The following is a 288,358-nucleotide window of genomic DNA, read 5'->3' as shown; positions in this document are numbered from 1 at the left end:
CGACTGAACTATACCAGCCACACCTGGAAAAACAGGTCTGTGATCCTTAAGGGAGGAGAAACAGAAGATGGCTCTATTTTTGTACCAGATTTCCACATGGAGCCACTCTTTGTTGCTGGTGCAGAGAGTGGAACCCAAGCAGAGCACTAGGGATTTGCTGAATTGAGAAAATAGAGCTCTGATTTCGGGAAAATCAGTCAGTGAGCATTTTCAAAGCTGATTGCTGCAAAACAGGCAGCTATGCAGAAAAAAATGTTTTTAAAATCTGCCCAGGGATCTTCTTGAGTCTGTTGCTAAATAAGAAGCTTGCCTGCCCAGGGTGGCAGTCCATGAAGACAAACTAGGAGTGTCAGAGAAGCTGAACGCTTCACAATTCCCAGAGCTCACACAGAACGGGGGCACATTCAAGTTCATAGAGAGTAAACAGTCCCCGTAACACAGGGGCATTTAGTAGACATCTCAGAAAGGTCAAGCCTTAGAGGTATGTATAAAATAACTGTGAATTGAAAGCTCCTAGAGACCCGGAAAATACCAAGCTAATTTACAAGTAACATAATTGCTAATCAAAACACCATTCCATACACTATAAAGAAAACAATAAAATACACTCGACAATATGACATCTATAAGTCAAGCACCAAATAAAAAATCACCTGGCATTTAAATAAATAGGAAAATGTGACCCATGGCTGGGAGAAAATTCAGTCAATAGAATTAGACTCAGAAAAGAGAGAAAAAAAGCAATTAGCAGGTTAGAAATTTTAAAAATGTTATAAAGACATGACTAAGAATTAAAGTAAGACATGTGCATAACAAGAAGAGAACTAGAAGTTATAAAAAAGAGGTCAGTGCTACTTCTGGTGATCAAAAGTACGCGACTAAAAAATAAAAAATTCCCTGGATGAGCTTAATAGCAGCTTAGACACTGTAGAAAAAATATCAATAAGCTTAAAGATCTTGCAATAGAGCTACCAAATTGAAGCAGTGAGAGAGGAACAAAAAAACCTCTAACCACACAAGTCTAAGGACTTTAAAGAAAAAATATTAAAGTAGAATATTCAAATATTCAAACAGAACAGACATAAAATTACACCATGGTAAGCCACAATAAATTGCTGAAAGTCAGTGATGAAGGAAAAAACTATTAAAGCCAGCCAGATGAAAAAGGAAACAAAGAATCACCATAAACTTTCTATCATAAGTACTAGCCAGAATACAATGGAATAATGTTAAAATGATGAAAGCAAAAAAGCACCTCTCAACTCAAAATTCTGTGTCCAGAAGAAGATATCCTTCAAGAATAAGGATAAAATACTTTGTCAGAAAATTTGAGAGAATCTATAGCTAGCTGACATCATCATGTCCCACATTTAAATCTGTCCAAAGTTGTGACAACTCCTCAGGTTTTGTTTTGTCTTTGCTTTTGTTCTTGTTTTAAGAGAATGTGGAATCCAGAAATGACATGAAAACTTCATGTTCATCACTGGGGTAAAAAAAATAAAGTTTTAGAATGGATTCTTAGCTAGTTGCCTGTAGCACTAAGCAGAGAAAGGGGCAAAAGCAGCAGCCAGCATACATTTAGAAAGAATGAAGACATGGCAAACTCACCTCATTATTTCCCTATTGGTTTATTTAAGAGGCAGACTAAGAATATGTGAAAAGCACAGTTTATCTTGATTTCCAATCTCAGCTTAACAAATTCCCTCATGATCCTCTCGGGGCAAGATGAAAATTTTATATAAATGACAATACATTTGAGTGTTTTGTTAGCTGATGAAGGTTTATAACCTAAAAGGTTGATAACAAAGAGGAGAAAATTTAACAATGAAACTTGGTTTCTGATAAGAGTTTTCAATTATTGAGAGGAAAAAGAAAGTCATTTCCCAGCAAGATATCAAGTATTATTTTATAATAGAAAAATATTTTGTGACTAATTAAAATATGGATATAGGCAAAATAAAATTATGGAAAAAGCATTGTAAAGAGTGCAAACACTGTCCTTCAATAACTTTTGACCTTTCTTATGTCATTATATTTCCCTGTGGTTTTATGTCTTTACATTTTGGGGGAAAAAGTATAGTTTTTGGACTTTAAAATCTCTGGAACCTTTATAGTTTTAATAGTCTCTTTTTCTAATTTTCCATAAATAGTCACACATCTATTTTGGTCACTCAAATACTCTTAAGTGGGGAGGTAAGACCCCAGATGAACTTTGGAATTGCAATATCACAATTCCTGATACTTTGTTTAAAAGGAAACTCAATTTAGAATTTTATAATAACTTATTCTTGCATGGTTTTTCTCAAGTGGTTAAAAAAAAGCTTATAAACTCTAGATAAAGGCAAATCCTTTAATTAAACATGCTGTGTCTGCCTAGGTACACACTGAATGGAAAATTGGAAGGCTTTTAAATATTTAAGAGGAATATAAATTGGTAAGAAAATATTATTAGAGAAGGCAGGATGCATAAAGAATAGTTAAACAGAGATTAATTATTTGTCTCCTCCCCCAAAATAGTAGAAATGACTACCAGTGATGAAGTTCAAGACATGAGTATTGCTTTATCTTTGCCTTTCTCTTACTCCTCTTTCTCCAAGAACCTCTTTCATTGACTTATATGATATTTACTGGTAAAATATGAAAGATGGGAGGTCTGATCACATAGCAGTGTCTGGCTCAAACACTCCTCCTTGTGGGATATTAAAAGCCTGGTCAATTATATGTGCTCAGCTATTTACCTGCCTATAAACCTCACTCATAAACCTTACCAGGTGTATTGCTAGTAGTGTGCGTTCCTGCTGACCACAATGGACATACCACATTTCATAACCATATGGTTTGAAGGAGTCAATGACATATAATAGACTTCCTGGTGGTGGAACATCCTTCCAATGAGGACTGCAGATCAGCAAGATGGCTGGTGACCAGGTGGCCATGATTTCCATGAGCCACAACAGTCTTAGAGCGACCAGGTCACTTATCAGACTAAAATTTCTCATGCCCAGTAATTGTGGCATTCATAAGCTGTCATATCTGTAAAGCTCCAAAGTAAAAAGTATCATTTGGAAATTCTAGAAGAATGAATTAGTCTCAGGTTAAAAACAAACAAACAACTGTAATAAGATAGCTAGTAGCCAAGGGAAAGGGGCCGGCCTCGTCAGAGCTGGGAGGATACAGCAGGAGAGCTTGCACAGGGTCAGCACATACAAACAAAGAAACTTAGTCTATGGCAGCTACTCCTGGAAGCAGTAAGGTCGATGGGAACACAGAGATGATATGATCTCTGCAAAGACCCAGAACAAACTAGATATAGAAATAAGCGCAGTAAGAAATTGGGGCAGAGCTAGGGCCATGTGCTCATCCCAGCCTTTATTTCCCATTGTCCATCTCAGACTCCATTTCCCATTCCCCACCCCAAGGGGAGGCCTTATATATTGGAACTCATAAAGCTGTGGGCAGTTAGTTTATCTGGATGGCCTTGCTATTCTTTTTGTTAGACTGTATAATTAATTGGGACCTTCTGAGTTCCATATACCCAGCACTATGAGAAGACAGGGTGGTTGGATGAAATTCTGACCTCTGCTGATGGGATTCTATTGCGCTTGGCCGGGGCATCGCTGAGAAATGACTGTAATCCTAAAACTTTCTGCAGTCATGCCATTGAAACAGTATCGCTTTCCTGGAGCAGAGAAATAAATTAGTCTCCATATAACAAACTTAATGCAGGCAGGGATGTTATACAATACTATTTCCCAGTTTAATGACCTTATTTATCTAGTTAAAAAAGTCACTAGTATCTCACTATAGATTGTCAGGTCTATACAGAGAAGAGTCTACTATTGTTCCTACAGTGATGTGTCATAAAGGTGTCTTAACAAATCACATTCATTATTAGCACTTGGTGTGCAGCCTTGGACCAGCTTTTCCCCCTGGTCTGCCATGAGGAAGAGTGGAGTACGTTACCTTCTTTAGGCAAGGAGCATCCAGGGTTCAATGACTGTCGAGAATTCCGTAGCAGTGATGTCTCATCAGTGGGTTAAGGAAGCCACAGCATAATGAGAATTGTTTGTCGGAGGCCAACATTCCATTATACTGCCTTTAAAAAAATTCTTAGTTTGACATTTTTAAGCATACACAAAAGAGGAAAGTAGTATATTAAACCACCATATACACATCCTATCATATAAACATATATTCTTAATATCAGCATTTCTCAACATTCTGAAATTCTTGTTGCATTTACACTTCTCTGTGTGTTTTTTTTTCCTGAAGTATTTTAAGCAAATTTCAGATAAATATTCACAATATTTTTAGAATGCTACCACTACGATAACTGCTTGCATTTGCATGCCATTTGGGCAAAGTCAATTAAAGATGGATGGGCCTTTTTCCAGACAAAAATCCAAAGCCTTCATGTGTGTGTATGTGTGTGTGTGTGTGTGTGTGTGTGTGTGTGTGTGTGTGTGTTTGATTTTTAGAGAGAGAGAGAGAGAGAGAGAGAGAGAGAGAGAGAGAGAGAGAGAGACATCAATCCAAGAACGAAACATTGATTGGCTGCCTCCTGCACCTGCCCTACTGGGGATTGAGCCTGCAACCCAGGCATGTGCCCCATGACCCTGACCTGGAATCAAACAGGCAACTCTTTGGTGCAAATGACGACACCCAACCAACTGAATGACACTGGCCAGGGTAAGGTCCTTTTGAGAATATATGTGCATTCGCTCAAAATGGTGTTACCCTGCCTATTAAGTGCAAAGTACTAGTCTTGCAGCCTCCCCCCTTAAACAATGGTTACTCAACACTTGATTGTCCTCCTAAGAGATGGGAAGCAGCATACTCTGTGCTTGGGAGTTTTACTAGAGCCAAGTCACCACACAGGTGGCTAAGATCAAACAGGATACATAAAGCAAGAGCTGGAAATATTCCAGGCACCAGTAAATACAAGCCATGTCCTTTCCTTTCACTCTGCCTTTCGGAGCCCCGGTGATCACCATTGTCTGTGAACAGTCTTAAAGATGATTGGTGTACTTGTCTATGAGATAACCAATAGTCACTGGCCCTCGTTCTTTGAACTGGAGGATTTCCTCCCATTGCTGACCAGTGCCACCCTCTGAACTGTGACTGCCAACCTACCCTGAAGTCACACTGTCCCCTGGTGAAAATTTCCTGACTTCCTGACTTAACTTTCCCATCCTTCAATGAGACATCTCCAAACCCAAGTCCATAATTTGAAAGAGCTCCCCAAAAGCTCCATATGAAAATGAGTATTTATTAAGAGCAAAGCCTGGTCCCTGCTTTTATCTTATATTTGTCATTATTACAATAAAGCCAAAACTTGCCTATTCTCATAGCTATAGGAATGAATTTGTATCTGAATGTGACTGTGGTTGTGGATGAGCAAAATCCAGGACTTGATATATAAAGTTTTTCAGAGATTGATTCTAACCTCTCTTTTTAGTTTTATCCCTTGAGCTGCCTTTATCCACTATGTCTGGGGGCTCCTGTAAAATGTTTGCTTTTGTTCAGTGATTCCTCTACATGGAATACCTCCCCCACCCCATGTCTGCACATCAAATCTTATTGATTCTTATAGGCCCAGGTCAGATGTTACCTCATATTTTCTTCTCTGACCTACTATTGAATTTAGTTATATTTCTTTTAGGACTCATTCTTCATTGTATTATAGTCATTTATACTCACCCCAGGCTGTTAACAATTTTGCATGAGGAACTGAATTGTGTGGGACTAAGCTCTGGGGAAGAAACATCAAGAAAATTCCTGCCCCTATGGAGACAATTAACACTGCAAGTGTAGGACAAGGCAAGGTCTCTAATAGGAATATGTTATGGGTGCTGTGGGAGAGCAGAACGGGCAGCTTCTATTGTTGAAGCTTTATCATTAAAGGCCCCAGAAAGAAGTGTTGCCTGACCACAGACTGGAGGATGTAAAGTTCCTACATAGATAAGAGAGAGGAAGATACACCAATCCAGTGTGTTACTATTTCCCTATCTGTTTTCAAATTGTGATCTCCTTGAAGGCAGGGATTATGTAGGTATTCCATGTAAGAGGAATCAGTGTGAATACTCTTTTAAAAAAATATATATTTTATTGATTTTTTACAGAGAGAAAGGGAGAGGGATAGAGAGTTAGAAACATCAATGAGAGAGAAACATCGATCAGCTGCCTCCTGCACACTCCCCACTGGGGATGTGCCCGCAACCAAGGTACATGCCCTTGACCAGAATCAAACCTGGGACCCTTGAGTCTGCAGGCTGACGCTCTATCCACTGAGCCAAACCGGCTAGGGCGTGTGAATACTCTTTAATCTCTCAGCACTTTCATGCATATCATAAAGGACAGTTTCAATAAATATGAATTGTCTGAAGGAGAATTTTAGGATAAGTGTCATCAAGCAGCGTGCGGAATGTGAATAACCAATAGGCAACAGAGTGATGAGAGGGTGCCACTGAATATATTACACAGCTACTTAGGCTCGCCCTGCGATTATGGAAATTGGTGCAGGGAGGAGGGTGCAGCTGTGCAAGTTCTGGCTAGAAATCTAGGAATGTAGCACAATTCTGGTCATATTTAGGATCTCTGAAGACTAGGCTACTTCTACCATCATTAACAGAGAGCCTTATCCTTTTATGCAAAGTGAATACTACTGATCTGTGACCTATAGGTTGCCCAGGATGATAAGGAGGTTTATGAGCCTCCCACAGCTCCTCATTTTCTCTATTTAGTCAAAAGGTGCATGTTTAGAAGGCCATAAGCTGGGTCAAACATTCAAGCTATCATTGAGGGAGAACTGTCATCTCATTAACACCAAGTTCTCACCAACTGAACTAATCTTTTGGAAAGAAAACAATCTGAATAGGCTATGAAAATCTGTTTTAGTATCCACCTAGTGGCTCAAGTCTGAATACTTGGAATTGTCCCTTGTTCTGTATTCACCTTCATATCATTGGTACCTTTTATCTTCCCAGCATCTCCACTACCCTTAAGGGAGCTCCTGACGTGCTCCAGCCACCTAACCAACTCTTCTGCCTCCAGTCCTACCATCTTCTAAACTCTTTTCCTAGCAGCTGTCGGGGAGTTAAAAAACAAACAAAAAAAACAACCACTAATATAAGAATGTTATGTGCCTACTAAAATATATTCATGACTTCCCATTGCTTTTGGGCTGACTTCCAACCTGACTTACAGATCTTCCATAATCTGCTGCTCACATCTGCAGTCTCATTAGTTACTACTGCACTCTTAGACCCTATACACCAGCCATCTGACACCACTTGTGGATTACTTGGTTCCATCACCATGCAGAAATGTGTTCCTTATTTTGTACTTATGCTGCCTTGATTGCCTTGTGTAGTCCTTTCCCCAACTAATGTCATTGGTCCTAAAAATTTCAATGGTCTACTTTTTCGTAGCTGTTTCTAACATACAAACACACACACACACACACACACACACACACACACACACACAGTTAAACTGGATTACCTGCCCATCTTTATGTAATTTCACAGCATTCTGGACTTATTTTCTTGCTAAGAACAGTATTGTATTTTAATTGTTTATTGTCTATGTCAGGGGTAGGCAAACTTTTTGACTTGAGGGCCACAATGGGTTCTTAAACTGGACCGGAGGGCCGGAACAAAAGCATGGATGGAGTGTTTGTGTGAACTAATATAAATTCAAAGTAAACATCATTACATAAAAGGGTACAGTCTTTTTTTTTTTTAGTTTTATTCATTTCAAACGGGCCGGATCTGGCCCGCGGGCTGTAGTTTGCCCACAGCTGGTCTATGCTCTCACTCTTCTGTTTCTCCTTACTATTGGCATGCTGCCTTAGTTTTCTTTCTCCTCCACCACCCAGAATTATACACGGTGCAAAATGGCTTTTCACATTCTTCAGTAAATGGATCTATCATTTATAACCAGTTACACCCTTTGTTAAAATGTGGCAAAATGACGAACTCTCTGTATTGCAGGTTCTTCACTTATCAAACAAGAATTACAGCAATATCTACTACGGAGGGTTGTGATGATTGAATGCAATGTTGTATATGAACAGATTTTGAAACTATAAAGCACTTTAAAAAAATTCAAATCAGAGTTCAATCTTTGGTTATAGACCTTAATCAATACAAGTGTATTTGCATTTCTCAAATATGTTTGGACTTCATAAAATTTGCATACCCTAGAAGATAGACCCAGCCATCACTTTCATAGTCTGAAAATATGAATAAAAACAGAAGGCTCTTAGGTAAGCCATTACATTTGAGAATAGAAATACAACCAAAGGCATGATACATTAGTTTACAGATATTAATGCCAAAGTATGGCTATTATTTTACATACGTGTGTGTGTGTGTGTGTGTGTGTGTGTCTGTAAGATTTGGATGTCTTCCCCTTGCAAATAATTTGTGAAAATAACAGCCCAGAAGAACAGCTTTATACAGCTTTTTTCCTTACATTCATCTGTTTTTCTTCAGACTACACAGCTCTTAAAGTGGAAAATAAGGCACATAAACCGCATCTGAAAGCTTTCTCTGCAGGATGACTCAGTCTTCTGGCGGTTGTTCATTCTATTTCTTTTGCTTATAGAGCCACTCGGAGGTCAGTTTAAAGTCTTCAAGGAGTCAGTGTGCTCACTGCTCAATTTACTGCTTAAATAAATAGCCAAGAGTTAAATGGTCATCCTCCAAATGCTGTTGCACTCAGAAAATGACCAAGCCAAACACACTGCCACCTTTAGCTCTATATTGTTGTAGATCTGGTATACTTACGGAACAATGACTTTCTTTATTGGTTGGAGCAGGTTCCTGTCTCTCTGCAGTGAAGCCGGGGAGTGGAAGCTGTGACCAGTAGCTTCTCGCACCCCCTGTGTCACAGGGTATTTGGCCGGGCCCGTCAGACTGCAGAAGATTCATTTCTGAGGGTCATTCCACTCCAAAGGCCCTGCAGTAATCAGGGAAGAATTGTCTTTGAACTACGTTGATTTGTTGTTGCTTTTTCCTGGAGAAATAAGTGTGTGTTTTTTCATGGCAACAAATTGAATGACAATTCCAGAGCATGGCAAGTTAGATTTCATGAAAGTTTACAAGGGTGTATAGTGTCAATATAAGAAACATCCAAATCTGTGGAGAATTTTTTATTGAATTTATTGGAGTAACATTGGTTAATAAAATTCTATACAATTCTATAATAAATTATCTGTATGCTAGAGGCCTGGTGCACAAAATTCATGCACAGTGTGGGCGGGGGGGTCCCTCAGCCTGGCCTGCACCCTCTCGCAATCCGTGACCCTTCAGGGGATGTCCAACTGCCAGTTTAGGCCCAATCCAACAGTTGGACATTCTTCTCTGGCTCCTTGCCTGCCTAATCACCTCTAACTGCTCACCTGCCTGCATGATCACCACTGATCATTCACCTGCCTGCCTGCCTGATCACTCATAACCACTCGCCTGCCTGATCACCCCTAACTGCCTCTGCCTTGGCCCCTGCTGCCATGACTACATCCGGAAAGACATCCGGAATGACATGCAGAAGGTTGTTCCACTGTCCGGTCTAATTAACATATTATGCTTTTATTATTATAGATTGTATTGTGTGTTCACCATCCAAAGTCATCTCTCCTTTTATCACCATTTTATCCCCCCTTAACCCTCTTCTACTTGCTTCCACCCCTCCTTCCTTCTGATAATCACTCTACTGTTGTATGTGTCTATGAGTTTTGTTTTGTTTGTTTTTTTGCTTAGTCCTTTCACCTTTTTTACCCAGTCCCCTAACTCCACTCCCCTCTAACAACTGTCAGTCTGTTCTCTGTGTCTATTAAACTTGTATTGAGGGTTTATTTGATTATGTTAGGGATGAGGTGGGGGGAAGGGGGGAAGGTGGAAGAGGGTATAGGGCAGTGGTTCTCAACCTTCTGGCCCTTTAAATACAGTTCCTCATGTTGTGACCCAACCATAAAATTATTTTTGTTGCTACTTCATAACTGTAATGTTGCTTCTGTTATGAATCGTAATGTAAATATCTGATATGCAGGATGGTCTTAGGCGACCCCTGTGAAAGGGTCATTCGACTGCCAAAGGGGTCATGACCCACAGTTTGAGAACCTCTGGTATAGGGGGATAAATGATTATGGAAAAAATAAAATAAAATACAAAGAATTTATTTGAACCAAACTGATGACATATGCTGGGGAGCAAGATCTCAAATACTGCAATAATACCAGAGTTGGAGCTTCTTTTATGCATCTGAAATTAAGGAAGGAATGCACATGGTGGTGGGAGAAAGCAAGGTGGGGATTGGATTACAGGATAGTTAACAAGATTATGTGCTGTCTTGAGGGTGATCATGCCTTCAAGGGTTATTTCTGGCATTTCATAGGTATGCTAACCTAGATGCACAAGGACAATGGACAAGGCTAGCTTAAAACCTTTCTCTTAAGAAGTTACAGGCCTGGGAGAGACTACACACCATGACCTGGCCCCTTAGGAATTTTTGATCAGATCACTCTGTGAGGTTACTTTCCGTAGAACCCTTTTTTTTTTTTTTTTTTTTTTTTTTTTGTCCATAGGGGAGAAAAAGGTTTTCCTCCACTCTCTAAGGTTCTGCATCTGAGATCTACAAATTAAACAGACAAAGACAGATTCACAGGAGAAACAGTTTCTTATGTATTCATTTGGGGCCCTTCATTAAAAAAATAGTGAAGACACAAGGAAGTGGTTAGACCCAAGGGCTTATATAGCATTTTTAACAACGAGCAATAAATTTGTGGAGAGGTGACAAGACAAAGGAAAACGGGGTTTAGGTTCTTAGAGGCAGTAAATTGTGGGAAGGTGACTATATGGGAGAAAAAGCAATGGAAGATAAGGTTTATTTAGTGAGGTTCTGTTACTGCAGGCTCATCTTCATGTTATTTCTGGTGAAAAGATTGAATCTCCCCTTCTTGGTATTGGGGAGGGGGGACACCTTCACAAAGGGAATAATATGCCCTGCTTTCCAGCAAAGAGTGGGAGGGCAGAGAGTGTTTCTTGTACCTGCTTCTCCTCAATTGCCTTCAGCTCACAATAATCCTCCTGCCAAAGTGGCATGTTTGGGGGTGGCATATCATGATCCCCATCAAGGACATATCTTACAATTCATGTACATATAATTTCAATCACCAGTTATGATATGGACCTACAGAACTTCTTAGTGTTTCCTCTTTCCCAAACCTGAGATTAGTATTACAAGGTTTATTCAATATGCCGTTCAGTTGCAATGGATTGTCACCAGTGACCTATGGGAGAGTTTTTGTGGCCCTTTACTTAAATATTAAGGTTGTTATTTCATAGGAAAGCTAGGAGCAGAGGGTCCAGTTACAGATCTGTACCCTTTCCACAGTGGCTGCCTTCTTCTGCCCCAGTCTGAACAACCAGGAGAGCTCTCTCCCTGGTTCCCTGTCAGCACCTTAAAGAAGCCAGTCATCTAAGAACAAGTTATCAGGGATACCGGCAAGTACTGGTTTCCCCTTCCTTTCAATCATTGCAGAATGGTGTTGTCAATATAGAACTACAAGGGTTATTGATTCGGCAGATGTGGGATATCTGATATTGGTTTGACTGAAAAGTATGGATTTGAAAAGTACTTTAAATGGTGTGTCTTAGAATGAAAACAATTTTGATAGAAATATGAGATTTTTTTAAAAAAAAGGCTGATAATGAACAAGGAAAATAATTAGTGAAATTTAAATGTTAAGCGGCCACTGCCAGGAGGAGTGGAATAAACTGACTTAATTATTAGCACTATTATCTGTCTCAGAAATAATGAACAGTTTTCAAATTGGAGAATATTTATGGACCAGTGGGAATTCTGGATTGTGTGAAGGGACACACTAAGAGAACCCGGCAATGTCGCTGTTCATTGTGGTGGGAACAAGGCCACAGCCAAATTATGATTACAAAAGGGAGCATACATTTGAGAATTAAGCAAGACAGATATTTAGATTGAGATGTGTTATTAGCAGGAAGAGGGGGAAGTGGATAAATGCACCACAGATTGAATTTCAAATACTTCATAAAATCACAAGAACCACACCTACTTTTTCAACATTCTAGAGTACCAGAAACAAAGCCAGAAAGGAAAATATTAAAGTATGTGTAATTTCTTTGCTATGGTCTGAATGTCTGTGTCCCCCCTAAAATTCATATGTTGCAATCCTAATTCCCCAAAAGGATAGTTTAGGAAGTGGGGCCTTTGGAAGATGCATTAGTGCCCTATAATTGAGACCCCACAGAGATCCCTGACAGCTTCCTCCAAGTGAGGACTGAGCCAAGAGGCTTGGCTAAGAACGAGAAAGACGGCTCTCACCAGAACTCAGCCATGCTTGCACCTTGTTCTTGAACTTCTAGCCTCTAGAACTGGGAAAATAAATTTCTGTTGTATGTTGGCAGGGCCAATCTGAATGAACTGACAGTCTTTTCATCCCAATGGTGTAATACAGATCCCTTTTCATAACTGAAAATGAATATCATATCACATTACTTTATAATTATCAATGTTTAAGATCTGTTTGCCCATGTTTCTGATTTATCTCAGGCTGGAATAAATATTTCCTCTGTTCACAGAAAGACTTGTTTTTGCTAAAGATATCATTTCACTGGGGGATTTTTTTTCCAATTTTATTTCTTCTTCCTGAATCATAAGCTCCCCAAGCCAAAATTTTGAAGAGTTGAAAAGGAAAATCCCCCAACTTTATTACATTGTACCTGTAAAACAGCATAATTCATTAAATCAAGTAAATAGAAAATTATAAATAATAATATAGTGATGTATTTATTACCCAGTAATAATTTTTTGCTATTAGGAGAACTTTATCCTGTTCCAACTGCACTGTAGAGGGAGAAAAGAGCCAAATGATTAAATAACTAAATGTTATTTTTCATTTGCTTAATCCCTCATAATTATGATCTCTCATTGTTTTTTAACTTCTAATATTTTTTTAAAAATATAATCAAATCTATTGTGGTGACATCCTATCTAATAAAGAAGGAATATGCTAATTGACCCTCATGCAGTCGCAAAGATGGTGGCGCCCACAGCCAATAAGGAGGGAATATGCTAATTGACTCCCCCACCCTCAAAGATGGTGATGCCCACAGCCATAAGATGGCCGGCAGGGGAGGGCAGTTGGGAGCAATCAGGCTGGCAGAGGAGGGCAGTTGGGGGCTATCAGACCAGCAGGGGAGTAGTTAGGCATCAATCAGGCTGGCAGGGGAGTAGTGAGGGGGTGATCAGGCTGGCCAGCAGAAGTAGTTAGGGGCAATCAGGCAGGCAGGCAGGCAAGCGGTTGGGAGCCAGCAGTCCCGGATTGTGAGAAGGATGTCCGACTGTCGGTTTAGGCCCTATCCTACAGGGATTGGGCCTAAATCGGCAGTCAGATATCCCCCTAGGAGTCCCAGATTGGAGAGGGTGTAGGCTGGGCTGAGGGACAACTCCCCCCCCCGCACGAATTTCGTGCACCAGGCCTCTAGTTGGTTAATAAAATTGTATAGGTTTCACATGTACAGTTCTACAATACATCACCTATATATTGCATTGTGTTTACCACCCAAAATCAAATCTCTTTTTGTCACCATATATTTTACCCTTTATTCTTTTATTCCAGCCTTGTTAATTTTTAAATTTAGCATTCATAAAATTTAATTACATGTGGCAATAATTTATGGTTTATATTTTCTCTTAGCATGTAAAATGATTGCTTAGAAATCATAACTCATTATAAATTAAATGACTTAATTACAGTCTCTGAAATCACCTTGCTTACTTTTTATCTTGCTTATTATCTATCTCCTTTTACTAGAATGTAACCTCTACACAGACAGGGAACTTGTCTTTCTTTTATGTTTTTGTATCCTCTTTGCCTAAAATAGTTCCCATATATTTATGATAGATACTCAGTAAATATTTGTTGATAAGTGAAACTAGCACACACACACATACACATACATAATAAACTATTAGAAGTATTCTATACTTAGGAGGGAATATATGCCTATTTAAGAGGTGGTGATTAAATAAGCTTGTCTCAGAAAAGGAAGACACTGGAAAGGATAGGGATGAGATGGATGAGGGATTTTAGCAGACTTCCCTCCAAAATCAGGATGTCATCTTAACTCCATAGTGGCCCATTATTCTTGACTGTCTCCCCCACCAGACTCCCCCTCTGGTAACCATCATACTGTTTTATGTTTATGAATTTTTGTTTGTTAGTTTGTGTTGTTTGTTCATTTGTTCCTCTCACATATGAGTGCAATCATGTGGTTCTTGACTTTTTCCGTCTGACTTATTCTGTTTGACTTATTTTGCTTAGCGTGATATTCTCAAGATTCATCTTTTCTTATGGCTGAGTAGTATTTCACTGTATATATGTACCACATCTTCTTTATCCAATTATCTGTCAAAGGACACTTCAATTGTTCCTATGTCTAGGCCAGCATGAATAAGGCTACAATGGACATGGGAATCCATACCTCTTTATAATTAAGAATTAAACAGTGAACTCACAAACTATAGAACCAAACAAAACCACACAAAGATATCCAAGTACTGGGATGTGGAATGGTTAAGATTGGGCACAGCCACATGACTTCCTCAAAACATAGATACAAGTAATGCAGTGCAGTATTAGTAAAAGAGGCACATAATCACTTATATATTATCTTAAGAAAAAGTGTGGTAAAATATATTAGAAATAGAGAAAAATACAGGAACTAATAAAATGAACGCTTGAGTAGTTACATGCCAACTTGGCCAATTACTGGTATTTTTTCCATATTTACTATATATATATATATATATATATATATATATATATATATATATTTATTTAAAAAAATACAGTTTAATTCACATATGATGCCCTACCTAATCTTATTCCCATCTCTTCATTCCAAGTATTCTCATCTAAATTTTTACTTTTTATCCCAGAACTATTATGATTCTTTTGCTGCATATTTTTGTATTAATAAAGAATTTATATTTGGTTTGTATTTATAGTGATATATTTTAAGTGAGTCACTAAATAGAGAACTTTAATTTCCTCATTAGAAGTATGCACCTAATTGAGGAACACCAGCATCTCACCGGGAGGCAGACAGAGACCGGTGTTGAAGATTTGGACTTGAGATCAAAAGGCATAATGTTGGGTTGTGGATAAAGCTATGTGCCTTTAGCAAATCCCATAGACTCTCTGAATTGAAGAATTTAAGGGGGAAAAAGAGACTATATGCAGTTCTTGGGATTGTGTAATAATAAAAGATATAGTATATAGAACTTTTAGTGAAGCTATGAAATGTTTTTAATATAAAGAATTATTATTATATTTCTTCCCATCTCTGGATCTTTAGATACAACTATTGTTTTCTTAGTGTATCAAGAAACAAAATAGTTTTTAACAGTTCTGTAAAATTACCTGAATTCATAAAATATTTTCTTAAAGGTTATTCCTGGACCAATGAGAAGCCTACCTATTATGGGCTAATAAATGACCATAGACAAATAGAATTAGATATATCGGTACAATTAAACATTACACTATAAATAAGCTCACTGTTACACTGTTATGCAGAATGAAAGGGACCTTTAATGATGATCAAATTCAGTAGTCATTTAACTCATAAGAATAGAGTCAGAGGTGACTCGTTTAGTCACTTAGGAGACTTTTAAGCAGAAAACAAATATTGATTGAATTTTGATGATAACTCTTCTACTGAAAGTAATATTGTAATTATTTTTATTGTATTTGTTTCCAATGTTAAAAGAGAGCTAAGGCTTTCTCTACTGAAAATGATTGTGTTGAAACTTGCACTGCTCGGGCCAAGTCCTGCTGGGAGACTTTCTCCCGTCCTGAAGAGGAGTCAGGCACTTATCCACACAGTCACTAAATGTAAGCACGGACTTCTCTATCAGCTGTGTGACCCTTTTTCATTGTCATGGACTGCTGTTGCACATGAGTCAGTGGCCCAGCCACCACAGGTCATGCTGCTGTTTTCCTATCTCAGATGAGGACCCAGGCTGTTTGCTCATTCCGCAGGAGTGAAGGAGTGACAGGCGAGACGGGGCCAGCTGTCAGCCTGGAGATGAAGACCAGGGATGCTCCCTGACAGGGTGGGGGCGCCTGCAGCTGTTTCAGCCGCTATTCACTCTGGAGTTTGGGGCATGTGTCTCGCACTACCTGTCTTTCAACTTCCTATGGGGAACAAGCCATAAGTCCCAAAGAATGCAAAGGTGAAAGAGAGCCGTACATATTATAATTGTGCTGACTTTTCAGCCTGTGCCAGGGTATAAGCTCACTCTGATTTATTCCACCCATTCCCTGGGTGCCTGCAAATTGCTTGAGTTTCAGCTACACACTTTGATGCCAGGCAGAACGGCCGCACATCTGCTGTGAGACAACTCCCGGCATACCGGTACCTCGTGCAGCACTGAACTTGGTGTGTTTTAGTAGAGAGGACACCAGACCAGAATCTCAACGATATGGGATACAGTCCTGGCGCCGTGATAGAGTAAGCAAGGTGACCTTGGGCAAATACTTTCTGTCCAAACCTCAGTGTTTTCAATTGTAAAAGCAGGTGATTTGTCAGGTGATTGCTGAGGCTCCTTTCGGCTCTGATTCTATGATTTCTGAATGGGCGATCACAAGAACAGCTACTGTGTACGGAAGTCATACTTTTTGCTGGACCTTGGTCAAAGTCAAGCGCATGGACTAAATTGTTTACTCCTCAAATAGTCCTTTGATGAAGTAAGTGATGCCAATGGTTCACAAGGAGGAAAGTCATGCTAACTGACTTCTTCAAGATTAATAGTAACTTTGCCAACCGGCTAGTAACAGGAAGGGCTGATACTCAAACCTCTTTACATCTGATATCAGAGTAAGTGCATTAAGGTGCTATGAATTCTAATGGCTCTGCTGGACTGTACCTCAAAGGACCAGGTTGTCCTAGAATTAATTCCTTGTGTCTGGAATTTCCATAGTATTTCTGAAATATTACAGGCACTCTCCCACAACAGATGGTACTGGGCTTGGATTCACTGGATTTTAAAGGCACTTTTATGATTTCCTGAGAAGTTCTATGTAAAAAGAAAATACATTTTTCCTCCTGTAAACATCTCAGTTTGGAATGCTGCTTATAAATTAACAGGGTAAATTAATGTGTTTACTTGCACATTCATGGTCTGCCATACGAGGTTAAATCCTTATAGATTTTTAATGATTGAAAGCGTAAAATGCATGAGATACTAGAATAAATATTTGTACATGATAATTGTTAACATTTTTGGAGAAAGAATTAGCCAAGTATTTTTTGTTCCTTATGTGTTTGCTTTCTGCTAAGAAGTAAAACGAGGTTAGGGAGTTGGGCAGAAATGGTAAGGCTTAGGAAAGGATCTCAGAGTGGCCTCTAACTTCTTAATGGCCAGAGTCAGTCTACTTCAGCTTACCATTGGCTTCTCCATTTGCAGAGATGGTCAATGGTGTCTACTTCACAAGCATGAAGATACAATAATATACAGTCATAAAGTCCCTTACAGGTATACTTCTTTCCTCCATTATGGCGATTAAGGAGACTTCCCGTGAATCTCCTTATTTCCAATATATTTTTCCCTCTTTTATTTATTGCTACCAAAGTGATCATTATGATTACATATGTTACTTTTTACCTTAAAACTTTCAATTATTCCTCTTTACCAAGAGAAGCAAACACAGATTCTTCAGCCTGGCATGTAAGACCGGTCCCAGTCCAGCAGTGGTGTCCCCTTCCTCTCCTCCATGTCCTCCTGTGATAATCTGGCTCCTCCCTTCTTTTCTTCTTTCTTGCAGTTACCCTAGGGAATGCATCAGTGTGTTTCAAAGGCTGTTCACCTAGTATTTTGGTGTCTAAAATAACTTCCCCATCATTTCCCTGATATATTCTTAAAGGGCCAAGTAAAGAAAATCAAATTTTTGCCTTGTCTGGGTGGTTTAGTTGGTTGGAGTGTCATCCTGTGCACCAAATTGTTGCAGGTTTGATTCCTGGTCAGGGCACATACCTTGGTTGCGGGTTTGATCCCTGGTCAGGGCACACATGGGGGGCTACCGATGGATGTTTCTCTTTTTCATTGATGTTTCTCCCTCTTTCTCTCTCTCATCTCTCCTCTCTATGAAATCAATAAACATATCCTCGGATGACGATTTAAAAATATATTAAATTTTTGTTTTATTTCTCTACCCCTCCCCATATACTCCTGCCACAGAACTGATTAATTCTTTCATGTCTCCACCATACTTTATTAATTCATGTATTTTATACACACAATAATTATTTGTTCTCTTTCCTCCCTGGTATCAATAAAATGTTCCTGTAAATATGAAGAAAGAAATTGTACTTTGATATTTTTAAGAAATAAATCCAGCCTTGTATAGAATACTTTTATATTGTCTAAAATAATATTTTTTTGCTTTATGTTTTTATTCTAAGTTATTAAAATATCTAAAGAGAACTTCATTCAAGTACCTTACATTCAACAACAAAATCTTAAAACCATGGTAATATTTTGGAATATCCAACATAAAAAATGTCTTCATAGTAAAAGATTTTTTAAGAAATTACTTACTGTAGTAACTATAATTAAAATGTTTTATTTGCTTCAAAGAGGTAGACTGTATGCTTAATTTTTCCATTATCTGCCAGGTAGCAAACGACTGGCAGTAATTATTTTTGTCTGCAGTTCCTGACAGAGATGTAGCACAGAGAGAGGTTTTAAAGTAGAAGTGTCGGCTTAGCCATTTTCTTGTTTATTTATTCTAGCATTATTGGATGGTGGTCAAACCACAGTTTCCTTACAGGAACTTTCTTAGGGCTCTTTGCATTTTATGATGGCTAATTATGGTACATTATATGGTATGATGCATAAAGCCACTTAATCAGACACACACCAACATCAAATGTCTCAATCCATTAATAGCAAATAAGTGAGGCTTTCAATTTCTACCCAACTTCCTTAAAGATGCTTCATTTTCGGTTGTGGCCCATTCTAAGTAATGGCACCCATTTCTCTCTCTCTCTCTCCATATATGTGGTGTGGCAAAAGTAGGTTTACAGTTGTGAGTATATGAAACAGAGTTTATTCTTTTATTATTAATTGTCTTATTTTCTATAAGAACAATGGCATATATATATATATACAGACATTCATATACATATATTGATATATATATAAATACATATATAATAGTTATAAATCTTAATTGTGTTCTTATATTTCTGTTCAAAAAAATTTGTTCTACTGACTCCTCTGTAGATACTCTCACATAACCTAGAGAACACTTATTAAGTTAGAACAGATGAGCTAGAGCCTAGGAGGAGGAAGAAAGGATATGGAAATTTAGAGCTTAATGGAACCTCCAGACTGAGGGAAGGTAGTCAAAGGCACCTTTTGGTGCTTTCTTTAGGGTAGGATATAAAGAAATGCTCAGGACAGAAACTCTATCTAGGATCAAGAATGACAAAAATGAAATGGGGGATACCACTAATACATGGCTCATTTTTTGTTGAAAGCAGTCAGTTTTCCACTTGGTTGTCCTTTGTTATTAACATCTTTAAGACTCAATATCCAACTTGAGAAGCCCCAAGAAAGCATGATGGAACTGCTCACCTGGGCAGGAGCCCAACACATATGTGGCTTTTAAGGACACACAGGCATGAAATCACAAAAGCACTGCCATGAACAAGAAAGTTGAGCACATCAACATGGATCAAGATACCCTTGCTCTTCTGCTGATGGCCTTGTCTCTATCAGTTTAGTCATACTCACGCTGATGCACTTCTGATAGATAGATGGAAGAACCACAGAGGAGCTGGGTTATTGCTGCTTCCTTATCTGTGCCTTTGTGTCTCTGGCCAAGTTGGAGACTGTGATTAATATGAGATACAGATGTCAGCTGTGCAATCAGTGTCTGATGCTGGCTGGCTGACAGGCTGCTCTGGCTGTGCAGGTGACAGTTTCCATTCGCCTGGGCTTGTGTCAGTACCTTCCTCTTTCCAGGAAGGAGAGGCTCTCGCTGCAGCAGTTCAAGGACGACGTTCATTTCCCAGACTATAAGGATGTAGGGGCCGGAGATCGAGATATTGCTTAAGGGACTTTTTGGTACTATTCCCAGCAACTAAAGTAGATGCTTAACAAAGATGTTACATCACTACCGGCACATATGAACCTGCTTCTACTTTCACTCCCACAAATTTCCGAATGAGAGGAATGATTCATGTGATTTATTAAAAACTGATACAGATTTGGTTTCCAACCCTGTATCTGCCACTTATAAGCTGTGTGACTTTACGGCAAGTTAAATATAACATTTGGAACCTGACATTCTGCATCTGTTAAATAAGAATGATAATACCTACCTGATACACTTTGAAGTGATTAAATGAGATGCTGCATAATAGTTTATATGACTCCTAGTGGGTCTCTATGTGGTAATTATCTTTGTCTCCTTTTTCTAATCCTTTTTAAAATTGTGTACAAAACACAAACATATGTCCAAATTTAAAATAATAATAATGGTAACAGCAATCAGATTATATATTATGAACCCATACTAGGATAGTAGTTTGTATATGTAATATTTAATTTCCCCCTAAAGTCTTTGAGATAGATATTTTTTTAAAAAATATATTTTATTGATTTTTTACATAGAGGAAGGGAGAGAGATAGAGAGTTAGAAACATCAATGAGAGAAACATCGATCAGCTGCCTCCTGCACACCACCTACTGGGGATGTGCCTGCAACCAAGGTACATGCCCTTGACCAGAATCGAACCTGGGACCCTTCAGTCCACAGGCTGACGCTCTATCCACTGAGCCAAACCAGCTAGGGCGAGATAGATATTTTTATTATCCTCATACTATAGATAAGAAATGTGAATAATAAAGTGGTAGATTCAAATCTAGCTTTTTCTAACTGTGTACTCTTAGTAACTCTACAGATGCCAGTCATACTGCCTTATCTGAAAGCCATCAATAAAATTTTTAGCATCAAATAGCCGATTAAAAACTGTTTATAACTTATCTATAACTCTTACCAGCACCTGACATGCATGAGAATACAAAGACCTCCATGCAAGTATACACAGTTGATAACTAGACGCATCAAGTATCAGTGTTACTTTCGTTCTCAGTAGAAGATCTTAGAATCTCTTAAAGATGGGACTCAGTCACTGATTTTCCAGACAGTAATCCAATTTGTTCACAGACATGAAATACTTTGCTTTTAGCTCTTGTCATCTCAACTCCTAGAAAACAGGGTGATTGGCCAGGAAGGTAGTGGACCCTGGTGCCACACTCACTTACCAATATCATGTGGTCATCTCAGAAAAGCTTTTAGTTTAAGGAAAGTCTGAAAAATTAGAGGCTGGTTAAAGAACTATTAAAGAAAATCTTCTGCAGCCCTTAGCTACTTCTGTTGTATGTATTCTTTCCTGCTGTCTCTCTCACTAAACTACAGGTTCTCCTTTCAAAAGTAAAAAATGCAAATGAAGCCGAAACCGGTTTGGCTCAGTGGATAGAGCGTCGGCCTGTGGACTGAAGGGTACTGGGTTCGATTCCGGTCGGGGGCATGTACCTGGGTTGCGGGCACATCCCCAGTAGGAGGTGTGCAGGAGGCGGCTGGTCGATGTTTCTCTCTCATCGATGTTTCTAACTCTCTATCTCTCTCCCTTCCTCTCTGTAAAAAATCAATAAAATATATTTTTAAAAAAATGCAAATGAATAAATGAGTAAATAAATAAAAAGTAAGTAAAATAAAGACGCAAAGTCAATCACTCCCACTATTTGTCCTTCTCTCCTGAGCCTAAACATCTCTATCAATTTGTTGCATAAACCTGCCCTTGAGTTGTCAACACTTTCAGGTAAGAGCACAGCAAATCTGTGCTTACACACACCTAATTCCAGTCCTAATTCTAAACTGACTGTCTCTGATTTATCTCCTTATTCTCGGTGTCCTCAAATATAGTTTAAAGGTGCTCAATTGAATGATTCCTAAGACCAAGTCTAATGTACTTTATTGAGGTTCTAACCCCTCTACACATTTTCCTCTATTTACCTCCTCTTCAAAACATATGGCATTTTCCTCATCAACTCTGTAGCCTCATCTCGCTTGCCAATGTCTATCTCGCTTACTAGTTTGATGCTGTTGCTTTTCCGTCTCTGTAAAAGCTTCCTTTCTCTTATCTCTCTGACACTCTGTTTTCATTTTTTCCACATAACTCTTTTATTTGTTCATGGTGCTTACTTTAAGCTTCTATGGTATTCTGAAAATTCTGGAGATTAAATGGCCAAGTATTGGCTATGAGGTGACACATGAAGGCTCAGTAGTACAAAGAATTCTGACTTTTTTGACAAATTGTAATAGGAAGGAACAGTTTAGCATATGCTGAAGTTGAGGTAGCAGAAATGAAACCACCATGATCAGAATATATCTTTTGAAATTTTGCAATTTGCATAGTATGTTTAATATGTAGGTATACTTTTAAAAATATATATATATTTTATTGATTTCAGAGAGGAAGGGGAGGGAGAGAGGAATAGAAACATCAATGATGAAAGAGAATCATTGATTGGCTACCTCCTGCACGCCCCCTAGTGGGGATTGGGCCCACAACTCGGGCATATGCCCTTGACTGAAATCGAACCCAGGACCCTTCAGTCCACAGGCCAACACTCTATCCACTGAATCAAACTAGCTAGGGCTGTAGGTATACATTTTAAAAATTCTTTTGGTTGTGATTCTATAGAGTAATGAGAAAAAGCACAATACTAGTTATCAAAAAATCTGGACTCCAGCATCAGCTTGTTTTGTTCTAACTGTGTGACTTGAGGCAATTTAATTCAATAAATTCAATAAGTATTTTTAATGCTCATCATGTACAAGAAACATGCTAGGTACTGCCAAAGATATAAAAAGAAGCTAATATAATTCTTCCCCTCAAAGCTTTTATACCAAATTGGAAGGAAGGAAGTTCCAACCCCATCCTCTGATAGTTGAAATGCATTATTTCAAAGATACCTTCTAGCATTTTCAATCTATTCTTCGATCTAAAAGACAAATGTAGAAAAGAAAACATTGTTCTCTCTTTTTTTTTGCATTTTTATTTAGTTTTTATCATTCTTGAAGTGTGTTTTTGTTCATGTTTTTCTGGTTATATTATTGTAGAAATCAAGGTCCTATAATAGCCAGATGCTTTTATGCTGAAAACCTGCCCTGACCGTCCTCCTTCACCTCTGCCTAGCTACCTTGACACCATGTTATTGTTGATTACAGGGCGGTTTCATGTGACGAGATGTGTGGTCTGCTACATACCCATCCTCATGCCTGGGAAAAGCTTGTGTCCCTGGTCACCGATCTATGCAGAGACATACCACTGACCACTGTGACCAGGGCAGATGGGAGCCCGGACTGTGTTTTACATCTACTGTGGAGAAAGGGACTCAGTGAAGGCAGCATTCCATATGCCAGTGAGAGAAGTAAAAAAAAAAACACACAAAAAAAACGGAAGGTTTCCAGCGTCACCATTACCGAAACACAAAGTAGCATCTGAATGCCCCCTCTCAACCGAGCTTCGGTTAATTTCTGACACCCTATGTTAAAAATATTGCAACCTTAAAATAGTATTACTTCTGAAAGTGCCATTCTGGCTTCAGAAATGGTATGCTTGCTCTCTTCTTAAATTATACTACTTAGGAGAAAGAAATATGTGTTAAACAGACACACTGGGATTGCAGAGGCAGGAGTGGGGCTGCAGAGAAACACTGCCTTGCCTTCAAGCCTGGAAGTTGGCCCTCGATCGTCCTGAGGAAAGAAATGAGAGAGCATTTTTCTCACCTTCATCCGCAGCCTCTGGGACTAAACTTGGTGAGAAGAGAGATTTGCCAGAAAACAGACACCTCCTCAGATTATGCCGTGACTTTTTCTGCCTGATGAAAATCTACATCCCTCTGTGCAGAGTTACATCCTTGGAAGGAATTTTCAGAGAGGCAGCCATCTGCCGGGGGATAGATGCCCTGTGTTTACTCTGAAACTGCCTCCTCCCAGACTTGCCCTTGAGATGGTTCCCGGGTTGGAGAGCAGGGCAGCTTGCTGTTGTGTGGCTGCACTCAAACTTCATTTCACGCGAACTGACAGGTCAAGGCCAGGCATGCTTAACTCCCATAAGTTTACGGTCATCTTGACCCGGTTTGAATCCATCCTGGTCCTGCCACTTACCAGCAAGATGGGTTTTGTCTATTATTTAGCCTTTCTGAGCCTCAGTTTCCTCAGATGTAAAATGAAGATCAGACTGCCAGTTTGTTAGAATGATTGTTAGAGCTCAGTGATATGCTGTAGGTGAAGTGGCCAGCCCCTTACCTAGCATATTGTTTGCACCTATTAAATGTTACTTACTCTGGCATTCTGCTGATGCCAGTGTCTGGAAGGATCAAATGTGTTAAAGAAGCCATCACTGGTACAGTCATCTCAGGCCCCAGGAGGGTAGGAAACAGATGGAAAATCTGACCTCTCCATGCCTTCCCTTCGCCAACTCCTAGAACCAGAGTCTTGGGGATGCATCCAGCCAACCTCAGAGATGAGGGCAATTCATCACACAGTGCCAGCTCTTCCACCTCTGTGTAACAGCACAGCTGGTTGAAAAATTCTCCACATGGGCAGGGGCAGTTCTCATGAGCCCAGACCACTTGGCATAGCTCCCTGGGTTAGCAGGCCACTGAATTTATCTTAAGCAAAGCCCTGAAAGCATGCTGATTTAGAGGGCGTCCAGACCGCTCCAGCAACATATCAGCTGTCTGAACGAGATTCTGTTCTATAGAGCTTAAATCATTCAATTCCATGACTCACAAAATAGTCACTGTACAGAAATTCTCCCCAAATGGCAAGGTGGTAGAGAAGCATAGATGGAATTCTAGTGTACTTTCCATTGGCAGGTACTAACTCCTGATTTGTTTCAAACGGGGCATTTACATCCCAGTGACATGATATGCAGAGATGTGGAGTGGAATGTCAAGTGATACTTCAGCCTAACCGGTAACCAGAGGCACTTGGAAGATGGATGTGATTATTGCTTTCAAGATCTTGCCATTTCAAGGCTAACTGCATTTGTTATTAGGCACAGAAGAATCATCTTCTATGGAACAGAAGGGTTTCTTCATTTTCTTAGGAAAATAGATAATCACCGGATGTAGTCTTTTCAAATTAAATGTCTCAGTCGGTATCAGTCAGCACCTGGGAAGGCCGACCATGACTGCATGTGATGACTCCAAATAGCACAGATAAATTTAGTCTTCACTCATGAAAAGAGGTGTGACTCCTCTGGTTCCTACCACTGGTTGTGTTCACATTCTAAGCTGAAATGTATTGCACACTAGCATCCTTTCGTCTCTGTGGAGCCCACTCACACGTCCTTTCTCTGTCCGTCATCTGCCTGGATGCCCATTCTTCTATCACCCTCACCCTCTTGCTTCCCTACCACAACTCCTGCTTGCTCATTCACATGTAAATTCACATATGCATGCAGATGTTAGTAAGTTTATAGACATGTGTGTTTGCTAGGGTCTCTATGGGATATACACACATGCATGTGTTCACTGGTACACATATGTAACTGGACTTGAGAAATCTCAGCCTAGAGTTAAGTAGCCACTTGAATCTTGACCCTCTTTTCTCATTTACCCACACAGCTCTGGCACTGCTCCCCTCGGGTGGGAGAGGGATTCCTCTGGGCGTTAGGTTTGCCTAGTTTACTTCGGGTAGACTTTGGAGGCAGGTCCTTTCCTCCCCTTGTTTTCGCCTATCTATCTTCTCAGTAAAGTAAGCAATGAGAAGAGCAGTCACACCGTTAGGAACAAAGAGCCATCTGAATTTTAATGTTAGCAATTGTTTTCCAGAATCCTGTGTGTCACAGATGTATCAGTTATGGTATTACAACCCCGAACAGAGAGGAGACAATCACTGATACCCCCATCACAAAACAAGGCACCACAGACATCTGTGAGCTGACCTGGAGAGCAGCCATTGTCCCATCCCAGCTTTTCTGCCCCAAAGGCAGCTCTAACCACTTAGTCCTGTTGTTTCATGGAGTTGGTGATACATGTCAGGCACAGCCAAAACTTCCTTTTATTATGTAAGAACATAAAAATAATTCTTAAAATGTTTGAATGTTTCTAATAATATGAATTCTATTATTATCCAGAATAAAAGAGAAAGAACAACACTATGCTATCTAAAAACTTAAATGGAGTACCTACAATCTACCAGGCATTTTTATATACTTTTATGCTCAATATTTAAACTTCATAACCATTCTGCATGGTGGTATTGCTGCTGAAAGTCAGCATAGTTAAGTAACTTTCCTTGTGCTATATACCTATTAAGTGGTAGAACAAGAATAATAGCAATGACCTTCCTATGATTAATCGTCTGTTAAGCTAGGAGTACAATGGCTACAGAAGTGAATTTCCTATAGCTTTCTTTCCTCCCTAGGCCTTAGTAACATGTTAATAGAAATTAAATCCTTTTTGTCTTTTATTCTCAAGTTAGAACTCTAACTCTTTGAATTCAGGTTCTGTATAAAATTCAACTTGCTATCAAGTATAGTGTATAGTTCATAGTATGCACTTATAAAAGGGTGTTGATATGAATTCTCCTCAGTTTCTTGAAGAATGCTTTATATTTCTGCTTTTTTTCCCCTTCTTCATAATTGACTTTCTTATTTTTATATAATCTCCTCTCCCTATTCCAAGGGTTAGAACTGCTTAATTGTATAAAGATTGTAAAGTTTTCAGCTAAGTTTTAGAAAAACACTAAATGTGTTGGAACAAAATGCCTATAAGTTAAAAAGTGACTTTTGAGAATAAGTTTTTTTTGTTCCTCTGAAAATCCTCCTTATAAAATAAAGTGAATAAATAACAAAAATAGCACTGATAAAATGTGTTCAGTATTTGGAGAATTTCTAGAATTACAATCTATTTCTTGGACACAGAGCTGTAAATTTTAACTACTTATGTGCCCTACATTTTATAAAATGCCTACTCTGTGCCAGATTATGTTTGGGTCAGAATATGGAGCAAATACATGGTTTCTATCTTCAAGCAAGTTAAGGTGTAATGATCTTAATTCGGGAGGACTAGGTATGTGGTATCTGAATATGTGAACCAGCTATTATATTGCAGTGCCATGTCAGAAGTGCTGTGATAGAGATTATGCAAATATTTTGGGAGAACAGAATAATGGTATCTAATTGAGAACTTGAGTCAGGGAAGTTTTCCTAGATAAGTTGGCACATGAAAAGAGTTTTGAGGAACCAACAGTGGTAGCTGGTTCCATAGGAAAGGGAAAGAGACTAAGAAGTTAGCAAGGTTCATGCTTTCTACAATTCACAGGATTAGACTTGACTTAATCTGTTCTTTTTCTAAACTAGCTTCTTAAAGACATAATAAACTATTTATATTACTACTTTTAAAATTTTTAACACTGTGAATGAATTCACAATATAATTTTTCAAGACTTTAGCCCAACCTCTTGATTCTTTCCAATTAAGTGAAATAGTGGAGTGGGTTCTGAATTTGTAATGTCTTAATTTTTGAGATTTTTTTTTTAAAAAATATTTATTTATTTCGGAGAGGAAGGAAGAGGGAGAGATAGAAACATCAATGAAGAGAGAGAATCATTGATCAGCTGCCTCCTGCACGCCCCATACTGGGGATTGAGCCCGCAACCCAGGTATGTGACCTTGGCCGGAATTGAACCTGGGACCCTTCAGTCCATAGGCTCGATCCACTGAGCCAAACAGGCTAGGGTAATTTTTGACATTTTTAAATAAGGTTCTGCTACCATGAAGTCTGAACTAGTCTAACAAAGTTTTGCCTAGTGAATATCCATGATTCCCTTTACTGAAAAGACAAAGACTTGTAATTAGCATGTGAACTCTTGAAACACAGATGCCCTATGGAGATTGAAAATAATTTCTTCTCTCAAAATGGTTAAACACACTTCCTGAAGTTTGTGTATACCATTCAATTGCTCAGAAATACATTTTTCACAAATAGACTACAAGTGAACTCCAGCCCAGCTCATCCCAAATTATGTTACAAATGAATGTAGTCCAGATTAATGTGGCATTGAAGTCCATATAAATAGGCATTCGTTATTGGAGTGTAACAGGATTTAGATTTATAATCTTTAAAATGTAAAACCAGCAAGAAACATTTACAACAACTTTATCTGGTTTAATACCATAACAAGTGTAATTAGATCCTAACCATCCATATTAATAAGAAGCCTGGGATTAGATCATGGATAAGGAAAAGGGAAGAAGGCAGAAAACTGAATAAGAATTGATCCCTTTGTCTGCAGATGTCCAGATCCTAAGTCATGAGCTTATATGGAACTTCGCATCTACTGAAACACTTCACATGTTTTACCTAACACCAAACTGGGTCTTTGTCCATGTGCTACCACTAACTGGATGTATGAATTTGGCTGGGTCATTTCTTTTTTCCTGAAGTGCATTAGGTGACCTCTTACATCTCTCCCTCTGTCATGTATGTAATTCTGATATGTGTGTCCTGTCTGAAAGATGATTGGACAAAGTCTGAAAAGTGGTAAGATTCTGCCAGGAAGTGAGCCATGGACCTTGATATCACTCTTTCAGGACACGATTCTTTGTGCCTTACAAATGCACAGAGGTGGCAAATAGGTTTCTATGCCACATTTGTGGTACTGGCTGCCTAGAGTGTTATGTTATCCCAAATCAATTCTGAGATCTGGATAATACTCTTTTCAAATATTTTTGAAATTAACAACCTCAATGAATTTGATAATAATAGATAATACATAATGCAAAAATTAGTAAATTATATATCTGAGCAAATTACTCAGAAGTAATCAAAGAAACATTACTGGTTGGAATGCAAAATGGTATAGCCATTTTGAAATTTTTTACATATGCTTACCTTACAACCCAGCAATGCTACGCTAAGGTAAATACCCAAGAGCAATAGCAACTATTTGTAATGGCTTTTTTCATAATCAACAAAATCTATAAATGATCCAAATATCCATCAATAAGTAAATTCATAATGCGAATAAATATAAATATAATGGATATTACTCAGCAACAATAAGGCACAAACTGTTGGTACCTGCAACAGCATGGATGAATCTCAAATGCATTAAGTTAAATGGAGACTCTAAATTTAAAAGGAAATATGTGTCTCCATTTATGTGACATTCTTAAAAAGTCAACTATAATGGAAGACCAGTTATCAGTAGTTGCTAAGGACTAGAGATGAGAGAAACTTATAAAAGAGTAAGGGAATTAGAGGGGCAATGAAACTTTCACACATTTTGATTGTGATGATATTTACATGACATTGAAACACCATATACCATATGGATTTATACCATATAAAGGGTGCATTTTATTGTATGTAAATTAGGCCTCAAAAAGTAAGCATTTATAATGTGAAAAAACAACAAAAGTCATTGAGTTATAAAGTGAATGGCTACATAATAAGAAAAGTAACAGTTCTCTAAGGAATTAAGATAGGAATTTAATCTGTAATTAGTATGTCTACCATTTAGGACATTGATCCTAATACTTAATCTTCTTCCAAAATAAAGGAATGGTATAAAAATAATGTAACAATACAATTAGCAATACAATGAACAATGTTAATTGAATAGACCTGTATAGAACTATATCAGTCATGACCCTAGCAGGACACATTCAAATGGGTTAATTGAACAGGGTTGAGTAAAGGAACTATTAAGTGAATTGTTGTCAGAGTGAAGGGAAACCAGCAAGAAAGATGCAGTTTTTAGGAGCTAGCTACAGCACGGACCCATTCCCATGTCTAAATGCAGGGAGCAAGTGGCAGAGAGTGCCCCTGAGCCCAGAAACAGGTGTAGCTATAATGGTAGCTGGTAAAGTCTCAATAAGAATTAAAGAATTAGAATTATACAGAACCCACTTTCTTACTATCATACAATTTTTAAAAAAAAATAAAAGAGGAATTAAAACTTTTCACAGAATTAAAAATTTAATATAGTTTTCTAAGAAATTCGTGGTCAAGGAACACATTAACATGGTGACTTGATAATTTTTAACTAAGTTACAATCAAAATCCTGCATATCCAGATTTGTAGGACACAGCTAAAGCAATGTTTCAAAGAGATTCTAGAATAAAGGAAATCATAAAATTAATGAGTTAAATGTCCAATTCAGTGAGTTAGATAAAGATAAAATAGAATTTACCCAATGGGAATAAGAAGAAAAAGTAATAAATGTAAGACCATAAATTAGAGAAAGAGAAAACAAATTGTAGGTTCTGTGAAAAGAGTTTTTAAAATGTTAGTGGAATTTATTCCCATTCTTAGGGTCCCCTTCCATGTGCAGGGTGTTGCGTTAGCATAATCTCTCTTCCCCCTCATAACAGCCCTTGGAAAGCTGGAGTTATCTAGTGCGTTTGGAGGTAGTAGCTGGCAACAGTTAGTGTCTCTGTCTCTCCCTTGCTCTCACATTCACTTTTGTTCTATATACATGAACATAATGGATTCAAAGTGGGAAAGGAAATTAAGTTGTGAAGATCCTGGAAAATTAAAAAAAGGTACCAAGTTCAATATATTCAATAAGCAGAGCTGCTGTTGCACAAATGCCAAGTCTCCCACATCCCCATCATTTACTGAAAATGAAAATACCCAAATGAACATCTTGATGGACATTTTAAATTCATAGGTCATGGATTCTGAATTAGTTGAATGATGGCAAGGCTAAAGAAAGATTTTCTCTATTTATGTTTTCTCAATCAGTTACCATTGAGTTAGTACTCTGACCTTTGGCCAGCTCCAAATATGGACTCTGGGAATGTAATTTTGCCTGTGATAACTCTTTTAGGCCCTGAAGATTTTATATTATTTGTTGGGTATGGAGTCGCTGTCATCATACTTTTAAATGTCCTGTTAATGATATGGATTCTAAAAATGAGCAACCTCAGAGGCTTGGAACTGATTAATTTAACTTCCAAGGACTCAAAGGAGTCCTAGTCATTCCTATAGAAGACAGTACTGGCTAAAGCCACTGAGGAAAGTATATAAAAAACCATATGGAAGATTGATTGTATGCCGGGCATTCTTTTAAGGACATTACATATATTACTTTATGTAAAACTCATCAACTTCATGAAGTGGATATTACTATAATTTTTATTCTATAGATTGGATATTTGAGAGACAAAAAGCTTTAATAACTTGTCCATGATAGCTCAGCTATCAAGTAATGCCCACAGTATTTGAACCCAACCTGACTGACTCTGCTTTGATTCACTAGCACTGAGAAAAAGTAGTTGTATTTAGACAAATACAACTAAGCTTTGAAATCAAAGAGTCATAGAAATTGGGGTAGCCTTAAATTTCTTTGGACTATTAACACTTAAGGACAACATAATGCATTTTGGACCAACAAGTCTTTTGATCTTTGGGCTTTGACTTACAAGGGGATTAAATAGTTGGATTGCTTTTCTGCCAGGGCATTTGATGGTGGCAGATTTTATTTTCATATCTGAAGCATCTCTGTGTTGCTGTAATTTTAATATTACAGTGTCTTTATGTAGTTTATTATTGAAATATATTTATGATGTCATTTGGTCTCTTTGAGGACCTTTGAAAAGGTGGCTGGACATAATTGGAGAAGGGAAATAGAATAAAGAGTGACTTTTCAGCCTTGAGTACAGAGTGGCCTTGGAGGCGATTTAATTAATGCACTCTTCTGACCCATATCCAAGAAGAAAGCCAAACAAGCAGTTGTTAAAAGCAGAGTAGCATCGTGAAGAATTATTTTGATGGACAACTAATCTCTTCCCAAGAGGGAGGTAGCACATGATTCCTAACTGACTATAGCTTTAATGGTTAGGCCAATGAGTTAAAGGAACACACGCTGGGGAATATACCTGCCCAAGAGAAGGTGGACTGCTCTATCTCATTGGTGAGGTGGGAAGGAGAAAGTGGGCATGAGTGGTCAGCAGATTCCTTTTTCTCCAAGGAGCCAGCAGACTTCAGGCGATGCGCATTGTGTCTTGGCTACCTGGAGTGGCTCTCTGTCAGAGTGGGGGCCTGCTCCTCTCCAGCACTGCTGGGTGGTTAACTCTTTTCATCCTAAGATTCAGAAAGCCTCCTCTCTTGTCGATAAAAGAAACACTGTTTAATATCATCACTAACATTTCAAAATGCTATTCCTCCTTCCTTTGTCTTATTCTGGAAGTGGTTTAGTACTCAGGCAAGAAAAAGGAGAGCAAATTATTAGCTCCCTACCAAATAACCCAATAACAAACTACTGCCATGATGGGTGGGTGGATGGATGGATGGATGAGCAGACAGACAGATAAAGGAAAAGGAGAGGAGAAGAGAGAGATACATTTTTTATATATAAAAGGATAACTCAGAACAAGAATCATGCTGATTTGTACCATAGAATCCAAAAAAAACCTTAGGGAATCCTAAAACTTGTTTCAATTTAAGAGTGAGAGTGCAGGATGGGGATTGAGACAGTAGAATTGGTTGAATATTTGCATAAAAATTTCACCTTGGCAATGACTCAATTCTCAAACCACTGGGAGATAAAAATTAATGAGAGAGAACTGGATTTGTGGTTACCAAACACATGTGACACAGAAATAACATACTGAAAAAAATAAGGATATAATGAAAATCTCCTTCTTAAACAATAAACACCCCATTCCTGGCTCCTACTTGTATTCAAGAAAATACTAGTAGCTGAGCTTATTCCTTCCAAGTAAGAAATTGGGTGTTTTGTTTGTTTTTAATCCTCACCCAAGGATATTTTTCCATTGATTTTTTTTTTTTTTTTTTTTTTTTTTTTTTTTTTTTTTTTTTTTTTTAGAGAGAGAGGGAAGGACAGAGAAACACATTGATTGGTTGCCTCCTGCACTCACCCCAACCAGGGCCCATGCCAGGAGGAGCCTGCAACTGAGGTACATACCCGTGACCAGAATCAAACCCAGGACACTTTGGTCCACAGGCCAACGCTCTATCCACTGAGCCAACTGGGCTAAAGCTTGGTTGTTTTCTTTATGGGGAAATTATCAGGTTAAGATAACAGTACTAATAAATTTGTCAATTGGGAATTACCCAACTAAATGACCCATCAGATGATCCTGCAATAAAACCAAGCATTGAAAAAAACCTGCTTCCAAATAGCTTTCTGATATTTTACTCTTAAATAAAAATGCACAGTTACGAATCATAAGGTAGTCAAAAGAAACCCATAATGACAAACAAAAGCAGGAAAAAGGAAGTAAGAGGAAAAAATAATGAAGGAATAGACAAAAATTCACACACACATACACACAAAGGAAGAGAGAGTAAAGATAAATTACTTCCATAATTAATATCCATATTAATTATTCCATAAAAAGAACTAAATTACAAACCAGGATATTCAGAAAATAATAGGAAATAGCCCTCTCTCTTCCAAAAATCTTGGAAATTAAAAATATAAGATCAGCAATGAAAATGCTAATAGAAATTTTGGAAAATGAAGTTTCAGAAATCTACCAGAACAATAAAAACAAAAATAAAAAAGATAGATAATAGGAAAGGTAAGACAATAAATTTAGAGAATCAGCAATGAAGTCTAAATATCCAATTTTGGAAGTTTCTGTTGACAAGAACAGAGAACACAGAGGGCAGCAAATTACCAATGATAATTCAAGAGAAGTACAAAAAATGGAAAATTACAGTTTGCTGATTTAAAATGCCTACCATGATCGAGTAAATAAAGAAGTAAATAAAATAGAAATGCCTACCAAGTGTCCGAGCTTATGACAGTAAAAAAGACTCATACCAACACACATTATTATAATTTTTTTAAAAGGATGAGATTATCAAAGTTTTCAATGAAGAGGGGAAATAAAAAGTTGTTTTGTAGAACGCAATGAGAATAAAAATAAAATCAAATTTTCCCCAGCACTAGACATTTGACTACAGTGAAACATTATTTGCAAATGTAAAGGACAAATTAATCCAACTAAAATTCTATCCTTAGTCAAGCTATTAGTCAATTAACAACGTCTCAAAAAGTGCATTTCCTAAGTGCCCTTTTCCAGGTAGCCATGAACATAAACCATGGAAAAGGGAGATGTGTAATTCGGGAAATAAGAGCTGTAACCATGATGTGGTGTAGAGAGATGCCAGGCTGACAATTGTGTCATAGACCTAGAGAAAAACCAGTCCAGACTGGCCTCACTACTGCAGGATTGAGGTCTCCAAGGAAAAGATGAGTTTGATATATCAACTGAAGTGGGAATACATTCAGAGAAGATACAGAACCATAAAACTCACTCGAAAGCACACCCAGAAAAACAAAATATTTTGAATTGTCATCAAGACCTTTATGCTTAAATGCTTTGGATTGCTACCATTGCAATCACAACCTGATGAGCAGAATTTTTTCTACTCCTTCCTTCCTTCCTTAACTCTGAATTGGAAAGTGTCTATGCTTATCACCTTTTGCTATATGACAGGGAATTAGTCAGAAAAATAAAATAAAATAAAATAAAATCATGAAATAGCAAAGCCCTGCTACCAGCTAGCTAGCTAGCAAGGTGCTAGGCTCAATATGATTCTAGCTTAATTAATGCTAATATTAAGAATCTTCAGAAAACCTGTATAGAGGGAGTTGACTACAGGTATTTTAAAGCTTCTCAGGATTAGGATGATGGGGAAAATATAGCGAGGGTTTTAAATACCTCTCACATTTCAGAATACAGACTACCCTTGTACATCTATGCAATAGAGAGCTGTTTTTCTGGGAAGCTATGCCAGGCTCTCAAAGGGATCCCTATGAATGCCTAGGATAGCTTCACGGCCATCTGTCCCAAGGTCCAAGTGGAATCACAGAGTTACAAATGAGAACATCAAAGAACATGAACATATTTATTTGCTGTGCTCTCAAGCAGCATGAATGCGAGGTTGGGAGACACTTCCTCTTCACCAAGGAGACAGGCTCACTCTCACTGAGTTGATGTATGTCCTCATCTGTCCTTCCTCTGACAGGTGCCTAGCACTGCTGATAGAGTTTTCACAAAGAATTACTCACCATGCTTTTTATTATTTTCACATAACCTGAGACTTGGTTGTTGAATCTCTTCTTTACTAGCCATAGTTCTTAAAACACAGTGGCCTTTTCATATATATATATACTCTAGAGGCCCAGTGCATGAAATCACGTGCCCCCCGCCCACCCGTGCCTGCCTTGCCGTGCCCGCCTTGCTGCCCCACCCGCCCACTGGCTGCCAGCCTTGCTGTGATAGGAGCCTGTGGACGGAGGGGGGAGACCGAGAGGTACTCCATGCACCTCCTGGTGACCGGTCATTTGGTTGTTCCAGCGTCATGGCGTTATGGTCACAGGCCTTTTATAATATAGATGTGGATGTGGTCCCCATGTGCTCTTAGAGACAGGGAGCATGTTTGGACCTCCTATTATTTTTGATGTGAAATCCAGCCTTAGCAGTCCTTGGTTTTTCTTTTTCTATCATCCATAGCAATGTAAATACACACAATCAGAATTTGTATCAGTTTCTATCAGATTTGCAGCCTCAAAGAAGGAGGTAATTATCCACTCAAACATCTTATTGAAACCAATGGTTTATTTTTGACGTGAAGTTGGAGGTCAAGGGTGAGTCACTATAGGAATCTGGCTATTTATAAAACCTTTGTCACAGAGCAGCACATCTAATGCCCAAAGAAACTTCACTTGATTTCTGGAGGTCAGGATTGCCAAGTAACAAAATATTTTCACTTCCATTTCCCCCATCCCAGGTATGGGATAATTTTGCACAGATATTGCATATGTCTATGTCAGTGGTCGGCAAACTCATTAGTCAACAGAGCCAACTATCAACAGTACAACGATTGAAATTTCTTTTGAGAGCCAAAATTTTTAAACTTAAACTATATAGGTAGGTACATTGTTATTAACTTAATTAGGGTACTCCTAAGCTGGCCTTTGCTAAAAACGTCCTCAATCTGATTGAGGTACGTTCGCTGAGGTCGACCCCTTCCAACTCTCCTATCCACACTCGTCTTGTATACTTGTTTCGTCTATTTCCTTTCCAAAAACCGACTTCTGCGCTTGGGCCACAAAGTTTCAATCACACTGTACGTGCACGCCCGCACATGGTATTTTGTGGAAGAGCCACACTCAAGGGGCCAAATTGCCGCATGTGGCTCGCGAGCTGCGGTTTGCCGACCACTGGTCTATGTGAAATAAAGCAAAAGGCACAGTTAATATAAATAAGCCCTTGTCTGGGTAGATGCAGAAGTTCCAGCGTTTTTCTGTAGTATAAGTGTTTGCCACTTACTATAAGTTGACTTGGCAATATTCTGATCACTGCCGTCCCTCCTCATCTGTCACAAGTTTCAAACAGAATCGGGGGAGATAACACCTCAGCCCCTTTCCTAAGTGTGACAGAGGAACGTGGGAGGAGAAAGCAGGAGGTGAGCACCTCACATTGGTCATCTTTTATTTCTCTTAATTCAGACTCTGCCATCTGAATTTAGTTGTGAAAAATCCGTAACTTCCCCTTTGTTGTGCCTTACCGTGCTTCCTTCACCATTCCCTTCCAAAGCAGTCCTCTTTCCCACATTTCTCCTAACACCTTTCTGTGAACTCTAATCATAGGAGGCGTCAACAAATAGGTTCCTTTCTTTTGAAAAGCATAATATTTAGAAGGAGCAACCTTGGGCTGGGGTGCACCTGGAGGAGTCAGCTCTTGTCCCTGTTTATTTCGCTGGATGCAACTCTTGCCCTAAGGCAGCAGTTCTCAACCTGTGAGTCGCGACCCCTTTGGGGGTCGAATGACCCTTTCACAGGGGTCGCCTAAATACATCCTGCATATCAGATATTTACATTACGATTCATAACAGTAGCAAAATTATAGTTATGAAGTAGCAACGAAAATTATTTTATGGCTGGGGGTCACCACAACATGAGGAACTGTATTAAAGGGTCACGGCATTAGGAAGGTTGAGAACCACTGCCCTAAGGAGACAGCAGCCGATTTCTTCTCTTTTCTTCACTTCATGTTTTCTATAAGCACATGAACAGGATGTTCAGGAATAGGTTCTCACCAACCAAAGATTCCATGTGATTGTGGGTGAGTCATAGGCTCTTTCACTAAATTTTTGTACTTTCTGAAGAGAAAACATGTGGATAATGTGTTAGCAGATTCTACCAAGTTCTTCGAAATGGGCCCCAGTTTATACTAATTTTCTAATTGACTGCTATGCCACCAAGTAGGGAATATTCCCAGAGTGTAGAATGCCCAAGGAGAGGAGATGCTAGGACTTCCAGTACAGCAGTGGAGACTATTCTCAGAATAAAACATAAAGGCACCTAAGCATTCTTCTAAGTTTAATTTTGAGAGGGTCCCCCACTCCCATCATAGATCTGTAGCGCACCTGCCCCTTGACTAAAAGTAAAACTGGGGTGGATCAGGGTACTTCCATGAGATACAGATTTCATGTCTCTACTCCTGGTGGCTTATCCCCACCTCTAACCCACACCCCTGCGTACCAAGGGCAATGGGGAAATCTTGCTACCTTAAAAGTCATACCTGAGTGAATAAGGAATAATAAGCAAATTTCAACTGCATTCCAGTTGCATAGCGGATGCCGTTGTCTTTCCTATGCTGAATGATCAACAGAGGTTGAAGGCTGAGCCATCAGACCAGCAGGGAATAGGATGCTATCCCTACTCCTCAGGCACCGAGCCAGAAGACAGCATTCACCGGGTGTGCTTTGAGAAAGCTGGCACCCACAGACAGCTGACTTGACATTAATGGGTAGGAAATGGACTGACTAAATTCCAAGGTAAAATGAAAGTAATCATCTCAGCTCCTGCAGTGGTTCCCTTTCTGTCCTCATGAGGGACCTAGTGGCCTTTCCCCTCGTTGCCACTCCTTCAACAGAACTTGCTCACTGAAGGGCCGAGTTGTTTCTGTGGAAGTGTGAGTTGCCATTGTGTGACCATGTTATGTTCACTGTAAAATTAGTGTGTGTTATGTTCCAATGCTCTTCTGATTTACCTGGCCTTTAAAATATCTGTGATGCCACTGGAAATCTTCATCTGTTAATCCATTGCTTCTGAAAACCCCTGCTGTTTTTTTCAAGCCAATGCCTAAATTCTCACCCCCCTTTTATTTTGACCCAGCAAAGTGTTTCAGAAAAAAATATATTTAAGCTACTTACTAACACATGTGCCTTTCTCTCTGTCTCATTAATGCAACACACGCTAATGCATATAACTATGTGCCCCGTGCTGCTCAGATGTGAGTATACTGCCGTGAAAGTGAAGGACAAGGAATCTCCTGCTGGAACTACAGATTATGTGAGAATGAGACAATAAAACGAAGTTCATAATAAGCAATTTACAGTGATGACTTAGCAGGGGGTGGGGTGCAATCTGAGCTGAGTTAGCTTACATGTTGGAAGAACATTTCACCAAAGCCTTTTTTTTAAATGTATTTTATTGATTTTTTTACAGAGAGGAAGGGAGAGGGATAGAGAGTTAGAAACATCGATGAGAGAGAAACATCAATCAGCTGCCTCCTGCACACTCCCTACTGGGTATGTGCCTGCAACCAAGGTACATGCCCTGGACCAGAATCGAACCTGGGACCCTTGAGTCTGCAGGCCGACACTCTATCTACAGAGCCATACCGGTTAGGGCTTCACCAAAGCTTTGAGCTGAAGCTGGAATGAGAAGGAGAGCCATGGGGATATTTGTGGGTAGACAGGCAGCCAGAGCAGGCTTTTTCCACCTTGGCACTACTGACATTTAAGGGCAACTAATAATCTGTTATGGGAGTTGGTCTGTGATTTTAGGATGTGAGGCAGCATCCCTAGCCTCTGCCCAGTAGATGCTGATGGCACCTCCCACCCCATTTGTTACAACCAAAATGTCTTCAGGCTTGCAAAATTACTTCTGGGTGAGAACCACTGGGATAGAGGCATTATAAAATGCAACAAGCTAAAGAGGCATATGCAAAGCTAGGGTATCTGGGAGGTAGTGATTTAAGGTGAAAAAGGAGGAAGAAAGGTCTGAGTACAGGCAAAGGCCCGCTCACACTAGAGCCTTGTGGATACAGTAAGGACCCAGGATTCCACTGGTGCAGGGGGAAGACACTGGAGGACTGAGGAAAGCAAGTTCTAACCTGAATTACATTTACCATCATGTGGTGCTATATGCAATGCTGCCCATGCCTCATTTTACTCACTTATTTGAATTAGTAGATTGGCTGAGTTCAGAGCTAAAAATTAGTTCGGAAGTTTGGTAATTATTTCTAGTTTCATTTTACGGATTTAGATGGGCTATGAACACTCCACAGGCTACTTCCCCAGAGGCCACATAATTAATTTGCATAGTCATCAAGACATGGTGTCATGGCCATGCCAAAGCTTAGCATAACCAGGTTAGAAGTTAATTCCCCTTTTTATTTAATTACTACTCTAAACATAAAAAAAAAGAGGGAAAACTGCCTATAACCATTTACCAATTACTAAATTACTATGCACTTTTGAAATAAAAGGAGATTCTCAGTTACTGATGTAATGTTCACACAGTTGGATTCTTTGTTTCCAAGCTTCAGTGGAATCAACTGGCCCCCAAAGATGTGGAATTTCAAAGTAATGTGCCAGACTGCTGGGCAGCCATTTCTCAGGAAGTGTCTGAAGATAGTGAGGAAGTCTCAAATTCCCAAGGAAGCTAGACACAGGTTGAGCAGTAAGAGGCTAAATGGCAGATACGTGAAGATCAGCTGCTGGCCACATGGTTCCAGCCTCTCCCTTCTATTGTCAAGCTGAGTGACAGGCAGCCTCAAGAAACCATTCCCTGTAGTTAGGACGCTCAGTGGATAACTGTCTGACACAAGTTGGGCTTGTGAGTTATCTTCAGTAGAGAGACAGTAGTTATTGGCCCAAAACATTGAGAGGTTGATATTGATTTGGAATCAGTGGAAACAGTACTGTCACCAAATACTCAATCAGCATCTTAAAGAATGCCTGAGTTTTTTTCTCATGAAGTTTCCCAAGGTCCAGCGTCAAAGGAATGAGCTGACTTGGAGTCCTTTTAAACCTCACCTCTTACAATGTCTGGAATAGTGGTGGGAACTTCAGTAGGGAGTTCTGTGTGGAATTAATCCAAGAGAAAACAGGAAGCTAAGTTGGGAGCTGCTGCCTCATAAGGAAGGTGAACACAGCCCAACTGGAGAGGTGCAGTGAAGGGGGAGGGAAGCATTTTTTGGTTATATTTTAGAGCATTCATTTATTTATTCATTCATTTAATATGTATTTATTGAATGCCTAATCTTTGCCAGGTTTTTAGTAATCTTGTTTGAGATGTCACCAGAGGGAAGTATCCCAAGAAAGAAGATTTAAATAGCAGGTGGGCTCAGCATTAACCACTCTCCTCATCAAGAAAGGTGTACTCCCACCCTCAATGCAATACAAATTGGACCAAAAGTCCTGATTTGCAAGAAGAAAAAGGTGGAGCTTGGAAAGGAAGGGCCCGGGGAAGGGCAGTACTGTTTGAGTTGGTCAGGTTCAAGGTGCTGACAAAGCAGAAGACCAGGCTTTCTCATTAGCAAGTAGACACTGAGCATTGTGACTTAGAGTAAATTAATTCACTGGAAAAAGATAGTGGAGAACAAAAATGCATTTTCATTTTATTGCTTTCTACTTATCATGCTTGATCAACATCCCAATTAGAATGTCCTCCACCTGTTAGGACTACTTCTTATTCTAGAGCAGTGATGGCGGACCTATGACACGCGTGTCAGAGGTGACACGTGAACTCATTTTTTTGGTTGATTTTTCTTTGTTAAATGGCATTTAAATATGTAAAATAAATATCAAAAATATAAATCTTTGTTTTACTATGGTTGCAAATATCAAAAAATTTCTATCTGTGACACGGCACCAGAGTTAAGTTAGGGTTTTACAAAATGCTGACACGCCGAGCTCAAAAGGTTCGCCATCACTGTGCTAGTGTTCCCACTGGGTTAAGGGAAAAATCTCACTTTTGCTAACCTGGAACATTCTTTGTTCCAGTGATGCCCAGTTTTATCTGGACACATCTGGGATCAGGTACTTTTTTTGGTTATATTTTAGAGCATTCATTTACTTGTTCATTTATTTAATATGTATTTATTGAGTGCCTAATATTTGCCAGGTTTATTCATCTTGGTTTGAGATGTCAGGCACTTACCTCACCAGAGATGCTAGCACCAAGGGAAGCAGGCTTCTGGGCACAGGGGACCATGCTTCCAGGCCGTGGAATGCTCAGGAGATATCCAGTCAAACAGGTGCCCAGAGCTCCACTGTCCAGGGAACACAGTGGAGAATTATGCTAAGATGGGGATATGTCTGTTCTTCACACATTCTTCTTAGTCTTTGACTCTCTCTCTAAAACTGATACATGTCTATTTCTAATTCAATATGCAGTACAATAAAATACGGAGAGGTATTAGTCAAGAAATATTCTAGAAGGAAGCCATAAACAATAGCAGGCATCACAGTACAATGTGGGTTGAATTGTGTCTTCCAAGGAAATATGTTGAAGTCCTACCTCTCCCCACCTCACCCCATCATACCAGTGAATATGGCCTTATTTGGAAAATCTCTGCAAATGCAATCAAGTTAAGATGGACCACACTGGATTAAGGAGGGCCAAATCCAATGACTGGGTTTCCTATAAGCAGAGGGAGATGGAGATGCTCAGGTGTAGAGAGAATGCCAGGGGAAGATGGAGGCAGAAATTGGAGTGATGCAGCTACAAACCAAGAGACGCTAAGGATTGCTGGCAACCACAAGAAGCTAGGAGAGAGACATGGAACAGCTTTCTGCCTCGGATCCTTCAGAGGAGTTGGCCCTGCTGACACACTGATTTTCAGATTTCTAGGCTGCAGAAGTGTGAGAAAATACATTTCTGTTATTTTAAGGCACCCAGTCTGTACTCATTTGTTATGGCAGCCCTAGGAAATAATACAAATGATAAGTTCAGCCATGATGGGGAAGAGGGAGGGGGGAGGGGAGAGAAGAATGAGCATGGATTGTAGTAACTTTCTCTTGAAAAGGCTGCCATCAAACATGTTATAAGATAACCGTGTTCTGTCAGATCATAATACTATGTTCCAGAAATCTCAGGCCAGAAGCAGATTAATTCACAATTTAGTAGCAGGAATAAGCACTCAGAATATAGTAACAGGAGCAGTAACACACAACTACCTATGTTTAAGTATAGAAAAGTGTTTATAAACTGTTAGATACTCTAAAAACAAAAAGAAATTAGCACTGTTGCTCATATGCTTTCATTCCTTGTTGTTATACAAAATTAACTAGCTATTTGTATATAATTAATTAACTTTTCATTTGAGAATATTTTTATTCCCTTGTTTCTAGGTCCCAGTCAAGTTTCTTTATGATATAAGACATTCTTAAATTACCTGAAATTTTATCATGAGCATGTATTACTTTTATAATCAGGAAATAAAAATAATTTCTATTTCAAAAATAAAAGGTTAGTATGTACTAAGTATACAGACTATTCCTATTTGCTTCCTTTTGTAAAGTGCTCCAAATTAATGCTAGCCAATAAGGCCCTTAGTATCTTTTTAATGGTTAAGAAGGTAGCAGGAATGAAAGGAGCATGACATGGCATACAATATAATTTTCTAGAAAAATTATTTTAAGTGTCTTTTTAAAGAACATATGCATATTTAATTTATAAGCATATAGAAAAAGGGAATGCGAACAAGGTTAACTGGAAATACATAGAATATATTGAAGTGAGTGAATGCTAGGTCAATGATACATTTTTTTTTAAGATTGTGAAAAAGGTGATAAAATTTACTTTGCAGCATCAGAGATTTGAGCCTATGAGATTCACAGAAACTGAGTTCAGTCTACAGCTTTGGGTTAGGTGATATCTTTTTAGATGCTCTGTTTACAATTAAAATTTGCTCCTACTAGGTTTTTATAGTGAGGTTTTTCGTTGGTGTCATAACCTGAACCAGAGAGAAATGGAAATGACTGAACCATCTGAGAGATAATTTAGCAGTTTAATAACACTGAAACTATTCATCATTGTAGCAGAATCACTGCTGTACAGCCTCTCCTCCCTGAACTCCCACGTGGTATCCACAGCCTGTCATGTTGTTTTCCTCCCGACCACATTCATTGTTCCTTCCATTATTTTTCAGTGGACACACCTTCTCTTTTTATCCTTAAGATGTTTCTGTCACCTGTGTACATTCCTCTGCTTTAAATTCCCCCAGCCTGATTCAGGATTTTATGCTCTTTGCTCAGTGCCCAGATACCATGTGAAGTATGAAGGTGCCTGGAGGAGGGGGGAGAGGGGACAGAAACTGTTCCATTTGCCTCCGTGTGCGCTGTGTCCTACTAGAGGAAGGTTGCCGCCCTTCCCACAAAGAGGATATGTCTCAAGGCATGTGCCTATGGGTTGTATCCACCTGAGGAGTATAGTTTTCTTCTTCTAATGACTCTTCCCAGAAGAAGTACATTTTTCTAATTTACCAAAAGACATTTCATAAGAGTAGAACTTGATGTTCTCACACACACACACCATAGATGAATATGTGAGGTGATGGATGTGTTAATTAACTAGATGGGAGGAATCCTTTCACAGTGTATAACAACAGCCAAGATATGGAAGCAACCCATCAACAGACAAGTGGATAAACAAAACTTGGTACATATATACAATGGGATATCACAGAAAAAAGGAATGAAATCTTAGCATATGCCATAATATGGATGGATTTAGAGGGTATGATGCTTAGTGAAATTAGTCAGTCAGAGAAAAACAAATACCATATGATTTCACTTAAATGTGGAATCTAATGAACAAAATAAACAAATAAATGGACTCAGGTTCATAGACACAGAGAGTGGACTGCTGGTTGCCAGTGGTGAGGGATTAAGAAATACTAATTGATAGTTACAGAATAGTCACAGGGATGTCAAGTACAGCATAGGGAATATAGTCAGTACTGTTGTCATGGCTATATGTGGTGCCAGAAAGGTGCTGGAGGTATTGGGGGATCACTTCATGGGGTGTGTGGTTCTCTGGCCACTGTGCTATGCACCTAAAACCAATCTATATATATATATAAAAGCCTAATATGCAAAGTGTCCCCTAGGGAGTTCTACTGACCGGTAGTTCGATCGCTCGCTATGATGTGCACTGACCACCAGGGGGCAGCGCAGAACGAAGGAAGGCTCTGGCTGGCAGCCGGCAGCCACTAGGGACCCTACCTGTGCATGAATTTCATGCACTGGGCCTCTAGTACAAAATAATGCTACAAGTAAGCTGTAATTAAAAAAAAAACACATTTAAGTTTAAAAATCATCATGATGTATACTTTAAATATCTTAAAATGCTATTTTTTAATTAGGCCTCAATACCAAAAGTGTGTATTTGTGGGAGGGGAGAAGAAACCACTCTAGGTGTTTCAGAAGGATATAAGGTAGCTAAATGTTTCTAAATTGTTGGAAAAGAGGAGGACTCAAAAGGTGAAGGCCACGCAAGTAAATGCAAGAAAATGCTACAACCGCTTAGTCTGGGGAGCAGAGAGGCATTGCCCAGGGTCCATAGGGAAGCCTCACAGCTACTGCAACCAGGGAGTGAGGAGCCAGGAGCTGCAGCTCCCCCTAAGCTTCTGGCAGACTCCCTGCTGATATCACTGCAGCTGCCTGAGCCAGAAGCAGGAAAAAAATGAGTTTTCTTTTTCTATTGGCTTCCAATTGGCTGCCAGTGCCTCCCATTGGCAGAATTTAATCAAAACCCAGTTAGCAAAGGAGTGTAGGAAAAGAGTTTGGCAGAATAAAAGAGAATATAAAAGACATGTGTGGGGCTGAGGGCCAAGGAAGAACTAACTGATGGACCCAGATTATAATAGAAAAAGTAGGGGGAACAAATCTACTCCATTTCCTCACATGTAGCTCAGACACCCTGACAGCTCCTGGGAACAGGGCAGTGGGTCCCAAAGTTTGCTGCTCTTTGAATCACCTGGGATCTTTATAGAAGTGTCCAGCCTGGTTTGTACCCCCTTGACATTGTGATGTAATTGATATTGATAATAGGTGCAACCTGAACATCGAGATTTGTAAAACCTCTCAGGTGATTCGAATGTCCAGTACATTTGTGACCAGAGCCATGGGTAGTAGTGGCAGCCATGGTGTTTGGTGGGCAGACGCAGCAGCAGTGATATGTCTATGGAAAATGTGAAACTCCTCCTTGGGGCTCCAGAAACTTTGCAGGGAGCTGTTGTCCTACAAAGAGAGAGTAATGTCACCCTAATAAATTCAATAAAAATTGAAAGAGAAGTTATTGGGTTTGCCGGTGGTTAGGCAGCTAGTAGGTGGTAGAGCTCAGCAAGAACCTGTCTCCTAACTCCTAACCTAGTGCTCTCAGTATTAACTTGGTTATAATTTCAAGAAATTATAGTCAAGAAATAGTAGTCATTTGACTAAAGAACAACACAATAAATTGTAAAAAATAAAAAGAGAGAGTAAAAAATCTCAGCAGATGCTTTGAATACACACTGTACCAATATATGAAGATCAGAGTCATAATTCAAACAGGTGTCATGATTGTTCCCATTACCTAAGACTTCTTTGCAGTACAAAATATTCAATAAGATTTTTGATGGAGAGTTAGTCCCATGTATTTACAATGTGATTAGTACTACATTAAGTCAATTTGCACAGCATCTGCAGGAAAATATCTTTGTACCTTTGAAGAGCAATTCAGATGAAAACAAACACACTCAAAGCTTATAGAGTAAGGTAGAGTAAGCATTAAATTTTGAGGCAGATGAAAACACCAAATTATATTCTATGATTTGCCTTTATTTCACTGTATTCCAGAGTAAGAGATTAAACCCTTTGGCCCGCTATCAAAAGTAAATAAATAATCAATAGATGTTGTATGAGAACACTTCCGGTGAAAATATGCTGTCTTGTTTTGTCATTTATATTACTTCTTTATCATAATATGCTTTGCATAATTTTTGCACTTTTGACATAGCCTTCTAAAGCCCTTTTTAGGAAGGAATCGCTCATTTATAGGTGAAGGCTCTGACACAACAACAGTCTCCCTTCTGAATTGGTCGACATAAAATGACAAAGTGAATGCAAAGTGATCAGCTACAGGGATTCTGTCCTACAGTCCATGCTCTCTAGGGCAAGAGAAGAAAGGAGGGGGCAGAGAATTACACGGCAGAGTACAGAGAGCTCACGTTCTCCATCCATGCCCTCAAAGCCTTGGTCTCATCAGACCATTGTGGTGTGTTCTGTATACACACTGACCATCAATTTTAGGTATACTTAAAAATGTTAAAGTTCAATGTTATTAAATTTAGAATGAAAATACAAGCTTGTGTTTTTAGTAGTTATAACTGTTTTCGGAGAGTGAACAGAATAATGGATGTGTCTTCTGTTTTGGTGAGAGTCTGAGCAGTGAATCAGATTCTACTTGCATTGCTTATACTTACTTCCTTTACATAAGAAAGCCTGAATTTACAATTGTAGATAATTGGGAAAGGCAGCCAGAATGTGGCGGTTCCGCCAGATAGTTCTGGCTGGTTGATTCAAATGGAATCAGCAGTTCCTTTTAGCACTCCTCCCTGGACGCCAATGTTGGTACTGTGTACGTTTCAGTCAAAAACTGCTAGATTGACTAATTAACTCCAAGGATAATGGTAGATGGGTTCACAGTCCACTCTTTAGAAGGATTCAGCACTCAACAGAATTTCTCACTGTCTGTATCACTTGGATGTGATTTAAAAATACACCTAATAATTTCTCACCAATTTCTTTCTTTAGTAAGTGAAGAAAATAATAAAGGGGTAGGAAAAATATAACATTTTTAGCACTCTAGTTATTTATCCTCTGTGATGGTTAATTTTATGTGTCAACTTGATGGGACCAGAAGTGCCCAAATTATTTCTTGATGTGTCTGTGAAGGTGTTTCTGGATGAGGTTAGCATCTGGATTGGTGGGCTCAGTAAAGTAGATGGCCCTCCCCAGTGTGGGTGGGCATCATCCAATTTATTGATGGCCCTCATCAAAAGGCAGAGGAAGGAGGAATTGCCTCCTTCTGCTGTGTCACTGTTTGAGCTGAGTGAGACATCTCATCTTGTGTTCTCCTGCCCTCAAACTGGAATTTATACCGGCACCTCCCCTGGTTCTCAGGGCTTCAGACTTAGACTGAATTACACCACTGGCTTTCCTGGGTCTTCAGCTTCCAGACTTGCAGACAGCAGATGGGGTACTTCTCAGCCTCCACACTCATGTGAATCAATTCCTTGTAATGAACCAATTTCTCCCAATAGATACCTAGATAGATAGATGAATAGATGATAGATAGATGATAGATAGATAGGTAGATAGATAGATAGATAGATAGATAGATAGATAGATAGATGATAGATAATAGATATCTCCTGTTGGTTCTGTTTCTCTGGAGAACTATGATTAATACACCCTCAATGGATGTTTTCCTTAAGATATGCTATTATTTTGCCGAAACAGGTTTGGCTCAGTGGATAGAGCGGCGGCCTGCGGACTGAGAGGTCCCAGGTTCGATTCCGGTCAAGGGCATGTACCTGGGTTGCGGGCATATCCCCAGTAGGAGATGTGCAGGAGGCAGCTGATCGATGATTCTCTCTCATCGATGTTTCTAACTCTCTATCTCTCTCCCTTCCTCTCTGTAAAAAATCAATAAAATATATTAAAAAAAAAAGATATGCTATTATTTTACCCCTAATATTAAGAATGATATTGGGATCCTTAAACAATAGATTTGGACTCTGCAACATGCTGAGTATATCACTGATCTATGTCCAGTCTAGGCCACCTCAGCAAGCCATATAAAATCGTAGAGAGATTCAACCTTTCAATATTAGGATTATTCATTAAGGAATAGTTTTATCTCACATTTCATTATTTAAATATGGTTGAGATTTCTTTAACTTTGAAGTGCACGAGCCTTCGTGAGAAAAATTAGGTTGGCATCTGCCCACTTTTTCACTCATAATTCTGAAAAGATGGAGACCCAGAAGTAAGCTTTGAACATTTTTAACAGATTTTCTATGTCTCTTACTACTGAATCATGATCCAGAAATCTAATTTTAATTAGAAACCATTTTCTGTGACTAAAACACTGTGGGGATTGGTCCTCATTGTCAATACCTTCTATTCAGAGAGATGTCCTTTCTCGGTACACGTATTGTTGATTTGATTCTCTCTTACTACTGATACTAATGCCTTCTTTTCCAGCTAAATTACAGCACCCAAAATACATGTAAACTAAATGAAATACTTTTTCCTTGGCGGTTTGGGTTGTTAGTAACAGATCAAACAAATGCTTACCAAGACTTTCTTCTTGGCACAAGTACCACATGTGTTCTAAGAGCAGAGTCATATTCTGTTTAGGGGTTTTTACATAGCTATGGACCAAAACATCTGGTGGAGTGACCATGGGATGACAATTGCTCTTCTATATTGCTTGTTGTTACCACTATGTGATAACCAGAACAAATTTTCTCACTAATTTCCTCTGTTTTCTCTTTAAACAGAACATTAATTCTTAATTTTCTACATGACTTTGCAAATATCTTGCCATACTGTGATTTGTACGAGTTTTAACTCACTGAACTATAATTTTGAGTGATAAAACTATAGTTTTAATTTCTACTCTGTGTTTATCTTTTAAATTAAATTTTTAAAAAACTGGAATGTATTTTCCCACAAATTCAGGAAAAGAAATCCTTTAGGGTATCCCATTTTTTAAAATTATGCAGACTGCATTGGCTCTCTGCCAATGTTCAACTGGCTCCCCAGTCTAATAGCAGCCAATGTTAAGATATTTATTATACGATGTCCTAATTGCAATTTTCTGTGTTAGGTATGTGTGCAAATATTTGTGCTTTTATGTTAATTTGCCTTGAATTAACAGATTTTTTTTTTCATAGCAAACTCTTGCTTGATTTAATTTGAGACATTTTTCTGAGTTTTATAATTCATATTATGCCTTTCATCACTAATTTTATGTTTTACTAAAGTATTTCTGAAACACTAATACATTTTTGTGAGCTATGGACATGAGGTAGCATAAAAATCAAAGCGACAGCTCAGTTAGTTCAATAAGTTCAGCATGTAAAAATTAGCATGAAAGTGACATGATCCTATTTTAGGGAAGATAAACTTCAGACAAATTGACAACCAAGCCTGTCATTCTAATATGAACAACCTTTAATAATATTATCATTAAGAAGAATGTATTTTATACAGTTATAATTAAACTTACATTTCAAGTCTATAAAATAAATATAGATATATTTTTAATTTTTTTCCCTTCTTTACTACTTTCATGACAATTGATAGACCATCTGAGACAAATATGGCTGGCCAAATACTTAAAGGAGCATATAATATAATATAATAATACTTAAAGGAGCATATAATATAATAATATAATACTTTTATATTATTTCATAAATAGAGCAAAAGTGGATGGTTAATGTTTTAAAGGCTTGTATTAAAATCCTGGGTTAGTCATTTAGTATCTAATCATGTTACCTTGGGAAATATTTAATTTCTTGGAACTTTAGTTTCCTTATCTGTAAAATGAGAATAAGAAAGCACTGGTTAATTTTTGTTATAAAAACATAAATATCTAGCCCCCAAAAAATCAGTGTAATTTCATAATATATATTAGTTTCATTACTCATCTGAATTCGTTATTGTATTAACTTTATAGATTGGCCATAATGGAAATGAACTTTCCTTGTGAAATATTTTAAGAAGATAATTTTATATGGAATTGTGTTTGTTTCTTTTTCAAAAAGTTATCACTAAGTACTTAGCAGGGTCATACCAGGAGAGAGTTCAGATAATGTGAAGAATGGAGTAAGGGCAAAGATAGTGGTAAATTTCTTGGATTTTCATCCTGGCCTCAGCCAGGGAGAATTGTGTATTGATTAGTGAATATTTAGAGCTGAGTGTTTGGTAATTGTCTTTGCATTTGATGAACACTAAGGAGAACAAATAAGGTAGCCTAAGAGGAAAATTAATAGATTGTTACTGTCAACATGCTTTAGATCTTCCAATATGACTCTTGAGAGAAATAACTCACCACTTCCCCAATCCTACCAAGCTTTGTCCTTAATTATTTGATGCTTGTTTATATTTTGGTTCCTCAAATATATCAGTAACTAGTTTTGCTTAAAGTGCTTTTGATCAGGAAATGCAGAACATTTTCAAGGTATGCTAAAATTAAAAAGGAAAAGTGGGGTGGGGATTTTTTTCCTTTGAATTCTGTAAAGGGTTACTTTTAATATGATGATTACTAATAATTTCTTTTACATAAAACTAGATTCAGCTTAGTGTTTCTCAGCCCTTTGATTCAAGGTCATCAGCATGCATTAGAAAATCATATCAAAAACAAGTTTTTAAATTCAGATATGCTAGGTCCTCTAAAGACCATATTTAACCTACATTTTTAATTTCCAAGTTTTTGAAACACTCATCCTTATATCCTTTCTTTATTAGAAACATCTGGGCTAGCCCGGCCGGTGTGGCTCAGTGGTTGAAAGTCAACCTAAGAACCAGGAGGTCACAGTTCGATTCCTGGTCAGGGCACATGCCTGGGTTGCAGGGCTCGATCCCCAGTAAAGAGAGTGCAGAAGGCAGCCAATTAATGATTCTCTCTCATCATTGATGTTTCTATGTCTCTTTCCCTCTCTCTTCCTCTCTGAAATCAATAAAAATGTATTAAAATAAAACAAAGCACCAAAAACATCTGGGCTAAAGTTTAAAAGTATCTTTATCCACATAGAATACATATCAAGAAATAAATATCTCAGTGAGTTACAGAGAAAACATCAGTACAGAGGCACCATTCTTTTTATTTTACCTTCAATATAATAATTTATTATGTTTGTATATTATAATTTTATTTATATCAACCAATACATAAGTATATGTATTGCATATAATTTTATATGTAGTCTAAAGCATTTCTTTCAGAAGTTTTCTAATTTACCTTTAGAGACTATTTGCTTTAAATTTTTTCATAAAATGGTTTAAATGAGCATTGCTAATAAAAATATGACTCTTCAGGCTAAAAGCACAATAGATTGTCACAAAGCAGTATTTACTAAAGATTCACGTAGCAATGACTTCTTTCATTATCCCATCGCAATTTGAACAGTGAGTCAATGTTTTGTCAGAAAATTGCTCAATTGAAAGAAACAAAATCCCACTCAAGGTAGATTAAGCAAGGAAGACATTGCATATTAAAGAATAAAGGGTGTCTAATTGGACTTACAGATTAGTTAAATCTTCCTAGACATGACAAAGTAATAGGTAAACATACTTTCTAGCTATTACTCTTTTTGGAAATGCATGATCTCCTGTGTCATTTTTGTCCTCTGTACTGAGAAGTGTCATTGCCAACCTCAACAGTGCACACACACCTGAATGGCCTCCATAGCTCCAAAGTGCATACCTCCAAATCCTGTCTCCAGCAATCACCGCAATCTGACTCTTAGTTTCTTGGTCTTTAATTTAAATTCTCACAAAGGAGGATCTTATTTGAACCATCCCGGGCCTGAAAAGATAGAAAAATGTAATCCAATGGTAGCAACATGGCTGTAGGACCTGACCTCTTTAGCTGAAGTCTGGGTTATGGGTTTGTAGAGGGGAAAATTAACAGAGATGAAGAAATTATGAGTCAATATGTTCTTAAGGGCAAAGCTGGTGATTTTTATTATGGGCTATGTAAGTAGGATTAGAGAAGGCAGTTTTTCCTAATATCTCTCATGAACATGTCTAGAAGATTTTACTTCACTCTTTTACTTTGTATTTAATTTCAACTATTAGAGATTCTTTTGAATCTCTAACAAGGGGAATTTTCCAAGGAAAATTTGATCTCCCAAACACATTTAAATTAGTTGTGTTAAATAATTGACATTAGGGAAAGGTAGGGGTAAATGAAATGAAGGTAACAGAATTAGAATGAAACCCAATTTTGAAGAATTTAGCCCTCTGGATAAATCCAGGCCTGGGCGTTATCTATGTATGGCCATAAATTTTCTCTGACTGTCAGAAAATTAACCCTCATTATTAACAATATATTTATATATTTACTCAGCCCTAGGATATAAATAAAGTAATTTCACAATTGCTAAATCATAGCTGTGTGAAAATAGACCCACTAAATATTACAGTTTTATTTCTTTACATTTGGAGAAGCATATATGGTAATACTTTGTATTACTTTTGGAACTTTGTATATGTCTGAAATTATTTCAAAATATTAAGGTAAAAAATAAATTAAAAATTTTAAATGACCTTTGAATTCTGTGTTTTGTTTGGGAAACCATCTTCTAACACCCTTTTTCCATCCAAGATCATAAAATATTGTCTGATACTTAATTCCAGGTGCTTTCATAATTTTTTACTTCTACATCTTTAATTTATGGGCAATTTATTTTTATGGTTTATATAAAGTAGAGAATTGACTACATTAAATTTTCCTTTGGTGTATAAACAACCATTGTCTTCAATCATTTATTTTAAATTTCACCATTTTCTGGCTAAGTTAAAAAACGTTATGACATAACAAATCACTATATCTTTGTTTGTATCTCTTTCTAATCTTTCTATTTTCTTCCTGATTTAGCTGCCTATTGACATTCTGGTATCACCATGTTTAACGTGCTGCGTTTTGCATATTGTGATATCTACATCTGATAGGGCAGGTCTGGATCTCTGGAAATAGGCTCTGAGATGGAGAATAGTAGGTGGGAAGTTTATGAGTGAGTGTTCTAGTGATCAGCACCTATAGGGAAGAGAATGCTGCAAGAACGGGCAGAGGAAGAAAATGGGCTTCAGATATCACAAGAAAGCTACAGGTGACCCTCCAGGAGCTCTGAAAGAAGGATAGCCCTTCAGAGAGTCCCAAGTTGGGGTGAGATGTCCGAGTTGTTATACTCCTGCATCAATCAGTGATTGGATACAGGCAGCCTCTTAGAAGGGACACAGAGTGAAATGGTTTTCTTCAGTGGAGAGACATGCCTGGAGAGGACAGGCCACTGAGGGCTATCTGCTGGCAGAATGCTAAGCAGCAGGAGGAGTCTGTCCTTCAGGAGGGATCTGGGGAGGAAGGCACAGTGTTCTCCACAGGACACATTATGTTTAAACAAAAGTTCCCCATTATTTATTTACATTTTTCCTTCCAAATGATTTTAAATTGGCCTATCAAATTCCTCTTTAACTATTGTTGGAAACATATTCGGAATTCCATTAAATTCAAGACTAGCTGGCTCTCTAAAGTCATCCATCCATGACCTATTGAGGAAAGGACAACTCAGAGGTGTAGGATCAACTGAAAGAGAAGCAAAGGCCCAGGTTTCCCATTCCCCCATAACCCACGGAGGAGTGACCTGAGACCAGGGTACTTCTGGCCCCCAGTGTGAGTCTGAGCTATTGTTAAAGGTCACTTTCCCTCTGTATCTGCTTTGTTATGTTGGAAGCAGGACAAAAGATTTCAGGGTGTGTGTGTGGGGGGCGGGGGCTCAAGTGACAAATATTTCTTGACGCTGGGTAGCTATTTAGAAGAGTTGTCTGGGAAACCAGCTCCTTGGCAGCTGCTTGGTACCTGGAGACCTTGGGACCATGAGATTTTGCAATCCTCCTGGCGATGGAAGCCAAGCTTGGAGCAACACTCCCCAGAGAAGTAAAAGAGGACAGTTGGTCCAGGGAACCTCCAATAATATCCAGGGTCCCTTGTAGACAATACTGCTATTGCACCACCTATATTCTCTGGAAGATACATGTTCTTCTATTTTTAGACATTCTGTCCATTCTTTTCTTCTAGAATGATTATTTGATTTCCTGCATCTACTTTCCAGGTTTCCTAATTGCATTCTCATAATTCCACCTCCCATTCATAATTTTTATCTTTGACTTTAATGTTGAGATGTGCCTCTGTGTAGTCTTTAAGGCAAATGCCATTCTGCAGCTGGGCCTTGTTCTACTTCTGTAAAACCTAATTTGAGAGTTTTCTTTTTTGTTTTCACTTAATTCTTAAGAACTCAATTTATGTGGTTACTTTCATTTCCTCATAGCCAGTTCTTGTTTTGGAAGTGTGCTACTCTGTAGAGCCTCTGAGGTTATTAAACCTTCTATATTGGATGCTATCTTCTATTTCTTTTATTACGTTGGGTTCCTTTGGGGGTTTATTTATCCAACTTGTTTTCTCTCTTTCTTGCCTTCATTTTCCCTCAATTGTTTGAGGTTTTAGTTTGTTCCTAATTGTAACTGGCAGCCCAGACTTAGCAACATGTTAGGCTGAGGTGACTCCAAACCAGAGGTCAAGTAAGCTTTTCCTCCCACAGTGCATGCTGATCCTGGTTATAAAGGACCCTGGCTGAGAGCAAGGGCATGCGAGGTGGTGAAAATGGGGAGAAGGTGTGTGTCTGGGTTTCCCTTAGAAGGAGAGGGGAATGTATGAGCACAACAGTGTTTTGTCCACTATTGGAGCGTTTTCTTGACTTACTGTCCTTGCAGACAGTCTCCTAGGACAGAACCTCCATTTTACTTAGAGTGTTATTTACTTAGTTTCAGCATCTAGGAAAATTCTTCCTTGAGAGACTGATCCCAGTGTTCCACAGCTCTTGATTTAATTAACCTGTTAATCACCTGACAGGGCTGACCCTACACCTAATTCCAACTGCCTTTGGAACAGGGAAACTATGAAAATCTTGCTGAGTAAACTTATATTTGGTGGGGGTTTTGTTTGTTTGTTTTGCTTCCCATGAATTGCAAGAGCCTAAGCTTGGTTGGGTTTCATAAACAATCTGTTTTCTGCTGTTAAGAAATTCCTCTATGTTCTGATAATATATCATACATTTTGGGCAGTGGTATGGATTTAGTGATGCAAAGTTGTGTCGTGTCTGTGTGTGTGTGTGTTTTCATTTTCTCATATTTTAATGAGCTCTGAAGAAGGAGGAGAGGGAGTCATGGATAGTTAGTCAACCATCCTGAATAAGAATCCCTAATAGGAATTTGGAAACTAGAAATCAAACATTTAAAATGCCACTGATTCATAGGACAAATGTTTTCCCTCATTAAATGATGTGTGTTTTTCCCACAGGTAAATAGGAACCTAAAACATACTTAAAAGCAGATGGAATATCTGTGGTGAACAAAACCTCAGGAAAGGCAAGAAATGATTATGCCCGGCATTTAGGGGAGGAAATTCAGCCCAGAGAAGTGGAAAACATTAATTTTTTGAGAATTGAAAGGGTAGCTGGAGACATTTACTTCAGTGAAGATGAGTGCATAATAAAGCTCACACAGATTGTTTTCATATTCTCAATTCAAAAAAAAGCTTAATTGTTAATTAGAACTAAGAGGAGAAAAATGCAGAAGTTGGAGATGAAAGATATATCTTTTGGAGGAATTTTTTTAGTTGTATAATATTAAAATTATGAGAATAGTAAAGTATTTATAATGTACTATGTGGGAGAGAGAGAGAGAGAGAGAGAGAGAGAGAGAGAGAGAGAGAGAGAGAGAGAGAGAGAGAGAATATGAAGAGTAGCAGAGCAGGTGCCAGAAAAGTCGAAGGGGTAGAAAAATCCCTGGTGTAATATTGGAAACACTGGTAGGTAACCATGTAGAGTAAGGGAAGTGCCTAATCTGGAAACACGTTAGCAGCAAGTTGAGGTGTCCAAACCAGAGGTCAAGTAAGGACTAGTCGACTAGGGAACTGGGGAGATAAGATAAGCTGACTTACATTAATTAAACATAGACACATTTAATTAATTAGTCATTAATTTAAATTGATTGATTTGAAATTGACAGGCTACTGTAAATAGAAAATATTTTTCCTCATCTTTGCAGCCATTTATAACAGGAAAAGAAATGAAAGTATAGTCCATGCATTGAGGATTTCTTTCTTTGATCATCTTTTTTCCCCCCTGAATTCTTTCCTTCTGCATTGTTTCTACTACCAAAAGCACACTTAGTGCTGTAAAAAACTCAACTGTTGTCAAAGGCAGGTATAGATCATTCTGACTCCTCCCTCTCTAGTGATTCATGGTTCTATTGCTGCTGTGACTATAGTTTTCATTTCAATGTCTAGCTATCACTTTCATCTTCATAAAGCAGTAAAGAAAAATCATACATAGCTCTTTCCCTTTCTTTCCCTATATTTCATATCTGAGTTCTCCCCTTCCATTATGGAGAAGACAATCTTAATTTTTCAGAAAAGTTAACTTCTTAGCACTTAAAGGATCAAATCAAAACTCCTCCAATGAGTCCTGGAGGACTTCTCCTATTTTCTACCTTATCAGCTTCTGTATCCGCCCCAACCCAGTTCCCCACACTTTCCAAAGTCACCATCTTTCTTTCACATGAAAGGGTTGTACCAAGCGGAGCTGGTTTCCTCCTTGACACCAGCCATTCCCTGATACCCCTTACCTCACTTCCATCATAACATACTCTTTACCTCCATGTATGCAAGCTGAGCTCATCACCCAAAGCACATTTTATTTCCTCTCAGTGACAATTCCTTGTCTCCTGTTACCTGTGTGAATTGCTTCCTTCTCTAAATTTTGACAGCCCTTATATGACTTCCATTGATTTTGTTTTCTAAGTGATAGAAGTGTGTGAATTAGTCACACTTCTTATTTAATATACAAGTCTTTGAAAGGTGTTTATTCAACATAAGTCTTGCTAGATAGGGGAGAAAGTTTCTTGACAAAATCTTTTGCCTTCAATTCTTTCAGCATTCATTGAACGTGCACCTCAAAGAGAAATGAAACTTTTCTAAGGACCAAAATGAGTCAAACAACATGTTTCCTCATTCTTAGTTAAAGAAAAGAATAACAAAAACAACTCTTTTTAAAAATTGAAGTACAGTTGCATACTGCTCCTATTTTTAAAGTCACTCTTACAAGTCAACCCTCTGTGCTTTGGGGTATGTCACTGGTGGATTCAATAAGGTGGAATCCTGCTTTTTATTGAAGTTAGGGGAATACTATAATTTAATTTCTTTCAGTCTAAAATGCCTACATATGAAAATGATGTGATGGATCATTTGGAACTAGTTAATTTAAAAAAAGAAAAACAATGCTCTCTTTATATAAGAATCATTTGTACTGTTTTACAACATAGTACAATATGTTATAAGGAGATCTGAACCACATTCAGGGCTGTATGGAACTCAATTAATCTGTACGCCATTAAGCAAATGAAATCGTACAGAGTTTCATTGCTTCTCTGAGTTATCAATACATTACAGCAGTCTGGCAAGGTTCTCAGCCATTATAAATAGAAGAGTCTGAATGCCCACACACTCATCATTCCCAGGAAACTCAGCTGTCTGACTGACTCCTCTCAGTTGCAGGAATGTTCTCTATTAAAAGGGAGGGAAAGAGGGAAGGAAAGAGAGGAGAGGTGAGAGAGAGAGAGAGAGAGAGAGAGAGAGAGAGAGAGAGAGAGAGAGAGAGAGAGAGAGAGAGAGAGAGAGAGAGAGAGAGAGAGAGAGAGAGATGTATGTAACGTTTACTCTTCACCTCTTTATTTCTGGAAATCTTTTTTACAACAAACTATTGGGTCTGCCTATTTCCACTAAAATCCATCACAGAAGCCATTTGCTTTGTATGAAAATAAAGAGTAACACTTTTTATACCCTTATAAAAGGCCTTCTGTACAGTGTAGTAGGTTAGTGAAGGTTTAGGAGGGGAGTCTTCAAGGTAAGTGACCTAGAGAAGCTGCAAAGACTGCTGACAATCCACTTGGGAAACATATCCTAGTCTATATCTATCATTCCATTAATGATGACATACTCTTACATCCCAATTATCTTTTCTTTTTTTAAAGGAAGTATTCTCTGTAATAACATTTTATTAATTGTTAATGTATACTTTAAAGGAAGTACACTTATGAAGAAGGAAAACTAACTCAATGGACATATTAGAGACGGTTTGATTGGGGTTGTAAGATATGCATATCATTTGCTTCCCATCCTTTAATAAACTGCCTGTTATTTTTAGCATTTACCAAATTTAATCAAGAATTGGAGCGATAAGAGTGAAATGAAGAGCAGCAAGAAGTGTTCTGGCCCCCGAAGCAGGGGAGACAATTGGCTGTGGGCATCTGAACAACATGACCATAAGGAAAGGAGGTTATTTTTGTAGTGCTTATTTAGGGTAACCAGTGCTTTGTGTATGATAGTACAGAGGACTTAGTGTTAGCGATGGGAAAAACAGGTTTCCAAATTTAGAGCCCACTTAACATTCATGAACTTGGAAACTCCAGGCAAACTTGAAGCCTCTTGTCATCATCTGAGTTGATTTATCTTGGCAGCACACTATATATTTCTTTTCTTTTCAGAAGAGCAAAATAGTTGCCTCAAACAATACTTAAATTAGTGCTTTCTTCAAGCTGTTTTATATATATACATATGTGCTATACATAGACATTGTAGAAAAGTAATAAGTACAGATAATAAAAACCATAAAAATAATCAAAATGCATACTCAATGTTAGCACCTTAGTGTATACCCTTCTGAATCTTCCCTCTGCTTCCCCTTCTTCGTCCTCCTCTTCTTCCTGCTTCTGCTCTCCTTTCCCCTCCTTCTCCTTTTCTTCTTCTTCTCCTCAGAGTTAGGTGAATAAATCTCCCTCTCAGCATCAGATGAATGACACATACATAAATGTATCTCTTTTTTTTCACCAAAATAAAATCACACACTATATATTTCTATTACTTGCTTTTTATTCACCTTTCCATTTTATTAACAGTTTATCTCCTCTGATAAATCAGAGAGCAGGTCTTGGAACAAGAGAACAGATGAAGATAAGGAGCAATAGTGAGCAATAGCAGTTTATGTTTTTAATGTGGTGAATGTATTTAACCTTAAACATGTATTTATAAATACGCTGATGGGAACAAAAATGCAGATTATATGAAATCACACACATTTCAGGAAGTGCTGAAAATTAGTTGACTCTGTATATAGCTGACTTAAGTAACTTTATTTTGAGTTTTACAAATGACTTATAATAGCTCCTAGAATTGCATAATATTTACATTTTTAAAAAGAAATGAAGGGGGAAAGTAGTATTAGGTACAGAGGCGTGGGGGCTGTAATGTTTTTCAAAAATATTGTCTAAACAAAAGGCAGTGGAGTTAGCACTGGATTCTCAGGTGGTGTATCAGGAACACTCATGCTTTATATAACCTTGGGTTGCTGTTCTCCTTTTTCCATGTGTGCACCCAATATAGTTAGTGCTACAGAGAGAGAAAAAGAGAGAGTTACCTGCTTTTACTTCTAAAATTTGTAACTGTTAGTATTCTCAAACTTTCAAAAAAATTAACTCCTTTTAAAAAAAATACATTTTATTGATTTTTTAGAGAAGAAGGGAGAAGGATAGAGAGTTAGAAACATCAATGAGAGAGAAACATCGATCAGCTGCCTCCTACACACCTCTCAACCAAGGTACATGCCCTTGGCTGGAATTGAACCTGGGACCTTTCAGTCTGCAAGCTGATGCTCTATCCACTGAGCCAAACCGGTTAGGGCTTAACTTCTTTTTTAAAGATTTTATTTTTATTAATTTTTAATGTTATAATTATAGTTGAAATTTAATATTATATTACTTTCAGGTGGACAGCATAGTAGTTAGACATTTATATTACTTACTAGAGGCCCGGTGCACAAAAATTTGTGTACTGGAGGGGGGTTCCCTCAACCCAGCCTGCCCCTATCACATACTGGGAGCCCTCAGGGATGTCCTACTGACAGCTTAGGTTCGCTCCCTGCTCCCCTTGGGCAGCAGGCCTAAGCCACAGTCTGGCCTCCTTTTGTGGGAGGCGACTGGGCTGATCAGGGGAAGGCACCAGCCCCATCACCCCGCTGCTGCAGCCACTGCCAGTCAACGCAGCCACCAAGGTGTTTTCATCAACATGGACTCCAGTCCCTTCACCATGAAAAAATGACAACTTTCTGTAGGCATTTTCAAGATGTGTCTTTCATAGGATATGACCTTTCTCTCTTTCTTTCTTTCTTTCTTTCTTTCTTTCTTTCTTTCTTTCTTTCTTTCTTTCTTTCTTTCCTTCCTTCCTTCCTTCCTTCCTTCCTTCCTTCCTTCCTTCCTTCCTTCTTCTTTCTTTCTTTCTTTCTTTCTTTCTTTCTTTCTTTCTTTCTTTCTTTCTTTCTTTCTTTCTTTCTTTCTTTCTTCTTTCTCCTCACCTGAGGATATGTTTCCATTGATTTTTAGAGAATGTGGAAGAGAAAGGGAAAGACAGAGAGAAACATCTTTGATTGGTTGCCTCCTGCAAGAGCTCTGACTTGGGCCCGGGCCAGGGAGGAGCCTGCAACCTAGGTAGATGCCCTTAGACAGAATTGAACCCAGACCCTGCGGTGGACAGGCCCAGGCATTATCCACTGAGCAAAACCAGCTAGGGCAGCATATGACATTTCTTAGCCCTCCAGCAGCAGACCTTCCTTTTTTTCTCCAGGAGTGTGGTAAAAAACCCTAGATCACCCTATTGGATTCTTATTACCCAAGTTACTAAGAATATTACCAGTGGCATACAGGGAGCTTAGCCAATGAGCAGCCAGAAAAGGTGTTTCCTCTGTAGTTCACACAAATTGCTGGCTTGGCCCCTGCCCAGGCCTAACGCATGTGGCCGAATCCTTAGGCCTGGGCAGAGGACCCCCAGCTCCCGCAATCCTCGGATCTGCCCCTGCTCCCCGTGATCGCTGGCTCTGCCCCTGCTCCCCACCATTGCTGGCTCCCTCCCTGCTCCCCACCATTGCCTGCTCCACCACTGCCCAGGCCTAATGCCTCTGACCAAGGCATTAGGCCTGGGCAGGGGACCCCCAGCTCCCCATGATCGCTGACTCTGCCCCTGCACCCCGCGATTGCTAGCTCTGCCCCTTCTCCCCACCATCGCTGGCTCCCTCCGTGCTCCCCGCCATCACCTGCTCCACCACTGCCCAGGCCTAATGCCTCTGGCCAAGGCGTTAGGCCTGGGCAGGGGACCCCCAGCTCCCTGTGATTGCCGGCTCTGCCACTGCCCAGGCCTAATGCCTGTGGCCGAGTCCTTAGGCCTGGGCATGGGACCTCTAGCTCCCTGTCATCGCCGGCTCCCTCCCTGCTCCCCGCCATTGCTGGCTCTGCCCTGCCCAGGCCTAATGCCTGTGGCCAAGGCGTTAGGCTGTTAGGCCGGGGCAGAGGACCCCCCCAACTCCACCCCTGCTCCCCGCGATCACTGGCTTCACCCCTGCCCAGGCCTAACGCCTCTGGCTGAGGCATTGGGCCTGGGCAGGGGATCCCCAGCTCCCCGCGATTGCCAGCTCTGCCCCTGCTCCCTGTGATTGCTGGCTCCACCCCTGCTCCCTGTGATCGCCGGCTCTGCCCCTTCCCAGGCCTAACGCCTGTGGCCGAGGTGTTAGACCTGAGCAGGGGACCCCCAGCTCCCCACCATCGCTGGATCCACCCCTGCTCCCTGTGATCACTGGCTCTGCCTCTGCCCAGGCCTAACTCCTGTGGCTGAGGCATTAGGCCTGGGCAGAGGACCCCTCAGATCCGATTGCAGGCTCTGATTGCTGCTGGGCGCCTACGTATGCAAATTAACCACCATCTTTGTTTGGTTAATTTGCATACTCATCCGATTGGCTGGTGGGTGTAGCAAAGGTATGGTCAATTTGCATGTTTTCTATTATTAGGTAAGATGAAGTGACCCTCCCTGGCACCACACATAGTTATTACAATATTATTGACTATATTCCCTATGCTGTACTTTACATCCCCATGACTGTTTTGTAACTGCCAATTTGTACATCTTAATCCCTTCACCTTTTTCACCCAGTGCCTCAATTTCCCCTCCCATTTTGCAACCATCAGTTTGTTCTCTGTATCTGTGAGTTTGTTTTTACTTTAGTTTGTTCTTCGGATTCCACATGTAAGTGAAATCATGGTATTTGTCTTTCTCTGTCTGACTTATTTCATTTAGCATGGATCCCCTAGATCTATCTATGTTGTCACAAATGGCAAGATTTTATTCCTTTTTTATGACTGAGTCATATTCTATTGTAAATACTTACCACATCTTCTTTAGGCACTCATCTATCAATGGACACTTAGGTTGCTTCCATGTCTTTGCTATTGTAAATAGTGCTGCAATGAATGTAGGGATGCATATCTCTTTTTGAATTAGTGTTTTGAATGTCCTTGGATAAATACCCAGAAGTGGGATTGATGAGTCATATGGTAGTTCTATTTTTAATTTTTTGATGAAACTTCATACTTTTTTCCACAGTGGCTACATGAATTTGCAGTCCTACCAACAGTGCACATGGGTTCCCTTTTCTCTACATCCTTGCCAACATTTCTTTGTTGACCCTTTATTTTATTATTTTTTAAAGATATTTTTATTGATTCAAAGAGGGAAAGGGAGAGAGAGATATAAACATCAATAATGAAAAAATAATCATTGATTGGCTGCCTCCTGCACCCCCCACATTGGGGATCAAGCCTGCAACCCGAATGTGTCCTCCTGGTTCATAGGTTGATGTTCAACCACTGAACAACACTGGCCAGGCTGACCCTTATCTTTAAATATAAGGAATCATGGAGGAAGAATGTGTGTGTGTGTGTGTGTATGTCTGTGTGTGTGTGTGTGTGTGTGCGCACACGCAAGCAAGCATATGTATATATGGATATGGATATACTAGAGACCCAGTGCATGAATTCATGCACAGGTGGGATCTCTCTGGGTAGCCTACAGGGATCAGGCCAGAACCCGCCTGCCACTCCCGCTCATCCTGGCCCCACTGTGCCTGCTGCGGGCTCCTGCCCAATCAGTCCCAATCAGGAGAGGCTCACATTGCCACAGCAGCATTCTCCAGCCATGAGCTCTGTGTCTGGCACCCTCCCAAGGGGAATGGCCTGAGGGATCCGGCTGAAACTGGCTCTCCAACATCCCCCAAGGGGTCCTGGATTGCGAGAGGGTGCAGGCCAGGCTGGGAGACCCCACTGGTGCACCATCAGGCCAGGGAGGGACCTTGGGAGGGCTCCAAGGCATGTCCAGCCCATCTTACTCAGTCCCAATAGGCCAAACCCCACCAGCAAGCTAACCTACTGGCTGGAGCATCTGCCCCCTGGTGGTCAGTGCACATCATAGTGAGCAGTTGAGCAGCCTTAGCATATCATTAGCATATTACACTTTGATTGGTTGTTCGGTTGTGCTGCCATTGGTCTATTTACATATTACCCTTTATTATATAGGATGTGTATATATTTGGAGACAGAATAAAACATACATATTACAATACTTTTTTCCTTGTTTTGAAATTTCCAAATGGCTCTCAGAAGAGTTTCTTGAATTACATAACATTTGTATTTTTAAGAAGAAAGGAAAAGAGGTACTGTGAGGTGCAGAGGTGACCATTTTCTGGGGGCTGGAGAGTAAGTAGTAACTTGAGAGACTATCACAGGAAGCCATTGTTCTGACAAGTCAAGGAAGTGAGAAAACCAATATCAGCATTTTTATTGCTGTTTCTCCTAGGGCTTTTGTGGGAAATTTGTGAACCGCTTAGGACAGTGGTCGGCAAACTCATTAGTCAACAGAGCCAAATATCAACAGTACAATGATTGAAATTTCTTTTGAGAGCCAAATTTTTTAAACTTAATCTATATAGGTAGGTACATTGTTATTAGCTTAATTAGGGTACTCCTAAGGCTTAGGAAGAGTCACACTCAAGGGGCCAAAGAGCGGCATGTGGCTCGCTAGCCACAGTTTGCCGACCACGACCGGGCCTAGGAGAGCAGTCAAAACAAAGGAAGTGTGGGAGAGGGCAGGAAGCCTCGGTCTGTTGGCTCCTGCCCACGTTGGTAGAGGATGACCTCAGGAGCACTGACCCTCCTGCTCCCACACTGCAGGTGAGGGGTGGGGGTGAGCTCCTATCCAGGGCACAGAAGACAATCCTGGGACCAGATGAGGAAGACTCGAGGTTTGTGTGCTTGAGGTCTGGCTGAGATTTCTGAGCCACAGGGAGAGGACTGGAGGGTTAAAAGGCAAGCTGGGGGGAAACTGTGCATGAGGATAAAGGTGCAGGCTAGCAACAGAGTATAAACAGGAGCAGTGCATGGTTCTGGTGCAGCATGAGACCTCGTGACCACTCACGGACCCACCCCTCCTCTCTTCCCTGCATCCAAGCGCCACCTATAGAGCTCCATGACCTGGGAATGAGGACTGTGGTATAAATGGAAAATGTAAGCTTTTATCATTAGGAACCCAAACAGCCCTATGAGGGAACTCTTTCCAAAAATGCCAGACATCCGAAGTGATGTCGCTCTCCTGGATGGAAAAAGAGGTTAGTGCCAGAGATGCAGGGACAGTGACCCAGGTGATGTCAGGAGCATCACCAGCAGGTCAGCCTGTAGTCGATTCTCAACACATGTTTGTGGAGTGACTGGGTCAGCCATCCCAGTTTTCTGCACTAGGACTGATAAAGCCTTTATAGAGTGCTCTGCCAATGTGCTAAGCATTTTCATATTAATCCTCCTAATACCCTGTAAGGCAATTACTGTTAACTCCTTTTATCAAAAGAAGACTAAGACACAGCTGGGGCCACACTGCTAGCAAAGGGCAAGGCCAGGATCTGACTCCAGGGAGTCTGTCTCAGAAGCCAAGAACTTGAAATTCTTCTATTTTATAGGTTGCCATACTCTTTCTTTTTTCTTCATCATATACATTTGACCCCATGCTGCTACTTGTGTCTACTCTACACTATTCTTCTACCACTGTTCATTGAGCTAGATCCATTTTATTTTATTTTATTTTGTAACAGCTGAAATATAACTTCATCAAAAAATTCTTCCTTGCCCACCTGGTCTAGTACATCGCCCTCTCTCCTATGTATTTATTTATTCACAGGACCTTGTTATTTCCATTCATAACACTTGTTGAGATTTGTAACTTACTTCTTTACTAGTTTCATTTGTGCCTCCCCCTCCCCAACCCAGATTGTAAGCTCCATGGAGGGAGGAGCCATGCCTGTTTGGCAAACTTCACAGGTGTTTAATATACATCCAGTATCTGTTACATAAACCACTTAGTACAGGGATGCGGAGGGGAGGGGGAGAAAGGAAGAAGGTCAAGATGACCTGACCTTAAGGAATATGTCATCTGGTCAGGGTAGCGAATACAGTCAATGAATGATGCTTCATCGACAGCAAAGTACAAGATCAGTGGATGCCAACAGGAAAATCTCAGAGAAGAATCACCCCAGGTGGCACAAATAGCAGTGGTCAGACAGGTAGAGGGTGTTGGAGAATGGGAGGGGCCAAATTAGGGGCGCTCATAGAGGTTCTTTAGGTTTGAGCCTAGAGTTTTAGAGTTCAAGCCTGATGCACATTCTACCATTATTTTGTCCTTTACACCGACTCTTTAGTATTGCAGGTAGCCCCTTTACATTTAGCACTTGATGATGACTTTCATTTGAGGGAAAGGATCAGTGTTTGAAAGTAAAGACTCACACTAGGGAAGTGTTGAGCCACTTTTTGAAAGTCTAGTTTCTCTTTACCTCTCCCTTAAGCCTATCACTTTGGATATGACATTACGGGTCTTATCTTTTAAAAACCCCACTGGTTCCCACTTCTCAGCTCTACAACTCTCTAGTCTGTTACTCATTCAACAATATGCTGATAGCATATCACACGTAACTTGTCTTTCCCCCCCCTTTTTTACTTGTATGCATGGCATACTCCCTTTCTAAAATATCCCACACAATTTTTTTCAAACTAACTCTGTTCCTCCCGCCCCCACAAAAGGACTTGAGATTAAATTCTTCTAAGTCTGCCTAAGTGACCTCACACAAACAACCACAAAAGCTCTAAGTTACAGGTAATCATAAGGAATTGTTGGCATTATTTTATTTTGTTATATTTTTTCAATCCATAGTCCATCAATAGTTGTTCAATAGACACATAATGGGATTTATAAGGGGCTAGCACTCTGAGCTTGGAATATGAAAATAAATAGAATATATAGCCCTTGTCTTCAAAATGTCTAATATGTGATATAGACATACATCATTTTGATATGTTTTCATTTGTTAAGTATGGCAAATCAAGTATAATCACACATTTATTGCAACTCTATTTCCCTACTCCTTGAATGTGGGCGGGCCTGAAGACTTCCTTGACCAATAGAATGAGGTTGTGGGTGTCTCTGTGGCCTTGAAAGGATGTATAGATCTCATCTCTGATCCCTCCAATGATTCCAACATAATAATAATAAGTTCACCTAGTCCACAAATGATGAAAAGCCATGTAGAAAGAGAGCTAAGCTGATAGGCAGCTCCAAAGCCCAGGCCCAGGGGTGAGGCAGTCTTGGATCCTGCAGCCCCAGGCTGGGGCCATGTGATGAGCCCAGGAAAAACCAGTAAGAGAGCTTCTCCCCAACAAAGAATCACAGCGAGCTTGTTACACTTCAGTAGATACACGGTGCAGTTGGCATTTCCTTTTAACTCTCCTTCAGTTAGTAGAAAGAAGAACCGAGTAGTGAGTATTTTTGAGGTGAGAAGGGAAGTCTCTTCATAGATCAAGTTGCAAAGAGGTTTACACTATTGTATTACCCTGTGAGCCAGAATATTAATTAATTCCTTTTGATATTAATTCTATTTGCAATATTTCTGTATCTTAATGTTACCCGATGTAATTCTGGAAATATTTTGCCAGAACAAGGAAGGAAGGAAGGAAGGAAGGGAGGAAGGAAGGAAGGAAGGAAGGAAGGAAGGAAGGAAGGAAGGAAGGAAGGAAGGAAGGAGACATATGGGTAAGAATGGTTTGCAGCAGAATTTCCTAGTGTTCAAGCCTTCTTATTCACTATCTTACCTGTTGTCTGTCTTCACGTTCAAGGATTTGACTTATTTGAATCAGTAATTGAACTGAGTCAGGAAAACCTAATTAAATCCTACCACTGCAGAAAAGCACAAAATAATTTATCATTTTGGGTTGTTTTCAAATAGAATGAAAATTAGTTTGGAGGTGGGATAAAGGGAGAAGGAAACATCAATAAAGAAAAACAACCAGAATCACAGAAACATTAACATGGACTTCATTCCAGGATGCTGGGTCAGCAGGAGTGCTGGCATGCTAACCAGGATGGCCCTGCGGGAGCCTTGAGGACAAACCAGCAGCAGGTGCAGAGAAATGAAAGGGAATCAAAGCAGATGATGCCAAAGGGGCAGCCCAGACCATGTCTGGCAATCAGGATGGTTTCTCTAATGCTATTTTCTGTTTTTAAAATTGAATTTATTGGGGTTATATTGATTAATACAATTATATAGGTTTGAAGTATACAATTCTATAATATATCATCTGTAAATTGTATTGTGTATTCACTACCCCAAGTCAAGTCTCCTTCCATCACCATTTATCGCCCCTTTACCCCCTTTTTACGTACCCCTACCCCTATTTCTCTCTGGTAATCACCATACCGTTGCCTATCTATGACGTATATTTGTTTGATGGTTTGTTTGTTTTTTGTTTAATTCCTTCATGGTTTTCATCCCCCCCCACCTAAACCCTGCCCTCTGACAGCTATGAATCTGTTTGTATTTTGTTTATTAGCTTATTTTTTTCATTAGATTCCACATATAAGTGAAAACATATGGTATTTGTCTTTCTCTGACTAGCTTATCTTACTTAGCGTAATATTCTCCAGGTCCATGTTGTCGAAAAAGGTAAGATTTCCTTATTTTTATGGCTGAGTAGTATTCCATTATGTAAATGTACCACAGCTTTTTTTTTTTTTTTAAATCCATTCATCTACTGATCCACAAGAATGAATTCAAAATGGATTAAAAACTTAATTGTTAGACTTGAAACTATAAAAATCCTAGAAGAAAACATAGGCAGTGAAATCTTGGACATTTCTATAGCAATATATTTTTCTGATATATCTCTTTGGGCAAAGACAATCAAATGAACATTGAACAAATGGGACGATATCAATCTAATGCCATTTTCATTTCAAGCTCCAGGCCTGTCTGTCAGTTAGAATTAAGTTTGGAAACTAAAAAATAGAAAGACCCACCCTCGTTAGTTCCTTTCCCATAATCCAGCTTCTACTAGAACATGGAATGCATTTGTGCCACCTTCCTACTGCTAGTGGGGGTTACGTGAGGGCTAGTGGGTATTTTTGAGGTGAGGATAGAGGTAAGAGAGTTTTTTCTACAATGGTTGTATTCACCTTAGTATCTGGTTTACTTGATTGGTCTCTAAATTCTATTCAAGTATTCCATATAATATCAAATCATCAAATATAAAATGTCCTCCCTCTTGCATAAAATCAATATTCTTTTTACAATAAAAGGTGAAAAATAAAATACCAAAAATGTTACTTTTTTTCATAGACTTAATTTGAATTTAAGGCCCAATCTGGAAATTTAGTGGAAGTAATTTATAGGGTCATCTCTCCAATTGCCAATCACGCAAAGGGCTCAATATCTTGTTGTTAACCCTTACCCAAGAATATTTTTTCCATTGATTTTGAGAGAGAGTAGAAAGGAGGTAGGGAAGGGGAGACAGAGAGAGAAACATTGATGTCAGAGATGCATCAATTGGTTGCTTTCTGCAAGTGACCCAATGGGGGCCGTGATTGAACCTGTAACCCAACTATGTGCCCTTGACCAGGAATCAAATCCAAGACCCTTTGATGTGCGGGCCAAGACTCTAACCCACAATGGGTTCTTAAACTGGACCGGAGGGCTGGAACAAAAGCATGGATGGAGTGTTTGTGTGAACTAATATAAATTCAAAGTAAACATCATTACATAAAAGGGTACGGTCTTTTTTTTTTTAGTTTTATTCATTTCAAACGGGCCAGATTCGGCCCGCGGGCCGTAGTTTGCCCACGGCTGCACCACTGAGAAACACTGGTCAGAGCTTGACATCTTGTTTTGAACAAAATATTTCAGAAGGTCCTTTCATATTTAAGTCCACATTGGTGGCCTTTGAAGAACCTATTTTCTAAGGTTCATGGTCATTACTTTGGCAACTCTCTGTTTAGGGACATACTGGGATGTAAAAATTGTCCAGGCCTAGGACTACTACTGCCCAGGGTCCTGTCGTTCCAGAGGTGCCCTAAAGTCACTGCCACTGAGAACACCTACTGGGGCACTCACGTCAGGCAGACTCCACCCCCAGCTGGCATTTACTTTCTGTCCCCTTCTTTCTTCTGTGAAAGTCATTCCGCTTTCTCTTTCTCCTGGGACCCACCATAAAAGTTGCAAGGTCCCTAAGCTTTTATGACAACCAATAGCAATGTTGTTAAATATAAATTCTACTTCCTACCCCAGAAAACAGATAAAAAGAGGATGACAATAACCTGGCCCTCTGCTGATAGGTGACAGAAGTGAGGGCTACACAAGAGAACAGATATTCACTAGTATCACGGTGATTTATCCTTCTTCTCTATCACGACCATGGTCATTGGAATTTTTATTTATTTATTTATTTATTTATTTATTTATTTATTTATTTATTATTTTTTTAGAGAGAGACACAAGAAGGGAGAGGGAGAAAGATAGAAGGGAAAGGGGGGGAGAGAGAGAGAGAGAGAGAGAGAGAGAGAGAGAGAGAGAGAGAGAGAGAGAGAAACATGGATGTGAGAATGAGACATAGATCAGCTGTCTCCTGCATGCCCCCTCCTGGAGATTGAGCCAGCAACCTGGGCATGTGCCCTCACCTGAAATAGAACTGGCAACATTTGGGTGCCTGGGATGTTGCCCAACCAACTGAGCCACACCAATCAGAATGATCATTGGAATTTTTAGAACTTTCCCATTAATTTGCTTGTGGTGAACTCTAAATACTGCTGGCAGATTCTTTTTCTGGCTTTAGCCTTTTGATAACATCATCTCAACTTAGTTAAGCTAGTAACAACTAGCTTAACTAAGGGTCCCTGGGATGGTCAGCTTCATTGGTGACTTCCAGTAGGACTGGAAATATTCAAAACTTGATGTAAGAGTATGTATGTTCAATTTTTCTGGAGGTAGGGCCATAGCTTTCAAATTTTATTATAGGATTTATTTTACTCCAAAATATTTTACATTAGGCCACTAATCTGTACCTGATTAGTCAAAATTATATCTGTTAATATAAGTGAAAACATGTTAGGGGCAGCACGTTGTTTTATAAAGAAATACTGTGGAGTTTTTATTGAACATTATCATCTCTATCAGGATTGAATCATCTCCCTATTAATGGTTTCTTCTGCTTCCCTGCATTCTATTTCCCAATATCTCCCTAAATTCTCCCTGACAACTGTCTTATGTTCTGTATTTATAAGATCTTATTTTCAACTGGTTGATAAATGATTGAAGAGAGTGAAAAGCTAAGAAAATGGACCTTAGGTGTGAATCCTGCCTCACCACCTACTTGCTGTGTATTCTTAAAGGATTTTCTTAACCTCTCTGTGCCTAATTTTCCTCATCTACATACTGTGGATAATGCTAGTGTCTACCTCACAAGTGATTACAAGAATGCATTTAATTAATAGGTATAATGCCCTTAGAAAGTAACCATCATATGTGTGCCAATTATTATTATTTATAGTCTAGGAATTTGGTTTTTAATGATTCACTTATGAAGCATAATTATTTTTAAAACTCCCAAATTATTTTTTAAAATTTTTATTGATTTCAGAGAGGAAGGGAGAGGGAGAGAGAGAGAAACATCAATGATGAGAGATAATCATTGATTGGCTGCCTCCTGCACACCCCACACTGGGGATTGAGCCCAAAACCTGAGCATGTGCCCTGACTGGGAATCAAACCATGACCTCCTGGTTCATAGGTCAACACTCAACCATTAAGCCATGCCAGCCAGGGAAAACTCCCAAATTATTCATCAGGAAATAGAGTTCATTTTTAGGACCTCAGGTCTTGTGTAGTGCCCTCGAATCCCGTCATCTACTTTTCTGCATCTTCAACTGTGTCACTATGTGCTCATTTCAGACAGAATTAAGCAAAGGGCATGGTAAGGAGATGGGTAGGTTGCAACATCTCATTGAAGAGACATCTAACCCAGCCCAGGTAACTCATACTCATTCTTCAGATTTCAATCTCAGTATCATGTCTTCAAAAGGCTTTCTCTGATCTCCATGTTTGATTTAGTTGCTCCTGTAGAAAACTCCCAGACAATTATTTCATTAATATCTGTTTCCCAATAGAACATAACCCCATAAAGGGAGGAACTCTTTCTGCCATGTTGAGTTCTCACCCAGCAAAGGGACTGTCACCTGCTCAATTAGTACTTGATACCAGTTCATCTAAGTCAGAGGTTCTCAACCTGTGGGTCGCGACCCCTTTGGGGATTGAATGACCCTTTCACAGGGGTCGTCTAAGACCATCGGAAAACACATATATAATTACATATTGTTTTTGTGATTAATCACTGTGCTTTAATTATGTTCAATTTGTAACAATGAAAATACATCCTGCATATCAGATATTTACATGACGATTCATAACAGTAGCAAAATTACAGTTATGAAGTAGCAACGAAAATAATTTTATGGTTGGGGGTCACCACAACATGAGAAACTGTATTAAAGGGTCACGGCATTAGGAAGGTTGAGAACCACTGATCTAAGTGTTGCAATGAGTTGGTACTTCAGTTCTTTTACACCTAACACCCTTATAATTAATTCCTGAGAGAACTAATTTGAGTTAGGTATATATAGTGTCCATCTTTGCAGCTGGAACAGATAACTCTTGGTCTATGATCAGTCAATTTTTATGCAGGGTCTTTTGATTAGGAAAGCCATTTTCTTTAGATTGGGTTGTCAAAATTCCTCCCTTCCCATTCCCATTTGCTCTTATTTCCATACCTGGAAACTTTGTATCTCATTTCTGAAATAATGCACTAAAGTTGTCTGATCCAATTATTTCTCAAATTCTGACATTTGGTAGAGAAACAGTTATCATGTTAGCCCATAAACCTCAACCAAATGAAGAAAATCAATCACGTTGGAAAATGACTTTTATTGAATTCTGAGTAATCCATTTTCTTCCAGGTGGGTCATGTCAGAATTTTCATAACAGTGTCAAAGAGAACAGGAAAGAGAATTATGAAAATGTCAGCCTTTGGTAACAATGGAGATTGGAGCTGATCCTTGCAAGTTACTGCAATAACCCTGCTGGATAATTATACAAAAAGAGCTGCAAAAGCATTTACTTAAATAAAAGTTATCTTAAATTTATTCTTTTCATTTCCTCTCCCCACTGAACGAAATAAATATGAATATAAGGGACAATCAGAAGGAACATTTTCAAAAATTTTAATCAATTTCTCAATTCTACTTTACCTAGTGTGCCTTTCTCTTTTCCCCCTATTATTTTTATGTCAATTACCTGTGTATGCCAGGTGCTATCTATTCATGCCCTGCCTGATAGTTTGTATATGGGCCAAGAGATTGCCATCCAAGACATCAGTGGTTCTCATTATAAAACTAGTCTTTGCCTCACCCCTTCACAGGACATCGGAAAGAACTATCTCAGGATAACCTTTATGAACAAGCACTCACTGAATACTGTAGGGAAAATCTAAATATATCACTTATATTTTGGACTCCAATATTATTAATTTATATTTCACCCATATAAGTGCTTATCATTGTTAATAAACTTCCAGAAAATGAAAAATGCCGTAGGTGCTCTCTAGCTGGAAATTCAGAGGTGAAACAGATTGCAGCTGGAGAAACTCCTGTGAATAGGAGCCAGTTTTTCCTTCAAAGGGTTTCTTCAAAACATTTGACGTGAATGCCACCTGGCCTGGTGATATTTTTATGTATTTAAGTTATCCTGTGGATGAAGAATATTCTGTGAATTCAGCACAATTGCGTTGCTCTCTCTAATCTCTCAAATTCAAAAGACATTTGGCAGCAGGTATGATGACTTTAGGTGCCCAGAGAGGGACAGATTTCTCTAGTCTCCTCTAATACTGATCTTGTTTTTACCTCTGTGAATGCCTTTTTAAAGGTGTACTTTATATATTAACATACAAGAAAATTAACTTGTGTGTATACAGTTCTCTGACTTGTAACACATGTAGAAATGTGCATGGCTACCACCACCGTCCAGATACAGAATAGTTCTGTCACCCTACAAGACTCCCTCTCGCTTTCTGTTTCCAGTCACATGCCCCTAACCCTGTCAACTGCTGATCTGATCTGTAGTTTTGTCTTTACAAGAATGTTATGTAAATAGAATGTAACTTTTTGAAAATACACTCTCTTGGTCAGCAGGATGCCATTGAGATTCTTCCAAGATGTTGCAAGTATCACAAACTCATTGCTTTTTATTGCTGAGTAATATTCCAGTGTATGAATGTCTTACAATTTGTTTATCCCTTTGCCCACTGAAGGCCATTTTGGCTGGTATAAACTTTTGTGTACAGTAGTGTGAATATAAGTTTTCATTTTTTTTAGTGTGAATGAAATTGTTGGTTCACATGGTAAGTGAGTCTTTACCTTTATTAAAAAAAAAAACTGCCAAAATGTTTTTCCAGAGTGGCTGGTCCATTTTTATGCTCCCCAGCAGTGTTCCAGTTGTTCCTCCTCCTTGTAAGCACTTGGTATTGTCAATTATTTTATTTTATCCATTTTACAAGTTGACAGAAGTACCGTGGTGATTTTAAGTTGAATTTCCTTTTGTACAATTTTTATAACTTCTCGAGGTATTTTAGTACATTTTACTGATGCTTTTACTATTTCAAGTAGAATTTTACCACCATGGAAAGCCCTTTACCCTCTCCCCTTTAGGTTGTAGTTGTCTATACATTTCATCCACATATAAGAAAACCTCCTCAGACAGTGTTATAATTTTATTTCAATTGTCAAAAGATATTTTATACAGCTAAATAGGAGAAGAATCTTTTATATTCACCCTGACATTTACTGTTTATTGCTAGTCCTTCATTCCTGATGTTTTAGGTTTCCTTTCCACATAATTTCTCTTCTGTTTTTAAGAATTTCTTTATGATTCTGTTATAACATGTCTGCTACCAACAAATCCTCTTAGTTTTCCCTCATCTTAGAATATTTTATTTCATTTTCATTCCTGAAGGATATTTTGGCTAGATATAAAATTCTGCATTATTCTTCTTTTCATTTAACATTTTAGAAATGTTGTTGCTCATTTTTCTGTCCCCCTGATTTTTGAAAAGACATCCACAATCAATTGAATCATTATTCCAATAAAAGTAAGCACCATTTTCCCTGGGTGCTTTTAAGATTTTTCTCTTTATCACTGGTTGTAAGCAGTTTAATTATATATATATATATATATATATATATATATATATTAGATAGATAGATAGATAGATAGATAGATAGATAGATAGATAGATGATAGATAGATAGATATGGATTAGAGGAGGTTTATATTTTTTGAGATTTGATGAACTTCTTAAGTCTATAGGATTGTGGTGGTTTATTTGTTTGTTTTTTTGCCAAATTGGAGAAGTTTAAATTTTTTTCACTTCATTCTTTCTCTTTTCCTTCTCAGGCACTAATAGCATAACTATTAGACATTTTGATATTTTTCTCACATGTTACTGAGACTCTGTTTAATTTCCTCTATCAATTTAAACTTCATGTTCATATTGGAAAATTTCTACTTATTTATTTTCAAACTCACTGACTCTTTGCTCTGTCTTCCCCATTCTGTTATTGAGTTCATCCTTTAAGGTTGATTTTTTTCTTTTTTGGTTATTATATTTTTCAGTTCTAAAATGTCCATTAGGTTATTGTTAGATAGAAAATTGTACATCTGGGCCATCTCAATGTTTAAGTCTGATTGTTCTTTCTTATGCAAGTTTAGATTTTCCTTGCTCCACATAAGCTGAGTACTTTTGAACTGTATCCTGGACATTTTGAATATTATGTTATGGGATTCCTTTTGTTTAATTTCTGTAGGGAATATTAATTATATATTTAAGCAGGCAGTCATCCTGGTTGGGTTCAGGCTGTAAGTCCTGACCAACCATCTGTGGTTTAGGATTCCAATGTCAGTTCAGTTTTTAAAACCTTAGCAGTCCTATTAGGATCTATGCTATAGATGCACCACCCAGTGGCTGGCCTGGGACTTGAACGGTGGTCCACCCCACAGTTCTTTTATCAGATTCTATATATGCTGTTTAGGATCATATTCACACATGCTCAGGTTGGGGATGAGCTCAGGAGTTCATGAAGGACTGTAGGAGGTCTCATTCCCATGTTCCTCCCGCTCTGTGATCTCCATACTTTCTCTTAGCTGTTCCCTTGTGGAAGGCAGGCTTTCTAAACCCTGTTGTGCTGTGTTCTTCCTTGGACTATGCCCGTGTCTGATGTCAAGAGGCCAGAGGACAGAGACACGGAGAAGTAAAAAGAGTTTTCCCCTTCCCCTTTGGGGGACCACAGCTATCTGATAGGAGAAAAAGTTTTCTTTCTTTCAGAGTTTTAAGCTTCTGTGGGTTCCCATTACCTCTGCTACTGTTATAACATTGTTTGGGAGCTAAGTTGTAAAAATAAATTAAATAAATAAATAAATAAACAAACAAACAAACAAATAAATAGATAAATAAGAAAGAAAGAAAAGGGGAATTTTTCCTCCATTGTATCTGAATGTTAGAATACCTCTTTCATTATCTTTGTACCAGACTAGGAGACTTTTCCATAAGTTCTATTTGCTCTGATGTCCACTTCTGGATTTGAGGGCTGAGTTGGGTTTACTCTCTGAGACAGTGGAGGGAAGTCAGGGTAAACTCCCTACCCATTTGGTGGGAGCTTCTTACACATCCTTCTGCTACTAGTTTTTAATAGACTATAGTTTTTCAAATAGTTTCACATTTACAGAAAAATTGAGCAGATAGTAACTAAGAGTTCCCATATTAAGTCTTTCATCCAAGACACAGTTTTCCATATTATTAAAAGTTTGCATTAGCATGGTATATATATGTTACAGATAATGAAGCAATACCAATATAATAGGATTAACTAAAATCCATATTTTATTCATATTTCCTTTGTGTTTACCTAATGACCTTTATCTCTTCCAGGATCCATCCAGGATACCACATTACATGCGTCCTAAGCTCCTCTTGGCTGTGACAGTTTTTCAGACCTTCTTGCGTTTAATGATCTTGTTAGTTTTAAGGAGTGCTTGCTGGTCTAGTATAAGGCAGAACGACATTCTATTGTAATTTGTTTGATGTTTTTCTTAGACTGGTGTTATGGTTTGGGGGAAGGAAGGTCATAGAAATAAAGCACTGTTTTCATTACATCATATCAAGGATACATACTACCCTGGTGATTTATGACTGTTGATGTTGAGCTGATACCTGGCTAAAGTAGTGACTGTCAAACTTCTTCGCAGATTCTTCCCTCCCTTTCCATACTGTAATCTACTGAAGTAAGTTATGTGCAACCCACATTTAAGGAGTGGGGCATTATGTTTCCTCTTCCTTATGGCGGAGTATCTAATATTATTGAAAATTTTCTGCATGAATTTGTCTCTTCTCCCACATTTTTTGACATATTCAATTATTTATTTATATCATTATACATTTGGGATATTTTATACTTTGTATTAAAATCCAATGCTGCTTTGTTTAATATTTGTTCAAACTGTCCCAGCTTTGATTGTTGGGAGCTCTTGCAGTTGTCTCCTGTGTCAAGATGACATGCCCCCAGGATTGATTCCTATGAGTTTTTGTTTTTGCTAGTAGCACTTCCTTACTTCCCTGTGCTACAAAACGCTCCAGGCTCATCTTGTATATTTCCTTCTCCAGCACTAGAATCAGCCAATTCTCTCTGAAGCTCTGGTTCCTTTTATTAGAGAATGGTGTTAGAAACCAAGATGTGGGAACTAGGTGTGCTTGTTGCAAAAAAAATGACCCAGAAATAAAACAAAAATAAATGCTATTTACTGTTTCCACCAAGGTTCCACACTTCCTGACCCCTGGATTTATTCCATGGAAAAAGGAAGACTACAAAAGGTGTAGCTAGTTGTATCAATCAGGCATCACTACAGCAAAGTATCCCATGGTGGAGCAGGAGTCCCAGGAAAAAGCAGAAATACACAAAATCTGTTAAGGCCTTACATCAAAATGGCATAACATTGCTTCTACCACATTTTATTGGCCACAGTGAGTCCAAGGGTTGTCCAGATTCAAAGGATAGAGAAATAGATTGTAGATTCAACCTCTTGATGGGAAGTGGAGTGGAGTGGATATAGGCAAGCAAAGCATTGTGATCAAGGCTATGTAAGATGATTATATATGTATGTATATGTATGCATAGGTATAGAAAAATAACTACAAAAAATTCAAATTTGCACATGTATTAACTCAGAAAGAGGTTACTTGTAAAACTTATTTAAATAACTCTATTTAAAGACATTTAAGTATAAAATTATTATAGGTGGTATATGGAAATGGCAAAAATATGAAGATATAATACAAATTGTTAAAGTCTGAAAACAACTTTTTATACTCTTAAAATACTTTCACTTTTATGGTATTCCCTTGGCATTCCCATAAACTATCATTGATAGTTCCTATGGCCCCTGCCATCGGAAGTAGTAGGAGACTGTGTGACTTGTTCTGTGCTTCACTGTAAAGTGCGATGTTCTGATTGGTGCCTGCATTAGTTAAGTTAAACATGCCATGACTCTCGTTCTGCTACACCCCAGCACATCTGGACATGCTGCCATTACCTCCAGCAGCTAGTTATTGAAGAGCCATGGACACTTGGAAAACAGTCCAGGTTTCTACACTTGGCTTAATATAAAGAGTGAATTGGAGTTAAAATTAATCAAATATTTCATCTGAATTTCTTAAAAGGCCCCTTGATAATTTTATAAGGGACTCTTGAATTCTGTATTTAATATAAAAGCTTTGAAGAGTCAAGCAAAATTGGTTGTGATTATTTAAAAATACTCAACCTGAGTTTATTCCAGCCGGTGGATATAGAAATAAAAGGATTGGATTGTTGGTTCTCTTCCCAGCCATGTCTGTAAGAAGGGAATAATTAAAGAACAAAATTTGGGCTGCTGAGTTACATCCCAGGTCATATAAGAATAGCATATTTCTAATATTTTTAAAATGGATAAGGCAGTAGTTTTTCTTATTTTGGGTGTTTTTTTTCTTAATGTTCAGTGACCTCTGAAATTTTATTGGCCTCCTGCCCCACCACCCAAGGGGAAAAGCAGTCGTTCTATCTTTTTCTTTAAATGGATATTTTTTTAAGAAAGATCTATCAGTTGCCTCCTGTACCCACCTCGACTGGGGATCAAACCTGCAACCTGAGTATGTGCCCTGACTAGGAATCAAACCCATGACACTTGGGTGCACAGGATGATGCTCCAACCAACTGAGCCACACCAGCCAGGGACTAAATGGAGAACTTAAAGAGACCAATATTCATGTACCTTTAAGACTGAATCTATAAACATAATAGTTTTCATTATTCACTCTTCTCTCTAATTTCTTTTTTAGTTATGAACAGATAACTATATTCTCTCCATAACTGAACTACAAAGAATTAGAATCATAGCATATTGACCAGGATTTAATGTTGTAATCATATAAAACAAAATAAACCTTGTCTATTACTAGAATGATAGAATAGTTACCATATAATATTAATCTATGTAATAATTAGGTACATGTAAAATTAATTTATGTAAAATTTTGAAATTACTATTACCCTTTCATAGTAATGTCAGGATTTAAGTATCTCTTTTCTTTATTATTGCCTGTATTATCTTTAAATTCTATCAATCAACATTTTCTTTGTATTTATATATATGCACTAATACTTATTTTGAGGCGATGTTCTAATTCTGAATTTTGGTTCACCTGTTACCTACTGCAGCCTAGCACTACGATCTTTCAGCTCTTTCCTATTCTTTTCTCTTTGTCTCTTACCTGAATTTCCTGGGAGCCTTTGCAGCTATTTCCTCTCCTGAAGACCTGATACTAAATGCTCTAGAGATGATAGAAGATGTGTGGTGACAGTAACTAAAAGTCACTTGGCTTTGGGTGAGTAGTCAAAAGCAATAGAACATGATCATGTGCTTGACCATGGGTTGTTACAAAGTGGAAGGGAACCGGAAGAGGTACAGGAAAGTGACCCTGGTGTGGAGACAGACCAGTACTCAGAAAGAAAGCTCCAAGTTCAGTTGTCCTGCTTAGAAGCCTGGACCACGTAACTGCTGGACACATGCTTCTCCATCTCTCCCCACCAGCTCACAGCTCAGGGTCCTTCAAAGAGTTCCTCCCTCCCTAGCAAATGAAAGGAAGATTGGACAGTTGTTCAGAAAAACACAGCTAGCTTTCAGGGACTCTAGACCAAGTGGTCAGTTTTCCCTCAGGAGTCACCCTTATAGGACGGTGTGGTAAGGTTTTAGGAACAGTGGGAAGAGTTCTAACAGGTTATATGCCTACATACGCTCTTGACTGGGCAGCTACAATTATTCCAACCTTTTTTTGGCCCCAAACTAACTAAGCCTGGGCTTTTTTCGCCTTTTCTGACAACATGCTTTGATATTCTTCTGGATTGCATGAGAATGTGTCTGAGGATCAAGGTTTCCATTCATTCCGGTTAACCAAGCTTACCCAGTTCTCTTAGGTGAGTTTTCAAATTTGTTGTCAATATCTTGCTTGGGTTTCTGAACCTGATTACCCAGGCTCTTCCCTTGGATTCTATAACTGCTGTTTGCACTAAGAGTTGGGGTCACCAGCGACCTTTGAGCATTTTTTCCCCAAATCAACCTTCAGCCACCCATACCTTAGAAAGATTATTAATAACCGAATGAATTTGGCTCCATGCTTACCAATGCCCAATACACTTTTGAACATGAAGTATGAAGACAGGGTAATGATGAAATGCAAGGAAACCCTTGTTGCCTGAAAGGGAATCCAAAAGGGTGTGAGAGTCAGGTTTAAACAAAACTTAAAGAAGATTAAATAAAACTTGGAATACTTCACCGCTTTGCCTAAAGCTAGCTCTTTTTGCTTTCAATCGTGAGCGCAAGCTGGCACCCTGCACGGGAGTGTTTTATGTCATGCCCGGCTGGGCACAGTAGCACTTAAAGAGGCTGCGTTGCCAGTCAGACACTAAATCATAAAATGTTAGTGCTGGAAGGGACTTCAGAAGTTATCTATTCCAATGTCCTCATTTTACAGATGAGGAAACTGGGACCAAAGAGGTTAAGCAACTTGCCCAGCATCAGTCATAATGACTGTGCGGAGAAGCAATCAGCCACATCATTAACTCAGTGCCTGGAGGACTCGCTGCTCCATAGCTCTAGTTTCAAGAGCTAAAACCATTTTGGCTGATCTCAGACGCTGAAGCATAAGTTTGTCCTCTTGCTATTTCTTTTTCTTGCCTTAAAGGGAAAACACTATACTGTCCTTTGGACAGTTTGCTAATTCTCTCTGTCTTCTCTCAGCTAAGACACTCCGAGCCACCCTTTTCCTCACTGTGGTATGAAAGACTACTAAGGTTCTAATCAATATTAGCAGAGGGTTTAAAAGAAAGGTTGAAACAAAGGTTTATAAGATTGTTGTGAGAAAAGCCACTCTCTTCTTTTCATTAAAACTGAAGAATCAGTTTTGGCTGGTGTAGCCGCTTCCTCTGAGATGGGTGTTGGTGTTTGCATGCCTGTGTATATAGATGAAACAGATGAGAGTTTGTGTATGTGTCTATGTTTAATGAATACAAACCGATGCTCAGCTGTAAACAGATGTAGAGATATGCTTTTCCCATGAAATATATATTAAAGCATCTACGTGTGCGTGCCTCAGGCCAATTTTAGACATCCACTCAACCTCTGCTTTCCTCTCTTCAAGAGCTATTCTGAATTTCTAAAGCACTGTTTTCATACATGGCATATTATTCCTTGTATAAGGTCTGTCGTTTTTCCTATCCTAAAACCATTACTTGGTCTCAGTAAAAAACTTGGAAAACACAAAAATTCAAACTACAGTCTTCCTTGTTGTACTATCTCTTTTCTTTGCCTTTGGAAAAAAATCTTCTAACTCCTAGACTAGGCTTATTTTACATAACGCACTGTCTCCTTCTCTCCTCCCTTTATCCTCAGCCATGATCTTTCCACATTGTCCATATAGATGTCTTCTTGAGAATGTCACAGAGAGGAGACAATCATTAATTTATTCAGAGATTCTGGTCATCATATGCTAGAGACAGACATGTAGCATATTAGGGAAATACAACATTATAATGTATCACATGGAAACTTTGCATTCAGGAGGAATGTGATACCCAAAGATGCTAAGCAGGTTACTTTATATAAAATGAATACATTTAGTTTAGATCAGTGATGGCGAACCTATGACACGCGTGTCAGAGGTGACATGCAAACTCATTTTTTTTTTGGTTGATTTTTCTTTGTTAAATGGCATTTAAATATATAAAATAAATATCAAAAATATAAGTTTTTGTTTTACTATGGTTGCAAAAATCAAAAAATTTCTATATGTGACATGGCACCAGAGTTAAGTTAGGGTTTTTCAAAATGCTGACACACCGAGCTCAAAAGGCTTGCCATCACTGGTCTAGATCAATTATAATAATAGCATTCATTTATTGAAAACATAGGGTGGTCCAGGTGCTTTTTCCTATGGAGTGTCATTCAAAAATCCTCAAATCAACCTCTTTTCTTCTTCTATAGATGAGCTAAATGAGGCTTATAAAGAATGTCCTCAAGGCACAGCTTCCTAGTCAGTGATAGGGTAGGCATTCACTCCCATCAACATCTGATTCTAAACCCCCGACTCTTAACTAACTCCCATTCTATACTCTAAAACATGTAAGAGGAATTCATAAGTTGACTGTAACATCACGAAGAAAATACTAGTTTGGGATCTAAGAAAATCTGAAAGATCTTCTAGTTCAAGTCATTTAATTAACAAAGGAGAAAAGCTACTGTACCAAGGGGTTAATTTGCCTACCATCACACAGGTAGTTAGTAGCAAAGCTGGGGTCAGAACAACAGCTGTCCTCAGTGTCAAGATCAGATTCCGTCATGTAGATCAGAGTCTCCTCTGGTGGATGTTGGTGCCAAATCTCCACAGGGTAGGTTCTCATGAGCCTGTAAGACTAAAACAAGTCCCTTATCCCCTGCCCTTTTCTGACTGAGATTTTTATTCTGATTTCTTTCTAGTTTTTTTTTTTTTTTAATCCCTGACCCAGGGATTTCCACCCCCCCACCCCCATTGATCTTTAGAGAGAGTGTAAGGATATAGCATTTTAATTATTGACTTAACAGGTGATGGGCATTTGGATTGCTTTACATTTGGCTGTGATGAGTAATGCTTCAATGAATATTCATGTACTTGTTTTTGTTTGGACATAGATTTTCATTTTTCTTGGATATATATCTAGGCATAGGATTACTAGATAATATAATAACTCTATGTTTAACCATTTGAGGAACTGCCTGACTGTTTTTCCGAAGTGGCTGTGTCATTTTGTATTTTCATCAGCAGTATTCAAGAGGTACAGTTTGGGGTGGCACTTTATTTATATCTACATCGTCAGTACCTAACACAGCACAAGACATAATGATGCTTAACAAACATTTATTGAATTGCATAGTTACTTCATTCTCAAATTTCTGAGTGTTTCCTAACTTCCTTGAAAATGAAAATCAAGGAGGTTAAACCAATTCAAAAAATAAAATTACTTCGATTGCACCATTTCATTCCATATTTAATTTACTATTCCCTAGTGATTTGATTGTGGATAACAAATATTAGTGGCAGGAGTCATGTGTGTGTATAAAAACCTATCACTGGTATTTTAAAACTTGAATTCTTCCATCTATCACAGAAACTGCCTGAGAGTTTTCTTTATGATGCATAGCATGACCCACACAAGCAGGAACGGAGGGTAAGCTACGGTAAATGATTCGGCATGTAATATCAATGTAGCACATAGTGTTAGCCAAAAAATATGTATTTCTGATGAAGCTGAATTTTGGAAATATTAACTTGTTCATGGTTAGATGAGTGGAAAGAGTTGAAGATGTGATTTGAATCTAGGCCTTCTTGCATCAAGTGTGTGCGTGCGTGCGTGCGTGCGTGTGTGTGTGTGTGTGTGTGTGTGTTTTCCTATAGGACATTTTTTGCAACCTCCTCACTAAATAATTAGCATCATGTAATACACTCAACATTTCCTGCTCAAGCGTTCTTTACCTGGTTTGTAGTTGCAAAATGAATGAATGACCTGCTCACAAAGAAGCACTGATATGCGCAGCACAATGGTGTTCATGGGAATAAAAGAAGGAAACCTTTTGGCAGAACACCTCAGGTTCTGTCCTCATGCACCACAAAGGTGAGCTGAGATTGGAAACAAATGTACTGAGCTTTGTTCCATCTCCTTAATTCCATTTGGCATTTGTTGTATTGAATATGTTAGAGGTATAAAATATCTCCTTAGAACAAAAGTTCATTATGGCTTCATCTATCTATAGAGCCTATATAAGTAGAGCAGAACTTCCTGGGCCATCTTTCAGAATAACAAATAATGGCATTGTTTCCCACAAGCTCTTATCTTTAAAATACCCCCCCTTTCTTCAAAGCTGCAATAAGAAATGGAAACACATACGCACACATAAAGAAGTAAGATCTATTTTTGATCCAGCTTTTGTTGTTCTGCAATGAAATGGTTTAAGAGTTGGTAAGCATAATCTTACTCATTAAGAATAACTGGAGGAAGAAGCATATAATTGTCACATTTACATTTTAGTATAAAGTTGTCTCACAGATGTGGGATAAATAGACACCAAAACTAACACATATTGGACATCTACTCTGTACCAGTCCCATCTTATGAAGTCTATATTCATTATTCCGATTAAACCATTCAAAGAACTAGAAATTAAATATTCATCATCATCTCCACTTAACAAATAAATAAAATCTAAAGTTTGGAAAAGTTTATTTTGCCTCTTTTCACACAAATAGAAAATAATAGAGTGAATTTTAGATCTCAGATTTGTCTAACATTAAAATCTATTCTCTTCCCACCAAACTAGTGTCTTTTAAGTTAAGCTACTGCTTTTCAAGTTAGACACGTTCAGTAAAAATCTCTAAAATATATGGGGTTATCCTGGGGGATGCATAGCTATTCAAAATGGAGGATAATTGAATATATTTTCCTCCATGAATTAAATAAGCACCATTTAAATAAACACATTGTATGCAAACATCTGTGCAAAATTAGTTTCCGAAAGAGCTTGAAAATGGCTTGTCACATTTTTAGAATAGATTACACCTCATATTCTTATTTACACTGTTGATGCAATTAGCTAATAGCTTTTGTGAAATATGATATTGGGTAAAATAAAGATCAATATGTATTGTACTAAAGAGAAATTATGCTTAAGTATTAAAATTCAGCACAACTTTTTAAGACCAAAAACTCCACTAACAGCACTTTGCCTGTGTATTCACTGAAGACTCAATGGTAAGTGTGTGCTTACATAGCAGCCCCAAATATGTATTAATGCAAAAGTACTGAATTTAAAAGATCAGTGCTTTGAGTGTGTGTGTGTGTGTGTGTGTGTGTGTGTGTGTGTGTGTCTATGTGTGTATTTGTGTGTCTGCAAAGACAACAGACACATTTTAAAATGGCACACATTGTTAACAAGGAAATTGCTTTCCTCTACATTTATAATTTATTGCAATGATAGATATGTTTAAAAAAACTAATAAAAATATACGCATGCTCAAATTCAAGGTGAGCATCTTCATGAACCGAAAAAAGTAGGAAAACATGAAGAGGCAAACTCACTCTAAAGCCCTCTATTGATGTTTCAGGTATCAATGTCCCCAAAAGACATATACAAGGGTGTTCTTAGCAGCTTTGCTGATAAAGGCAAAAACAGGTAAATACCCAACTGCCCATCAACAGTAGAATGGATAAACAAATTGTATTCTATTTAGTCAATAAAATATTATGCAGCAATGAAATACTATACTGCCATAGAAAGAATCTAAGTAAAAGGAGTAAAAAATAAGAAAAGGTATTGAAATGAGTCAAGAAAAGACAATGATAGCATATTATTTTAAAATGGAGACAAAAACCACAAAGCACAGCTAGAAGAGATAAATATAGTTGCTTGAAGGAATCAGGACTAAAGAATAAGAAGGGGTGAGGCAGCAGATTACAACTTTAAATATATGCAACCTCATGTTGCCCAGTAGTGCAGGATCATAGTCAATGAGAAAAATCACAATTGTTCTTAACCTTAACTAATGTCTGTCAAAACATTAAAAACTCTCAATTAAAAACTCTCAATTATAAAAGTGTAGGGAGCCCTTTGGCTCAGTGGATAGAGCGTCGGCCTGCGGACTCAAGGGTCCCAGGTTCGATTCCGGGCAAGGGCATGTACCTTGGTTGTGGGCACATCCCCAGTGGGGAGTGTGCAGGAGGCAGCTGATCGATGTTTCTCTCTCATCAATGTTTCTAACTCTCTATCCCTCTCCCTTCCTCTCTGTAAAAAATCAATAAAATATATTAAAATAAAAATTAAAAAAAAAGTTTAGGTAAATGGAAACATTGTAAAACAATTCACTTAACAAATATGTACTCAATTTTTATAGCTTTATAAAACTGTAGGATTTGTATTAATTTTAAAACAATTTAACAATGTGTCATTACAATTACATAATTATAATATAATTATATTGCTACATTAAATTATACACTTAATTATAAATGATTTAAAGTGTTCATTTTTATTTATGTATTATACTACATATGTGTATATATGTGTGTGTGTGTGTGTGTGTGTGTATATATATATATATATATATATATATATTTGGAACACTGTAACTTAAAATATTAAAAACCTTGAAAATTAAAGTGTTTTATTTCTTTGTAAAAAATTTTATCAAGAGTAATTTGAACAGTGCTTGCTTTTTTCTTTTCATCATAAAACTTACAATTTAGAGAGAGTATCTTTTTTTATGCCTTGGCAAATTGTCATACTCCATTCTAAGTTTGCATCAACTGCTAACATTTTATTCCTTATGCTTTCAATGTGGTGAAATACGTCTGAGAGATCTTTTAATGTGGAGTTTTTCACTGGTCTCACTTCCTCTGGGACATCATCATCCTTTTGATCACAACCCCTTTCCTCCTTCATGACTAGAAGTTGCCCTTCACTGAGTCCCCCCCCCCCGCCCCCCGCCCAATGGCAGCACAGTCAACATTCCCACAGTCAGCTATTTCTTCTATAACCTCGTTTACATAGGATTCTAGCACCACTTCTAGCATCATTCCTGTTCACTTCTTTGCTGAACTTTTACCTTTGTTGACTTATTCCTTCTTTCAATTATCCAGTTTTGTCTAATGTCATATGGGTTTATTGCAGGGAGACAAGAAGACAACACAACTGCATGCTTTGTTGTCTGTATGTGAATTGAATTACAGTTGTGCAGTGACCAGTCAGTAACAGATTTTGAAGACAATGACATGACTGGTCACGATGATAATGGACATGTGATTTACACAGTGATTTCTGGACTGAAGAGCTAGCAGGGGAATTAGTATTTTATACAACCACTTACAGTTGATATACCGTGTGCCTTAAATTTGAATTATGCTGTTGGGCGGCTGATGTTTAAACCATAGAAACTTAACTACATAAATGTCCTGGTTGTGTACCTTCTATATCTCTGTTTGAAGTGAACACATTTTCAGCTGTTTCAGGCTTCAATGGGTTTCCCTTCCTTTTAAGTGAAGTTTCTTCTCTAATTCATTTCTTTTGTGGAGAAATGATTGAGGAGACACAAAGAAGGAGGGAAGCTATTTTCTTCAATATTTACAAAATGAGTGGAGTTTCCATGCTGGGCCAAAGAAGAATTGCTGGTAGAGGCAGAAAATGTTCTCTCCTAGCGTGTAGTTGGAGTTCATGCTCCATGGTTGTACATGCTATTAAATAGTAGTTTTCTGGAAGAAAAAAAATCCTCTCCCTAAACTCAATTAAATTGTTCTGATAATGGGACAATCAGGTCAGGTGGCAAGAGGATGTTGGGACAAGGGAGTAGTAGTGAGTAGCCTTTGGGGGTGGTAGATCTTAGAATTAACTTTCAAAACCAAGCATCTAACTCTTATAGCGACTGACAGAATAATACTTATACTGAGAACACGCTAATGTTGACCATGTATGTCTAATATAATGTCTCATGCTCCACATAAAACTGATTTTTTTCTTATTGTCTATGTAGATTTCCCATACTTTGATTTAGATTCTCTCTCTCTCTCTCTCTCTCTCTCTCTCTCTCTCTCTCTCTCTCTCTCTCTCTTTCTCTTAAGCTCAGCAGCAAATATTTGCACTATGGTATTTCTTTAATTTCCAAAGAGTTATTTGTATGAAAATGGACTGGATCTATGGTTCTGGTCTCTAATATGACAACAAGCAGATTAAAAAATGGCAGAGTATGCTGCAGGCGAAAAGAAGTGTAGCAGTTCTCTTGTTCGGTTCTCTCATTTTACTGATGAGAAAACTGGATTCATAGCAATTGTGAACTTGGCTTGAAATTAGAAGATTAGGCAGGACTGCAACCCTAGTCATTTGATATCAAGTCATCTTTCTGCCACAATGTGTTTCTATAGGCTGGCAATAATATAAATAAGTCCAAAGATTGTTTTAAAATACAAGGCACAGGAAGTACAGTATTAAAAAAAAAAAAAGATCTTCAAATTGATTTCCTCTGACAAGAGACAATTCATGCCAAATAGGACCATAGTAACTTACAAGCTCTTGAAATATGCCTTGTGCATCTCCCAGACATTTCAGATTATTTACTTAGTTAAAACACATCAAATTGAAATCCAGTTGAACTGGTCCCTTGGTTGACTACAATTACTGCACAGGTTTAGTTTGCCTGATCAGTTGAGTGAAGATGAATTGCTGAAGAGATCCAGATAATTTGCTTGGAAAATAGGTTCACTTGTAGATGTGATCATGATGAAAAGACAGTAGCTTTTAAAAGTCTATTGTGAGTTTCCAAAAACTGAAATCAAGGCCAATCATCTATAATAATAAAAGCATAATATACTAATTAGATCGGACAGCTGAATGACCTTCTGGATGTCATTCCAGGCGACCTTCTGGACAAAGCCATGGTGGCAGAGGCTGAGGCAGAGGCAGTTAGGGACAATCAGGCAGGCAGGCAGGCAGGCAGGCAGAGGGGTTAGGGGTGATCAGACAAGCAGGCAGAGGTAGTTAGGGGTGATCAGGCAGGCAGACAGAATGGTTAGGAGCGATCAGGCAGATGAGTGGTTAGGGGTGATGAGGCAGGCAGGCAGAGTGGTTAGGGGTTATGAAGTCACACAAGCGGTTAGGAGCCAGTGGTCCCGGATTGCGAGAGGGATGTCCGACTGCCGGTTTAGGCCTGATTCACAGGCTGCGGGATCAGGCTTAAACTGGCAGTCGGACATCCCCTGAGGGTCCTGGATTGCGAGAGGGTGCAGGCCAGGCTGAGGGACCCTCTCCCCCCAATGCAGGAATTTTGTGTACTGGGCCTCTAGTTTATATATATTATCCTAACTCCTTTGGAAAATGAAGATTATATCATGATTGATTGCCAATTTATAATTAATCTCATACATTTCCTCATGACTTATTTGTGTTTGGGAGTGGTGAAGTCATAAGGCCAAACAAATACACATTCTATATATTTTTCTTTTATCTTATAACTAAAATAAGACAGAATCCTAGCAAGTTAGAGGCCGAAAGAATTTTGTTCTTTCTGAGCCCAGACTAGAACTGATCTCATAATTCACAACTAAGTACTCTTTCCACTATCTTCTACAAATTGTTGGTTGTTTCATGATTATCCTCATTGATCAGACAAGAAAACAATTAATCTATTGGTCTGTCTCAACATGGTGTTTTATTCAGAAGAAATTGCAATCTAATATGCAAGAATGACTGAACAGCTATTTAAGTTTTAAATGGAGTTTAAATGAAAATCCTCTCCAGAGTTCCATTCACACACAGTGCAATACTTCTTAATTCTTCTTTTTATCTGTCTATCTTCCCAAAGCTCCCCTCATTAGAGCTTAATTGCCGATTGCTCCATCTCTCGCTTAAACCATCCCCCACTTTAAATGCAGCACTCAAAGACTTTTGTGTTTCTCACGTTACAGTCCTTTCTTTTACGAAGAGCTATCCTGTCCCTCCCAGTGTAAATCAGTCCCGCCAGTCTACCCCTATGTCACTTTGCACAGGTTTCTGAACCAGTGCACAGTGATAGAGGCCCTTTTTATGCTGTTTTGCTTTTGAAAAAGGCAGAGATAAGACTGTTAAGTGTTCAACATTGATGCCTTTTCCTTTCACATACCTTTTGACCATTCAAGTCCTTTTCTTGGAATGAGGCAATGTATACATCCACACATATGGTTTATGCATCCATATGTGTGGATATGTACATTTTTATATCTCTATGTCTCTTCTTTCACCTGTTTTTTCCTCTGTATCCACACCTACATTCAGTAAACCTTGTGTAAAGAAAGGAAGATTTGAATGAGTTCTATAGAACAGGAGGGACATAAATAAATACGGTTATATAGTTGAATTTTTGTATCTTTGTTCTCATTTCTGTTTATCCCAGTGTAGCTAATTCTGTGCTCAGAAAACCTGATTGAAGAATGTAACAGGGTAGATGAAGACTGTAAAAATAGGCACAGGTTTATTTATACAAGTGACAATACTAAAGTCAGTTTGTAATATTGTTGAGTATAGCAAAGACAAATATAATTTTTTCATCAAGTACATGAAAAGCTGCTCAACATTATTAGTCACTAAAAAATGCAAATCAAATGAGTTACACTTCACAATCTACTAAGATGCTTATAAGTAGGAACAAAATAACAAGCATTGAGGGGGACATGGAAAAACAAACCTTTGTACATTACTGGTGGGAATGTAAAATGGTACACTATTGTGGAAGACAGTTTGGCAGCTTTTCAGAAAGCTAAACATGACCAAGCAGTTCTACTCCTTGATATATACCCAAAAGAATTAAAATAGGAACTCAAACACTTGTACATTAATGTTCATTGCAGCATTACTTATAATAGACAAAAAGTGGAAATTATGCAAGTATCTATCAATAGAGGGATGGGTATACTAAATATGATATATACACACAATGGAATAAAAAGGAGAGAAGTTCTGATACATGCTACAACATGGATGAATCTTGAAAACATTATAAATAAATAAGTTAGCTCAAAAGGACAGATATTATATGGTTTCACTTATATGAATAATCTAGAATAGGCAAGTTCATAGAGACAAAATGTAGATTAGAAATTACCAGGGATTGGGTAGGATGAGGAGTGGAGAATTTTTCTTAATGAGCACAAAGTTTCTGTTTGAGAAAAGCTCTAGTGGTGACAGTTGTCCAACATTTGGAATGTAATTAATGCCACTGAATCATACAATAAAAATTGTTAAAATAACTTATTTTATGTTACATATATTTTACCACAATAAAATAAAAATGTTTTAATTGTATGTGGGATGTGGTTAGCATAGCCTCCTCTACACCAGAAAATAGTGGTAATTCTTCTTTTCCCTTACAGGTTTTCAGGATAGTGGTGAAAATTTTTTCATAATAAAAAGCATATCTAGATATAAAAAGCAAGGTGCTTGGAGAAAATTAAATATGCAAGAAAGTAGACAAAACGGTCACAGAAGAATAAGGTAAGACAAGAATCAAAGTGAAGTCCTTCACCTTCACCCCAGAAAGATGAACATTTCCTTGAGACAAAAGCAAGGGTTGAGAAATTGGGAAGAAATATGGAGTCATTACCAAGGGATAGAAAAGGAAAGTTGCCTGAAATTCTTTGATGCACCAGGAAAAGTACAAACTAGAGCCATTTCTAAAGTCTGAAGAATAGATTGAGTGATTGAATTAAATGGAAAGTTTGGAACAATGGGAAGTCAATATAATTGGTATCAGTAAGAGTCCAATTGAGGTTGGATAACATGACCTGTGACCCATATTTAATTGACAAATTAATTTTTTAAAATACTTAGATTCTCTATCAGAAAACTAAGCACACAGTATTCAGTTAAATACCATAATCTTTACCTTCAAGGTGAAGAGAGGTGAGGATGTATTTAGAGATTTCTCTACACCAGTGTTTATCAAAATTTAATGAGCATTGGAAAATACCTAGAAGCCGTATTAAAACATGAATAGCTAGGTCTCACCCTCAGAGTTCCTGATTCTTGGTCTGTAGAATAACCCAAAAATTTGCATTTCTAACAAAGACCCCAAAGCTATTGCTTAAAGGAACCACACTTTGAGAACCACTGCTCTCCAAAAACTGAGAAGTTGCTTCTGCCGGTGATGCTCAGATTCTTCATCCCTCTATATTCTCTGTTATGTTCCTATGCTATTCATTACTCTCCCCCACTCTACCATCGCTTGTCTTATCTGCTTGAGCTACAGCATCAGCTCCTCCTCACCAAATACCTTAACATGGACTTAACTGCAACTGCTTGAAGCAGGAAAGGCAAGTGCTTTACTCACTGAGCATTGACCTATAAACCAGGAGGTCATAGTTTGATTTCCAGTCAGGGCACATTCCCAGATTTCCAGCTTGATCCCCAGTAGGGGGCATGTAGGAGGCAGCTGATCAATGGTTCTCTCTCATCATTGATGTTTCTATCTCTCTCCCCCTGTCGTTTCCTCTCTTAAGTCAATCAAAATATATATTTTTTCGAAAAATGAAAAGAAAGACTGAAAGTAAAAGACATTACTGATAGGATCTGAGAGGATTTAATCCATGGTTGATATTGACAGCAATGCTGCTCAGAAATAATTTCTGAGTGGCATCAAGGACTGCATGGAGATGCCTTTTTCACACCTGGACAATATTTCATCTAGATTAGAAGTCATGCCAACCAAAAGTCCCAACAGTGACCCTGATCCCTCTATTGCTTTATTTGCTTACTAAATTAACACCCCCCCCCCATACACACACTATATATCCTTCCATCATTCTCTCTTCCCACATGCATTCATTATGAAAACTTCCAGTATTGGAGCGCAGATGAGTGTCAATGTGAGCAAGTGTTGCCTTGCATGAAAACATTGAAATCAGCATCAAAAGGGCAAAAAGGGAATAGGGCTAGAGAAACTGAGCAAGCAATGTCCCTTTGAAGGTTGTGACAACACAACAGTTTCTAGAAAGTGAAAAGCCACAAATAGCTTTAGATAAGTATGGGTAAATACTTTTCTTTACAAAAACATGTGCCCTGTGATGTTTCATTTTATTTGTCAACTTGATTGGAATAAGGGATGCCCAGGTAGCTAGTAAAACATTATTTCTGGGGGTGATTGTGAGGGTGTTTTTTGGAAGAGATAAGCATTTCAATCAGAAGACTAAATCAGAAAGAAAAAAGCCTCCACCCCCCAGTGCAGGGGGGCATCATCCAATCCACTGAGGGACCAAATAGAAAAAAAGATGAAGGAAGGGTGACTAATTATTTCTCTCTTCTTGAGACATCCATATTCTCCTGCCCTGGGACATTGGAGCTCCTGGTTCTTGGGCCTTTGGACTCTAGAACTTATGCCATTGCCACCCCTTCTTCTCATTTTCAGGCCTCAGACTGGCAGTTACCCCATAGGCTCACCTGGTTCTTAACTCTTTGGACTTGCACTGAATTATACCAGTGGCTTTCCTGGTTCTCAAGATTGCAAATGACATGTCAGCAGGTAGTGGGACTTCTCAGCCTCCATAATCATGTGAGCCGAGTCCCATAATAAATCTCCTGTGGGAAACTCTAAGAGACACCAGGCCCAGGGCGTTCTCTTTCTGATAATTTTCACCCCAGTAAATTCTGACCAGGCAGTATATTTATCATCTACTAGTGCTCTAGTTGAATATCTGCCGAGAGGACTCTAACAATAATTGAAGTACAGTAATAATAAGTAAGAATAAGCTTTATCTTTATCTTCATCTTTATCTCTCTTAGAAAGCATTATGCTTTGTTAGAACGTAGCTCTTATTTCAAGAATTCTAATCGATGGAAAACTATGATAATATCTGCAGCATAAGAAAATAGTATGCAGGCATAAGATACCTTTGAGAAAGTATTTCAAGAAACATAAAATTTAGAATGCGTCGGTGATGGGGTTCTCTATAAAATTTAAGAAAATATGACCTTGAAGAAATGATAAATGAATTGATAAGACTAGAGTCTGAGAAAAAGCTATGAGAGGCAGATATAAATTAAAAAGCTGATAAAAAAGGGCAGAAATAAAATATGTCTGAGAACAAATAAGGACAGAGAAGCACTACAGAAAATTAGATTAGTGATGAGCAAGATGAAATTGAGATACTTCTTAAGGAAATGCAGGAGAAATGGAGGAGATGAAACATATTATATAAAAGTTGAAATACTTTCACCTTTGACAGTCTGACCAACGAGGTACTCACAGAACCTCTCTCCATTGCTTCCCCACAAAATAATTACATTTTGGATAGGACACATTTAAAAGAAATACTTCTGGATTCACAATTCCACTCAGCTCTTCAAAAAAGTAAGGGAATTTTGTTGGGAATGATAAGTAACAGAAAGTACAAGAGCCAGCTTTGAGCCAGGATACTCGCCTGCAGCTGCATTACCATTGGAATGCTGAGCCCTGAGCCAGGTGAAATGAACAGGTAGGAGCCAACAGTCCTATTCTAAGCCCAGACTTACCATGTGGTAGACTCTGGCTCCTGACAGAAACCAAAGCTAACCTTCCCTGGAGGAAAAGCATCCTGAATATAGACCCTCCGGAATCCCACCAATTAGAATCAAACAGTGATATCCAATCAACGATCTAAAACACTCAGAGAGAGCAAAACCAAGAAACAAAGCCAAGAACTGAAGATACTGTAATTGTCAGATATAAATTACAGACTAGTGATATATGAAACATTTCAAGAAATAAAGGGCAAAAACAAAAAATGCACAAGTAACAGGAGAATAAGAAGGCAGCTCTTCAAGAAAATGGCACTTTAGAACATGAACTATAATTACGAAATCCAAAACTCAATTGATGGTTTGGACATCAGATACGTACACAAAAACATGCACATGAACACACACCTCAGAGGTTAAATATATTTTAATCTTTTATATATCATGATAAAATAAATAACAATAAAGACAGGAAGAAGATCTTTAAAGCAGGCAAAGATAAATGATAGACTTAAAAGAATGCCGTTACACAGACAGCAGACTCAAAAGCAGCAAGAGATGCCAGGTGACAGTGAATTAATAGGTTCATAGTATTTAAAGAAAATGACTGTCAAGTATAATTGCATACCTAGCAAAACAACTTTTCAAGAACAAAGGAAGAAGAAAGGCATTTTAAGTGAAGCAAAATGAGAATGTTTGCTAAGTAATAAAACGCCTGTAAAAGAACTACATATCAATGAGAAAACAATCCAACAGAAAAATGGGCCAAAACACAAGCAGACTTTTTACAGATGAGGGCACACAAATGATCCATAAACATGCGAAAATATACTCAAAAGCACTATCAGAGATGTATAAATTCAGAGCATGAGGGGATACAATTTTAAACCAATTAAGTTGACAAAAATGACAACCTCTGAAAATGTTAAAAGAGGCTTAGATCAGCTTGAATTTTTATAAACTGATAGCAGGGATAGAAATCTGTGTAAGCAGATTGCAAACATGTTGGTATTACTTTGTAAACATGAGTATTCGTATTACTCTGACACAGATAATACACTCTGGGACAGAACTCTAGAGAAACACTTGAGTGCATCAGAGCACATACACAAAATGTTCATTGGAACCCTAGTTTTAACAACAAGACTGGAGCCCCAGCTGGGTGACGCAGTTGGTTGGGCGTTGTCCTGTGCACCAAAAGGTTTCAAGTTTGATTCCTGGTTAGGGCACATACCTAGATTGAGGTTTGATCCCCAGTCAGGGCACATACTGCAGGCAACTGGTTGATGTTTCTCTCTCACATTAATGTTTCTTTCTCTCTCAAAAAATCAATAAACATATCCTTGGGTGAGGATAAAAACAAAACAAAACTGGAAGCAATACACTTTGTCCATTGTCACAATGGGTAAATAAAAATAGTATACCACACAAGGGGTTAGTATAATGCAATTAAAACCATTGAACTTGAGCTACAAGTAACATGCAGAATAAAAACATTATATTAGATGGTTAGGGAAAAATAAAGATCCCAGAAATCTCTATGCAACTTGATACCATTTTTATAAATCTTAGAATTAAGCAAAAATAATCAATGAACATGAATGTATATACATATATGTATAATTTTTTGAAAATCTATTTTAAAATACAGAGGAATGACAAGGACAAAATGAGACTGGCTCCTCCTGGGAGAGAGATACAGAATGGGATGAGGGGGAGCACACAAGGAGAGCCATTGGGATGGAAGCTTTCATAATGCTCTAGTTGTGGAGTCGCAGGATTTTGCATTTTATTTTCTACATGTTCTCTATGTTTTTTTTTGCATTTCAACTTTTACCTTACAAAGTAACAAAGATAAATATTTTTAAAAAAACCACAATAGTTGACAAATCTGTTAGAGTCAGAGAGAAGAGAAAAAACTAGAAAACTTGCCTCTCTAGCAGAGCCAGTCAGAATAAGAGATGCCTTCCAGGCACATAAAGAAATTAGTGAAAACAAATTTGCATTAAAAAAAAAAAAAAGGAGTTGACAAATCTGTTTCATTTTGGGTATAAATTACTGATTGTTTGACTTTCTAAAGAACAGAAAATAACAAATGGGAGCGAAGTAGTAACCACAATGGAAAAGGGGGTGGGGGGATCAGAGCTGAAGAAAACTTGAGTCAGTTAAAATCATTGAAACTAAAAGACAGTATTTTTTTCTCTTAAAATGTGAACCAGTAAACAGTCAAAGAAACATTGAGACCCAAAAAAGTAAAACATAACAGAACAAGACAAAAGTAATAGATTACTTACAAAGAAAGAAGAATTAGATTCTGGGTAGAACTTAATTTTTATTTCTGAGTTCACATAAAGTGAGGGAGAGAGGGTTCCATGTCTAGCCTAACACTCCAAGGCAGGAAAATGAGTGAGTGAGGAGTGTAACAGGTTACTAACAGAAAGAGCAGGCTGACTTCAGAAATATCCTCTATAACAATAAAATCAGAAAGAAAATGAAACATTTTAAAAAATAGAATTAAAATTTTAATAGTGAAAAATGGAAGCAATTCAAATGATCAATAACAGGAGAACTGTTAGATTTGGCTGTATCCATAAAGAAAAAATAAGATTGCTACCTAACCAATAGCACCTCAAAACTGTCAGCGTCATCAAGAACAAAGAATGTTGGAGAAACTGTTATGGTCAAGAAGAAAGAGCCTTAATCCCAAGCAATAATTTAAAAATTGTGAAAAGAGATCTTCAAACACTATTATTTATTTCATACTGGTGAGAATATGAAAGCAATCTAAATATTTAGTAATAAGAATATAGTTTTGAAAATTCTAATACTTGCATGCTATGAGGCACTATTCAGCCATCATTAACCCAGTTTTGGATATGAAACTTAACATTATGAATTAAATGAGATAATCACATATCAATCTAAAAACCACATTCCCGAATAACACACAGTGTAACTTCTGCACCAGTCTGGCCTCAGAATAGCTGACACGTGTATTTAAAGGCTTTTGCACCAAGTTCCCATGATGACCTGGATACAGCAGATAAGACTGTAGTGGTCATTTAACCTAACCAAGCTCTATGCTACCCTGTGGCCTAAGGTACAAATTTTGGCCACTTGTGGATGCTGGAGACTATTTGGAACAATTGGATTTACTCTGTTAGGTAACTCGAATTTTTAAATAGAGAGAGTTGAGAAGTTTTAAATAGGCATGTAAGTAAACAACAACAACAAAAAGAACACAAACAAAAACACCTGGAAAACATCCTAGAGGTGGAAAACACCCAAGTCATAGTAGTGATAAGCTCTCGATCATGAAGCCACAATATATTTTTACTGAAACCTGTAGACCAGGATGACTTTGCCTGAGTTCCTGTCTCCATAAAGACAAATTGCATGAATATTCCTGAGTACCTGCAAGCTGTTGCTTTTTCCATATATATCCTTATGCTGAATCCTGTATTACCAAAATCATTCTGTTCCTTGTAACTACAAAGCCCAGCAGATGCAATTACTATCCTGCCCCAATTTTGTAATTGCCTATTTATGGATGACACGTCGATGTACACATATCCACTCACACACTGAAGGTAAACTAGAATGAGATATACCCAAATTTTAACACGTGTTTATTCAAATATGTATGGAGAGCTTGCTATGTACCACACACTGTCCCAAGCACAGGAACACAGCTATGTGGACCACACACCCACCTTCCTAGTGCTCACATTATGGTGGGATTCTGATAGTAATTGTACTCTAAACATTGGGATTTCGGGAGACTTTTGTTCATACATTTTTATATATTTTCAAATTTTCTGCAATACACATTTTCTTTTGCCATAAATCAGTGTGAGTTTAAAATATAAGAAATATGTCTCTGCTTTCTACCTCTCAAGGGAAATGCACTAAGGAGTGATAAAAACAAGAGACCTGATGTTTTTTCTTGGATGAATCCAACGGCGAGAATAGCATCCTGTGAGGAAAAGGCCATAGAAATAGCTGAAGAACGACAGCATGGCTTCCGAACTGCACGCCACACTCGGGTCCTGTGATCCTCACTGGAACGCTGTACAGTTAGAGAAGGTCGTTGTCTGTCAAAGCATCTTCTTCGCCCCTTCTCCCCACCACCATGGGAGGCGGGCAGGGCAAATGGCTCTATTGCTAGTTGGCAGAGACATCCTAGGTTAAGAGAAGTTAAGTTACTCTCCCCCAGTCGCACACTTTAAAAATGGCACAGCCCAGATGTGAGCCTTTGTTTCTTCCTAAGGTTCCCTTTCCACCACACAGCGTGCGCCTTATGGTGTGACTGGCCTTTGTTATCACTCATCGTGATTATGCCACTTTGGAGAAAATTACAGTTACAGTGTTAGGAATTATATTCTAATGGGCTTTTAGACTTCAAACAGGCTCTCGGAATCACTGGTGGAATAGAATGCTAGTCCATTGAAAGACCAGGTTATAACAGGGTGAAGCAAAATATAACTTTGTTCCTTTATACCCACTACTTGGGCTCAGGTTTTTGTTTTGGCTGCCCCTAGGCAGATCTAAAACCCTTTGCTCTCTCCCTTGGATATTCCAAACAGTCCTTGAGTCCCATAAATCACAAGAAAAGTCTCTATTATCCCAATGAAATGGGACTCTTGGGCACGAGCAGCCCAAGAGTCCCACTTGAATGTGCGTGGGTGTGTGTGTGTGTGTGTGTGTGTGTGTGTGTGTTTTCTGAAAAGATGTAAATTTCAGCAGGGCCTTGGACAAAGCTCTTGTAACCATCCCTGCAGCCCAGAAGATGCAGGTGGACACATGGGACAATGTGGCCTTGATGCTCTCCTTATCGCTTGTACTAATGACCACTGGAAACAGGTGGGATAATTTCCCTGTGAGCTGGTGCTTCCCATCAGTGGCTCCGTGTTTCACTGCACTTCTTTAAGAGATGGGGGGCTGTCATGAATGAATATTGGTGTCTACTAGGACAGGCCCCAGGAGCACTGTCCTCTCCACCGAAGGGTGTTTAGGTCTTTGTGACGAAAAGTTGGTTGATGACTCCCTGTCTGTATGTCATAGACACCAATTAAAATAGGGATGCACTGGAGTCCGCAAGGGAAGATCCCCTCACTGGGGATGTCATGTTAGCAGAACCTTTATATACTGACTAGAGGCCCAGTGCATGAATTCGTGCATGGGTGGGGTCCCTCTGGGTGGCCTGCAGAGATCGGGCCAAAACCCACAGTCCAATGCCGCCTGCATCTCCTACCTGCTGCTCCTGCTCATCCCGGACCCACTGTGCCTGCCCCGGGCTCGTCCCCAATCAGTCCTGATCGAGAGAGGCTCTCGCTGCTGTCGCAGCACTCTCCCGCATGAGCCCTGTGTCTGGCACCCTCCCAAGGGGAGTGGCCTGTGGGATCCGGCTGAAACCAGCTCTCCAACATCCTCCAAGGGGTCCCAGATTGTGAGAGGGCACAGACCAGGCTGAGGAACCCCACCGGTGCATGATTGGGCTGTGGAGGGACTGAGGGAGGGCTTCAGGGAGTGTCTGACCCATCTTGCTCAGTCCCAATCTGCTGGACCCCAGCAGCAAGCTAACCTACAGGTCAGAGCATCTGCTCCCTGATGGTCAGTGCATGTTATGGTGAGCAGTTGAACAATCTTAGGATATCATTAGCATACTATGATTTGATTGGTTGTTCAGTTGTTCTGCTGTTTGATCTATTTGCATATTACCCTTTTATTATATAAGACTAGAGGCCCTGTGCACAAAAATTTGCACACTCAGATGGGGGAGGTCCCTCAGCCCAGCCTGTGCCCTCTCACAGTCTGGGACCCCTCGGGGGATGACCACCTGCTGGCTTAGGCCTGCTCCCCGGGGGATTGGGCCTAAGCTGGCAATCAGACATCCCTCTGGCAGCCCAGCAGCCCTCGGGGGATGTCCACTTGCCAGTGGGGAGCAGACCTAAGCTGCAGTCAGACATCCTTAGCGCTGCTGAAGAGGCAGGAGAGGCTCCCACTACCACCGCTGTACTGGCAGCCATCAGCCTAGCTTATGGCTGAGGAGAACTCCCCCATGTGGGAGCGCACTGACCACCAGAGGGCAGCTCCTGCATTGAGCATCTGCCCCCTGGTGGTCAGTGTGTGTCATAGTGACCAGTCATTCCCAGTCTTTCTGCTGTTAGGGTCAGTTTGTATATTATCCTTTTACCATATAGGATAGAGGCCTGGTGCATGGGTGGGGGCTGGCTGGTTTGCCTTGAAGGGTGTCCCAGATCAGGGTGGGGGTCCCGCTTGGGTGCCTGGCCAGCCTGGGTGAGGGGCTGATGGCTGTTTGCAGCTGGTCACTCTCCCTTCAGGGTGGGGGTCCCCACTGGAGTGCCTGGCCAGCCTGGATGAGGGGCTTATGGCTGTTTTCAGGCTGACCACACCCCCTTTAGGGTGGGGGTCCCCACTGGGGTGACTGGCCAGTCTGGGTGAGGGCTGAAGGCCGTTTTCAGGCTTGCGGGCAACTGAAGCTCTCAGCCTCTCCTTTTTTTCTTTTCTTTTTTTAATTCTGGGATTTATTTACCTTCTATAATTGAAACTTTGTTGCCGTCACTGGAGCTGAGAGCGGGCTCCTGCTCACTCCAGCTCTGAGGCCACAGCCTGCTGAAAGCAGGTATCTGGGATTTGTTTAGCTTCTATAATTGAAACTTTGTTGCCATCACTGGAGCTAAGAGCCGAGCTCCAGCTCTGTGGCCACGGCCTGCTGAAAGCAGGTATCTGGGGTTTGCTTAGCTTCTATAATTGAAACTTTGTTGCTTTCGGAGCTCAGAGCTGGGCCGCAGCAGGCGGGGAACCTTGGCTTCCTCCATCACTGGAACAAGCAAGCCTCCTACTCACTTCAGCTGCGTGGCTGCTGGTCACCATCTTTGTTGGCAGTTAATTTGCATATCTCCCTGATTAGCCAATGGGAAGCGTAACAAAGGTACGGTCAATTACCCTTTTTGTCTTTTATTAGATAGGATAAATTGTCGGACCCCTAGCTGGAGGTACAAATGGGACAGTACAAAGTAAAATGGGGATGGAAAAGATCTTCATGTGTCAAGCTATGGTCTGCTGTGGTGTCCTCTGGATTTAGTGAGTTTTTAAAGCTGACTTTCCTGCCCAGCCAGTGTGGCTTAATGGTTGAGTGTTGACCTATGAACTAGGACAGGGGTGGGCAACCTTTTTGTGAGTGTGTGCCCAAACCAGAAAAATCTCTGACTCAAAATTCTTCTGTGTGCCAACCCTAATTTTTTGAAAACATCAATCAGCTGCCTCTTGCACACCCCTACTGGGGATGTGCCTGCAACCAAGGCACATGCCCTTGACCGGAATTAAACCTGGGACCCTTGAGTCCATAGGCTGACGCTCTATCCACTGAGCCAAACTTGTGAGGGCTACATTTATTTTTTAATGTATACATGTACACTGATAGTCCAACAGAAAACTTTATGAATCTGTTTGATATCAGTGGGACTTTTGCTGCTGCATCACTGATGACAAAGATTTTACATCAGGTTTATATTTCTTGACCTTCAGAGATATGCAAGAGCTACTACTTTCATCTGTCAGGCTACTCCTATTATGAGACTTAACAAAATTCATCACTGAGAACAAAGATTCACAAGTGTATGTGGATGAAACCAAAACACTGGTCGGATCTAGGAAGAAAGGGAGAGTTAAGGCAGAGGCATAGAAATTGCTCTTCCCCTCTCTCGTCAATCCATGTCTATGGTCTTTAAGATAACTTGTTATGTAAAATTATTTATTTATCTAAGATGCACCTACACTGAATTTATCTGAAAAATAAAAAAGTTGATATTAAGAAAAAAATTGTAAACGAACGATTATAAGAGAGGGTTTCGCATGCCAGCAAAAGTTACTGGCGTGCCATGTTTGGCACGCGTGCTAGGAGTTGCCCACCCCTGAACTAGGAGGTTAGGGTTTGATTCCCAGTCAGGGTACATGCCCGGGTTGTGGGCTCAATCCCCATTGTGGGACTGGGGCATGCAAGAGGCAGCTGATCAATGATTTGCTCTCATCATTGATGTTTCTATCTTTCTCTCCCTCCCCCTTAGTCTCTGAAATCAATAAAAATATATTTAAAACTGACTTTCCTGCATGGTACGTTATGAATACCTTAGAGAGTCTCTACTAGAAATATCTAATTTATCTCTCAATATGGGCTAAGCCCCTCCTGCAGCCATACACTGACATGGCCACCGAGACAGCCCCCTCTGTCTCTCTGCCTGTGGGTCTCTTCAGCTGCTTTCTGCTGGGATAGCTTCTCCCCAGAAGGAAGCCCTCTTGGATGAGGTCCCTTTAAAATGACCTGCAGACCGGGTCCCCCTGCAAGGCTCTTACCTTTTCTGAAGCAAAGACATGTTCTGTCTTAATACTAGTGAAGCTTTGCTGACACCCAAGGAGACCTCTCTTTGCCTCTCCCATCAGCTCCAGTCATAACTTTTGCCTTTAAAGTTATGAAATGTAGATTAAAAAAATCTGTCCTTTTTGTTTATCCAAGTTGCAAGGGATATATCTCAAGGTATCTGTGTGTATCCCTTAGAACCCCTCTCACTTGATGTGAAGTGAGAATGAAATAACCTTTACCCTTTTTCCATGGGGGAGGGGATGTGGGGAAATACTACAACTTTCTCAAAGTTTGACCCCTACAAACCGTCCCTGAGAAGAATCATAGGCAACCTAACACTTTGGAATGGCGTAATTAATTGGTTTTTTATTGATTTCTTTCTGACTTTGAGGTCATCATAAAACCTAGACAGATAAAGTCCTGGTTATCTCTATCTCTATATCTCTATCTCTATCTCTATCTATCTCTATCTCTATCTCTATCTCTATCTCTATCTCTATCTCTATCTCTATCTCTATCTCTATCTCTATCTCTAATCTGTCTATCATCTATCATCTGTCATCTATCTATCATCTAACTAGAAGTTCAATGCAATCAACTCAAAGTCTACTCTCAACAAAACTGAAATATGTTAACCTGGTTAATTTTACAGCAATTTGACAAAATGAGCCCATTTAATTTTAGTAGGTGTTTCAATAAAATAATGTGAATAACTTCTCATGACATAAATATACATCTCCAACCATTCACGCAGCACCAACTGCTTCTCCACACATTTGCTTCAGCTCATTACCATCTATCGAGAAACATAACTATAAACAACCTCTGAACTAGTGGTTCTCAAACCTGGGTGTATTACCTGGGGAGCATTTAAAATATGCCAGTGCCCAGGCCCCACCCTAGACCAATTAGAGCAGGCTCTCCGGGGACTGCAGTGTGAAAGCTCCCCAGCTGATTCCAGCTTGCATTCAAGGGTGAGAGCTACTGCTGTAAGCTCTCCAAGCTGGGATGCCACTTAGGGCTGGTCTGCATTCAATCACTTTACCTCCATATAAAGGAAGGATAAACTACTTCTTTCTTAAGTGATTCTGGTTCTTTTCTTGACCTCCCCAACTCAGATGGGGTCACGGTTCAGTAAAATACATAAACGTGGACGGACAAAGAAGGAAGGAGGCCAGCTGCCTGGCTCTGGGGACGTCTGTCTTTTCTACTGGAGACTTTGCTTTTGAGGGAGGGTGGAAACTAGATTAATCTTTCAGAGTTTTTGCTAATGGAATACAAATGCCTTTCAAGACTGAGCCATAAATAGCAGACATATGCTGGATCCAGGTCATAACAGCTCAAGAGAGGCAACTGTTAAGTTTTCAGGAATTTGGGGAGCCAGTTGATGTCACATTGAAATTAGCCGTGATGGGAATTTTTACCCCATAGGAACCAACAAAAGCTAAAATCAGGGCTCCTTACTTTTCCCCCAGGGAACCAGCTGTCAGACAGTTACCAGCAAAACATTGGATGGATGTAAATACTGAAAAGATGCTTCTCAAGCATGTCCTTCCTTTTGAAGTTTGAGGCTAAGACTAGAAGGCTTTGCTACTGAATATTTCTTTCCTCAACAATCTTGATAGAAATGACCTCCTCCATATGATTTTACAGAAGTGGGGGAGAGGGAAACATGAACCAAAGTTCATTCTAATAAACTCTATGCTTGCTCATGGAGGTCTACTGAAGTGTATTCATCATGAGGAAGATAAAAATGTCCTGCAGGTGTTTCTCCAGTTATTAGAGTTAATTGGGGCCCTTGTAACCGTTCACCTTTGCTAATTAGCATTCTGCTTCTATGTTTTTCCAACCTGTGTGTGAGGAAGCGGTGTTTTGGTTTGTTTTGCTTTCAGTTGTTGATGTGGATGTTTAGGTAATTTAAAAAATCGTTTCAGTAAATTATAGATAAATGCCATCTGTCTTCCTGTGTAGAGTCGAGATTCATTTTCAGAGGAAACCACTTTATGCAGGATTGTATCACTTTGCAAGGACGTATCACTGTCACAAACAGAAGGTGATAGACAATGAAGACTGTGGTGGCAGCATCCTGAGGTAGCCGATCTTTGTTTACTATCTCATTCAGTGCTTTCTCTTTCATCACATAAATTAACAGTTATCCTACATGTGAAAATTTATCTTAAATAATGAAAATACTCAGTAAGATGAAAGAGCAAGGTAGTGTCAGCTGCTTAATACATAAGTAATGATAATTGTGATATGCATGAGTGGCAAATAAATAAATAGGTAGATAAATATCCTGGCCTTGACTTTATTAAACTTTCTAACTCCTATTTTTCCCATGGCCAGCAATCTTCAAGCAGCTGCCACCTCCAAGTTTTTCTGCCTACATCTCCCTCTCTGCGTGACACACCTACTCCTTCTCTCTCATATGGTCAGCTTCCAAAGGGCTAAGGAGTGACCACCACTTCACAGGCCCCTCTTTGTGGTGAGGGCTCGGTGACTCAGAGCTCCATTCTGAACTGTAGCTCCTCTTCTGTTATTCCATTTTCCCTTCCCCATGAAAATGGGTCATTCCTTCCCTTCAAGGACTTAGGCTGTGCGACTGACATTCATAACAAGAAATTCCAGGAACAGTCGCTGTCTAATCCAAACCATCCATGTAAAGACTGGGGATCGCAAACAAAATGGTAGGAAAACGTTAGAGCAATTTAAGGGCAAACGGTCATTGGGCAGCGCCCATAAAATCACATCCAAAGTGGAGAAAGGCCTCTTCACCTTTCTCTAAAAGAAATTCTTGGTGAACCCACAGCTGGAATGGCAGAGTCTTTGGTAAGTTTAACTCTTGACCGTAAATATTTTTGCCCATTTATGTAAAAGGCACTGATGGCAATATACTCAGCTCTTGAGCTTGGCATATGATATGAGACACCTCATCCACTCCCCACTCAGCATATGTTTTAGACTGTGCTTAGAGATCTCCTAGAACTTTGAGTCTTGTGTTTTTTTTGTTAGTGGTGTTTTTCTTTCTTTTTTTTGGGGGGGGGGTACATTCTGCTGATTAGAAGACATTCATTATATGAGAAATTTAAGAATTAAGTAAATGAATTGATAAAAAATAGTGCGGATAATTGTTCTTTGTGATTATAACTTAAAAATTATGCAGGGGGAGCAGGCATTATGTCTGGATGGTGTGATATGAGTGAGTGATGATCATTCTCTTTACTTTGCTTCTGAACATTAACAGAGAATGCATGCAGCAACATATTTTTTTTGTTTGTTTAAAAATATGTTTATTGCAGAGAAATCCTTGATCATGGGATTTTCATAATCTATTTTACTAACAGCACTTATAAAATGAGCCAAATTAGTCGTACAAGGAATATGTTGAACTTTACAGTTCAGGGGAACACTTGGATCTGAAATTCTTCCTATTAGCTCATTAAAACAAGATAGTCTTAAAAAAACACACACACGCAGTTATTTTGTTCTCTATTTAGAGCAACTAGTGTCTGGTAACAATTCCATAGAGAATCAAGTAATAAGTACCTCATGAATATGGAGGTCTAGAGGGCCTATTCCAAGTGCCAGATGGAATCGAGTTCCTCTTCTTCCTCCCCTAACCCCCCAAAAGGAACATGAGATAATAAAAGAAATTAAGTCACCATAGAGCAATGGTTCTCAACCTTCTGGCCCTTTAAATACAGTTCCTCATGTTGTGACCCAACCATAAAATTATTTTCGTTCCTACTTCATAACTGTAATGTTGCTACTGTTATGAATCGTAATGTAAATATCTGATATGCAGGATGGTCTTAGGCGGCCCCTGTGAAAGGGTCGTTCGACCGCCAAAGGGGTCGCAACCCACAGGCTGAGAACCGCTGCCATAGAAGATTCCCATTCCATCACAAACAGTACTTCAAAATCCGTCAAGAAAGAGTTAACATGCTCTTCTCTCACATTCCCCCATCTCTCAGTTCCCTGGGTGCCGGTTTAGTTCCAAACAGCAATCCTTCTCATTTCTTTTATTTTCTTACTTATTTATTTTTGCTGGTGCAACTGCTGCCTTGCTATCTTTGTGGAACTCGGTTCATTGTCTCTCTCTTAAAAATGTTGACTATGATGTTCCATCTGCTGTCACTGAACTGGAATGCCCACAACAATGTAAAAAGGAAGTCCCGCTGGGAACGCCTTAAAGAATCCTTTACCTGATGAACAGCAACTCACTGCCAAAATGGGGTTTTAACTTCTTTCAATTAACAACAAAGAAGAAGAAAACAAAGACAGGAGGCCTGATCAGCTTGCAGTAGGCCTGTCTGCATCCCCTATTCTTGATCCATTGAGGGAAAGCAGCTGTGGAGGAAACCCCAGATTTCACACTGCACGTCAGAGTAGCTTGAAGTTTTTCTGGGGTGAGGACTGAATAGAGAGGAACATGGGGGAGCTGTCACATTTCTGCTTATTTATGAAGATCTCTGAGGACTTAAAAGCTCTCCCCTTTAAAGTATTTCTCCATACAATATTTATAACTGGGTTGTCTTACCTCCTAACATGCTTGATGGAAAAAGAAGCAGTCCCTTCACCTTTTATGGGAAGGCAGTAGTACAACTTTGGATGCTTCAAATATGTAAGAGACTAGGTCATTTATTCAACAAGTATATGTTGAGTACCTACTATGTGCCTATGCTAAGCACTGGGTAATTAAAATACTTATACTTTGCTGACAATTACTCTTAAGCTTACTGTGTGGGGGAAGGCATAACTATGTATTAATAAATAATTGTGCAGACAAATACACAGTTACAACTGTGGATAGGGCTGTGAAGAAGTGGCAGGTGATATATGAGAGCCTATAAAAGGATTTGTTCATGTGAGGGATGCCAAAGTGAGGCAAAGATGTTTGATCTGAGATCTGAAAGGTGAGGACTGATCACTACACTCACAGGGGAGGTGAGAGCTTTAATGAAAGCCAGAGGAGAACCTTCCGTGCCCTGTGCAAACACTTGTTCTGGGAGGGAGCACCAGGTATTGGGGCTGAGACAGGAAGAGTAGGGTAACAGATGTAGGTGGAGGTCTGCCGGAAGCCAATTCCAGCATGACAGCAGGGCTGAATCATCGGGAGTGGCAAGGGCATTTCCCCAAACCTGAAAAGGGATGATTGCTTGCTGCCAGACAACTCAGGGCATCTTAATCTACATATTATTGCCTCCTACTGGCCAAACACCTGAATAGCCATAGGCAAATTCCCCCATTCTGGCAATGCTTGTGTATACTAAACCCTACCCTTTGAAGTGTATATCTCCACCTCCTCTCAGAACAGTTTGTGTTAATAAGAAGCATGGGGTCCTGAGACAAGGAGATCTTAGTTTCTTAAGCTAGGCTCCTCTGACCCCCAAATGCCTTTCAAAATTATGCTTCGTCTCTGGACTCCTACTTAAGTTACACACAGTCCCTTCTCCAGATTGCAGAACCCTTCTAGATGCTGGGACAAGAACCCTGACAGAGGTCCACATTTTGCTCCATAGATAAATATTAAAAATTTTTGGTTTTGCATTTTTTTATTTTGAAACAATTGTAGATTTATAAAAGAGTTTTAAAGATATTAAAGAGTTCTCATATTCCTTTCCCTTAGGCTCCCATAATATTACCATCTTAATTTGGCATGTTATATTTATCAAAACTAAGAAATTAACATACATACATATAATAGAATTAAGTAAATGACAGACTTGATTCAGATTTTACCAATTTTTCCACTAATGCCCTCTGTCTATTTCAGGACCCAAATCAAGAGTCATGTTGCTTTTAATCTTCATGGATTCTTAGTATCGTCCAGTCTGTGACAGTTTCTTAGTTTTTCCCTTTTCTTTCATGATCTTGACACCTTTAAAGAGTGCAGTCAGGTATGTTGTAATGTGTTCCCTCCATTTAGTTCTGTCTGATGTTTTCTTATCATTGGAATTAGATTATGGATTTGGGGAAGCACCCTACAGAGCTGAAGTGTCCTTATCATCATAGCAGGAGGTACATGATACATATAATTTTTAATCCTCACCCGAGGATATTTTTTTCCTTTGATTTTCAAAGAGTGGGAATGAGGAGGGAGGAGGGGAGGAGAGAGAGAGAGAGAGAGAGAGAAAGAGAGAGAGAGAGAGAGAGAGAGAACATAGATGTGAGAGAGACACATCGATTGGTTGCCACCCGGACACATAGAACCTGCCACCCAGATGTGTGCCCTTGACCAGTAGCAAACCTTTCGGTATGCAGGCCGATGCACTAACCATGGAGCAATGCTGGCCAGGGCAAGGTACAGAATATTAACAGGACGTAGTATTGATGGCATTAACTTGGATCATTTTGTGAAGTAGTATTGGTGAGGTTTCTCCTCTGCAAAGTTACTACTTTTCCCTTTCACACTCTACTCATTAGAAATCAGTCACCAAATCCAGCCAAAGAGAAAAGAATGAACCTCCATCTCTTGGAGACAGGAATATCAAGCAACTGTGGACATCTGTTGTTAAAACCACCCCAGCAGTTAATATATACAGGGTGTCCCAGAAAATGTATACACACTCAACAGCTCAATTGGTGCTTCTTTCTTTTCAGATTTAACCCATTGGAATTAGTACGTACTCCAAGTGTGTATTCATTGTTGTGGATATCCTATATTTGGGGGAGAGACTTTGAAGCTGTCCAACTATGCTGCTCCAATTTGAAGCTTTTCACCCACAAATTTTAGCATGCATTAGTGGATCATGCCGGTAGCAATTATTACTGATGTTAACTTTTATTTCTATATTTAATATTTGGAATTCTTCTGGAAGGAAGATCTGTCTCTCTTACACTGATTTACTTTCCAATCATTTACTTATATCAGTATGGACTCATGGGTATTATTTATGCTGTCTGGGGATTATAATACAATAATATCATTACTTACTTTATATTCAAATTGTTCTAGCTCTTAACCATTGAGAGCTCTTTCAGATAGGTTCCTATGCCTTTTGACATGCTCTCACATTGTTTTTGAGTAATTCCTTGCTGTCTTGCTCCAGAAATATTAAACCAATTTTGCATTTCTGAAAGGAACTCCACTTGTTTCTGACACATTAGCCTTCTTATATATTGCTGGTTTTGACTTGCTAATATGCTGAAGTGGGAGGTGGGTGTAGCTATGAAAGGGCAACATGAGGTATCCTTGTGGTGATAAATTGTTCTGACCTATTACTGTGTCAACATTAATGACCTGGAGGTGATATTGTACTAACTATACTGTTGCAAGACATTACCATTTGGGAGAATTGGGTAAATTTTACACAGGATCTCTCTGTAGTCTTTCTTATAATGACACATAAATTCAAAGGTAACAAAATAAACTATATATATATATATATATATATATATATACATATATATATATACATATATATATATATATATATCGTAATTGTACAATGATAGATGAAAGAGCAATAGAATTATACTATTGTAGAACTTTTGCACTATACCTGAGGTGGTACTGTAAACCTTAAAAGGTCCACTAACATTTATATAGCATATAAATATTTATAAAAATATAAAGCCAATAAAAGCTATGGAAAGAAATGAAAGATAATAAAAAAAGAGAGCATGAAAAGAGAAAAAGGGAAATAGGAACATATGGCAAAATAGAAATCAACTATCAAGTTGGTAGAATTGAACCATAATCTATAAACAGTTTACTTAAGTATGTATGTATAAAATACAATTTAAAATAAATGTAAATATAATATTCTATTAAAAATAAAAGGAAGAAAATATATGTTATGCTAATGTTAACATCAGAACCGTTAGTCTAGTTATGTAAATTTCAAATAAGTAACTTAGAGCAAGGAATGTTACCAGGTTACTAATACCAGGTTACTAATGTTACTAATATGAAATTACATAAAGTATATAATTTCATAATTATAAAGCCATCAATTTATCAGAAGAAATAACAATTTCAATGTTTGTTCATCTGATAACAAACTTTCAAAGCACACAAAGCAAAATGAGTAGGTGTGTTGAAGAAATGGACATATACATATCTATATTTGGAGATTTTAACAGCTCTCTCTCAAAAAATGGCAGTCAAGAATATAGAAAATTATTAAAGATAAAGTTATGGGGAACAATAATAGAGTATTTTATTCAAGCACATTGTAAAATATTGCACCCATATTACTGAAAAGACTTGTTGTATACTAGAGATATGTTCAAAGTCATCCACTCCAAACATCAAATATGCCACTAAGATATGTTGTATTCTTATTTATCTGGCTACTTTTGCTCAGAAATGTATTTGGGAGATTCAATAATCTCCCAAAGTTAATATTTTCTTGTTAATGAGTGGGAGTCCATTGTTGATTATTTCCACAATTTTCTACCTTACATTTAATATTTTAATAAGTATATTGAAAGACGAAGAGGAAAGTGGAAGAAAAGTCATTGTTATTCATTGGGCATTCATTTGCCAAGCAAATGAATAGCTGTTTATATTCATTATGTAAATTAATTATCACAAGGAACCTATGAAAAGGCACAATTGCTATCTCATATTTACAAGTAAAAGAAATGAGGCACAGAACATATAAAATACTTAGACAACTTCATATCACTAATAAATGACTAATCCTGGATTTGAACATTTACTGTATTTATTCAATGCCCTAAATCTTGACAGCCATGAAATATTTCTTCTTCACTCACCTCAAAAGTATGTAAAACTGTTTCCTTCTATATTAACCATCACTGTAGAAACAAATGATTTTAAATATTTTAACTACTATATTGGTGTTAGCAAAGGTTACACTGATAGCAAAAACCATAATTTCATTCTATAAAGAAAAGACACATTTTTTAATATATTCAAAAATCATTTAAAAATTATTGGTGTAATTTCCATGGTATTTTAGTCTTTCTTCTCTTTTCCTTTTCTAACTGTTTGCATAGGAGCTCCCTGATTCTTACAGTATTGGATTTCTATAAAGTTTCAGAGAAAAAGAATTCACATTTGGTTTAATACTAATATCTAAAAAGGGGTTGCCAGAGCTAGTGAGCACAAATACAAGGACACCCAATTAAATTGGAGCTTCAGATAAACAATGAAGTCTTTTAAAATGTACTTATGCCTCTGTGAAAATTTGAGGACAACTTATACTTAAAAATTACACATTTTTTTTTTAAATTCAAATTTAACTAGGTGTTCTGCATCTTATTTGGCAATCTAATCTAAACTAAAGCAATATAGTTTCTGAGATTTCCTCCAATGAGAGATCATTTGGTGTGTCCCAGACAAATAGAAAATATACAACATTATCACAAATGTTGCTCACTGAGTTTGTATAAAAAGAGCATCTAATATCTAGAGTTTAAAATACTTCTTTCTCTTCCCCAGAAACTCTCTATACTAAACCCCCTCCCAAATATTTTGAGCGGACAAAAAAACAAAGCACCAAGTTACCTTAAATTAACAGGGTCTACTTTTTGCTAAGGAAGGTACTCTCATGGAAGTCAGCAGTCATACTATGGGCCAACCTTTCTGAAATGGATGTCATTAGCTGGGGTGGCATGCCCCCTTACCACTGTTTTGAAATCTTGAAAGAAATCTGAAAACAGAAGCTTTGCAAGTCCAATGAAACTGCTTGCTAGCAGCTATCATGAACTACCCAGAGTAGAGAGTGCTTCTCCTTTTTCCAAGCATAACACTGGAAAAGAGATTCAATGAAGGCAATTCGAGATGTTACCTTCCTCTTTGGCTGAGCTGGTCATCAGCTCCATTCTGACTTTGGCCCCAATCCCTTGTCTGCCAGAATGACCATGAGGCTCTTCTGGATGGCACAGTTATTCAAAGTTAGCATGCCATTCCATGCAGTCTATTTAAAACTTTATTAGGAGCTTGGATTTTTCCTCCCCTGTAATTTAGAAGGCAGAACAGAAAGGCAGTTTGCTCTTAAAACAATGCAATTGTGAGCTCCTGAGCTATTGTCAGACTGACTTTTCTTCCATGGAAAGTAACTCCCTTGACGTGCACCAGATCTGTGTATCCCTAGATTAATGAGAGAGGATTCGCATCGCTTGTGTTTAATGCTGGACTTTGAAAAATAGTTAAGTGACTGTAATGGAAGTAATTGAGGAAGGGACCTAAGTGGCAAGCAGGAGAATTTGGGTCTAGTTACTTTTTTTCTCAGTTCAGCCACCCCATTAGCAGTGTGATCCTAGGTAAGTTACTTATAGGCTTTGAGCCAAAGTATCTTCTTATAAAAAAAAAAAAAATACTGAGGCATGACTAGATTATTGTAAATATCCTTTTGAAATCAGAGGTTTATGTTATTTTACACTCACTTCTTGTTTCCCTTGAGATTCTTGTGTTGTGTTCAGTTTCCCAGCTATGTGACTGCTTGAGCAATAGTCATAAATCACAGAGCTTACTGGCTCTCTAACAACTCTTTCAGAGACCTTTACATAACAAACCAGCAGAGGAAATATTAACGGCTGCCACCTAAAGGGCCTCTGGGAAGAAAGGGAAAGATGTATAAATTCTTAAGAAAAAACAACTGAAGCACTGAAGTATAAGTGAGAAAAGAGAGGGGAATTACTGGTATATCAGGGGGGAATATTTAGATAATTGGATGAGTAGGAAGAAAACAGGGAAGAAAATAAACTGATGAACAAAAGTAGATCCAGAGACATCGAAGCGTGGAACAGACTGTCAAACCTCAGAGGGAAGGCAGGGGAGGGTGGGTGGGTGGGAAGAGATCAACCAATGAACTTGTATGCATCCTATCTAATAAAAGAGAAACATGGTAATTGGAGTACAACTGCTACCCTTCCCATTGGCTAATCAGGGCGATATGCAAATTAACTGTCAGCCAAGATGGCAGCCGGCAGCCAGGCAGCTTGAAACTAACATGAGGCTTGCTTGCTTCAGTGACGGAGGAAACCAACGTTCCCTGCCTGCCTTGCAGGCCTCTGAGCCTGCAGTTTGAAACATTTTAACAAATATATCTCAGAGCTGGAGTCAGAGCTGGAGTTATACATTGTTTTGAACCGAAACAAACCAGATACCTACTTTCAGCAGTGGAGGCCTAAGAGCTGGAGCCTCAGAGCTAAAGCTGGCCCAGAATTAAAAAAAAGAAAAGAAAAAAAGGAGCAGTTGAGAGCTTCCGTCACCCGCCAGCCTGAAAACAGCCCTCAGCCCCTCACCCAGACTGGCCAGGCACCCCAGTGGGAACCCCCACCCTGAAGGGTGTGTGACCAGCTGCAAAGAGCCATCATCCCCTCACCCAGGCTGGCCAGGCACCCCAGTGGAGACCCCCACCCTGAAGGGTGTGTGACCAGCTGCAAACAGCCCTCAGCCCCTCACCCAGACTGGCCAGGCACCCCAGTGGGGACCCCCACCCTGAAGGGTGTGTGACCAGCTGCAAAGAGCCATCATCCCCTCACCCAGGCTGGCCAGGCACCCCAGTGGGGACCCCCACCCTGAAGGGTGTGTGACCAGCTGAAAACAGCCATCATCCCCTCACCCAGGCTGGCCAGGCACCCCAGTGGGGACCCCCACCCTGATCCAGGACACCCTTCAGGGCAAACCAGCCAGCCCACCCATGCACCAGGCCTCTACCCTATATAGTAAAAGGGTAATATGCCTCCCAGCACCGGGATCAGCGGAGCCGAGAGGCCTCTCGGCACCGGGATCAGCGTGACAGAGGGCAGTGCCCAAACCCCCTGATCGCCCTGCAGCTCTGTGTGTGACAGGGGGCAGGGCCACAACCTCCCTACCCGCCCTGCTCTGTTTGTGACAGGGGAAGGCACCCCAACCTCCTGATCAGCCCTGCTCTGTGCCTGATATGGGGGAGCTCCCCAACCTCTGATCGCCCTGCGGCTCTGTGTGTGACAGGGTGTGGCGCCCCAACCCGCCCTCCCCCCACGGGCCCTGCTCTGTGTGTGACAGGATAGAGCCATAACCTCCCCATCGGCCCTGCCCTGAGTGTGACAGTGGCGGCGTCCCAACCCCCTGATCGACCCTGCTCTGTGTGTGACAGGGGGCAGTGCCCCAACCCCCGGATTGGCCCTGCTCTGTGCGTGATAGGGGGTGGCGCCGCAACCTCCCCATCGACCCTGCCTTGAGTGTGACAGGGGGCGGTGCCCCAACCCCCCAATTGGCCCTACCCTGAGCATGACTGGGGGTGGCATTGCAACCTCCCGATCCACCCTGCTCTGTGCATGACAGGGGGCGGTGCCCCAACACCCCAATCGGCCCTGCTCTGAGCCCGACCAGGGGCTGCACCTAGGGATTGGGCCTGCCCTCTGCCACCTGGGAGCAGGCCTAAGCCAGCAGGTCGTTATCTCCCGAGGGGTCCCAGACTGCGAGAGGGCACAGGCCAGGCTGTGCCAGGCTCCCTTCCCCCCGAGTGCACAAATTTTTGTGCACTGGGCCTCTAGTATATGCATAACCCAGGAACACAAACGATAGGATGGTCAAGACCTGGGGTGGGGGTCAGGGGCAGGCTAGAGGAGGTCAATGGGGGGAAAAGGGGATATAAGTAATACTTTCAAAAGTAAAGATTAAGAAAAAAGAAAACACAGAAGAGCATTAGAGTAGTATATGGTTAGAATGAGTTCCTATTGTGTCAAGGGGGTGGTCAAGATGTTACAAGGGAAAAGAGTGAAAGAGATGGTAACACAAAGGAAGGAGTTCAGCTGCAGAAGTAGCATTGTGTTTATTCTTCTGGTGAGCAGAAGTGCTATAAACCTTTCCTAAACTTTCTTGAGAAATAAATAAACATGTGGAATCACAGATGCAACTACCAATGTCTATCCTTGAGTTGTTGGCCTATGTGACAGAAAGGGGACAGAGAGTCAAGACCATGAGTGGGTGGGATAATTGGGGAGCAGTTGGAATCAGGGAATGGAAGACATTAGTCATGTGGGCACGGGGATGCAGAGGAAATGATGGGGAGGAAGAGCAGTGATGTGCGTCTGTGCTCCCAGGAACACTGAGAAACAGCAACCCACTCAGGAACTCCTGACAGTGTCAGAGACAGAGCTCTGGATATGGAGCACAGAAGGAAAGATAGGCATTTCTCAAAATTCCTCCTGTACTTTTCATTGAAAACTAGGTAATTCAGTGACAGAATAGAAAGAATATTCAATTTGACAGACACTTGAGTTCTATTTCAAGGATTTCTTTCCTTGGGCAGCTGATGGCTTGCTACTTCCTCAAGTGATATAAAGAAGTAGGTTTGGGGGTAGAAGGTGAAAAAAAGAGACTTTACTGTGGGCAATGGGTGTACGATGCTGTGCAGATCATGTGTTATTGAGTTGGACATTTGAAACCTGCATGATTTTGTGAACCAATGTCACCCCAGTAAATTCAATTACAAACAAGTAAACAAAAAGAAATAGGTTTGCCTGTCTTTTCCCTTCTTTCATTTATTATTATTATTATTATTATTATTATTATTATTATTATTGGTAAAGACTAGTTTATTGATTTTTAGAGAGACAGGAAGGGGAGGGAAGGAAGATAGATAGAGAGAGAGATCTATGTGAGAGCCATACATCAATTGACTGCCTCCTACATGCTCCTACTGGGGATGGAGCTGCAACCCTGGCATGTGCCCTGATGGGGAATCAAACTGGCAACTTTTCAGTGCACAGGACGACGCTTCAACCAACTGAGCAACACCGGCCAGGGCCTAAGTCTTTTCTTGAGATATACACACACAAGCGTCACAGCAAAAGGATGAAGATTATATTTTCCCCTATTTTCCCACCCATTATGCCTATTTATTTTATTCAGCTGCATATAAAGAACGGGGTATTTTATCAACTGACTAAGAGAAAGGAAATGGATCAGGCCTATGTCTTTGACTCTTACTCATGATATCAAGTGTGGTTTGTTTTTCTAAAAAACAATATGAATTTAAAACATTAAGGCAGAGAAGATGAAGGAGCTTTAAATTGTGCATGATTATGGTGTGGAGAGGGATACAGGCAGTGGAATAAATAATGAAGAAGGTGATTGATTTCTAAGCAGCACGGTCTGATAGGCCAGTAAAGGAGGTGAATGTCCGTAACTCCATTGTTTATACAAACTTAGTATCTGGTCAGTAGGCTCTGTAAACCTGGTGGTCAATCCTCTCAACCCCACAATTTGCGTGTATCTGTCCTCAGTTATCTCTTATTTCTGTCTAACTCAGCTTTCAAAATTGACAGTCTGTCACAGAAAGGTGAACGGGGAACATTTACTGAACACCTACTGTATGCAAGTTCAGTATGAAAAACTCCAGAGAAAACAAAGGTGGAAAGAAAATCTCTACCTGAAGTTCTCATTCTAACTTTAATAAGGTAAAATCATTTTAACAAAGACAATTCATAGCAAAATATGTAAAAATAAAACTCAAGGGGAAAGTGAAAGAAATGTTGAAAATGGGGAAAAATAGGAACTATATACAGAAAAAGAAAGATAGTTTATAAACAGCTGAAAAGATCAGTAAATACTAGTAAATGCATATTACAATAACATGTTAGCTTTTTTGTCAGTTTAGTAAAAACTGGAAACATCAAATTGGTGACTATAAGGAAAAAATGAATCCTCTCATGTGCTGGTGGTGACTTTTGTAGGGAAACTTGTAAAATTTATAAAAATTTTTAATGTATACCCATTTGACATAAAAATTCTTTTCTAATAAATCTCTCCTGTAAATATTATATAAGTATTCTACATAAGAGCATAAATATTCAATTTCAAATTGCTAGTCATAGCAAAACATTGGAATGATCCAAAATATTATATACACATATAAATTATATCCTATATAATAAAAGCCTAATATGCAAATCGACTGAACATCATGGAACAACTGGTGTAACGACCGGTCGCTGTGATGCACACTGACCACCAGGGGGCAGATGCTCAATGCAAGAGCTTCCCCCAGCCCGCAGGCCCCAGGCCAGCCAAGGTGGGTGCCAGTGGGCCCCCTGATCACCCTGCTGGTTGCCCCGCAGAGGGAGGTGACTGGCAGTGGCGACGGGGCGGGGGTGGGGGGGCTGTCCAGCAAGTGGGTGGTGGTGGGGAATTCAGGAGGGCATGGCTGGCCAGCAAGCAGGCAGTGCCACCCCCCCGATCGCCCCACCAGTTGCCTCCCACAGAGGGAGGTGACCGGCGGTGGCGGTGGGGGGGGGCAAGGCCATTAAGCAGGCGGTGCCAGGCAGGCCAAGGTGGGTGCCAGCAGGGGCACCCCAATCACCCTGCCAGTTACTCCACATATTGGCCCTCATTGCCAGCCAGGCCTAGGGACCCTACTCATGCATGAATTTCGTGCACTGGGCCTCTAGTATAATTATAATTACATGTATAAAATAACAATATATATAATCTATATATAATCTATATATACATATATATATACATATATATATGTATATATATATAATCTATATACAATATAAGCTCATATATATATATATAAGCTTAAGTGACCAGTCAACCAGACAACCGGCCAACCAGCTGGTAGCTATGATACGCACTGACCATCAGGTAGCAGACACTCAGTGCACAGGCATGGAAACATGGAACAGACTGATGAATCTCAGAGGGAAGAGGGGAAAGGGGAGGGCAGAAAGAGATTAACCAAAGATCATATATGCATACTGGAGGTCCAGTGCATGTATTCATATACCGGTGGGGTCCCTCAGCCTGGCCTGCGGGGATCGGGTCAAAACCAACTCTCCAACATCCCCTGAGGTGTCCCAGATTGCTAGAGGGTGCAGGCCAGGCTGAGGGACCCCACCGGTGCATAAATCTATGCACCGGGCCTCTTGATCTATATATAATTTGATTATTTGATTGTCAAATGATCACATTAAATGTGTGCTTTTGAGTACACATGTACAATGTGCACTTGGGAGAGAGAACAAAAGAGAGCTAATGAAAGCATAAGATTAAATGTGAGCTCTGCAAAGAACAGACTGGCTCTTTTCCTAGGTATACTAACTACCTAGATGCATAGAAAAATAATGCTAAACAATAATACATTCTTAGTAGTTGTTACTGTGGGTGGAGAACTTATTGGGTAGTAGTTAGTCATCTTCCCATTTGTTCTTTGTACATCTCCATGCAGTTCCAATGTATTATAGCAAGTGGTTAGTACTTTTGTAATTTAAAAATCAATAGGAAAAATGAAGAGATATCACAAAGCACCACAGTGGTTAATATTCATGTGAATTATAGAGACAGTAAAAGTGATATAGGGATTCCGAAAAGATAGAGCAAATTCCCAAATGGCTTAATCATGAAGGATTGATGACAGGCTCACATTTAAATTGGTTCTCAGAGAATACTGCATTAGAACCCACAGGATCTGGGTATTAGCCTCATTTAAGTTGCCAACTCACTGCAAGCTATTGGGTGCAGTCATCAGGGTCTGCCTAATCTTTCTGTATCTCGATTTAAGGTGAAGGGCTTTAGATATCTCTCAAGACCGTCCAAATAGTGATATTTGAGGGGTAATGAGCATTTGCTTGGGGGGAAGAAGAAACACGAAGGAGGAAAAATACAACCTTGGTTCTGAAATTAGTGAGTAACCCCCGCCACACACACACACACCAACACACACACACACACACACACACACACACACACACACATACACACACAAATAGAGAAGAATAATGACAAATATTGTTGAAAGGCTTTGAGTCAGGTTGTAGACAGCTTTGAATGTCAGGCTAAACAGTATGAGCTTCATCTAATGGGAAGTCACTGATTTCAGAGTAAGAGACCTACATTGCTAAGCTAATGCATTAAGAGCTATAATATGCAGAGAAATGAAGGAATAAGGAACTAGAAATATGGGGAAGATTCCTTGGAGGCCCTGTCAATACACAAAGGTGATATAAGAATACTTGCATTGCATATTGCCCACGGGTATATAGAGAGAAGGAGACATTTTGGACCTGATGTTAGAATTAATAATGGAGGCCTGGGGTTGGAAGATGTGATTTTGTTGCTGATATTTTAATTTGAGGAATAAAATATTAAACAGAAATGTAAATGTCACTACAGGATCCTGCTGTGGGAGAAAGAAAAGTGATTCAAATTTAAACTCCAGGTCATATTTATTAGTGCTTTGGTCACTGGTTTATAAATTATAGGGGATACATTTAAAAATCTATATTCTTGCCTGTAGATGGAAGTGAGATGATCTACCCAGCATTAGCCAACACAAACACAGTGCATTAAGAGTTGAAAACCACAAAGGACATGTGCAACATACAGGAAAGTTCACAATAACCACCCTCCACCCCACATTGAAATTGTGCAATTTTTGTTCTAACAAGTGAAACAATGGGAGGTTTAAATTTTGCTAATTTTATGGCATAGACTTTTGTTGTAAAGAGAAAAATTTTATTATTCTTGTCCAACCTTTCTAATTTACATAACCCTTGTAAAAACTTCCCCTCCATTGAATATGCATAATGTTTTAAGCTAAGAATCCTGGGTATTATAACACTGTTATGCATGAAAGGACTTCAACTCAGAGAGCCTATAGGGATTTACCCAAAGGTGGGTGGCTGATTGCTGGGGGAGCTGATGTATGTGCCCACGTCTTTTTCAATGTACTTACTCTGATAACATTATGTCCCAAGATGCAATGACTATCAAAGAGTATTCTCTCATACATCTTTTTTATTTAAATATGTTTGTATTGGTTTCAGAGAGGAAATGAGAGGGGGAGAGAGATAGAAACATCAATGACGAGAGAGAATTATTGATTGGCTGCCTCCTGCATACCCCACATTGGAGATCGAGCTACAACCCAGACATATCCCCTGACCAGGAATTCAACCGTGACCTCCTGGTTCATAGGTCAATGCTCAATCACTGAGCCATGCTGACAGGGCTCTTATACAACTTTATATAGGACATCAGAATAAACACAAATGCTTCCCAGAAAAAAAATTGGTTTGTTTACTATTGCATTATAAGATTTATAGTGTAACTAGCTATATATCAAGGAATAAAACAGTTGCCATGCGTCCATCCCTGCTGATGAAGATTGTCACTCAGAAGATACATTCCTCCCTCCTTCAAGGGTAACAGGGACAGCTGCCTGGCCTTGTGACAGTTCTTGAATCTTCTTTTATTTATCTAGAGCTCCAGATCATGTATCCCTCTCAAGCTGAGAAAGATGTTATCGTGTTTCTCCATTTAAATCTATAACATGCAACAATTTCTAAAAATCTCAGCCATGGTTGTTTTTCCTATCATAACCACTCCCAAAATTAATCATGATGAATTGCAATATTAAGAAAAATATATTTTTTTGCACATTCTGGGGTTGTGGTTTGTGAAATTCCACTAGAGTGATTTCTGCATGTCTCTTAGACACTTAATGATGAATAGTCAAAACTTGGGTTATTTTAAATAATGCTTCAAGGAACATAGGGATGCACATACCATTTTGAACTAATGTTTTGGACTATTACATGGTCATAAAAAGAATGAAATCTTATCATTTGTGACCGTATGGATGGACCTAGAGTGTATTATGCTAAGTGAAATAACTCAGACAAAGACAAATGCTATATGATTTCACTTATACGTGGAATCTAAAAAAACAAAATAAACACACAAGCAAAACAGAAACAAACTCATAGACACAGAAAACAAACTGAGGGTTGCCAGATGAGAGGGGTTTTTGGAGGCTGGTCGAATGAAGTACCAATTGGTAATTATAAAATAGTCAAGGGCTGTAAATTACAGAATAGGGATTATAGTCAATAATATTGTAATAACCATGTATGGTGCCAGGTGGGTACTAGAACAATCGGGGAATCACTTCATAAGTTATATAAATATCTAACCACTCTTCTGTGCACCTGAAACTAACATTCAATGTCAACTGTAATTGAAAGAAAAACTTGGGTTACTTTGAATATTATGTTGAATCTTGCGTGTGAGTATAAGAAGTGTGGAGGTGGAGGTGGGACACTCTGTCCTACATGAAGTCTTTATCGTTTGCATTTATTCAGATCCACTGAGAAGCAGATGCTGATGTGGGTTTAGATGTGCATGTAAGAGATGTATTCATGGGGGGAAGAAGCAGGAGAGCCTTTAGACAGCAATACAGATCTAATGTTTCTGGAAGGTGAGAGGCAAGGAAGGAGGATTGGTTGAAAATAATCTTGGACTATAGCACAATTCCAAAAAAGATGCAGCCACGACAATGACGAGCCCTTGAGCCAAAGCCATTAGCTGGAGTAGTCCCACTTCTCACCATCTTGGCCTGCCTGGCACCTCTGGCATGTTCACCTGCGCTCACCGCAGCAGGAGAAATGAGCAGTGCCTTCTCATGGCTGCTACATGTTGGCATGACTCATTCCTCCGAAGAATGTTTCTCTAAAACAGCTTTGGTGTCTTCATATTGTTCAGATGTTCTCAGTGATTTTCCATGAGATTTAAGTGGCCTATTATGAGGTCAAAAAATACTGGATGTAGTTAAATACTACTTAGCTAGAATTATTATTCATGTCTTGATTACATTTATTTCTTGTTTTGTGTATTTTGTGTGTACACATGGGTGCAGAAAGACAGATTTCCATATCAATATAAGATATGCCCTTTGCAAGTTAAATACTTTGTGCATGTCTTCTATTCAAAGTTAGACTTTATGTAAGAAAGTTATATTGACATCTCTATAGCAACAAGCTAATTAGTGGCTCTTGGAAGAAAGACTTGTGAAGATCAATGGCATAATGATTACAATTCCCTGCGGTATGTATTAAGAACTTCACAAATGAATCTTAAAAGCAGCAGATTCTCTTTATTTAATTTTCAAGTTGTTTCAACTCTACAGAGGAATTTGAGAATCTTAATCAAAGAGGGATGCCTGGTTACTTAAACAAGGACATTAAGTTTTAAATAAAGCTTGAACAAATCAGATGTGTGTGTGTGTGGGGGGGGAGGCGGGGAGGTTGCAAGTATTTATATGAAATCAACACAGTCATTAATAGATGGGTTTATTCTTGACAAAATAATACAAAGGAACGTGGCACAAAAATTCAGAAGACTTGAGTTTCAGTATTAGTCCTGGCAGGTGCTAATCACAAATGGCCTTAGATGAGTCAATTTAAACTTTCTAATCTCCAGTTTCATCACTTAAAAAAATAGAGATAACTGCTCATATGTCTTCTTCATGTAGTTTCTAGGAAGGTCAAATGAGCTCTGAGATCACATTGGAGTGACTCTGGATGTTTGGGTGGAAGCACTAAAAACTGGAATTGTGATATGCACGATAAGTTATCCAGAGTGGTTTCCATAGTGTGTCAGCATTCTTTCTTCAAAGGAGTTGAACAAATCTCTTGAAAGCATCTCTGCATTGTCTCCCAGTAAAAACATGTAGAATCCATCCAAGTCCATAAATTCTTTTGGGGGGAGGAGAGATACTGTTTTTTCATTTGCTTCTTTGTTCAATAGATATTAACCCAGCACTTTGTGTTCTAGACACTGGGGGATGCAATGGTGAATAAGAGTGAATCAGACAGACAAAGACATGTTCTCATGCAGCTTATACTCCAGGTAAGAACTATCTTCTGTTTCCGGGAAAACAGTCTCTGTAATGGAGATTTGTTAACAGGAAGTTTAATAGGGATCAATACATGTCAGAGAGAGAAGGAAGCAAGTTTGAGCAGAGGAAAAAGCTAAACTGAGATGTAGTTTAACAATGGCCTCAGAAAACCCCAGAGGTGGCCTGGAGTTGGGATGGCATTTTCACTGACCGTAACTTGATATTGTCCCTAAGAAGGACAGAACATTGAGTGAGACAGATTCGTTTAGCCAAAGACAATGTCAAGGGGAGTGGGTTTATTACCCATGATCGGTGAGCAGACAACATGCTCAGTAGCCTGGAGAATGAGTGTCTAGTATCTGAAAGGTGCATCACAGCACCCAGTGCAGCAAATAAATGTAAGCTATGTCAGGTGGTGACTGTGCTATGGATCAAAATAAGACAAAGCAAGGCATTAGAGTCTCGGGAGTGGAGGAGCTTCTTTACAGAAAAGGCAATAGGGTATATTGAGAAGAGACAAAAGAAGTGAGAGCATGAAGCATGTAGATTTTGGTGGTCAGAGCTTCCCAACTCAAGGGGAAAGTAATGCAAAGGCTTTGAGACAGGAAGTGGTATTTGAGGTATTTGAAAAACAGCAAGAAAACCACTGCAGCTCCAGTGGTATGAATAGCGAGGGTGATTGGTAAGACATGAGTCAGAGAACTGGTCTAGGGGAGCACAGAGGGAGATTTAGAGTCACACTGGACAAATCTTGAGTGTCTCCCATAGTCGGGCCTGATGAGCAAGATATCAATAAGCAAGAATGAAGGGAGCATAGAACAACAGATAGTAAACAAAAATGTAAAAGATTATATTCAATAGTGGTCAGCACACTAAAAGGAAATTCCTAAATGTGTGAAGTGGTAGGAAATGAATGAAGTAGGGAAGTTATCTATAGATCAAGAAGGTAATGTTAGAACTGAGATCTGAATCACCTAAAATGACATCAGAACCTATATGTAAATTAGTGAACAATGTAGAAACTATGTACAATTTACATGTATTTACCCTTTTTCTTTCATTTCAATTAATAGCATGTGGCCTTTGGGGAAATTCTATCAGGTATGGTTAACTTTAATTGTTCCAACCTCCCTAGCCAAGTACAAGATGCTATTGAACTACTCTTGAAGACAGTATGACCACCAATCCTTGGGTTCATTGTTTTAGGAATGTGACCAGAGTCCTGATTCATTTCAACCCATTGGTGAATGAGACTAAGGCCATCTCCTCTGTGAGTCAGTTAACCTTGCATAGCTCCATAGCCACTTAGCAAATTTATTATCACAACTAACATTTTAATTCAATCCACCTCAAAATATGCTTATTAATGATTGATTGTGTACAAAGCACAATACTAAATGCAACAAGTATACTTAGATGATCTATATATGTTCCATGTCCCAAAGACAATTACAAAAGAACTAGAGGAGGTGATATTTATGGAAGGATAGAACACCAGGCTGACTGTGATAAGTATAATGGAAGAATAGTGGCTATCATTAATTATTCAACATAGCCTTTGATCATGAAGCAGATAAGGCAAGTGAACTTAAGGCAACCCATCAACAGTACTAAAATAAATTTTAAAGAGCATGCCTTTGACCAACATTAACAGCAGGTACAAAATATAATATTTATTAATTTACTCACTTATTCATTTTCACAGTTATCAAGTTCTATAGATTATATTGTATCTCCCCAAAATTCATGATGTTGAAACCCTATCCCCAGTACATCAGACTGTGACCTTTTTTTAGAGAGAGGCTCTTTACAAGTTAAAATGAGGTCATTGGGGTGAGTCCCAACCCAATATGACTGGTGTCTTTACAGAAAGGGTGAATTTGGAGAGAGTTTGGCCAAATTGGAGAATACCGTGTGGACATGAAGACAGCTTTTTACAAGCCAAGGAGAGAAGCCTGGAACAGATCCTTCTCTTGTAACCGTCAGAAGAAACGAACCCTGCCAACACCTTGATTTCAGTCTAGCCTCCAGAACCATGACACAATATTTTCTGTTGTGTAAGCCACCCAGTTCATGGCACTTTGTTTTGGCAGCCCTAGAAACTAAGTTAAGGCACTGAATACACTAAGTTTGAATATGCTTCCAGCTAATGTCTAAAGGCAAGAAAGACTACGATCTAATGCACTGATTAATCCGTACTTTATATATTTATCTAGTTCACATGTTAATGAGAAGTTTGGAAAAGTTTAACTTCCAAGTTTACTCCATCAAGAGCTATCATTTGTTTTTTTCTTTAAGGAAGTTAATCTAAGGTTTGTATGGGCTTCTCTGCCATTGTAAAGAATAGAGTTAATACAGTTTAACCACAGGGTCATCAGGATGACTCAAAAGTATTTAGCCAACTTGTAATACAGAAAAGATGCCAAGGGACATTGGGGTGAGAGAGGTTGTGTGTTCTGGCCGTGGCCCCAGAGAATACTGCTTCTTGAGGCTTTGAGATAATCTTTTCTTGCCCCCTCTCTTTACTGGTTTCTAGTTACCACTGTCCTTAGTGTCTATTTGCCTGTTTCTTAATTTTTATAATTGGGTACAGTGACTCTTCTATTGGTTGGGAAATCAGAAAAGAGAGTCTATAAGAGTTTCATATATTTTTTAGAATGGAACTGTGTAAGTATCCAAGAAATCTCCCCACAAAACAAATCTTATGGTCTTTTTTTTTTTTTTTACATCAGTTTTTAAAGCAAAGGAGCTGTCTGTTTGCTTGGAACATAGATGTGTTTCAAGTACTGCATTTGGTAGACTGCATTGGGGAAAACATAAGTAGCCCATTTTGAAGACAAGAACTGTCCTTTATCTCTAACACAGATAATCTGAATGATTAATTTGTGAATCCAATTCTCTTATGAAGAACTTGTCCTTTAAAACCTTATCTCTGGACCATGGTAGACAGAACCCGGGGGGGCTGATATTTGTCCTGGTCCAGCTCTAATCCCAGCCCCACATCTTCTGCTCCTTCTCTGCTTGCTCTAATAACTTCCAATTAGTCTCCCCATCTTCCCGCGCTTGCTCTTCCTCATTCTACAATCTCAACTTCTCCCATGGCTTCAGTTACCACCTAGGAGCAAATAGCTCACACAGTTATGTGTCTAGACCTTTGAGTTTCAGATCTGTATTTTCAACTGTTTGTCTGGAACATCCTTCAAATTCAATATGTCCAACATGAAAGTCCCCCTTGTTCCCTTCCAGTGTTTCCAGTTCTTGTCAATGTTATCACCACCTCAGATTGCATGGTATAATCCTCATTATCTCCCTCATCTTCCTCCCTATCCATACTTCACCAAATTTCATAAAATTTACATCATATAACACGTTGGAATTCATCACTTTTCTGGATTCCCACCATAATGTCCCAATTAAAGATGCCATCATCTGTTCCTTGGTCTTAGGCAATGGCACGTCAACCTATCCACAGTTGCTCTTGACCTCCTCTAACCCATTCTCCTCAATGTGGCCAGAACACTTGTTTTAAACACATTTGATTATAGTCATCTTTCCCCATACCCACTAAAATCTGCAGTGGCTTCCCAGTACTTTGATTATAAAGATAGTGTTCCTAATCATGGCAATATTTCCATGCATGGTTTCCCTCCTCCACGCCCGCCTGACCCATCTCCTCTCATTCTTACTCTACCTTGTTTAGGTTTTTCTACCCTCCATAGAAGATTTGACCTATGGCTCCTTTTACCTAGCTAATATTTCCTTCTACTCTTCACCTGATTAATTTGTCCTCATCTATGAGATGTCACCTTGAGCTTCACTTCCTTATGCAACCCTTCTCTGACCTCCCTGGCAGATTTAAATCCCCCTATGATGTATCCTCAGAGCAACATGACCTTTTATTCCATTACATTTATCATAGTTGTCATTTTCATTGAATTTGTGCAATTGCTTGCTTAATGTTTGTCTCCTCCACAACACTGAAAATTCTGTCTTTATACACTGCTTTTATCCCAAGTGGTTTGTCCAGAATCTGGCACATTGTAGTTGCTTAATAAATATTTATTTAATAAATGACTGGATAAAAACATGATGATGCTGCAGTGATTCAGAGGCCACTTGGGCTCCTAAGCATTGCCCCAGAATTACAAAGAAAATTATGGGAAGAACTTGGATTTGGGTGTAAAGTTAACAGCAAAAAATAAAAAGTGATGACACTTGAGTAGAATAATTGTATAGGTAAGGAAAAAATTAGATCCTTAGCTATACTGTGGGGATTGGATTTCTAAAAGTTAAAAATACTGGTTCAAGCATCAACATTTGTCAAAACAAATATTAACATGTGAAGAAATAAAAATTATTAGGCAAGAAATAGGGCAAGAAAAAAAATAATCTGGCCATGTCCACACCTATGATCCATGTCCAAGTTTGATTCAAACTTATGCAATGTTTTCTTGGAGCCTGGCTTAGGCCTATCTCAAAGCTTTTAAACTAGCTATTTCCTCTGTCTGAAATAGTCTTAGCCCAGAACTAAGCATTGCTCACTTATTATCATCAATCAGATGTCCAATGAAATTTCAGTCCCTTAGTGTCACATCTTCCCTGACTATCTTTATCAGTCAGAATCGAGAGATTATGTAGTGGAGGGAAGAAGACAACAAAATTGCATTTCACAATCCAACTACATATTCACTGTGGTTAGCAGAAGTCTCTCAGGTACTCAGATTGTAGAGCTTCTCTCATGAATATTGCCACTCGCTCTACCAGAGGGCAGGAGAGCCCCTGAGGTTCTCACACTGAGAATGAAATGCTCAGCTTTGAGTCACATCAACACTATTCACATCTCATCAGTAGAACTAATCACATGACCCTATTCCACCACAACTTCAGTCGACTTTGTGCCCATAAGAAAGGAGCACTATAAATATTTGGCAAACAGCATAATACCTAATCTACATTAGTCTCTTTACTTGCTTTTGCATTTTGTAGTAATGATTGTTGTTTGATCTTATTCTATCTATCTATCTATCTATCTATCTATCTATCTATCTGGCTGTTTAATGCCTGCTTCCCCACCACGTGACCATGTATGAAAATTTTTTGTCTTAATCCAAATGGTTTGTTCAGAATCTGGCACAAGTAAAACTGTTCATGGTTTATGGTAGGCAGTAAAAATATTATTTATTAAGTGAATAGTGAATAAAGCAGTTGCTTTTCTTAAGCTGTACCTTCTTTTATCCAAATCTTCTGGTAATGAGCTCAGTTTGCCTTTATTCTTCATCAAGAGCATTGCCTCTATAAAGACAGATTACAAGCAAGGGCTATGAGATTGAAGGCAGAGTTTGAGATTTTCACCTGAGGAGACATAAGGAAGGCAATCCAGACCAAGAAAATTTACAGAAGCTGCATGTAAAATGCAACACTGGGTTGGAGAAAATGTGGCTTTTAGCTCCAACTGGCTTTGTCAAAACTCAGGTGATGGAATATGATAGTGAGACCAGAGCTACCCCCAAATGAGGTGCCTTTGTGTTTCCTTTTTAGGTTATGATAAGCTCAATCACTCTCCAAATTTCAGAGATCTTGACAGAGAATGACACCACAGAATAATTGACCATATTTGCCTCTCCTGATACTCTATGAAAGAATGGGTCCTGTTCTCTCTCCAAGGTACTGATTCAAAGTTGGTAAATATTGCTGAACTGTCCTAAGTGCTGAACATTTAGTATCAATAAGCTGCTTCCTTAAGTTTTTGTATCCCCCACCCACCCCCACCCTAGGAAGATTATTAGAGCCATTCTACTTGACTAAAACTTGTAGGCACAATACTTGGCACAATTATATTGCAACTAACATAAGTACTCACCTGGAAATTTTGACAAGCTAAATTAATGTTCAGCCTACATCACTTCCTATGACACTAGTGAAATTTGGTATATTAGTTTCCTAAGACTGCTCTAGCAAATTAACATGAACTTGGTATGCTTAAAACAATTCAGGTTTATTACCTCAAAATTCAGTAGTTCAGAAGTCCAATATGGATCTCACTGGGCTCAAATTCCTCCTGCAGACTCTGGGAGAGACTATGTTCTCTAACATTTTACAGATTCTACAGACTGCCTACATCTTAGCTCATGGCCCCTGCCAACTACAAAGCCGTCACTGGCCAGTAAAGTGATTTTTCTCATCACATTACTCTGACATGAGGCTTCTGCTCAGTCACCCACTTTTAAGGACCCTGGTGTTGCATTGGGACCAACTGAATAATACGGGATAGATAATCTCCTTATTGTATGGTCAGCTGGTTAGCAACTTTAATTCCATATGCTGTCTAAGTTCTGTTTCTGCCATGTTTGGTAACATATTCAGAAGTTCCAGTTGGACACCTTTGGAGGGTGAGGCATTGTTCTGCCTATCATCCTTCATACATATTGATTGCTTTGAGGTGTTTGTTTGTTTGTTTGTTTGTTTGTGAGCAGGGTGCAAGGGTGATTTCTTTTCCAGGTTCCTGTCCACACAGATTCGAAGAATGAAGCCATGGAAAAAAGGTGGTAGGTGAGAAGTACAGAAACTTTATTACAAGCAGATACTATCCCCAAAATTCTAATTCTACGACTCTGTCTCTCCTGGCACAGAGAGACAGAGGGGTCCCCTAAAGAGGGTGGCCATTGCTCTTTTTGTCTTGAGGTATTATATATTCTAGAGACCGCCCTTTCCCTTATTGTGCCTTTCCCACTGTGGGACTTCAGCCTTGTAATCCCTTCCCATGGCCCCTGAATCCACACTTCTCCTTTTTGGTCATCTTATCGCATCAGGTTAGAGTTGCTTTTTATCTCCCTTATGGCTTTCCCAGTTGCTTGGTCAGGGCTGCTTGTGATCTAACTTATGGCCAATTTAATTGCTTAGACCAGCGATACCTCTGTCTCTGTCCTTGGTTTATGGCTGTTTTAATTGCTTAGGCTAAAGATACCTCTATCCTCCCTGGACCTCCCTTCCTGTCTGCCTAATTAAGCTAGCTAGCTAACTCTTATCAATATTCACATTGAATATTATAAAAATCATCATAAGATTGACTAGCTGGATTTCTCAAAACAGAATAAATTTTGAGATACCAAAATATATTTAAAGTACTGGAATCACTTAGGATCGACACATTGGCAATTTTTAGATAAAGAGAGTAAAGCATGGATGAATTAAATTACATAGCCATGGCCAAATGATTTGGAAGAATTTGGATTAAGATTCAGGGCACTTTCTACTAAGATATCACTGTTGAATTCCATTTAGGAAGCCAAGCTATTTTGCAGTTCATCTCAGAACAAATTTATCAAGTGGTTAACATTTGTTTTAAACTCATGAAGCCTAATGTCATAAATTTGAATACTAGGGTAGTTCAGAAATATAAAATGGCCAAAGTGATCATTCCTCAGACCACATGATTTTAATGCTTCACGTGACCTGGTTACAAGAGGCTGATGTTTCCAGGTGTGGCCAGGTGCCTATTCACCCAATTCATCCCACTTTAATAAGATGATATTGTGTACTTGATCACTTACTGATTTCATCATACAGAAGTGTGCACAAAAAAGACAAATGTTTGACAAAGTATGTTTAAGTAGGTCAAGATGGTCACTATTAAGGAAAAATATAAACATTAACAGTGATGGGAGCAGACTTAAGAGAAGGTGAATGGAGACTTGAGATCTACTCCAAAAGAACCATTCATCTATAAATTCATGTTGTTTTAAATTGTATTATGAAGTATTGCCTATACTAAAAAGTCACTTTTATTTTTCAGGACTAGCTGAAAGCAAAATGAATTACTCTGCATATTTACACATTCACATAGAAATGCTTAAAAAACGCTGTCTCCCTAGCGCTGCTGTGCTTTGTAACACTGGCAATGAAGATGCTATTTATATTTTTAATAAAACATTTAGATTAAATTTTCTGGTTCACCATGGATCCATTCTGAGAAACACTGTGGCATGCTGGTTTGGGGTATTAGACTCTGACCCTTATCCTTAGCAACTAGATGGCTACCCATTTCAATTCTCTCCTCCTACTTGTCATCACCCCCCCACCCCCACCCCGTCTCTCTTGAATAAGTTCTTTTCGTCTCTGCCACCAGGTTTCTAAAGAGGCTCACAGAGACAACTGTTACCACACTAGGGAGAATGCAAGCAAAAAGGGAAAAAAATAGAAGCTTCTTTAGAACTATTTTTGTTTTTGCCACTTATTTACCCCTAAGAAGATCTCCGTGGAATGGGTTTATAAGTTGCATGGGAGGCACTCACGTCTTTAGCATCAGGGCCATACTGTAACAGTTTAGCAAAGGAGCACAAACAATGTCCTTGCCTTGTCCTGACTGTGCTTATTTCAGTGTCCATCTTCCCATGGACATATTTTGTGGTGGACACAGGGAGCTGGTTCCCAGTTGACTCTGTTAAGATCATGAGTACTGGCTCCACTAAGACATCAAATTTCATTTGGCAAGTGCCTTACTTATTTCAAATTAAATGTATTGGAGTGACATTGGTTAATACAATTACATGGGCCTTGGCCCTTGATGGGTAGATTGGTTCATTAGAGCATCTCCCTGATATGCCAAGGTTGTGGGTTCAATTTCTGGTCAGGACGCATATGACCAACGAATGCATAAATAAGTGGAACAACAAATCTCTCTTTATCTCTCTCTCTCTCTTTCTAAAATGAATCAATAAATAAAATTTTTGAAAAGATTTTGTACATTTCTATGATATATCATCTGTATATTGCATTGTCTGCCCACTGCCCAAAGTCGAATTGCCATCTGTCATCATACATTCGACCCCCTTCATAACCCTTCACTATTGTCCCACCCCCTTCTCTATGGTAATCACCATACTGTTATCTGTGTCTGAGTTTTTGTTTGTCTTTTTCATTTTCAGTTTTATATCCCACATGAATGAAATTATATGGTTATTGATATTTTTGCCTGACATATTTTGCTTAGCATGATATTCCCAAGATCCATCCATGTTGTCCCAAATGGCAGTATTTTATATTTTCTTATGGCTGAGTAGTATTTCTATCCAATGACACTTTAGTTGTTTTCATGCCTTGCCCTGGTGAATAAGGCTTCAATGAACATAGCGGGGCATATATCTTTGCAAATAAATGTGTGTTTTTTAAATTTTTCATGTCAACACCCAGAAGACAGATTGCTGGATCATATGGTTGCTCTATTCATAATGTTTTTTAAGGAACATCCAGACTGTTTTCCATAGTGGCTGTACCAGTTTACATTCCCACCAGCAGTGACTGAGGGTTCATTTTTCTCCACCACCTCTCCAACACTTATTGCCTGACTTATTGACAATAGCCATTCTAACAGCAGTGAGGTGGTATCTCATTGTAGTTTTCATTTGCATTTCTCCAATAGCTAGTGATGTTGAGTGTCTTTTCATACCTCTGTTGGCCACTTGTATGTCTTCTTGAGAGAAGTGTCTGTTCAGATCCTCTGCCAATTTTTTAATTAGATTGTTTTTTGTTGAGTTGTATGAATTCTTTATTTCCTATGGATATTAACCCCTTATTGGAGCTATTGATTGCAAATATCTTCTCCTATTTGGTTGGTTGCCCTTTTGTTTTGAGTTTCTTTTGCTGTGCAGAACTTTTTAGTTCGATACAGTCCCATTCATTTTTGCTTTTACTTCCCTTATCTTTGGAGTCAAATTAATAAAATCCCTCTAAGGCCAATGTCTACAAGTTTAGTACCTATGTTTTTGTCTATGTAATTTATTGTTTCATGATATATATTTAGGCCTTTGATCCATTTTGAGTTATTTTTTTGTACAGTTTTATTATTTTGCATGCACCTTTCCAATTTTCTCCATTGTATGTTTTTGGCTCCTTTGTCAAAATGTCCATATACATCTGGGTTTATTTCTGGGCTCTCAATTCTGTTCTTTTGGTCTGTGTGTCTCTTCCTACATTCCCTTTCTCTACCCTAATATCTTTCCATCCACTGCAATGATGTTTAAAATTTATTCCTATTTTTATATCTTCATTAGTCTGTTGCTTCAATACTTTCCCTTTAAGTCACATATTAAATTTAGTGATATCTTCAGATGAGAGCCAAAAACAAGAATCAAAAGTTCTGGAGAGGAGAGAGCATAAAATAAGAAATTTTGCCAATTGTAACACTGCAAAATAAGTCATTGTCACTAAGCGGCCATAGTAAAAATGCTTTTAATGTGTTGGGATTATTTTGAATGATATATAAATAATGCATTTATGTTAATATGTATATTAATGTTCTGGCCAAGATAACAAGCCCAGAGCCAAAGACAACTCAGATTGGGATAGGAGTTTAAAGTTCCTCTATGAGGATCATCATCATCATATTCATATAACAGTATCCTGATAAATATTCTCTATAGTTGTTTAAGTTGTGAGCAATTAACTGCATCAAACTAAATTTGAGATTGAATATACTTAAACAAAACTGACTTGGTGACTGAGGAAAGGGTTTACTATGCTTACAGCCCACCTACAGTGATCACACCCAGATGAATAAGAAATGCTGTCAGGTTAAAAGAGACAACAGGAGCATGGTTCAGCCCAGAAAAAAACAATACTTAATTTAAGAAGGAGTCCAAGTCTAAACTTGCACAGAAGCACTAGGAAGGGGAGAGTTGAGGTCAATATTATCTGGGGAATCTCAAGCCAGTCAGTAGGATGCATAAAGACAGAGTATCAGTTGGGCCTGAGAAAATGTTTAAGAGCTAAAAGACTGGAAGGAGAGACCATTTGTAAATTTAGTTGGTCCAGAAAGAAAATCTGAGTTTCTTGTATAAATGCATAGATTCATTGGGAGTTTTTCTATATCATTTTACTATCAGAGAGCACTTATGTTCTGAGGATAGATGCTAGTTCCTATAGTTAAAAGGTATCACTGCTCATAGTTTTAGAAACCAGAGCAAAGCAACTGTTGGGAGTCCTATATTTGACACAGGGGAGGACAGGAATCTTTGTTTTAGAGGAGAAATTTCACCTTTCTTTATTGACAGCCATATAAGGACAAAGGTACCTGGATCTGGTATTCTGTACCAGCAGCTGATGAGACTAAGAAAGTAAAGGAGACAACAATGATTCCTTCATCTTTCTGCTAAGAATACACATATATTTTTCTGGTGTGATCTGAGTAAATAAGATTAACACTCTGACCTAAACTTCCCCTGCCCCCAGCCACATATTGCCTAATATTCTATGAAATATATTATTAAATATTTTATTTAATCATCATGATGACTCTGGGACAGAATCTGCACATTATTTTACATGAGGGAACTAAGTTGTAAAGGGATGAGGCATTTTTTCCAAGGTCATCTGTCTAATAAGTGGCAAAGTTTGAACATGAACCTTGCTTTGAGAGTTTTAGATCCCATCTTTCTCATGATTTGGCTCTACAAGCAAGTCTACTAGTCATACCTTCGCAATTTTCCTTCTTCTTGACTCTCCTACTATTTTCCATGTAGTCCTGCTTCAGAGATGATGAGAAAGAAGCTTTCTACAAAGACTTGCTCTTCTTGGATGCTGTGTGGCATAGCCCCACTTTCATCTTGAAAATTTACATCTTTCCCCCATTTTCATCCTCTCACTCATCACGCTGGGCCAACTCTACAGCAAGACATATAAGAACATCCCCAGAGATAAGCCCAGTATTATTCTGCATACTGAAACAGGTTTCTATTCCTTTAAGTCCATTCCATGAACAAGGACTGCATTCCAGTTCTTAATAACATTATCCTCATCCCCAATGCCATTATATAATTAGAATGAGCTGTAACAGCCTTGACCAAGAGTTTTCTTCTCAAGAAATTATGTAAGTGTCTATGTACCAGAGATACTGTTTTGTTTTGGGAGGCAAGATTATGCTCAGAGACTAAGATTGTCTTTGTCAATAATTTATTTAACACAGGTTCACTGCAGGAAGTGTAATAACTTCATAAGCAAATAGCATACAGGATAATGCCTCTTAAGAAGCCAAAAAGAAACAAACAAACTCCAAAGCAATGAACGATTAATTACACTATTGGTCCAGGCAAGGGAAATGAAAGGAATAGAGTTCAAATTTTGTTGAGGTGAACCTTTCTAAGAGTTGGTACTAGGGAGAGACTGCTTAGCTGAAAGCTAAAGTCCAGCTGCAAGTGCAAATGTAAAAGTCCCTTGTTGCTGGAGCCTGTTGCTATGAAACTATGGTGTCTGTGTTGCCAAGCAAGTTGTTCTCCTTCATGGGGCTCCTGCATGATTTTCACCACTGCTGGCCAAAGAGTCACTTTTACTGCAGCCAAAGCTAATGCCCCAAAGGTCTTGGGAGAGCTACTTAGATCAGCAAAGGGTAGTTTTGCCCAGACCAAAAAGATAACTTCTGCTTCGTTTTCAGAGCTTCTCCTGTATCTGCTGTTTCTTAAAAATAACCAGCTCAAAATAATCCCTATGCCAAAGAGACATATTCTGGGATGGTACATTCTGCTCCCCTTCCATGGTCATTAATATATCTTCAGTTTTAACAGGGCCTTCCTGGTGATTGCTTTAAGTGTTCTAAGTATTGTTTCATCATCCAGAGTATCTTTCTCCTAAAATCTAACTTATAGCTTCCAAATCCCAGGTAGAGTATACCTTAGGTGGAATCCACTTCTGGAATCTCCACCCTGATAGAGAAGTGTCGAGGCTGTTCCCTGTGTGTCCCCACGGTAATGACATCAAAGGTTTTATCACAGGTGCCCAAGAGCAACAGCTCTGTTCATGTTATTCTCTCCAACTGGGTGAAGCTGTTGGAGGGCAGGAATCTTCTCTCATTCTTTGTTGTTGTTGCCCTGATATCTAAGAGAATATTGAATGATATATAGATATGTGTTGACTCAATAAGAATATTTCAATTCAGCTTATGGTAGGCTTCTGAGAAGCACTCAATTCTCAGAGATGTGATCTGGCATTGTCAGAAGTGTCCCTGCAGAAGGAAGCAAGGCAATGGCAGCGTGTTTACTTGAGACTTGCTCAAGAAGAAACATTACCAGGGGGTTACCATCAAGCAGGGGCATCTGTACTCCATATCCTGACATCAATAAAAGGAGAGGACACTGTGTGGGCTGTGGCCCTCTACGGATAGGTTTTGAGTGGTTGTTATTGAAGACCTTCAATAATTACCAATTCTTGCTCACTGGGCATTCTTGTAAATAACTCACTTTCTAGGAACATGTTTGTCAATAAAAGCCTTGCAGGAATGCAGCAGGTCCATTGATTTGCCTGGGGCCTGGCCTCTTTCCTTTCTGCAGGGATTTATAGAATACTGCCCATGAGGTCTTGTAAATGAGGTGCTTCAGCCAACACCAGTCACCTTGCTGAGTAAATGAGGAAGAAAGGACAAAGTCTCCAGGATCCATCTTATTAGGCACAGTAACATAAGGAAAGCTTTAGGAAATGCTTCTTTGGGCTCACTAGTTGAAGGAAAGGTCTGTTTTTAAAGTGAAAAGGTCTACATGGAGTGATATTATCAGACTTGCTCAGCTGAGTCTTGTTTGGCAAAACACTGCTTTCTGCATCACAATGATCTCAGTCGCTCTCAGACAACAGTGTGGTGATTTCAGGCTGGGGAAAGGTGGAGGAGGGTATGGGGGGATAGAAGCTGATGAAAAGAGACTTGATTTGGGGTGGTGGACACACAATACAATGTACAGATGATGTGTGTAGAATTGTGCACCTGAAACCTGTATAATTTTTGTTAACCAGTGTCACCCCAATAAATTCAATAAAAAGGAAAAAAAGAAATAAGGAGTAGATCAAATTTAATGAGGAGGCTGTCCTATGTTGTGGTGTCTCCCAGTATGTTTTCCTGAAGTGTGGTAGAATTTCCACCTGATATTTCCACCTTGAAGGGCAAGTTTTAGTTAGCTTTAGAACAAGGTAAATTGAGGATCTGAGAAATTATGTGAATTCCCATGAGCGGCTCCTGAGTTCACTCTAAAACAGTGGTTCTCAACCTTCCTAATGCCGTGACCCTTTGATATAGTTCCTCATGTTGTGGTGACCCCCAACCATAAAATTACTTTCGTTGCTACTTCACAACTGTAATTTTGCTACTGTTATGAATCATAATGTAAATATCTGATATGCAGGATGTATTTTCATTGTTACAAATTGAACATAATTAAAGCATAGTGATCAATCACAAAAACAATATGTAATTATATATGTGTTTTCTGATGGTCTTAGGCAACCCCTGTGAAAGGGTCGTTCGACCCCCAAAGGGGTCATGACCCACAGGTTGAGAACCGCTGCTCTAAAATCTAAGAAATTAGGCTTCCTTACAGACTAAAAATATTTTGAGTGTTCCTAGAAACTACTCCTTCCTTCACAAAGAGCTATTGATTCAAATAATTTGGGGCTCTATCCACAGAGAAGAGTCTGATAAGACCTTCACTTTGAAGGTGCTACAATCGCATCTCCATCGGAGAGTCCAGCATCTGACTTAAGCTGTGAAAAGGGGAAGTTTAAGCTGTTCCTCAAAGTCAAGGTGAAGTGGATGTGGTTGACTGTGTTAGTTCCCCTGTCTTTGAAGAGGAACTCAGCATTACCTCCAGTCGGAGGAATACACACACACACACACACACACACACACACACACACACACACACACAACTTTTCTAAGTCAACTAACTCCCGAAAGGCTTTTTTTTCTTTATTCTTAACACAGATTTACCACCATTGCAGCTGCTTAACATCTTGCAGGGTAGTGTTTCACTTTATCCCCCTCTTCCCATTCCCTGTTTGAAAAATAACTCTGTATTTTAAATATTTTAGACTCAGCAGCAGTAAATGTTTTCAGGCTTTGGATCACACCGCCGCTGCTAGAGAGGAAGAGTTGAAGACAGCTGTGGTGCCAAATTTCAAGAAAAAAAGGAAAAGAAAAAAATAGCAAATCCTTGTTTGTTAGACTGTCACCAAACATCACTGGGAATCCGTCCCACTTGTGCATGGAAACTCCTATTGTGGAGTCTGAAAAAGGAAAGCTTAGGATTTTCTAGGAGAAAAAGAGATCATATTTTTTAGCTAGAGAATAGAAGCATGTAAATTGCTTTCTGAGAAGGTTTGTAGGAAAAATAAATAACTCTAAGAAGAATGGTGTGTTTATTATCAAGATTTCAGAACAGGCCCTGGCTCCTGTTGCTTAATTGGTTGGGTGCCTTCCCATGCACCAAAAGGTTGCTGGTTCAATTCCTGGGCAGGGACCATGCCCAGGTTTGGGGCTCAATCCCCAGTAGGGGTTGTGCAGGAGGCAGCTGATGGCTATTTCTCTCTCATATCAATGCTTCTCTCTCTCTCTCTCTCCCACTCCTATCTCTCTAAAAGTCATTAAAACATCTTTTTTAAAAAAATTCAAAAACAGTGAGGGAGACTGAAGAACTCAATTTAGGCAGCAATTGTTGTTTAGTGGACGTTTATTTTAAACCCAGAATTGTTGTTTTTCAAACTGAGATCAAGGAAGAGAAAGGTTCTCCTGTCATACGTTGGGGAGGAAAATTTTCCTATGCCTCACAGAGGTTCTTTGGATGGTCTAATAATCAAATAGACATGAGGCAAACTAACAGGGGACAATTCAATTTAATTTCATACATACAAGAACCACCCCCTATCAGTGGTTCTCAACCTTCTGGCCCTTTAAATACAGTTCCTCATGTTGTGACCCAACCATAAAATTATTTTCATTGCTACTTCATAACTACTGTTATGAATCATAATGTAAATATCTGATATGCAGGATGGTCTTAGGTGACCCCTGTGAATGAAAGGGTCATTCGACCGCCAAAGGGGTCACGACCCACAGGTTGAGAACCACTGCCCCAGACACACACACACACACACACACACACACACACACACACACACGAGAGGTTCCAAGACAGAACATTAAAATAAGGTACACATGCTATCATCTTGAGCCAAGGAATGGGATAGGGGCCTAGAGCTTCAGGGGGTGGAGGGGTAGGATAATTTACAGGATGATAAGGAAAGCAGATGTTCAGTAATTAGGTATTCTCCCAGCCATACAGATAAGACATAAAATTTTATTTCTGATAATAGCTCCTTATGGGCAAGGCTCACAATTTAAATTCTTTAAGGGAGAGGTAAAAGCAGTTTCTTGAGCCTGTATGGTATTCATTGCCTTTAGTTTGAAATAATCCACATGTCCAAGCCGTACAACTTGGGGAGGCCTGTTCTGAGCCCCTTCATATACATGAGATAAATCAGCCTGCCTTCCCCAAACCTCCTGCTGGCAAATGCTGTGCTTCCCTCGCTCAACTCTCAGTTTGTGTGAGTGGGAAATGAAGAGCAAGGCAAGATCTCCCCCTGCTTTGGGCTCATTTTCCCTGTATAAGCAAAAGTCTCACCTTCGTTTTCTTGGTTCTTTGAAAACAAAAAATTAAGAAAACGTTATGGCCACCATACCTAGTGGGAAATCACTCAAGTTGAACTTGTCATCCTCTTAATCCACTTATAATGATAGAGCGCTGATTTGTACATCTAATTACTGAAGCCCCATTATTGCTGCACTGAAATCAACGTGGCAGCTTCAAATATGCACCTTCCCAGGAATGAGACCCGCCAGTCATTCCCCCTCGCCTGACCTTAGTGGCGAGCTCATGTCCAGTCTTACTCAGAAGCGAGCTTTGTCAAAGATTCAAAGTCATCCTTTCAGGCTCCTGCACTTGTCAGCGCACGCCTAAAACCAGCTCTGTGAGGTGGTAGGTAATGAAGTTTGGCTTCACAAGTGGAAATTACTAATTTATTAGTGTTCTTTGAGGTGGGAAACAGGCATGTGGATAAAGAGAAACCCATAGATGCATTCTACAAAGTCTTTACAAAAGCACTTTGGAAAATGTTCCACACCATGGGTCACTAATAAATGTAAAAGCTGTATTGTTCGGATGGGGGAGTACTCTTTGATCTGAGAAAATGAACTGGCTTAAGAGAAAAATAAAATGCTCAGAATTTATATAATTTTTGTTTGTATAGAAAAAAACTAGAAGGGGGAAATAATTGGGCTTCTTGGGATTAGTATTATGATGCATAATGTTTAACATGCTTATTGCATGATATTTATCATTTTGACTCTTAAATGTTTTGACCCAGTAGGTCAGATACATAACCCAGAAATCTGTGCTTTAAATTCCTAACTCACAGTCTTATAATTTTGGCTAATTTGCTATATGCCATACACTACTGAAAACTTTTCATGAAGAAGCCTTATTATTCCTTATAACAACCCCAGGAAATATTACAATGTCCCTTTTACAGAGTAAGAAACCGAGGCATGGAAAAGTTGAATGATTTCTCTAAAATCACAGTGAGTGGCACAGCTACAAGTATAGGTAAAAAGGTGTTTTCATTGATGACCTAGAAGAAGAAAATGGACAACATTGTTGATCATTTGCTGAAAATGCTGCGTCTCTTTGCAGCTCCTCTTCAAAAGGACATAAGTATAGTGACTCCTATTGGACATAGTAGTTCACTTACTCACAGACTTAGTTTTATTCAAGTTTAAGAAAATATTTCTTGGCTTTCATTGACTTTTTGCTTTATTGCTCTTTTGGGAATGTGTAGTCCTATGGGTAAGAAGGCATTAATGGTATGAAAGGACAAAATAGCAACAGATTACTGAGTTTTCCTCTTCTCTATTCCTGGTCAGAGATCTGTGCCCCTTTCTTTTCGGCTTTGGGTGTGTGTGTGTGTGTGTGTGTGTGTGTGTGTGTGTGTTCAAAAACAGTCAAGCAACTCCATGGATTTATAGAGGCTTAGCAGAAAGAAATAAGAGTAAGGAGTGAAAATGTGGATTCATTTTTTAAAGAGCACCTAAAGGAGAAGAAATGCCAAAATCAGATACTTAATGTAATGGACCAAATGCTGGGGGAAGCCGAGATTAAGACTGAACAGAGCTGTCTTGATTTTCTAACAAATATCTTAACATCTCCCAGTGATGGTGGGATGTGAGGGTAGAAGCTGAAGGTAGAGCCACAGTATTGTAATGCATGATTTCAGGCTGACTTCAAAATTAAGTTTGTGCTACGTCCTGCTTGTTGTTGGCTGCAAGGTATCTGAAAGGGCAGAAACTACAAGATTTACATTTACTAGTGAATTTATATTGCTGTGTACTTATCTTGATTGTCAACCGTTATATAGGTGTTTCATATGAGTGTCTTTCCTTAGCAGTAAGATTGGAAGCTTATAAAAACAGAGAGTAACATTTGCTATTCTCTATGCTGTTTGACACTTAGCAAAGGACCGGGCATTGAGAATTTAATTTAATTTAATTAACTATATTAAACCAATGCATCTTCAAACTGCTCCTTGTTTGTCTTTGTGATCGAAAAGGGATGCATCTAATATTGTGTTATTCAATTTAAGGTTTCAACTTTTTTTTTCATTTGCTTGACAAAGTTGGGCGAGAGAAAATGCAGCCTGTAGAACATATCAAACATTGATGTTGTCTTCACATACATGTACACTTTCATAAAAGCAAGTCTTGTACTTCAGAACTGTCATTGTGCCTTTATCAAACGGGTTAGCACCTAAAATAATAAATACTCTTTGAAAGAATTTCTCATTAAACAAATAAAAACCTGTAGCCGATGTGAGCACAAAAACCTTGCATTATAATTTTTTATGGAGATCCCAAATTCCATGAATACTTTGTACCCAAATGCCTATTCATGGAAAACAAGGGCATTGATCTGTGTTTAAAACAAGGAAGAATATCTCTAGAGAATAAATATCTCTTGAGTCTAGCACATTTATTAATGCCCCAAAGAAATAAACAATCTGAACAGTTTAGCACGATTATGTGTTTCCATAGCATAGCGGATTTATTCTAACATTTTCCCACCTGGAAAAACTGGGTTCAAGTGTCTTCGGCAATGGCAAAGCAACATTGCGTCTCCTCAGAATACCATGCCACTCTCAGAGCAATCCTATACTTGCAGGAATGGGGCTGGGTGGTGGTGGTGGTGGTGGCAGTAGTGATTGTAAAGGTTCTGGTGTAGAAATTGCAGATGGAGAGCGGGGCTCTGGGCATGGAAGTGGAGAGGAGCGGAAAGGAGCCTGGAGAAAAGGCTGTCATATTTGCTCAGAAGAACCGCCAAATCAGAGAGCAGAGAAGATTTCATTGGAGGAACGCCTTCACCAGCAATTAATCCTGTCATACTGCAAGAAAATTGTAAATGTTCTCTCCAGAAACTGTCCGCCCATTGCAGCTAATGGAACACACACGCACGAAGGGATCCGCTCTCCTGCTCAACACCAAAGGCGCCCGGTGCAGAGACCCGCTCCAGCGAGCGCACGCGCGCGCGCGCACACACACACAAACACACACACGCGCGCACACACACGCACGGACACACACGCACACGCGCCAGCCTGAGGCTTGGCCAGAGTCTTGCAACCGCAGATCCCGCTAGGAAATAGCCACAGGCATCCTGATCGGTGTTGCCGCTACTCTGATCACTACTTTCCCAAGCACTTTGGTGAAGAAATGCATCCCGCCCGGCTCGCCGGTCCATGCAGGTCTCGGTTCTATTCTGTTCTCCAGACTCGTCATCTTCCTGAAACCCAGGCTCCAAAGTCCTTTTTCCTTCTCCTTGGGTGGTTTGGTGTGGAGGGCGGGGGCAGAGTCAGTTTCACTTCAATCTAAGCCGCCGAGGGGCTCCCGACTGGCGGAGGGACCGGGACCCCTGTGATGTGCGCGACTCTGGCGGCGCGCGCCGGAGCCCCGCAGTTCTGGCCAGAACCACCGGCTCCGCTCTCTCCCCGCCTCCCCCGCCCCACCCCTCCGGGTGTCGCGGCACCAACTAATCTTTTCCTTTTCTCTCGCAAGATCAAGGGAGAAAGCGAGCGGGCGGCTGGCTTAGGACTCTGAGCCCTGCGCAGCTCGCGCCGGAGCCGGTCCGCCCCGAACCCGCGAAGGGCTCCCCGCGCCTGCCGGCTGCACCGAGGAAGTCGCACTCCGGGGAGGTAGCTGGAGCCAAACCCGCAGCAGGTAAGAGCGCCGCGCCGCGCAGCTCTCAGCCTGCCTGCGCCCGGGGCCCTGGCACAGCGGGGTCCCTCCCGATCTCCAGAACCGGGTGCGGAGGGCTCCGGGTTGGGAAACTGGACGAGGGTCCCCCACAAGTGCAGATTCTCAAACGGAAACTTTGGCTCCTGGGGCTTGGAGGGCTGAAGGGAGCGATGGCGGGTCTGGCAGGAAGGGGCAGACGAGGCACCGCGCGGGGCAGGGCTGTGATTCCGCGGGTCACTGAGTCCCGCGGAAGGCAGAAGGCAGCCTGGGAGCCGCGCCTGCCAGGGCACCGCTGCCTCTTCCAGCCCGACACCCCTCCACTGTCACCCGACTCCCTCCCGCTTCCCGAGATGCCGTCACTGAAAAGACAGGGAGATCTTCGCCCTCTCCTACCCCTCACGGTCCTTGCTGCCTGGATTGCCACGTTTTCCAGGCGTTTGGGGTGGAGGCCCCGCTCGCCAAGGCTATGCACCGTGCCCAGGTTCCGCCCTGTGGTGCCGCGGTTCGTGGACCATGGCCAAGGGGCAGGGGGATAAGTATGAGCGAATGGTCCCAGGACAGAGGAGGGGGAAGCCTTGTGCAACCCCGTCCCAGTTCAGCTCCGCAGAGCATATAGGCTTTCCGCCCAGGCTGGGGGACAGGGGCTCAGCCCAGAGCTCCAGAGGTCCAAGACCGTGCCGGGCATCGCCAACACCCGCCTCACGATGGGCCCTTGGCAGCCCGGCGGGGCTCGGGTCCTGGATAGGGGTGACTCCACTCCTGATGTCCCTGGCGGTCCGCACCTGCGGACCTGAGCGACCGCGAGTGTCTTCTGGCTCGCGGAACCCTCGAGACGCGGTCCGAGCCCGCGCGGGGTGGATCGCGCACACCTTCCACCTGTGAGCCCTGCCCGCAGCCCCTGGGGCGCCCTCAGAGCGGTAGGAGGAAGCTCACCTAGGGGAGCTCTCAAGAGGTGAAGATTCCCCTGATTTACGGACACAGAGACGGAGAGCGGCACACACCCCTGCCTCAGTTCCCTCAGCTCCCCTTCAGGGTCCCCATCTCTTTCTCTCCCCTCCTGCCCTCGCCAGTCCTCCAGGCTGCCTTGAGCCACAAAATCCCCCAACCGAACTCACCAACCCCAGGTCATGAGACCAGGCTGTTGCCTGTATGGAAATGTCACCTCGGTGCAGAGAGGCGGGAGGAGAGCCGAGAAATAGAGATAGAAGCCGAGGGCAAGAAGACCTGCCTGCAGACATCTCACCCGAGCTGCCCTCAGGTGTCCTGAAGTTAGTTCACAGCCCGCCCGGCACCTCTGTGACTGAGGCCACCTAGGGTCACCCGTCTGCCCGCCCAGGGGTGGCCAGCCCAGCGAAAGCGCGGTGCTTCCCAGCCCTCCAGCTCCGGAATCTCCCACACTGACTCTCTATTTCCCGTTCATCTTCTCTCTGTTTGTTTGGTTTGTCTGGCTTTCTTGCTCTTTTTCTTAGCGCTGGGGGGCGGAGGGTACCTGGCAGCCAGCCCTGTGGTGTGTCCGTCCCCCACAGACACACGTCCCCACTCTACCGCACACCGCCCGCGCTCCAGCAGGCAGTCCGCAGTCTGGGCTCCACGGAGCCTCCCGCCCGTGTCCAGGGCCAAGGTCAGGGTCATGGCCACGGCCTCAGTTCCGCAGAGGACCGGGCCGGAGGAGAACGGAGCCAACCCCGGCTCCAAAAAAACAACAACATCGTAGGACAACAGAAAAAGCCTGAGATAAACTCGAATTTGGGTTGGGGGTGGGATGGGGGGAGGTTCTAGGGGAGAAAGACTGGTCCTCCAGCTGCATGGAGCAGCTTTAAGAGACTGCGGCTGGGTGCCCTGCCTCTGCCCCCCCCCTCCCCTCCCACCAGGCCTCAGGCCAGAGTGGGCAGCCTCTCTCCAGCCACTCAGGGAAATCCAGATGGTTGGTTCCTCGGGCGGACCAGCAGCTCACTTCATTCCTGGCCATTCTGCTTTACCTGAATGGAGAGGTTGCTGAAGGTGAGGTAGTTCTAAACTCTCTCAACCCGGCAAAGGCCATGCTTTGTTATTTTGTTGGCAATCTGGTTGTATGTATACATAGTACTGAGAAGCACATGGTACATTTTCATTGATAAGCAAATAATAAGGGTGATGATACAGTTTGAAACTACAATTAGGAGTGTGTGTGTGTGTGTGTGTGTGTGTGTGTGTGTGTGTGTGATATCTTTGGGGCCTTCACAACAAGGGCACTGATAATCATAGAAGTAAACCAGTTGTTGTGGCCAGTGACGGGTTTCACATTGGGAACTGCATTCGGCTGCAATTCAGAGGGTGGACTTTGAGACTCTTGTCAAGTGAGTGGAAGAATTTTGTGTGAAAAGTGTCACAGCTCTGCAGGTTTTGGCAGCTAAGAACCTCAAGAAGCAGTAAGTTCATGCCAGATGAATTTTTATTGTTATCACTGTTATTAGTGATGTGTTCAGGTTGTGGCAGAGATAAGAAGATTCTATGGACTCTACACGCTTTACTGGGTTAAACAATTATGCCCGTGAAAACTGAAAAATAAAACTTGACCCTGAAAAGGCATAACAATTCCAGTCACGTCCACTTACTGTTTTAAAACTCTGAGTGAGGTGGGAGTGGGGAGAGTCCTGGGACCCCAAATTCAGGGTGTGCTTCCTGACAGATGCTTGGAATTCTTTCAAACGCAATAAATGCGTGTGTATGTAAGTGTGCCTGAGGGTGTCTGGAGGGGGATTGGAGTGAGGAAATAGGTGGATTTTTATATTCCTGTCATAGTTCAAGTTCAAGAGAACCCAAAGGGCCTGCTTGTAGTTCTCAAGTGACTTCAGGGGTGGAGGTGGAAGAGACTGGCAGTCACACAGAAGTACAGGTCCCTTTGGCATGGTCCCCACAGTCTGTCGACTTGGGGGTCAGCTAGTGCTATTTTCACATTAAAAAATTACGTTGCTTTGAATGTGACTCTATGCCCTTCTTTGCCCAGGTAACCCCCAACTGCAAGCAGGTGGATGTAAATTTAGTGGTAATTTTCTAATTTCAGTTCCAGGGTAGCCAGCTCTCAGGTTCAAGGACACAGAAGGGAGAGGGGTGGCTCTAGAGGTGAGAAGTAAACAGCAGTTTGCAGCCTGCTGGCCAGTGGGGGAGGCCTGGAGGGCAAGTCAGCGGAGGGGGAGAGGTGGGCTGATTACGGAGCACATGTCTCTCTGACCCACAGCCCTGAACAATGTAAAATCAAGTAGAAAAGATGAAGAGAGGACAGTAGAATAAGAGGAAATGAAGAGGAAATGGGTGAAAGAAAGAAAAAAATAAAGGTAGGAACCTGTGGGTATACTATTAACAGGCACAAGTGCTGGGTTCAGCCTCCATCACTGGAGTTAGTCCTTGTGTGGGGTATGCCTGGGAGAAAGTGCCTATAACTGTCTAAACCTGACCATTCTAGCCCCACTCTTAATCTTACCTTAGTCTTTCTTCCCTTTACTCTGTAGGATCAAGAGAGAAACATTTTGTTAGCCAGTTCCTCTAAAGAACTGATTTTCTTCACTTAAACTTATATTGAAAGTGGTTGCCCATTTTATGATGTGGACTCTGTGTGATTTTCCTCAGGGGACACCTATATATCAAACACTGTCAATATCCTCTTTGTGGCTATCAACATCTGGCTGTCAGTCCCTATCACCTGCCCCCACTTTGCCTATCTTTGGTTCATGGAGCAAGTGTTGGGACTGCTTTCATTAGAGGGCATTGGAGCAAGGCCACTGATTACATCCACCCAAGCTCAGCTGGGTCACGTGGCGGTGCTGGTGGTGGTAATTTTAGGAGTGTGTGTTTTGTGTGGTGCAAAGGAAACAGGTCAGTCCCCTTAGAAATGCATTTTTAAAGAGTGTGTTCGAAGTCCCTGGCACTGTCCTAAGTACCTTACATGTATTATGTTATCTGTTCTGTCCCCACTGTTTACAACAGTATCTGGCACATCTTAGGTTAAGTATTTGTTCAATGTGTGAATGGGTGAATCAGTTTTCTCATTTTATCATCGCAACAAACCTATGAAATAGATGTTATTTTTCCCATTTTATGGACGAGGAAACCAGAGTTCAGAGGTAAGGACCCCAAATCACACAGCTAGTAACTGTTTGCCCTGCGTTTGGGAAATCAAAACTGTTCAGTTTGATGATGTTCTCCCCCTCCTTTTAATTCAATTGTGCATATTCGTGTGGTATCCCCTCCACCCTAACTGAGAAAGATTCAGAGCCAACTAGATTCTTAGTTGCCGCAACATGCTTGTTGGGATTAAACAGTGTTTGCCTCTGGCAGAGGAAAATGAGGGCACCAAAATTGCCTTAAATTTTGGCAGATGCTATTTCTACCTATAACCATACTGAGATTTTTTTGTCTGGTGCAAAAGGATAAAAGAGAATTTTTATATCTTCCAGCTGTTAACGTACAAACATCCAAACCTGTAAAAAAATTTTGTGAGTTTATTTGAGCCAAACTGTAGACAATTGCAGGGGAACAGAATCTCAACAGATTGGGATGATGCTCCAGAGAATGGCAGTTCTTCACCTTGTTTTATACTTTACAATCAAAGGAGGAGACATAAGTGGGTTACGTGAAATCCACTGGTGATAGATTAGGGAGGTGGGAGAAAGCAAAGGGGTGGGGGGACCTCCGGAATTGGATAAAAAGTAAAATGATAGATACATGCTTCTTTTACTTAGGTGGGTGCAGGATAGTTAACATCAACAATTAACATGATAACAATCACAATGGAGGAATTTATAGTATTTGGTTGTGCCCTGAGGGGTCCGGAAAAAGGGAAGTTACAAGTTACCCTGACATTTCAGGATTGTTATCTTAGGTGCAAAAAGACAATAGGCTCAGTTCAGGTAAAGACTGACCTTTATCAGGGAAGATACTGGTCTAAGACATGACTACCCGCTATAAACTGCTTTTAGTTAAAGTTCTAATTTCAGACCATCCTTTGTGGTTACTGTAGGTCCTTGAGTTTGCAAAACTGCCACACAGGCCTTCCCTGAGCTAGTCAGGTTAGCATGTGGCCTTTTTTTGCGTCCACGCAGTTTAACTCATAATTCGTGTTGTTGAAGTGGATGGAGGAGCTTTTCCAACGTGATGCCTAACCAAGAACTGCATACATCCCAACCTCCAGCCTAGCCCTGTATTCATTTTGCCTTGCTGAATGAGTGCTTCTTTCTTAATTAAGATTGCTGGTACTTAAGGGTCTGAACTTCAGGGGCAGCTTTTCGTTTTGGTTAGAGTTTTTAGCCACCTTTGCTTTGAAAGACATAATGTGACTTTGGGAAACTGCTATTAGCAAGGGGTGAGATCGGTTCTGGCTGGTTTGCCTGCTTCCACACTGTATATATTCTTGTCTTACTTTATTTCGTTTCCAGTCTCCCTCCTTGCCCCCTACATGTACAAGATCCTTCTTTCATACTGTGACCTAAATATACAATCATCTTAACTGGTGCTGTTACCATGGTAATGTTTTATGGTAGATAAGGGTACACATTAAAAAGTCAGTTTCTTTCATTAGGAGTGCAATTCCTTCTCTCTTTCCCTCGCCCAAATCCAGGCTTTCACAGAATGATGCCCTCTGGTGTTCAGTAACAGGAAGCACATGACTTTGGATAGGGCAAAACCCGTTTTTAAAACTTTGAATTTCAATTAAAATTTGAAACAGACAAAAGCAAGAAGACTTTTAATTAGTATATTTTTAAACAGAGAGATTAGTAGAAGACATTCCTTGCCTAGGCATATTAAGAGTGGTTTACTGTGTAGAATTCTAAAAAGTTATGGGAAAGGAGAGATTTTTATACCCTTAGGTATTTAACATTGTTGTGAAAATATTTCTATAGCAGACAAACATATTCTATTGAGATATTTCTGGAAGAAGACACTCAAAATTTTTTTATGTTTAAATGTTTAAAACTTTAAGATGGAAGTATTTTGTTCTAAAATGGGAATGTTTTTCTTCTATCTCCTATATATTTTATGTATAATATAATTTTATATTATATTGTACATATATAATTTGTTGCTGCTTTGTTATAGGAGAAACTTGGAAGTTTACTTTATATTATTATGTGAACAGTAATATCAATTTATACATTATTATTGATCACAAATTACATGGCAAATTGGAAGTGAGGTTGATCTGCTATAAACATGTCTTCCTTCTTCCTCACTCCAAGTCTACTGTCTCTGTCTAAGATATCACTAAGGCAAACCTGTCTCTGAGACTCCGTCTGAATTCATTCCCATCTCCATCCACACACCTTCTTCAGACAGTAGCATCTCTCACATGAACTGCCACCAGGTGAGCCTTGTGTTTTGCACTGATCTCCCTTCCAAGCTTTCCCTAGTTCAATCTATGTCTCACACTGTCAGAATGACCTTCCTAAAATGCAAGTCTGAGCACACCATTCTCTTACTAAAAGTTCTTCACTGCTTCTCAACTGTCTAAGATAAACTCTAAATATAAGCCCACATGAGATCTTCCATGACTGATCAAAGCCTTTTTGCCAAGCCATATCTCCACCAGCCATTTCTTCACCCACCCCCACCCCCACCTCCCTACTGCCTAAGGTGATACTACACATAAATGGCTTAGGGGAATCACTGGCACAGAGTAAATGCTAAATAAATATTGGCCAATAAAATTCTCTCTTTTATCTTTATTCGTCTCCTCTTCCTCACCCCCCTCCTCGTCATTTAACTTATTGCTAGTATAATACTAATAAGCAATGATAAACATCATGCTTGTACTAGCCATCCCCCTGATATATTTCCGGGAAGCTATTGGCATGATACAAAGTTCCTCTGTGTTCTCTCCTATCTAGTGTTCTGTCTAGGTCAGGGGTGGGCAAACTTTTTGACTCGAGGGCCACAATGGATTCTTAAACTGGACCGGAGGGCCGGAACATAAGTATGGATGGAGTGTTTGTGTGAACTAATATAAATTCAAAGTAAGCATCATTACATAAAAGGGTACGGTCTTTTTTTTTTTTTTTTTTTAGTTTTATTCATTTCAAACGGGCTGGATCCGTCCCTCGGGCCATAGTTTGCCCACGGCTGGTCTAGGTTCTCATTACGAATCTAGCTGGACCAAGCACCTGGCACTCTTCCTCTTTCTCCTTCCCAGCCCTGGTGGAGGGGTTTGTGAGAGTGAGGGAACTGTCTGAATTGTTAATGGAGATGCATTTTGCTGTTATTGCTGCAAAACGTTGGTGCTCTGTGATGATCCCCAGTACCTGATATAGCATAATATCTCCTCTAGGAACGGGGAAGGGATAGTGATGTTTCCCGATGTTATTGCTCACTCTTGGCCATGAAGATAATTCTTCCCGTTTAATAAAGCAAAGAAGCTTTCCCTTACCTCCCCAGCCATGCCAAGCCAATAAACAAGGCAGACTAATATAGGAAGATGTGCCCATTATTTTTTGATTATTTAATTAACTAAGGAGCTCTTTAGGAGGAGTGAGATGGGGAGTTAAAGAATCACCTGTACGCTAATTTCCCAGTCTTTATAAACGCTAAGCGTGACATAATTTGATGGTGGAGGGAAGAACATATATTTCACACACAATTTCATATTGTTGAACCCGATGATGATTTTCTAATACTTGGTGCCTTCCTTGGCACTGATCCACAGGGAAGAGGCTTGGACCATATAACCAGCATGAAAGTGGAAAATGATAGGGAAACTCTACTTAATGGGGTTCTTTGGAGAGCTTCGGGCATTTGCTTTCATTTAGGGGAGAAGATAAAGAGCAGCCCCAGGGCCACAGTGTTTCCCAGACCTGCCTGCTGTTTCTTGTTTCATCCTCAAAATTACTTTTCTACCAGATTTTATCAGAGGAGTGGGCATCTATATTTTCATGTGTAAACCTAATATTCCAGACTCTTTTTCTCCCTTTGCTTTGTGTGCTGGGGGTACTAAAGTCGGGGGAGGGGGGGTGACGGAGGTTTAATTTCTGTTGTCTCTGGACAATAGGTGTCATTCAAAGGTAAACAAGGAGTCACAGTTGTGCTTTTCTTTTAAAGTGAGCATGGCTGGACATTGTCCATGACTGGATATTTCCATGTTAGGGAAAATTTCAGAATTTTGGATGAAATACTCTGTGACAATAATGACAACAAAAGCAATGAAATAGCCACCCGCTCTTTCTTGAGTGTCTACCAAAGTTTAGGACCTGTGTCATTTCTTTATATATTTTGTCAGTTTTTTTTTTGTTTGTTTGTTTGTTTGTTTGTTTGTTTTACTATATACATATATATATATATTAGAGGCCAAGTGCACCAAATTCATGCATGGGTAGTGTTCCTGGCCTGGCTGGTGATCAGGACCAATCAGGGCCGGCAGCCTGGCCTTTTTTCATTCCATGCCACCCCCTGGTGGTCAGCGCACATCATAGCGAGCAATCAAATTTCTGGTCTCTGGTCCAGCTCCTGAGGGGACACTTTGCATATTAGCCAGATATATATTATTCCTATACCTAAGCCAACCGTAAGTGGTAGATGTTTGTTCTTCCTACTCGTAAGTGTAGAAATTGGTGCTTGTTCATGCTAAAGAGCTTGTTCTGGGTCTAAGAGTGAGTTTGATGCTTTGGGCATTAGCCTCAAGTCTAACCTCAAAGGTATGTTTAAAAAAATGGGGGTTTTGTCAGGTTTTTTTTTTTTTTTTTACTATTTCATAAGCAGTTTCTTTAAAAGAATTTCCCATCATATTATTCGATATCTAATTCTGATAAAGTCAAGGAAAAAGAGAGAGGGGAGAAGGAAATAGAAGCACATCACGCTTTGAGTCCATGTTCCGAAAATAGAACCATGAAAACAGAATTTATGGTCGAGGCGTCAGCCTCAGGTGAGATGGAGAATCTGTCTGGATTACTCACCGCCTGGCTCAGTCTAACTATAGCCTTCACATTGGAAGATGTTTGCTCCTTGTAATACCTGGGGATCTCTTTCTAGGCACAGAGGGGGAAAGAGTCTGAGTAAGGCCTCCAACTATGGGAAATCTAAGGCCTAAAGTAAGATTTTATGAATCTTTCCAGAACGTATATATGTTGGAACATTTCTATTAACTATAAAAAGCCCGATGTGTTACTACAAATATTTATTTGCTCTCCTCTATTTTATATTGTCCTCGCTATTCCCTGCACAACAGTTGCTATTACTTGACATTAACTTCTGCATTGCAGACACAAAATAAAAGGCCAAGGGAGCAAACCATTCTGAGGGATGAACCACCAGTGGATGAATTCCATTCCTGTTTACATGTCCGCTGTCACCTCTGTTTGTGTCCCACGTCACCCAAGAATCATTAGTGTCTATTGGTAAATGATAATACCAGCTAATTTTTCTTACCACTAATTGAAATTTCACACTCTTACATTTCAATATCAGTCAATATTTTTACATTCTGGCACTTTTAATCAAGGACTATTTTTCACAAGGGAGTTACAATGAGGCCCTAATTAATTAAGCTGGTAATTGCTCCTCTCCCTCGCAGTTTGCGAGTTACATAACACATTCTTTAGAAAATTCGCATCCTTAGCATTCCTCTCTAAAATTCCCCCCTTTATAAGGAGATTCCTTGGCTTCTAGCTCTGTAAGAATTTACTGAAAATTCAAATTATTTTCATTTTCAAGCAGGGGTATGGAAAGGAGGTCACGTTTATTTCCCAGCACATTTCCATATTCAGACAAAATAAAATGACACCTCTCTATCAGTGAGATGTTCAGAGAGAATCCCCGGGGTCGTCTTCATGGAATAGAGGTTGTCAAATGCCTCTCCTTTCATGTTCACTGGCTTATTTCAGCTTCTTGATCACAATGCAAGTTCCCATGGTCTGTTCCTCTTGTATCTTTCTCCCATTTCTCAGTCCTCAGCTACTTAATTGCTTCTGCTTCTCTGTGGCTGTTTCAGTGGCTAAGGTTTGTTATATTTCCACCTGATTTAGTCCTATTATTGTAGTAGACATTGAATTTAGAGAGTTGGCTATAATTGGCAGCCCTGCTCTCTTCTCCCTTAATCGGCATTGCCCTAATTCCTATATTTCAGCACCTCTTGGTGTAAGATGCATTTTCAGAAAAAAAATGATGGTGACTAAATCCACTTGCTGATTTCCCTAAGATTTAGGAATTCCAGATTATTGAAATCACTACACCACATATTGGTCAGATTTGCTAAAGGTTGTTATTGTTGTTTGCCTTTTTACATTAATGTGTGTGACTTATTCATTCCACTTGCAGCAAATATTTGACTACTTTTAAAATTATTTTTTTCCAACTCCCATGAGCTCTTCTTCTGCTTTTCCAAATATAATTGAAAATGAAGCCATATCAATTGCTTAATTGTCTAAAATTCAAAATGCCTTTTTCATGACTATGTATAATTATTGAATGATAACTTTTTCTTGCAGCATTTGTTTTTTTAAATAGACCAGTCTTCAGAGCAGTTTTATGTTCACAGCAAAATTGTGTAGAAAGAACAGAAAATTTCCATATTACCCTTCTCCCCATACACTAACAACCCCCCCAAGATCCTGCACCACAGAGGCACATTTGTTACAATGAGTGAACCTACATTGACCCATCATGATCCTCTGAAGTTCACAGTTCACATTAGTGTTCACTCTTTGTGGTGCATGTCCTATGGGTTTTGACAAATGTGTAGACATGTATCCACCATTATAATATCACAGAGAATAGTTTCATTGCTCTAAATATTCTTTGTGCTACCCTATTTATCTATCCTTCCCTCTCTCCTACCCTTTGGCAACAACTCGTCTTTTTACTGTCTTCACAATTTTGCTTTTTCCAGAATGTCATATAATTGTAATCATACTGTATACAGCCTTTCCAGATTGGCTTCTCTCTTAAAATATACATTTAAGTTTCCTCCATGTATTTTCATGGCTTGAGAGCTCATCCCTTTTTAGTGCAGAATAATATTTCACAGCATTAGTTTTTCTTTGATGTTTTTATTAAATCAGCAAATGTTTTTCCTTCTTGAAGATAAATTTTAGCTATTCATTAAATACTTTTTTTCATTTCATCATATATACCATACTATTTTATTCTTGTACAATATTTGATTTTCTCTAATCTTACATTTCCATTTTCTTAAATTTTGGCACTTTCCAAAAATAGCCACAGAATTTGTTATTGTTCTGAATATTTTAATTATATCTCTTTTCCTTTAACCCACCCTGCTCCTGTGTCAACACTTAGTGAGATAATAACATTGTTACTTGGCATTTTGTGGGTTTTATTTCGCCATTTTTATTTTCTCATTACTGTATTTTTCACAAGGTTTATTTATTTATTTATTTATTTATTTAGGAATTCAGGTAATAAAAATATCCTCTCTGCTGGAAGACTTAAATGGCCAGTTTATCAGTTTTGCAACTGCTCTGCTCCCTTGAGTGTGTAAATGCAAGAGGGAAGAAAGGACAGCACGGAGCTGTTTCTTCTTCATTTCTCTTTCCCAATTGAGCTTCCAAGCCCCAGCAGTCACCCTCATGATGAAGCCAAAAACTTACCCAAGGCACTTCTCCTGACCTTTAAATGGAGCAACATAAATCTTACTCTGTTTTACCAGTCACAGACAGAGTGTTCTTATTTGTATCTGAGAGGTGAGAGTCATCGTAAGAGGTCGTTCAGGACTCCTCTGAGTGTGCCGTCCTCTGTCCTCTGCCTTTAGGAAGACTGATGCTGTGTGAATATTGGTCTGGTCATTCCAGCTATTTAGACATGGCCTTTGCACTGGGCACCTAATGGTATCTGCTTTTGAAAGCTGACTTTCAATATCTTTGCTTGGGCCCATTCGTCAACTTAGGAACTTTATAGTATTCAATTCCTTTATACAGTGATAGCATTGTTGATATCCTCTGGTTTCATGAGAAGAAACCTGCTCTATATGGGCAAGATTTATATACTTAATTTTATTTTATTGATGAGAGAGAGAGAAAGAGAGACATCCATTTGTTGTTCCACTTATTTATGCCTTCATTGCTTGATTGTTTAATGTGCCCTGACTGGCTATCCACCCTGCAGCCTTGGTGTATGGGGCATGATGCTCTAACCAATTGAGCTACCTGGCCAGGGCCAAGATTTATATTTTAAAAATTCTTCTTGCCCTGGCTGGTTTGGCTCAGTAGATAGAGCATTGGCCTGCAGATTGAAGGGTCCTGGGTTTGATTCCGGCCAAGGGCACATGCCTGGATTGTGGGCTCAATCCTCAGTGGGGGGTGTGCAAGAGGCAGCTGATCAGTGATTCTCTCTCATCATTGATGTTTCTATCTCTGTCTCCCTCTCCCTTCCTCTCTGAAATCAATAAAAATATATTTAAAAAATTCTTCTCAACATTGAATCTGTGCCTGGCTCTATTCTTGTCACACTGCAGATAAATGTGGGGTTTTTTTTAATGATGATTTTATGCCACTACTCCGCTAGAAGTTTGAGTTTCTTGCTACCCTAATCTGCTCTTCTACTGGTTTCATAATAGCAAGTCATCATTTTCTGAAATAGCTCCAAGACATTCTCTTTCTAGGTAAACTTTTCCTTTCAGAATAAATCTGCCCTTCTGACAAATTTTTCTGTTTCATCTAACCCTGAGCAAAATTTTCTGTGGGATCCCTTTGGCAGGTATATAGCAGTGTTTTTACTTTGTTTAAGTTGAATTTAATTAGTGTCTAGGACATAACCTTTTAAAGGGATCCACCTTGTTTGTGTTTATGTGTAACACATCTTGAAACAAAAGTTTAGCTAGCTCCGACCACAGATGACTTTTTCCCACACGAGGACAAAGTCACAGTACCACTGACTCTTCTTACTTGATTCCACCTACAATGACCAAAGATGAGGAACCTAAGTGCCATTCTGGATGACGTGCCATAGTCTAGCTTTGGTCTTATGCATAGAATCGGAGTATTCGTTTATTTGTTCTTTTGTTTACTTATCCAATAGATATTTATTGAACATTTATTTTGTGCACAACACTGCGTTTGTGCCCTCACTTCCCCCAATTTTCACCCTTTCTTACGCAGGCTTAACGCGCCCTCACCACAGCCCTGCTGCAACATCAGCAGTTAGAGCAGAACCGTCCTCTCTGGCCCTGCACCTCCTGAGAGCTTACAAAGAAAAGGCTTTGACCTCATTTCCTGACTTGAGGGTCTGTAGAAAGTAGTGGGGAAAGGTGGGAGGATTAAGCTGTACAAACTGGTGGCTGCAGAATAAACACAGAGATGTAGTTTACAGTATAGGGAATATAGTCAATAATAGCGAGATAAATATGTATGGGGCAAGATGGGTACTGGAAGCAGTGGGGGACCACTCTGTCAAGTACATAATTTTCTAACCACTTTGCTGTACCTCTGAAACTACTACAGAATAATATTAGATGTGAAGTGTAATTGAAAACTTTATTTATTTTTGTAATTCTTTTTTAAATCTTTATTGTTGAAAGTATTACATATGTCCCCTTCCCCCCCACCCCCACCCCCATGACCTTTTCTAGCTGAAAACTTAAAAAAAATAATATGTACTTTGGAGACAATTGTATCATTGTCAGTTTACTGTTAGTTCCTTCAACTTCATAGATCAATAATTTAGTGAAGTGTTCAACATCACGTTGCTTGATGCCTTTATTTTGCAGTTAAGGAGACTGTGATCAAGAAATAGTAGTGAGCCCTAACTGGTTTGGCTCAGTGGGTAGAGCGTTGGCCTGCGGACTGAAAGGTCCCGGGTTCGATTCCGGTCAAGGGCATGTACCTGGGTTGCGGGCACATCCCCAGTAGGAGATGTGCAGGAGGCAGCTGATCGATGTTTCTCTCTCATCGATGTTTCTAACTCTCTATCTCTCTACCTTCCTCTCTGTAAAAAATCAATAAAATATATTTAAAAAAAAAAGAAAAAAAGAAAAAAAAAAAAAAAAATAGTAGTGAGTTGTCTTTTGAGTGACAATGATTTCAGGTGACATAGCCAGGATTTGGGGATGAACTTCCTGACACCCAACCTATTGTCAATTTTATAACCCCATAGGACTGCCACTATGAAATGTTCCACATGATTATTTTTAATCTTAGTTTAATTCCTTCTAAGACAGATCTGAGCTAAAAAACTAAGAAACAAAAATAACAAACATACAAATATTCATACTCTTTCTTCCTCATTTGTGTAGGGCTGCTGATTCTTTTCCCATTGCCCCTCTCCTGTTTCCCTGATGTTTCTCCATGGGGTCTCATGACTTAGTGGTAAGATTTGGTTAGAAATGCTGAGGTTCAAACATGAGTGATGGCCAAAACTTTAATGACAGATATGATGTGGGACCAACCTATCAGAACATGCCTCACCATTATGTCATTTTTTCTGGGTCCCTGCTAAGAATCCCCCCGGTTCAATGAGCTACCCCAATCATGAGAGTATCTACTTCCCAGAAGTTTTGGAGACCTCATCTATTCATTTTTGCTGAATTGCATATAAATAATTAGGATTTCTATACATCCTTGCAGTACCTATTTAGACCAATCTTTTTTAATAATGTTGATACTTATGAAAAGATATCAACTCAGCCTTTTAACTTGACATAATGAAGAATAATTGAAAACAAATTACACAACGTCTTTTTCCCTGAAGATGTATGACATTTTTTTTTTTTTAAATGAGGGAAGTATGATGGATGCAGCCTTTTAAAAAACAACATTAAAGTCCACTTCTTCTGCTCCCCCAGCTCATGAGGTCATTAAGAGACACTGTTGTCAAATACCCTGCCAAATTGGCAAAAGTTGTCTATGCAGTATCTTTAAGAAAAAGGGACAAGTTGGAAAGCTGTAGTTTGATGTCATCTTTCCCAATACTGTCAATGTACTTTTCTCCCAAATAGCAGATGACTTCATCTTGAAGTCCTAAAAACCATAAATGTAATCAGCCTTGCCACAAATATTTTCAAAATGAAATGCCCATATTTTTTTTCGTTGTCTTTTTGCTTTGTTTTATATCAGAAGAAAGTGAAAAGGAGAAGCTATTGGTAGTGAGTTGATGAATTGGTGTTGTCTGGGACCCTGGGCACTTCTGGTCCAGAGAAAGTCACAGTGAGGTGACAGAATGCTCCCTCAGACCACTGTCACTCACAGGGGAACGTGATGTGCTCTGGGGGAATGTTGGGAAGGCATTCGCTAAGCTATTTTAAGAGGTGTTTGGAACTGTGAGAGGGCAAGGAAGCATGGGAGAACATGCCAGAAGCCTTGTTTGTAAATACTGTATTCTCTTTAGGGTCTATTCAGTTGTAAAATCAAAAGGTGTTTTGCCAGGAAATAAAGCTGCTTATCTTGCCTCACTAGAGGAGAATTTCACACTAAATGAAAACCCCAAATTAAAATGGAAACATTTCACCCAAAATCGCAGCAAGTTGTTTTGTGTTTCTCCAACGTGAGCTCCCCAAGCCATCAAGAAGCTGGTGCCTTTAGTTGGTACCAGTAAGCAGTTATCAGAAGACAGATGGGACTTGGTGCCCAGAGAAACTGTGTTTGAGGAACCTAGAGAGACGTCGCCTCCACACTCATCCTCACACAGATGCAAAGAAAGATTTGGACGAGAGTGACAATCCCTCTTTGAAAGATTGTATCACCTTAAGGATTGGAGAAAACAGAAAGAAATCCTACCCCAGCATTTCTTAGTTTTTGTCTATGGGACCTTAGAGATTCCCAAGGGAGCTGGAGCAGTCTTGCTCACAAGATGAGCAGGACTGGGAACTCTCTTCAACTTCATCCCTGTCTGAAAAAGAACTCGCATTCTAGAGGTATCAGCATATACACATGTGAAGGGGACATTGATCATATTTAAAACTGAGGAAAAACACACATCACTCATGGCAGCGTCATTCTCACCTCACCATTCTGTCTCCCTGCAGCATTCAGTCAGCTTGTATGGGAAGCACATGTAAGCGCTTCAGAAGGGACGGATACAGATTCCGATACTTGTTTATTTATTTACTTGTCAACATTTATTGCTGCAAAATTAGGTACAGCCAGGGACTCTGCTGGACATCTAAGATACAAAGATGATGATGTTAATTAATTGTAATGCCAGCCCTTACAGTCTGTCCTGGGAGATAAGGTGAGAAATAAACAATGATGCATGATGTGCAGGTGCTGTGACAGAAGTACTTGGACTCCTGCAACCGCAGGGGAGAAGGGGGCTAACCCAGCTGAATCCAGGTTTAATAGAGCATTTAGAGAGTGAATCGGGTTTCACTGGACAGATGGGGGTGTCTTAGTCAGCCTGGGTTCCTCTAGCAAATATACCATAGACCAGATGGCTTCAACAACAAACTATAGCTGTGTGTTGGATATGAAGAGAATAACTACTGTAATGAATCAAGCAGTGACTATCCCAAAAGAGTAAAGAAAAACTATCAGAATATGTAAAGTGCACACTGGGAGGTCAGAAATAGAGTAGCGTGGGTTTGAGCAAATAATCCCTTATATTTGCATGTGGCTTTAGAATTCCCAAAGCTCATCACTGCATTGTTGTAGATCAGGGTTTGGGGCCAAGTACATAAAGCCTTGACCTGTTTCTATATGGCCTCCAGCCAAGAATGTTTTTTGCATTATTAAAAAGGTGTTAAAAAAATTAAAAGGCTCAAGGTGATGTGCTGGTAGAACAGACTAGAAAATCCACCTGCTTATTGTTATATGTTCCTGCTCTGGTTTTGCATTCCTCTGGTTTCCTATATTTATGTATATTTTTTTATTACATATCTTCTAAGCCAGTGGTTCTCAACCTTCCTAATGCTGCGACCCTTTAATACAGTTCCTCATGTTGTGGTGACCCCCAATTTCATTGTTATAAATTGAACATAATTAAAGCATAGTGATTAATCACAAAAACAATATGTAATTATATATGTGTTTTCCGATGATCTTAGGCGACCCCTGTGAAAGGGTCGTTCGACCCCCAAAGGGGTCGTGACCCACAGGTTGAGAACCACTGTAAGCCATCTCAACCTCTTGAGACACAGATGTATTAATACTAAAAATGAAAACAAAATAGAAAAAGAATGAACAACAGAGATGAAATGTGGCCTTCACTGTCAATAATATATACTATCTGCCCTGGCTTAGTGGATAGAGATAGATGATAGAGTGTCGGCCTGCAGACCCAAGGGTCCCCGGTTCGATTCTGGTCAAGGGCACATGCCTGGGTTTTGGGCTCGGTCCAACGTGCAGGAGGCAGCCAATCAATGGTTCCCTCTCATCATTGATGTTTCTATCTCTCTCTTCCTCTCTGAAATAAATAAAATATATTTTAAAATAACAATAATAATAATATTTACTATTTGGTGCTTTATAGACAAGTTATCTGACCCCTCTTTTAGAAGAAGCTTCATTGAGGCTTGCAGTTTTTCTGCAAGTGTAACTAGTTCTACTTAGTTCTGAATGAAAGTAAGGAAAATGGGAAAAGCACTGTGGCCTGACCACTTGTGGTTTGGGTTATGGTTAGGGTTAGGGCTGTGGTCGGCAAACCGCGGCTCGCGAGCCACATGCGGCTCTTTGGCCCCTTGAGTGTGGCTCTTCCACAAAATACCACGTGCAGGCGCGCACACATAGTGCAACTGAAACGTCGTGGCCCATGCGCAGAAGTCGGTATTTTATGGAAGAGCCACACTCAAGGGGCCAAAGAGCCGCATGTGGCTCGCGAGCTGCGGTTTGCTGAGCCGCAGTTTGCCGACCACTAACCGTTAGGGTAGCTTGACTTGTTGAGGTGTCTCTGACAAGTTCTGTATTCCATTATCCATACTTGTCCCTAGTGGATCAGGTGTCTCAGTTTGGGTTTCAGAACTCAGGTCCAGCTCTTCATCTTTGCACTTGATTACCACTTTCTTGAAGTCATATTTGTGGGTTTGCTAATAATGACTTAAAATAAACAATACTTTGTTAAAGAAAAAAAAACCCTTTACAATTTGTAAGATATTATCAGATCCATCACCTCACTTTATTTTAACAAAAACTCCAAAGGTTGATAATAACAAGTTGAGGAAATTCAGGATTAGCAGTCTCAGGTGCCTTGCCCAGAGTGATATGGCTTGAATGAGAATTCAGAAAGCCCAACTCCTATCCGGTTGTGTTTTCCATCCTCCCCCATAGAAAACCCACTGCTTTCTTGCCAGAAGTGCCCTTGAGTGTGTAACAAAAGTCAACTGCAAACTCATCTGTAATAAATCCTCTAGCTGGGTTACAGAGAAGTCAATTAAGAATGATGGGTCCAAATTTTTCTTTTTTAATCAACTCACCCTCAAAGAACAGGGACTTCGCTGTAGAACTCAAAGCCTCACTGACCCACAGGAAGGAATCTCCCTCCCTCCCAGGGAAACCCCATATCCACTCAGGAGAGGCAAAGAAGTCTCCGATGCTTGTTCTCTGTGAAGCAGTCCCCCCCTCCCCCCCCCCCCCCGCCCCCGCCCCCGCCCACGCACACACTTAGTGGGAAGCTTATATATTTTAAATAATTCTTCATTGTTAAAAGTATTAACGATACTTTTTCCCCCATTGACCCCCCTCCGGCCCTCCCCCAGCCCCAGGCCCTCTCTACCCCATTGTCTGTGGCCATGGGCCATGCATATATGCATATAAGGTCGTTGATTGATTACCTCCCACCCATCCACCCTCTCCCACCTTCCCTCCAAGATTCCCCACTCTGTTCCATGTTTCCCTGTCTCTGGATCCACTTCATTCATCAGTTTATTTTGTTACTTAGATTCCACAAGAGTGAGAGCATGTGATAAGGATATATACTTTTAATTTTACTTAGAACTATCTTGTGATCTGACTGTGGCCCCATTCTGCATTTGAAGAAGCAGAGTGGGGAGGAAAATGCCCCCACCTTGGGAGGTGCTTTGATGTTTGGGGGGAAGTAGATCTGAAGGACAGCTACCTACAAGATTTGAAAATCCTCTGGTAGCGGGTATATTACTATATATATATATATATATATATATATCTCAGAAAACACAACCGGATAGGAGTTGGGCTTTCTGAATTCTCATTCAAGCCATATCACTCTGGGAAAGGCACCTGAGACTGCTAATCCTGAATTTCCTCAACTTGTTATTATCAACCTTTGGAGTTTTTGTTAAAATAAAATGAGGTGATGGATCTGATAATTGTTATGCCCAGATTTCAAGATTCCTAAGACCCCACCAGGGAGCCAGCGAGTCCGATGCAAAAGCAATGAGTCTTTTATTCAAACCCGGATCTGGCTCCCCTACCCTCCTTACTGACACAGCAGCAGGTGGCAGAGAGAGACCTAGCCCGATGGGAAGAGGAGTTTTATAGGGGGGTAGAGAGGTGACTGTGGGTCCTTCCAATTGGCCAGGCACAAGTCAGTGTCTCATTACACAGGATGTGGTCATCTCCATGGCGCGCACGTCCCCTGATTGTCATTGGTTAGTTTAAAAAGATTCCAGGTGTGGCCAGCAGAGGCCTGGGCTTCCGGGAAGAAGGTACTTTCCTGAGCACATGGCTGCTGCCCCAACATGGAGGATACGGGGGAAGATGGAGGGCATAGCCCTCGCCCTTTCAATAATAATATTACCAAATCCTCTGGTGGCAGGGCGGTGCAGGGGGGAGCATAAAGTATCCCCTGGGAAGCTTTGAGGAGAGCTTTCTGGGACTGATAGCTGCTATTCCCTCGGGGCTGCATTAAGATGAACGATCTCCATTCCCATTTTCTTCCTTGCCTTGGCTCTGCTAGGCATGCTGCTTTGTTCTGTTGTCTTTAAACAGTTGAACTTGACCTGTGTGCTGCCATCCCCCCAAGAAGACTAGAGCATCAAGTCATAGCTTAGTCCCTGGGTCCCTAGTATGGAGCCTCTCAAAATGGGTAGGAGCTGAATGCCCCTCTTCCCTGTGGTGTCCTATACATGTGCACAGTCCTGCCCAGGCCTGCGCCGGGGAGAGCAGAGATGTGAAACCCCTGGGAACTTTCCTGGTTTCATCCTTGCTTCGGCCTAAAGTGAAATGTTGACCTGTGATGTTGGAAGGTATGGGAATTCAGTGCAAACTATTTTAGCAGGTTTTCAGAAAGGAATTACATACATGAATAGGAATAATATTTTTCAAGTCACACCAATCATCAGTCCTCAATCTCCAGGGCAAAAGCTCTCTGCTAGGGAATACATTTTGAGATAAAAGAGGTTAGCGTTTTTCTCTTCAGACTGTTTGTTTGTTGATGAGCCCTGTGCCTCATGGTTTCTCTTAATTTAAAGTGGGGCTATGATGTGTTTTATTTCCTCCAATGGGAAAATTGTAAGAAGTTATTCTGGTTAATAAAGTGATTTGGGAGTTTCAAAACAATGTTGATGTGATTATTCCAATGAAAAGTGATTACCTATTCAAGAAAAGAACTTCTCTGTCTCACAGCCCAATTTGTGTGGCCCTCATTTCCTTCAGAATTAGTTGTTGCTCTTTGATATTGTTATGTTACGCAACACTGATGGATAGATGATGTTCTGAGAAGGGGTAGCAGTGTGCTCAGTTACCGCGGAATTCTAGCCCTTTGCAGGTAGCTTTGCTTCTTGAGCTAAGGAAGACAATGACCATTTTATACCCGCTGAGTATTTACTGATTTCATGCTTATTTTTGCATCTATTGCTTTCTGTGCAATCCTGTGAGGTAGGTGTTATTACTGATTTCCAGGTGGGGAATATGACTATTTAAGAGTTTGTCCAATATCAGCTTTAAACATATGACAGAATCAGGAAACAAGTCAATTCTTACAATTCAGGTGCACTGCGCCTTTCTCCAAAACGGCGGCCCTCCAGACCTCACCTAACCCTGTAGCTTCTTTGTTTCTATAATGGATGTTACCAATAGCTATACTTCTGACTTCCTAAGCTTATTCAAGAGTCAGAAGAAATACATTCAGAAACATTTTGTAAACACTCAAAATGCTATGCAAATGAGTATGCTAAAATTATTATTACTATTCATAAAAACTTAGATTCAGATAAAACCTCCAACTCTTTATTTGGTTTGTTTAGCTATATAGTACTGTTATAGGGCTGCTATTTTTTTAGTTGACTGTATCTTTTTGTTTGTTCGTCTTGCTAATCCTCACCTGAGGATATTTTCTCCATTACTTTTCTAAGAGAGTGGGTTGGGAGCTAACTTGAAATCCAGATACCTGCCCTAGATCAGGAATCAAGCCCAAGACCCTTCATGCTCAGTCTGATATTCTAATTACTTAGCAACACTGGTCAGGGCTGTTGACTGTATCTTTAAATTATGTTTCTTGTTAGACTGACTGACTTATCCCCGTTGGACCCAGTGATCTTTCACAAACAAGAAGCAGACATGGCACTTTGGCCACCTCCTTGGTTGACTAGGCTCACCCCTGAGGAATAAGGAATTCTCTCTGTCCAACACACCCTATATCCAGATGTTCCTAATTGTTTTTCTCCAAACTCCAGCATGAACCTTACAATTAATATTCCTGCAGGTATATTTTTCTAACCTGAGATCATAGGTTAAAGTTATTTCCAAATTGTCAAGGAAATTCCTTTAAAATGGAGATGATATATTCCTAATCTTGGGGAGAAGAAATGTCTAGTTTGCATTTAAATATAATTTCTGGAAGCTCTGGGTGTGTGTCTTGCTGAGATGCTTGGGGAAGAAGGTGACTGAGATGTAATCTAAGGAAAGATGTGGGCCTATAGAATCAGAACTGTGACATCACCTCTGCTCTTCATGTAGCTGCCTCTAACACCAGGCAAGGTACTGCTGTGTGTGCACAGCTAAGAATAACTAACGGAGATTGATCAGACTATTCTGAGAAAAAAGAAGGTTCTGAACAGCATATTTTGTGAGCATTAGCTACCTTTCAAAGTAAGTAATTTTTGTTTGCAGAATCCCCGGAGGATGTCCAGCCTCAAGAAAGGAAATTGCCATGTTGTGCAGTAGTGAGAATGGTGACTCAGAGGCAGAAGGAAACTCTGTTGACCAGAGTGCTCTAGGGAGAACCAGGAACCACAGGCTTGGCTCTATTGAGTAACAATAGAACCTTCCAGCTGAAGAGAGTGCAGGACGCAGGCTTTGCACCTCTGACTTCACTCACCTTGGAGAGACTATGACAGATGTCTCCATCCAACGACACTGTGTATGGTAATTAAAGCTGCCCTTCATTGAGTACATCTTAAGGCCCAACTGTTCTATGTATAATTTACCTTCATCAGCCTTCTCCAAACCTGCAAGATTAATACTATCCCATTTTACAGATAAGGAAAACAAGGCACAGAAAGGTTGAGTAACATAAGATCACAGAGCCAGTAAGAGCTGGAGCAAGTTAATGTCTTCATCTCTCTGCCGCATTGTCATCCTTGGGAATAGTCATAGAAGGCCTCAGGGGTGTTTAAAGAAAAGACCTTCTGGGAAATGACCCTTAGAAAAAGTCAAGCAACTGCAAGTCACTACTTCAGGGAGACATGCCTTGTAGACAGCTGTCCCTCTCCACCTTCATTGTTCTTTTCAGCACTTCTCATTTGTGAGTGTGTATGCGTGTGTGTGTGTGTGTGTGTGTGTGTGTGTGTGTGTGTACTTCGCTCTTCTTTGTTATTACATTTATAATACTGAAAGGGATACTAGAAAATAAATGCTTGTGTTCCAACTACCCAGAGCCATTCACTGTTTTTATTGAAGTAAAAAATACTTAACCTAAAATTTACTATTTTAAAGTGCACAGTTCAGTGGAATTAGATACATCCACATTGCTGTGTAACCATTATCATCATCCATCTCCCACACTTTTATCATCTCAAACTGAAACTTTGTACCCATTAATCAGTAACACCCCATTTCTCCTTCACCACCTCCTGTAACCACCATTCTACTTTCTTTTTTGTTTGTTTATTTATTTTGTAAAATTTTGCTTTATTTATTTTTCAATTACAATTGAAATGCAATATTATCTTATATTAGTTTCAGGTGTACAGCATAGTAGTTAGACAAGTATATAATTTATGAAGTGATTCCCCTTAATAATTCTAATACTCACCTGGCACCATATATAGTTGTTACATATATTTGACTATATTCTGTATATGTTGTAACTTGACATCCCCATGACTATTCTGTAACTACCAATTTGTATTTCTTAATCCCTTCACCTTTTACATCTAAGCCCCGAACCCCCTCCCATCTGACAGTCCTCCATTTGTTCTCTGTATCGATGAATCTGTTTCTGTTTTGTTTATTTTGTTCTTTTCCACATAGAGGTGAAATCATATGGCATTTGTCTTTCTCTGCTTGATTTATTTCACTTAGCCTATTACCATGTAGGTCCGCCCATGTTGTAGTAATGTGAGAGTTTATTTTATTTTATTTTATTTTATTTTATTTTATTTTATTTTATTTTATTTTATTTTATTTTATTTTATTTTATTGTAGCCAGGTAGTACTCCATTGTATATATGTACCACGTCTTCGTTACCCAGTCATCTATTGAGCACTTGGGTTGCTTTAATATCTTGGCTGCGGTAAATAACATTACAATGCCATTCCCACCTGTCTGGCCTCCCTCTTTGGATGTTTCACCATATCTCTGACTTAAAGTGGTCCAGAGTAAAATTTTGCTGCCTCTTGAAAACTGTTTCCTCTCATTCTGCATCCATCCCTCCTCTGTTTCCTTGCCTTTCTCATTTCAGGAAATGGCACCACCATAAGCCTCAAAACTTTAGGACTCATTTTTTGAGATAAATGTTTTAATTTTAGCATAGTTTTAGAGTTCACAGAAAAGTTACAGAGATAGTATAGTGAGTTTCCATATACCCCTCACCTAGTTTCTCTGTTGTTAAATACATTAGTGTGATGCATTTGACACAACTAATGAACCAATATTGATATATTATTATTAACAAAAGCCCATACTCTATTGGGATTTCCTTCATTTTTACCCAATATATTTTTACTGAGATTCCTTCCAGATACTACAATAAATGTACTTGCGGTTTCTTTCTCTGCAGGCTCCTGATACTGTGACAGTTTCTCAGACTTTCCTTTTTAGGGACTTTAACTGCTTTGAGGAGTCCTGGTCAGGTATTTTGTAGAATACTCCTCAATTTTGGTTTGTCTGATGTCTCATGGTTAGACTAAGGCTATGGTTTTCTGGGAAGGAAGACCACAGAAGATTAAGGGTAGAGGCTATTTCTGGAGAGGGGGACACTCACCCCTCTACCCCTCCTGAGTTCTTATGTTGGACTAATACAATCAAAACAAGACCAGATTAATGGGAGAAAAACCAGTTTGAGATATGCACACAGGAGATCATAAATGATGCTCAAAGAAAGGATGGAAGCAGAAAGCTATTTATAACTTAGACAAAGAAACAATAAATGTATGAAGAGCTGACAGAACAAAGAAACTTATGTTTGAGTGCTCATTAGTGAGTAATCTAAACAGAATGAGTTTGGGGTAGTAAATTAGTAAGAAGTACCAAGTTTGTTTATGCAGGCTTTCACCCTGAATTCCTTAACTCATGATCAGAATGTCTCTCTCAGTCCCCTTGCAGCAAAAAGGGCACCTTGCACAGGGGAAATTTACTTCCTGCTCCAAGGAGAAAATGGAAGGTCAACCAGCCCTTCCATCACTGGTTACTTTTCCAGAACGTTCATTCAAAATAACCAATATGCCACGTAGGATGTTTGGGGGCAGCCTGCCTTGGACTCCAACACTGTCAGCATGACTTATTGATGATGGTAATTAAAGCTTGATTACCAGGCTGAGGGAGTGTTTGTGATGACTCATTTTTATTCTCCCCTTTCTTTCTTTGTTATACTCCTTATCATGGCCTTCAGTGCGAGGTCTAGAGCTTCCCACCTCTTTTGTCTTGAGCTGCTTCAATCAGGTTCTAGCCCACACTTATTTGCTTTTCAGTGTTTGTTGCTGTTGTTTTTGTTGTTTTTGAACATATGCCCTTTTCTGCCTTGAGGCTTCTGCATGGAGAGTATGCCATATGCTGCTCTCTGCATAGGGAACCTTCTCATGATCAGCATGGAAAGCGCCTTCCTGTTATTCAGTCTGATTATCTGCCCCTCCACAAAAAGCCTTTCCTGGTGCAGCCCGTCTAAAAGAATGGCTTGGCTTATAAGCCATTTTAGCAACTTGTCTAATGCCTTCCTAGAATTTAATGCAGTCATTTATGGAACTTTTACTTTATGTTTTTAATATCCCACTAGAAGGTAGGGGCAAGAGCTTCCTAATTTACCACTAAATCACGGGGGTCTAAAATGGTATCTGGTATACAGTAGAGCTTAACTCTGGTTGAATAAATGAATAAATCATATTGTCTTAGATAAACGCCAAGCTTGACTGTGAAAGGTGAGGGGAAAGGCATATGCTTTGAACAGTTCTTTTGTTTTTAGAGAATTCCTTTTTCTTAAATTATTGATAGTTGGTAAGTTGTGCTTCGTTTAATTTAGTTAATGTCAATTCTCTTCCTTTCTTTGTTATATGAATCAAGAGTATACTTTAAGAAGATAGAATGAACAAGATTTATTTTTTGTGACAAATAAAGGAAAACTATCATCTAACTCTTCAGTGAGATGATATTGGTCTTATGAGACCCTAGCTGGGTTATCATACTTTATGGTCCCTGAATATCAAGATGGTGCAAACCAATATACAAATCTCAAGATAAACCAAAAAACATCCACAGCATGAGCAGAATAAATAATTATGGCCTAAACATAAAAGCAAGCAAGCAAACAAATGGGTGTCAGTAAGTTAATCTGAGCCTCAAAATGAAAAGGGCTAAAGCAACAAAATGGAGAAAACTAGTAAATATTTGAAGATGTCTAAGGAACTTTATTCCTACTAAAGTTCCTTTGCAGTGAAATTAAACCAAGGGGTCATGTCTCGTCTATCCTCTGTCCTAGGGAACACTTTATCCCACTCTTTATCCCACTTTTCTCTCTTTTTAAGGCTGCCATTCCCCTGACCTCCTTGACATTGACATCAGACTTCTGGGAACAGTCCTCCGCTCTGCTCACCACCCCCCCTTACTATTCAAGCTCTATCTCCCTACACTTTACTGACAGTGGCACCCATGTTTTTCTTAAGCTTGTGGTGAACTTTTACTTTATATATTTTGGAGTTCTATGTTAATTTTTATAATATATATGCATTTACTTCTCAATCAGAAAAATATTCTTAATGTTTTAAAGCTAACAATATGTAAGCTATTATCCTATATAATAAAAGCCCAATATGCAAATTGACCAAATGGCAAAACAACTGGTGGAATGACCAGTTGCTATGACGTGCACTGACCACCAGGGGACAGACGCTCAATGCAGAAGCTTTCCCCAGCCCACAGATCCCAGACCAGCCAAGGCAGGTCCCAGCAGGGGCCCCCTGATTTCCCCGCCGGTCGCCCCAAGGAGGGAGGCAACCAGTGGTGGCGGGAAACCGGAATGGCAAGCAGGTGGCTCCAGGCCAGCCAAGGCAGGTGCCAGTGAGGGGCCCCCCCCCCCCCCGATCACCCCCTCAGTTGCCCCACAGATGGGCGCTGATCGCCGGCCAGGCCTAGGGGCCCTACCCATGCACAAATTTTGTGCACCAAGCCTGTAGTATTTTATAAGCATCCAACAGTTCACTCTGACCATCCATTAATCCCCAGGAATTCTTCAGAAAAGACAGTATTCCTTCAACAGGACCTGATTGTCTTTGCTGTCAATTATGGACATAAGGAAACTAACCAACTGACGTCTGTCATTGCATGAGCTTTACATTTGTGCTGCATCTTGATTCCATTATTTTTTCCTGGTTCAGTATTAACTCACACAGCTTTGGAATATCTGGGCATCACTTTGCATCCTGGAATTGGAAACTCTTTCTAGAATCAGCAAAGGAGATTAGAGCAGACTGTTTTATCTGTATGGAATCAAATGTTCCTAGAAATAATAATAGTAGAGTTTCACAAGGTTATTTAGTTATACAAAATTATTTTCACAATATTATTCTTTATTTGATCTTCAGTTTGGGGCTGTGGGTAGAAATATAAAGCTGTGTGCTTACAATTGGTCTCGTTTCCAGTTTGATAAAGTTTACATGTTCTATAATGAATAATGAATATTTTGAACATCTATAATGAGAATCTTCGTCCTAACAACTTTGCAGAAGCCTCTTAAAATAAAATGTAATTTGTAATCCTCCAGATTTTAGCAGTTTAATCCTCCAATTTTTCTTCTTGATGTGAGCTTGGAGCTACCGCCCTTCTTTCATCATTCCATTCCCATCCCTCCATTAGTGCAGGAGTTATATTTAAAATGCAGATCTGATAGTTGGGTTCTGTGAATATTTTCTGATGTTTCTGTTCTTCTGGCCATGATGTTTCTGTCTATGACTCAGTTTATTCTTCTTAGATGGATTCTCAAATTAAATTTAATAGCTCCATTAGTAAACAATTGTGAGTTTAGGTCTTAATTTGTCCTTACCCTCTATTTCCTTTGGCTGCAAGATTGACTCAGTTTAAACTTTTCTGTAACTATACCCTCCTCACCCTACCCCCAAGCCCCTGAAATGATATATTACTTTGGTAAATCACTTTTCCATTTTATGGCAGAAGGCTCAAATGCCAAATTATGTTCGATGGATTAATAGGCCCTTTTGCTCATACATACGATTATTGATGAGATTCTGTTTTGTTGCAGTTTTGCTTTGCTTAATGAAACACACTTGTAAAACCACTTTTGCACCTTTAAAAAATACAGAATCCAGTGGGATGCTCAAGCACCTGTAAGCAGTATTCTCAATCAACTTGATGTTCAATTAAATAAGTAAATGAAAAAAAGGCACAGTCGCCATCATGTAAAACATGGATTGGATTCCAGTAATTTTAGGAATATAAAACTTTGCATCTGGCCACGAAAATCTTAAAGCTGCAGCCCATGAGTGAGAACAATTAATTTGATACACCTTCCAGGGGGCTAGGGAATGGGTGGTTTGTGTCAGGTTGAGGGAATTTCTTGGGTTGACTGTTTCCTTGATCATAAAATTTCTGTTACCTTTTCATACAACATATAATCCAGGGCTTCAAAAGATAAGCCTAGGACTTATCTTTCTATCTCTTCACAGGTAATGCAAAAGGAAAATGAAAACATTTGAGCTATGGGGAAATAACCTCCAAGATGTTCTGAAAGAAAATTAAAACAATAATAGTAGATATGTTCAGAGAGACTGTGATATTCATCTGGGCTTCAGACTCCTCACATTGAAATTAGAGGATTGAACTAGACGACTTCTAAGAGATCTATGAGATGATATTCATCAGAGACAGTTGGAAAGTCAGCCTCAGTTTTCTATTACAAAGAAAAGCCCTGTGTCACAATTCTCTCAGAGAAAGAACATGATTTCTCCATGCTGATGAAAGGTTAAAGTAAATGTTGATTTTCTGAATTCTCAGGAATTCCCTGAATTCCCTAATCTAAACAAGAGGTAGGAAAACATTATAATGAAATCTTCCAGTGCCTCTAAAGGCAATGTTAATTTTATCATTAGGATAGGTTATTTTTCTAGGTACAATGTGGTACTCTCCAGGATAGATGACTATTCAGTAAATAGAAAGCCCATACAACCCAGAAAGATATAAGGCTGAGTGCTTTTAGAGTTAGTATTTCTGCCTTTTGTGTGCAGGTACACTCATATCTGTGTATTTAGAGTGGTTTTGGCTAAAAATAAACAGTACACAAGGATATCTTTAGGGTTATAAAATATCAGATGAGGCTGAAGGATTGCCAGAGAGGAGAACATGATGTGTGCTAAATGAAAGTAGTTCAGAACAACTCGACTAAATTGATGGGGAAGATGTAACTTCATAAGCTGGCAATGACAGATATTAAGGCTCATATCGCCTTAACGAGGTTGAGTTTAGGAAAGTGAAATATCTTTAAAGAGTTAACCAAGGAGTAGAAATGATTGATTTGTGTTTAAAAGAAATGACTATGATTGAAGAATACAAAATGATTTTAGCAAGAAGACTGAAAAGATGAAGGCCAGATTAATAAATGAGATAAGAAAGGAAGATGGTCTCAAAATTAAGTCAATATTGAAGTTGGAGGAAATGGATTGGAAAACTATTAAAGAGACAGGGTAAAGCAGTCAAACTATACTTATTCCAAGATGCGTCAAGACACATACATTAAAAAACAGCAGGATAAGAAATAAGGAACAATGAATCTATGAAACAACCAGAAAAATTTATTTTAAAATTTTCAATAATAAATGATTATGTGTCAATAATTACTTAAAATGTAAATGAGTTAAATTCTGCAGTTAAAAAAAAGTAAAATAAAGAGACAAGATAGATTGACCTGGGTGATTGGGTAAGTGTGGTGGTAGTGATGGCAGTGATGGTAGGTTAGCCAAAAAATATGAGACCAGAAGGTTTCTGGGATAGCCAACTGGGCTATGAGGATGAGGCCAGTCTTCTAAACTTAGTTCAGTTTTGAACATTTGAGTTTGAGAAACACTGTGCAGGTTAGAGGAGCTTTAGGGTATGCTATTGGGTCTACAAGTCTTAGTAGAGAGATCTAGACTGAAGAATTTACCAGCATATTCATGGTAAAACTGCTATTGCATTTATGTATTCATATATAAACAGGTTATTTGATCTCATATTTGCTTCCAGCTCAATAGCCTTCATGCTGTATCCTTTTAGGAAGTAAAATTACCAAGTGGTGCCAAAAAGAAAAAGAGAGCAGATTTGTAATAAATGAGTGCCTGAGCTGGAAAGCAGTGCGGGGGCATTTTTCTTAATTGAAAACAGTTTATCTTTTATTCATTTCCCTGCTTTTGTTTCCTGTGTTTGCCTGCTGAATACCTAGGTGCGACTCAGAGTACAATGAAAGGGTTGGGGTGGCACCACTGTTAGAGCCATTTTTAGCATTCATTAATACTAGTCATGAAAAGTAAAAGCAGTTATAGCTTTTGTGGTATTTTATAAGGGAGAGCTCCTATTTGCATATCTGCATGGCATCATTTTGACTTTCCTATAAATCTAATCATAATTTCTCTCTTTTTTGTCCTTCGTTTATATCTTTCCTCAATGTGTTCTTAATAGTTTTTTTAAAACAAAAGAATACTGGACAAAAGAAAATAAAATTCTGAGTGTCATCTCTATCCAAAATCACCATCCTAACTTGTTTTGTGCTCCCTTCTATAGTAGAAACACAAAGGCCGGCTTACACTGGGATATATGGTCTTCTCTGAAATACCTCGGGATTGTTACTGATGTCAGCAGTGGCTACATTGTGATGGCAGTAAATAAATTCCACGTGATCTTATTTCTGTTCATTAGATATTTCCCCAAAGAGTTGAAAATGAATTTAGCAGAACAGAATGTTAGAATTAACACTGAAGAATGTGAAATATTTTTCTCAAGGTTTATGTATTTCTCATAATCCATACAAATGGTGGGTGTATTTTTTAAATACTAATTTGAGAACCTCACCTTAGCTTCATGCACTTGTAGAATTAAAAATAAAAATTCATTAGTTGTTAAATGTTCTAAGCACAGTGTTAAATTTAGAAAATACTCTTAAATTGATGACAAGAACTATCTCCACTGACCAGCAGAAGAGATTGTTTAGTTCATATCAATAACCATTTTTTTTTGTGTATTCATTATATCATTCATGAGGTTCGTTATTTCACTAAGACTACATGTTGGTGTGTGTGTTAATTAATATGTGAAGGCCTTTCTGTGATTCTGATAGAGAAAGGATCAGTTCCAGTGACTAATTCACTTTCAAGGTTAGAGAAAGAAATAACTGACCAGAAAGGACAAAACATATCTTGAAACATAATAAATAGAAAGAAAGATAAAGGATTTATTCAGTGTATATTGAATGCAGTAGATTCTAAAGTTAGACAAATTGATGGTATGACATGGCTACACAAAGTGGTATATTAATCTGTTTTTATTTGTTAAAGAAATCCAACACTATTAACTATCGAGATGGACACAGTACTGAAAGAGTTCAAAGAACTTTAAATCTGGTTGCTAACATAAGAATACATAAAACAATTATTGAAAAGTAGAATATTCTAAAAAGTTACAAAGAGAGAAAATGTTATGTGATGAAGTAGTTTTGGCTGATTTATGGCTTATTGTGAATTTGTTGTGCTACATAAATTCAAAACATCACAATTATTATTTTCATGAACATTACCAAGGAACATTGTGATTTTGAATTTCAATATTTTGATTATATTCTTAGTAATCTCTCATACTTTATAATTTGTGTAATTTTAATACTAAGCTTGAGGGCATAGGCCATTGCTCTCAAAAGATGAACAATTTCCAGGGGTTCTACACATATGTTGCTCTTTATTACTTAAAAAGAAAAGCTGATTCCATATTGAAATTCCATCACTTGGCAAAATGGAAAGTCAGCATCTCAAAGCCAGCAGGAGGGCACTGGAAGACATGAGTGTCACAGGTGGGTATGGAGAATGTCCATTACACCTGAGAGAACTTTGTGCCAAATGACTGCTCATTGACTTTTTAATGTGAATGAGCAGCTTTACCCCAAGAGGAATCTTAACCACTGATTCTAAACTCAGTGGATTTTGTAGTGGGGCTATCAGGGGATCCTTACTAACCTGTCTGATCTCCACCTATTACAGAAGTGAGATAAACAATATGAAAAATTTTCCAAGATATGTCACATCTTTGCATACTGTTGGCTAAGAAGTGTAACATGTATGCGTCTAATTCATGTCACTGAGAGCCAGAATATGTGTCCTTCAAATTAAGTAATTAAGAAGGCATCAATTTAAAATACTTGAGAAGTATTCCACTACTCCCTTTAGACACAACACAGCAGATGCATGTAGAGAATATAAAATTCTTCATCCTTCTTCCTAATGTGTTCATGTACATTGTAAAATATAAAGTGTAGGACTCCATCTCCCATATTATAGTTCCTTGAACTCAAAAGCCTATTTTAAGAACATCATAACCTTCAGAGTTAATATTTGGAAGGAAAGATTCAAAGACAGTGCCTTGGATTAGGTGATAAATATTAGAATTGGATGCACTCTTGCAAATTCCCGAGGGAAGCTACATACTGAAAAGTATCTGATTCAAGAAGAATCATCTCTCATCGGGAGTGCTTAGTTTTTATTATCGTCATTATTTTTCCTTTCATTTTCCAGGAGGCATTGAAGTCTGTTTAAATAAACAAAACAAACACAGCAACCTAGCGAGCCACAATTTTGTTTGTGTGAATTAATGGGAGAAAAGTAATTCCAGCAAAACGAAAGCAGAGTTATTTCTGATACTGTCGTCACCACCATGTCCTTCTACTCAGAACCCGAGAGCAGCCCAGTGTGGACCTTAGAGGCACTGGTGAAAGGGGAAAAAGGGACCCTTAAACCAGTCTAAGGACAGACCTAAAGTTTTTCTGCCAAGTTTTCTTGCATGTTTCTTAGCTATTCTACCCACTGCAATTACTCTATGCCATAGAGACGTAAAACGGGGCTGGTTTTGCTCGGTCAGTGATAGTGAGCACATTGCCTTGATCGTCACTAAAACAGGGCCATGTTTGGAGCAGTCGCATCTGAATGGTTGTGACTCCACACCTGTTTTGGTTTGGAGTACTCTCAGAAACAAGACCCTGCTTCTGCTTGGGAAGTAAGTGCCAGGAGCTATATAGAGACAAGGAGACATGAAACAGGGAAGGGCAGGGAGCAAACAAAAGGTTTTCTATTAAACTGGGCACCTCAGAGGGTGACTGGAACTCAAACATGTAGAAAATTCTATGAAATGGTGCAATATCACAAGCCTCGTAATTATCTTGTCTGAGGATTGCAGGAGCTGGGGTATTAATATACCATTGGCTGAAATAATCACCATTTGAAGGCTGTTTCTAGGGGCTAGAGATTCCTGGGATATTTCCAGCTTTCACAAGAGGTGGGCAGAGCAGACTTCCGAGGTTCCTGAAATAGCTCTCAGACACAGAGAAGCCAAGTAGGCGTATGAAAGTTGGCAGGAGGACACTGGAAGACAGGAGAGTCATGGGTGGGTATGGAGGATGTCCATTACATACCTCTAATCACAATAATATTTTGAGCCCTGATTAATAAATGTATATGTATTTATAAATTATATAGATGGTTGGGATATCATTTGATTAAGTATATAATAGTCTATATGCACATTTGTTAAAGTACAAGATAAAAATAAATTCTTCCTGCAAACCAATAGGTTATCTTTCATCACCCCTGGACTGTAGGAACCCCCATACGGAGACCACTGCATTGGGAAAGTGAAAACATCTTTTCAAGACCCAAACAATTCTGAATTGCATATAGGACATAGAGCAGTGGCCCCTGGTTCTTGGAAAAGTGGAAAGGTACAGTGGGCTTGCATCTGTATTCAGGTGAAATGGAGTGAGGCAATTCAGTTGCTTGAATGGCAGGTTTCCAGTGTCACTGTGGCTTTGCTTTCTAGGCAGATATGAAAACAGACACCCTGATTACTGACCAACAGGGAAGAAAAGCCTGTATTTCTTCACCCACCAGATAGTTATGTAGCATCTATCACGGGCTGTGCTCGGGTGAACCAAACAGAGCAGCAGCAGCTGCTCACATGAGCCTGTAGGGTAGGGACACAAATGTCAATGGTCTTTAGATGTTAATGAACCCACTGTGGCCTTTCCCACCTGTCACTCTTCCTCCTTCTTTCCATTACTATTGTTAGGAACATACAGATGCTGTTTAATCCTATCTGTGGTAAGGACACAACCCTTTCGCTTCTCGATCAGTTGCATTTATTAAAACAATATTAAATTTTTCTTAAATGTGTAAGCTTTACAACTTACAAAGAACTTGCATGTACATTCTCTTATTCACAAAACTTACTATTTTCAAATATTACACGGAGAAGCATGAACTCGGGGGCTAAGTGACTTGCTAAGATGTTGCTGGTTATAAATTGTTAAAGCCCCAAGGTGAGAGTGAAATCCAGGTTTTCTTCCACAAGAGTGTGTGCGCCTACCTCTAACTATGCTAAGCTAATGCATGGCCAGAGAGGAAGAACTGCCGGTACATAATGGAATGGGATTCTTAAGTTAAACTAGATTAGATAAATGAAGAGCTGTCTTTAACACTTCAGCCTCCTCTTACCAGATCATTGTTCTTTCCACCTTCAACAGGCTTCAGGGTCCTTACTGCTCAATCAAAGCCTACTCTCGGATCAAAATATGAAAATAATTATTGACTATTAACACTCATACTATGAGCTTTCTTTTAAACTCAACTATCTGTCTATTCATCTATCTGTTTTTGCAGCCAGCTGCTAGTAATTGGTAATTAGAATTATTTTGAGAATTAATAATTGGTATACATTTCAGAAGAGTTTGGACTTAGCTAACACCTTCATAAGAGGTGAGCAGTTAACCTATTGTGTCTTCCAAAGGTATATACATTTTAATTTTTATCTCTCATTAAAAAATAATACACATAGCCCCAGTTAACATCTAAAAATCGGAAGCAGGTGGATTAAACTTATTTGTTTATTTATTTACTTATTTATTTGTTATAGTTATTATGCCATGTATCTGCAGTTTTCCTAACACTATATGTTGCAGAGACTGTTATTTCTTCATTATATGTTCTTGCTTCCTTCGTATTAGATTCATTGACCATAAAACGTGAGGGTCTATTTCTGAGCTCTCTCTGTTCCATTGATTCATGGGTCTGTTTTTGTGCTAGTACCTTATTGTTTTGATTATTGTAACTTCATAGTATGCTTTGAATCAGAGATCATGATGCATCCAACCATGTTTTTCTTTCTCAAGGTTGCTTTGCCTCTCTGTGACCTTTTGTTGTGACATGTGTTAAACACACTACTTTCTTGGTCCTTTGAACTCGTGCAGGGACTTGGTCTCCCTGCACCTTAGTCCAGCATAGGGACAGTGGCGATGTTTGTGGGAGATACAACTGCAGGGCTATAGAGCAGCTGGTGTGCCCATCTGTGAGGAGCAGAGGAACACAGAGGAGCAAGCAGAGCAAAAGTAGATTCCACAAATCCCAGGAAATGCAGCTCCAGGGGCACCAGGAACAGACTACAGTGAAGATGGAACAGCTTTAAGACAACCCTGAACGTAAAAGAGCAAATCGTAAACAAGTAGATCTTTAAAAGTTGGTTGAAGCCCAATCCTAGGTCAGTTTTTACACAGGACAATTAGCATGTCATCCTTTCTTCGCTGTGTAAATATAGAAAACTTCAATCAAATATAGTAGTTGAAATTTGAAATTCCAAATTCCAAAGCAAGGTGCAAATATTTGCTCACCAAGTACAGTTTACTATATTTGTTATACAACAGCCACACTTTGGTACTTTCTGGATCTTCATGATAAGGTAGGCACAACCTGTAATTTCTTGCTAGTTTTCATGTTCATTTTTCTTTATCAAAGGTAAAATGTTCAGACCTGGGGTTAATCTGGAGTCTGGGAAACATACATCAGAGCCAGGAGCTTAAAAATGGGCCAGAAATGGAGAATGGATGGAGGAAATTCTAACAGAGAAGCCGAAGGACAGAAACTAATTTGGGCTAGTGTAGACGTAGGTTGTGTGTTCTCCAACCAACGATGGTGAAGAGGAGCTCCCCTCACTTTATGGAGACCCTGCTGGTTTGGAAAGTTCATTGTTCGACACCATGGATCTCCAGGTGGGTCACGTTTTCAGATACACCAACCTGGAGGACTCCATGCTGTTGAGCTGTTCACAATCAGCGGACACTTCTAACCCCATCTTCCCAGGAATTAAGTCGGTATCTTCCATAATGTATATGCAAATCTTATTCTTAAAAAAAAATTACTCTTTTTTTCTTTCAAAAATAAGGACAAACTTCTCATTTCTGCATCAAAATATATGTGTTTTTGTGAATATTATTAAAACTGGTGTCACAATGTACACTATTAGGATGGAAATACTATAAAAAGATTTATCTTTATAAAAGCTAATTAAAAATGACGGGTATAACTAAAATATTTATTTGTGGATTTTAGTTATGTATAGCAAGAGTTCTACTAATAGGTGAGTCTGTCATATAAAATCAATGCATTTTTTCTAAAATTTGAATTTATTTGGCTTAGTTGATATAAAAGTATATAATTCATAACTAATGAAAGAATGTTCCTTGCTTTGCAATATATACCTTTTTTTAATTTAACATCTTTGTGAATTGGGCTGATGTTTATATTGCTATAAAACTGTTAATATAGCTATATTACTGTTATAAAACAATAATAATGTTGAGGCAATCCCTCTTATTATAGTTTAACAGTAAATCTATTAGTTTGGGGTGTTTTTTTTTTTTACTACTAAGATGGGACTGGGGTTGTTCTAAGGTAGGTGTTATATGTGATATTAAAAATTGTCTTTTATCAAATATTTTGTTTTTATTTGCATTGGGATTTGTGTATGTAATACTCTTATTGGAACTGTTATATGATGTATCAAATTTTAGTTTCCTTCTATTAACACATTTTCAAATTCAATGACTTTAATTGTCATGATATATTACTCTATTAAATATACTGTTGAATTCCATTTGCCAGTATTTTGCTAAAGCTTTGTGCATTTACATTCATAACTGAGACTAATTTAAAGTTTAAAAATATTTTTTGATTTTTACTTGGCTCATACTTATATCAATAACACTGATTATATGAAATTAATTAGTGGTTTCCTCTTTTCCCTATGCTCTTGAAAAGTTTATAGAGCATGAGAATTATCAGTTCTTTAAATATTTGAATGACCCAGCACTTTTGGTAAAAAGCTCAAATTCTTTTCTATAAAGTTTTTATAAGTATAACATTTTTCTAAGTCATTTGATTATTCATATTTTATACACCCTCATTCATGAATTTTGGTAAATTATGAATTCCCTATTGATTATTTATTTAATGAAAATGCTTACAATTTTATCACATAATTGTACATATGATTCTGTTAAATTTAATTATTCTACAAATTACTAATTTTCTTTTTCTAATTTTAGTTACATTTTTATCATGCAGTTTTGGTAAGCCTTACCAGAATTATGTGAATTTTAATAATTCTATTGCTTTTGATTTTATAATTTATTACTCATTTTTTGTAGTTACGTCTTCCTAATTTAATGCGGATTTTTGTTTCCTTTCTTTTTGTAACTTCTTGAGTTAAATGCTAAGCTCTTTTTAAAAAAATCCTTCTTATTTGGTATTGAGAACATTTGTAACTATGAATTTGGCTCTAGTAATTGCTTTGGTCTCATCTAAAATTTTAAAATATAGCATGGTTAATAAGAACCTGGGCCTAGTGAAGCAGGCTTAGGTTTGATTTCTGCACATATTGTGAAAGGAACTCCAACTCATAGTATCCACTTGTAATTTATAGTAAAATTACTTACCTTATATGCTTTGCAAGATTAAAAGAAATACTATACTTGTAAGGATATAGTACAATGACAGAAAAATCAAATGTTCAACAAATAGTAGTATTTGTTGAAAATTATAGTTTGGCTTTTCTCTTAACCCAATGATCACTTTACTTTTTAAGATCTAAAGTGCTGTATATTTATTGGGTTTGTTCTTGTTTAAAATTTTCTTATAAATTTCAAATTTTATTGCATTTTGGCCAGAAATGTGGCCATACAATTATATTTTTTTAAATTGTCTCACTTTTTTAGTTTTTGAATTATTTGGATAATTGAAAAAAAGATTCTATTCTTTACTGAAGAGGGCCAGTTACACACACACACACACACACACACACACACACACACACACATACGTTTCATATATATTCATTCCCTATATTGATTATATTATAATTTCCTTTTTTTTCTTTTTCTTTTTTTTTTTTTTTACTACCTGATCTGTTGCTGTATTTGTGTGTTGTTTTTTTCACCTATTGTGTTTTGGTCAAATTCTAATAGTTTTTTAAAAACACATTTTGAATTTTATACATAATTAATTATTACTATTCTGTTTAAAATGTTTTGCTGGTAATTCTAATTTTTATGAAACTCACGGTGCTCCCGTCTATTTCTTCTCTTTTACCTTATCTGAGAATTGTTTGCTGCACTTTTATTTTTAATTATTTTGTGCCATTTGTTCAGTAAGTTTTTTAAAAATATATAATTGGATTTTATTTCTTTATTTTTTGATACTTGAGTATTCACTTTTAAATGTGAGATTTAATCATCTCATATTTTCTTTTCTCTCAATTTTCTATTTTCATTTGATACTTTATGCTTCATTTTTTCTTCATCTTTTACTTTATGAACTATCTCTCTCAAATAGTGATTTGGAGAATATATTTAAATTCGCTTTTAGTTTTTAAATTTAAATTCGCTTTTAGTTTTACTTTGAAAAGCTATATTTTATATTATTTTATAGTAATTACCAAAGCTAAGAATAAGATGTACTACTTTTTTGAATTAGCATGTGCTCATTTCACAGTTTCAGATCTTTTTTGATGTAACGTATGTAACATGAGGATAAATTTTAGAGTGAAATTACTGCTATTAAATTTTTGTATTTTCATCATGTATGACTATGCATTTGTACATTTTTTCTTCCATTTCAATATTCTCAGTTTCTTTGTACTGTATAACCACTCCTTTGCTACCTCTTGTTTCACCAGTTTCTGTGATTACAAGGCCTTGTATAGCAGGATCTCGCCATTTCAAAATTCTTTGTTCTGATTCATTCTCTTGTGAATACTTAATTTTGTTTTAATGAACTTAATAGTTCTTGAGCCAATACACAGGCATGTTTCTAACTATTCTTATTTTCACTTTATTTAATGATACAGAAGGTGCCAACATTTATGGGGAGAGAAAGAAGAACATCATAAAAACATGCTTGTCATAGACAGTGTTGCTTTCTAACACATATACAGCAAGCACACTTCTATTTCCTAGAGCATATATTCTTTCTTTTTGGTAGAGATAATAATAAAAAAACATTTACTGGTTACTATGTACCAGGGCTAAGCCTTTTAAAAGATTCCTTTATTTAGTCTTTATTACAATTCCATAAGGTACATAAAAATCTTATGACCACTTTATAGATGAGAAAACTCAGGCAAACAGTGCGCACATAACTTACTCAAGGTCACACAGCTTATAAATGTTGGTCCTAGAATTTGAAAACAAAAAAATTGAGCTGTAGAATTCAGGTTTATCATTGTGCTAAATTGCATCCTAAGAAGTACTATATGTATATCTATGCACATACATATATGTAGAAAAAACACATTCTTGAAACCCATGCTCTTCAAGCATTATCTATATCTCATTCACAAACCTACCTGAGTGTACAGCGTTAGGTACACTCTCTTCTTCAATTCACACACATTTATACCTTTTCATTACATAGCTGTCCTTCATTTACACAAATATGCATGGATAAGCAACCATTTTCTTTTCAGAGAAGCACTGACTTTAAATTTTTTAAAAATATGTTTTTATTGATTTTTAGAGAGAGAGGAAGAGGGATATAGAGATAGAAAGACTGATGAGAGAGAAACATCATCGATCACCTGCTCCTGCACAACTCCTACTGGGGATTGAGCCTGAAATCTGGGAATTGAACCTGTGACCTCTTGGTTTATGGGTTGATGCTCAATCAATGAGTCATACCAGTCGGGCAAAGAAGCACAGACTTTAATATTGTGAAATCATTTTGTACAAGGTCATTTGCAGAGTATAACCAACAATGGGTAAAAGAAGTGTTATTGGTAGAGTAAAATTTTCCTCCAAGATAAAATTGCACATGTGCACACACACACACACACACACACACACACACACACACACACAGCAAGAGCCATTTATATAGCTGGGTGAATAATGGTAAGTGTGATTTTTAGCCAAGTTAAGGGGTTGGGTTGGGGCTAGGGGAGAAGGTACATAAGAAAGAGCAAAGACAACATTGCATTCAGATTATTTAGGTAATTCAAGCTGACAGAGAGCTGCATCTCTAATCATTTTGTTCTCACTATTTAAAATACTGCTCAATTCTCTATACAGTGTCATAACTTTATAAATACTGAGCAGATATTAATTAGCTATGATTTTGATTATTATCATAAACAAATACATATTGATTCTTTCAGTAACATTCTATGTCCCCATAACTTTAATGCTGCCTTATTTCCAGGGAGTTTGAATTGAAGCCACGTAATTATGTATAATAAAAGGGTAATATGCTAATTAGACTGGATGTCATTCCTGACCTCATTCCAGACATCCTTTCGGACAAAGCTGGGGTCGGAGGGAAGCCCGGGTCCCGGGTGCCTGGCAGCGGCTGGAGCAAAGCTCGGGTCCTGGGTGCCAGAGGGGAGCTGGTGCCAGCAGCCAGGGGAAGGAAGGCCTACTCTTGCATGAATTTTGTGCATCGGACCTCTAGTTGTTGCAATAAGATAGATCCTCCGACAGAATTTTGAATCCTTTTCTAGAACTATAAGGTCCTTATATGAAAGCACCAAAAGATCTATTGGCTTTGCTACTGCACCTGTCACCTTTGTGAGATGTGAAGTCTGCAAATCTCTTTTCATCCCTGAGATTTCCAGAATAAAGCCTTCTGTGTTTACTAAGGGAGAACATAAAAAGGAATGTGATTGGAGGTGTGTTGATACTTGTGCATGGCTGGACCTGCCATCACCCCTTCTCTCTCACTCCTCGACAGCAGGTTGCAATCTTTGAAAACTTGAATCCTTAATTCTGCCTTTTGATTTTTGTTGCTATTTTTCAGTGTTATTGATGTTTTGTTAGTGATGAGTAGTTCATAACTCCTGGCCATTGGTATAATTCTTAGGTTATGTTATTTAAAATTAAGTGGTGTGTGTGTGTGTGTGTGTGTGTGTGTGTGTGTGTGAGAGAGAGAGAGAGAGAGAGAGAGAGAGAGAGAGAGACAGAGACAGAGACAGAGACAGAGAGACAGAGAGGATGCTCAATTAAATCATTCAAATTATAGCCATTCAGTTGTCATTCCAAATTGTGTGTTTTTAATTTAGTTTTTGCTTAGTAATTTAGTTGTTTCGATAAACAGATTCTATACCTGATTAGTGGGGCTAATCATGGTTTTTGTAACTTCCAGAGAAAACTAACCATTTCTGGCCAATCCTATCCAAACAGCCTTAGTTAAAGAAAAACAGAACCAACAACCTCACTGTAAAGTGATGCTAAATTACTCATTTGTAAAAAAAATGGTTTTATTCAGCAAACAAAATGTTGAGTTCCAGCAATGATATGGATTAAAAATTAACATTTTGTCACTTCATATAACTAGCATCATAGTTAAACATGCAATACCTAATAATATATATAATATGCATCTTAAGTTAATAGCTTCGTAAATATATCAACAGCAAAGTTATCAACAAAAAAGCAAAGGTAGCATTTATTTAGTGTTTACTGTACATTTCGTATTTGCCCAAGTATTCCACATGTACAACCACTCTGTAAATTAGATGCCATTATTTTCCCCCAATTTACATTTAGGGAAGCTAAGGATCACAATACTTATTAAGTAATTTGTCCAATGTCATACAACTAGTTTCTGGCAGGGCTGGGACCCAAAGCCATTTTCCTCCCCTCCATACTGTGCTGAGGCTCTTTTGTTTGGACCCCAGGCTATCTCTAGTTTGAAGGAAGGAGGGAGTGAATGGAACAATTGTATGTGGTTACAAATAACACAGTCACTAATTACAACCTAGATATAAAATGTCTCAGTTCAATCAATTTCCATTTTATAACCCAGTTCATGTACTGAGTTTTCTTATCCTTTTTATGCAATATTTATGATTCAAGTGAATCTGCAATATATACATATATATTCTCCTCTGTACATATGACATTCTTATAAATATGGATTAGCACAAGTCTGAAACAGCTTTTTAGATATTTTCTGAAAAGGGGTACTGCTTTTTCAGTAGATTCCATAGAAATTTCAAATGACCACCCATAAAATTCTTCATATCTTTTTCACACATTACAACCATATTAAACACCTATCCCTATAGACAATAGTTTTTAAAAATAAAATAAGTGGAGAATAATGGGCTAATGATGATTTCCCATTTTCTTTATATTAATTGCTTTGTTACAATTTTGTCTTTGCAATAAAAATGTGATTAAAATCTAGATCTTAATTTTTATACTTTCCCATCAGAAGCTTTTTATAGGAAAAGGAATTTTTTAATATCAGGAAAAAGATAATTAAATGTTTCTGACCCCTCCTCCCTCAGTAACATTATGGTGGTGGTGTTTTTTTTTAACTGAGATATGCTTAAATATTTATTTCTTTAATATTGGATGTTGTCAAAGAATAAAATAGTTGTTGTTTGACTTCTTTCCTCCTTTTAAATATATTTAATTGAACAAATATCTATTAAATACACACCATAAGTTATCTTAGGTTCCCTGTTGTGTTTCCATCAATTTTTGGCATGTTTTACAAGTAATCTATTGACAATAATAATTAAGGGGCAAAAGTATGTAAATGGTTTCCTTCCTTAGCAAGTTAGAGCAGGTCACTTGCAATTGAATGTACTCTGTTGATTGAAAGAAAAGAACTGGAATTATATATTTATTGCTTGTTAATCTGAGAGTTTGCCCAAGGGAATGTTTCTTCAGGGACCCAGGCATATCATAGTAGGAAAAGCAGTATTGCTTCGAGAGCTACAAAGTAATAAATCCTGCTTCTTGTCTTGACAGAACACAGACCCCATGGTCTCCTCCCATCCTTCCAATGCACTCTCTTAGCCACATGTAGCCATGCCCTCATTCTCTGCAGGCAGGAAGAACTCTTAAGTATGTATAGGTAGAAGGTCTCCACTTGCTCATCAATGAGCAGCAAAGCCAAGACTAGAGCCCAACACTTCTAACTCTTGGAATAGCTTATTAGGTGGTAAAAACTTTACCATCTAAAGTATTGCTATTTTTAATGAGAAATAGCACTAGAGTCTACATTATCCCATGGAAATATCATGTCACTGTACTTCTAAAAAGATAAAAGGTAAATATTTGGCATTGCTACCAAGAAGCTGTTAATTGACTTTAAATAAATTTAATATCAACATACATAACATTAATTTATCTATGGCTGAGTTGTCTCCTCTGTGAAATTGGGTAATAAGGATATCTATCACATCTGGTGGCTGGCAGGATAAGTGAGAAAGTCTGCCAAATAGCTTGCTGTGTTGCTTGGCACACAATGAGCATCAATAAGCATTACAATGTTGTTGCTATTATACTTTTATTTATCTTATTACTATTATGTACAAAAAAAGAGTAGGGGGAACCTACAATGCATGTGAACAACCAATTTAAAATATTAATTTATAATAAATAAATTTATAATTAATACATTTTAATACATTAAGCTCATGATGAAATAAGTTAACTTCATGAGTATTCAGTATCCATTCAAATACTTTCATGACATAAAACGAACTTTTCTGTTAATTTACATGATACATGTTTTTGAGCACCTTCTTCATGACTGACATTTTTCTTATTGAAAGATCTAGAATGAAAATATGATAAATTATGGATTACTTTATTTATTATTCAAGATGGAAGATTATGTTTTCTATTTCTACCAGGAATTGTTTAAAGGAATTATTTTTCAGAAGAAAAAAAAATATTTAGACATCTTTTGGAAGTAATGTCAGTTCCTTAAGGAGGTCTCTAGAGCACATTTGTCTATTTTTGAGGAGATTTTTCTTCCTAGCTTCTGCCCACAGCAAACAGAGCTGAGCTGTCTCTGCCCTCCGAGACTGGAGGCCTAGTAACCAACTACTGGTTCTGATGCGTACTAAGTCCCCATCACTTTAGTGACATTTAATTTTCAAAACAATACTATGAGGCAGTATTATTTTTTAAAGATAATGAAGCTGAAAAACAAAGAAATGACAAGACATGCAGATGGCAGATCTGGGATTCTGACTGCAAATGCCTTTCTTTTCCCATTACAGTTAACTGGCCCCTTTCAGCTTATTTTCCAAAACTCCTTTCCGAAAGCAGGAACTTTATCTATCTGGATTGGTAGCACGTTGTGCCAAGAACAGTGCTGTTACCATATGGTCAATCATTTATGTAATTTTAATGTATAGAATTAAAAGTCTGGATCTTATAGCTGGATAATACTGGTAAAACCTGACTTTAACTCCTTTTCTCTCATGACTGACTCAATCTACTATCTTATACCAGAATCCCAAAAATTCACATGCAATTGCTTATCCCTCCTTCCTTTTAGTTCATTATTGTTCCAATTATTCATCCCTTTTCCTGGTTCATGCAATTTTTCTCAATTGATTATGCAATCACTGAATTAGCAACCTCAGACTGAGCTACCCTCCAGTTGATTGCAAAGGATTCACACAAAGAAAGGATAAAACAAGTGGAAGAAAACAATTAGAGCTTTCATTAGTTATTGCACATTGTAGTGATTGGTAAAGAATAAACACTGTCACCCTGATTCTTTCAGAAAGGCAGAACAGGGCTCTTTGGAAGGTGCTAGAGAGCTTTCTCCATGGGTCCCCATTCAAATGCCTCCGCCTCCCCCACTTCTGAAAGGAGGATCATGTAGGAGCAGCCCACGAGAGGCATTAGAATAAGCCCCTTTAAAACACATAAGGAAAACAAGACACAATTATACCAAAGATGCTGTTGGCTGCTCAGCTGCTACCTTGATAGATATTGAATAGCTCTAATAAGCAGTGGGATTTTGAGCCCCCGTTTCCTCAACTGTAAAATACAAATATTAATAAAATCTATCTTATCTCTCACATAGAACTATTATAGGGGAACAAATGAGATAATGCAAATGATAGGCTTGGGGAAGTGTCAGTTATATCCGAATATTTGTTAGTAGAATGAAGTTGACTGTGCTGAGTAAAGGACACATTAAGTCCTTGGGTACTTTTTAGGGCTTTTAGATGGCTGTTTGTATCTTTCTGGAATAGAAAGGATTGAGATCCTAAGTGATATCTGAGAGGGGTGGATTAATGCACCCACCAAAGTGTCCACTCTATATCCAGAGTATGACTTGTGACCTTTTAAGAGTTAGCATCATTAGCTTACAGACTTCTACCATAATGCTCAAGTCACCCCTGTAAGAAATGTACATTGGGAGAAAAGAGATGTATTTGGGAAGAGAGATGCATAGCTACTGCCAGGCTCATTTTGATGATTCAGGGAAAGCAAAATACAAGGAGAAATGCCTCAGTAAAGTAATACTACTTGCTTAAAGTCACCAAGTACATCCATGCATCATTGATCTCAGGTTCAGCGGGATTAATTAATTAAGGCTGTGCATGCACACCGTAAGATTAATTTACTGAATAATTCACTAAGAAAAGTCTGTTCAATTCTAAAGCGTGAAGACTATAATGAATCATCGACGTGACTAATTTACCTTCCCTGTATTGAGTGATAGGTTTTAAATTGAAGTGATCAGTAATTTGGGCATATTGATCCAACTCCAGGTCCCCTATATTATTAAGAAATTCCAGGAATTTTGAAAGACAGGAAAATGTTTTTCTTTAAGGGAGATTGAGGCATCTCATAATTTTCAACTGTAATGTCTTCTTTAAATCCACATACATTAACAAGTTCCAACTCCTCGTCATAACTGAATTAAGAGAGAGGATTATGTTGGTAGTGATATGCAAAATTCTCAGGAATGCAGGGAGAAAGGCTGGCAGAGAAATGCCTATGATTATTCTTTGTGACAGGATTCTCTTGCACACTGCCAGTGACCAGCCCAGTGAATAAGTACAGCATGACACCAAACCGTAGAAAATCACACTTTTTTCCTTAGGAATGGAAGTCAGGAGGAATTACATCTATCTTAATGACTGTGCCACATTCTTTTTTTTATATACTCTGTCTGTCTCCAAGCCTTGGCCCAATATAGGTGCTTGTATATTGTTGTTGAATTAATAGAGTAATTATTTACAAATAATAGAGCAGTGGTGATCTAACTCAATGGTAGGGCCTATTTACAGGAAGCAGTACTGCATAATTCTCACTGCTTCATCTGGACTAGGGACCTTTCATTGCTACCTATGTTGTTCTAACTTTCCTTTTACACCCTTGCTACTGCTGCCATCTTGGTTTTCATATCAGAATTCTTATTATTGGGAGCTGTGTAAGCATGTAAGTTAAATCTGCTCTACCTTTGTTAGTATCACAAATGAGAAATTGCTGCATCACATTAAAATCAAATTTTTTTCTTAGAAAGAAAATAACACATTTTACCAGTCTTCTTGCTTGTATTTCTTCATCTGTTTACTTTTTTTTAAAGACAAAGGACTTTATTTATTTATTTATTTATTTATTTTCTTTGTTGATTAAGGTATTACATAGGTGTCCTTATCCTCCCATTCCTCCCCCCCCCCCTTTTGCCCTCATCCCCTTAGTGTCTGTGTCCATTGGTTATGCTTATATGTCTCTGTTTTTCTAATCCTCACTTTAGAGACTATACTATTCTCTATAGATAAGTGTTCACCCTTTAACCAGTCTGTTTTGGAGTTCATTGATGGAAAATATTTTTTCTTTTTAAGTATTTAAATGATCTCATCATAGTATAAGGTGCACTCATTATGTGGATTCTGAGGACCATATTACTTAGCTCAATTGAAGATTTATTTTATGCCTCTTCTCTTTCTGTTCTTTTCTTTGAATAGGTATTGTTAGATTTTCATGTTTTACACAACATGTTTTTTCATATTTTTCTATATATCTCTCTATTCACATTTGACTTTAAAGTTTATCTTTCCTTCCATTTTACTTTTTTATTTACTTATGCCCTTTCTCCTTAAATGCTCATTCTTTAAAACCTTTCTTTATCCTATCTAATAAAGACGGAATATGCTAATTGACCCTCACACCATTGCAAAGATGGTGGCCCCCACAGCCAATAAGGAGGGAATATGCTAATTGACTGCCCTGCCCTCAAAGATGGCGGCACCCACAGCCACAAGATGGTGGTGCGCAGTCCCCTCAGCCCTGCCGGGTGGAAGGCATGCTGGCTGCTCTGTGTGCCTGCCTCTGGAGACCTCCAGTACCCTCAGCCCCCCAGCCACCCAGGGCTGCCAGAGGTGCAGGTAACCAGGGCTGGCCGAGGCTTGCACTGACAGCAATGGCGGCAGCAGAGGTGTGATGGGGCGTTGCCTTCCCCTGATCACGGGGTCACCTCCAGCCCCTGAGGGCTTCTGAACGGTGAGAGGGGGCAGGCCGGGCTGAGGGACCTTGCCTCCAGTACATGAATTTTCATGCACTGGGCCTCTAGTATTGAATACTACAGCATATAATGTACCTGTGTTTTTGAAAACAACCATTTAAAATACTCTTTACTTTTTATATGAATATCTCCATATAAAGAGAAAAGCTAAATTCCCTTTACAATTCACGATTAAGAGAAATTGACAATTAATTTTATTGTATTCTCTCTCTCTCAATAGATGTATACATGTATACAGTTCTTTAGCCGTTAGGAAGTTCAAGTTTAGAGGTTATTTTGATTTCCATTTTAGAAGTTTCCTTTGTTAGATATTTTTCTTTCTTTTTGATGACTCTTATTTCCTTAATCCTTGTATTGATGGTTCTAGAACAGCTGTGGGCAAACTACGGCCCGCGGGCCGGATCCGGCCTGTTTGAAATGAATAAAACTAAAAAAAAAAAAAAAAGACCGAACCCTTTTATGTAATGATGTTTACTTTGAATTTATATTAGTTCACACAAACACTCCATCCATGCTTTGGTTCCGGCCCTCCGGTCCAGTTTAAGAACCCATTGCGGCCCTCGAGTCAAAAAGTTTGCCCACCCCTATTTTAGAACATGTTTTTAGTTTATTATAAAATCTCACCAAGTCCTTTTCAGAATAGTTTTATTACCAATTTAAAAATAAGGCATGATAGCATCTACATACAACTAAATCACATTCACTATTTTTAACTTTCCTCATTTTTCACTGTTCTCTTCAATATTTTTTTAGGCTTGTACACTTACTATCTGCTTGTCTTCCTCTTTCTTTACATCTCTTTTCTCCTCTCTTTCTTCCTTGGATGTTCAAATCTTTTCTCCATTCAAAATTGGTCACCATATACTTAATCTCCTTATCCTTTCCCATGACCCGACATAGGGAATAATGTGTGAATAATAAACTTTGTATCTCTTCACCTCCTGTGGGTTCATAATGTGAGAATGTATTACTGCCTGACTCATTGAAAAAGGGAAGGCTGGTTGCTGGCTATGCACAGGCTCAGAATCACGAAGGGGTCGGGAGAGATTAGTTGGCTGTGTCTTCCATGGTTACTACGCCCTCAGAGCTGTTCTACACACATTTACTACCTTTCAAGGAGAGAATAGGATAAACAGGCATGGGTGGGAGATTGCTGACAGCTTTCACCAGACCTAATGTACAATCTTAAGCATAAACCCCAATACATGAATAAATGTCGTGATTTTCCTAGAAATACAGGACCAGTTTAGGAAAAGTTGAGATGTTAGATTTAAAAAAAAAAATTGCAGCCCATCTTTCCATTTAGAACCTTTCTCCCTTCAGAATAACTAAGTTCATAAATAAGATCATATTTGTTAGTCTTAAGGAAGGAGTAGTAGGTAAGATGGAGCCTTAAAAAGGTAGGTGGAGTCATATTGGCCATGGATATTTTGGATGGTTTTCCTGGGGCTTTAAACGTATACCTAATCTACCCAATGGATAATCCATCATGGAGCAGAAGTAATCAACTTGAAAATCCACTAAAAGGAGACATATAACACAAGAGGCCTTTGTTGTAGAATGACTGATTTCTGCTGAGAAAGAAAAAAGCTTTTAAGAAATGAGGAAATTGAATGAAGGGAGCAGGAAACAAAGATCCAACATGTACCTATGGAACAAAATGTCTTGTCTTTCCAACCAGGATATAAAGCACTGAAGCTGGTCACTGTTCACCTGAAAGCTTTATGTCCTCAGTGCCTTAGAAGAGTTTATCAAGCAAATGAATTAGACAATAATACTATCACCTCAGGAGAGACAGGAAGTTGAAATTCACTACTTCACTTCATGCATTATGCCCTCTATTGGACATACAGATATTGGATGGTAACGTTTACCTATAAATTGCTGGCTACTAACAACAAGTAATTTGTTTTATTCTTTTTAATATTAAAACAGTAAAAATTTAGATTACAGAATTTTTTTTAAAATATATTTTATTGATTTTTTACAGAGAGGAAGGGAGAGAGAGAGTTAGAAACATCGATGAGAGAGAAACATCGATCAGCTGCCTCCTGCACATCTCCTACTGGGGATGTGCCCGCAACCCAGGTACATGCCCTTGACCGGAATCGAACCTGGGACCCTTCAGTCCGCAAGCCGATGCTCTATCCACTGAGCCAAACCGGTTTCGGCAAGATTACAGAATTTTAAATTTATACTGAAATTCTAAGATTTGACATATACCTATTTTTGCTTTTTAAAAATTTTATCTTTATTTTGAAAGTATTACAGATGGCCCCTTGTTTCCCCAATTGACTCCCTTCACCCCCCTCACCCCCCCCCCAAGCCTTTACCGCACTATTGTCTGTGTCCATGGGTTATGCATATGTGCATATATGCTACCTTTTTAGGATTCATACTCCTGTTGTTATCCTCAAACTTTCACTGTTGTTATCCTCAAACTTTCATGCTCAGAAAGTAGGTTTATAATCATTTGAAGTGACACTTTTAATGTTGTCAGCAAGATTGTTGATTCTCAAGCCTTGTGTCATAGAAACATTTCCAGCAGCTCAGTGGCATATCTTTCTGTGGGACCTTTATGAGCTTGCGCTTCATTCCTGGCCAGTGGGAAACTCACAACTGAAAGCAGATGCCCATGGGAAGGGTATCCTAGGCAACATTTGCAGCCCACGTCATTGCCGCTTTCTCTCAATGATGGATAGCTTCTGTTGGTGGTTCCTCTTGGGGGGAACCACACGCTGAGGTCCTCTAATGTCAATGCATAATGAGATATGAATATGAGAAACTTATGCTGAATGGCTTCTTAACTCTGGGTGTATCTGGAGAAATAGCTATTACTGATGGTCCAAATACTTTTCCCGGGAAATTAACATTTATAACTTTTGTGTAGCTAGCTATTTTTAAACTGCAATGTGGCAGAAAACAGCTGGCCATTTCCTCTATATTATGCTGAGTGCACAGCCGTTTGAAGACCCCTAGGCCATGCCGTAACAATTGATTTTGCCTGTTCTCACTCCAAAGCACTGTATGAAAACAATCATTCGTCCAACACCTGGGGGAGAAGATGTTTCTGTAAGTGAATTTCCACACAATGGTAGTGTACTCCCTTAAAGTTTTTAAATTAGTTTATATTAGGATCAAGATGCTTTTATTAAAACTTGCAATTGGATGGAAGTAATTCTTTAAATGCTATACATCTCCATATATTTTAAGGCTCTAATGCGTATGGCTTATCTTAATTAAAAGTCATTACTAGAAATCTCAAGTATTCCTGCTTAGAATCCTTCAATAATCTCCATTACCTATAGGCTAAGTCCATATTCTAATAAGTTCTTCAAATTCATGTCTCTTCTTACCTCTCCAGTTTGTTCTTCCTCTCTCCTCACCCTTAATTCTGTAATCTTATGAAACTAGATACAATTCCCCCAGTGGGCCACAGTGTTGCACAGCCCTGTGTCTGCTGCTTCACTTTTCCAGAAAGCTCTTTCTTTGTTTCTAGCTGGACTAAGAGTTTCTTGACCTGTTGCCCACTTCCATTCTTACTACTTTGGTCCTTGTAGCTCTATTGTGACCTACTTCAGTCACAGTTGTCATCAGTATTTGGATTTCTTGTTTGTCTAGATAACTCATGAGTGCTCCTCAATAACTGGCTTTTCAAATGCTTCTGACATATTTATGGGTCAGTGAATGCAATGTAGGTAAGCACCGGGGATTCCGACACACGTGGGACCCTCTCCTAGAACTAAAGGATCTATTCTGATGGCTGTGTATTTTGTGACGGATTATTCCCCATCTCTTCATGTACAATCAGGCCCTTGTCCATTGCTGTCAATGTGTACTCTTAGCCAAGTAACTGTGTACCCATAGCTAAGATACTGAGACCTTCTGCAGCTCGGTTTCTTCCTTTTATAACTATTAGTGAAATAAATTGGGGCGATTGACTAAGTGATGAAATGGTTGACCACCAATGTGGCAACGTGATTCAAACTTTAAGTGAGGCCTCACATCCATGTGCAGAGCTTGAGACTACAGTGTGTGCCTAATCACGATGGTGAGTGGAGGTCATCAGCTCCACATAGTAAATTAATACTGACCCCTCTGTGAGGTTCTACAGCATTTTGAAACTTCAGCTTGCAACGTTTTCTGGGGGATGTGTTGAGGTATCTTTTGCCCTTATAGACTAAGACACACTCCCTTCATGCCCTAAACCTGGAGCATATGTAAACTAGATTTGCATATTAATCATTTTGGGAGAAAAATTGCATTCACCTTCAACCCATCATACCTTAGACCCCTATCGTTGTTTCTCAAAGCCCATGCTGAAATGCCTTTTCCTGACTCAGCTTTCCCTGTGCTCTCAAACACATGGCACTCCATGTTACCCCTTCTTCAGCACAAACACCTCATCTACCCACTCATGCCAAACTTTCCTGAATACCTCCTGATCTCAACTGGTACCCTTCTATCCCTTGAGGGCACCACTTTCCTACAATCATCTCAAATTAAGTGTGCTTGCTTTTTCATAGCCCAAGGACCTCAGGATCTAGATGTGGATATTAGAATCCTCCAATCTCCTGGTAAATGATTCCAGAATGACTTCTACACAGTGGTGTATAAAAGCCTGCTCCCTGGAACTCATGCTGCTACTACACCAACTCTCCCTCTTCTCATTTCTCTTATCTACCAACCTTGAGGCTATCCTGTGTCCTTCAAGGAAGTTTCAATATCTGGTCCACACTTTTCATCTCCACTTCAAGTCTTCTGGTCAACCTGGATGGCTTTAAAGTCCACTCATCTAGTAACTTATTCTCTCAGTCCCTTCTCCTCATTGTTTTCAATGAGGTTTGCCTTCTCCCATTCCAGTCACCCAAAACTACAAGATTGTTATCATCTGAAGCAGTCCCATCACCCCTTAAAATCCTGCACTCAAACATTCCACTCTGTCTACGACTTCCTATTTTTATAGCTCTCTTATTCCAATTATGTGCACTGGCCAATATTATAGGGACCTTTAGCAATGCTGCCCCTCTAACTTAACTGTATTGTCAACTTCCTTCACTCTTCCCTTCATTCTCTAAATTGTTTAAATTCCACAACCCATCACTTCAATACTCTTGTCATTAATTCAAATCAGTCACACACATGCAGAAAATCCCCTTTTCTAAAAAATAAAATAAAATCTGCCTTCTCTAACGCTGCATTCTGCCCCCCAAGTGGTACTATAGAAATGTCACCTCCATGCAGGTTGGGGCCACTACGAAGTCATGGTTTCCAGCCTCAATTGGGTCCTGAGGTTTGCTCAGGGCCTTGTTTCCATAGGCAGCATTGTTACCTGAACTATAATTTCTTAAATCTTATTTGCTCAAGCAGAAACTTTGGTGTCACCCTTGACTCTTTGCTTTCTTTCAAACAACATATCTCATCAATCAGAGAAATCCTGTGAATTAAACACAATTTTACTTCTCAAATATCTCTGTGTTTTCACTGCCATGACCTTACTTCAGTCTCACATCCTATTTCTTCTAGATTATTGTAAGAATATTTTTTACCAGGCTACCTGCTCTTCTTCACAAAGTAACTACTATGATCACTTGCTAATGAAAGTATGTCTACTGGCTTAATGGTGTTCCTTTTGTACTTTTTAGTAAAAAGCCAAAGCTCCTTTACATAACATTCAACTTCCTGTGGGATATTCTGCCTTGGCTTATTATCCCAGTTTATGTCTTTTCACCCTTTCTCCATCTACACACTCTTCATCTACAGTTTCTTCACACTCCTGCCCTTGAACTCTACACAATCATGTTCAGGTTCCCTCTGCATCCTGGCTACTCCTCATTACATCTTTTGACAGGCTTGGATAATGGCAATTTGTCTTTTAATTGTTGAATTTGATGTCATTTCTCTGGACTGCAGTTCTTGACTCCCTCCTCTGCAACTGGGAGGAATTAAAGAGTTTTACTGGCACTCTGATTTTATTTCCAAAGACCTATACATTGAGTTGCTATTTTTTCTTTCCTTGCATTTTATGCTGAGGTACAGCCTGAGAGAAGACTGCTTTGTTTTGTTTTGTTTTCAGAGAAAAACACACTTTACAAAGAGATGAGATAAAGTGACTCTCATATAGTATACTTGCCAAATCTTGAGCCTGACTTTACTTATCTTTTGACTTTGGATTACAATTGGATGTGCATATGAGTGCTGTTATGATCAAGAGATTAAATGAACTATCACATCTTAAATGTCTGGAAAATATTAAGTCTTAAATAAATTTTAATTACAATACCATTTTGTGGCTTTAGTGTTGCAGAGGGTTTTTAGATCATTATTGCAAATCTTTTACTTAATATTTTATGTAAGATGTTTCCTTTAAGGGATCTATCCACACACCTGGCAACCGTAGGAAAAATACTAAAGCTTCTTATAAACAAAGAGGTCACGAATGATAAAATAATCCTATATAATAAGGAGCTAATGTGCTAATTAGACCAAACAGCAGAATGACTGACCGGAGGACCTTCCAGATGAAGCCGGGGATGCAAGGGCTGGCCGAGGCTGTGAGGGGCTGTGAAAGCCAAGCCCCAGGCACGAATTCCATGCATCAGGCCTCTAGTAGTAATAATAATAATAATAATAACACTCAAGCAAGTTACTATTTTCTTCTACTATGATTGGTAAAGATGTGAAATTTCCAAGGCAGATTTTGAATAATGGAGATCCCAATAGGCATGGCATGGACTGTGTAAGGCATGAACATTGTCCCGGGAATGTTCTCTTTGCTCTGTTTACACAAACTGGATTAGTCAGATGCAAAAATTCCTTCTCAGTCAAACAATTGATGAGTTGTTTCAGTCTAACCAGTTATTTAACCTCATTCAGCCAATGGTAGGCACTGAGCGATGACTGGCTTCTTAAGAAGAATTGTTCATGAATGCAGACTCAGCACAAGGAGACATGCATTGCATTAAGGAACTCCCAAAACTACATAAGACTTTTGTGACAATACATCAAAGAGCATATACCATGGACACTAATGATATTTATACTTGTGTTGCAAATGACTCTTACATGTTGGGATCAGTTATCACAACATCACCAATTTATTAAGGGAATTAGCACAAATACTTATGTTGGCAGACTCCCTACAAGGTGTGGAAATTCCCTCTGCCACCTGTGACCTGTAGGTGTTCACATCAGGCTTGACACCTCCAATGTAGTTTCACCTTTGCCCTCTTTCCAACCTAGACAATGCTAATTATTATGAAGCCCCTTTTTATTGGCAAGCCAAATTTTGTTCTTCATAGCTTTCATCATTTGTCATGGTTTAGTCTTCCGGACTAGCAGAGTATTTGAGAAAATATTAATATTTCACTTATTCGGGATGTAAAGTACAGCATAGGGAACATAGTCAACAATATTATAAGTACATATGGTGCCAGGTGGGTACTGGAAATATCAGGGGGAACACATCATAAAGTGTATGATTATCTAACCACTATGGCTGTACACCTGAAATGAATACAAAATAATATTGAATATAACTGAAAAATACATTTTTAATTTTAAAAATTTCGCTTATTCTTCTCCAAAACCATCTTCTGTACTCATACCTACTGTGTCATGGTTTTATAATCATCCATTCAGTCATCCATTCAGCAAGCTTTGATCAAGCTTTTACTAAATATAGGATATTGTGGTGCTACAAGTGATAGAAAGATACAAAAGACATGGTCCTTTCCTTCAAGTAGCTAATTCATATCAATTTGTTAATGTCCCTCTTAAAATGTGGCACGTGGAGTGGAACATAACGATCTACATGTGTTCTGAGCAATGAAGATTACAAGAGACTACTATTTCTCATTCTCTGAACCCCATAGTTCTATTAATGAAGTCTGTGTTTATGTTAACTTTATCATAGCTGTGTCAGATATTGGGTTTCTGGTCAAATACAAATTCAAGTCTTTTTTTCTTTTATATCTTAGCTAGCTGATCTAGGTGCTACTCATAAATTATGTATAACTACTCAGGTGTTATTAGCCCCATATTCCTCAGAGGAATATCAGGCTCAGTAAAGTTGTATGACATTCTCAGGGTCACAGAACAATTAAGTGACAAGTAAAAGGAGGTTTAACTTCCCAATGAGTATGTTCTTGGGTGACTTTTATTTTTTTCCTCCAAAGTGGAATAATCTGAAAGCTTCAAGAGTTCAGTTAGTAGATCCATAATAAAAAGTGGGGTGTTTTGATGTATAAGCTTTCATGACCCTCTAGCATCTATAAGTATGGCAGGGTCCCTCCATTGGGTGTTTGGAAGCTAATCACTTCCCGTATCTTCAAAAACACTCGAGACTTTTTATCTAAGGTATCTCTTGCTTCACTTTCTTTGCATCCTTATCTTTGGCTCATTGCATCTTCCTTTCCTCTCTCTCTCTCTCTCTCTCTCTCTCTTTGTGTATGTGTGTGTGTTTTTGTTGTTATTAATCTTCACCCTAGAATATTTTTCCATTGAGTTTTAGAGAGTGTGAGAGGGGGAGAGATAGAGAGAGAGGAACATTGATTTATTGCCTCCCACAAGAGCCCCAACCAGGGCTAGGAATTGAGCCTGCAACCAAGGTACATGCCCTTGACTGGAATCAAATCTGGGACCCTTCAGTCTGCAGGCCAATGCTCTATCCACTGAGCCAAACCAGTCAGGGCTCCTTTTCCTCTCTTGATTGCATTCCTGACATTGGCCATTTCATTATTGTGACCTATACCTTTCCTGATGTCCTGCCAGATCCAGATACACCTTCTATCTGCTTCATGGTAGGAACTTGCCTGCAATTTTTAGATTCTAATTCCAGACTTTGATCTGATTCTTCTAGCCCCTTCTTATAATTCAACTCAAATCAATCTGTTCAAGACTTATTTCTGAGCACCTACCATGTGTCAGGCAGGAATAGATTCATGCTCTTGGACCCGTAAAGTTGTATACACTTTGGTGCCAGTATTTGGAATAGAAAATTGAGCACTCTTTATCCCAGTGTGGAAATTTATGCTTTCTATCCCTCATATCAATTTATAACTTTGTGAATTTAGGTTCTTCTAACCAGATATTAAGGTAAATAGGTTAAATAAGGAGCCCATTATTCCATGCCTCTTAAATGAGGTAGTGGAGTTCAAATCGCTTATGAAAGTTGTAGCATGAAACATTTCAAAGGAGGTGATTGGAATGGGTGGTATGAAAGAAATGAGCTATTCACAGGAGAGAATCAAGTCCAGGGAGCCTGTTGTATGTGTCTCTGTTCCTCTGTAGACTTTAGTCTGTACTCCGCTGTGAGCATTCAGGAACAAGGCAGTTATTGCATTTGCAATGCCTCCTCATGGTGTTTCTGCTGCAGCTGTCAGATGGATGGAGACATAATTAATGAAATTCTATTTATATCCAGGGATAAACTTAGAAAACCAAGCCATGCCGCCTAAACTAGCATATTTAGTGGGTCCCCATGCTGTAGTCTCTACCATCCAACTGACAACAATATACATTTTCTGTTGGCCTTAAAATCACTGACTGGTTCACACCGTTGACTATGCTAATAGAGTAACAGGAGTGCAGCTTCTAATGTCAGAAGGCCTGGATCTATTCAGGAGTATAACGTTGAGCAAGTTTATCAACTACTTCATCAGTAAAACGAGAATAATAAAGCACCCAATTTACAGTGTTGTAGTGAGGAGTAAATAAGACACAATATCTTAACTCTTACTGTGTACCTACATACACAGTAAGCACACAAAATTGTTACTTGTACACATAATACAAAGTTGTTATATATATTATCATTATTGTTATTTTACTTCTGGTGGAGACAGAGTAAAGGGTGATGGACAGAAGGTGCTCTGGACCAGGAGCTAAAGCACTGGGGTTACACTCCCAGGTGTACTTGCTACTAGCAAAGTGTGTGACTATCTGACCTTGAACAAGTCATTGCTAATATTTCTTTTAGCTCCAAAAGTAGCACCGTAAGTTGATGGATCTGAGATAACACAGCTTTAAAAAGGAAGCTAAATATTATTGAGGGCAATATATTCTTTTAAAAAACTCCTTAAGGAAACATTAAGACCTAGAGGAAACACTATTTATGCCAGAATATACAAATTATAGTATAATAAATAAGTATATCATATAAATAAATTATAGTATAGAATAAATAAGCCTACAATGTCACACCTGTGGGCAACATTTCCAAAATAATGCTTTTACCCAAGTGACAAGCTCTTTGGGTTCCATGTAGAAACACGATCAATAGAGTTCTATTCCTCAGAGAAATCAGGCACACCCTCATTGTCATTGTCATCATTAGCAGAAATTTAAATAGAGGTGTAAGAGTAGAAATTCTTCAGTTCTGTGCAGACAGTTAAATCTTACTTTAACTTGGTTACTCCTAGAAAGTAGAATATAGACCCTGAAAAGAGAATTATAAATTTGGGAGTTTTCTCTGATAGGCCTAGAGTGTGTATAGCAGTGATGGCAAACCCTTTGAACTCAGCGTGTCAGCATTTTGAAAAACCCTAACTTAACTCTGGTGCCGTGTCACATATAGAAATTTTTTGATATTTGCAACCATAGTAAAACAAAGACTTATATTTTTGATATTTATTTTATATATTTAAATGCCATTTAACAAAGAAAAATCAACCCAAAAAAATGAGTTTGCGTGTCACCTCTGACACGCGTGTCATAGGTTCGCCATCACTGGTCTATAGTATATAGGGTTGTCATTACTCTGAGTAGAAATCAGGCTTTACATTTCATATCCCCAAGCTTTCCCCAGAAACAAAACTGTTTCTTATTCTATGGTATTGCGGGACAGAACTTTGCACAAAGCAGACCAGGAAAGGGAAAAACAAATGTGGGAGAAAAAGAAAACCTTAGTCAAAAGAAGGAGACGGGACAGGAGGAGGAGAAAGAAAAAGTTGCTCTAAGTTACTATAGTGGTGAGACCCGGAAACAAATTCCAGCTTGCTGACTGTGTGACCTTGGGAAATTTAATTAACCTCTCTGAACTTCATGGTTCCCATGAGCAGGTTGAAAAATAATAATATTTTAATAGAAAATAAATAATATTTTAGTGGAAAGAAAATAACGTTTTCTTTGTTGTGTTTTAAAACAAATAAAATATGTAATGTATCTAGCACAGAGACTGGAAAGTGGTAGATACTCAATAGCTTGTAGTGACTATTTCCTGGATGGCGAGGGGGAGGTTTGCACATGCTATACTATGTTGATCCTAGAGCAAAGTCACATGCTTCCTAATGCTTCAAAACATCAGAGGAAACAATGTTTTTGATATTCACCCATTTTACTTGTATTCATTGTAAATAATAGAACTGATTGGTGAGTTAGCAGTGTGGCTATTCCAGCTGCTATTTCTTTCTCAATGAGATTATTTGGTAAATATTCTGCAGAGAAGAATTCACTCATGATTTTTTAAGACTTTAGAGCAAAGGGGCTGCAGCTCTCCCGTTCTTGACAGGGTTATATATTGGAAAGAGACCATGGTTTTGAATCAGATATTTTGTTTGAATGCCAACTAAACCACTTACTGGCTTCTGTTTCAGGGGTAAAGCATTTAACCTTTGAGAATAAGATTATGTAACTTGAAATGGAAAGGAAACAAAAATAGCACCTATCTCAAAGGGCTGCTGTGAGGACAAAATACAGATGTATGTGGATGTATTTCTTGAGGGAGTAAAACACAGTAAATGTTGATATTAATTTTTAGTTGTGTCTGATCCAGAACACGAGAAAAAGAGCTTTCCCTCCTCTTAGACCCTATTATGTGCATGAAACACAGGATGGGGTGAAAAACACCTCTTTCTCCTTTATGACCTGGTTTTACCCCAACACTTCTGGCATCAAATATGTGTGGGTTTTTCCCCACGCCAATCAATTCTCCAACGCTCCGGATAGCAACTGGGTGTCCTACAATTCAATTCAGTTCTGACACTACTACCCAGAGTTAGTGCAGACCCCACAGGTTAAGGGCTCAGTCTCACAGGACTTTTTCCCATTTCAGATGCCAATCCCAAGTCCTGGGCCTCCTGTATTTCTGACCAGTGGGCTAAAGTGATTTGAGAGTCTAGATCAGTGGTTTCAACCTGTGGGTCATGACCCCTTTGGGGGTCGAACGACCCTTTCACAGGCGTCGCCTAAGACCATTGGAAAACATATATAATTACATATTGCTTTTGTGATTAATCACTATGCTTTAATTATGTTCAATTTATAACAATGAAAATACATCCTGCATATCAGATATTTATATTACGATTCAAAACAGTAGCAAAATTACAGTTACGAAGTAGCAACAAAAATAATTTTATGGTTGGGGGTCACTACAACATGAGGAACTGTATTAAAGGGTCATGGCATTAGGAAGGTTGAGAACCACTAGTCTAGGTCAAGGATGTGGAATGTCCAGCCAGCAGAAATCCTTTGGTTTGGCTCAGCCAAGGCATTAGGGGTGAATTAATTAAATGTTTGACCAAATATAGCCGGCTAATTTTTAAGTTGATAATTTTGTATAGTCCTCGACTGATGTTATAAATATCCAAATGGGCCATGGCATAAGAAAGGTTCCCCACCCTGTTCTAGATTGACAAAGTTCTGGGTTAGCCCTCCACCATATACAGTGTTGTTACTGAATAGGAGGGGTTCCCAAGACCCCTTCTCTGGTTCAGTAATTTACTATAGTGACTCACAGAACTCAGGGAAACACTTACTATTACTGGTCTATTATACATCATATTATAAAGGATACAAAGGAACCGTCAAAAGAAGAGCTACACAGGGCGGGATCCATGGGAATCCCAACCACAGGAGCTTCTGTCCCTGAAGAGCTGAGGGATGCCACCCCCCTAGCATGTGGATGCATTCATCAACCCAGAAGCTCCCCAATATCTGTCATTCAGTGTTTTTTTCATGGAGTTTTCATAACATAGTCATGATTGCTTATCAACTCAACCCCCAGCCCCCCTCTTCTCCCTGGAGGTTGGGGGTAAGGCTAAAAGGTCTAAGCTTCTCATCAACATTGGGCTTTCTGGGTCCCAGCCCCCTGCTGAAGCTATTTAGGGACCTGCCAAGAGTTGCCTTATTAGAACAATTAGAAGTTCTTATGCCAGGAACTTGGACTAATACCAAAATTATATTTCGTATTATATAGCACAAGACCATATCTTTTTTTCCAGGGTTAATAGGTAGAGGTATAGAAACTTTATCAATTCACATTTTCCCCCATCAACTTGTTCTGTGGAAACAGCTTCAAATTTACAAATTGAATTAAGACAATTTAATGTTTTCAGCTTTGCTGAGATGAAAATCAAAACCACAATGAGATACCACCTGTTAGAATGGCTATTATCACAAAGACAAGAGAAAACAAGTGTTGGTGAGCACGTGGAGGAAAGGAAAGCCTTGTGCACTTCTGGTGGGAATGTAAATTGGTACGGCTAACATGGAAAGCAGTATGGAGGTTCCAAACTTATTTTGAACCAAATCAAAAACTTTGGAATGCATTCTTTGCCTCCAAAGGCACAATACATTTCTCTGAATAGAGCAAGAAGAAATGCGTATCTTGTCTCTCAATGTTTATAGACATAGCTGTTCAGCTGAGGAGGTTATATATTCTGCCTACCAGGGGTGGGCAAACTTTTTGACTCGAGGGCCACAATGGGTTCTTAAACTGGACCAGAGGGCCGAAACAAAAGCATGGATGGAGTGTTTGTGTGAACTAATATAAATTCAAAGTAAACATCATTACATAAAAGGGTACGGTCTTTTTTTTTTTTAGTTTTATTCATTTCAAACGGGCCGTAGTTTGCCCACGGCTGGCCTAGACCCACTCATGTTTTACAAGGAAGCTGGGGGAGATAAAGATATATATAGTAGCCACCACCTCACCTCTGCCAGGTTCCAGGGTAGCCTCCTTCAAGAAGTTCAGGCCGTGGAAACAAGAGGGATTCCCACTTTTGACCACTTCAGCTATTTCTAGTCCCCTTATTTCCTCCCTCCTTTTTGCCACTCTGAGTCTTATCTCTCCCAGACCAGAGCTTTCTACTGGATGGGGCATGATAAACTTTGGGGTAATTGAATAAGGAAACTCTGAATCATATAGAGAAGAAATTATTTATGTGGACTATGAAAGCAATTGTGGAACTAGAAACACAGCTAATTGTAGGAAGAGCGTAATACTTAGTATTCTGTTTTTAAACAATAGTGGAAAAATATGTCTGTTTATTGAGCAAAAAGATTAATAATTAGAGGGATGTAATGAACCTCAAAGTTAACAAGGGCATAAATATAATGAATAAAATATTTGTCAAGCCAGCAAAAATAAGAAAATAGGAAAGAGGACAAAGAAGGCACAAAGGAGAATAATCATATTAAGGAGGATTAATTTCAAGTCTGTTAGTCATTATCTATATATTTAAAAGCCTAACAGACTGAACGACCAGTTGCTATGACATGCACTGACCACCAGGGGGCAGATGCTCAATTCAGGAGCTGCCCCCTGGTGGTCAGTGCACTCCCACAGACAACCTCCTGCAGCCAGCCAACCTCCCGTGGTCCCTCACCCTGGCCGGCCAGCCCCCTCTTGATTGGCCCCAATCGCCGGCCAGGCCGAGGCACCCCACCCATGCACGAATTCGTGCACTGGCTTTCTAGTACTAAATATAAAAGGACTAAATGTTACATTAATTGACATAGATTGACAGATTGCATTTTTTAAAAAAAGGCTTAATATATGTTATGTCTGAGAAACAATTAGAACAAAGAAATAAAGATTGGTGATAAAGAGTGGGCACCAGTAGTAGTGATAATCTAGCTAAATTTAATTTCTTAAAAAAGTTATTTCTGTTTGTATAACAAAGATCTAAAAGAATACAATACTAGAGTATCTGATCTATAGATTTTCTGAACTATATGTTTCATATTTTGCATTGATATATTTATTATTTTATTCAACAAATAGTGACTCCTTCCATTAAGTCACAAAACTTAATATGCTAGCTAATTGAGAATTTTGTCAATCTAGAACCTATGGGTTGCGACCCATTTGGGGGTCGAACGACCCTTTCACAGGGGTCGCCTAAGACCATCGCAAAACACATATATAATTACATATTGTTTTTGTGATTAATCACTATGCTTTAATTATGTTCAATTTGTAACAATGAAATTGGGGGTCACCACAACATGAGGAACTGTATTAAAGGGTCGCAGTATTAGGAAGGTTGAGAATCACTGATCTAGAAGATACTTAAATTGGTTTAAACTCTCAAATTACACTGTACTTTCCTTTTCATCTACTACTCTGGCTGATAGGTAGAGCTGTAACTTATTTGTGTGAGCTTATATGTTTAAGTGGCATTTCTATTGTCTATTCTTTTTTGTACTAGCCATTCCAGAAAATCTTATATTAAATGTATGTGAAGTGTCTTAAATCCATTTTGAGTGAGAAAGGGCATTATTAATTCAGTAATTAAAATTCCAGATTATTTGCTAGTTGCTTTCTTTTTGTCATCTTTAACTTTAGGACTATAATTTCCTTTTTCTACTTAAAAATTTTTTGTTGTGTCCTCTGCTGAATTGCCATATGGTTGTGCCAGCAGTAAAGGCTTCGAAGGGATCTTACTGTGCTTCAACTTCACCTGGGATCTGGTTGGAAATGCAGATGCTCAGGCCCGGAACCTTTGGAAAAAATCATCTACATTTTAGTAGGATTTTCACCTGATTTGCTTGCACATTAAAATTTAAGAAACATTTCCCTAGGAGATCTTTTTGGCTGCTATTTGAATTCTGCAATTAAAAATTTCATTGGTTACTCAGTAAAAAGTAATGGCCAGAAAGGTTTTCTTCCAATATTCCCAGTTTGCTTTATCTGAAGGAGTCTTGGGATTTAATGGGGTGTTCAGGCACAGGCATTATCTTATCATAAGTTTTCTTATACAGTTACCTCTTTACTTACATTACTAGGATCATCCCAATTCATTCTTAGTTTCAGTGGCTTAGGAATGTGTGTGGTTCATGTTTATAAACATCTTCAGAACCTATTTGGCAGTGAGTATAGATAACAGAAAAACATTAAAAAATGTGTCTTTTATGATAAGAGAATTGAAGTATGTGGAGAAGTGATGGCACTTTAGCCTTCTATTCAGTTGAACCACTTTGGACACAAAGACAGAAAGGGATTTTTGTTCCAGCAAATGCACAGCAGGGACAGCCGAAACCCAGGGAGAGATAATGCACTAAGTATAGCAGTTAAGTGGTAAAGACTTTGAATCCGAAAGTGGCAAGCTCCACGCATCAAAGCAGCAGGAGAAGCTTAAGGCAGCAAATAGAAATGGTGAAAATCTCCTAGAGCTATGAAGATGCATTTGGGTCCTGTGAGTGAGGAGGCCGAGTGAGGCGCATCCTAAGGGCACAGATAATTACGATGGGTGACAGTGGCTTGTAAATCATACAAACCACCACATTGCACTAAGGTCTTTGGGAAATTATTTCCTGTTTGCTCTGTAATGTTGTACCCTCCTAGACACTCCCGTGTCTCCCCTTTGACTTGGCAAACCTGACTTCCATTGTCCAGACTTGCCTCCTTGACCTGATCCTTTGACAACTTCATTTCTTTTCTGAACCACTTAGATGTCTTGCTTCAATTTTCACTTCCAGAGAAGCGACTGAAAAATACATTTCAAGTCCAGACATCTAGATCCCAAAACAGAATATAGTGGATACACCTAGATTTCAGTTGGCTGACCAGAAACAAACAAAAAACAAACTTATAATGCCTAACCCTACATACCAGACTTTCAGAGTGTGTTCTGCAGCATCAGAGGGCTTTCCTAAGGTTGCCTGGGAGCCCGCACAGAGGACCAGGGGACCAAGCTGCTGAGATTTTTGGAGGAGATTCCTTTTTTAAATCAATTTTATGTGTTGGTAATCTATATAGGTTGTATTTGATAAAATAATAACAAGTTGCTTTAAAATTTACATTATTGATGTTGTAGAAATAAAAAGGACTATAAAGGAATACTATAAACAATTGTATGTTAATAAGTTAGATATCATAGATAAAAAGACAAAATCCTAGAAACACACAAGCTAGTGAAACTGACTCAAATAAAATTTTTGAATAGACATCCTGTGTAACAAATAAAGAGAGTGACTTAGTCATTTTAAACCGTCCTGCAGAGGAAGTGCAGGCTCAGGCCTCAGTATTTTCCTGATATCAAAACCAGGCAAACACATCACAACAAAACTATAGACCAATATCTCTTATGAAAAAAAAATATAAGAAATTCTTCACAAAATACTAACAGTGGAATCCAATAACATTAAAAATGATCACACATATTAATCAAGTGAGATTTGACTCAGGATTACAAGATTGATTTAACATTTGAACGATCAAAACATATAATATACCACATCAAAACGATAAAATACACTAAAAACACACAATCATCTCAATAAAAAGGAAAAAACCCCACATTTTACAAAATCCCACATGCCATCAAAATTAAACACAAAACAAAACACTTAACAAAGCAGGAATTCTGAGCAACACCCTTAACCCAATAAAAGGCATCCATGGAAAAAAACCACAGTAACATTAAACTTAATTGTGAAAGATTAAATGTTTTCCCCTAAGATCAGTAATAAGACAAGGGTGTTCACTTCTATCCAATATTGTATGAGAAATTTTGGCAAGGGCAATTAGGCAAGAGATAAAAAGGTATTCAATTGTAAAAGAAGTAAAATGACCTTTATTTAGGAATGATATAATCCTTACATAGGAAAGCTTAAAGAATTCCTGAAAAAACTATTAAATTTAATAATTGACTTCAGCAAGGTGGCAGGATATAAGATCAATGCACACAAAAAAACCTGTACTTCTATACCCTGGCAATGAAAAATCTGAAATGAAATTAAGAAAATAATTTATTCATAATAACATTAAAAGTAAAAAAAAAAAAAAAAACACTCAGAAATAAAACAAAAGTCCAAAATGGGTACTATGAAAACTAGGAAACGTAGTCTCCTGAATCCCTTAATAGGAAGAACTGAAAAGCCATTGTTGGGTCAACACTGGAGTCACCACTGACATTAGTTACCCACGATTCTGATTGGAGACATCATCATTGTTGTCGGACGTCACTGGCTTAGTGATCATGCATTTTTCCTCTGTGCTATGTAACTTAGGAATTAGGGACCAAGATTAACACATTGACGGTCGTGAACTCTGATTTGTCCTCTTAGGGAACAGCTGTGCCCATTGAATCTGAAGTCCTTTTGGGAGCTGTTCCACACTGTACTGGCTGCTTAGATAACCCTGTCCTACTATTCTCGCTTGTTTTTATTAGCTTAGGTTACATTGGAAGCAGGGAGTCATCTTTGAGCTCACAGCATCGATTGTTACTTTTATCAAAAAGTGTTCATAGTCTTGGAGAAGATGAGAGACTTGGCTAGATTAGGACAGGGAATAGCTAACTTCCTCCTCACCTATACTTATACCTCTGGAAACCCATCTTCCCTGAGAAAACAGAATGGACCTAACCCAAGACCAGAGTCTCCACTGTTAACCCTCAGTGATATTTCCTTTAAACTTACACTATGGTTGCTCCCTCTGTTGGTGCCTTACCAATGACACTCCCTCTACTACCACCGGGAGGGTGGTGTTTAAGCGTATATTGTGCCTTCATACTGGTGTCTCATTCTGAACTCTTGACAGAAAACTTGTTCTCAAGATTCAAATCTATGTTTGAATTGGGTGAGGATTTTTCATCTCAATGTAGCCACATGATACAAATGATTGTTGTCCAATATACCAACATATGTGAAGTAATATCCCTTTCCAATGCCATGTACTCCCCTAATGTCAAGTAAGTGATGAAATGCTATTGTTGATGAGCCTAATGGTGTCTTTGCTTAGACATACTTTAGACAAATATATTTATGCACTTTAATGGAGACAACTAGAGAAAGAGAACATTTTAAATGTCACTCAATCTCTGAATTTCTCATAGTCAGGAACAAAGCTGGAAGCTACAAATGTTACAATACATTGTACTGTGGCTGGATGTTATAGGTGATTAATAGACACCTACTAATAGGTTTGCTGAATATTAATGTAGAAATTGCTTTAAAATGAATTACATAATTTAAACTATAAATCAGCCATCACAGAGTACAGATCAGTCATAGATAAATCATTTATGAGCCTTTTCTCTCTCTGTGTGTGTGTTACTTCAGTTCTCTATATCAAAATAAAGAACTGAAGTAATATAGATAAACTTAAGTACAATTATCATTCTCTTTGTATGCATTTTTTTCTAAATTTTCTACAGTTACCTTGTGCTACCTTGCAATCAGGAACAAAATCAACTATTATTTTCAAAAATTTTAAATACCTGCAACATTTTACATAGGTTGTGATAGTACATTTAGCATTTTCTTTCATATTACCTCGTTATGTCTCTATTTGCTTTTATTATAAGTTGAAAAGACTCTAAATTGAGGAGTCTGGGTATAACTGGAGACTTTGTATAACTTCTCTCTTATAATCTACTCTAGCTCAAACAGATTGAGGTCACACATGCCTTCAAGTCCCAAGATCAAACCACTTCCAGCAAACCAGTCAACATGAATAGAGTTTCTCATAAGCCCCGTGATTTAAACTAGGAAAACACTGCACCTTGTTACCTTCTGAATACTAATATTCTTCAGCTTTTCTGTCTGGCCTAAAAGCAGAGGTTTTTGTCTGGAAAAACATAGATAGATTTTGATTTTTTTTCTGATTTATTCAGGGATCTAAAGAATGCTCCATTTTTAATGGCCACATAAATGAAATTATCATTCTCATTGACTTAAACATACAGGATCAGGATAGTTAGAATAACTTTAGAGTTAGGGAGAATTTTGGCTCTAATAAAAATTCCTTTTTTCTCTCTTTTAATTCCTAGAGATGAACAAGAAACCAAACTGAATGCAAAAATTAATTTCAGAATTTAGTGAAACTATTTTTTCTCAATATATTTTTTTTAATGTCAACAATTTTTCTAAGCTCTATCTGGCCTGCAGATTCACTATACTATAGTGCATTCACCCCCGAGTCACCCTTTCTACCTAATAAGCTAAAAATAAGAGATGAAGCAATGATTGTGATTGCATTAGACTCCAGACCTCTGGGTAGAGTCTGAGCAGTCTGAATTGACATTTGTGTTATTGTCAAAATCCAACTGCCTGCCACATCTATTGGTGTTAAATACAACATCTGGATGAGTCTAATTAGGTTTTCAAGTAAGTTGATGAGAAAATGAGCCTTATGCACTTATCCAAATGGAGAAGTTTCTTTTGATTGTCGTAAATACATGAGTTGAATTAAAAAAAAATAGAAAATGAGGTCTTGAAATCACACTTCTGACCTCAAACATAGCCATTGCATATTACTTAGGAAGGGGAAATAGAGTCCAAGTTGTCTTCCATCACCAAAAACATGGTCAATAATGGTACTTCTTTCATGAAGCACAATGGGTGAGGGTCTTCTGGGGTTGTTCTTTAATTGAGAGTTTGTCCCAAAAATAAAGAGGAGTGGCGCCTGCTGGCTTCATGATGGTGCATGCAAAAGCATCAGCATAGTCATGGGCAGGGCCATGAATGCTACTGGGTCACTGGACTTCACTCTTTTTTTTTTTTTTTTTTTTTTAGTTTATAAATTTCAGGGAGGAAGGGGGTGGGATAGAGAGAGAGAGAGAGATAGAAACATCAACGATGAGACAGAATCATTGATCAGCTGCCTTACACCTCCCACATTGGGAATTGAGCCAGCAGGTCCCACACTCGAAATTGAGCCCACAATCCAGGCATGTGCCCTTACCAGGAATGGAACCATGACCTCCTGGCTCATAGGTTGATGCTCAGCCACTGAACCACACAGGCCGACTGGACTTCACTCATGATGAAAGGGGAATGGAAGGCATTTTAGGAGTTGGGAAATGGCCAGCCGGGTGGAGTTAGGTGGCCTGGCCCTTGCTTCCTCTTCTGTCAGGATCCGAATACTCTCTCCACACACCACTCTGGAATAGTCCATGGCTTGGAAGGTGGCTTCTCCCGAGGAGTAGCCTTGTTATCGGGCCTTTGCCTCATGCCTCAGAAAGTTTAAAATAGGAGCACTCGTGAAGCAGTTTAATGTTTAAATAATCCCAATTCTAAGAGGCAGGGTCACTAGAGATGATCATTTTAGTCTAGGGAAACTTCTTTGCTGGTCTCTTTTCACATGCCTAATTTCACCTCCACTTAGCCACCCCAACATCAACCTACTTGTCCCCATGAGGGAGCAGCAGCAGAAAGGATAAGTGGCCCAGGTCCTCTTCCTGGGCAATACAAACCCCAGGACTCTTTCCCTCTGAGAGAAGTAGTTTTGTTAGAAAAAAAATAATGACAATTTTAACTCTTCTTTTATGCACTTACTCAAGTGTAGAGCCTGTTTAGCTTATCATTTTAATCAGGGCTTTACTGGTTTTAATAACAATAGTATGTACTTGAGTTAAACAGACTTGAGCCCAGGTTCAAGTTGTGCCCATTTCAGGTTCTGTGCATTTGGGAAATCAACCTCTTAAGCTTTGATTTCTTTTTTAAATTTGTAAAGTAAGTGTAATATTTCCTCTATCTGACTAAGGTTGCTGTGAAGAGTAAGTGAAAAATAAACATGCAAAAGGACTTTTTATATGTTAGTATTCTATGTAAATGTTATGCTATTTTTCTCTTTAAGGTAAAATTATGGGATTCAAAGATCAAATAAATAATGCTAGTTGTTCTTTAATTTGACTCTAACAAAAATAATTAAAATAAGTACAGCGGGACTTACCATCTATATTTCTCAAGTGAGGAGACAGAGCATCATTTAAACGAAATGATTTAAGGAAAGGTCACATAACTAGTGCAGTGAAAAAACATAAAACTCACATTTTAGTGTATTTTAAATTGACATTTGATGAAGTTTCACAGGAGAAACTGTACTTGCAATAAAAATGAAGCATTGTGAAATGTAAGATTTATTTAAATGAGTTCATGTCCAGTTATACAGCTCTATCCAGTGTCTGTTGACTGAGATCAATGTTTGCCTGGGAATGGGGTCCCTAGAGGGGTTTTGTTCTGTTCTTAGTTCTTATGCTTTGTAATATGTTTATTAATAGCTCAAATACAGCCCAGAAAAAAATCATTTATTATATTGTAGATAATAATAGCTGAACAGGATTACTTTACTATTTAGAATCAGAAATCAAAGCAACATTGAATCAAATAATGAGCCCAAACTAATTAGATGATATTTAAGATGATAAGAACAATGCTTTACATTAGGGTTTGAAAAATAAACCAATCAGGAAGCAGACACTAGTTGTTGTGTGTTTTTTTGGTGTTTTTTTTTAAAGAGTCACTTAATTTGATGGCAAAATCACTACAGATGTGGTGTGGCTCAGATGCTGTAAAGCCATGAACACAGTCCTAGGCAGTGACCTGAACAAGAAGCAGTTCACAGCACCCCTCCCTCTGACAGACCACTCCTTGAGAGGAATTCATACGTAGTGGTTAAGGGCATAGACCCTGGAGTTGCATTGCTTGCTTAAATCCTGGCTTTGTGACTGCCTTCTGGTGTGTGACTTTGGGAAAGTTACTTAATCGTCTGTGTCTTAGTTTCTTCAACTGTGAAACTAAGTGAACAATAGCACATGGCCGTAGAGTGATTATGAGGCTTAATAGCATAGCCCAGGTGCTCAAAAGGGAACCTGGCACAGAGTCAGGTAACCGTTATGATTATTACTATTAATTCTGCATCACAAACTAACAAACGCACTTACAATCTGCAATATTTCCAGAGGAAGCAAGTAGGATGGCATTAAGATAGTCGCACATCACTATTTATTGAACATTTATTAAACTCCAAACCATGAACTGAAGCATTTTTATGTAATCCTTTCAAAAACCCTGGGAGTTAGGTACTATTATGTTCATTCTGCATATGAAAAAGCTATGAATTAGAAAGGTTATATGACACAACCCATAAGCAATAAATTATATTTATTGACTTTGAAATACCTTTACCTGTTAAGTAATGTTCATTTGAGGATCAGATGACACCACTGAGGAAGTTTAACCTGGACAAGCAGGCACCAAGTAGAAACATAGCATCCTCTAACATTTGAAGGACTGTCAAGTACAACAGGGGCTTGATCTTGCTCTGCTAATTGTATTGTCCTACATAAAGATTCTAGGACCGGGCTCTAGGTCATCTGAGTTTCTGTTCAGGCCCTGAGATTTCTTCATTAACCTCTCATCTTCATACCACTAGGCTTTTCTTAGTACAATTTATTTTGCATACTGTTATGAGATGAAAACTTCCAAAAATACTACCACTATTATATCAGCCTCCATCTTAAAACCCTTCAGTGTTTCTTCTATGGTAAACAGGATAAAGTCCAGATGTCTTAACTTGACCTTCAAAATCATTTATGATCCAGTTGCAACCAACTCCAGAATTATTTTCTTTTAAGACCAAAAGGTGCCTCAAACATACTGTAGTTCTGCCCCATCATTATTGTAAGACTAAAATGAACTACTGAGAAGTCACATGACTTCTAAAGAACCTACAGCTGAGTAAGAGTAGAGGGTGCATGATAAGATATTCAAACAGCCCACTCAGAGTGGCTCAGTTGGTTGAGCGTTGTCCCATGCACCTGGAGGTTGCTGGTTCCTGGTCAGGGCACATGCTGAGACTTCGGGCTTGATCCCCAGTAAGTGGCATGCAGGAGGCAGCTGATCAATGTTTCTATCTCCCTCTCCCTTCCTCTCTCTGAAATCAATAATTTTTTTAAAAAATGATAATCAAAACAATGACGATAACTGTAGCAAAACAAAGTGTCATGTCCTGGACAATATGGTAGGTTTTCCACATATATTTCATCCACTCAACCCAGAGAGGTTTATCTCCCCACCCCCCTCTCCCTAATTTTAAAGATTTGACTTTTTGTAGGGGAGTTTGATGTTCACAGCAAAATTGGGAGGAAGATTCAGAGATTTCTCCTATTCCTCCTCCCCTTTTACACACAGTGTTCCCCCCCATTATCAACATCCCCCTACAGAGTGGTTGGTACATTAGCTGCAACTGAACCTACACGGACACATCATGATCACCCAAAAGTCCATAGTTTACATTAGAGTTCACTCTTGTATATTCTATGGGTTTGGAAAAACAAATAATGACATGTATCCACCATTACAGAGTCCTCTAGAGTGTTGTCACTGCCCCGCAAATCCTCCCTACTCTGCCTATCCATCCATCTCTCTGCCCCCATCCCAGGAAACCACACACTCCTATCTTCACAGTTTTGCCTTTTCTAGAATGCTGTATAGTTGGAATCACACAGCAGGTAGTCTTTCCAGGTTGGCTTCTCTCAGTTAGTATGTGCATTTACGTTTCCCCTATGTTTTTTCATGGCTTGGAATGTTTATCTTTTTAATGACCTGTTACAAGTATCTTCTGAGCGTTCTCTTTGAAACTATAAATATGTCTCGCCTCATTTGCTGAAAACATATAAATGTAACTCCAATCAAATTCAAGTAAAGTTCCTGTCAAGTTACAGTCACTAAGGTTTTTGTTTTTGTTTTAATGGTTTGTCATTGTTAACTTTGAGCCCCGTGTAAAGACGAAGACGTGTCCTGGTGGTGGAGAATGCTTCTGCAGAGTTGCCAAAATACATTCCTAGATTCCAGAGGAGAGTTTGCCACCAGTTCTGGAGGCAAACAGCCCAGGGTTGACACCTTGGCCCTCCCTATGTCTAGCTGTGTGGCCTTGGGCTACTAAGAACACCTCTTTGAGCCTGAGTTTTCTAGGCCTAATTAGGGACTGTTGTAATTTTATATTTTGTCTAGAGGCCTGGTGCACAAAAATTTGAGCACTCAGGGGAGTCCCTCAGCCCAGCTTGCACCCTCTAGAAGTCCAGGACCCTGCAGGGGATGTCCACCTGCCAGGTTAGGCCTGTTTCCCGGGGGACCAGGCCTAAGCTGCAGTCAGACATCCTTAGCGCTGCTGAGGAGGTAGGAGAGGCTCTTGTCGCTGCCACTGCGCTAGCAGCCATCAGTCTGGCTTGTGGCTGAGTGGAGCTCCTCCTGTGGCAGCGCACTGGCTACCAGGGAGCAGCTCCTGCATTGAGCGTCTGCCCCTGGTGGTCGGTGCATGTCATAGTGACCGGTCCTTCCTGGTCGTTCTGCTGTTAGGGTCAATTTGCATATTACCCTTTTATTATATAGGATACTTGTAAGGTTTTGTTGAAATACTGAATTGAAAATCCCTCTTCAGCTTTGAGATTGAGCCCTATCTGTAGAGAAGGTGGGGGCACAAGGGGTTCATCTAGTCCAGTGATGTCAAACCTATGACATGTGTGTCAGAGGTGACATGCAAACTCATTTTTTTGGTTGATTTTTCTTTGTTAAATGGCATTTAAATATATAAAATAAATATCAAATATATGTCTTTGTTTTACTATGGTTGCAAATATCAAAAAATTTCTATATGTGACACAGCACCAGAGTTAAGTTAGGGTTTTTCAAAATGCTGACACGCTGAGCTCAAAAGGTCCACCATCACTGATCTAGTCTTAGTAACAGTCTTTCTCTTGAACACCTAGTGTAGGTCTTTACATTTTAGTGTAATAGAATAATGACATTTTAAGAAGGCAGTTTTTATGGTCTGCTGTATTTCTCTCATCAAGACCCACAATCATCTCACTGACTTCTGATGGAGCTGGAAACTTCCATGAGAAGGTCCCCATCCATGCAGACCACGCAAGCATTTCTTAACTCTGGCTTCGTGCGATGGGAAAAACAGGCTTTTGTGCCCTGGCAGCTTCCAGGAGCTCACCATCCTCCACCCTTGGGAAGAGCTCCTAGTCAGGGGTCCCAGAGGACCAGTGTCAGCCCTATTACAAAACTCAGCGAGACAGGGCAGCCCCCCAGGACTCAATTTTCCAGGTGTCTATTTTGAAAGGTAAATCACATATTTTGTCAGGAGGCCTCCTTCTTTCAGAACTCACATCTTTTCTCTGTGATGGCTGGCACTTTTCGTTCTCATGTCCCTTTACCCTTTCCTGTGACTCCTCACTCCTGGACAGAGGCTCACCTTCCCTGATGGGGACAAATGACCCCAGGGCAGGCCATCTCTGCCCTTCATCCTCAGTGCTGAAGAGGAATGCAGAGAAATAATTTTGTCCTTCCCCAAACCTCTTCATCTCTTTGATTTTTCTCACGCTTTGCTGGTTTGCCGGCACTCACCGGGGTAGCCACAGACAATGCACTGGAGAATTTTTATTATTATTATTCAGTTCTTTTCTTTTTTAAAAAAAAAAATTTCTCCCTTCAAAATCTCTGCCTTTCACATCATTGTCTAACCCTCTTACTGTCAGAGTCTTCCCTCCCTGCTAGGGGTGTGATGTATTCACTTTTCCGTTTTAATCATAGCCTTTGAGGGTTGGAAGGGAACTTAGAGGTCACCGGACCCAGCTCATACAGGGGCTCTGTCTTCAGCTCCTGGGACAGATAGCCACGAAGCTGCTTGTTCTGCAGTGCAGCCCGTCCCATTTCAGGGACACACCCATTATCAGGGATCTTTCTTATTTTTAGCTGTCCTCCGGTTCCTGGTGACATCTAGCCATTACTGAGTTTGTCTCTGAAGCCAGAGGGAATCAATCTTTCACCCCTAGACTTATCCCTTCTCATATGCTCCTTCTATTCTATCGGTGCCTGCAACCATCCCTGATATAGTGCAGCTGCCTGAATTGTTTCCTTGACTTCTGGTGGAAACAATTTAGCTTACAATGGCTGTTTTCTCCCCAAAACTGAAAAGAAAGAGCACAATAGCAACATAACTTTCTGTCACTGGAATAGCATTTCTGTTTCTTTTGCTAATGCAACCTAAGATGCTCTGTGTTATAATATGCACTCTTCAGTTCTGTTGGTTTATGCATCTGTGATACATGCTGTTCCTATTAGGTAATAGACATCAAACTAATAATTCATTGATCAAAAGTCTGTTCCTGAATGGGTGAGTCTTTCATTGGTGTTATCATCTGGAAACATTTGAGAGTGAGTGAAAGAGATTCTTGCAAATACCCAGGAATGGAGGCATTTGAAGGTAGGGTAGTTTCACATTGATACGGTGTCTGATGATCTCATCAGAACTCAGCAGGAGAATGGAACAGAGACTAAGGTGGTCCATAAACTCAGAGAGAACACAAAGTGTCTCAAACTAAATGCCACAAAGGAGGGAATGTGCTTATTCATGAACACACACAAAACACTGGCTAATAGACTTCTTTCAGGGAGTTTAATACAGTTAGACACCACTTTCCCATATACACAAAAGGGGATATTTGGGCACATGCAAACATAAACGCAGAACCAAATCGAGAATAATGATAGCTCTGTGGCAGAAATACGGACTCTCAGCTATGTCTATGTGCACTTCCCTGCATGGCTACCATAATGGGGCCAACACGGGCCTCCATAGAAACAGGACCTCTGTCAGTAGGGAATGAAGAAAGCTTGTAGAGAAGCAGCTACACCTTCCAGGCCTCTAAGTGGGCTATGCATTGAGAGTTACCTAGAGATCTGGATATCCAGGTGCAGATAAGCACACAGAGAGAAGCCTTAAGTGAATGATGCATAAGATAAAAAGTACAAGAAATGGAGTGTGAGTGGCTATGGAAGGTTGGGTGAGAGAGAGGTCAACTAATAGAAAGGGGGGAATGTATAGTATAGAAAATATCTTGGGAGACTTTCTCAGTTCAATGTCTGAGATTGAGATTGTGTTTCCTTATTTTTCTAATCTTAACTATTACATTTCAGCAATCATTTATGGTATATTTACTATGTGTGTGCCTAAATGTTAAGAATTTCTTACTGTATCTCAGCTAATTCTCACAACTCCATTAGGTAGATATTGTTATTCTTTTGTTAGTAAAGAAGAAAACAAAAATCAAAAAGGTTAAATAACTGTTAAAGATTATGCTCCCAGTAATCCAAGATTCAGCTAGATAGAAAATCAAAGGATTTGAACACCATGACAGGATGGTGTATGGTTATTGATCTGAAAGACCTGCAAGAGTCAACTCAATTCTTCTGATCCTGCATAGATTGCATTCTACAGGATGAAAAATAGCAGTACTCTATGTTGAAATGGAAAGAACTAAACTGGGAACTTAGAGGCAGAGATTCTTGCCCCAGTTTTGCTCCTAGCTAAATTTACATTATGCAAATTATTTAATTCTTAAAATCATTTGCTTTCAACTGGTGAATGGGAATAGCAACCTATCTCAAGGATTATTCTATAAATCAAGTTATACAATGCTTATAAAATATTCTGAAAATAAAATGAAACATATCAAAGCCAAGTATTTAGATCATATAATCAAAAGAACTTCAGGGACTTTGACATTGGAAAAACATCAAAACACATGATACAAATAGATTAAATGATATTAAATCATTTGTGTATTAATTTGAAAAGCACTTATGGAGTGCCTACAAATCAGGCATTGTGCAGCAGTAGGAGATGCAAAGATATATAGGACATAGCTCTTCCCTCAAAAAGTTTACAATCTAAAAAGTTCTTACTAGTATTAGTTGTTATGTTTCAGAAAATATAATTTTATTTTCAGCACATGTTTATTTATGTGACAATAAACTGTACTACTGTTATTGGATTTCTTGTGACTGAAAGCACAGAGGAGAAAACTGAACTTGTTTGTTTTGTTTTTATCTACTCCCATATCAGAGTATATGTTTTAGCTTGGACCTCTATTTTCTGTGCTGTATTATATTCAAAATTATTGCAAGTAGAATCATGCCACGCATTTATAGACCACTTGAATCTGTAGAGGTATAGCAATCCATGGCCAGTGTGGCTCAGTTTGTTGGGTATCGTCCTGTGCCCTGAAACTTTTTCAGTTTGAGTCTTGGTCAGAGCACATGTCAGGGTTGAGGGCTAGATCCCCAGTAGGGGCCGTGCAGGAGGCAGCTGATGGATGTTTCCCTTTCACATTGATGTTTCTTTTTCCCCTTTTCTCTCTCTCTCTCTCTCTCTCTCTCTCTCTCTCTCTCTCTCTCTCTCTCTCTCTCTCTCTCTCTCTCTCTCCACACACACACACAGATCTGTTATTAAAGGCAGAAAGGTATGAAGGTCTTTCTGGAGGAAGCATTTTTCTCCAAGAAGGAAGGTAAGACCCCTCCAGGGCCACTTGCTGACTATGTAGAGCCCATCTGGTCCACTCTACCAACTTATGGGTTCTCAGTTACAGACACAGAGGATGGTAATTGATAGAATCGTTATGGTTATAATCCAAAGTGGATTGTTTGCTCATGGTAGTAGGTTTAATTGCTGAATTCATTCTATTGAAATTTCTGCCCAAAGAAAATCCTCCATTTTATACTAAAAGCAACAAATGAATGAAGAAGACAAACAAACAAACAAAAACTCATAGACACAGACAACAGTAGGAAGAAGAGGTTCAGTAGTAAAAAGGTAAAAAGGGGTCAAATAAAAGGTGATGGAAGGACATTCAATTTGGGGTGTTAAACACACAGTGCAACACAGATGATATATTATAGAATTGAGCACCTGAAACTTTTAACCAATGTTACCCCAATAAATTTAATTTTTAAAATTCCGTATTTTATGCTGGTCAAATGATTTCTCTTTCTCATCACCAATGATGAACTCAAGCAGATCATTATTGTCTCAATAGATTAAGGAAGGATTTTGCCTGTCTTATTCTAAGGCCAATAAGAACCTGAACAACTTTAAGGCAGTTTAGAATGAGGGGTTGTTTGTGTGTGTGTGTGTGTGTGTGTGTGTGTGTGTGTGTGTGTGTGTGTGCGCGCGCGCGCGCTTTTTGGTGTGTTTTTTCAAGTACAGAAATGGCTGAGAAAGGAAAACATAAAAAGAGACAGATTAAGCCCACACAAAAATGTGTGCCTCTATTATTTAAGTTCTCCCACTTTCTAAAGATGTAGGGATGGGGAGTATTAGAACAGTAGAAATAATGTCACAAGTAGCTGTAATGTGAAATTCACAAAATAAATGATACGGTAATTGAGGTATTTGGGGGGTTTTCTACTTTGATTATGACAAAGGTTAGTGTAGACATGCAGTAAAGTGATTATTATGGATTTTTATTAACTTAAGTAACAACATAGTCTTCTCCATAAAAATTCATTATAGCTCTTTCATCATTGCTGGTTTGGGCATCTGCCCAGAAGGTGTTTTCAGTTATGTCATGAACTTGTATACCAGATAGGGTTCTTCCTGTCTTGGATTGCTGCTGAGAAGCTCTGCATCTTTAAAGAAAATAATTTCCCCAAGAATATTATTATCATTTACAACTTACAGATCAAGTAACAGAGATCAAGGACCTTGGGGAGCCTGGCTGTGAGGTTAAATGCAGCTGAGAGAGGCTGTGTTCCACAGAGTGAGGGAAAATATTAGGTATGCAACTGGAGAAAAGCCAGTAGGTGGTAGAGCAGATGATTATGGCTTTCTCTCTTGATAGCCTTAATTTCTATAGGAGATGAGACCATTGAGAGAGTTGGGGCAACTTGGAAAGAGTAGTGAAGGTTTGAAATAGCTGTTGAGGGAGCTTGGAGAGATGACTAAGAGGGACCCTGATGAAGCTGGGATCTTGTGTTAATCACGGTCCCAGTCCTCATGGCTGGTCGATTCTCTGCAGTACGAGGCAATTGACCAGCCACTGAAGCAATGAAACAGTTCACAAGAATGATTTCACAGAAGCACAAGGAGCAAGTGATCCAGGTCAACCAACGGGCAAAGTAATTGACCATGAAATATTATCTATATGGAATGGAAAGTAGAAAAGGAGGCTAGGGCAAAAAAGAGAAAACTGAACTTTTTCAGTTTTTATTTATTTCTAGAAGGAAAATAGAGTACCTAGTAAGGGAGGTCTTTCTGCAGGTAAGAAGATAGTGCATGGGAGGTGAAAAAAGTAGCAAGCAAGAATATGAACATGGAGTCAGATAATAGAATATTAAAATTTAAATGTCAAAAATGGAATAATTCTGAGTTATAACAAGGTCAGACCTGTGTCAGTGGGAGGGGATCACTGAATCGAGTGGAAATGAGGGCAAATGGAGTTGAAGAGATCAAGAAAATGTTAGTCTAGGATGTTCAATGGCTCTACTGTGTGGACATTGGAATCACCCACGCAGTTAGTGGGATAAGAAATAGAGAAAAGTAGTATGAATCAAGAGCCAAATTCTTCTGGAAAAGTAATTGGTTGAGCATGGATTTTGGCTAAGTGGCAGAGGAAATGGGACTAAATGGCAAGAATGGCAAGTTTTTACTTGGTTAAAAAGAAAGTTTGAACAATTCAAAGAAATGAAAAGAGCCTGACCAGTTTGCTCAGTGGATAGAGTGTCAGCCTGCAGACCAAAGGGCCCACGGTTCGATTTTGGTCAAGGGCATGTACTTTAGTTGCAGGCTCCTCCCCAGCTTGCGCAGGAGGTAACCAATCTATGTGTTTCTCTCACATCGATATTTCTCTCTGTCTTTCCCTCTCTCTAAAATATCAATGGGAAAAGATTCTCAAATGAGAATTTAAAAAGAAAAAAGAAAAAAAGGAAGTGAAAAGGCCCTGTGGTGCAGAGACAGTGAGAAAATGAGCAGTCTCCAGTGGATAACTCAGTACTCCTGGGGACTGGAAGGAAAGGCATGTCAGTTTACAGTGGATTTGTAGAGATTGTAGAGCAGGGAAGGGAGGGCAGACATTGAAGGCAACGAAGGTGGGATGGAAGAGGACAGAGGCCCGAGGGGCTATGATTTGGGGCAACAATGAAGGACATCAAGAACAAGTGGCAGGGTAGAATTAGCCAACGGGAACAGTGATTTGAAGATGTGTCTGTGGTTAGTCACAAAGAGGCTCTGGATGGTGTCCCCAGCAGAATGGCATTTATTGTCTAAATAGCCTGTATTAGAGAAAGTAAAGAAGTCAGAAATTAATATTTATTGCACTCCAGATAAATCATCTCATTTAATATTCATAAAATCTCCAGAATGTAGACATAATGATCCTCATTTTTTAAGAGCTAAAGACACAGAACCTCATAGCAGTGAAATAATTCTTCCAAGGTTATTAATGCCAGCAAGTGCTTAGTAGAAAACTACAAACCCACACTTGCTCTATGTAAGTTAGTTCATTTCTAAGTCTGATTCTTTATCTCAAAAAATAGCAATAATATCAACTTTGTCTAACACTAGTTGACTTTTTAAATGATCAAGTGAGATGTTCGTCAACAGTCTGAAATAAACATATAAAACTACACATACATATATTAACTTATTCATTTCTGAGTCTCTTCTTTTTTTATACCCTTAAATTCCTACAAATAAATTACTCGTTTATTTATGAACTTTAAATGTATTCATGTTTCTATAAATGAATTACTCATTTCTTCATCAACTTTAAAGGTAATCATGTTTCTATAGTATAAACTATAGTATGAGGAATGACTGGATGCAGAAAATAGAAATATTCACCTTTATAAGGGAAGACTGAATTATCTATATATATAAAAGACTAATATGCTAAGTGTCCCTCCCACTGTCTGACTGGTTGCTATGATGCACACTGACCACCAGGGGGCAGACACTCAATGCAGGAGTTGCCCAGTTGCAGTGACTTGGCAGCTGCAGTTCTCGGATGACACACCCCAAAACCAGGGAGGAGGGAGCCCAATTCCTTGCGGGACCTCACGATTCCACCTTTGGCCATGGGTTATGTTGTTGCTGGGACACTATCAGCCCAGAATCTGGTTTACTGCACACTTGCGTTTGTGTTCCACACCGTGTAGGAAAGCAACTTTGCAGAGTGCCCTCTCTTACCCTGGGACCCCTTGGGGGATGCTGGAGAGCCGGTTTTGGCCCGATCTCTGCAGGCCAGCCCAAGGGACCCCACCTGCCTAAGGGACCCCGCTCATCCACAGATGTCCGGGAGGGAACTTGGGAGGTTGATTTCAGGGCATGTCCCACCTGTCTCACCCAGTCCCACCCCGCCGGCTACCTTCTAATTAAGTCCTGTTCAATGTGCACAAATCTGTGCACCGGGGTCACTAGTTTTCCATAAGGGAAAATTTCTCCAGTGATGTGGAAAGGATCACATTCTTTTCATCACTTGTTATTGTGATATTTCTTTGTAGTGTGAATGAAATGATATCTCACATCTGCTGTGACTTGCATATCTCTGATTGCTAATGAGGCTGAGAATCTCTTTATATGTTTATTGGTCATTGATATTTCCTCATCTTTGAAATGTCTCCAAATAATTTTGCTCTTTTTTTTTTTTAAATTGGATTTATTGCCCTTTGCTATTGAGATGCTTTCATTTTATAAAAATGTTGAGTTTGCATCAAGAAGATGAAGCAAGGTACACAAAGTCACACAGTAAGTTGGTAGAAAAGCCTGGACTAGGACCAAATTAGTCTAGTGCTTTATATTATGCTATTTGCGGGGACCCGTGTGCAATATCCAGCTCGGGTGGTTCTTGTTACTTCAGCTTTATTTATCCAACAGAAGTGAAACAAACTGCGCCAGGCACATCAATTGCAAGGGAGCTCTGTCAATTTTGATGATACATGGAATCTGTTGTAAAGCAACCAGTAGCACAGAGCCCTCAGTCTGGAGAAAGTGGGGGTCAATGTAGATATGCTTTGAATCCTTGTGTAAGACAGATTATAGACATTAGAGGAATGACAGTTGGTGCCGAAAATAATAAAATGGGACTTGCTCAAGAGGCTGGCTGGCTGGTCTTATTTAGGAGGTTTTATTACTGTAGCTTATGTCTCCTTTGTTTCATAGTATTTATAACACACTTGATAGTTCATCATTCTTCCCCCTCAAATTGCATATGAGGTAACAGGGAGTTCGGACTGGCATATGAGCAGACAAAGGAAAGTGATTTTTTTTGGTCATTTCCTATTGATATCTTCAAATAATAACTTAAGATCTGAAATGGAAGAATTCTGTACAAGTGCAATAATCCAGTGAATTTACTCATTTATTGATTCATTCATTCTCTTGATCCTTCTCACCCTGGATTCATCATTTTAAACAGTGAATCACTTTCTTTAAACAATGTACTGACGTGAACTGAAGAGAATCAGATTTTTCTACTGAAAGGTCATCCTGTGGTCTCCCTGCATCCTTTGCCTTTCCTTCAGCTGTCAGTTCCCCAGGTTCTGCCTCCTCATCTTTTCTTCTTGCTCTTTTATTTCTCCTCCTTTTTTAGTGACTCTCAGATTGAGGAGGAAACCATATCCCTAGAGCTGTTGGTATGCAGCTCAGATTACCCCCCTTTCAGCTGCACAGGATCTGGCTTCTTAGCCCCTTAAACACTGGATGGAATCCATAGATCTTCAGGGTGGGTGAGAGCAGAGCACTGATGGTCCCACCCTGTGTTCTATGAGATGAACCCTATGGCTGGGGACTGATTGCCATACAAAGGCATAAGTAGATGGGAGGGCTTGTGAGGATGTGAAAAGGGTGAACAATTCTAGTGAACCTTTGAATACATTCAACAAGACAAATAGTTCTTTGTTTCTAGTACAACAATATAAATATAATATTTGTAACTCTACCATGTTCTAGCACTACAGAGTGCAAAATACTCTTATAAAAGTAATATTTTAATTTAGTTGTTCAGAAGGGTCCCAGGTTTGATTCCCAGGGCAGGTAGCTGGGTTGCAGGTTTGATCCCTGACCTGGGTAGGGGTGAGTGTGGAAGGCAAACAATCAGTGTCTCTCCCACATCAATGTTTCTCTCTCTCACTCTCCACCCTCGCTCCCTTCTGATCTCTCTAAGAATCAATGGAAAAGATATCCTTGGGTGAGGATTACAAAACAAAACAAAATTTTAATTCCCCGCCTAGGTTAGTTATGGATATCAATGCCACTGACTTTGTGGAATTAACAAATGAACCTTGCAGAGACCTCCTAGAGTGGTTATTCTCTATGGCAGCTTAACAAAATGCTATTCAACAGGGAGGTAGCTTTGCTGGTGCCTTTGTTTTCTGGGATTCTCCAAGATCACAAATATCTTGAGTGGCTTATGTTACATATCCTTACGAACCCCTATTTGGTAAAATCTCACATCATAAAGGACATTTAATTGTGCCCCAGGAACGATATTTCATTCAACATTTATTGACTACCTATCATATGCATTCAACTGACAGGTAGTAAAAATATGATTCTTGCTCTCAGGGAGCTCATAGGCAATGGCAGAAAGAGACATATAAGCCATAAAGTTTCAATTCTATGACAGAGCAGGCATTGCATGCTTTAAAGAATGAGCCAGTTTTTTCAGGAAGACTAAGCAAGCCAGGGGAAGGCACACAGCATCAGAGAGGTAATGCCTATTGGCTCAGCACTGTACCCTATTTTTCTCTCTGCGTGGGTCCATCAACACTGCCGACCGATAGTGGAGGCAGGAAGACTTATCGAAGCAACAGGATACTGCCTCAGAGAGGCACGTGTGTTGTGTTATTTTCCTGTCCAATGTCACTTCCATCCTCTCACCATGATGAGGAGAGGAGAGCTTGGGCTAAAGCTGAACTAGTCAACTATGTAACAGGAAATGAATCTTGGTTGAGCAATGGCCTATGGAAGGTAGGAAGAGCCTCCAGAGTTCAGCTACTTATGTCAGTCAAAACTCTGTGTTCTTTCTTTATAGTAACACAGACTGTGGGTGGCACCTTGATAAGCTACCAAAATGGAGGAGGAAATGATCCAAGGACAACCAATTTGTCCCTCCTAGTCTTTACTTTATTACACACACATACGTATTTTAACCCCACAATGTCATTGTTAAAAGTCGGTAATCTATTGTCTGAGCAAATAACCAGGAACACATGGTTGGCTTTGTGTGAAATCACAAACTTTCACCATCCTCTCTCTTGTTTATTGTTCATCTTACTTCTAAAGTCAAAAGAATGTAAATCAGTCCACAATTCTGCCAACTTCTGCCTCCATATTACCTGTTTTTCCATAAGGTCCCTTGGACTTGTATATTATCTTCTATATTTATTAATTCAACTTAATTTCTTTTGACTAGCTCTCACACATTTTCCTCTTCATTTTCAATGGATTCCCTTTCTGATTATTTTTTACCCTATGAACAATGAATTCATGGAGCTACATTATTTTTACCCCATGAACAATGAATTCATGGAACTACCAATAACAGCAAGACCAGAATATAGAAAAAAACAGGAAATACTTTTGAAAAGGCAGTTGTGCTGGATATATTGCATCCTCCTCTCTTTCATTATGCTTAGTGCCCAGGAAGCTGACCTATATGGACGACGTTTATGGGTTCTCTTCCCCTTCAGCTGCCAGTTGGATTCAACCAATGGGAGGCACCAGAATATGATCTATAATAATAAAAACATAATATGCTAATTAGACCGGACATGCTTCCAGATGAAGCTGGGGCTGAGAGGGAAGCCCAGGTCCCGGGTGCTGGAGGGAAGCCAGTGCCAGCATCCGGGGGAAGAAGGCCTACTCTTGCACAAATTTCATACATCGGGCCTCTAGTCAGAAGATAAGAGGAGAGTTAGATTAGGGTATTTATTACATCATCTCTCTTTGGCCAAGTCACTACAGTTTGCTGTGTCCCTCTACTGAAGACTGAAGGTCTCCTAGGCATCCTTTATCACAGCGTTGCTTCCTGGCTCCAGGAATCTCTTACTTCTCTTCCGCTTTAGGCCTAAGGACATTAATGCCCCTGCTGGTACTATATTTCAGGAACTGCACTTTGCTTTCTTAGTTCCTTTAAACTAAGCTTTCTTTTTTTTTTCTTTTAATCTTTATTGTTGAAAGTATTACATAGGTCCTCCTTTTTCTCCCATTAACCTCTTCCAGCCCTCTCCCTTCCTCCTCTCCCACTCCCATTCCCCTATGCCCTCACCCATTGTCTGTGTCTATGGGTTATGCATATATGCATATAAGTTCATTGGATAATCTCTTCTTTCCCACCCTCCTCTCCCTTCTCTCTAAGGTTCAACAGTCTGTTCATAGTTCTTTGTTGTAGGTGACGGATATGGAGCCTGTGGCTCAGAATAGAAGGTCTAGGATTAAAGCATAGATGGGTAGTTGAAGTTATGTATTTGTAGAAAGAGACACTTTATCTAGACTCCCTTCTCACTAATAAAATTTCTCACCAGGGGCTTCAATGGTTTGGTCCTCTTTATAGCACGTTGATTTAAATGGAGCAAATCTTGATCTCTATTATCCTTTTCATTTACTTGGATGCTAATTATTCTCACAGATAGAGGAACCCCAGGATAAACCATTTTCCAGTTTCCCTCATTGCTCCAGTAGTCCCACTTTCCATTTAGCCTTAAAAGAGTTTTAAATATTTGTGTGTGTGTGTGTGTGTGTGTGTGTGTGTGTGTGTGTGTGTGTGTTAAACATTGGGCAACTCCTTTTTGAGAAAAAAAATTCATCTTTACTCTCAATTTCTCATGACTGAACTCTAAAATGTGTCCTGATTGTTTCCTTCACTAGCTATTTGACATTCCAGTCAGAGCAATGCATTGATTAATTCAGTTTTTATAAATTGTGTTGCCATTCAAATAATAATGAATGAAAGTGGCACTTTTAGTAACTATCCCTTTGATGTTTCAACTGGGAACATATTTACTTCCTTGGGAATATTCCTGACCTCAGACTCTTACCTTCTTGACTCCTTAGTATTTCCCCAATAGCAACGTCAATTTCAGTAGCAGAATTCATTCATCAAATTCCACCTGTGAGTTGTATCTCCACAGCCATCACGGAGCACTGTTTGGTTTTACACTTTCATTCCCATGAGGAGTGTCTTCGCCTTTTCCTTTTCTTTTTTATCTTCGTTCTTGAGAGTATTACAGATTTCCCCTCATTTCCCTTGTTTCCCCCATTGCCTGGCCTTTTCTTTTCTATGTGCTTAAGAGGCACATTTGACCCGATCAAGCTGTTGGAGTCCTAGAAAGCGTGGTCTTTGATGTGAGCAATTAGTTTTGCATAATTTTGAATTAACTTCTCTTGAAACAGTGATATTTGGGGAATTCTCTATGCCACTGGATGCTAGTTGTTGTTTTTAATGCTATCATAAAACCAAGTTGTAATAATTAATGAAGACCTGTTCTCTTGATTCCTGAATTTCAACTTGGCACTTTCAACATATGTTACTATGCAGTGTTATAAATCACCATCTGAACACGAAGTACATGTGGTCTGCATAGCTAATGAATTTTTATTTTAGTTTCCTTGTTATATATTTTCTTTTACTTGAAGAAATTGGGGATAATGCATCAACTGATATTTATTTAAGCACCTTCTCTCATCTTTATTCCACTAGAAAAAAAAAGTTTAGATTCTCAGTCCCCCTATGTAGATTTTTGGTGGGAAAGAGAGATACTATAACTGTCATCATAGAGAGCAGAATTTAAAACGAATTTTGAACAGGGAGGGTGAGCTCGTGAAAGGATGGCGTCTATTTCAGGATTCTGGGCTGGCAGACTGTAGCATATGGCCTTTATGAGAGAAGAAGGAGAAAGTGTTGTTAGTCAGTGGCCTTTTTGTTTTGATTCTTTATTGGTTTGTATGAGGTTTTTTTAATGTTCTATTTATTTTTTGTTTGAACTGTTTTCTAGATGATCCTTAATATAAATGTACTGTTTAAGGGAAATGCCAACTCTTAGTCATCTGGAAAAGCTGTTTGCTCTATTCTGACCTAAGATTAATGGGTATAGATAGTAACAGGAAGCCCAGAATGGAAATAGATCTGGTTTCTGAATCCTCCATTACAGGACACAATATATAAAATGATATATGTGGCCCTGGCCTGATGACTCAGTTGGTTGGAGTCCCATCCCATACACCAAAAGGGTTCAGATTTGATGCCCAGTCAGGGCACATACCTAGGTTGTGGGTTTGATCCCTGTTTAGGGCAAGATTGGAAGGCAACCCATCATTGTTCCTCTCTCACATTGATGTTTCTCTCTCTCTCTTTTCCTTTATTTCTCCCTAAAATCAATAAGAACATATGCTTGGGTGAAGATTTTAAAAAATAAAAGATCTATGAGGAGTTTATCAGTTGCAAAAGGAGATAGGAAGCCTCTATCCACATTTCTACTTCCCCTCTGCCCAGAGGTTTTGAAAATTACTAGTATACTTCTTTTTTTTTCCATTTTTAGAGACTCTTCATGTTATACTTCATTATTAAATAAATACACAGAGTCTCAACTCTTATCCCTTTGCCTGTGGCTATGTAGTCAGTTGCCAGGAGTGTTGTTTAATGTAAACTGAAGTAACAAATCAATGCCAACAGAGAACAGAGAGAGGGAATGGGGACACAGGAATGTTTTTTCTTTTGTTTTTGCTGTTATTACACCCACTTTACCAGAGGATGTGTGCAAGCTGTAAAACGATGACCTCTCTTGCTACATACATTGCAGATGAGGTGAGGTTAGTCCTGGGACCCAGTGCTCAGGCAAGCCAGAAAGTTCTCCTTCTTCCAAGTCTCCTCAGGAGCACCTAATGGAAGAACTAGGTAACTTGGCCTGGCTGGCAACCATCTTGGCAGATTAAGTGCCAAAATTCCACTTCAAATTGTGCTGGGTTGGCAGAACCGTAGGTCAGGAACTCAACTGGGCAGGAAGCCAGGGCCTTGATTGGCTATTTATGTGTCTGGTCTAGCATATCGTTTGGAGGCAGTCCACTGTTATCAACACAAAAACCTGTCATTGTGGCTTTTCCTATAAAATAGCTCTATTATTTAAGGAGTCAGGTAGTTTCATTATTGGCCAAATACTCAGGAGGTTCTGATTTCCAAGTCATTGACTGATTACTGGTCTACTGATTTGATACTCCTGCAAAGGAACCAAAAGTATTAGAGTCAAGCAAGCTGACAAAAACATAAATTAGAGAAAGATAATGAGTATATTTATTTGCTGTGCAAGGACCTCCTTAATATTATGAAAATGGAAAAAAACTGTGCAAAAGGATCCCTTCCCTTCCTCTTTCCTTCTCCCTACTCCTAACACTAGAGGAGAAAGACTCTGGTCAAGGAGGAAGAGGATGTTGCATGACCGGAACACCCCACTCACTCAGTCCAAGGTGCTGGAGTAGGAGGAGGTGTCAAATAGAAAAGGATCTGGCCCCTCTCAGGAACTAGAGGACTAATCCCTGCTGGTGATGGGGAACGTCTTAAAGTGGAGTTGACTGTTATAGTAAATAAAAACGCTGGGGTTTCCCTAAGATAGCAATGAAGAGCCATGTGACCAAGCCTGGTTGAAGCCAGTGGCTAAGAAAATATTTACAAGCTCATGTTTATAGCTCACTTTGTTAGACTCAATAAATCAATCTCGCAAGTATAGAAATATACTGAGCTTAGAACCAAACCTTCAAGTTATCATATTTTAAAACATTACCCCAAGATACTTTTAACATAATGTGTCTCCAAACAAGTTGTTCCCACTAAAAATATTTTTAATTGTACTTTTTAAAAAATCCTCACCTGAGGGTATTTTTCCAATGATTTTTAGAGAGAGTGGGAGTGCGAGAAACATCGATGTGAGAGAGTGAGTGAGACACATCAATTGGTTGCCTTCTGCGTGTGCCCCAACAGGGTCCCGGCCTGGGCCGGGGAGGAGCCTGCAATTGAGGTACTTACCCTTGACCAGAATCAAGGCTGGGACCCTTTAGTCCACAGACCAACACTCTATCCACTGAGCCAAACCAACTAGGGCAGCGGTCGGCAAACTGCAGCTCAGCAAACCACGGCTTGCGAGCCACATGCGGCTCTTTGGCCCCTTCAGTGTGGCTCTTCCACAAAATACCAGCTCTTCCACAAAATACTGACTTCTGCGCATGGGCCATGAAGTTTCAATCGCACTGTACGTGCACGCCTGCACGTGGTATTTTGTGGAAGAGCCACACTGAAGGGGCCAAAGAGCCGCATGTGGCTCGCGAGCCGCGGTTTGCCGATCATGGGACTAGGGCTTAATTGTACATTTTTAATGAAGGCAAAAAAAAGTTTCTGTTTCATTAACAAATAAATATGTAATATTTTAAGATACAGTTTTTTTCCCCCTCATTCTTTTAAATTTCTACCATGGGGTATATTTTAATCTAAAGAATAAGATAGTAGTATATGTATGCCTATTTATTTATAAGTTACATAAATGTATTGTTGAGTAAGTTCTCAAATTTTTCTTTTAAACTCAGATATCTAGATATACTTTGCTAGAGGAAAGAGGTAGCAGCAGGTGTCCAGAAAAGGAAGATGAAGGGAAGGAATATGAAGAGCAGTAAATGGAAAGGAACACAGAGAAGAAGGGCTGTCCAGTTAGATGCAGAGGGCAGAGGCAAGGAGAGGACAGCTGCAAAGAGGAAGGTGAATGAGGCAAAGACAAGCACCAAGACTTGGGTCATCATTGTCCATGAGACACATGTGCCTATCCCAGGAGAGGTTCAGGGTCCAGGGCAAGAACATAAAAATAGTTTCTTAGCAACCTTTTCCAGATATCTGTAAAGGTAATGGACCAATTGGAGGGCCTCAAATAGCCTATACTGAGCCAAATTTTTACAACTCTAGAGTAACAACGTTGTTGTCCACTAAATGGGTGATAGAGGATAGAGGGATAGGGGGAGGGAAGAAGAGAAAAATATTAAGTAAACCTAAATGGTCTCTGAGATCATCTGTTAGGCTTTCAGATTCAAACATGAAAACATCCTTTCAATTCAAAGTTAATGGAGAAATATGATTTTTAGAAAGAGTGAGAATATTACTTACTTAGAATTGGTTTGCAAAAAACAGTACACGTTTAAAAAATATCTTCCCCTGCTAGAGAATGGCATTGTATTGGGCGTAAATGGCAGCACCCCCATTACAAGAGCCTGTAAAGGTCTAATGAAAATATACATTTGTGGAAAGTACTCTCTGTACTACTGGAAAACCGCCTCAAAGTGACTCAGAGTTCACTCACATAAAAATAACTGAACCCCTGAAAGCCAACAAATATTTGGTAAGGGCTTAAAGTGTGCTCTATTGTGTAGTAAGTATGGTGGATAAAAGGTATAGTCCTTGCTTCCAAAGAATGTATCTACTTGCAGGTAAATTGAAGATAAAAACTGCAATACAGGTTTGATACAGTTATGACTGAGCACTTATTGTAATATTTACAAAAAGAGAGTGCTGTCAAAACTTAATACAACTGGATTTGTGATGTTATATAGAAGAATGAGTGAGGGAAGCAGAAGTTGGGAGAGAATGACTTTTAAGGCAAAACATTGTGCAAAATGGATCCTTTTGCACATAGTTCAAGAGGAACAAAACAAAAATTAAACAGAAGGAAAGACTGTAGGAAGTTTAGACCAGAAGAAAAAATAAATAAAAGATTAAATAAGAATAGCCAGAATAATGGAGATGCCATTTTCTGAGTGCTTACTCATCCTATCTAATAAAGAGGGGGTATGCTAATTGACCATCATGCCCTCACAAGATGGCAGCACCCACAGCCAATAAAGAGGGATATGCTAATTGACTGCCATGCCCTCACAAGATGGCGGTGCCCACAGCCACAAGATGGCAGCACCCACTCCCCTCAGCCCTGCCTCATCCAGCTGGAGTTCCCCAGTCCCCTCAGCCCCACAGGGGAGGGCAATTGGATATGATCATGCTGGCAGGGGAGCAGTTAGGCATCAATCAGGCCACCAGGGGAGCAGTTATGGGGCTATCAGGCTGGCAGGCAGAGTGGTTAGGGGCAATCAAGCAGATAGGCAGGCGAACAGTTAGGAGCCAGCATTCCCAGATTGTGAGAGGAATGTCCGACTGCTGGCTTAGGCCCAATCCCAAAGAGATCGGGCCTAAGCCAGAAGTCAGATATCCCCAAGGGGTCCCAGATTGGAGAGGGTGCAGGCTGGGCTGAGGGACACTCCCCACCCCCCTGCACAAATTTCATGCACCGGGCCTCTAGTTCCTTTATATTTTCATTAATTAATACATTTATTGAACAAGCATTTATAATACAAGTACCAGGCAAGTTGACCAGCTATGAGGAGCAGTTAAGGAACACATCTCCCTACCCTGAAAGAACTGACATTTTAGGGGGAGCAAAGTAGTAAACTATTGGTTGCCTGGCAGAGGGTTATGGGTACTTTGCCAGAAAAAAAGGTGTCCATGGGAACTCAGGAGGAAGTAAATCTACCTACAAGATCTGCATGCTCTAGGATCTCAGATGTCTTGTTTTCAAGGCTAAAAGTTGAAGAAAGTAGTATGCTTCCTTCACCTTTTTAAATATATGGCATTCCATATATTTTCAGGTATGGTCTTGGTTTTTCTGTATTCAAGACCCACATTTCCACTAATCTGGTTTAGACAGAGAAGCTATGCTTCATCTGTTCCCACCTGGGGCCTGATTTAGCCAACCAGGGATCTCGGCCCTGACTTCACATGAGAATCACTCACCCGAGGATTCCAGTGTGCTTCTGGAGTTGAGAACCACCAGCCTATAAATAGGCCTGGACAGACTCTTGCTACAGCAGAAGTTGATCAAAGTTTCTGGCTTGGCTCCAGATGTTATAACAGAAACAGCCTCTTCCTTTGGGTGGCACTTCTCTCTTCTCATTGTACTTTCCATTTACAGACCGCACCATTTGGTTGAGTCCATATGACATTTGGTCTTGATGAAATAGAAATAGATTTTATGTGCAGAACATTCTTTCTTTTCTTTTTTTGAGAACTAAAATAGTTTATTTTTTTTGGTGAAGGCATGATACAACAAATAGTATCCATCCTCATGTGATAAATAGTAGACAATATCTTAATGTGCATGTTTCTATTGTCTTAATTATACAGTTTATGATTTATCAGGAACCATGTTCTGGGTAACAAATGGCACCTCATCAATTGTGCTTTTCATCTGCCATTCCCCCCTTATTTTTTGGTGGCAGCACAATTGCATGATGTTAATTTATTTTTAATATCTTTCAACTGGTTTGGCTGGAATTTTAAAATAGATCATAACTACATTCAATCTTACAACAATGTGATTTTCCCCTCTTTATTAAGTACAAAATGACTACCTTTAGTGAAAGAGAGAAAAAGCAAAAATAATTTTCTAGAAAAAGACTTTTAACACATCATTGGATTTTGAGTACGAAATCTGTCATCTAATTTTTTCATGAATGCATATCTTATTATTTCATCTTTGTAAGTAGAGTATCATTGTAGTCTCTTTTACAAGTAAATGAAGTATTACATAACATTAATTTTCTAGAAAACTAAATTCAACCAATTTTAATTCTTACATGTCTTTTATTTTAACCCTTTGGTACCAACCAATATCCTAGGAACTATGCTAAAATTGCCAAGGCATTTTTGCTGATTTTACAGCAGTTTAGGAAAAAGGTTATGAATCGCAAGTAAATGAAGTTACATATTCAAAAACTTAAGGAAACCTTTACTACATTTGTTTTTATCTTTGACATATATTGTTTGCTGATTGTATTATAAAATACTAGTAGAAAAAAAATTTTGAAAAATACCTATAATGTTAAAATAGAGGGACACCCTTCTCCAATATCTTCCACAAAATCGTCATCTTCACAGCAAGAATTGACATATTTAGCAATATAATCATCACTAATAAGAGCAGACTTAGAACTGGACGCCATTTCGAAGCTTTAGGGCTACAAAATCTGAGTAAACTTCATAAAATCGTAGTACCTGTAAAAAATTAGGCAGATAAATGGCAGTGGTCAATTTTAGAACTACAAATATTCGGCATCATAAGTAATCTGCACTGAGGTACCATCTGTCAATAAAGAGTGAACTACTAGCATTAATAGTGACACTGCAGGAGGAGCGCAATAGCGCTCCTGGCACTTTTGGCGAAAGACAGGAGGAGCATGATCGCGCTCCCCAGCACTCTAGGGATTAAGAATTTTATTTTCTTTCTAATATATAATGGCTAGTGCTAATCAGAAAGAAACCGTAGTAAAATGTTAAGTTAAACTAGTAAATGTGTTTATAAGAGGCATTCAGGATATGACACTTTATATTGGGGATCTTTTATGTGTACGATTAACAAAATTGAAACATATTAAATCAGAACGATATATGTCAGCTATGTGAATGGCACCTCACAAAATATGAAGCTATTGCAGTGCTTCTGTGACTATGGAATAAAACAAGCAATGAACATAGTAGAAAATGAGCTGAGAATTGATCGGGCATCATCTTGAACATCTCGATCATAAACAAGTTTTTCTCTCTTGAACCTTAAATTTACATCTCTAGTCAAGACCCTTTTATGATCTCCAGCATGCATATATAATTGTCTGCTGACATCTCCACTTAATGTGACAGAGGTACCTCAAATTTGTTCTGAAAGTTTGGTTATTTACTGCTGAGCCATATGTTGGTCAAAAATGTAGTTAACCAAATAATTTTTCCCTAAGAGTATCTAGTGAAAAACAAAGTAAATTTGCCCAGCTGGTGTGGCTTAGTTGGTTGAGCGTCAGGGTTCCATTCCCAGTCAGGGTACATGCCCGGTTGTGTGGGCTCAATCCCCAGTAAGGGGTGTGCGGGAGGAAACTTATCAATGATTCTCTCTCATCATTGATGTTTCTATCTCTCTCTCCCTCTTCCTTCCTCTCTGAAATCAATAAAACATTTTTTTAAAAAGAATTATGTCAAAATATTTACAAATATTGAATTACTATACTGTGCACCTGAAACTACTATGTTTTATGACAATTATATTCCCAAAACATTATTAAAATTTAGAAATATTTAAATTAATTCAGAGAAGCATTATGATGAGCTTTTAATCCTAACAAATTAATAGGGAAACAGAAGCAATGGTGTTCAGAGAGATTTATACAGATTGCCTCATCAAATTGCTTTCTTAATCTAAGTATTCAAGCTGATACAGGAATAATGTATATTAAAGGTGAGGAAATTAAAACACCTACATATTGGTTAGGAGTAAATTTTTGCCAAAGAGAAACAATCTAAAAAGAAATGTCTTATTTTATTGTCAATTCCATAATTTATTTTTCTCATATTTGCATTATTCATAAATTTGTTAATTACTCCCACTTTGTCATCAGTGCTTGATGAGGAAATAGAGAAAGGATTGTTTCTATGCATTTGTTTCTCATTGACAATATCAAATTGATAGGTGAAATAAAAGCAAAAAGAAATTGTTAGACAGAATGGCCATGTCATTTTCTTGTGCGTAATAATAATTACAGTTTGCAAAGAAAATCTCAAAGCAAAAGAGGAGACATAAGTAAAAATGGCAGATACTCTAAAAGAAAAATAGCTCAAAAAAGATGGAAGGGTCCAAAAAATAAAATGAGAACAATATAATTAAAACAGTCAGGATGAAGAAGAAAGAGAAGCTCCTAAAGATACAAAAATGAATTAAAACCAGTTTCCTTCTGAGCTGATTTCACAGTGTGGTCTGCTGAAACTGGTCAGCTATGGAGGCCATTATTACAATGAGTTTATATATTGAAGCATTCCATATATAAGTTGGAATGTGAAGCACATAGAAAAAAACACACAAAATAATAACACTGGTAATGTTGGAATAATATTTGAATAAAAAAATGCCTTAATAAGTTAATATTGAACAGTTTTGTTCAGAGAAGATGAATGAATTACTTCCTGAAGGGACTTTAAAGGTTAACTTACCTAGAGTGTGGTAAGATTTTGCTTATTAGCATTAATCATTGCATTGATAACAAATTAGACTTGATTAGCAGATTTATAAATAATGTCAATATGGAAGGGAAATGGAATTGGTGTCATATTGGAGTCAGAGTTCAAAAAGATCTTGATATTATGGAAAAATAAACAAATTAAACCAAACACATTTTAAAAGGGTTCAAAATACTGCCTATCCAAGTAGAGGAAAGTAATTCTGGCTTAATAATTCATGTAAACAAAAGCCGGGTATTTTATAAGTTAACTGCAAATACGTCATTCTTAACGCACATAAGACCCTTCCAACTTGAAAACTGGAACTTTATTTAGATCTAGGAATATTTTTTCTTTTATTATTTTCTCCCCTACAATATTTCTGTTCTCTATTTCTATAATTTCTATTAAATTCTTGTCTCTCACCACCTCACCAGCTGTTCCTTGGTGCCTTTTTAATTCCTGTGCCCATGCTATATGTCAAGAGTCCCTGCAACTACACATATGCTCTACACATATCCCAGGGTTTCTCTTCTTTCATGATGTAATTTAAAAATTTTGTAAAATGCTGGAACTATTGATAGCTTTGTAGCTCTGCTATGGGTTTTCTTCTCTCTCTCTCTCTCTCTCTCTCTCTCTCTCTCTCTCTCTCTCTCTCTCTCACACACACACACACACACACACACACACACACACATACACACACACACACACACACACACACTTATGTCACACCATTGGAGTTTGAGGGATAAGAAGGGTAAACACTGCTCTATCTTGATTGAATATCCACTAACATAAACCAGTAACACCAATTGTGTTATGTGATCATATGAGTATTAATAAAAATACTGTGTTCAGGGAAAGAGCACTCATAATTCCACTCATTGGAGCCTGTTGTAATATTATATTCAGTTCTACAAATAATAATATACAAACTAAGTTATACTAAGAATGTTTGAAGGACATTATTTTGCTTAGAAAAGGCAGGGGTAGTGATCTTGAATTATTTGAGGGGATGTTATGTAAAAGTTAATATATCTTAAATATCTGTGGAAAACAGACCTAAGATCAATTATTTAAATTATGAGGTGGCAGACTTCATTTTAGCATAAACATGAATTTATTAATAATGAGACATGCACCAAACTAGCATGAGCTGTTTTCTTAGCTGCAAGTTTCCCAGCACTAGAACTGTTAAGACAAAGACTGAGGTATAAGACATTTATTTACCTAGTAGTACCTCCTACACCTTTAATCCCAGTTGTCTGCTTCTTTGGGTTCCATATGTCCCACCTATTCTTAGATTACAGTTTGCTTTGCTTATCTGGATCCCTCTGATTCCTGATGATCTGCCTGGTTGCTTCCTTGCCTTAAACTCTGATATCATTGTGCTTTCAAATTCTGGACCCACTGCTTAACCAATTTTCACCCTGTGCCTTGCTCACCACTAGACCAGAAAGCATCTCACCTCAGATTCCCCAATTGATTTCAAAACTTCCTCCCTAAACCACCTACAAGGTTTGATGTATCCTTTTGACCAGGCCTTGTCTCATGCTTATCCTCTGCTCAGTGCTTTCTTTCAGTTCCTGGTCCTCACGAATATCACAGCATGACACTTCATTCTTCCAAGAGCCTTCTAACTGGGTGCTGCCACTGCTACCTTCCTTCTATGTTGGGCCTCCTGGTTTCCCATAAATTAACATGCACCCTTCCAGCACTTTAATCTTTTACAATGCTACTTCAATTCTTACTTATTTTCCCCAAACCACTGTCTCAAAACCAAAGTTTCCCACTAAATATGGGATGAAGTATACATTAGTCAACTTGGGCTGCCATAACAAAATCCTATAGACTGAGTGGCTTAAACAATATAAATTTATTTTTTCTCACAGTCCTGGAGGCTGGGAGATCTAAGATCACGGTGCCAGCGGATTTGGTTACTGATGAGCAGTCTCTTCCCAGCTTGCAAACAGCTTCCTTCTCCTTTCTCACTGTGTCCTCATGTGGCAGGGAGAAAGAGAGAGCAAGATATCTGCTGGTGTCTTTTCTTATAAGGGCACTAATCCCATCATGAGGGATCCACCCTCATGACCTAATCTAACCCCAATTACCTCCAAAGTTCCCATCTTAAATACCATCACTTGAGGACAAGGGCTTCAACATGAATTGGGGAGGTGGGGCCACAAACATTCAGTCTATAACAAACTGTGTCTTTATAGTCTTGTCCTCAATTATATTTCTAGCTTTATTTTTGTATCCTTTTACGTAACTCCAACTAAATTTGTTTATTAGCTTGTCAGGACACTATTTCTGCTCTCATGTCTCCCTTACAGGATATACACTCTTTATTTTTTAAACCCTACCAATCTTGGGCTTATTATATTTCTTCTATTATTCTCTTAAAACAGTGGTTCTCAATCTTCCTAATGCTGCGACACTTTAATACAGTTCCTCATGTTGTGGTGACCCCCAACCATAAAATTATTTTCATTGCTACTTCATAACTGTAATTTTGCTACTGTTATGAATCGTAATGTAAATATCTGATATGCAGGATGTATTTTCATTGTTACAAATTGAACATAATTAAAGCATAGTGATTAATCACAAAAACAATATGTAATTATATATGTGTTTTCCGATGGCCTTAGGAGACCCCTGTGGAAGGGTTGTTCAACCCCTAAAGGGCTCGCGACCCACAGGTTGAGAACCACTGTCTTAAATATTTCTATTCTATATTTTGTTTAATTTTCACATGACTACATGGCAGGGAGCTGAAATTATTCTACAACTACATCATAATTCTTGTTGAGTGCAGAGATCATGTCTTAGACTTCTTCGTACTGAGCATATAGGTCTCCAAAAAATGTTTTTTGGAAGGCAGCTATGCTCACCACTATACCACCAACGCAACCTTCCAAAAAATGTTTTTTGATTTGATTCACCTTCAGTCCTGCTTTTATTCAACAACATTTAATGATGACCTACTTTGTGCTAACGAGGTAAATATAATTCTCTACCAAGTGACCTAATTCTGAAAATGTTTTAGTCTCCCTTCAACTTCCATGTCAATACCTCTGAGGAAAAAAGGCCCTTCCTCTTTTCACCCTTCTCAAAAATAGCTTTACACACTTAGACTGCCTCACTTACCACCCTCACCAGAGATTTTGCTTGTGCCATAAACTCAAAATCACCATTTTCCCTCCAGGATTCATTACAAAACAAAGAGAGAAGGTAAAGACAATGTCCTTTGAATTTCCTCAAATTTTGAAACATCCTAGGAAAATAAATGGAAAACTTGAGTGAAATAAATTAATTACTCTTCTCCATCCCCTTGGTTAATACTAAATATAGTCCAGTGTCTGCCAATCTCAAGCACTGAAAAAAAAAATAGGTTGAATCTTGAATGAAATAATTCTCAAGACAATTGCTGAAATCTGCCAACATAGAAACTGAAAACATCATAATTAGGACCGGATCTCAGAGATCATATTCTAGATGATGGGACGGAAGGCCACAGATGCTAAATGTTTGCCCCAAAGTCACCCAGAGAGTAGCCACCCAGACGAGAACTTGGACTGCCCCTGCCCCATTCCAGGACTCTTTGACTATGCCATAGTTTAGACCACATCACTTCAGTGATTTTGGTGGAGAACTCCAGCAGATGCTGAAGGACCGTGGGGAAAATATTATTTAAAAATAGTTATAAAAAGACCCAGGAAATAAAACATATAAAGGAAGAGGACAGACTTACTTATTTTTTAAAAATTGATGATTCCTATATTTTGCTCACAACTTCGGTCAAGTTCCTCATTAGAAGCAAAGGACAAACTAAAAGAATTTTGTGTTCCTTACAAACTACAGGATAGTTTTTGCCTTTTATTTTGCGTTCACTACTTGCATTCGTTAAAGTTAATCTCCAAAAGGAGGAGATGGTGGTAAAATCTCTGGACTTTCTGTTTAGCTACCTGAAAACTGTTCCTTTTGTTTACATGATTCTAAAAAGGGCAAAATGGTTTGACTGTCTTGTTTCTGATTGATCTGGTATTTGGGCATTGTGCACACTGAGCTTGGGGGAACAGAAATGCAGGCACTTGGTGGAATGTCAGCATGACTCTTTTTTTCATCCTGGCTTCTCTCTTAAAGTTCAGTAAAGGCCATCTTTCAGAAGCACAGAAATTCACTTACAGACAAAACAAAACCAGATGATTTATTTTCTTTATGTGAGAGTAAAACCCTTATTTATTTCTTAAACGCCTCTTCTATCTTCCACCTTGGGGGAAGTTCTCTGGGTTCATTGTAAGCCTGTCTCATCTGTCCTCCATCTTTGAATCTCTGCCTTGTTTTGTCCAACTTGGAGAATAACAGAGCCTATGACTTTATATATCTTGTTTCCAGAAACAATAGCCTGGGGCGCTTCCATTATTTATTCTATCTCCTTCTGTCAGTGACATAATGGCCTGTTGATTGCCAAGAAATCTCCTTTTCCAGGTCAGTGATTCTATTCCCTCTAGCATTTTCTCAGATTTTTCTTGTGAAAGAAAAAAGAAAAAAATTGTCGCTGATAATTCTGCTCAATGAAAGCTCAGCTTTGAATGAATTAGGCTGGACTTTAACATATGCTTGTGACCATCATTTGCATTGTTGATGAAGGTGCAGTGGTCATGATGGTGGTAGGTAATGATGGTTGTGATGATGGTGGTGGAGGTGATGATGGTGTTGGTAGGTAATGATGGTTGTGATGGTGGTGGTGGTGGCATTAGCATTATTGGTAATGTTAGTGATGATGGTGATACCTGTTTGATGGTCTGCCTTTTCTTCTGAAGAGCCAGGTGATTTAGAGGATTGATTCTACTGTAGATAATAGGGAAAAAACATGACAATAATTGAGTAGTCTAACATGAAACACATAATTTATAATCAGTATTATACTACTTTCTGATTCTCAGAATGGAAAATAGTTGACTACTTTCCTTGCTATATATTGCCAATCTTGCTATCTCTGGCTGCAGTCTCATGTTTTTATTAACATTTTGTGTAGGAGATCCCATAATAAAAATAAGAAATAAAATGAAATTAATAATTGGTAACAGTGCTTAGTATATATTATGTTTATATCACCTGAATAAATGAGTCTAATTACCATAATATATTTAGTAAGCTTCTCAACACTGCTTTTGGCACTGAGAGGGTTATCACGGTTTTTGTTTTCAGGTCAATAGATTTTAAAACAGATGATATGATATTAATTGAGCCTATAAATAGTTATGGAACCGCACCTTCTGTGTCCTTGACTCTGTGCTAAGAAGAAAAAATACAATGCTTGAACCCATGTTCTAATTGAGAACATAGAATTGCAAACACTGTTGCACAGCAAGAATTATGCTAGAATGGAAACATATAAAGTGTACTGTAGATCAGAGGGAAACACAACTAAGTTTCATGGAAAGGTCAGAGGAGACTCAATTTCAGGAGGGAACATATTAGCCAAGAGTTGGAGGAAAAATGTACGCAGTGAGACATTCAGTAAAAGAAACAGAATACATAAAAACACATGGGCCTGAGTGCATCTGTCTTATTATGATAACTGCAGTGAATCCGTGTTCTGTAGAATGTTCTTCAGATGGGTGTGTAGTGTGGGGGACTACAGTACCCCCTTGAGATGAGGCTTGCCAATCAGACAGAAGCTATTGCATAAAAGGTCTTGTAGGCCCTTCCATGTTGGGATTTTATTCTCCACTGAGTAATTTTCAACAGCAGATTGGCATATTTAAGCTTGTAAGTTGGAAGACCTGTGAGAGGTCAGAGTAGAGAATATATTTGAATGAATAAGCCTGAAGTCAGGATGGCCTTTAAGGATGAGAACTGATGAGACTCTCGACTAAGACATAGTGATGGTAAAAATGCAAAGGGGATGAATAATACGCAGGTTCTAAAATAAATAGTACCTCAGGCAGTTAAATATTTAAATATGGGAAGATTTAAGGATGGTTTCCAGGTTTCTGGCTTACAACACGGGACTCAACAATGTAAGACTATGTATAATTAGTTGCTAAACTATGCAGTTTCAAAAATAAGTACTTGAAAGCTCATTGGAGTGAGGAGTAACTGAAGATTACTCTGCAGAAGCTGTCAGGATGTAAGTTGAGATACCAGAGAAGTGGCACATATAGCACTCTATAAGAAAGCAGTTTTCCTAAAGGGCTTAGAGCTCAATTTCTTGTTCCCTGCTTGTGAGAGTCATTTGACTCCCACATAAAAAAAAAAACCTGCCCCCCCTCCTTTACTCTGAAAAAGAAGGCAAATGGGTTTTGAAATAGTCTCCAGCCCTTTCCTCAAATAAAATATTTCTAACTGGAGAAATACATAAATTCTTTACTACAGATTCCAGTAGAAAAGGATGAGGAGAGGGAAAGGAAGAAGAAATGAACTAATTAGTAATTATGTGCACAGAAGATGGGGAAGAAATCAGGAAGTAAGATTTTATTTCTACGGTTTGGAAAAACTAATCTGCAGTGTCCCAATGAAACAAAATAAAATCTAACAAGAAGATAATCACATTGGCATTCCCAAATATTAAGATGTCATTGTTCACGTGATCAAACAAGGTCTGTAACATCAAAGGGCATGTATTGGCTACTTTATTAGGTGTGCTATGATACTTCCACTTATTTTACCTCTTCCTATTGGCCACATCTTTGCAGATTGGTACAATGTTTAGAAAAAAGCATGTAAGATTGGTGTCCATAATACAAGAGCCAGCTGACAGAAACAACACAAGAAAATAGAGTAGGGAGGTTTAGTGGATAGATCAGAAAATTCTAGCACTCTTCAGAATAATTTCAATATTCATATTTTCAAGATTAATGTATTGAGATATTTCTATATGGAATAAACATCAGTACCTGTGTGTGACACAGCGTTGTTTTGTCTGCTTCAGAAAATAAAGTATCATGTTTATAGAGTCAGGAGAATGACCTTTCCAATGAAGTTGCACTGGAACTAGACCCTGAAGAATGGTTAGAAATTGGCTAGCTAGAAAGAAGAAAAAATGTATTATGAAAAGAGAAGCATATATACAATGCCTCAAGATCAACTAAGGACTAAGTATGTTTTGGGTATACTTAGGAAATCTCCAGATGGAACTCTAGACTGAGTATCAAAGAATAGTGGAATAAAAAGTATTATATGAGATAGAATATTTCAAGGTTAGCAGTTTAGATTTGAGACTACCCTAGAAGTTTTTGAATAGGAGAGGGAGCAACAGACATTCCTGCTCTGTGAATGGTAAAATATTAACATTATCAACACTAAGGAAATTAATAATAGCTAACACTTAGTGAGTACTTATTATTATAAGCACCAGACACTTAATGACTAGTTTAATCCTGATCACACTTGATGATGCAGATGTGTTATTATCATCCCTATTTTTCATATTTGTAAACTGAGGAAGGAAGTGGCCAGGCAGTTTGCCTAAGAAACACAGGTAGCACATGAGCAAGCAGGTTTGTGAACCAGGCACCGTCTGGCCTCTAAATCTCAGCATCAAGTTTGTTATTTTTAAGACGAAATGAAGGGGGCAGAAAAGCTGCATAACTACTTCGGACTCTATTGTCATGTCCAGGTCTGAGATTTCGAGGTGCTGAACATTAGTGATGACAGAGGAGGTCCATATGCGAGCCGCCGGTTTCCCTTTTACTCAGAGCATGAAGCCTACTCAGGTGCCGCTTTCGCTCATTTAGAGAAACCCTTGTTCCTGCTGCAGAGATGGATCTCAAAACCCGGCCTGAACCAACCTGGTCCCTGGAACAATGCCCCTAATTCTCTCAGTGCAGCCACGAGCAATAGTCTCTCTCCCTCAAGGACCTTCCTTTTCTTAAATCCGTTTGTAGAGTTTTGTTTCTGGAAATGTTGCGGTCTATTGACTATGTAAATGGTGCAGTTGCTTTTCTATGAAAATGCATACAGTTCCTATTGTACTATGTATATAACTATTGGCTCTTACGTTTCAAAAAAAAAATGTTAAGTAGCTCAGCCTCATTGTGGGAGACAGAACATCTGCTTGCTTTGGAATCCGGAGATGCTGGCCACATGGCTTCCCTCTGAGGCAGATTAGTAAGCAATTCATGAAGAAGGCATCCCAAGGGCTTTCTTGTCCAATGTCCCTTGAACCGATTTTATTAGTTTAATGGTGACATGATAGCCATTCTTTCTGGGATGGATTCCCACTGGCCAAGGGAAGTGTTGGTTTCCTCTGCTTCCGGAAATGTTTCTCATTAGGATCTCGTTATGTTTTTTTCTCATCAGCCAAACCTCTCAAGACACGCCTCCCTGAGCCTTTTTGTTTGTTTGTTTTTCCTGTTCATTCATTTAGCAAACATTTGTTTACCATTTCCCATACACTGGGTCTTATGAGAGGCACTAGCTTTACAATAGGGAACAAGGCACAGCCAATTTCTTCAAATAAAAAAGAAGTAAGATAGTTGTAAGTGCTAATATAGAGCTGGTTCACAGTATTGAAGACTATCAGGGGAGGGACACCCCGTGTGGTCTTGAGGTATCAGCAAAGGCTTCTCATAGGAAATTACTTTTAAGCTGGAGTTTGAAAGGTTTCATCCAACATGAGGACAGGGCAGGCAGTGGATGGGCTGCTAATGACAAACTGTGATTCCAGGGAACAGGAACAGTAGAGGCCCATGCAAGGAGGTAAAATAATTACCGGGCTATCTCGGACTTCAATTATTTCAACTCAAATGTCCATCCATTTATTGATTCATGTAGCACGATATTCCCAAAGTGTTCCATGGGACTTTTTTTTTTTTTTTTTTTTTACAAAATATTAATACATATCCTGTGAGAACAAATGTTCTCTGCTCAGATAGTTTTGAGAACTATTGAAATAATCTAAGTTAATGGTTTCTTTACTGCAGCAGTTTTTATGTACCAGTGTAAACAGTGACTCAGCAAAGGAACTGAGGCTGCAATGTTTGCCAACCTTATTTGACAATGAAATGCTTTATTCCACAGAACATCTCTTAACTCGTGGAACTAGCGTTGTATAGAACCAACTTTGTAAAGGCTGGTCCAGCATTATGGTAGTGCTGGAAACCCTGATTTCAGATTTATAACAGGCAGCGTTGAGAAGGAATCTGCAGCTGTTAGGACGTGTGTATTTCAACCATTTTATTTTTGACAAGCTACTAGGATTTTAGAGATTGCTAGAATTAAGTTGGAAAGGCACTTCTGATGACTGCAATATCCTAAGTCATGACATTGAAGAAACCAATGGAGTTTGTACTATCCTAAGACAAGATTACATTTCAGTCTTCTGAGGATGTTTTCAAAAAAGGACTTAGATCAGCACCTTAGAGACAGTTCCAATGAAGTCTAACTTTGTTTATCTTATATTCAGGACTTATGGTAATGGAAGTATTTCCTTAAGTTCCCAATGTAGCATTCCACTGAGAGGGCCAATATTAGGTAGATTTGTTAAGTTACATGGAACTCAGTTTCTCTGCAAACTTCTTTGGATGAAGGACATGTATGGTTGCATTGATATTTTCCATATTCATTTGGCAAAGGCTGGCTTTCGCACTGAGGTAATTTTTTAACCAGTGAGTAAGGCAAAGAAAATATTCTAATAGTTTTTCTATTGCTATTACATAGGACTAGGTAACATACATATCACATAAATATTATTTAACATAAGGTTAGAGGGGAATGGGATCTTGAGAATAGATGACATTTCTTTTTCTTTTTGATATAAATGGATGAATCCTTAATAACTATACTAAGTGCCTTCCCCCCACCACCACCATTCCAGAAGTACATGGAAATATAATCAACTGATTTATGAGTCATAATTAGGGAGTGATGATGTGGAGAGGGGTCATCCTTTTCAGCAGGCTCTGAACGGCCTGCATAAGTATTGTTTAAGTTGAAGCTATGTTTGTGGAAATACCACGCACTTCCCCATTTTGGCAGTTTCCTTTTAAATAACTATTAAATATCCTACCCATTAAATTTGTCTAGGCAATCCATTTTCCCCTCAAAGACTAAATTCTTTATACTTCGACTTTTATATCCCCTAATTCTATAAAAATGTGCATATAGGCTCAATCCTATTATCAATAGATTCTAAGCTACAAGCTCTCGCTTTAATATAGAAGGAAAGCACAGTCTATTTACCCATTTGCAAAGTCCTTCTGGCAGGCTAGCTCAATTTATTGTAAACTGTTCAACTCCAGCCAGACACAGGACTCCTTTTTTCTCATGTCTTTGGTTCATCCATTAATATATGTTTAGCCAAGTAGAATCAGCTATTTTTGCCTTTCCGTGATTTGCCTGATTATAATTTTGACAATGTTTATCTTGTTAAAAATGTGGTGTGAATGTCCAGGGATATTCAGCTCAGAAAATGTCAAATAATGTTTCCCTTAATCCTTGGGGCAGGTCTGTTCTTGAGTAGTTTCAATAAGGAAAACTTGCGTAACAACATTAAATGTATCTGGGCCACCCTGACCGGTTTGGCTCAGTGGATGGAGCATCGGCCTGCGGACTGAAGGGTCCCAGGTTCAATTCCGGTCAAGGACATGTACCTTGGTTGTGGGCACATCCCCAGTGGGGAGTGTGCAGGAGGCAGACAGCTGATCGATGTTTCTCTCTCATCAAAGTGTCTAACTGTCTATCCCTCTCCCTTCCTCTCTGTAAAAAAATCAATAAAAATATTTTAAAAAATAAAATAAAATGTATCTGGGACACCCTTATCCATAGGAACCTTTGCAATTATAAAGTGAATAGAAGTTTTATGTCTGTTTAAAATCACTCTCATTGTATATGAAATATATCATCATCCTATATTGAACTAAATTTGTCTATTAGTACATTCATTACTTTATTCATTTATTAACTTAATTCTATCCATAATATTATGTGAAATTGAGCAAAAAATTACATATATTGAGCAAAACAAACGAAAATACACAAAACCAGAATAAACCCAACAAAAAAGGTTTGCCCTTTTACTTGAGAAAATGTACCTTCAATGTCCTTGACACAATTTCTTACTGTCTACAGGTATTTGGTTTTATTTGTTGTTGTTGTTTTTCTGTTTCTTTTTCTTCTTTCTCTTTTCCCTAAAGACCAGGTTCACAGTCCCCTCTAGAGTAGCTTCAGGGGCTTGTGTTAGCACAGCAGTAGGCCACACTAAGAACTTCTTTCATTTGCTGTAGACACCATTCAGAGGGGCCCTCTCTTGCTTCTTTCTTCACCTTGGGGGGCTGCACTATGGCTTACCCATTGTGGCCATTGCACATTCTGAAACCAGGGACTTGCCCTTGCCATTCAGAACTTGAGGACAGAAGGTTTGTCTGGAGACAATTTCTCTCAAAGCAATGGCCAGTCCCCCTTTTATTCATTTTAATAACTTCACACCATTTATTGCACATCTGAGGTTTACCTCGCATGGTCCTAGCCATTGAAGATGCAAACCCGCTAAGCCTCTCAAGGGGGTACATTTGCCACTGCACTCACAGTGACACACAGCGTGCCAGTGGACTGGGGTAGGGCAAATGAATGAACTGCACAAAGGCAAGGGCACATCAGTTAGTGCTGTGATGACCATTTCCAGGTCGCCTCTTAAATTTGCATTCCTTCTTTTTATTCATAACCAAATTGCTCTCTCTGGGGCCACTTCAGTATTCTCTTAAACACATTCAGACTTCAATTAAGTCCTTCTCTCCTTCAGGCACTGTGTATCACACTCTATTGATCCCAAGAGTTCAAAGACTTTTATTTTATTGCTTTTTTTTTTTTTTTTTTTTTACAAGCAAATAGGTAGGGGAAAAAATAAGGGTGCATAGGTTAGTATGGTGTTAGCATTTTTTCCTTCTAGAATGAGAAGGATTATTGTATATGTAAATCATACTTACAAAAATAAAGACACAGATATCTCCCCTCATAATACAATGTATCATCTTCCAGGAAGGGTTCTTTGATAAACAGATGTATGCAAAAAAACACATTCAGATGTAGTCAGTCAAAGTGGTTTCTCATTGAAGAAGAAAAGAAATTGAAGGGAAGGGGGAAGAAGGAAGGGGACAGAAGAAAAGGTGAGGTCAGGGAAGGTAGAGGAGGGAAGGGAAGGCAAGGCAATAAGTCGCATGACAATATATAACATGATCATCTGTAGAAAATGGAATTTAAGTGAAAAATTAACAATTTGTGTACTAGTAGTTAACATTTTTTGAGTGCTCACCATTTGCTAGGCTATATTCTATATATTCTACATGCATTATCTCATTTAACATAAAACACTTTTCTAGTGTCTTCATTTTGTAAAGGAGGTAATTGAGATTTAGAGAGATTGTCCAAGGTTACATAGGTGTGAATAAGAACCCAATGGTAATGTCCGCCTCAAATCAACTCTGTCCTGAAGCCTTTGCTTGCCTGAGCAGACCAGCAAAAGAGAGATAATAAAGTAACTAAGTATCTATAATATAATAAAAGCATAATATGCTAATTAGACCGGATAGCCGAACAATCTTCCAGATGTCATTCCTGACGTCATTCTGGACAAAGCCACAGCAGCGGGGCCAAGACAGAGGTGGTTAGGGGCGATCAGGCAGGCAGGTGAGCAGTTAGGAGGCAGCAGTTCCAGATTGTTAGGGGGATGGCCGCCCCAGGCATGAATTTCATGCATAAAGCCTCTAGTACATATATATAATTGAACTATATGTCATTGCCATTTACTCTCTAAATATGGCCGAATATTGACAATTTTGTATAGTTCAGCCAAATCTATATACGTACATGTTTTACATATGGAGAGAGACACACATTTATATATTCATAATAATAATTAACACTTAATCAGTGCACCTTAAGTTTAAGGGACTTAAAACTAAGAGTTTGATACCATTTTCTCACTTTATAGAAGAGACAATTAAAACATGGAGAGGTTATGTAACTTTTTGGAAGTCACACAGGTCAGAAATTATAGTCAGGATCTGAACTTCATTAGTCTTATTTGAGACCTGATTCTCTTGACCACTATACTGACTCTATTATATTTTATATGTTTAGTTATACACAGGTGAGGGAACACTCCATTCTGGAGTAAATTAATTTTAAGGACTTAATGATATTTTATTTTTTACATCTTGCCTTTATGTATCTCCTCCTATTTAATTGATCTTTATTTTTATTTAATATTAAAGAGATGAAGGTTAAACTAGTTACTTATTCAAGGTCACACAATGATGAATGGGGGAAGTGGAATTCAAACTCAAGTCATCAAGACCTATGGGCTCTTTCTATCTCAGTGTAATACGTGATAAAAACAAACTTATACAAAGCTGGGTGCCTAATTGAGAAGCAGTGGACTTGGTAAGAGTAAAATCTGTCTTGTCCTGCAAGCTCTCAGTGAAAAATGTGCAGCAGCGATATCTACCATGGTCTCATGGCCTTCAGGGAGGAGCTCAAGTGTGTCTGCATTTAGCGTTCACACTGAAAACAGAAATGTGGATGTTATCTTTGACTCCTGCCCCTTCATCCCCCACATTCAACCTCACATTTTAAAATCCAGCAGCTCTTTTCCATCCCTATCATGTCTGCCTGAGGTCTGTTATTTGCTGTGGATCATTGTGATCTAGGCTCTGGTCTCCCTGCTCCTACTCCAGGCCGTTCAAAGCCACACTCCTGCACAACAGTTTCAAAGACCTACTTCAAATACAAATTTATCCATGTGCTTTCTTTTTTAGAAATGTTATTGGATCTCCGTCCGCTATAGCATAAAGCCTGAGTTTCCTAAAAAAGACACATAAGTATTCCATAACTTAACTTCTTTCTGACTTTCAGTCACCTGCTTCCACCTTTCCCAGACTCTATTTTGCATTTCCAACACCACAGAACGTACATGCACTGCACTATTTTACCTCTAAATTTGAGACTGCTCCCTACCACATTGTCATGATCATATTTCATTTTTACAACAAATTGTTGAGATGAGTATCATAATTATTCCATTTAAGGATGTTGCCAGGCTTGGGTTATCTTTCTAGAGGTCAAGAAGGGGGTATATTTTATCAAAGATATTTACACAGATTAACAGTCTTTGCTTGATTTTCTTATTCTCTGATGTGAACTCTTCCTCCACCATGTCAACCTGGTAGAATTGCACGCACAATCAATTTTCAATGATGCCATTGACATCATTCACAAGATTTTAATTTCATTTTCTGTCTGAATTTGCTTATTCATAACTAAAAAAATGTAACTTTATTTGGAGTCGTGTTGATATGGTCACTGTATTAGGATTTTCCAGAGAAACAGAACTAAGAGGATATATGGCTATGTACATATAATTGATATTGTGTGGGGTTTTTTTGTGTGAATTCATCTATTTGCTAAAATGTGTTGGGAACTCCCAAATGAATACTTGTGCCTTCATGGTCATTTCCAGATATTCATGGAGCATTGACAATGTGAGTCACCTGACATATATGTTCCCAGGTTAAACAAGGTGATGCTCTGCCTTCTTGTGTCCTTTTTGTGGGCCATTTAATGCCATGTTTTTCACATTTGGTGCTTTTTTATTGGTTTGTGTGTTTTTTTTGGTGTTTAAAATGGTCCCCAAGCCTAGTGCTGTCTAGTGTTCCTAAGCACAAGAAAGCTGTGATGTGTCCTATGGAGAAAATATGTGCGTGAGGTAAGCATCATTCATTCAGGCCTGAGCTATAGGGATGTTGGCTGTGAGTTCAATGTTAATGAATCAATAATATATGTTAAATAAGATGTCTTTAAACAGAAACACACATACATAAAATAAAGTTATATATTAGTTAGTGGACAAAAGAGGCTTGCAGGAACCAGACATTGTAGGTCAACTAGGAGCAGTGGTTCAGTATTCACTAATTTAGTGTTTGCCTGGACTTTATAGAACATACCACAAATAATAAAGATTGACTGGATGCCTATCTTTCTATCTATCACCATCTATCACCATCTATCATCATCTATCTATCCATCACCTATCTAAAGTAGTGGTTCTCAACCTTGGCTGCACATTAGAATCACCTGGGAATCTTTTTAAAATCCTGATTTCTGGGCCTCATCCTCGGGAAATTCTGTTTCTTTGTTATAGGGTGGGGCCACAACATTAGTAACAAAGAAACAGAATTTCTGGAGGATGAGGCCCAGAAATCAGGATTTTTAAGACATTTCCAGGTGATTCTAATGTACAGCCAAGGTTGAGAACCACTGATCTAAAGAGATTAGCTTTAAAGAATTGGCTCCTACAGATGTGGGCGTTAGCCAGCCTGAAGTCTGTAGAGCAGGCCAGCAGGTTAGAAACTCAGGCAGAAGTTAGTGCAGGAGTTTTGAATTTCTTCTTCAGGAAACCTCAGGTTTTGCTCCTATAGCTTCAACTAATAGGGTGAGGCCCACATGCATTTTTGAGACAAATCTCCTTTACTTAAATTCAACTGATCATAGCTGTTAATCACATCTACCGAATAGCATCTTAGCAACATCTACATTTGTATGTGAATAAGTAACCAGGTACTATCGCCTAATCCAGTTGATACATAAAATTAACCGTCACAGTTATGAGAGATATTGATGAGCTTACCATGAGCGTAGCTTACTGTGTGATGTTTTCATTTATAGATGTGAGTTATAACTGTATTGAGAGACAGAGTCAGAGAGAGAGACAGACAGATAGGGAGATAGACAGAGAAACAGACAGAGAGAGAGAGCGCACACACAGGAGAGAGGAGATAGAGAGAAAGGCATACCGTGCTCCTACAAGTGAGACGTTTACATAATCAGGAGCAAGAGCTTTGCTATTAGAGTCCCTTGGCTTCCAATTTTTGCACCACTTGCTGGCACTGGGAAACTTACTTAACCATTATGTGCCTTAGTTTCCTTATCTCTGAAAGGAGGGATAACAATAGCAACACCTGTGACACCGGCCTGTTCTTTGTATACATTTTTTAGGATGTTAGCTCTTCTCAGCACTAGCTCCTTGAAGAGAGCAGAGTGTAATGTAAGCCCATGGATGTGCACAGACTCCCTTGAAGATGTAGCCACAGTCCTTGGCAGGCACCGGGAGAAGTGCTTGGGATGACCACCCATGGGAACGCAGCCAACGCTAGCTCAGTAGCTTTCTGTCTGTCACCTAAGTAAACCCACTCTAAGAAGAACATGGGGATGGGGTGGGCACGGTTTTGATCCTATTTCATCAATAAAGAAATGTTTTCAGTTACGTCAGCCATAGAATTCTTATTTCAAATTTCAGTGATCAAGAAAATACAACCCAAATCAGAGAGCAATAAGTGTGATGCGGGAAAATGCAGATCCAGATGCTTTCCATACCCGATTTCTTTTTCCAAAAGAAAAAAGCACTCACAAAATCAATCTGCATAGTCGTCACAACCACCAACTGAAAAGTGAAAAATTCATTCAGTCACACCCTGGCCAGTGTGATTCAGTGGATGGGCATCGCCCGATGCACCGAAAGGTCACTAGTTTGATTCCCAGTCAGGGCACATGCCCGGGTTGCGGGCTCAATCCCTGATCGATAGACGTCATTCTCTCACATCCATGTTTCTCTCTTCTCCCTTCTTCTCTCTCCCTAAATAGCAATAAACTATTCTTTTTAAAAAATCACTCAATCAGCACATGTACTCAGTGCTAAAAAACAGTGTGACCACGTTTCCACTGTTTTGTTTGAAGGTTGCTTCCATGTGGCTGTTGAGATGCCATGTCAATGCAGGAGACTCAATAATGAAAGGTGAAATCAGGACCTCGCTATTCCGAATGCTCTCTGCCTCCCTGAGTGTACCTGCTGCGGGCACCACCCCCTTCCCTGACCTCCCCATCACAGAGTGACAGGCCTTGGGGAGAAGGTGGGGACATTCGAAAACAAAAATAAACCTGCCATTTTTATAGTCAAAAGTGTCAGAGCTCAGACATCAGTGGTGATCCAGAAGAGTCAGTAATGTATTTTGTGTCTGTGCTTACTGACCTTTAGTGGTTATTTTATGTATCAAAGTTATTTTCAAGTTGTTTTTGCATTTTAACCTAATTAATACTATATGTTTGACTTAAAAATACTATTTCAACCTTCCTGGGCCACACTAGATAAGTCACATCAATTCCTTATTCAATATAAAGGTATTTATTTGGTTATACAATATTCACCAAAGTGCCTTTGCTCCTTTCCAACAAAGACACACATGTAGCTTTATTGTCTCTATTCAAATATTTGCCATAATTATTAGGTTATTTTACAACTTTGTGTGATTAAAGAAATATATAAAATATTTTTGATATGATGTTTTTTATTTATAAGTAGCTTAAATTATGTGATAAAACCAACTTATGAGTGGGACCAGATCCTGTATTATCTCAGCTAACTTACAGAGTGAAATAGTTCTTTTAATTGGGAAGGGGCACTTTGCAGATTTATAAGCTGTTTTTATTATTTTGGAAAACTCTCAGTTCTACACAGGATAAATTCAGGGCATAATTTAGAGTAAATTAATAAGCATAACCTTTAACTAAAATATCAACGATTTGTACATGGAAAGTGGCCAGATGTTAAATAATAGCTTGCATATATGAATACATCCTATATACATTATGTAGAGGTGGCCAAATTCAGATTAATAGTTTCATTTTATTAACATATCCTCTTTAGTCCATATGAAGTATGGACATATGTATACAACACAATTATAAACACAGTCACAGAATATATTCGCTGGCCAACTAAAAATAAGTCAGGCCAATCTCAGCAAACTATATAGAAATATATACACATAAACACAGGTCTATAAAAATTTCATGTTAGATATATATGAAGAAAACTACAAGGCATCAAAGAGGGGCAAAAGAAAAAACTTGAATGAGTAGAAAACATTTCTGGAGGGGAAGACTTACTACTAAGCAGTTGTTCATTTTTTCCCATTAATTTGTAACAGTTTAATAAAAATTCCATACGAATAAAGAGACTCACAAAAGTCTGATGTTTATATTAAAATAGGTTGAAAATATATTAAAGATAATTGAAAACAATATACTAGTAAATGGGGAAATGCATAATTAGAGGCTCTGAAAATATTATAAAATTACAATAGGGAAAATAATATTACTGGTACAAGGATAAAACAGATAAAACCAGGAAATAGAATGGAAAGCCCCCCAGATAGACCTATGTTTACAGAAATATTTAGTAGATGATACAATTAGATTTTCAAATTTTTGGAGAGAGTGTAAATTGTTTTTTATACTATTTGGAAAAAATAAATATTAAATTTATTCATACATTATCCTAAAATATAGTCCATATAAATTTTAGTTTCACATATAAAAGGACGTTCATTGCACCATTGTTTGTTAGAGTGAAAAATTGGAAGTGACCTGTGTCACAAATCAGGATTGTTTAATTAAATTATAGTATGGCCACAAAACTAAATCTAAAGTACCCGTTAAAATGATGCATTAGAAGATTATCTAATGTCATAGAAAAATGTCCATATTTATCTTTATTTGAAAATGTTTTAAGACAGTCAATGCCAAAGGTCATAAAAGTGGGAGTCTACAGGCCAAATCTGTCCATACACAGATGTGTTTTGCTCACTTTTCAGTATTTTATGATGTTGAGCCAACATTTAAAAATTGAGAGAATACACACAAAAACCAGATTTCCAGTGTAGCTTTACACTTCTGCATATCTGACGACTCTGTGTCCACATTCCCACCTCAGTTGGAGCTGCATGGTGAAGCAGCACCTGACCAAGGCCTACCAGCCATGCAGCTTGCACACATGTTCACTTACCCCCAACCTGCTTCTCTTACCTGTTCCATCCTCTGTCTGGCCCCAGGGAGACAATGGATTGATGTCTACCATCTGATCTAAAACCTTTAAAGTTTGCATGCATATGTAGGTGAGTATATTTATTGCGTGCTCACATATGTATGTAGGAAGATATGCAACAAAATTTCAATGCCAATAAAAGTTCACAGGTATCTCCAACTATATTGTAAGGGTTTTGACAACAGGGAACAAGTCGATATTGTTCATTACTTTATCCCCTGAAGGTCACTAAAAGAAAATTATCTGTTGAATGGCCAAATAAAGAGGACAGTAGTTCTTGTTGGTCAGGTAGGAATGATTCTCCAAAATCTTTTTCTTGGAGGGTAGGTTTACTTTTCATAATGTTCTAATTTTGAAAATCAGAAAGAAAATTCACAATACATTTTACTTTTCTGATGTCCACCGGCAGAGGAAACTTTGTAAGCAGAACAAGCTATATCATAAATCTCATGAGGTTTTTAAATAAAAAAAGAAAAACACACCATGTTTAACTGAGACTTTAGGCAGAAATCCCAGGCACTGAATTCTGCTCTATAACACAGAGCCTAATACAAGATCTGATTTATATGTGTCTGCTTTTGTAATTTTGTTTTAGATTCCGGGCCTCCAATGGAAAGCATCAAAATACCCCTCCTTACCCTTTGCAAATTGTTATACATCTCCAGCACACCCTCTCCAGAGAGCCCTTCTTGCAGGAATACTCAGGCAGCAATTAAAGTGATGCTCTACAGACAGCATGTAAGCCACCGGATGACTATTTCTAGCCTGTCCACTAAATAAGTCCAGGATGAAATCACCAGCACAGAAGTTTCAGTTAATTGAGGAATCAGACAGCCAGAGAGACCAGGGCTGGCGAGAAAACACCCTTATATCCCAAGGACAGACCTTTGCTCTGACGTTGGAGAAAATGCCCAAATGAACTTGCAAGTAAATTGTTTTCCTTCTCTATTATATGAGCTCTTGCTTTAACACTAAAGCCACTTCTTAATGAGCTGGTAGGTAAATATGAGCTAGATTGAGGGAATTAGTTCATGCCTGTATGTTTTCAAGATTGTGATTGAAATGGAGATGCAGATAGCAATTTGAATCTAATTGTCAAGCTTGCACGGATGAAGGGTCACAGAGGGACGCTGAGCCAGACCAGGATATTGGGGGTGGGCGTCACAATGATAGTGACACAGAAAGCCAGCTGACACAAAGCCAAGATAGTATACTCGCAAAAGAGATGGAGCAGTTGGGAAAACACTGACGTAAGGCAGAAGTCAGTGAAGCCATTTCAACCTCCCAATCAGCATTCTATGGATCCTAAGAGAAATGAAATTAGAATCCTAGCCATGTTTAGAATTGAAAGAGTCATTTGAGTCGCACTGCTGGAGGACAGTGATCAATCGCAGGGGGGCCAAACCCTCTCCTGGATGAGGGTGCAGATAAGTTAGCCTCAGAAACCCTATCTTTGCAGGACTTTAGACCAACACAGTGGTTTCAATACACACAGGTCTGCTTGGGAAATGGAGTGGGTGCAGTGGGGATGTGTCTGCTGTTCAGACGCCAGAAATCCCAAGGAAGATACCATCTTGGATAATTAAGCATGTTGTTTTGGGCATGAAACAAATTCAAAATAAAAACCTCTCCCAGAGAGCGCCCCTAAGTTCCTACATTAAAAAAGAAACTACACACATACAGTGACTCAGGAGGAAAAAACAATAGGACCAGCCACTGGCAGCTAAAAGCTATTAAAGTAGGTGGTCTGTGTGATTCGTTCAGCTGCCCAGCTCACTCAGTGTCACCCAAATATGAGAGTGAACCCCTCACTTAGATAAATTGATAATTTGGGGGCTGAGGCTTATTTCCCTTGGTAGGTTTGTTTAATTTAGTCATTAAATTGCTCCATGAACATTATTTTAGGTTCACAATCCTCCCTTTTCCCATTTATTTGTTTTTCACCGTATAACCTAGAAATGCAGAGCATTTGAGTCATCATTCATAAGGCCATTTACTATTCCTCATCCTTCAAAAATGTATTAGTAGTTAATCAGAAGTCATACATGACACATGTTTGCTCTGGATATCTATAGTCCAAGGCTATTTGTTCTGTATAACGGGATTTGTAAACAGAACACATAATACATAGCACATGCCCCCTTCCCAATATGCACACTGCCACTGTCTGGCAACTGGGGATTCATTTCTGACTAATGTTAGTGAACAGGAAACAATTATTACCAAATGTGTTATAAACTTGTACAGAGTAAAAAGTGGTGTTTACTTGAATGTAAGGTTTTGACCGTGATTTGTTGTCTTATGGAATAAGTAGAGAAAATCTATGTGATTGCTGTGAGCTTAAGAAATTCAAGAATGTACTTTCTAAATAACAGAACATAGTCAAACAACAGTTCAAACAGAGCTATGTACCTTCAACAATTTTAAAAACTGTAAAAGCAATTCCCTTCCCACTCCTGCTTTCACCCTAGCCAGAGACAATTATATGCTTTTACTTATGAACTGGGAGTATTGGTTTAAATCCCTCTGTGAATATTATTTCATTTAATTCTTGAAATGAATCTGCTAAGCAGGTGTTTTTACCATGATGGGAAAGCTTGCTCTTGGAGAATTTAGAAACTTATTAAACATTTGGAGTGGGTTTATGAACCCACACTGGGGTTTGGGATTGTCAAAGGGAAGATACTTAAAACAACTCATGGTTGGAAGTTTGGGTCAAGCCTGGACTAAATCCAGAGAGAGACCATGATTCAGGCAATGAGGATGGTTGATTTGAAATTGAAATCCAGTTAAAGATTCTGGTCTATGAGATGACTCGATGCCCGCTCAGTTGAAGTTGTTGATAGTTATTACAGTTTCTGACTTTAAGTGGTCTTCCCTGACATAGAGTTCTTAATCTCCATTGTTCCTGGAGTTCTTTGCCAAACCCTGCCTTCCTCAGACTCAACGGATAGCCTTTAGGAGGTTTCCTAAACACCCTGTTCCTTGAACTCTCCAAAATGAATTGAGTCTTCTCTCATCCTTAACTCCTTTCCTTCCGTTTGCAAGATTAACTCTGTGGCCATTTGTACCCTCGCGTTCTTTGGATATCATTTTTTTCTGCTTCCTCAAGCACATGCCTCACCAATGCTATTTATTGCTCTTAAATATTTAGGTCACTGATCATGTTTTGACTTAACTTAAGTCAACTTAAGCAGTTTTTATTTTTTTTTAAAAAAGATATTTAGTCACATATTTTAAAGGCTTTCCATAATCTACCTTTCCTTCAAATTATCTTTCTTTTCCTACTTCGTTTTACCTTCAAATTACAAAATAAGAGACTGTCTGTCTATCCATCCCATCCCTGAGCATGTGCAAAACTCATTTCATGATTTCTTATTTACTGGCTTTTATATTAGAAAATTTCCATTTTATTAAAAGTAATTAATAAGTTTCTAATTCATTTAACCTCAATGTGTGAAAATGCTTTTTGGCTTCTGTAAATCCACTGAGTGTTTTAGCCATTTAAAGGTTTGTTTTGTGTGAGAAGGAATGTGCAGGTCCTACTAAGGGTAAAGGAGCTAGCTACAGGTTGGGTGTTAAAAACTTGGTTATAAAACTTGGATTTATAGCTAAACAGAAATGAAGCTTTATTCAAGTGGCTCCCAATCTTTATTTCTAAATCACAGTTTGGAAATTTGAGGATGTAGTGGGCATTGTGCAAAACATAATGAAAAACCTCCCCGCCCCACTTCAACATCCCTGCCCCCACTGTGCCTGATTTTGGTATTTCTGGAGTCTGGCTATTTTCTCCTTAGGGCTGCACCATTGTGACTCACTGCTTTGTGCATAACGTCATTTGTCATTTGTTATGTTAATAACACTACCAAAAAGAAAAGGACAACGTGGAGCAAAGCGAGGGAAGCTGTCACCTTCCAGCTTTATAGAAGGCTTTGAAAGCAACCAAACAAGGGAAGAGCCAGAAGCAGGCAGCTCACAAGTTACATTCCTGAGCGCAGACACAGAGCTGAGGCTGTTTTATCAAGAACAGAGACTCAGAGGCGGCCTACAAATGCGTCTGTCCTTGGAACACTTTGGCTGAGTGTTCACATCCCGATAGCCACCCATAATCCAGAGTGAAGAGTGATGGAGAGATGAGTAGACCTCATATCCAGGCTTAGGATGAGAACTGGCTCATAGCCCAATGGAGAGGGCCTGCTCAGCAGGTTGTGGTGGGCCATCTGATCCCCAGATACAGTAGGTGCTGTTGGAGGTCGGCTCCAGCCAGGTCATGACCCTGGGATTCTCAGATGATGAGGCTATGCCTGCTGTTCATGGAATAGTATTTCCAGGTAAATATTTTGTAATAATCATATAAAGTTCAGTTTCTTCTGGCCAGTCATGGCAAAAGTGTATATGACATTAGAGATTGAGAAATTGGCTTTGTGTGGTGGTTCCTTAAACAACCTATGTTATTTCTTACATGCTACACTCACTGAAAATAGGATGGGTGAAGGAGGCAGTGAATAAATATGGAGAAGATAAGGATTTGCATAAAGAGATTGGAGAATTCAAGAGAAGTAAGCATGGTTAAGCAAGAAAAAGCCTAAAATAACTCACTCAAGAAATCAGTTTGGCATGATGAATACTCTATATTTTTTGTTGTTGTTATAAGATATTTACTTTCAGTGAGCAAACTGCTAAGATGAAATTTTAAAAATAGTTGTTTCTTTGAATACTTCACTTAAAGTGATTTGGTAAAAGTAAATCACATTAATTGCATGCATATTCATAGACTATATGGCCACACTGTTCTGAGCATTCACAGTTTGACATGGAATGGAATTTTGCTGTTTTTGTATTTGTTAATAATAAGTCTCAGCTAACATGTAAGTATAGATTTGCTAAATAATCTTTCTTGGATGTACCGTAAGAATTTTGAATGGGGAAGATTACTTGTCTATAACCTTCTGACCTTTGCTTAAGAAGAACAGTTACTAATTTTTAGATTGAAGTTTTTGTTTTTTAAGTTTAGATTGACGTTTCTTACCATCCCAGCTTAAGAATCAGAATATCATACAATGATCATGGGCTTTTCCAAATCCTTAAGATGAATGGAAGCAAATAATAAGTGGCATAGAATAGACCGAAACAAAATAAAAATTTCTTCAAATTACTTCCTTATTTTCTTGGGAGGAATACAGAATGCATATTTCATTCCCTCTTCTTTGTTTTTATTTTTTATGTTCTATTTGTTGGATTAAACCATTTTTAAAATGATAATGAAGTTAATAATAATGACTACTTAATGAGCATCCGCTAGGAGCCTTGTGTATTGCATATTTTTTTAAAAAATCCAAATGATAAATTTTATTCTCCTCAATTTTTTAGATGTAGAAAGTGGGTCAAAAAACTTAAGTTCACACAACCAGTAGCTAGCAGAGATAGGTTTGAGTCTCAAGTTTAACTCCAAAGCTTTATCGACTACATCCAGAGACCCATCCATATTATCTATACATAAAAAAACCTAAGCGACCTTTCAACTGTTCGCCCATTCGACCAGTAGCTATGACGTGCACTGACCACCAGGGGGCAGATGCTTAACATACAGGCATGGGAACATGGAACAGACTGATGAATCTCAGAGGGAAGGGGGTTGGGGGGAAGGTGGGAATCAGGCCGAAACCAGCAGTCTGACATTCCCTGAGGGGGTCCCAGATTGCAAGAGGGCATAGGCCAGGCTGAGGAACCCCACTGGTGCACGAATCCATGCACCAGGCCTCTAGTCTGTGTATAAAGGTTACAGAAAGTAGAGCTAGATCATCCTTATGGAAGAAGGAGGCCAGTCATGCTAATATGTCTTACAGAAAATATCAAGCCTGCTGGACCTTTACTGCTCTCCCCCTCAAGAAGAAATGACATTTCATGGGAAATTTTCCTTGGACTACTAGCTTCATAAGAGCAGAGCCATTCTTTATTCTCTTCCTCAGTGTGTTATCATTCCTTCTTCCTGAGCCAGCAGGCTTGGCACATATTCCACACAGTAATGGTTAGTTGAAGGAATCCAGGGCACATTTGCTTAGTTCCCTATTTCTTTTCACTTTTCATTGTTTTGGAGATTAATTATTTATAGAATCCTACCTTAATGAGTTCTCTTAGAGAACTAGCTACATATATTTTTGTCCCAGTAGATAATATAAACTAAAACTGCTGTGCTGATGATACACTGTGTTTGAAGGAAAAAACATCCTGCCTGACAGATTTGTGCTCAAGTCTTAATCCATTCACAGTGTATCTGTTTGACTTTCTTCCCTCATCATGCATTATTTAAGTAAAGACATTATATTTAAATAGATCTATAATGTGAACTGCTCAAAGTTTAGCTACTTTGTACCAGATGACATGGTGGAGTATATAAACTGTATTAGGGATATTCACATGATATAAGTCAAGAAGAGAAGTGCCATTTTTGTCTTAGCTTTCATACTGGGCTCAGTCAATGTGGGACCTCCCTCATGAGGAAAGATAAAGATCAAGCGTTGTAATTCTAGTTCAGTCTGAATGAGAGGTCTGATTTTTCAAAATGTTTGGAGCGTCTGAAGGTGAGGAGGAGGTAGGGTATTTAAATAGGTTTGAACTAATGGTGTTGGAATAGGAAAAGGGAGGGGAGTGGAGAAAAAGAGGTTAGGGTGGCATTTGATGGCATATATTATATATATTAAATTACATTGTGATTTCCCTGTGACTTATCACCAAGAAAGTCATTATATTTCCAGCAGGTAAGAGAACTGACTTTCCAAATTTACCACATAAAGTTCATCATTCTCTCCAACCAACTTGCTTTATTTTAACTCTAAATTAGTGCTTTAGATACAAAAATCTTTGCTGAGTTGATGCAGCTTTTTATGTTCCATCATCTCAATTGCCATTAGATCATTTGGTAAAGACTTTAATCTTCTCCAGGCTCTCGTTTTTCAAGTTTTAGTGGGCTAACACTATGGTCATTTTGCTCAGTTCTAGAAATAGGCTGCAATCAGACACTGAGGAAACAATCATTTTGTCTTTCGATTGGAAACAATAAAAATAGTTGCTGCTTATTACTCTCTACACTTCATTACTATTTTATTTTTATATCCTCATTGAATCTAGTATGAATCATAAGTATATGAGGCCTGTGTCATTTCTGTCATTGAGAAGTCAAAAGACCCAAGATTTAGCCTTATGGAGGTGAATTCCTTTCTTGGTACTCTATTCCTACATTCTAGGAACCATTACCAGAAGAACGATGGTGTCTGTTATGCTTATATTTATGGGTGCATTAGTTTTAAGGTGTGATAACCGGGAATATTATGTCTACAAACACAGTTCACTTACCTTTAGTTTTCATATGTGTATTTTTATGAAGAGCAACACATGCACTGATTTATTTTTCCTTTCTCTCCATAAGCCATGCAACTTTAAGTAAAGACATGCTTAAAATAAATATAGATTCTTAAATACAACTAAGTTTTCTTTTCTTCACTTAACTGTTATAGATGTGTTATCTAAATGTGTATTTTCTTTATACTCAGAAGAAGGAATTTCACTTCTCTGTGCACCTCCTAATCGTTTCACAACTTCTGATCCTATATATTCTGAACTACTCCAGGCTATTCTTCAGAGGAAAAAATATTAACTTACTCTTTTTAGCTTATCTTTGGGGCTAAAATGATTTTCATTCCTCTTTTCAAAACTGTCCTGGATCTACTACTCAAAAAAGTTCCACGTGGCCTTGTGCTCTGTCTCAGCATCCAATGGAAGGCACCTGCACCATTGAAAAGGATCCCTAAAGAGATGCATTGTTTGGAATTGCTCAGCTCCTCTAGAACAATGGCTTTTATTCTAGAATTTTTTTTATCAAAGTCATAACAAGCCTCAATCCCTCTGCAAATTTGATAATTTGATTCACATGTTTAATTCAAAGCAATGAATTAACTAATTTAGAGTTATTAAACCAGCAGCCTGCCGACTTGAGGAAGAAACAAAACAAAATTTAAAAAGCCGGCTATACAAATTTCCAACTTCTCAAGACGGTAAGAAAGACACAGACATTGACTCAAATACAGCTGCCAAATCACATATAAGTTTCAGCAGCTCTCCGAGGATGGCTTCCATTTCCTTTTCTTGCCTCTTCCTTGTGAGGATGTAACAAGCTTTAGACGGAGGGCTTGCTCTACTTCAGCTCCATTTGGCCAGAGCGCCCTAGTTAGTCAGCATCATTGACTAGATATGTGCACCATCAATACGGGAGATCTGACAGATCCCTGATACTGAAAAGGAAGGGTCCTGTAATGCTTACTCAAATGAATTTCATTTTTAAACATCAAAGGAATGGTTTCTTTCAGATGGTGCTTTGTTTATAATTGTCCAGGCTTCTTTTTTGGGAGCAGGAGATATATTGTGTGCAAAAGTAACTAAAATGGGCCACAGACAAGGACACAAGGACACGGCTACTAGTTAAATCATTTTTAGGTCTCTTTCTTTCTTTTTCTAGAGTAAGTAGTGTTTATGATGTGTTTTGAAAAAGGAAAGAGATAGTTTGGCGAACGTGGAGTGGAAGTTTGTCGAGTGTCATGAAGAATAGTCTTAAGCTTGACAGGCAGCCAATGTTATGAATATGTTTACATAATAATAAGGGCTTGGGAATTCATTAAGATTTTCACACTGAAAAAAATTACGAATTCTCTTGTGTTGGTACTAACATGGGGAGCAAATTGCTGCTTCAGTGACTTTCACTCTTATTTATCATTTATTTTTACATTTTTCCTTTTTTAACAAAAAGTGCAACTTATGTAAAGTGCATAAGCCTTACATATACAGCTTGATAAATGTGATGGGTTTTTATTGTGGCTTTCTTTGCTCAAATACTTTACATAGTGCATATCTGGTAAAGCCTGCAATTGTGTTGCAATTTCCTAAATGAGAAAAACTGCCCATTGCTTCCAGAATACTTTCACCACATCTTTTTAGATATAATTAAAAACTCAGTGGAGGTGAGTCAATGGCTAAGTCTCATTCTGTGTTTCTGAACCTACAGGTTGTCAGTCTCCATGCACTAGAGTAGATGCTTACCATCAGTCTAGGGGACTCTCCTGAGAACAAACTATAGTACAAAACCTTGAAAACAGAATTTAAAAATTATATATATAGACACACAAATATGTCACACGCAATCAAATGTTGAGAGGAAGGAGAAAAAGAAAAGAGAGAAGATCCATATATTTAGGAAGCCTTCTATATTTACTTTACTCCAATTTGACCAGACTTGTTCCATGGACTCTTATCCTTGGCACTTGTCATTATATTGGTCCAGAATTGTTTTGGGTACCTGGGAATTTCCTCAGCAACATGGGTCTCCCCTAGAGTATAAGCTCCTTGTGGACAAGAATGTGCTCTATTTTATTGCCGGGAGCCAGTCCATGCTTGCTTTTTCAAGGGACCTGGCATATATGGCATACTGTTCTTAATATGTTTGCTCACCTTCTTGGCACTATGTGTTTTAACCAAGGTCTCTGAGAAAGGTTGTTTCCCCAGGTAGGGATTTTCCCCTGAAGTTAGGGAGGGAATAAAACCTCTTAACTAAGTGCCAGGCGGGTAATTAATCACTTTAACTATGAACAATCATGCTTAAGCTACATAATCTTTACTCCCTGGAATGGAGATAAGAAACGCCCTAACCTTTGTAATAGAGATTGATAGGATTGAATCAACTGGTATAAATACAGATTTAATAAGACAGCAAGACCCAGAACTTAGGAGACAGAACTTAGAACACAGAACTTAGAACACAGAACTTAGAACACAGAACTTAGAATACGGAACCAAGAGAGACAGAACCTAGGCACAGAATCTACACAGAATTAGAGACAGAAGAACTTCGCTGGAGAGAACATGGCAAAAGATCCTGGACTGAACCTGACTACAGAAATGGGCAAGAGAACCTGACTAGAACCTGGTAACTGAACCTGGCTGGAGAACCTGGTGACTGAACCTGGCTGGAGAACCTAGCGAGGGAACATGGCTACAGAACCTGGCTGGAGAACCTGGAGAGCCTAGCAAGAGAACAAGGACACAGAACCTGGCTGGAGATCCTAAGCAGAACCTCTCTGGAGATCCAGACCAGAACTTGGCAGGAGATCCTGACAAGAGAACCCGGCTATGATGATCAACTGAACGCTGTATCCATGTCATTCCTTCTTCGCCGACTCCGTCCACACCTTTGGGGACCCCTGGACCTGCTGGGGCCGGACCCCAGCATTTTATGTGGTCATCCATTCCTCCTTTGCTTCCATCTTCCTCGGCCCTTGAAGGCATATAAAGATCATAAGGATGTCTTAGAACAGGGGTCCTCAAACTACGGCCCGCGGGCCACATGCAAATACAAATATTGTATTTGTTCAAGTATTGTTTTTTTACTTCAAAATAAGATATGTGCAGTGTGCATAGGAATTTGTTCATAGTTTTTTTTTTAAACTATAGTCCGGCCCTCCAATGGTCTGAGGGACAATGAACTGGCCCCCTGTTTAAAAAGTTTGAGGACCCCTGTCTTAGAATGAAGAAAGTAACAGAAAAACCTCTGATTTCCTAGCAGTATCTCTACTGCTCCCTGTGGCCACCACGCCCACCCATACAACTGCTCTTTGAGTGAGATTCAGGAGCTCATGCAAAAGCTCTCTATATGTACAATAGCTCATAATGTGTTGCTTAGCTCAAAGGAAAACCTGATTTTTAAAAAGTGTACATTTACTTCATTTCTGCCTGATGTCAAAATATCACTAATGTCAGCTATCAGAGTTGCAAGGTGTCGTGAGCCCCAGGACAGAACTCTGTTATTTTTAAGTAAAATTGAAAGTCACTCATATGAGTCATCTATACTAATAATAGAGGAATATGCAAATTGTCCAGGATGCTGTCACAGTAACGACCAGACAGCAGGCTGCGTGGGGCGACCAGGCTGGCAGGGGGGTTAGCGAGGGATGACAAAAATGACTGAGCAAGCAGGCTGCCTGGGGTGACCAGGCCGGCAGGAGGGTTAGTGAGGGACAACCAAATGACTGAACAGCAGGCTGCGTGTGGTGACCAGGTTGTCAGGGTGGGGCAGTTGGGGGTGACCAGGTTGGCAGGGGGGCAGTTGGAGGTGACCAGGCCAGCAGGGGGAGCAGTGAGGGATGATGAGGCTGGTGGGGGGGAAGTTAGGGGTGATCAGGCAGGCAGGCAGGTGATCAGTTAGGAGCCAGTGGTACCAGATTGTGAGAGGGATGTCCGACTGCCAGTTTAGGCCTGGGGATCAGGCCTAAACTGGCAGTCGGACATCCCCCGCAGGGTCCAGAATTGGAGAGGGTGCAGCCTGGGCTGAGGGACCCCCCAAACCCCACCTCCATGCATGAATTTCATGTACTCGGCCTCTAGTCATAATATAAGCAAACTGTGTTACCCTCTATTGCATCAATATCAAAACTGTGTGATGAAATCTTCCTTCAGAGAAGGGGACTTGGCTCCCCAAGACTTCCTTAAAATGTTTCTCCCCAAGTCTCTTTCCTTCCTTTTTCTCTCCAACATCATTGATGACAGGAGTGACTGGTCACTGATGTAAGAATAATCTCAAAGCTTAATAAATACCAGCACCAAAGCTGTTTATAAATTAGTGGAATTAATTGAATCTTTAGGAGTTCTAAAACAGAATATAGACTATAAACGTCAGTGGTTATCTCTTTCATTATATAAAATTAAAAATAAACTTCATTTGCTGCCTAATTGGCAATAATGCTATGCAAAATTACCACATCTCACTCTTCGGGCAGAGGAGAGATGATGGGTAAGACACCTAGATTATCACACCTAGCTCCTCAGTAGGTATAGTCTCACTTCCAGTGGCAGTCTGCTCTTTTACTTTATCACCTTTTTTTCATGGTTTCTCTAGTAGTTGTATTTTGTATTGAAAACTAGATATCTAGGCATAATATTGTTGAAGTAAACTTTTAATTATCTCAGGACAGAGTGTACTTTTTAGCCCTTAAATACACAGTTTAAAAAGCTATTATGACCCTTACTTATTCTATAAAGTTAGAATTTCAGGCAACACTGGTGAGGCTGATAATTTTTATCCCTAGTGTCTGCTCAACAAGTAGGCTGCTTCTTAGAGATCAATGTCTGAAAGGGATAGGCAGAGAACACCCAGAACACCCTGCCATTTTTGGTAATGTATTCGAGTAGCAGCAGAAATCAGAATACTATACAAAGTATATACACACCAAAATTATATCTTAAAAACAAAAGTTAAATAAACATATATAATCATAAATTCAACCTCATTGGAATTCCTCTTAATTTCTTGTTCTGAAATTTTGTTATACAATTACATATCCGGATTCCAATTGTTATCAATCATGAATTCCTTTTGTCCCGATTTTTATTATTCTTCAAAAAACTTTAAAAACAGTGAGTCAGGTTTGTGTCATGGTCTGGTGTAGTGGAAGAATCATGGCCCTAAGAATCAGGTACTACCAGGTGCTTACCAGCTATTTGATTATTGCCATCTCTAAAACTGAAAAGGATACTTCTTTTCAGGGTTGTTGTGAGAATTCAATATATTAAAGTGCAAAAAATTCTATCACTTAAGTTATTCATGTATTGATAAATTTTTATTAGTGTATTACATTGTGGGTAGGTACATCTATGAAGTGATCATTATGTATGCGGCATCCTGCATGACTTGGGCAGAGTGTGGAGAAATTTTATATTTTTTAATTTAATTTCCACTGTGTATCTAAATACATATCCAAATTTTTAAAATCATTTTAATTAGGATTCTCTCTGGAACTTCATAAAAATGTTACTGTAAATGTTTAGAATGTTTATGTGATTGATTTGAATATTTGTGTTAGAGGTTACATATCAATTCACAAGGTGATATATTTTTATGATGATTGCTTTTAGGAAAATGTTTATATTAAATGTCATATATTTTAATGTGCAGAACACCATTTACTAACCCTGTGTCTTATTGTGAATATTTGCTGCCCAAAGTCACAATTTTAGCCTAGACACAAAGATCCTGTGTTGCCTAAACCAAAGACCCAAATTTAAGTTGCAGAGGGCTTGTCATGGCAGTCAGAGGGTGAATACTTGGAGCACACACTTGCTGCTGGGTCCCTCAGACAAGCAATAAATATTTAAAGCAGCATCTGGAGTTAGGCACAGGGGGTTTGAATCTCAGATAACTAAATTGTTTTATTTTTAGTTTAATGCTTGTAAAAAAAGAATATAATAATAATACAAATCACCTCAGGAGTTTCTGTGAAGAGTAATCATGTTCTGTATATATTCATTATTATCAATATTATTGTCATTTACAATTCAAAATTATTGATAATTTAATATCATTAATAATGATAATTTAGTATTGCCTCTATCGCTACACCCCACAGTGAATCTATTTCATAAACACACACACACACACAATTTTTTCTTAACTGTTAAAAAAGGTAATTAACCTGTACACATTTAACAACTATGAATATTAAGAACATTTATTTAATGCTTAACATTTATACATCATGGTTCAGAGACATTATCTCACTTTGATCCTTACCTCTTAGAGTCTAGAAGAAAAAATCATTATTATTATCCCTGTTTGAAAAAGAAATAAAATTAAAGTCCATGGAAGTTAAGTGACATGATCAGACTCGCACAGCTAGTCATTAAGAATAGATATTAGCACCCACAACTTTGCAAGAATAAATATAGGAATTCAAGTACTGAAAGCTAAAGGCAGGGGATTTTTTTCTCATAAGTTTCTATAGTACTTTTGGGACTTAGTTATAAACTAACATCATAAAATTCCGAACCGATTATTATATACTTGCCATAGTAAGATGTTGAGTCTTCTGAAGGTCATCTTCATTGTTTAGTCTGTTGTGACTATGTTATTTCATAAATGATGTACCTATTATTGTTTTAATAAGGCCCTCTGATGCCACACCAGAAGTAAACCTTTTATAGAAATGTAAATAGCAGAGGCGGCAAGAGGTTGACAAGAGGTTGACAAAAGGAAACTTTTTTTTTCTGGAAGAACAGTCTTCACATAGCTTGTGTATCACATGCGGGGGAAGGAATGCCATCCTTCTAACACTGTGCTTGCTTCTAAGTGAAATGTTTTTCATTTTTACAGATAGCGCTAACAGAAACAAGTAAATATTATAACCAAAAATTTAGAGGCTCTGATAACAACTAAGTATGTTAACATTTACCATGTTCTACCAGAGTAATAATCCCACATGCCTCAAAAGGAACTTGCCTCTCTAGTAATCAGGAAAATACACATTAAAACCAAAAGCTATACTTTACTTCTCTCAGGTTGGCAAACATTCGGAAGATGCATAACAATTGTCTGAGGTTATTGAGAGGCAGGATTGACCTGATCAGGGTAGGATCTGCAGCCACCCTCCAGGAGAACAGTATAGGGGTCCTCAGAAGAAAGCTGATACCCTGACCTGATCAAGTGCTCTCACTCTGGGCATGTCCACTAGGGAAATTCATACGCAAGTCCATGACATGTTGTAAAAATTTCCATTTCAAAACCATGTCAAGCAATTTGAGGCAATCTTCATGCCATTTACTAGAGAAATGTATAAGGAAAGAATGTCATGATTGGCTCGCTATGGAATTAGAAGCAATACATTTGAAATAGCTAGAACAAAATAGAAACATAGTATTGAGAGTAAGTTGAAAAATAAAACATTCAAAAAATTGATACAATCGTATCAATATATCTATAATAATGAAAGCATAATATGCTAATTACACTGGACATCCTCCCAGACGAAGCTGGGTCCCGGGTGCCAGAGGGAAGCTGGTGCCGGCAGCCGGGGGAAGGAAGGCCTACTTTTGCATGAATTTCGTGCATCGGGCTTCTAGTATTTTAATAAATAACTTCCTTGCAATATGTGGACTATTAGAAATGCTAATATGTGATACTGACTGCAAGTGTAAAACAGAAGTCAAGGAAATGATACTTCTTGGGTGAAGTGTATTGGTTAATAAAGTGTTATTATACTATCTTTATTATCATTATTAGTCTTATAAAAAAGTTGTAGAGCTACCAGGTATAAAGGAGTTATTGACTATAAAAGTCACAACTCAATATTATAAGTTTTATGCTTTCTTCCATAATTTTGTCCATATCCGAAACTTCTTGATGCTTTGTAAAGTTTTCTATAAATTTTGGTTTATTTAGTTCAGTTCATGAACATTATGCTCAGTTTACTTGATTGATGATAGAGGTAGATAGATAGATAGATAGATAGATAGATAGATAGATAGATAGATGACAGACATATTCTTATCTAGATATGATCACATTGAAAACATTATCAGACTTTAAATACATTGCCAGCCTGAAAGTATCTTTTGAATCATCCTTTTAATTGGGTCAGGTAGGTACAATAAACAGGTAGGAAAAAAGAAGGATTTGGGTAAATGTGGTTCAAAAAGAAGAAGTCTGATATATTTTAAAGCAATGCTTATATTATATTCGTTAATTTTATTCTATTTCCTTACAGGTTTAGATGTTTATTTGGCTACTTGGCTACTGATTAGAGAACACAAAATGAATAACTCAACAAACTCCTCTAACAATGGCCTGGCTCTGACCAGTCCTTATAAGACATTTGAAGTGGTGTTTATCGTCCTTGTGGCTGGATCCCTCAGCTTGGTGACCATTATTGGGAACATACTGGTCATGGTCTCCATTAAAGTCAACCGCCACCTCCAGACCGTCAACAATTACTTTTTGTTCAGCTTGGCCTGTGCTGACCTCATCATCGGTGTTTTCTCCATGAACTTGTATACCCTCTACACTGTGATTGGCTACTGGCCTTTGGGACCTGTGGTGTGTGACCTTTGGCTAGCCCTGGACTATGTGGTCAGCAATGCCTCCGTGATGAATCTGCTCATTATCAGCTTTGACAGGTACTTCTGTGTCACAAAACCGCTCACCTACCCTGTCAAGCGGACCACGAAAATGGCAGGTATGATGATTGCAGCTGCCTGGGTCCTATCCTTCATCCTCTGGGCTCCAGCGATTCTCTTCTGGCAGTTCATTGTGGGGGTGAGAACTGTGAAGGATGGGGAATGCTACATCCAGTTTTTCTCCAACGCTGCTGTCACCTTCGGCACTGCCATTGCAGCCTTCTACTTGCCAGTGATCATCATGGCCGTGTTATACTGGCACATATCCCGAGCCAGTAAGAGCAGGATAAAGAAGGACAAGAAGGAGCCTGCGGCCAACCAAGATCCAGTGTCTCCAAGTCTGGTCCAAGGACGGATAGTGAAGCCAAACAACAACAACATGCCTGGCCGTGATGACGGCCTGGAACACAACAAAATGCAGAATGGCAAAGCCCCCAGAGATGCGGTGACTGAAAACTGTGTCCAGGCGGAGGAGAAAGAAAGCTCCAACGATTCCACCTCCGTCAGTGCTGTCGCCTCTAACATGAGAGATGATGAAATCACCCAGGATGAAAACACAGTTTCTACTTCCCTGGGCTATTCCAAAGATGAGAACTCTAAGCAAACATGTATCAAAATCGTCACCAAGACCCAAAAGGGTGACTCGTGTGCCCCGACTAATACCACCGTGGAGCTGGTTGGTTCTTCAGGTCAGAATGGAGATGAAAAACAAAACACGGTCGCTCGCAAGATCGTGAAGATGACTAAGCAGCCTGCAAAAAAGAAGCCCCCTCCTTCCCGGGAAAAGAAAGTGACCAGGACAATCTTGGCTATTCTGTTGGCTTTCATCATCACTTGGGCCCCCTACAACGTCATGGTGCTTATCAACACCTTCTGTGCACCCTGCATCCCCAACACGGTGTGGACAATTGGTTACTGGCTTTGCTACATCAACAGCACTATCAACCCTGCCTGCTATGCCCTTTGCAATGCCACCTTCAAGAAGACCTTTAAACACCTTCTCATGTGTCATTACAAGAACATAGGCGCAACGAGGTAAAACATCTTTGGGACAAAGGAAGGCGGTCACGGGGAACTTGGGAAGAAGAAGAGGGGTAAAAGAGCTAGTTTTAAAATCTCTGCCATTGCACTTTATAGTCTTATTATGGATGTGCAGTTAAGGAGCTCAAAAGTGACACTCTTTTGTGCCTCTGCTCCAGTTTGGGAAACTCACCTCATAAGCCCTGCCAATGTAGGAGCAATGAGACCATGAAAGCCACACGTTGAACATGTGGATTTAAGAATGCTCTACACTTTCTGTCTCTTGAAGAAGGGCTTCTGAATCTGCGATTTTATCAGTTTCTGCACAAGAAGAATACTAACCTTGCTCCTTTTTTGTTGTTGTTCCCACGTATTTATGTAAGTCAATGAAAGGCTACAGTTACAAGCTAACATGGAGACTTAAACATAAGGAAATAGACATTATGCCATAGAGAAGAAAGGAATAAAACCAAAAAGAGTGTAGAAACAACCTCAGAGTGCTAAGCATATATTACTCTTCTTTTCTTATGGTTTTACCTGGAGGGTTGCAATATTATAAATGCTTATTTTTTACCTTTGCTTTTCCTCACATCAAAAGAAAACAAACAAAAAGCCCAATGAGACCACATCATTATTTTTCTCGTTCTGGCATTTGTTTTTGTACTGTTCTACACTGTGTGAGGGCAAATTATAGAGGACTTGCACTAAACCAGAGACAGCCATGAAAAAGGGGCATTTCACCCCTGATCACTGTGTCCTTTGCATTTTTTGGTGGTATAACAGCCTATAAGGATATAGTTCAATTATGATCCTTTATAGGAAATGGTTTCACCAATCTGATTTTCTCCCAAACTAGCCTCTAATTTTAATAGAATAGTCTCCCTAATACATAAACATGTTTGAGAAGCCAAAGTTATTTTTTTTAAATTGAGGTTTTATCAAATTAAATAGTTGTCATTAAAGTTGGAGAACGTTTACTGAGGCCAGGCAAATTTTCAGATAAGAAAATGGGCGGTTGAAAGAACATTCTGTTTCAACCTGAATCTGCTTGACCTGCATGTGAAATGCTAACGTGTAAAACATGAACGTCTGGCCTTTGTCAGCAGGAAGAACATGCTGCCTTTTTCATTTTGAATTCTGAATAGAATTAATATACTCCCGTGGCACCAGTGACCTCTGGGTCAATCCCAAGAAATTAAGACCTTCCCCTCAATGCTTTCTGAAAGCCAGTATTCAGCTCATGAGGCTGTTTAGAACCACCCTATGATCCAATGGAGAGAGAAAAATAAGCAATTAAAAAACATTTACTGAAACCATATATTCCTCATTCCTCAACTGTCATTTCTCCCCAAAAATGTTTAACTTCAAAATTCCATCAATAGAAGTATAGTAATCCTTGTGACAGACATGTAGTGGATAACTTAAACAGGCCAGGTGAGCTCAGCAGAATCTGAAAGAAAAACGTAGTGGCTGTACCTGGTCATTCTCACATGTCTCTAATACTAGACCATCAGAACGTCATGTCAGAAACTAATACCCAAACAGTGGCTTTAAAGAATCTTCTCCATGTAGATACTTTTTATTTGGTACCCCAAATAAATATATGATTATATTATTCATGATTTAACTAGTTATTTTCATTCCTCCTTTGTTTTACTATATTCACTGTAGTCTTCCAATTAGATTTTCTAAAGATGACTCAATCAATGGAAATAAAAGTTATAAAACTTTATTCAAATTTCACATTCTGCCTTTTAGGTTTATGGTCTTCATCTTGACCAGTTATATATCTATGTGAGCTGCATGACGACTAAATCAGTATTAGACATTAGCAATTTAGTTACTTTGTGTGACTTGCCTCATTGATGGCATCTCAACAATTTTGAGAGTTAACCAAAAGCACAACACAAACAACAACAAAAAGAACAGCCAGGAAGAAGCAAATTGCCAACAATGTTTTAATTTAACTTTATAAAAATAACTTCCTAGTTGAATAACTTCAGTCATTCCCCCTCGCCGCCGCCCCCCCCCCCAAAAAAAAATCTTCCATGTATAAACACACAGCATCAGTTCAGACAGATTCCTTCACACTACAATGATGTCAATGTAAACATTTACATTTTAAATTAATATTTATTTGTATTTTATTTCATCAAATCCAGGAATAAATTGTGTGGAAGGAGCATCAAGCCAATAGAGTGTTTGGTTCCCTTTAAACAAAACAATTGACTGGCTGAATGTTTCACTTACTAACTTGCACTACTATGGTGTAGATTCAGCTTTAGTGGAATGAACTCTTTGGATCCAAGGATTGAGGATTCCAGATTCTGGTCTCTTGTAAGCAACAATCCAGCTCACTTTGAGTCAAATTGCCTGTTACTCGCCATTGTCATCGCATCCTTCCCTTTGTTCCTTTTATTTTTGGTCTTCGTCACCTGTTATTGAAAAAGAGAGCATCAAGGATTGAAGAAAGGAATTGAAGATAGACTGAAACATCTTGGAAGTTTTGTCGACCGGAATAAAAAAAATGGAAAGAATACTGAAAATGGTAGATGCTTAGACAGATATAGAGATTGTATTGAAAGGTTTGCATTAACTACTGCTGGATTTGTCTATTTCAGTGGCTTTCAACTGGGGATCAAGCCAATTTTGCCGCCTTCACAGGGGACATTTAATAATGTATGGAGACATTTTTGGCTGTCACAACTTGGGGAAGGGCTATTGGCATCTAGTGGGATAGAAGCCAGGGATGCCGCTAAACAGCTTACATCGGATAGCCCCATCCACCTGCCCCAACTAAAAATTATGTGGCTCAAAATGTCAATAGTGCAGAAGTTGAGAAACCCTGGTCTGTTTCAAGGGATTCTAGGACTTGCTTTGTATAAGTGGGAAAATAATCCTGTATCACTATTAGAATATCAATGCCAATTGCTCACCTGTTTGAAAAAGATAATGCTCACCAATCGTGATTCAGACGCACTATCATCCACTGAGTCCGGCGTATTTGTAATTCACAGATTGGGAACACAGGCCGCACCTACATATCCAGAATCACCAGACCAGGCACATAGCACATGGTTTCCAACATCTAGTGCCTGACTAGATTGCCACAGAATCCAGGCAATTGAGGTTTCAGTAGTTGGCCATTAAAATGGTTGTATTGATGTAGTCAGTTTCTATTGGCACTAACATTTGTCCTTTCAAAAACATTAAGAGCCTCTTTCGGAAGCAGTATGATTCATCGCCTTTGTTTTCACTGGAAAGGTGCATATCTGTCAAGAATTTCTTCTCGTAGCAATAATGTAAATATCACAGAGTGGTCTTATCAGAAGAGGAGATTAAATATATGAAAATGCCAGGTCATTTCTTGAAAAAAAAAAAAAAAAGAGAAATGATTACCCTTTTACCAGTTCATCATTAATTTAATGGCAGATCCTGTGTTAAGACAAAATCTAATAAGTCATTTTACATTTGTCCAAACCGATAGAATGTACAACACCAAGAAGGAACCCCAATGCTAACTATGGACGTTGAATGAAAAAAATTATGTGCCAATGTAGATTCAGCCATTATAACAAATGCACCACTCTGATGCAGATGTTGACAGTGGGGGAGGCTGTGCGTGTGTGGAGACCAGAGGGTATATAAATACTCTCTGTACCTTTCGCTCAATTTTGTTGTGAACCTAAAACTGCTCTAAAAATAAAATTACAATCTAAAATAATAATAATGATAATAAGTCACATGAGATTAGCTTTCCAGCGTGGATGTGGAAGCTGGAGGTCCCACATACTCCTACTCTTTGTCCATTCACTGCTTTTTTTAATCCTGAAGATCTGATATTGGGGGAAATGGGAGTTCAAACTGATGACAATATACCTGTAGAGATGCAATCTACTTTTATTTTCTCCTACTTAGTTGATTCTTGCCTTTTCCCCAGTTTGATAATATCCCTTTCAACAACCACAGCACTGGTGTTGCAAATAGACTAGGGAAGCACCCCAAGCCAGATGACTTGTGCAAAGTGTATTTTCAGCATGTATATACAATACCATGCCTCTCCAATATGCTTCTCTTAAGAGGGTGCACGCGGCAGCATGAACTGTGTGCTTATTTAATGTATCTTCCTGGGATATGCTGTATGCTTAATATACATATTCTATAAATAAAGCAATGAAATGTATAATAGAAATACATATTTCTGTATGCAAATAAATATATTATCCACAAAAATCTTAGTATGCAATATGGTATATGTTGCTTCAGAGTCACAAGATAAGCTTTTATATGCCCACTTTTCAAAGAAAGTAGTACTTGCTTTTGAAGGAAGGGGTGTAAAAACAGCCAAAATCCTACCCATATTAAGACTAAAATGTTTTCTACTCTTTGAAAGCATGGCATTGATTTTAAATGTCTCTTGAAAGAATATATTAATAAACCTTTGCTGGTGTCACCCCATGTTTCAACAATGCTTTTTGCTCCTCTCTGTCTGGCCTCTGACTAGAACCTTCCTGGCTGCTACAGTCCCAACAGCTGTGTTGATCTCATGTCTGATTGCCTGATGAGATTGCAACCAAGTCATTGACATACAGCTTTGCTCAACTCCAAAGTAACTGATTTTTGTCAAATAAAAACTAATCATCCCAGGAAGAAAGGATGACCTTCAGAATGGTTTGCATTCTGAACACCAAGGTAAAAGTTGTGCAAGCACTATATTTTATAAACCACTCTTTCCAATACAACATCCCATACAATAACTCTTAGTGTAATGTTACGGTGCAAGTTTCTCCAAGAAATTGAAAAAGAGAAGGTTTGTCTCTGTGTTCTACATTTTTTGCACAGCACTTGTTTTCCTATCTCCCTACCCACATTCCCCAGAACATTTTCCGTGGCCCATTAATAGCATGAGTTCTTAGCAAATATTGTTATGATTTGGGGTGTGCAATCCCAAGAGATGCTTGCATTTTAATAGAAAAATCATAAACATTGAATATTTGAAAGACTTATGTTAATCTTTAGATACAACACATGCAGTGGGAGAAATATTTTTTTCAATGAACTCCAGTTTTGTTCCAAATTTTGTAACATAGTCCAATGCCTATTCGTGTCCTAAATTTCTCCTTTCAAGCCACAATCGACTCTTGTGAATTGCTGTCTTTTCTCTAAACCAAAATCATTTCTGGGAAAAAATGAAGGAAAAAACTGAGTTTTCTATCAATTCTCATTAGTTTCTTATTGTTCCAGTGAAATGTTCTCATTTCATTTTTTAGAATTTGAATAGAATCCTGTTCTGATGAATTGTTAAATGCTACTTCTAACTAGATGGTTGCAAATACTGAGACAGGAAAAAGAAAAAAAAATTCTGCCCATAATAAACTTCTACTTTATAATATATATCAACCTTTCTCAACTAAAAAAGTGAAGAAGCAGAATGTGTTAAGTTGTGACTGTAGATATTTTTTAAGTAGGTGACATTGTAGAAAATTGGTTCTTTGGCTTCCTAAGCACACCCTCACACCATAAGTCATGGAAAACTGCAAAGAAAAAATGGCACCTATCTTCTGTATTTGAACAGTACACCCAGCTGTTCATCTGAATCTTTAAACTTTATCTTTACTGGATATATGAATATCTTTGGAGGTTTTGTCAAATGAAAAATGAGTACCCTATTATTAATTTTTGAGGACCTTCCATATTATTTTCCATAGTGGCTACAACAGTTTGCATTCCCACCAACAGTGCATGAGGGTTTCCTTTTCCACATCCTCACCAACACTTGTTGATTTATTGATGATAGCCATTTTGAGAGGTGTGAGGTGATATTGTGGTTTTGATTTGCATTTTCCTGATGACTGATGATGTTGAGCAGCTTTTCATATGTCTATTGGCCATCAGTGTGTCCTCTTTGGCAAAGTGTCCATTGAAGTCCTCTGCCCATTTTTTAAAAAAAAAAATATTTTATTGATTTTTTACAGAGAGGAAGGGGAGAGATAGAGAGTTAGAAACATCGATGAGAGAGAAACATCGATCAGCTGCCTCCTGCACATCTCCTCCCACTGGGGGTGTGCTCGCAACCCAGGTACATGCCCTTGACCGGAATTGAACCTGGGACCTTTCAGTCCGCAGGCCGACGCTCTATCCACTGAGCCAAACCAGTTTCGGCTATCTGCCCATTTTTTAATCGAATTGTTTGCCCTTTTGCTGTTAAGTTGTATAAGTTCCTTATATTTGGGATATTAACCCCTTAGAATGTATCATTGGTGAATATCTTCTCCCATTCAATTCCACTGCTATGTATGACCTTTCTATTACTTTGAGCACTTGGAGCTGCTGGAATCGTGGGTCAGCTAAGTGGTACCGAAAAAAATTCTACTGCATGACAGTGATTGTATGGAGTCCTGGTATGAAAACATGCCTAGATTGGAGAAATCCATCATACACATAGAAAACACATCTAAAAATACATGCCTTAATTATGAGTATCCCCAAACACTATACAACTGTATAATATTGTTCTTTTAATATCAATACCACTATCTAGAAAGCTCAGGAGAAGATATAAGTGGTGATTTCTCAGTACATTCCTTTGAAATCCCTCTCAGACATTCTTTTTAGGTTGATAGCTTCTTTTTCTTTTTAACCTATGGATGATATATAAATGCAGGAGTGATATTTACTCTGAATAGGCAACAGATGATCAAATAGTCAAAATGTATGGGATCGTGAATTAATAAACAAGAAGTCAGGCATGCTTGTTCCGTTTTTCGGAACAAGTAAGATGACAAACCAGATTATTTTTGTTTTTCTTGGGATTTTCACTATTTCACCTTACTAATAAAAATGTACATTGGATCATTTAAAGGCTAGATATTAAATGGCTAAATAAAACCATTTTATTTTTTTCTCAACTCTGTAAGGTAACTTGGCCTATATAAAAATATAATCTGAACAACTTTGTATTTAAGCAGAAAAATAACTAAAACGAATAAAATTAAAAGTGAAACAGGAAGCAATTAACCCTTGTTATGACATCCTGGTGATGGAAAATAATGAACAACTTATGTATAAGCTCTCTCAAAGGAATAACAATAAATATTTAATAGAACTTATTTTTTCCAAGTTCTTTGTATTTTATTTTTGGGATGTTTATTTCATCTGTTTTTAGTATTTTTGTCAAAGTCCTTACTAATGTTGTTTTAAAAGTAATTTTTATAAATGTTTTGAAAGGCAAACATAAAAATTGCTATTTCGCTAGAGCTTGTTGTTTCCATTTTAGTTGACGCTGTTACTCCAGAAAGAAAAAATAAAGAACTAATTTAAATATCAAAACAAAATACCACCACAAAAATATGGACAGAATTACAGCTTTAAATGAAAAAATAATTCTGTGTAATGATGGTTTTCTTATGTAATCATGTCTGAACATGGCATCCATTTCCTCTGTGGTCACACAGCTGTGAACTGTGTGATGGACTCAGGCCCTCAGTCACCCTGAGAAGAGCTCTGAACATATCAACATGCTGTTTTAGTGGGCACGATCACCAAAAAGTACAAGGAGTCATTTAAGGACTAGGTATTAAAGGGGATCTTGTCATGATTAACTATCAGGCCCATATCAGGAAGTTAAAGCCTGCCAAGCCCTTTGTTGAACACAGAGTTTGTGAGAAACTCATTATCACAAGCTTGGGAGAACTGAAGAAACAAAATTATTGGAAGCTTGGAAATAATGAAAAAGAAAGCCAAAGTGTATGCTCGTTGTACACCTATCTATTAGGAAACAAATACAATACTATTCTTTGGACATGTATAGGTTAAATATTTTATGTAACTGACAAATTGGAATTAGATTATATTAGCTATAATTCCTACAAACCTGTCGCAATAAAGGAATCTGGTCTTTTTCTTGTTTCCATTCTTTTGCTTTTTATTGAAGAGTGAAAAAGAACTTTCATTAAAGGGAAACACACGCATAGTGTAGAGTGCTAGTCTTTTTAAAATTCTTTATTAAAAGACAATTACTTAAATGTATTTGAATTTCAAAACGTATAGTAAGGTTATTTAATAAAGGAAATGTACACACTATTGAAGCCTATGTTCTTAAACAAAACGTTTTATATTCTATAAATTGTATGAGTGTACTTTTTGATAGCATCTTTAAAGATAATTCAATTTATATATAAACTTGATTAGATATATTATTCCTATTAATCCAATATATTTATACAAGTCTGCATAATTTATCCCCATTTTATTTAGAAAAGGAATTTAATGGAAAGTGATTCACAAATATAAGCAGTGAGGTATGCACCAATGGAAAATAGTCCACATACCAAAGGAGTGCTGGCTTAAGTGTTGATGATACATGTGTGCAAAGACATTCCAACTTCCAAATTCAGCAGGGAGGAAATGGTGCCAAATCCCAGAAATAGTTGGAAGATGACAGCAATTACATGCCATGACCTTGGATGTCTTTCTGCCAAGCTGTATTCCTAAATGAAGTATTATACCAGTCAGAGAGTTCAACAATAAATGCTTTTTTATGTGATTTATCGTGGTTAGAACACATTTGTAAACATCTTGGAAGTCAAACTCTAGGCACTCCTGAGTCCTCTTTGAGATAGAATACCACCTAATACAAGTTTCTCCTATGATAAAGAACTAATTTCAATGCAAACTAGCGGGAGCTCTGGCTCTAGCCTCAAAACTTTCATTTCACTTTCTCTACCTACCAGATGAAAACAGTTCCAGAGGACCTTCTCTATCCTATGCTCTCCCTTTTCCAATATCTAAAGTATTGGACAGAGGGATTCCAGATTTGCTTAGGTTTCTAGAAGTGCTTGGTGGGTGACCTCTGTAGGGAAGATTTCCCCTTTTTTATGTGCTTTCCCCAAATAATTGATGTTGAGATATTGATCTGGAACCCATTTCCTTTTTCCAAACAAGGAGAAGCAAATCAAAAACCACACAAACGAATACCAAATGTTCTCAAGTATACAAAGGCCAAGAATTACTATGATGTGTAAGCTTAGAGATTATTACATTCTTGACAATGAGGTGATGACAACTCCAGCTCTAGGAAAAGAGTCATTCAGACATATTCATCCACTCAAATTTATAATAAACTGACTTTCAGGATTGATATTATTTTCCAACTAGTCTCATCTTTGCCTGGAAACTTTCTTCACCCTTCTTTATCTGCTTAATTTCTAACAATCCTTTATGTAAAAAAATATATTTGTATTGATTTTTAAAGAGAGAGGAAGGGAGAGAGAAGCATCCATGTGAGAGATTGAAACACTGATTGGCTGCCTCCTGCACGCCCTCTGCCAGGGAGCAAGCTGCAACTCAGACCAGGAATGGAACCAGCAACCATTCGGGGCCCAAGGACGATGCCCAACCAATTGAGCTACACTGGCCAACAATCCTTTAAGGATGACAATATCAGGAATGTCTCCCCTGAGTTTTCTGACTATATCAGATCCTCCACTAAGTTCCCATAGCATTTTTCAAAGTTGCAATTTTATTTATGTCTGTGGGATTATGTGTATACGTTGTTGTCTCTGCCTGTAGACTATAAGCTTTGTAAATACAAAGACAATGTCTGCATTTGACCACTTGAGACCGTGTCTGAACCATGAGCACTGTTGTCTCTCTAATATTTTTTCTCCACTTACTAGTTGTTTGACCTTGAGAAAGTCATTTAATTTCTTCATATGTAAAGATAATCCATATTTATAAATACACTAGAGGCCCAGTGCACGAATTCATGCATGGGTGGGGTCTGGCTGACCTGGCCCCAATTGGGGTGGATTGGGGCCAGGCCTGGCTGGCTGGCCCCACCCCCTATTGGGGTGGGGGGCAATCAGGGGCAGGGCCAGCAAGGAGCAGGGGCTGTGGGCCAATTGGGGTGGTGGGGGCCCATTGTGGGTGGGGCCAGCCAGGGAGTAGGGCTGCAGGCGGTTGGCCGGCCAGCTCTGTCCCTGACTGGGGTGGGGCCAGGTGGGGGGAGGGGCTGCAGGAGGTTGGCCAGCCAGCCCCATCCCCAGATCAGGCCGGTTCACTGGCCACAGTGGGCGTCATAGTGACTGGTCATTCTGGTCGCTGCAGCATTCCAGTCGCTTGCTTTTTATATATATAGATGGTACTGCTATAAACTATATATATGTAAGCAATATTTTGAGGATTAGAAGTAACTATGTAGTTTGAAAAGTTCCTGGCAGAAGGCCTGACAAAGAGGGTACTCAATAAAAGCTGTATGTTTATAACACTTCTCATCATGGAAACCTGCAATAGAGAATAAAGGTTCCAGGGCTGTCCATGCTGCACTTTGTGGAGCCCTAAGTATCCTGTTAAGCCAGCCAGTGCTTTACTGAAACAAGGGAGGCTTCTGGACACTCAGGACCATGTCCTCAGAACCAAGAGTTAACTGTGAGACACCCGGAATGAGTCATCCCTTTCTTTAGTGGCATGGCTCAAATTCTTTTATTTCTTTTTTTGCTTAAATAATCACATATATCACAGTAATATGATTCTTGGCATCTTACACAGATCTCATTTTTTTTCTGCCAGGCATTTAATTACTTAGATCTGGCCACATTCATATGAAAAAGTGTTGTTATACCCATTCTATGATGAGGAATTGGTGCCTCTGTGAGACCAAGTAATTGCCTAAGATCACAGCTGGTAGGTATGTATATAGCGAGGATGCAAACCCTAACATTGGTTATCACAGCAGGAAGCATAGAAGCAGCTTGGCCTGGTTTCCTCGGTGCGGACTTGCTTTACGCCGGCTAACCTGATGGAATCAGTGGTGCTACTTATACCACACCCCTGCTCCAGCTGTACATAGTAGTGCAGCTCTTGGAAGTTTGAAACTTTTGATAAGGCAAAACAGTGTTTCTTTTTCCTTAATCCCTCCCAGGTTTCTTACATTATTAAAATGTTTGGAAGTTCTATTAAGGTTGTCAGATACTCTGACATTCGTCTTCAAACAGAACAGTTTCCACTAACCTCAGACAAAACAGTGAAATCAGTGGAATAAAATGCCCCTGCGTAAAATCTCTACTGACTATTTCAGTAAATGAGACACATTCACCCAAGCTAATCCCTATTCCTAATAAGTTCAAGTTTGTAAGGAAACTCTTAGGGGCTGCTCTCAGGTGAAGATTTCAGATAATGTCACAGGTACACACATGCTACTGGAGGTCATGTCAGTGCAGAACAGTTGGCTATGTTATCCTCCAATGGTGGTTGGTGGGGCCGGCTATAGTATGCAATGATTTATTTTTTTCTTAATCCTTATCTCAGGATACTCAGGATATGTTCTTTGTGTTTGTTGTGGGTTTTGTTTTTGTTTTTACTGATTTTAGAGAGAGGGGGAGGGAGGAGAGAGAGTGGCATTGATGTATGAGAGAAACATTGATTGAGTGGGAATGCCGTGCCTGGCTCTGCACTAGATACTGAGTAATGCACAGGGAAGAGGCACACGGGTCTCACCCTCATGGGGCCTAGATGGCTGGAGAAGAGGGAGAGGATGGAAGTCTGAGAGATGGTTATGGAGGGCCTTGTCTATGGACACCTTGGTGAGACCATATTAAAGATTTTCAACATTATGCTGAGCCATTAGTGGTTTTTGAGGAGGATGGGTATTATCAGATTTGAGATTTTTAAATACCACTCTTGTATTGTGTACTGACTGGGTAATGCTGGACGCAGATTGAGTGAGCATTCAAGTTTTCTGCCTTGAATAAGGGAGGGATTGGACATGTTATTTGCTGACATAGTTAATGTTCTTTCTTAGGAATGTTTCATTTTCAGAAACATCTAAAAATGTAATCACTTAAACATGGTGGCCTCACCCTCTGGCTTGTACCAGAAATGTATTGCTTAAAAGAAATGAAACATTTCATTCTGAGGCTGTTTTCTGTGAACAATCTTCTAAAAAAAAAATACATAGAAAAATTTACACAAAGTGTAAGTGGTTATTTATGCGACTATTTTTAAATATGCATTCATCATTACCAATGAAATTATATAAGACTAATAATATATTTCCCCGAAAACAGAAGATAAAGAAGCTCTACTTAAACCATAAATAACAATGAATAAAATGAAAGAATAAATGAACCATCATTCACGTCTTCCTAAAATATTTACTAGTGGTCTAAAAATCATCTCAGTTGTTTTGAAATGTTGAATAGAGCTATGAAAACCATTAGAAGAAATCACTAGGAAATTTATATTTTGAGACTTTGGAGTTACTGTAATATATAGGCAAAAGAACTAGTTCTCATAAATATGCAAGGGTGAATTGGTTCTCTTTATTTGAAGTAAGGAACAATAATCTTAGTAATGCAGAATATTTGGAAACATTTATCTAAGTTGGGGAAGCCTTTTACATTATTTATATGCCAAATCATCTGTGAGAAAACTTAAATATTCAAATATTCTTGGATTTTTCTTACCTCCAGCTACTGCTATTTCTGACCTCCTTGTCAGGACAAAAAATAAAAAGATGTCAATTTTACTATGTTCTTTTCTGAATCAAACATAATAATGTGTCTGGTTTATTTTTTATCTTATTCCATTTGGTTATAAATGATCAAAGGTCAGAGGTTAAAATCACATTATAATGTCCATTTAATTTCAAAAAAATTAAAGTTCTTTACAGACACTATCAATTACAGGATACCCTGTGGAGTTGCTGGCTATTAGTATCTGCTTCCTTTTTTCATCTCACATATCTGAAAAAGATGCTTTAGGATCTTAAGGCTTTAATATCCAAAGCACAAGTCATAAAGGAAAAGATTTTCATGATTGTATCTGAAAATTATTTAAAAATTTATGTTACATAAAACTTCTTAAACAAATCTAAAAATCAAACAAAATTATTTGCAATATATATATATAAGAAAGAAAGCAATTACTATCCTCAATATGTAAATAGTATTTGAAAATCAATAGCAATAAGTTGAGCCTTACAAAGAATTGGCAAAAGACATAAAAAGGCAGCTCTCCAAAAACATAAATGTAAATTAAATACCAATAAACAGATAAATTTTTTCATTCCATTCTTAATAAAAAAATCAACACAGGGATTCCATTTCATATAAAAATTATCAATTAAGAAAAACAAAAACATTAATTATTTCCATGCTACTGGTGAGCATGTTAGTTAATTTTGGTTTTCATGAGAAATTTGACAATTTACAATAAAACATCACAAATGAGCATTTATGCCATCCCCACTTCAATAGAGCAAACCATTGAAACAAATAGGTTGTACGAAAAAGTGAACCAATCTTTAGCAAGATGGAAAAAAAAGACAAAAAATACAAATTACTAATATTAGGAATTAAGCTGGATATGTCACTAGAGATCCTGCAGACCTTCAAAGGATAATTATGGAAGGCTATAAACAACACTACACATATATATTCAATAACTTAGATGAAATAGTTACCTCCTTGAAACCTAAATAACCACAATTCATCCAATATTAAAGCAATAATTTTAATATCTCCATACTGTTAAGGAAATTAAAGTCATAAATTAAAAATACCCAAAAAAGAAAAAAGAAATCTCCAGATGGTTTCACAGAAAAATTCTACCAAATATTTAATAAGAATTAACACCAATTATATGCAATCTCTACCAGAAACAAGAAGAGATGGAAACTCCAACACATTCTCTGATGTCTTATTTCTAAAATCAGACAAAGAAAAAAAAAAGGAGACTGTAGACCAATATCCATCATGAATACAGATGCAGAAATTCTTGACAAAATGAGTTAATAGAATTCATCACACTTAGAAAGAATTATTCACTGTGATTAATTGTGCTTTATTCCAAGGATGCAAGGTTGATCTGATATTTGAAAATAATTTAATATAATCCATCATATTAACAAGCTGAAGAAGTAGAAAAATCACATGACTATGGGATCCAGGAAAAAAAAAAAAAGCATTTGATAAAATTTAACACTGTATAACCTTTAGGACTGGATATTTTTAGTCTCTGGGGATTCACCCAGGTTTCTTTGTGCTCAAATTGTTCATTCATTTATTGCTAAGTAGTATCCCGTAGTGCATATACCACAGTTTAACTATTCACCTCTTAAAGAACATCTGGGTGTTTCCATCATGTAGTACAGGGTTTTGTGTGAACTTAAGTCTTTATTTCTCTGGGGATAAATGCTCAGGAGTATATTTGCTGGGTTGGATGGTAAATAAATGTTTGTTTGTTTAATTTCCAATCTTTTTTTCTAGCATGGCTGTACCATTTTACCATTTCCATCAGTAATGAGTAATCCAATTTTTTCTACCTCCTGACCAGCATTTAATGTTTTCAACATATTTCTTTTTCCTTTGATTTAGTTTCTCTCTAAATTATTCACTATAGGAAATAACCTACAGACATGGCAACTTAGCATTTAAGTTCTGAATCAAGGTATAATAGATAGTTCGATAGGCATGAGCCAAGTAGGAATGATGGGCTAGGTACAGAGAATCATCCGGGCAGAGAGCTCTGGGTGTGTAGCAACAGGCAAAACTGTAAGACCTAGCAGGACCATTCTCTTAAGCACTAACCCCTGGAGATGACATCTAGGCCTCAGCTAAGTTTTAACTCCAGGCCCAGAGAAGCAGTAAACTCAGATAGAGCAATGCCATGGCTGATATCAGTACCAGCTACATTGACTAATGATCCCCTGCCCTAGCGCCTACCAATCAGTGGAGACCACAACCCTGAGAAGGCACACCTGGAAGTCTGATGAATACTCTATTGAGACCCTCCTCTGAGACACTCAAATAAAAACCCTTAAGTTAAGAATCCTAAGGACGCTGCATATTCTCTCTCTCTCTTCTTTCTGGAGTATGCCTGTGCCTTTTCTCCCTCTTCCATCTCTCAATGCTCCTCTATCTCTATCTCTATCTCTATCTCTATCTCTATCTCTATCTCTATCTCTCCCTCAAGTTCCAAGGGCCCTACTTTTGCTTCTGTAACTTGTTTCCTGAGCCCATTTCTTCCACAGCTCATCTCTTCTACCTCTGTGACTTTCTAAATAAACTTTCTCTTACAGTTTGAGTCTTGACTCTGAATTCTTTCTTAGCCGGAACTCAAATACCCAGGTTGCTGAACCGAGGTGCCATTTCACAGCTAACAAAGGGACTGTACCTACTTGCCTTCTAGGATTGCTGTCTTTTCTAGGTAAAACTGAGGGTGGTCA

At 38.9% G+C, this 288,358-nt stretch overlaps 1 protein-coding gene across 4 annotated transcripts; it reads left to right on the top strand.

The window, feature by feature from the left end:
• Positions 1 to 141,840: 141,840 nt before the first annotated feature.
• On the top strand, positions 141,841 to 277,585 carry CHRM2 (cholinergic receptor muscarinic 2). Of its 4 annotated transcripts, none has more exons than XM_036328573.1 (4): positions 141,841 to 142,575; positions 142,886 to 143,047; positions 271,704 to 273,147; positions 275,295 to 277,585. In XM_036328573.1, exons 3-4 carry the CDS (start codon positions 271,751 to 271,753, stop codon positions 275,359 to 275,361), a joined length of 1,464 nt encoding a protein of 487 aa, XP_036184466.1. In that variant the 5' UTR covers positions 141,841 to 142,575; positions 142,886 to 143,047; positions 271,704 to 271,750; the 3' UTR covers positions 275,362 to 277,585. The 4 variants fall into 4 exon arrangements, 3 of the variants coding, with proteins under 3 accessions (XP_036184466.1, XP_036184468.1, XP_036184467.1); XR_004970947.1 differs by having other exon boundaries at positions 141,842 to 142,575; positions 271,704 to 273,510; XM_036328575.1 differs by having other exon boundaries at positions 141,842 to 142,575; positions 271,704 to 277,585.
• The last annotated feature ends 10,773 nt before the right edge of the window (positions 277,586 to 288,358 follow it).

The sequence above is a fragment of the Myotis myotis genome, unplaced genomic scaffold, assembly GCF_014108235.1.
Source record: "Myotis myotis isolate mMyoMyo1 unplaced genomic scaffold, mMyoMyo1.p scaffold_m19_p_11, whole genome shotgun sequence".
Classification (NCBI taxonomy): domain Eukaryota; kingdom Metazoa; phylum Chordata; class Mammalia; order Chiroptera; family Vespertilionidae; genus Myotis; species Myotis myotis.
This window is presented reverse-complemented; position numbering and strand designations above follow the sequence as displayed.

Bases quoted from the DNA above. Each gene is read 5' to 3' on its own strand.
- CHRM2 (XM_036328573.1), top strand. From the start codon at position 271,751: ATGAATAACTCAACAAACTCCTCTAACAATGGCCTGGCTCTGACCAGT. The intron at 273,148-275,294 runs GTAAAACATCTT...CATCAAATCCAG, and splicing joins AAGAACATAGGCGCAACGAG to GAATAAATTGTGTGGAAGGA.